This window comes from Strix uralensis, chromosome 1 (genome assembly GCF_047716275.1).
Source record: "Strix uralensis isolate ZFMK-TIS-50842 chromosome 1, bStrUra1, whole genome shotgun sequence".
NCBI classification, from domain to species: domain Eukaryota; kingdom Metazoa; phylum Chordata; class Aves; order Strigiformes; family Strigidae; genus Strix; species Strix uralensis.
The window spans coordinates 165,719,642-165,975,266 of NC_133972.1; the positions used below are offsets into that span (position 1 = coordinate 165,719,642).

A 255,625-nucleotide genomic window follows, 5' to 3' on the forward strand; every position below is an offset into this window, starting at 1 on the left:
ACTTTCTGATTATGAAAAACATCTCAAGGCCTGAAATGAATCCTTGGTCACTTGTAGGAGTTAAGAGTCAGCAAAGAGTGAATTTCAATGGTTAATTCTCTTTGATGTTAACTATATGTAAACAAATGTCAGTGTCAGTCTAGATACTAGGAAGATTGGACCCAAACAAAATTGATAACTGTTAAACTGAAACGTCACACACAAATGGAAGAAGGGATAAATCTAATCCATTCGTAGTACAAAGAGTACTATTGACCCAGGTGCCTCAGTCAAGTGAAATTGTGAATAATGATTCCATATATGTGGTGAACTTACTCTGCAAAACAGGTCCTGACCTTTTAAATGTTGGCAGGGTCAATAATCACAGATATTTTATTCTGTTTTGTCCAGTATCTATGGCTGGCACATAAACTGTGGTTCCAAGGTTGATGCACTCTCTGGACTCAATCTGAACTGGAGTCTGATGAGGTTTGTGTGCACATCCCAGATCAGGGATGGTCTCCAGATCTCACCTTGCTGGTGACTTCTTGACATGTACCTGTTTCAGCACAAACAGCAGAACTGATGCACACCCTATTTTTAATCCAGATGATGTAGCAGGCAGAAAGCTGCTAAGTACTTCATCCTTCTGAACAGAGGAGTGACTGGTTTCAGTGCAAAGAAGTATGTTAGAAAAAAATAAATGCTAAAATAAGTTATTCAGTCCTTCCTTGACCCACTTTTTGGGTCTCTTCCAGAGGATCCAGAGATGTCCACTGCAGAGGGTCTTGCTGAGCTTACCACCAGTGCCTATTAAGAAGAGGCAGACCTTATCTGGCCAGTTAGCACATCATTAAATATTTAATGATGTGGCTACAAATACCCTACCTGGTGCTTTTAAGTTGCATATAGTAAATTGGTGTTTACAGCCCATAGAAAATGCTCAGTTAAAGGCAGTTCAGCTCTTAAGTGTACACAGTGCAGGGCAGCCCAAATCCCACTTTTTCTGGGGCTGCACTCAGTGTGCAGGTGAAGACTTATCCAAGTCTCTGCCCTTGCTTGCATTTTCTCTTGGAATTAACATACCTTTATAATGTGGTGATTTATGGATTTTCAGTGAAGTTTAATACTGAGAAAATATTCCCTTTATGTGACCTGGTATGGGAGAGATTAGAAACCTGAACTGAAGAATCTGAGGGGGAATTGGGCAGGGAACTGCATGGCATAGCCACTGTCAAAGACATTCGCAAACAAATTTCTCAGATTGCACTTGGGTTTTGGCTGCCTTGATTTTTGATTGCACAGACCTAGAAAGCATTTTAAGAAGGGAGAAACTCAAATCAGTAGGAATGCCAGGCACTTGACATATAAGAAAAGTGAAGCAGGCTTGTCTAGCATGTACTTACACCAGTTTTAGAAGTCTAGCAATGTTAAAATCAGTTTTCACTCTTTTTCATTCATTTATCATGTGAGGGTTAAATCTTACGAGTTGCCACAGATGTGTGTTACTGTATCAGAAAGCCTGCAGCAGATGCAATACAGGTATTTCCAAGAATCACTGATGGCCAAAGAATTCTTCTCGATATGCCAAGTTATAATGAATTACACTTTTGTCAGCTAGATTTATTCTATTCAAGTTTAGCAATGAAACTGCACCAAACACAGATTATCTTTCAGGTAACGGCTATTTCGTCAATTAAGTAATTACCAAAATGGTGCCTCGTGTCATCATAGTTACTGGCCTCAGAACAGCTCCATGGACTCAGCCCAGTCTTCAAACTAGTAACTGGTCTGCATTATTTACTCAAGTAACCACTACAGTTTGTCCTCCCTGAGGATTTGTCCCAGAAGGATTTATCATGATTTAGCTGAAGAAGCAGATGAAGTAAGAAGATCCTAATCCTTTAGATGTCTCTTTAAATAGAGAATAAACAATGAAGATTAAGACAATGCCTATATCTGGAAGAGAATATAAACTCCCTGGATGAAATGACTGTTACGAGATGTCAATGATACTGAGGAATTAAACATGAAGTTTACTACAGTGGGCAAAATCCAACAAGGTATCTTCCATTGAAGTGCACTCTATCCAGGCCTGTAAATACCCAGTAAATATTGGGAATCCCAGTAAAGTGTCTCTTTTTCTTGTGCTCTGACTGGATGTGCTAAGGATGCTCACTTGTGCAGCTGCAGTATAATACAAGCAGTCACTAAAGAAAGTCCAGTTTCTAACATCTTACATGGGCCAAATCCTTGTGTCTTTGTTGGCCAGTGCTCTAGCCACGGTGGTGAAGTCATCGTGTGGAGTGACAGGGGTCATCCTCAACAGGAGGTGGGCATGAACCATGGTAGAGGGGCTGCACGTTGGATCAGTGGGGTAGGGGTGAGAGCCTTCCCACTGACTGTGAGTCTCTGATCATGTGACATCTAAGCAAGTCACCCTCTGCTCCCTTTGAAGTTGGTAGAAATTTGGTCACTATAGATAATTGAATTAAAGATGAGATTAATCTCATCCTAAAGCTGATTGTGTGCCTTGGTTCTTATACCCTGTGCTCATCACCTGTACTGATTAGTTTTCCACCAGCTGTAAAGAATTCATAGCCATCGAACTCAACATCAAATGGCCTCTATTTCATAGACATTGGTGTTCACACCAGATGAATCCTATTTGGACAGTCTAGTTTCACTACCTGTATAGATACTACATTCCCACTGTAGTGGTGAGAGCTTTGATTCATTTATTCCCTGTTCACAGTGGGTTGGATTGTTTTCCTGCTCTCCCTCAACATAATTTTCAATTCCCATTAAAAAATATTTGGCTGAGGCCTAGGGAGCATACTTATCTCTCTGTTGCTCAGGGACAGGTGACAAAAATGGTATTTATGTATTTGTACATTGATCTTAAATATGGCACATATTCATGGATTTGGAGCAGTCCATTTCCAAGAGAAACAGTAAACAGAGAGAAACGGATCCTGGCAGCATCTCACATTGTGGAACACCCAGGGAACAGAATAGCAATACTCTGCACACCTGAGGAGCTCAAAGCGCTTGGCAAATATTAGTGAATTGAGCCTTACAACCTGTGTATATGTACAGAAGTATAACTCCCAATTAACAGATAGGAAAACTGAGGCACAGTTACATTATGCAGCTTACCTAGCAGCACATAGGTCAATAAAACAGTGGAGTGTATAAACCTGGAGTTCCCTACACTGAACAATCTTATTTTTGGAAGAGAAAGAAAATTTGGCCCCATAAGTAGCAAGTGGGCTTAGCAAAAGATATTCTAAAGAATTGTAGTCATGCTTTGAGCAATTTTATAAACAGTAGTGAAGATTTTCAAAGTAGTTTGAGGGATTAATATTTACATTTTACAATAAATAAATACCCACGATCAAACCTAGGAGGTGGATTTGATAATTTTAAATTCTACTCTTAATTTCATTTTGACATTGTATTTCATGGGTAGTTGTATAAGACATCACATGAGAAACATTTAGTTCACAAAACCTTTTCAGTAAGGTCATTTACTTTCACTCAGCTTTTCCCTGCTTTGAATATTAGACGCTCTTGGCTAGGTTGGTTAGAGATTGATTTACTTATATTGGAAAATGGATTCAGATGTTATGTTTCCACAAAGGGATATTGCTCCTGAAAATATTTTTACTTTGCTGCTCCATTTACAAAATGTAGCAAGGACCACCATATCTTGCCTGTTATCAATTCACCATTGTTGTATTGAAGAGTATCAGATAGATATGTATCATAGAAGAAATCAGCTGTACCATTTATATAGGGTAAAGTCATGCAAACCATGCTCAAAACTAAGCTCCTTAGTTTTGGTAGCATGAAAAAAACTGCATTAGTAAATTGTATGAAATGGTGCAGAATGACTACCACTAATATCACATGCATCTTATGCAGCCATTGGTGTTTTGAACTAGTAAGCTTTGGGTGTAGAGTAAGTGAGATATACAAAGTATGCTTACATTACATGGAGAAGTCAACCAGTGACTGCCCCCACACGCACTTTTAAACTGGCTTATTTGAAGGGGTCCATATTGAATCTGAAATCCCATCTCCTGTAGAAGACAAAGGCATGGAGCCACTTGGTGTAAAAGGGTCGGTGTCTGTGTCCGTTTCCCCCTCTGCTAGGTAGCGTTTCTCTCTCATCCATGCCGATCCCCCATTGGGGCCAAATGGGAAGTCGTCTCTGTCTTGGGAGATACTGAAGCCACTTGGGGAGCGCTCAAGTTCCTCATGGTTGACGGAGAGAAGGGATAATGGAGTATCGCTGTCTCTTGTTAAGCTCCTTCTCTGCCTTGGAGACACCTTATCTGAGTAAGGGCTTTGTAGGTCTCCTTGAGAGTGGTAGCTAACCTGGGAGTCCATTAATGTAAATATAGGCAAAACTGTTGGCCTTTCTGCATATGAAGTTGAGGAAGGTGTGGCTTGCAGTTTGCCAGAGTTTTGCCCACCTATTGATAAAGGTTGTGAATGAGTCGTATGACCATGTGCTGAGAAACCATAAGGACTGACTTTGTTGACTGGAACCTGCTGGAAGTTGTAAGGAGTTTCGTGAGCACACTGCTCAGTGTATTTATATATTATTGTTTTTAATTCAGAATATTTGTTTTCTTCTCTCTTCTCCTTTGCAGGAGAAGCAGTTTCTTTCAACGGACTTATCTCAGCGACTTGTATTTGTAGCTGTTCCATATGATGCATATGCATATCAACAAGAAAATCCAGTTTCTTCCCCATGTCATTAACCTGAAAAATACCAATGTTACGATATTGTCTCAAGTCAGTTGTTCAACAAAAGAGTCAATGCTTTCATACATATACTGCTCCCAGCAATGGTGTGCTGCCATCTTAATTGGTCATGAAAGTAACTACAGGATAATCATGACATTCCTTTGGAAGCTGGGCTGCAGTGGATGCCAGCTTATCCTCTAACTGCTCCAGATTAAGAAGATCTATTCTTATGAACTGTGCCAAAAGAATTCTTAGCATTGCTGGATATTTGGCAGTCCAGCGTCCAACAGCAGTCTACAATGTTATGACCAATATCATGACACCATATGGTAAATAGCTATTACCAAAATACCACATGTGGAATTACCTTCACACACAGACCTACTCTCTAACTCTTAATAGTCCCACAGCAGCGTTAAATATCAGGACTAATTTCCTTTCTCTTTTGAGATTACTTGTTTCTGAACATTTACATAACATGAAAGGAACTGATGTGAATCAATGACACTTGCCTCCATCTTAGTTATGTATTTAAAAATGAGAGCGTCTTGACTTGTGAAGTGATAGGTTAGAATACACAAAGAGGGCCTAAAAATACCTGTGGAAGCAACTGTTTTGAGTGCCAGGCCCTACAAAAGAAGGTGGTGCTCATAACAAAACACCAGACATGATGAATATGGAGTTTAAAGGAATGAAAATGTCCCTTCTAAACATCTCAACAGAATCTTGCTGCCATATATAATGATATTCATTCATCAGGTTTCAGAATGCATGCTTCCCAGTTAATTAAATTCTTTAATGAAAAACTGACAGCATAGTTTTGAGATCATTAGTACAAGATCTGTGTGAGTCTTGATCACCAACAGTACAAATCTGACTGGGTCACCCAAGACTCATACAGAATTCATGTCATCTTTATAATTTCTGTACAAGCACCTCAGCCTCCACCATTGTCATGAAATTACATACCTGTCGTTCAACTTTAACAAATTTGCCCATCATACTTTGGTCTTCAGTATCTGCTGTAGATGCTTTGGCTACATATGGATCATTTCTATAAAGAATTAATAACTTTATTAGTGTTCAATTTTTCTTTGCATCACAGTAAGTAATTTATATCAGAACACAGAATTACCATCTTGGTGGTATATTCATATAGTTCCTTGGAGCCCCATTTAAAAAAAGATTGAATTTAGTTATTTATCATACGAACAGGACCAAAAGTCTATTCAATGTGATTCCAATGCATTTCTAAAAAAATGTATTCCTGATGTTCAATTTAAAATTATTTTGGTTCAAAATTAAGATGAAGATTAAAAGAAAACAAAAGCAAACAAAAAATTCAAAATGAAAGTGAAATTAATCTCAGATTTGGTGAAATAATTTCAGGTTTGTGAAAAAAGTTGAGATAGTCTAGATAGACTATCTAGATAGACTACCTAGTCTAGGTCTACAGATGGCCATGTGTTTTTAAATCTAATTCTTTATGATTACTGTCTCTGAAGACTGAATCTGAGTTTTCAAGGGTTTTTTTCTCAATTTCAGTAAACCAAATATTAAGTGGCAGAGACTGGAAATGATGAAAAGAGACAGTCTGGCCTGGAGATTTGAAGTAGATTCCTGAATAAATTTTCTTCTATGTAATTTTCTACTGCCCATCCATCAGATGGACTAACTTCAGGAGGTAAGAAGATGATCTCTGCTTAACTAAAGAACTTTGATTTATAACTTCATGGGATTTAGGATGGTCATTATCAAGTTAAATCTTTACCAAAAGGTTTCCAAACCAACCTCAAAGGTACTTCTGTCTTTCTATAACCTATGTCCAAGTCTAGAAAAACAATTTCTAAGCTCTTGTTCTTTAATATGATTTAGAACAAATATATCCTAAAACTTTTGTTTTAACAGGTCCAGTTCTTCTCTTCCTGACAAAATTCAAAATATATCTGTGAATACATCTTACTAAAGCAGAAACTATAACTAAAACATGTCAGATGATGCACATTGGGTTACTGATGATATAGGCTCATTCAAATTTTGCAATCTGCTTTGTTTCCCAAATGATCATTGCCTCTTCCATATATGTAGGTCTCTGTCTTCACATTTACATGTTTTTAGATTTTTCACTGGGTGGAATAAACCAGATAGAGCCAAGTTAATTTATTTTATGTAAGATTACTTTTGTTCTGAGCAACCATAACAGCTTTGGGGACAGATTGTTGATGGTCTTGTGTGGTTCTTCATGGGTATTTATTGACAGATTGATAGTTGTAAATAACAGAAGAAATGTCATTTATTATTGAATTTTTGCTACCAGGAATGCAGCAATACAATAACACGCTGTAATGTTCACACCCAGAAACCTGGTATTGCAAATTATTTTCAGTAATTCTCACCAATCATTGGTTTTAAAGCAGCATCATTAAAACTCTGTGCTTACCATTTGGTGGGGGCTATAATGAAACTTCTTCCACTTCAGGAAGATAACTGGTTTACCTTCAAACTACTGGTGATTCTTATTGATTTTTTGAGTGGGTTTACTAGTTGATTGTTAGAAATTCAGCACATCAGCAATCACATGTATGCATTTCATATAAAATCACATTTCCAAAACACAGAGAAGTTGAGCTAGACAATTAAGAACCCATTAAGTTTAGATTTCCATCATACATTGTTCTTAGGCAAGCTAGTCTCTTTCAGGCTCAACTTTTACACATATATATCTTGTAGCAACATACTCTCTCAGTATCATTACTGTAACAGTGTGCTAGCTGGATGAATGAAGGTCATGCTTATTGGTGTGAGTAAACTTTTTATTTCTGTTTCGTCTGTGCAAAATACTAGGCATAAAAAATTCACCTGGGAGACTGTTGTGAAGGGTAAGAAAAAGCTCCTCCCTTTTGGGATTTCTTATGCTTGGGAGTAGATGGAGGTCCAGGCGTAAAAATCATATCTACTCTGAAAAAAAGAAAAGTGCAACTGCATAAGTTCATCTCTAAATTGTAACACGTGATAAAAAATGCTATGCATCTCTGCAGCAAACAGTAACAAAGATTAAAAAAGGAAGCACATTTTGATTTGGTAATATATCGAGGGTCATGACGTGTTTGTTCTGTTCTGGGTCCACAATCAATACATTGAATTGTAATTACCTGGTAATTTCATGGTAATTAAGTAATTATCTAGCTCCCTGTTTCCAAACATTGACATTTGAAACACATGACTTCATTTCCTTCCAAGGCACTAAACAGTATGATTGTCAAAAAACCCTCCAATAACAGCTGCTCCTAAAAACATCAGGTTTTGTGCTGGATACTGAAAATCAGAATTGGCAAAAGGTGGGAATTCTTGATACTCTCAATAAACCAATGACTTTTTAGCAGTTATTGTGCCTAATTATCAGTATTTTGTTTTGTCTTTACTAATTATTCTTTTGGTTTGAGAAATATAACTATAAATGAAGTTTCACAAGGACTCCTATTTGACTTTTTATCTGGAACAAAACCAAAAGGATTGTTTGGGAGGCTCCAGCACATTTAATTACACTCTTTTACTCTATCAATATATTCTTTCATTTGGCATATCCAACTGCTCAGGTGCAAGCCAGCCTCTGTTCATTCAGTTCACACACCAAACTGACCAGGTATCAGTCAACACTAGTCCACAGACCAGTTATCCATGCAGGTACATTGCATGGCTTCATGGTGCCCCATGGAGTTCTGAAAACAGAACATTAAAAAGCTCAAAGCAAACCTCACAAAACTAGCTAGATATTTGCTAGGCACCCAAGCATTGCTGGGCCATCCGTCAATGCCTCATCAAACTCCTATGGCATCTCGCTATTCACAGACACAGTCAGTAGGACTCACCTCCCTGGTTTTGTCCAATTACAATCAGTGGAGACCTATCAACACAGTGAAGAAAATTTGGGGAGAGTAAGGGAGATTCAATTGATCAGATGAAGGCATCTGGTTTAAGCAGAGATTAATTTTGCCTAAAAGGCCATTAATTATGTTGATTAGCTTTCTATTAAATATAAGAGGAATCTCACTTGCCTTGCCAGGATTATGCTTTTTCTTCAAAGACCTCTAAAAACGTCTTCCTTGTATACATGCAAAATGGTTGTGGAAATTTTGTGGTTCTTCTGCTACTAGTGATTCTTTATACTTTATACGGCATTGCTGAGCTGAACATCACAGGGCTGAGGCTGTGCTGTGATTCTTGCCCTGACTCACCTGGGATGTGTCTTCATCCCCCAGAGCTCTGCCACAACCACTGCGTGAGATGGGCCTAATCATGTCAGGCACCTTTACTGCTGCCAGGACTCAAGCAAGTATCTCAGAGGTGCTCTACTGTCTGAAATCACTCAGCACCTCAGTCTGAGGTAAAGGAAGGATCTCCAGTATAAGGCATGTAGACCCCACCATAGATAGGTGCAGATTTCTAACATCATGAGCCCTCCTCAACTTCCTGAGTTCAAAAAGATATTACTGCATTGAAACCTAAGCTTATGTGATGCAGAGCTCATTTTATAGAGTAACAGTGGTGTTTTGTAGTATATAATTAAAGAAAGCAGCTTTTCTAGTGTAATAATAGTGTGGTAGGAACCAGACATGCTATATACTTGAAAATGAGATAGCCCAGTACATGGAAAAGCACTTTGCAATAAGAAATTATGAAGGTCAATGGAAGGACCAAAACAGCCTTACAAAGGCAAGGTAAGTCTAGATAAGGGCAAAACATGCAGTAAGAGTTGCACTGGCTCAGCCCGTACCCTTGAGCTGATACCCTTGAGAGAAATCAAGGACATGTCCGCATGGCATTTTGCTGTTCAGAGTGACTGGTGGGCTCAGGGAATGTGGACAGCACTGTGCTGAGACTGAACTAATATGGCTACACATGTATACACACACATGCACTCAAACCCAGACAAGCTCACTAGCTCAAGCTCTGACCTGCGCTCATGGCTCACGATGCAAGCAGCACAAATTTTTGTTGACATGCCTCAAAAGCACAGTGTGATGAACCACTTCTGTGAGGAAACAACTGTGGGGGCAGATTGCATCTGAACAGTCACAAAGGCATGAAATTCCAATTTTTTCATGTAGGTCAATTTACACCTGAGTGAAGGGGATGTAAAACCTTCTGTGTTGATGTATTTTTGCACTTGTATGAGATGTTTCAGGTCAGTAGAGAATCCAGCCCAAAGAAAAGCTCATATAGAGCAACTATTGCTTTCATTTATCATATGTAAAAAGGAGAGAAGAGGAGAAACTTGACCCAAATCAAATAAGGCAACTGTCAAGAAAATTCACAGGATATTTTAGTCTGATTTCCTTGTTCTAAATATGAGCCAGTGATCTCTTCTGCTGCAGTTACCCTTGCTAGCTGCTCACTTGCCTTTATTCTTTGGGGAAAAGGCTTTCTTATTGACCAGCTATGCTATGCAAAGACATATTCTGGGTGGTCTTGTATGTAAATATGCCAACTACGCTTTTATTTTGCCAGCACAGATACACATTTTCCCCACTTACCAGAGGATTCTTACCTTGCCTGAAGATATTTTATTCTGGAAAGCATATCAAGATGCCCTGCTGAGTATTGCTCTATCACATCCTTGACATCATAAGGCCTCAAAGTCTCCTTGAATTTTTTTTTATAGAGACGAAACTGTAGTATTCTGCATAATAAACAGAAAAATTATTAACTTCCTATATAAATTCCATAATGATAATTTGCAGTATTGAATAATTGCTAAACACTCTGGATGGTTGAAAACTGAGCATGTTATTTCAAAACAAAGCAATAAAACATAAGTAGAGAATGTCTAATATCATACCACATTTGTAAATATATAGTAGTTGGATTTTCATAATTAATAGGCTAAAATGAATTATATGGACAAAATGCTTTTTTCAGTATTATCATCATAACTAGAAATGGTCCAAAGCTACAGAATCGTATATGGAATTTGATTTTGAACCACACAAGTCACAAGATACTTTGAAGCTGTGAAGCTGAAGCTGGGTTTTTTTAATACTTCATAAAGTTAATTTTTAGTATATATAATACTGAATCACTTTCAGCTTTGTTTTCATTTTGTAACTGGAAAAGTTTTGGATAGGAAATGTTAATTTGATAGAAATGTGGAAGTTAAGAACCTAGCAGAAGTTCAAATTGTGGAGAAAAGAAAAAGTGTTAGAACTGTCTGAAGTGTACTCGAAAAAACAGCAGTACAACTTTATTGTTATACATAACAACAGCAGTATAACATTATTGTTATACATAACAAAAACAACAATAATAATAATGTATTTGCTGTTATTATTACTATTATTATAAAATGTCCTAGTAATTAATAACAGAATTCCAACCAGTGTTGGCCAGAGCACATGAAAACTGTTTGGCATTCTCTTTTTCATTCTTTTCTGTTTATACTGTTATATCTTGGTAGATTAAACAAATAGATGAGAAACATATGTAAAGAATGAAAAACATTTTATTTGTTTAATCTGCCTTAGGCTTGGGATCTGACGGTTTGCTTTCTCAGTAGATTCTCCATGTTCTTATTGGTCTGAATTGGGGGACTGCTGTCATCTGTTAAGATTCTGACCTGTGTTTTAGTCAAGGTTGGGGTTTTTTTTAACCTTTTTAAAATCTGTATAAACTTTCATTTAGCAAAAGTAATTCTACTATGAGCTTTTAAGGGTTTATGACTCTTTAACTCTGTTGCTTATAAATCTTCCAAGATTTCAAAGTTATACCTATGCCTATTTTAGCCAAACTATATATGATAACAGCAAAACTGTACTTAAAAAAAAAGATAAATGAAAAATAAGAATCACAGTGTTAGCAAGTTCAATTTAAAATCTCCTTGATCATTGCCCTGAAAACCCATTAAGTGGTTTTGTTTGAAAGAATTACTTCCCATTAGCATTCAGGGTCTGGGTACAAGAAAAAAAAAAAAAAAAGCTTGGCTCGTGATTGAGTTTAAAGGGAAATTGCTTAAATCAATTAGATTTGGACAGGATGTGGGAAAGGAAGTTTTGTAAAAGTAATAATAGCATGTCTCGTGGAGATGGGGCTGGAAAACAGGGCAGATGTATAGTCTCTGTTTGAAAGCAAGCAGGTATCAGGGAAAGACAGGAAAACCTGTGAAGGAAGTAGGGATGAAGAAACTTCCAGCAGGAGGGAAGCAGTCATGGGTAACATGAACAAAGCCTGTGAGTAATGGCTTTCAGCAGGATTGAGAAAACTTGGAATTTTTAATGACTGGTTATAATGCACCCAACTGAAAAAGAACCAGGAGACTATATATTATGGTTATATACGTATAAGTATATGGTTATATCCTTATAACCATCTTCTTTGAAGCTTTTCTAAGAAGATAGTTTTGGGGCACTCCACACTTGCTGTATTTCACCTGGAAGGTAGTAACTCCTTGGCCCAAAACTTAACAACTTATGTAATAAAAAGCAATTGCAATGAAAGAAGAGTATTTTCCTATGGGGGCATTTTTCAAGGGAAGAGAGTAAAAAATACTGAGTGGAGGAGTAAGAGAACATCAATAAATGAATTCTATGTGCTTGATGTGCTAAACATCAAGCCTTACTAGGAGTTTTCTAACCTTAGGGAATATCTCTTGTGATATGAAAATAGAGGTGACACATGTCACAAGCTGAAGACTGATGAAATGGAGACCTCAGAATCTATTAAAAGATGACAGCTGAAAAGCATATTGCATACTCATACAATTGTGAGTAAAGAAGAGTTGAGTCAGCTCAGAGTTTATTGTTAAGTGAAAATTCCAGTCTTACGTAATTACTATAGTCACTAAATTGAGCAAGATACTATATTTATAACAAATTTTAATGAGGAACTGTATACAATATTAATTTATAATAAATATATTTACAGAGTATCTTGCAAAAATGGCCTGGTCAATGTTACTGAAAACCATTTTCCTTTCTGCATATTTTCAACGAGGACTTTAAATAGAGTCTGTCTTGTGCTTTTCAACATATCTAGAATTGACTAATCTATTTCATTTTAAAAAACCAATAGCAGCAACAATGAATCAACATGTAGCAACATGGTAATGTGATTTTCTGAAGCACAAGCATTCAAAGTCAAAACAAAGCACCAAGAAGCATCAGAGACATTTACCTGACAGCTCTGATGGCTGTCTTGAATGTGGGGATCATATCTTCCATAATGAAGTCGCTACTGTCGCCTCTCTCTTCTGCCATGGGTTCCCCTGTTCCTGCATCTGCAAAGCAGGTCAAACAAAAGCTGTGTGAACATCTGACCACACAATATTTAGAGGGAGGTCTGGCTGACTACAAAGTAAGTGTAATTCAGTAAAGGAACATCTCTTGCAAGTTCCTCTTTCTCTGGTCAGTTCTTGAAAAGGATTTCATAATTCTGTTGGGACAGTTGTAAGACACACAATTTGAGGCATCTCCTCTCAGATTCCAGCATTTCTGAAACAGTGGGAACTTTTTTTCCTTTCGAATGGATTTATAAGTTCCCACTTTTATGAGCTTTTACAATGAAAAATCTTTGCCAAAATTATTTTACGTAAGTCTAAAAGAGGTGTAGAAACTACAGGCCAAGTTCCCCTCTCACTTGCACTGTTTGGAACTCATGTACTGTCATGGTAGAAAATAATCAAGTTCCAGGTGGGGACACCCAGGCTACATCCATGGTAGTATGCCCAGCATGCACTGATGCCAGCTGGCACAATAAAGGAGAAACTGTTATTTAGAGACCATTTAGATGCTATAGGCAAGAAGAGGAAAATGTGTGCTCAGGGAAGCTGAGAGGAAAAATGCCTTATGATGTTGCATGGACACCCAGTGGAAATCTGCTGAGGGGCAGCAGTCTTAGGGAGAGGGGGGGAAGCAGCCATTGACTCTGTAAAACAAGGTTTTAAGAGAGTGCAATGAGGAGATGTTTGAGATGCCTGGACACAAGGTAGTGCAGGGCTGGATGCGGTCTAGGAGGGACCTACCTTAACATAGCATCCCTGCTGATAAACCAAGCCATGATGGCATGTGTTTTTTGGGGGATATAGATTCGCTGCCCAGTGTGCCCTTTATTTCCAGATCAAATAGGTTGATTCCAGCACTGGCTTTATCCCATATCAGTTGCTGCTTTTATGGAGGGCCATTGTCTAATTTCAGGCACTGTGTTGCCTGGACTCCAGCATTCATTACTTGGAGCTTCCCCAAATGTGCCATGTAAAACCAGGGACCAGCCATGTTTGGCCCAGAAAGCTGCAAAGCTTCAACAGAAGATGGAGAGGAACAAAGTAAAATGGGGAGAATAGGGGGTGGATAGAAAGAAATCAACACAGATGGGCTACCTTCTGAGCTTTGCCAAAAAGCGTACGCTTTCATTCGGAATGCAGTGCGAAAACGCTCCTTATTATTCAAGACAACATTCTTAGGCTCTTTTGAAGGACTTTCTTCAATGGCATCTACATTCAGAGGGGTAAATAGCTTTCCTTTAGTATTGGTACCACGAACCCGATCCAAGAGACCCAGCTTTTGGCTACAAAATAAGCAAAAGTAATCATTTTCCTCCTTTGTACACTTTTAACTTGTTTTCATGATGCTTTAAATATATAATGGGCTAAATAAATGTTTTTACACGAGGACACTGCTGGGGCTACCATAATACATCAATGTCTTTGTAAGCAACAGTTAAGCACCACATATAATTAACTGCTTTTTATGAGCATTTTTTTATCAATGTTGAAAATGTTACCAGAGGGTCTTGCTATCCTCTCCATGTAATGTATCACGTGCTTCAGCTCCCATAGTGTCTGAAGCATTAGATTTATTATTAAGAAGAGAAACACCACTACTTAGGCAGTTATGCTAATTATAAGGATGTTTGGCCTTTCCTGTTCAGTGTTTTCTTTAAATACTGGGTCTGTGGCAGGCTATTAAACGAATAATTCGTAGAATCATAAGAATCATAGAAACATAGAATCATAGAAACATAGAGTCAGAGTGGTTTGGATTGGAAAGGACCTTAAAGATCATCTAGCTCCAACCCCCCTGCCATGGGCAGGGACACCTTCCACTAGACCAGGTTGCTCAAAGCCCCGTCCAACCTGGCCTTTAAGACATCCAGGGAGGGGGCAACCACAACCTCTCTGGGCAACCTGTTCCAGTGTCTCACCACCTTTATAGTAAAGAATTTCTTCCTTACATCTAATCTAAATCTACCTTCTTTCAATTTAAAGCCATTACCCCTTGTCCTATCACTACATGCCCTTGTAAAAAGTCCCTCTCCATCTTTCTTGCAGGCTCCCTTTAAGTACTATAAGGCCACTATAAGGTCTCTCTGAAGCCTTCTCTTCTCCAGGCTGAAAAATACCAACTCTCTCAGCCTGTTTTCATAGGAGAGGTGTGCATAAGCAGGAGTAAAAGAACGTCAAATGTGTTGTGAACCAGCACATCTGTGAACCAGCACATAAATTATCAGCAAAATACTGGAAAGGCATTGCCAAGCAATTGCTAGGTACATGGTAAGGCAGGCTACCCAGTTCTCTCCACCACTCACATTCAGTTATCTCTCTCTACATTAGAAACAGAGGTGACCTATACGAATTGTAGTAAAGGGACATATTTTGTTCCTCTGATGATTCCTTCCACTGTTCTCTAACAGATTTACTGACCAAAGACATTTGTCTATCAGTGTCAACATATAGCTAGAATTGCATCTATCTGTCATTTTACCAGCATCAGTAACCCTTTTGACGGCCTGATGACTGTAACAGTCTTAAATGCAATTACTAATACCACTGAAAATAGCAACACAAAAGGAATTTGCTAGTGAGTATATCAGATTATATATGCTCTGAACACTTTGGAGGTGATGGTAGATGGTATAAATATTTGATTTGCTTGTTCAGTTGCTGTTTAAATATTTGTTAATTTCACATGGGAAGAAAGCCTTCCTTTTAACCCATTTCTGTACGTTGCAGTGTGGGACACCTCTGAGGAGAGGTCAATTGTGTTCACATGGTCAAGAGGCAGTTCTGTGCAGGACACAGGGTCAAGCAGGTTGAGTGGGGAGGAGGGAAGAAGCCACCACAGCTGGCACGTTTCTGAGAGCCACAGATGGGAGCAGAGCTGAAGGACGAACAGCAGTGGTGACCAGAAGAAAGACATTTCATAGGTATGCAGAGAGGTATCTGCGCAGTATGCTCAGCTGAAGCCACTAAACTTCCTGGCAGGAAAGGCAAGCATGGGAAGGGTCCACTGTGCAAGGACGGGAAGGGTCCACTTGTGTGAAGACCTTGTAAGTGAAGGGTCTTACTCACAGAACTACTTATCCTCTGTTTAAGGGGTTATTTTGCTCAGGCAGATTATTTTTATGTTCTACGTTCTCTGGTGTCATTGGTGCACCTCTTTAAAAGAAGGATCTATTTCTATCTCAGAACTCTGCCTGATGCAGTATCCTACCACAACAGAAGTTCTTAGGACATTCCTCTTAAAATGATAAAGGCGAGATTTAAAGACATATATGATGACATTGCAGCTTTTTTTTAGAGTGCTGACTCAAGTAAGAATACTGCAATTTACAGCATACAAAATGCCGACCTGATCTGAGCATTGAACATCACAGCTGTTGAAGGGTTTTGTGTTATTTTTCCTTTTAATATGAATTACTAGGGCCCTCATCTCTACTATCTGTTTCTGATTAATGTATCTTTGATCCAGGAGGTAATGAAATATGGGCTTCCCTGTCACAAAAGATGGAAGCACTAAACCTTTGTGTAGGGTGTTTTTTCAGGCCTTCTGAATTTTCTTGTTGACATGACAATACTTGTGAATGCAATTGCTTCAGCCTAGTAAATTCAGACATTTCCCCTGTCATTGCATGTATGAAGTGCATATATGTGTGCAAGTATGAAAGTGGCAGCTAAGGACTTGTGTATGGAGACAGAGAACTAGTCCTGATGATATATCAGCATTGCAAGGACTGAAGACAATGATGTGAGAAGATAAAAGCATGGATTTAAGTGAAGAATTAGAACAGTCTAAGTGAATGGTATTAATATTACTAAGACTTTGCCCTAATGTAGTTTCCAGAGGAATCCATGGCATATGTGGAAGATATACAAAGTACAGACAAAAGTATGGAGCAAAAATCAGGGATTACTTCCTTCTTTGTAGAAAAACATGAGATGCTATTTGTTGACATCTGTGGCAAATCAGTCACCACAGAATGTGTAGGGCAGTCTCATGTTTGGTCTTAAGAACTTATTTTTAAAAATTGTTTTCATAGTGCTTGCTTTTGGGTTGGAATCTTGATCTGATTGATTCACCAATGTGCTCTAAAGGCTAAACTGATGGTGAGTGCAGAGTCCCCACAAGTGATTTGTGTTCCAAGATAGGGAGAATCCTGTGACCTCTTTTCTGTATTACTTTCACTTCTCTGTTTCAGAGGCTAGGTTTGACAGCAGTACAGCTTTACAAGACAGACATCTTAACTCCATGGCATTTCTGTGAAATTTGGATTCTTCAAGCACTCAGCTATCATATATGTGAAAAATATATACAGGAGAAAGCAACAGCTAGTGAGTAAGTTTTGAAAGGGCATGAAAAATAAAGGTGAAGAAGTAAAAGTCAGCTGAATGACATAGAATCAGAATGGTCACACTTGGGGGGGAGGGGGTGGGTGAAGTAGGGAAAATAAACTCTCATGTCTCTTTAGTAATAAAATCGAAGTTTGAAGGAGGAATTAATTTTCAAGAAGGATGATCAAGAAGAGTCTGGAATCATGGCACATCACTGAAAATGATTGTAATGCAAAGAAATGGACCAAAAATCTAGCTGAGTCTCTAGCTGACAAAGAGTCAGCCAGCAATACAAACTGATGGGCATGAACATGTTAGAGAAAGAGCTTGTGAGGTCTTCAACGTGAAGAAAAAAACACAGAGCAATTAAGCATTTTTGTCATGGTGGTGATCATTGTAGACTAAAGGAGACTGAAATAAGCTACAAGAAGGAAGAAACTGAAGCAGTTTTAGGATGAGTAGGTCTATTTGTTTTATTAGGACGAGTAGGTCTATTCAGTGATAATAAAATGATGACATTTTTCCCTAGATCTGAAAAAAATTTATGTACAACAGGCTTGTTGTGGAGATCAGCTTTTCCTGGTGGGGGTGAATATCAGGTCATCAATGATAGATGAATCTCAAATGAAAGGGGAGACTGTAATCCACCTGTTCTTCAGGATTTCAAGATTAAATGTCTTGGTTCAATAACTTCTGGAGAGACCTTCCAGGATGAGAAGGAAGCTCCTAGAAGGATGAAATCTGACAGTGAAACTCAGATGATTTCAGATGATGAGGTGATTTCCTCAAAGGCAATAAGGGGTCTATAAATGTTACAAGATTTGCTTTAGTAACACTACTCATTATCAAGAGAAGAATATGTTTATGACAGAGAACCTGAAAGATGAAGAAGCAGAAAAATAGGTGAGAGAGAAGATCGCTATTGTTTATAAAAAGCAGTTTAATACTATATTAGCAGAATATAGTTGTCATTACATGTGGCCTCTGACTGTTTCTCCAGAAAGTTGCTTCAAAATACATATCTAGATCTCTCAGTTTGCCCCTTAAAATTCCTGTAATAACTGCCTTTCCTAACAAAAGACAAAGAGGCATAATGTGCATTGCAAGGATCTGTAGGGATCAGACGATCAATAAAAGGGTCACTGGATAATGCAAAGTATCCAAAACATTAACTTTGTGGATTTTTCTTTCAATATAGGACAGAAATATAGGCAATATATGCAGAAATGTCTGCCATGGAACTATACAAGTACAGGACCGATAAAAATTTGATATCCTCCTCATAGATCAAAACAGATCAAAGTATTCCTCTGCATTCAGCACAGAAAGCAACTTATTTGCAGTGATATTTTCCACTGCATAGGTAGACACACTAACTTGGTTTGGGTTTTGGGGTTTTTGGGGTTTTTTTGGTTGGTTGGTTGGTTGGGTTTTTTTTGTGGGGTGGGGCTTAAGGTAGACAATATGAACCAAAAGCATTCCTAAATTCTCCTTCTAAGGAGTTTCTCAACTTTCCCCATTGATAAGTGTCAGTTTAGGAACAGGCTGTTGTCCTAAGACTGTTGCTTGAGCATCTTAGGTTTAGGACCTACAACTCATCTGATCTGTCTTAAGCTGTTTAAAAAGTTAAATGTCCTGTCTAAGATAAATCTTTAGACCCCTTTCTATAATCAGTGGCAAATTAGCAACCTACAGAGTGCAGTTCAGCTCCATTTCACTTTGGGATGATTTTACAGTTGGGGGAATTTTTCTCTTGTGATTGTGTACAGAAACATCTAGATGAGAAGTCATTTAAAAAGCCAGTCTATCTAGTCTTAAATTCAGGTAACCTGAACTGAAACTTTCCTTATTGTAATCCTAATGATTAACCCTTAAAGTAACATTCAGATTCATAACAGTATGTTTATGTGATAAATATAGACAATTGTGTTCATATCCAGGCAGCCAGAGCAGTAGAATCATCAGAAAATAATTCATCAGCTTCACATGAAAAAACTACAACAGTATGTTGTATACAAAAGAACTCAAAACAAAACCCAAGCTTGTTTCCAGATAATGACTAGCTGTCATCAGAAAGAAAATGGACTTTATTCTCATTTCCAAGGGATGAAATCTGGGTCTGCTGGGGTTTTTGTTTTCATTGTGCTTTTTAAAAAGATTTAGGAAACATTTGTTCTCATGACACAATCTCCTTCATTAAAACAGCATGCGCATGGCTCAGTCTCAGAGTACGAAGCATGCGCAGATCACATCAACCTTCATGAGAGTGACTAGGACAGTGGTTCCCACCCACAGGTTCATGTACTGCTGCTTGTCTTCCAGATTCCTCCTACTGATATTAGCTACTCTTCCTCCCCTTGGGATAGCCACCCCACTTAATGTCCCTTCCTTACACTCAATAAAATGTGATTCCTGACTTCCAGCACAGTTCCAGAAACTGGGGGGATTCAAATGCATCCCATACATGCTAACAAAAGTGCAGAGTTGTTTCTCTGAGTAGCTTGGATATGGTGCCATTGCTGGTCTTGCATGCTATTGCATCCTCTCCCTTGTGATGGAAGAAAAATTTTCCCAAAACCTTTGTCTTTGGAGTCCCAGGATGAGAACACCTTAACTCTGTGGTAGATACAGACCACCATAAAGGGAGGAAGGCAGAAGCAGTGCAGACAGCTTGGCTTGAAAGCTTCCTACCTAAAGGAAAATTCAGCTCTCACATTCTTGCTCCCCAAGAACAGTGGGAATTATTTTGGACCATCTGAGAGATGAATTTGGTGGCTAGATACAAAAGAGGTGGCTGGCTGCAGATGTTTTAGCCTTGCTCAAAATAAAGAGTGGGAACCACTGAACTAGAAATACTTTTCCAGAAACAGTCATGCAAGGAAATAATGCAGTTACATCCCATCATGCAAGTCAGATACTCTCCTCTCTGTGCTTTGCCTAGTATGGAGTTTCATAAACAAATGGTACGTGTATGAGAAGAAAAATAATGAATTAATGCTAACAGTGAATCAAAGACAGCCCTCTTCCATGTATTTACCACTTTCACTTACTAAGGACTAATAATAATCAGGAAATTTTTCCATATTTTCTGCAGTTTAGCTAATCACTAAATTTAGTTGGTCTCAAGTAACAGGAAGCAAAAGGTAGTCGTGTTTATTCCAATATTTTAGTACATTATCAGCTGAATTTATGTGTGTAAACTTAGCTTTGGAAAATCAAACATTCTGAATGAGATTTCTAGAAGTATTCTGCTTTGAACTACTCCCAGCAGAAATTAGCAGAAAACTAATGTTACGAGGACAGCCATGAATCCTGTAGTGAACACATTCAACTGATCTCAGAGAGTTCATGAATTTTCTTAATATAAAACAAAGAGCATTCTGCACTTCCAAGGTATTTCTGAGCTTTGGCTAATCAGCTTTCCCTTTTATCAAGTAACATTCCTTTCTACAGAAAGGATCTCACAAAAATGTTCAGTTTCAAAATAATTGACTGCAACTTCTTGACAACTGATGTCTTCATTTAAAAAGCCACTTGCACCCTGAATTTTGAGGTTTAAATTTGCAAATTTCTAATGTCTAAGGAGGAAACATCCCTTTTTAGCCAACCAATTTCCACACTCTTTGGTGGTGTATGTCCTCAATAGTATTTAATTGTAGGCATGACTCTAAATCCAAACTCACCTACCATGCAGATTCTTTGCTCAGAAACATGAACACAAGTTCTAACTTGGGCTCAACTTTGATGCTCTTCAGAAAGAGGAAGAGCTCTTAACCACACTAAAGGCCTTTGCTTAGCCTGTCTTCTCTTCCACACTTTCTAAAGTGATTGGAAGTGGGTAAAAATAAGCAATGTCACACAAGTCCATGGGGAGAATAATCCAAGTTCAATTCTTTGTGAAAACAGGATGGATATTTTTCACCAATGGATGCAGCCAGCAATGTAGGTAGAAACCATATGGATGTTGACCCACTCTTTGCAGTGAAGATATCTCCATGTATCAACCACTAGAAAGAAAACCAAACTGCAAAATCAATCTCTCGACTATTTTGCATGGGACAATCATCCAATGAAAAAATGGAGTGCTTCACTAGCAGCTCTCCAAAATTTGAAGAGCTTAGGCTAGAAAAGCTGAGTTGTGTGTTGATGATTTCATGTTTGTGGAACAAAGTGGGAATGAGAACAATGAGCTAAAGTTGAATGATAGCAAGATGTTTGTGTGGGGTAGAAGAAAATGCTTGACAATTTAGTCAAAATATTATTATTTATGATGATGTGTCTTTTAGATTCCTGAAATGCCATAAATTATTTCTATGTCTCTTTGCAGGAAGATAAAGTTCTTGCCCCACATCTTAGATCACAGTTCAGCAAGATATTTAAGCATTTCACTAACTTTATTCAGATGATCAAAAGCATCCAATTGTTTTCTATTTGCTGAACCAGAACCTGCAAATACACATGCAGAGATGTTGTTCCACTGAACTCAAATGCAAAGTAACTTGCATGAATTTGTGTTGGCAGGGTTGGGACTGCATAAGCAATGGTATTTAGCTCTTACAGTATATTTTTCTTACAGTAAATTTCTAAATGATTTGCAGAGTAGGTTAGTATCATTCTCATTCTATGGAAACAGAGAAAAGCACTTTTTTCTAAACAGATCATTGGCAGAGCCAGGATTAGATCCCATGTTTTCTGAACAGCAGAACAATGAACTATCTGCAAGGTCATGCAACTTTATTTTATGCTTAAATAACTTCAGTTGTATTGCCCTTTACTTTTTATGTACTACTACTGTAGTAAAAACAGAAAGTGCAGGCAGAAAATGGCATGCAAGAAATATGAAAAGAGTAAGGCTCAATTGTTACTTGAATGTATATACCTAAGTTTTCTTGTGAGGCTTGATCCAAAGAATGACTCCCTACTAAACATGACATTACTGTAAAGTGAAGAAAAGTTATTAAGATGAGACGTTAATGATTACCCATGAAAAGCTCTGTGAAAAAGAATGGGAACAGCCTTTCATTTGTAGTTAATGTAGTGTGCAGAGTGGCTTTCTCCTCCTTCCTGTTTTGGGTAAATGTATTAAGAAGAAATGCTGACAGTGAAATTTTCCACCTTGCAAAGTATAATTTTATTTTCATTATGTTGTTACTATTGGCAGTACAAAAATGCACCACATTATACGCATTCTTTCACACTCACATAATAGGAAGGACTAGTACTGATTCTGTCACTTAAAAAAATCAAACCAACTTTCCAAAGGCAAAGAAATATTATTTATCTTGTAAAGATAGGAAACAGGGATAAATTACTTTTCTGCAATGACATAATAATAGATCTAGGAAAGAACATGCTCTTCTGATGTCTAGTTCTACAGTTGGATAATGCTGATTAGGAGCAAAACCCTAGGAGAAAGTTCAAAATCCTTAGCTAAAGTGCCTGTACATACAAGTGTCGAAGTTTTGACACTAGCTGAAATCAGTGGAACAGCTGCTAAGAACAGTGCTGAAAAATCAGGCCCACAATTCATCCCTCAAACATAAGACATAAAAAGTTGGTTCAAAACAAACAATATGTTCATCAAGCAAAGGCCCATCTTAAATGTCGGTCAGGCACCTAAAAGTTTGCTGAATCATTTGCTGCATTCCAGAAGAAATGAGCATTAATATCTCTTTCTCATTAACCTTCCTTATTGGGAGCCGAACAGATAACAAGGCTTTGCAATACATGCAGAAGAGCAATTTCTATCTGAGATTTCATGGGTTGGTAGGTTTAGGCATTGATTAAGGAAGAAAAAGGCAGTGGCACCTCTGTTGTGAAGTCAGTAAATTCCCCATCAGTGAGCAACGAATAGCACAGCTGCAGTTTGTCCTGGTTTGGGGGACTATACAGGGCATGTAGGGAAAATGCTATTCTTAACAGAGCAGCATCATATGTACCACTTCCCTTCACTGCTTACAGGACCCAGCCTACTGTCTAGCTCAAGTGTATTCCAATGTGCTCTTCATCATGTCTCACATCTTCACAGTTTTAGTTTAGAGGGAGCTTCAACAAAGCCTTAGGCTGCTGCCAAACTTTAATTGGCTTTCTACTATCACAAGTCCTTCCCTGCAGCCTTGCCTTGGGATCCAACTTCTCAAATGAACTCTTCCACTCTATTGTCTCCCCCGTGTTTTTCCCAAAAGGCCTGAGAACAAGGAGCTGCATCTAGCTGTGACTTTGTCATGATGCCAGATCCTGCTTCCAAGGAGAGATGCAGATTTCAAGAAGGATCTGTCACAGAGTTCAACTCTACTACTGTGGAGTTCCCAAAGAGCTTTTGCACCACTGAATAGAAAACCTGCCACCTAAAGCGCTGCACATCCTCAAATTTTCACACAGCCAGGACTCATTTTTAGTTTATTAACTAGTTAAATTTTCTGACTCTTCTGGGAAAGCTTTGGACCAATTCTCTCTCCTTTATCAACCACTGTTCAGACAATGCAGTTTATTACTACATCTTTTCCATAAGTACTTACTTAACTGATGCAAGAACCTGGAGACTGAGTGCACTTATGGGCTGTTCTCTCCAGTGGGACTGCATTCCCTTATTGCTCATTTATTTCAATACAGCCTTAAACACAAACTGCAGTGAAGTACAAGTAATACTTTCTATACTAAATCACTGTAGGAGGAAGAGGAATTTTTTTTTTTTTTTTTAATTATCTGGTCTGTGAATAAGAGTTTTATGAGAGATGGGAGGTGGGACTGTCAAAACAACCAGATTTTATGGCTCAGTCCCATGTCTACTAAAGTCAGTGGATGCTCCCACAAGCACCATAATTTTTCTGTTTACCTGAAGGGTTTTCAACCCTTCTCATTGAATGCATATTTCCATAAACATATTCCTGCTAACAGGAAAGCTTCAACGCAGGTTGACTGATGATTTTGCTGAAGGTTATTACATATGTAACAACATAAAATCAAGATATAGCCAGCTAGAATGAGGGGCCTTGGGATTATAGCTTTAAAGATTTTGAACTGTGAGCCATACTTTTCAGTTTTTAATCCAGTACATCAACATAAAATGACTTCTTCTACTGGTCTGAAAGATCCAGTAACACGGAGGCTACTCCACAAACTGTTCTATCACTGCAGGTGCAGGACTTTCTCTAGCGGGGCTGTGACTAACAGCAAACTGCAGCAATCATTCACTTTCCTAATTTTAATCTGCTGCTGCATCTGAGTCAGAACACGTTTTAGCTCAAGGTATGGACTTACATACTCGAAAGGATTTCAGCTCCTAAGCTCTTTCCTATATATTAAAGGCCAAAATTCATCTCCTGCCGACCCTGGAGATGGCTAAAATCTCTAGATATCTACATTGATACAACTGAGCTTGCTCATGACTGCTTAGCCTGGGCAGTGCCATGGTACTTGTATGGTACTTATGGTTGATGAGGGTTCACAAACTAGGTAACTCCCAGGCACTCTGTGAAGAGGAGCAGGTTAGCTCATGATGATGGTGGCAGGAGGGGGAAGTCATCTTTTCCCAGTAATTCAGCACTACAGCACTTGACTGTATTGTAAGAAAACTTACAATAGGTTTTTCTTTTCTGTCAAAGGAGGTTTGAACCCTAAAAATTCATAGGAGAACAGCAAGTATGAATCTGTTTTTTTCGGCTTCCTTTATTGAAGCTGTCATGTGTTGCATGAAATGTTGAAAAACAAAAAGAAAAAAAACTTTTCATCAGGGCAGGGACTCAAAACCAGGCCTAACCTTTTGTTGAAAACCAGTTTTCAAATTTTGCTACAATTCTTGGTCTTTTTCTCTGTGCTGTAAATGGGGATGAAAATGAAAATATCTTCAGCACGAGTCTGTGGAACTATTTATCCTTTAATTGTTATTGACTTTCATTGTGGGTGATCGATGGATAGCAGTTTAGCATTAAGTATTTCACATTTTTGACCTAAGAAGTTTAATTATTTTATGTGCTTTTCAATCTGCAACTTAGCTAGAGGTGGTTATAAATACTTACAGTTGAGACCTTGCAGGTTGACTGACAATGACTGCTATGTTGTAGTCTTCAGTGACTGACTAGCATTAAGATCAATGATTCCTTCATCCTGTTTGCTTGTAAATTCCCCAGAGTGACTGGGAGCTTTCCCATCTGTTTCAGCAGGGGTGGGACCAAGGCCTCAAACCTAAGGTAGCTTTTTTAGTACTGCCAGATTGACTATCCTGCTGATCCGTCTTAGTATTTATCGTCAAGAAATCTTTGCATATGATAAATCAATGCAGACTTGATCTCTTACACTCCAACATTGCTCTGTGCAGGACTGTTGAGCTATAACATGAAGCAGAACTTTAAATTCACTCCAGAGCAACCTGGATGCTAAACCCTGGCTCTATGGCATGGTTCAGGAGAAATCTAGACCATGATTAATCATAATGAACAATAAAGCTGTTTACAGACAATCAGCAAGCAACACTGCATTTGTATGATTAACATTTTAGCTGTGTTGTTAAACTGGGAAAAAAGCAAGCAATTAGGAAATGGGTTGGTTAATCATTTTTAATGACTACCTGTGGTGTTAGTAGCATGTTTTGGTTAACAGCTTATGAATCCACAAACATTTAACCTGCATCCTCCAATAACTGTATTAAAACAAGGCTATAATAATGGCAGCTACGTACCTGGCAGTACCATCCAATTGTTCTTTCCTTTTATAGAAGAGAGGAAGCATTACAAGAAAGCAAGGAGAGAAGAATTACATCATAAATTCATCAGAGTTTTTTAAACAGAAACTTCTAATCTATTGCTAATGGTTTATACCTCGTTTGTTCTGTGACTATAACTGACAGCAGAATAAAAGCTACATTTTCAGCTAGCCATAAAGCAAAGAAAGTGATATAGGTTCCTGAAACCAATCTGTGCTGCTTAGACTGGCAATCTAGTCTTTGGTGAGAAGTGAACTCCCTTGCCCTCTCTCCCAGGACCTTATTTGCAAAACACCTATTAAATTTCAGGTTGTATTTGAATCACAGAAGAACCTACATACAATGAACAAGCTTGAAGAGTCTAGACTCCAGGCAAGCCTGAGAATTATTCTCTGAACAAAACCTGAGGTCAAGAAACCCTCTAGAAATGACTCTGCAATGGATAATGTGGGAATAGATACAGAGTGAGAAGGGATAAAGAAAAGGAAAGAAATGTACTCAGCCTTAATTGAACACTGTGGTGTTTGTTCTTAGAGATTTCCTTTTTGACCTAAGTGAAATCAATCCTAAAGAAATATATTGTAAATTAAAAAAAGAAAGAGGTAATGTTTGTAATTTACCCTTTGTGAAGGCAGGAGCCTGAAATGTTTCTTCAAGTCAGTTTTAAGCAACAGCTGGAGCTGCAGTATTAGCACAGTGAGCACAACTTGCATGTGGAGACCTCTGTTTGAGTTGAGCAGTAGTTTAAGGGTACATTTTTGACAGAATGAAGCATAACAGCAAGTCCAGAATGAAAGTTTAAATCATAAACTTGGATAAGAAATGACTACTATTAGTAGCTGATAGTCTATAGCTAAAAGTCTTGGCTTTCATAGGGCCAACATTTTAACATGTTAAGAACTCAAGGTGAGGAAGGTGCCTGTTTGACAGGCAAGAAAAGTGAGATCAGACAGACTCATATCCATAAACATGTGACTGTCCATTAAGTCTGAATGTCTTTATGTATTCCACTGAATCACCACAGAAGTGGTGATTAAAATAAAACCATGACCCCAACTCCCCAATAGTTTCCTTGTGAAAGTTCAGTTAATAGTTTCAGTGGAAGACAGTTTTAAACATGCTTTGGCTGTCCTCCACTGAATTATCCCCTTGAGCAACTGGTATTGTCAAAAGACAAGCATTTAACAAGCATTAATTATGTTCACATGCCATGGCCACCTCTGTGAACAACACAGTTCTCAGGCCAGTTGAGTCAAAGAGTTGGAAAAGTAAGAATTTTCAGTATAGCCCATATCTCAAAATACACAACCACATCATAGAGGGTGCAAGAAGTACAGGCGCCTCTGAAATCCAGGGCTAAATCTTTATCAGGATCAAAATAATAGAGGAAGAAATTGAGATTTCCAGGGCAATAAACTCCAGAGATTTACAAAGGGAAGCTGACAGTGAGGCAAGCTTCTCCTTTGTTTAATGCCAACATGAAAGCCACTGATGGAGTTATCCATGTGCCCCTAATAAATCCCACCAGGGGAAGGGAGAAGAAATAGATCCAGAAGCCAAAAAACATGTTTTTCAGTCTCAGCCAGGAAGTTAACTGGCAACTCTCCATTACCTACAAAAGCCTCATTGATATATATAAAGTCTATGTTTCCTGTCCTGACGTATACTTCACAGAAAATTATGATGGAGAGGTAGACAATGCACTTACCTGAAAAATGGAAATGATACAATTGATTCATAAAACCTCCAGGTGGCAACTAGATCAATCCTGTTGGGGTTAGTAGCATAGTATCTCCAAGCAGCCTGAATTACAAGGGAGAGGGAATAGTCAGTGTTAGGCAAAGCTATTCCCCAGGCTGACAGCAGCCAAATTGTTTCAAATAATATAACAATGCACCTGAGTCATTATCTGGAAATTAATTACTAATCAGCCATACCAAATGAGTGTCACTATTGACACTGGATTATGATCTGGGAGGACTGTTAAAAAAGACAGGACATGACAGATAACCACCAACATCAACAAGACTTATATTTGACTAAACTGGTTTTATTCTCCTGCGTGGTATGTCTAAAAGAGCTTCAAGCATTTGTCAAATATTTTTGGAAGCATTTAAGCTAGTTTACTATCTAATGTACCATCAGAGGAAATTTTTCTGAGCATTTTTCTATTTCAGTATTTAGCTCCAATCAAAATTCTCTAAGCACAAACCTAAAAAATACTGTAGATAAATTAGCTGCTAAGTGGAGATGCTTTAATTGAAAAGGTGAATTCAATTCAACACTCATGCCTGCAGCCCCTTCTATTTCCTAAGGAGTGTCTTTAATTAGAACAACATAATATGTCACTCAGCCTGTTTCTCCTGAGGACTGGTTTGATCCTGAGCAGTCCTGAGCACCAATGCTTCCATCTGATATCACAGAAACTTTCTGTGTCCCTCTGTGGAAATGCTGCCATTTACTTCACTGCCAACAGGGTGTGCTCCACACCTACTAAGAGTAATTCCTGTCAAGTTTGTCAGCCTCCAGACTAGTAATTTGAAGCTTAATTTTCTGAATTTGTAACAAAGGCCATAACTGAAGTCCAAGTGAGCTAAGGAGTCTCTTCCCATTGAATGCTCTGGTTGTCCAGTGACATAACAGGAGATCCAGGGTATGTTTCAGTTTTTACAAACCACACACAATATTTACATCATTTGTCCTGATTGAGACTGTCACTGTCTATTATGTTACTTCTATTGCTGTTTTCACATCAGTAGCAACCTAACTTTGTTTGCACATAAAAGCACTCTCTCAAGGGAACTGACAAAATCTGGATTTTGGAAAGAATATGTTTTCAACAGCTTGTTTTCTGTGATTTTGTGGCACTGATGCAGAAGCTGGTTGGTTTCCAGAAGCTAGCAGATGAAATCCTTTCTTCTAAAGACACTGTTCTGAAAGATAGTCTGGGAATTGAAAGGAACCCTAAAAACTGCAAGGACCACTGGATTTTCTAGCTCAATGTGAAAAAAACCTGACTCCTTTACAAACACAGCTTTTCACCTCCTGCAATGAGAAATAGAATTTGGGCAGGGGGAAAGTGGTGGCTCTTGTTAACATGATGCAGTGGTCTTCATACACAACACTTTTCCAAGGAAGGTATAAGTGGCTGCAAACCTGAATGAGTTCAGCTGCTGGCTTTCTTCTTTTCTCAAAATGTTTTTGACGATGTTGCTCCTGGACCTTCAGTGCCAACCCTGAGCCCAAAATTCCCTGAAAGCATAGAGTGGTGCAAGATTTTAGACATTTCTAACTCAGAAAAAATAGATTAATAACGAGAGGAAACAGGTCTGTCGGTGGAGATGCATATGGCTACGTGGGACCTTTGAGCAGTACAGCATGTCTTTACCACTGCTCTGCTCATGAAACACAAGTTTGTCCTGAACCTCTGAAGGGCCACAGGCCACACCAAATCCTTTTAAGGTCCTCAGCAGGCTTCTCAAATGTCTACTGCCTTTCCAAGTTGGAGGTGTCCAGGTGGTGTATTACTTTCTGCTCAGGGTAGAGTGAAACTGCTTGTGTGATAAAAGAGCTATACTAAGCATACTCTGGATTGGGGTGTGTGGGACTTCCCATCCTCTGTAAAATTCTTTCCAAGTCTCATTTTAAAGGAAAAATATCCTGAAATCTGGACTTGGGATGGTTTCTGTTGCTATTCAGTCCATCTCACCCAGACCTTGTCTCATTCTTACCTGAGGACTTTGCAGACAAGGAAATATTTGGCCTACGTAACCCAAGAGAACAAATATACTTTCAGAAGCAATTTAGAGATAATTTCTTAAGCAGTCAGAGTAGGATTCACCTGACTAGATGAAAAATACCTGTACTGTCATCTGCTATCTAAATTCCCTTTAATCTTAGTGGGTAGAAACAGCACTTCAACAGTGGTGTCAGAGATCTCTTCCAGGAAGGAAGGGAAATAAGTGAGATGAAATGCTCTGCAGAGTTTTTTGGTTTAAAGGATGATCACTGGTCTCTGATGATCACTCAGATGTAGATCCCTAGCTTGCAAGTGTTTAGAGCTGGGTAAGATGGCCCAACCCTAATTATTAAAACAACAAGCCCCATATCCTTTAAAAATGCTTATTGTGTGGCTATGTCAATACCAGTAAACTAACCCAGGACAGGGTGCAGACTCATGAACTGCCCTGTGATTTCCCAGACTGTACACTTGATGGATTAATTCTGTACTGTGCTGATGAGCACTGTCTCAGAAAATGCCCACACGTGGTTCAAGGAGTATCAGGGTGACACAATATTCCCAATAAGCTCTATGCAAAGTTGGGAAGAAAGGAGTTTGATGTACTGATATAGACCAGCTCAACTGCCTGAATCACTTCTTAAAAAGGGATTTTGATTCCACTGTCAGTTTTGATCACTTTACCTTCTTTTTGCATGTGCTCAATGCTGGGCTATGCCTAACAGAGGAGGGAGAAGGTACTTACTGCAGGAAGAGCAAAGAAAGACACTCCAATGAGAGAGAATGTAGCTGCAATCAGTCGTCCCTCCCATGTTTTGGGGGTCTTGTCACCATACCCAATCGTAGCAAGGGTGATCTGTGGGCAGAATGACCAGGACTTCCCATAAGAAAGACAAAGTCAACAGCTCTGCTTTAAATGTCACCATGAAACTTGCATAACTCACTTAGCTCTACAGGTGCTCATGCACAGCTTCTTGAAATAGGATCTTGATGCTGGGCCATCCAATTCTTTTTAATGGCATCATAGTCCAGAGGCATTGCACGGGGAGCAGATTTAGCCTTAAAGAAGCTGCCTCTCTAGGATGCATTTGCTGAAAGGGAACTCCATGTGACATTTCATGCAGAGTGAGTCTCCTGCCCACCATCAGTGCACAGTTAGGAATGGGACTTGTCAGTTAACAGCTTGCAGAGCTTTAACAGCCTAACAGGACTACCTCTCTCAGAAGTCCCCGTCTTTTTAAAACAAAGATGACTTTGTGAAAACTTGCTCATTTCCTGCACAATTGTTAATTTCCAGCTGTGTACCTTTTCTCATCATTGAGACCCTACCTAAATGTTCTGGATATGAAATGATATGAAAATATCCAGGTGTTCCATGCAACACTTTTGATTAATAGTACGGGGGAGGGATCTTGCCATTTATGAGTGAACTGCATTAAATAAAAAATATGCTGCTGAATTTTATTCACAGCATGATATAGACTCCCCTAGCTATTGGTAGCAAAGCAACATGAATTCTGTCTACCAGGTGGCAGGAATATTTTGAGCAGTAGTGCAAACCAATACTCCTCTCTTCATCAGAAGAGACAAGAACAGATGTATCAGAAGTGCCCCTTGCTCAGTATCCTACCACCGATGGCTCCTTACAGACCAAATTTCCATGACTGTCTACCTATACTGCTCAAAACTTTAATGCACTTTGCTAGCCCAGCAGAATAGTCCATTGGCTAGCTCTGGTTTTACCATTTTCTGAGGGACATAGGTCTCCCATACGCACAGACTCTGCCAGTGCGGTTATACCCGAAGAGACACTCTTCTAAAAGAGCAGTTTCCCAGAAGCCAGGAGCACAGATTGATTTCTGAAGGAGGTTTAAGCACCTAAGCACCTTTGTCTGACTGAAAATCAACAGGGATATAAGTTTTGCTAATTGGTTGTAGCAGCATCCCTACTTTGGTAATGTTATACCAGTAACTTGCCTCTCACTCAAATTTAGTAGCACTTATACTGTAATCCCTAACATCAATACTTTATCTCTTCTTGGATATGAAGTTTTTGAGAAGGGGATAAGGTATTTTTGGAGTCACTTACCAGCCCCCACCACAGTGCATCTGCATAGGTTTCAAACTCTTCCTTCATCTCCACCCCATTAGCATCCTTTTCAGGAACATCTTTTTCAACCAGATAAACAAGAAATGAGGATAGGATGAGCGTCAGGAACCCGATGTACCAAGCAGTGATGAGCTCCTGCAAAAGAAACAGATGGACAATCGAGGGGCTGAAAACAGTCTCAATACCCACAGCGGCAGAATAAACGTCAGGAGAAGTGAGAAACATGGAGGATAACAGTAGAGCTGTCACTGCTGGCTTGGTCACAGTCCATGACCAGCCCAGCTCAGCACTTACTGGGAAATAATGCAGAAATTTACAAGAATTAGCCCTTACATAGCATCTTCCTTGGGAACAGCTTCGAGCAATCTGCAGTTTAGTTCTGCATAAAGCTGGGTTAAGGGCTTAGCTGCACCCATGACACGGGGTGCTGCAGGGCTCTGTCCCTGACCTTGACTCTTCCTATTCCTGCTGCCCCTAGGCTTGGTCAGTCTTGGCAAGCAAACCAACAGCTTTGCCTTCCCCCTACCTCCAGAGAGCCAAGGCTGCAGGATGCAGTTCCTTCTCTTCAGGTATATCAAAGGAGGTTCCACCATGAATAATGTTTTCACTATGAATTGATGTGATAAGAACAGACTTTGAAAATCGTCTGTGTGAAAACAAAACCTGAGCTTCCTTGTTTTAGAGAGTGACTAAAGTGGAGTGTGTGGCTAATGCCATTAAGGTGGGAGATGCAGCAACCTAAGTTAAAATCCTAGCAATGTCTGAAACCCAGAAGACACATTTCTAGTGCAGGTGTTTAAAAGTGGGTAAAAAAATCAATATTCCACTTCTTTTCAGTTTCTGAGAACTGCATTTGGAAGGGAAAAAAAGCTGTAGCTGAGAATTTCATAATCAAGTCTTGAGATAAGTCAACTTTCTTGGCTAATTTCTGGTGTGCAACCACAGAAGGATATTTGTTGACTAACCTTGTTACCAAAACTGTTTCTTTAGTGACTCCAGTAAAGCAGTTCTCACAACCCCTCTTATCTCCCTTGGCCAGCTGAGGTCCAAAGGGTAACGGTGGGGAATCAAACAAGGAACATTTGAATGAAATCCCACACAATGAAGCCTTAAACAATTTCTAAACAATGACTTTGGCATACAGACTTCTTCCATGATCTCAGTTTCCTGAGAAACATTTTTGACATAAGTGTTTATGTGCCACCTGCCTTGTAGCACGTTTCTGCAGGGAAGAAACAGAAGTTGGTATGAAATGAAGAAGGGTGGGTATCCCTATCAGCCACTACAAAGAAGCAAAGTCTAATTATGCTGTGCCAGCTGGCATTTTAATTTTCAAAACCCCCTAAAATGTCAGGAATGTCATTCATGGATAAGAAAAAGCAGCAAGTAGCACAGCATATATGCAATTTTTCTACACCCTGTGCAGATGAGAAATCTCTTCTAGAGGATTTTTATGCAGATAGTTTTTAACTTGTAATAATGTTTGGTGAAAATGCAAGAACACAACGTATCTGTCTGGTGTGAGACAGGATGTGTCTGAGTATAGCATCAAGTTAGACCGAATGAAGATGATTTTAGAAATTTTGTCTGTTTGGGTTCACACTGTGTGCGTCTTTGTATTGTCTGACCCATGCTTCCAAAGAGAAATTATACCAGTTGCTCCCTCTGAAACCACATTTCTGCTAACCAGACTCTTTCCATCCCTTCTGAGTCCTGCTCCATCTGTTGATCAGACAAGTCTGCGAAGCCACGACAAACATGTTGCAACTACAGAGGCGTTTCTGTCAAAGATTTCAACATACTTCACTGTAAAAGGGATGTCCCTGCTCTCATTCAATGTAAAGGGAAAATTCCTGTTGTAATGAGTGTGGGAATGAACATTCTCTCGTATCACTTCCCAGCACCTCTATTGAGTAGAGAAGGGTAAAACAAGGGGCAGAAATGCTTCAGAGAAGGGAAGAGGGAATAAAGCTGAAAGGACAAAACTACTGCTTGAACTACTAGACATAAACCCAAGGCATTGCTGTACCTGTGCATCCTGTCTCTTTCCCTTCAATGTCTCTCCCCCAAACCCCAGCTGAGCCCTGCAAGCTCCTCACTTACTTTGCTATGTGCACAAATGGCTGATCCCAAAAGTTTCCATGTGCCGCCCCGCCTGTCCATTCGGAGCATCCGTAGGATCTGAAGGAAGCGGAGGCTTCTGAGAGATGTGGCCAGAACATTGCCCTGGTTCCCAACAGCAACCACTGGCACTGAAGCAATCAGCACAAAGATATCTGCAAGGCGAAAAGAACAAAGTCTGCCAACAAAAGTGGCCCCATCACCTGCTTCTTAATCCCATCTGGTTGTGCTGCAAATTTCCTGAGGCAGATTTTAAAGCTGCCTGAAAATGCTTTCTCTTGCCAATTAAACAGATATCTGCACCTGCCACACAGTCGGCATCATGCACAGAACCCACCAGAAAGCCTCATAATCTGTTTACAGATCCATGCACTGGATTTGAGACACTGTCTGAGCTAGTTTAGGGATACACAGAAACAGTGTCCTAATGTTGACAGAAAATCAGCCTTAAATTCATCTGTCTCACAGGAGCACTATAGTGAACAGGTCAGCAGATAAGAAATTCAGTTTTTGATGGTGCATCTAGTATTTTGTTCTTTTGGCTGAGTTTTCCCATTAAAATCTCAAAGCCAGTACTACTAATTTTTGCAGGCACTCACAGGGCCAATTTGCTCATCAGCTGAAAAGGTTTGAAATGCAAATCACATCGCTTCTTCTTGTTTTATTTTTTTTTCTTTCTTTTCCTTGTCTCCCTTCTGCTTTTTGATCATACACATAAAAAAGAAAAAAGTGGTACCAAAAGGCTTCAAACATTCTCCAGGCACTCGGTCTTTAAATTGTCTTCATATTCTATTTCCAGCCAAAAAGAGTGGCACCGGATGGATTTCAGATTTGTTCACTTTCAATCATTCTCAAAACTAACTTGTGCCAGTGACAACCAAGAGATGATATTAATAAATCCAGTGGGATCTTTTCTGTTATACCCAGATATCAATGAAGATTCATTCTCAGAAGTGAGATGAGACTTTTACCAAGAAGGTATGAGACAGTATCAATCCCACTTGCTCACACCGTGCTCTACTGCCTTCACAATGCTATTAGAAGTATAAGAAGTATTTATACAACAGTAGCACCCAAAGGAGCACTACTAATTTGAAGATAGCACAGATGGACAAAGAAATTTTGTTCCAATTTTGTCTACCATTTAGACCCACAAGATGAACAAAAGGAGTGAGAGGGAAGAGAGTGACATGTATTCATATAACTGTAGCACCACTGCTCCCCAGAGGGGTATGTTCTCTACAAATAAAGAACAAAAAAGCTAGTGCTTGGCCTGAAGAGCATCAAAACAAATGAAGGAGCCTGGAAACAATGAATGAATGTGGATGTGCATGACAGGTGCTCAGGGCAGAGTGAGCTCCTGAATGTTGGCTGGTTGGTTTGTGGACATAATGGGGAGTTGTAGAAGGGGATTCGAATGTGAATAATGAGTAGTTTTATGGATAGTTATAGGCAGTGCCTTCCAAGCCTGAAAGATAACATGGGTGAAATCACAAAGATACTTGTTTGCAAATGCAGACCAACACTACAAAGGTAAAACACAACATTTGAATATGAGAGAGCTGGGAAAGATGGTGTAGGGTTGGGAACTGAAGTGGTTTGAAACTGAAGGCAGACAGGGTATATTTGGGGATGAGCTTAAGAAAAATGCAGTGGGACTCAGGACAAGGAAAATGTGTTTGAAGAGTAGAAGGATCCATTTTTTTCTCACTGACCAGCTACCCGAGTGTCTTTTGAATTAATTGTTATTTCCAGGTACTTCAAATAAATATGTCAAGCAGGACACAGCTCCTAGCACAAAGGGCAGACCTGATTTCAATACTCTTTGCACTCTCATTCACTGGTTCTTGGACATCTCTCCAAACTAGCTTAGAAGTAAAATGACATAATGGGGAAAACAGTAGTAGAGAGCATGTGCCTACCCAGCATGCACAAAGGCTTCCTGGCAAATTTGAGTCTCCCCCTCCATCCTTTGTAGCGACAGCAACACCCAGCAGCCCAGATTCTTAAGGCAAACTCCGCTCCAAAGATGAAAATGGCAAAAGTTTCCTGTATCAAAGACACAAACTACATTGTTAGACTCAACTAGTTTTGCAGTAATCCTGGACACAAGGATATAACTGAAGGAAATAGATGAGGTGCAAGTGTTGGGGTATGTGAGAGAGAGAGAGAGGAGAAAGGTGGGGAGGAGAGTATAGGTTGATGAAAAAGGCAAGGCAAAGTAGGACATAGCTTTACAGCCTGTTAATTACTCTGCAGAAAGGATGTGCCCCTGCTGTTGGGTAAATGTGAAATGCTTACCCTGCCTTAATGGAAGGGCAGTTACTTCTCAAAAAGACCTCGTTTCACGCAAAATGAGAAAACATATGCACTGTATACCCACACCCAGGGTTACCCACCAGCAGCTTGTTCATGCAGCTTTATCTATAGAGACAGGGACAGGATACAGTATATTCATATGGTCATAAATTTAAGGCAATGATAAAGGCATATATAAGACAAATTTAAGGCATATATTATTCCCTTAAATTTCTGATGCATGGAAGAATGGGATTTTCCACCTTGCTCAAGAACTCTTCTAAGCATGGGGAGGGAATGGGGAGGAGAGAGCTTCTCTGAGGTGCTCAGCAGAGATAGGCCAAGAGCAGCATGGGGCACACAGTTACGTTTCCTCTCTGTGAATAGCTGACAAGGAAGAAAGGGGGATTTTTCCTGATGCTCATACCCACAGCTGCTAGGCACTTCTGAAAACCACTGAGAACCACATAAAAGCAAGCACAGGAGAGGGAAAAATAACCTCAGGCTTTTTCAAATGTGAAAACATGGGTCCAAGCAGGGTAACAGGGACCAAAAGCGAGTTTCACATTCCCTAGGGGATGAGGATGTTTTCATACAGGCACTTTTTGAGAAGGAACATGCAAGGGGAATTCACCTTTCATTCCTTTTGGCATTTAGTTCTTGCTCGGATCTACATGGCTCTAGGGGTACAAGGGGAAATGGAAGTTGAGATCCCAGAACTACTACTGCTGTGCAGTTTCCCTAGAGATGTTTTTCTACAAGGCCAGGTTAAGTGAGAGCTTGCATTCCCTATTTCATGACAGCTATCATCAAATCATGGAATGGTTTGTGTTGGAAGGGATCTTAAAGAGCATCTAGTTCCACCGCCCCTGCCATGGGCAGGGACACCTTCCACTAGCCCAGGTTGCTCAAAGCCCCGTCCAACCTGGCCTTGAACACTGCCAGGGAGGGGGCAGTCACAGCTTCTCTGGGCAGCCTGTGCCAGTGTCTCACCACCCTCACAGTAAAGAATTTCTTCCTTACCTCTAATCTAAATCTACCAGCTTTCAGTTTAAAGTCATAACCTCTTGTCCTGTCTATCACTACATGTCCTTGTAAAAAGTCCCTCTCCAGCTTTCTTGTAGCCCCCTTTAGGCTCCCTAGGGGAGCAGAGGAAGTTCTTTGTAGGGTCATTTTCATAAAATGATGAATATGTCATGTTTATATTCAATAAGGGTTTTTTTCCTATTTTTTTCTTCTGCCAAATGGAAGCCCTACAGAAATATAGTCTTGAGCATGAACTCCAGTATTTATAAAACAAGCATGCTGGAAACACAGAGAAAGTAGTATATTTGTTGCAAATACCTTTTCTTTCATGGATAGTCATCAGGGGCACTGCCTGCAACAATTTCATTTTTGCTGCTATTTGGCTTAAGCAGGAGTTGAATTCTGATGACTCCCCTTGAAAGAAATGTTGGGATTGGTAGAATGCTGTGGAATGAATCAAAATAATTGAAAGATCCAAAAAAAATGTGCTTTCAAATATGCTCATGTCTGGCATGATCAGTAGGATATTTATTGACCCTTTGATGGGAGCTGTTAAGCAAATACTGAAAAGTCATTATTTAAAAGTCTCAGGCTAGTATTTTTCCTCTCTCCTCACTTCCCTTTTACTCAATCAGTGCTGACAATGGACTAGGGACTCTCCAATATGTAAGTGTATGGTCACTGCTCCCGGACCAAGAGAAGAAATTTTATTGCATGCAGAGCTGGGAGTAAGTTTCCATCACTGCTGATGGGGCTGATTTCAATTCAAGGACATTACTAGGGTGATGCAGCAGCCAGGCTACTTACCAGCAAGAGAAGCCAGTCTCCAGAAACAGTTTCATACTCTTTGAAAGTTGTCAGGACAGCTAAGATCAAACACCCCAGGACAATCAGAAACCTGGAATGAAAAAAAAAAAGAAAAACCACAGCACTGTTAGCCCTCTCTGTGTTCATATTGGAGATGTTGCCTATAAAAAAATGTGTGGAGACCTTCAGGGGGTGGCTACTTCCCACTGGTGAGCAGTGAGGTGTGCTCTCATGAAGAGCAAGGGTTCTCAGCCTGGGCAGGGCGGGGCCTGGAATTCAAGAAATCATGGCAAGATCCTAAATCAGAATGGTCCTGGGACAGACATGCAGTAATTAACTCATTTGCACTCTTCAGGAAGGAAATGGATGATACTGCATTTTTGGAAGGGATTTTATGGTATGACAGAGGACTGTAATGCTCAGGAGGTCTATTCCAAGCTGATGTGCTATGTGCTTCACAAAATGATGCTGCAGTTACAGTGAAATAAATCTACTTGGCACATCCTGAGACCCAAGAAACAGTAAACGCTTCAATATAATGCAGTACCAGGACAAACCCTCCCTTGAAAACTGCACTGCACTTACTTTTTCTTTCCCTGTGTGCACTCATTTCTATGCAGATGAAAAGATAAAAGGTTTGAAAGAGAAACAATAGAGAGGGAAAGTTTTGCTCTCCAATAAACACAGTGTGTGATAAATCACTGCCCCTGTGCTATTATCTGTCTGTGAGGCTCCAGAACACAGAGATTTGACAGAAAATTTAACTCCCACTGCTGGCAAATCCAATTCAGTCCAATCTAAAGTCACGTTGATCTGCTTTGTAAAACTATTCCCAGGTTCAAGCTTTTCAAAATCTTTTATACTTAAAGAAGTAAGAAAAATCAAGGGATTCTTGTAAGTGATTACTGTGAAGCAGAGTGGTGGAAGCTCATATTCTAGTACTTCATGTACCCAGAACATGGACATTATAATGTGCTCCCAAAACCTGATCCACAGGAACAGAGGGACAGGTGGCCATGAAAATGTTTCAGAGTTCAGTAAGTAAATTGGAAGGATGTCTTCATAAAGACTCTGGATCCCTTGCTTTCATAGCTAGGGTACATCAAAGAAATGATAGGCATTAGGTACTGAAATCATTCCGGGGAAAAAGCTTGTTAAGAATCAAACTGTGTTTAGTGTGTGTTTACTACTTCTTTTGAATTTCAATCTGATACTTAAAGTGTGATTTTATTTCTTGCTGAATAAAACTCCACTTTGTTCTTTGTTTCACTGGGTAAAATGAGCAGAGTCCACAGCCTGAAGTGTGGAGTCAGCAAGCAAGGACCATGGGGAAGGGAGGCTCAGCTCAGAGACACGTGTCCTCTAACCTGTCTTGGGGTTTTGTTTCCTTCATGTGTAGGGAAATCTGGGGCTAAGGGAGCATGTTCTGAGAATCTGCAGCGTTTTTGCAGCTGGAGTAAAAGGAGAGGTGAGCTCCGGATAGCTCCTGCTGCCTTTTGGGAAGGCATTTCCTCCAAACAGCATCAACTAGCAACCTCCATGCAAGGAACAGGCAACTGTGAAACACTTGACAGAAAACCCTGAAGGATTATTTTGCTGAGGCTTTCCTAACATTAGCTATTCAGACTGAAGTTTCCCATGCCAGGAAAATTTCAGATCAGCCATTTTGAACAAGGTTAGAACACAAATAAATGTGTTTTCTCATGCTAAATAATCCTGAATTTCTTTGACAAGTTTCACCTTCTCCCACTCACCAGTCATGCTCCAGAGCAAGGGTTATGTGGTTGGTAGGAAACAGCCTTTGGGTCCAGAATGTGTCTTTTACCATTTACCAATAATAACCATACTCCTGCTGCTCAAGGCGTTCAGCAGTTAACTTAGTAATTTTGTGATGTTCCTGCCATGTCCTCAAGCTTGCTTTGTCACACCATACCTTGCTGTCCCCATCTTGTAATTACGAAGCCAGTGGCTCACTGTCTTCCCAAGACCCACTATCCAGCTACACGGCACCTCTACAATCAAATTGGTGTGAACTTAACCGAGACAACATGATTCCTTCAACTAGCTATAAACTACCTATGATTTGCCACATTACAGCCATTACAGTGGTACCATCACTAATTCTCCATTTAAAGCCTTGAACTGCTGCTACCTGATGCTTTCCATTACAGCCATTTTTTAATACCATGTGAAAATTCAGTCACCTATCAGCTCACAAGTATCATTTAAATGATTTAATGAAAGGCAAAACACACTGAAAAGAGTCCAAGGAAATTACATCATCAGCTACTTAAAATAAAGGCGTGAACTCACTATATCATTCGACAGAACAGCACTGTCAGATAAAGATGATGTGCAGATTTTTGTCCAAGAGGAAGACAGAAGTTAGTGTGAAATCGTCGTCTTTTGCCTAAAAATGCCTGCGGTTTTACCACTAGAGGGTATCGGTGCTCCATAGAGCAAGGACATACTGTTTTCGCTTCTGGTTTTCTCCCCCATGAGACAAACTTAGTGCAGGTGTTCAGGTGATGGCACCCATGTATTTGATATGCAAGAAAAGGCATCTCACAGCGGTGACAAGGCTTTTCCTTGGTCACTAAAAACCACAGATGTTGTCATTAATGGACAAGGGGTGCTGCTTGCTTGATCACAGCCCATGCAGCAAGCTCTACTGCTCCAAGAGTGAGCCCATCCATGAGAACAACAGACCACACAGGACAAAAAAAAAAAAAAAAGTGAAAATAAGATGAGAAGGTGCGACTGAAGATCACAAGTCACCATGAATAATTCTGAGGGCAAATCTAAGCAAGGAATGTGGTCTGAACCCCCAGTTGCAGGAAGTGCATTAATGCAGCTCAGAAGAGTGCCTTGGAGTGCAACTGCTGAGCATGAACCACAGTCCCAAAAAACACACAGACCACAGAGTCGGGGTCCTGCTCCTTTCTGCAGTAGTCTGGGGTGTGCAGGGACAAAAAGCCTGTGTTGGGACACATAACTGCAATCCATCTTGGAAGGCTCAGCTATCCTCCTACTGCACTGTTTCCAAAGGATAAACACCCACTGCAAGTTAATGAAATCACATCTCAGCAATCTTCCTTTAGCATCTAAAATGATGACCGGGTTCAGAGCACTTCATGAATTTTAATCTCCATTGATGCTATGCAACCCACCGATTTCCCTGCAGCCTCTTCTGTTTTGGATCTTGGTGTTTACGAAGCCTGCAACTCTTCTTGTGTCCTCTTTCTATGGAAGATGCTACACAGGTGTCACGTTTTTTTCATCAATCCCCCTTGCTCAGCAAAGATGATAACAAGGTACATCTTCACCTTGCTGCCTGTGCCCATATTGTGGCCTTGCGAACATAAAGACTTAACTTGCTTGACAGTTGCTGGGTCTATTGTCTGATAGCAATAGGACAACAGCTGAGTCTATATTGTTTAATTTCATCTTTCAGAGGCAGCAGTGTGGGTCCAGTGGTTGAGCCTGACTGTAAAATCATAACAGGCAAATTGCAGGGAAAGAAACTGCTGAAAGCACAAGGGATGAGCAGAGAGGAGACTAACACCAATCTGGGGAATCAAGGGGCAGAGAGGGAGAAGGTCTCAAATTTACTTACAGTTATAATGACACTATCCATGGGCCATAGAGCATCAAGGGTTAGAAGAAAGAAATAGAGTAAAAGTCAAGGTTTAGTAATGAAAATAGAGCCCTATTAAGCCTAAGCCTCCTACTGAACAGTGTTTCAGCAGGTGGCAGTCCAGACTTCAAGAATGTAAATCAGATATGCCAAATGAGGAACTGAATTTTGTTCTTCAGTTTTTAGAATCATCCTTCCTATCATTTTACATCATTTTTCACAGCCCATTACATTGTACCTATTTGCAGTATTATGCCAAAAATCCTGATTAGTTTGTTGTATGTATAAGTTCCAGACCACCAAATGTCAGTGCTCTTTTGTCACTGTCACAACTAATATGCTTTTCTAGTAAATAAATGTTCTTGTTGCTGGAAATCACATGTTTAACACTCATATTTTCTAATTGTACTATTTTGGTGTATTAAAGACAGTATTCCAAAAACAATACATATTTTTTCCAGGAAAGAAGAAGTAATTTATGACTATGCTAGACCATGAATCTAATGTTTCTTGGCTGAACATTAGAGACTGTTTTGTTTGTCAATTTTTTATTTCTTTCAATATTTCACATTCTTTGAATTTTTGTTCTATATCTGCTTTCATTTGAAGCCAATATAATGCAGATATTGCTGAGAACTTTTATATTTTTTCCATATATAGGTGCTCATTGTGTATCCTGTTCACCATTTCTTGCTTCAAAACTTCAGGAGCAGATCACATAGCAATTTGCCTATAATCTATTCCAAAACATAGCAGTCCTTTTGAAGCTGTCAAGAGGACTAGGCATAGGCAGGAGTTGTCATAGGCAGGCCAAACCATCTTTGCATCTGGCATAATTTTGGCAAATTTTTGTCCTGTGTGACAAAATTTTAAGTCTCAAGAAGACTTACAGTTAATACAGAAGAACACGTGCTTCTAGTGTACAACTCACGCTGTTTTAAAGGAGACAGCTCAAGCTGGCCAGAAGCACCTACAGAGACAATTTCTTCTCTATAATGGTAAGGAAAGACTCTAGTGACTGCAAATGAGCTGAATGCCACCCCTTATGTTCAGCCCTGTTTTGGATACAATTGCAAACACCACCTTTTAATAATGTTTATATATTTTTACTACTGAAAGAATGAGCCTACCAGCCATACCAGCCCACTTCTTACGTGACCAGGTTGCTCTGAAATACTTTGCTGTGATTTAGGTATCACATCTACATCTACGTGTGGTTGAGGATCCTGCTTACAAGACACTAATCCAGGCTCTGGGCAGGAAAGCCTCTTGAACAGTTACTAGTAAGAAATCCTCTCCAGTGTGACACTGCATAGACTTCTGTTTGCTCTCACATCTTCAATACCATTTCTTGCAAGCCATTGGAATTTCCTCTGTCTCCAAATGTTCTTACGAATCTTAGATTTTTCTGCTTTGCTTCATTTGGTTCTTTCCTGTTTTCCCTTAAAACTTGTGCTCTAGTTTCATTATGATCTGCCACCTGGTAAATGCTAATGGATTCTCTAAGATTATACTAGGAAAATCTGGCAGTGTTTTGCTAAATTTTTGGTTTAGGGTTCCCAACGCAATATGGTTCTAAAACCATGATTCCCACACACTTTCCCAAATTTCATATTGGAACAACCTTATTTTCTTCAACTATTGGCTTTTACCCATAAGGATTAAAAATGTATCTTTTCTCACAGTTCTTTCAGTTGCTCTATATGCCTACCCACCATCTTTTTCTCTGCATCCAAACTTCAGTTTTCACAGAACATCTGCACTATCTTGCACTGATCATTTTATGGTTGCTAATGAGAAGCTTGAGTTGGGATTTTTAGCACTAAATGACATTACCAAATATTTGTGAACAGCTCTTCAAAGAGAAGGGATTTCATGCCTGGTTTTCACAGACTTGGGAATATTCAGTTTAATATTTAGCTTCTTGTATGTCTACTCCTCCAAGCAATAGGCCAGCTACTCTTACAGAGATCAGTACTGAGATAAGGATGACAGAAAAAATCCAAAAACATTGTGAGGCTACAAATGTGCACTGTGCAGAGGGGTGCGGGGAAGGGCACTGAGAAACTTAGTGGAGGTCCTGGAGGAGGAGGGAAAAAGCAGCAAGTGCTGCAGGTAGGGATGTTCAAAGGTTCCTTTTTCTCTGCATCCACAGATTCCGCTGAGTACACACACACAGCTCCATGCAGGAGCCCCTGGCCCAATGCCATCATACAGCAAGGGCAGAAATGCCATGCTCAGTAAGCTGAATTGCACTCTTGCTCTGCTGCAATGGCAGAGACAGAGCACGATCCTTCACAAGGCACTGGAGGAAACCCTAGGAAGTAAGGAAAGATCCCCAAAACATTCTTATTCTCCCTGGCATATCAGCCAATCTGGCAGGTGATGAAGTGATAGCCCAGAATGACACTAGTCCATTGGTGACAGAAGTGAGAGACATTGTTCCTCTCACAGTAGGAAGCTGAGCCAGAAAAGCCTAAATGTTTATGCCTGCCTGGTTTTTGATGACCTTGGGTTCTCATTGGCAGGAATGCCTCTGAATGGACTTCACTGTTGTTTCCTTAAGTTTAGAAAGCTTTTAAAATCAAGACCTGGGAGAGGAAGGCTGTACTTCACAGCAGGACATTTAAGGTGCAAAAGAACAGCTTTTAAATCAGACAGTTCTTCGCTCCTGTCCTCCGTGTGCAAGCCAAGAGCCTGGTTAAGGCCTCCTTCTCTTTTTCTTCAGGTCTGCTCCTAAAAACTTTTTGCTTCAGTGCCCTGTGTACCACCATTGCCAGCTTCCTTAGGGAGTCCAGCATGCTGGTAAAAAATATTTTGGGTCAGCAATGTCAGACAGCATGAACACCATCAACCTGGACTTTCTGCTCTAGGGGACATTTCAGAAGAATGGCCTGACACATTTCCCAGGTTTGCTGGCATGAGATTGCAAAATAGCCCAGAGCACTACATTTCCCTGCCTGATTTTTCTCAGCTTGGAAGACAAGAGTCATCCACCAAGATCCTACTTCCATCTTGTCTCTGAGATGAGTTTTGAAGATGCTCTGAAAGGCCTAGCATAAACAGGTTACAAGGAGAGGCCTAGATATTTTATCACATGAGCGACTAGGGGACAGATTGCAGAAGCAAAGGAGAGGCAATGACAGTATTCGCTACCAAGCAGTTCGATGTCTCCTATCCTCCTCCAGCTTGAATAAGGACGGAAAAGCTTCTGACTGTTGTTACTAAATATTCTGAGTTGCTCTGTTAGTGGCTTTAAATTCTATCCTTATATTATGTAAGTGACATTGGACTGAACTATTGTTTGGGGCTTTTATCTACCATGACTAGTATGCTTGTCCATGGGCTTATCTCCGGCTGGCAGCATGCTGCTAATTGAGTTGAGACACATAGACTATGAAACACGGTGGGCCATGCAGCACAGCAGAGAGCCAAACTGCATTACTCAGCAGCCCCAGCTGCAATAACTGCAAATCAAATGAGTTTCAGAAGTGCTTCTAACAGGGCATTCTCCAAAGGACATTAACAAATCTGTGTGAATCCATTCGAAGGTAAACTTTAAGATTCATGCATTGGTTTCTGCTAAATTTTGTGAAATAAAAGGTAGGACATTTGAATGTCAGCCTGTAATTCAGCAGTCCAGCCTTCAGCAAACCCTGTAAAGAAGTAAAGTGAATTTAGAGTATATAAAGAGCCTAAGGTAAGAGTGTTAATCATCCATGTCAATGCTTAAACATTCTGAGTAGGAATATCCAGGAAAGTACATTTCAAAACATCACCAACACTGTTGTGTCCAGAGACATGAAAGATCCACTGCCAAATATGACAAAATCTCAAAGATACCCAAAAATTAGGTTCTCTCACACAGACATGCACTGATCTCCCCACAAACCCTTCCCATTTCTTTAGAAAGGAGGAGAAGAATGAGTTATGTCCTCTGAATGATTTTTAATGGAGCTCCAAAGAATGCAAATGTGAGAAACTTCTGAATCCACTGTCATGCCTTTTGCCTTGACTAAATACACTGTTGTGATACACCTTCTCATCTAAAATCAATGAAGATCAAATACGGTAGAGGAGAGAAAAAAACAAGCAAAAAAACCCCAGTCAAAAGCCTACCCACCCTTTCTTCCACCTGACCAAATTCCCTTTTCTCACAGGCACTCTCATCAAATATATTAGGTCTTCCAAAGCTCATATAGCTGAAAGTGAATTTCTAATATCAAGAAGACAGCACTATCCAGAAATAGCCTCTGTAGCCTCTAATACAGGGTTTCTAGGTAGAGAAGTGATAACATTAATTCTGTGGCTGGCCAGATTCTTCCAGTGAACTGAAAAGAGGATCTTTACTCTTTACCCAAGACTTCAACCCATTTCGGAGTTTTGATAGTTTGTTGGTGTTTTTTTTTTTTCTATTTTTGACCCTGCCATTGCAAAAGAATATACTTTTTTTAAACAGTGACAATACTTCCAACCTAATCTAGCACTTTTAGACAGGTGGAATTGCCAAGTGAGAAAACAATTTCCAATTTGGACTGTGTTTTCTTTGCCTGTGCCATCTCAAACTCTATCACACACTCACCTTTATGTGTGAACATGAGCACTTTATGCAATGATCTCAGTTTTCACATGGAGTGGGACATACAGAAGAAAAGTTGCATGGTGCCATTCTCAATAGACTTTTTTGCGTGGTCAGAGATTTGCAACTTGTGCAAATCTTTGCACAAAAAGAAGAGGTGCATGGCTGCACATGACCTGCATCCTACAACAACACTGCCAGTACTCTCCAGGTCCAGGTAACAGTTTAGATGGTTTTCTATTACGGGCAATAAAGGGTGTCGTGATAATGCAGCTCCTCTGCAGCCAGATACACCGCTCAATTCTCTCAGTTTGAGTGAGATCTCTGGATTACAGGAGGTAAATATTATCACTTTAAGAGCCCCTTCCTGAATTTTCTGTCATTAACACCACAGAGATCTCTATCGGTTTGCACCTGAGGTGACCACAGTTTTGGCTGTGACACAGGGCACTTGACTCAGGACTTTTCCACTTAAAACTATGAAGTATTACAGCTAGAATGAAAGAGAGATCTTTTCCACATAGTGTTTAATCACTGCCTGCACTGGAAAATCAGAGAAAGGTCTCAGATCCTTGCTTTGAACTATCCAGTTGTTGGGTTTTTTTAATCCAGGAGGATTTGTTGAATTTTTTCTAATTTTTATGTAAGTGAAGAATGCAGAGTCATCACCCACCACATCTGAGCCTATGTGATAACACTGCACATCAGTTTTCCTTAGCAAACTGGTCTGTAGCCTATGTCCCATTCACAAATCCAGTGGTGCTGCAAAACAAGATCACGTCAATCGGTCAGGAAAGGATTTCTTACTGTGCAGAATGCAAAGCAGATGAGCTGTTTTCACTTAATTCATAGGGAGAGAAGCGGAGAAAGGATCTGTGCTAAAAGATGCAAGGGCTAAACTCATATTACAGTAGCTGTGGATCAAATGAATAGCAGTGGTGTGGAGGAATGCTTTTTCTTGGGATACAAAAATTAAAACCAGGCAAAATACTGTGTTAATAGACAGACCAAACTTCTCTGCAAATTAAACCAGATTTTTAGTCTTGTTTGGCTTGATGCTCTTCCTATAAACCTTCTCTTACATCAGGCTTCATTTTTCCTTTGTGCTCCATAGATAAGCAGGCTGTAGTTTGGCATTGATGATCAGTCAGGCAACAAGGATGTACAGCTCTGGCCCATTGCCAGTACCCCATAAAATGGCATTAGCTGGAGGCTGGGGGAAGGTTACTGAGCACTGAATGAAGAATATTCTTGAATATCTCTTTCTACAAACTAACTGGGGATGTCTCAGAGGTTTCAGTTCAGCTCAGATATGACATGAAAATAGGCATTTTTAAACATATCGATGTTTATCTCAGTCAGAATCCTGCCCAGGGGCTGGGCTTTTATCAGATAATGATGCACATCCTGGTGCAACTTCACTCTCAGGCTGCTTCTCCACAGGGGTGCAGAAGCCTCATAGATTCATATTTTCCAGCCCTGTATGGATATAGAAGATCCCCCATGGTGTCTCATAGTGCACTAGGTGCATGTGATTCAAGCCCCAGTTCTTTACCTTTTTGGAGAAGATGGCTCCATTATACCAACTGAAAGCATTACCAGAGTCCTGGCACTGAATACAGTGGATGAAATTGCCTTTTGGATGTCAACCTGAGCAGCGTGGTCTCCTAATCACACCTTGCCCAGCTGGTCAAATACTCACTGTCATGCCTTTTCTCACAGTGCAGAAATGAAACCACTCCCTGTAACTCAGCTGCACATCAATCAAACTGCTGCCACAGGTCTTATGCATTTTAATGCCTGACTTTCGAAATATATTTGAAGACTTCTCTCATAGTTCTATATAAACATTGAGAACATTTTTTTAAGAATTTATTGGGAAGAGAGAAGAGGGACAGAAAGTGGATTTCAACCCTAAAATGTCAGCTGCTACCTTGATGGCTTACCACATGACAAGATATGTGGTCTAGATAGAAATGTGAGGGGGATGATCATTTATAATCATGGTTTTTCAATATCTTGTCTTTAAACTAATGAGAGTATGTCAATAACTTTGAAGTGATTCAGCAAAGATGCTTACAGAGGCTGTTACATGTGGAATTTCTATAGGGTCTGCACCTCCACAGGAAAAAAAGCATTGAAGGGTCTGCAGCTCTCAGTGGGCTGCAGACCCATGGTGCTAACAGTCACTAAGGCCAACACAGGAACAGCTGAAGCGTATAGTACAGATAAGTTATATGTGCTCCTTCTTCACCTCCAGTTCACATTCATTAGTAAATTATGAGTTGTGTTAGCATGGCAAATGACTCAAATCCTCCTTGAAGGTGAACGTTGGAAAATGACCTCTTTAGAGGTCATTGTATCCTCAGAACTCTGATTTACACAACCACACAATAACAATAGCACATGGTATTTTGTACCTATGTAAATTTAATGCTGTTTTAAAGTATTTCTGCTGCTTTGCATTACCATAAGCAATTAATCAGCATTCAAAATTCAGAATGATCATCTGTAAGCATGTGATATTTCATTTGAAGTCTGAAGTTGAAGTCTTTGGAGGAGGTTATCAGCCTTTTCCAGGCCTGCCCAATTTTATTCCTGAAGTGTTTCACCAGCATTTGCAACAATGTTTCTCAACAAAATGTATGATGGCTCTTTTGCTCAACTGACTTGTTACTATCTCAGATTACATTATCCCTGTTTAACCTGACAGTTTCAAACAAAGACAATTCTATCAAACCTTCAGGAAAAAATGGCAATATGGAAGGGAATATTTTTATTTGTTTTTCTTTGAAAGAGCTCTATTTAGTTGAGTAAGTAATTTGAAATGGCACAGAATTCAGCATACATATACATTTAGAAAAATAAACCCCAATTTGCAACAATGAGAAGTTCTGCATTCAGAATACAACCTATCAAAGCAGTCAAGTCTGTGCTAAGCACATCTATTGGGACTCACATGTTTGCATCCTCAAAGAACATGAATCTTTGGTTCTCTCCTAAATGAAGCAGCTGGGTTTACTGAAGAAAGGTCCTCTATAACTCCTCTGTAACAGAGGAGTATTGGACACAGTGGGACACAGCCTTGACATAACTTTCCTATTCTTATTCAACATCCATGGGAACAGGAATTCCTATTCTTATTCAAGCTTTGACACCTTCTTCTGTTGTGGCATCAATGCAGAGAGTGGCTGGAATCACAATGTAATATTAAATCTATAAGAGTGGAGAGTTAAGCCCATTTTCAGGTATCGCATGACAGATCTGACCAGCCAGCTAGCCAATAAAGCTCATTCAGTGAGCTGAACTGCTCTCTGAGCTCCACGGACTGTACTGACTAGATTAGTGGCTTAGTAGATACTTAACTCAGACACAGGCACGCAGATATTTGGATGCCTGAACTGAATTTCTTAGTCATGAGTTGAATCTCATCTCATGTAGGTGAACAAAAGCAGAAAGCCTGGAGCAGAAAGCAACAACACTGATGCTGTGCTCACAGCTTGTAGTGCCTCTGCCAGTCCTGAACAGTGGGATGATGGGGAAGTTTTGCATCAGACATGCAGAGCTTTTCCTTTTTCCTGTAAAATTAAGACTACTGCAGAGGAATGAATGTCTGACTTGGGCTTTTTTTATTGACCTCCCAGACAACTGTTATGGTTGACACAGGCATCTAAAGTGTGTGGAAAGTCAGGTTTTTCTCCCTCCACATCCCACCAAGACATCTCCAGGGATGGGCTGGCACACTTGCCATGTGACTACAGAAAACATTAGTGAGCGCTAGGCAGTAACTCTTTCCCTGGTGAGACATACTGAATGAATCAGACAATCTCTCCAGTATCTCAATGCTCTGATTATATATGAGTATTACCCTTGGCTATCTACAGTATTGCCTGTATATTTGTATGTGGTATAGCATAGCTTGAAGTTGTTCTCAACATTGATTAATTATTTAGGTCATAGGCTCTAACTGTTGCAGTGGTGTTACAATTACTTCTGAGTAGTCTTGATCAAGATGCTCACAACTGATTGTACATTGATTTTTCCATTGCTTACCAGCAGCAGTATTCCTACAAAGGTTCAGAAGAAGTCTGGTCTATACTCAAAACACTCCATATTTTTTTTTAAACAGGAAATTAAGGAGTGTGTCAAGATTGCTCTTCCAACATCACTCTCTTCTTAATTTTTTCTGAGGGACTAATTCAAAGTGCCTTTAAATCAATTAGAACATTTTCATTGGCTTCAATGAGTGCAGGATCTCAGCCCTACCCTTTTGCCAGCTAAGATTTCTGACTGCATTTTGATTCAATAAAAAATAAGTCAGATGTATGTGAAATACAGGCTGGGATTCACCTCAATTTATTGCAGACACTGACAGTGCAAGTGTCTGCATCTCAGCATGTCCAGTTTGCTTTAAAGCAGTGGGGAAAACTGAGGACCTTAAAAGCATGATTCATCTGCTCTATTTTAGGTACCTACTTTAGGAGATGAACTATGTATTAGAAGTGCCTACTTCTCAAACTGGAAAAAGAGCCCCAGGTGACTAGGCCAGATGAATCTCACTCATGATGTCAGATAACAAGCCATGAATCAAACCTAACATTCTCTCGAAATGTTGGGAATGATAAAAAAGAAGAAAAAGGGAAGAAAGCTTTCCACCGGGGAAAAAAATGTTTAAATACAACCTTTAATGATAGGGAAAAAAAAAGGGGGGGGGGTATTTTCTTACTCTCTCACCATTTTAACCATACATAACATGTTTGACACTCAAATATTTGTCAAACTGAATATTGAAAAAACATGAGATGAAGCCAAAATTAATAATAAGATGTTCTTAGAAATACCTCCCTCACACCATTTTTACCCTTGAGGGTACATGCGTTCTAGTGTTCTTCCACAGACAAGACAACTATTAAACAATTTCTAAAGAACAAAAGCTTAGTTTCTCCTATGAAGGTAATGTTATAGTTAGAGAAAAGTTGAAGAAACCCAGTATTGTAATCCCACCTCACCCAGTAAAATTACCAGACCTGGTAACTATTAGTTTTGAAGTTATTTGAATTTTGAGGGTGCTGTGGTAAGTCTGATGATAAAGATAGTCACAAGAACAAAATTTGAAAGGGTTTCATGGTGAATACTTCACACTAAATTACTAGCACTATTTCAGGCATTGTGACATTTTAAAAATAAGCACATGTTTATACTCAGCTTGCTTGTAAGGTTATTAGATGTATCTCAAGGTGCCCACTTTAAGTGTACGCTAAACAGCTGTAATGTGGCTATGGATGCTGTTTATCTAACACAAATGATTCAACATGCCTGTAATGGAAAGCATGCAATTAAATTCTGCACACACCATTACTGGAGTTATGGGGGAGGCTAAGAAATATTTCATGCTTTAGACTCTTGGGGGAACTTGTGCTCCTTCCTCAGCATGCATCATTGTGTTTTTTCCTTCACAGGACAGAAGGATACAAAGCATGTGAAATCTTTCAAACCTAAATATTTTTTGCCAGGAATTTTGAAGCGTTATCCTTGTACAAGACATGCCACACTGTGCTTAAAAGCAGGAGCAGCTTTTCCCTTGGACCTGGACAGCAGAAGGTGATAATGCAGCAGTCATCTTGTACATTCAGTTGCATCTTTCTACCTTCAGTGTTTAAACTCATGTCAGCTTTATTTTTTCTGTCATTTTTTAATGTGTGGAATGTCTTTATGCTGGAGAATACTGTCATATATAAAATTTTTCTCAGTTCCTGGAAATTGTTTGGCTTTTTTGCTCTTTTTTTTTTTTTTTTTTCTTTTTTTCTAGCACAGCTTTTATTAGTTCCCTAGTTTACAGAGCAGGGAGTAAATTTCACATGTCTCTCTATTCATCCTTTATTACAGCATTAACGTTTCCATTATCAGCTCAAAAGCAGGGTTTATATTGCAGGCATCAGATCCAGCAATGACTTCATAGGCTGATTTAGTAGCAATCCCTATCAGTTAGTTGATGTCCCACAGATCCAAACTTCATGAGATAGATGATAAAAGAAGAAACAAGAAGGAACAGCTAAAACCAGATTGAATTCAGGGGTTATTGGTTCCTCTCCACTTGCTTTTACAGTACAGAAAGCTAGATAGATTGGGCTCACACTAGCAATTGCTTAAGTTAATGTTCCTAATTGATAAGATATCAGTGCATGAGGTCAGGCATTCTTTCCATGCATGAGTTTCCTTTATTTCACACTTACAGCTAAGAACAAATGAAGTATAGATGTATTTTCTAGGATTTGCAATATAAAATCCATACCATAAGTATATAGCCTAGAACATTCTGGGAGATACCAGTCCTTGTATCTTAATGACTTTAAATTTAGAGTCAGTGTGCATCAGTATGGTTTGTATGCTTCTGCCTGCCCTCTCAGGTCCTCTCCCATTAGTCCACTCCACCTACAAGATGGCATTCAATCTCCTCCATGACAGGTACCAGCTTGCTTGCTTGGTGAGGAAACTCCAAAGTGGAGGAAGAGCAGTTAATCTCTCAAACACTACATGCTATTTGGTGGACTTCAGTGACTTATGGCCTCTACAGTGAGGATAAAACTCACAGGTTGACACAGAAATTTGTAGGCTAAGGAAGTTTAACGATCACTCAAGGCACCATTGCATAAGGCAGGACAGACAGCACGTCAGTGATCAGGAGAGATGGCAAGACTCAAGCTTGTGGCACTCCAGCTACCAGCATTCAGGAGAACCAGCATCAAATGAATGGATATAACAAAGTTATCCTGGGTTAACTGTTTGTCTCCTGTTGCTCCAGGTTAGTGCTGCTGCTCTCAGGGATATCTCAACTAGAGAAGAACAGACACTGAAGCCTTTAGGAGAGTCTCTCATCCCTTGGTGCCCAGGGGCAACTGGGAAAACTTGAAATGTCAATCTGGACAGATTTGGATAACCTTAATTCTACCCTGACTTCAGTCCTATAGGCTGGATCTTGGCACCTTGGCAACAGAAAATACTGGGTTTAGGAGGAGTTAAGGCCATATGAATCTGTTCCTTGGTCTCCACTAAGCACCACAAATTTATATTGACATCACTGTAGTTTTTTTTGCTCTCCAATGGGATTTCAATCCAGGTTAGTTTAAAAAAAAAAAAAAAAAGATTATCTCTGGTCCTGAGAACAACTTTCTGTGCACACATTTTCACAACCTTAACCTGAAGCTGGAGATCCAGATCTGGTCAAATAGCAAGTCATACTATTATTGTTACTTGTTAGTACCTCTGACTTAATTGTAGGATGTTTTAATATGGAAGTGTTAGAATTCATGAAGCTATCTAGGGCATTAAGGTAAATGTAGCTGAAATAGAATGGGTTAATTTTCCATGCTGAGAACCAATTAATTAATGATGTGATTAATTAATCTGAAGGCACAGAGTCCTTTGCTTTCACAGTTAATCTGCTTCCATTATTATTGTAGCTTGGTTAAAATTAGCTCAGGTATTTCTACATCCCACTGAAACCCGTTCCACAGACATATTTTTTGTTTCTTAAGTGCAGTACATATACAAAGGCCACCATTTAAGGAAAGTAATGACAGCTTGAACAGAAGTGTCATAAAATCCAAAGTCTCTGATGCACAGGATGACACACTTCGTGTATCTTACTTCCACAGTCTGAATTAAGCCAAGCACCAGATTTGGCACCAGGAAGGGATATATCTTCACACCACTCTCGCATTGAGTATTGACTTAGGCCTGGATATTTTCTTTTCTTTTCCCTGGAACATAAGGCATTGCCTATTTCTTGGGCTTATCTGGGAATTATTTTGCTATAGCAGAAAATTATTACAGTCTCACTCTTCCTCATGTATATTACAGCTGAGATGCTTGGTCTTTAGCGTAGGCTTTTTCTTTTTAAATGCTTCAGGCTCATCATAGAGGTGACTGTCATTATTCTAGTGAATGCAGTGCATAAGTAGATAGTCTCCAATATTTGAATAAAACAATTTTCTCTGGCTGCATGTGACTGAAGCTGTTGGTCCTTGTAGCCTTTTTCAGTGAAACGACTCCATCTTCATAGTCAGGACCCTGACCTCTCCAGCATGGAGGTGTAGGAGGGGTTGTAACTCCAGCACATGCAGCAGACAGGTCATTGAAATGAACCCAGAAAGATGCACATCTGTCTTCTTACTCCATCATCCTACACTTCCTACGGTTTCACTGACCCAGATCTTCTCCCTGGTTCCAGAACAGTGGTAAGAAGCTGATGTGAGGGCACAGGGTGTCAAGCAAAATATACCAAATAAAGGAAGCAGACAGCAGTAGCTTCATTTTCCCCCCGTCAGGTTTAAAATATCTTTTGATGAATAGGGAGAACATCTTTTCAAGTGAACTAAAAATATTACAGGAAATTAAATAGGTCTGTGAAGATGTTAAATCTAGAAAGTATATTCAATCATTATAACATCTTTTATGGCAGTTTTAGTTCTGATTTAAGCTCAAAACCTCAAAGTAAACTTAACTTTGGAGCCCTTACATCTCTGGAGTGTATGTTGGTTGCTATATTTATAGACAGTGTTACATGAGTGTTCTCTCTCTATATGCAGCTAGTCAGTAGATAGCACGCCAGTGGGTAGTACTCCAGAATACATCTGCTTGGTATACCAGCATTATGGAGTCAGGAAGGTTTAATTTAGCAGCTTTAGCTGCATGAATTGTTCACAGGGCTTAGATGTGAGCAACCAGAAATTATTTAATTATTTTTAACATGAATACCCAACTACTTACAGGCAGGTTTGTACATGGGAGTGAGCATGCGCATGTGTATCTGAATTTATTTTCTGGGAACTAAACAGCCTACAGACATTGGTTTGCTACTTCTAGGAGAGCTGGAAAATCTGATCTACCTTGATCATCACCCTATCCTAAAGAGGATTTCCCAAAATGCTTGAAGTAATCTGACAAATCAGATTATTCGCTGCTTTTCTGAAGTGTTTCTACTCTAGCCAAAGGAAAAAAAAAAAAAAATAATAGAGAGACAGAAAGAACATCTGTGCTTTGGGGAATGAAGCCTAGAGAGAAACATTTGGGAAACTTAAGAAAGAATATGAAAGGCAAGTAAGAGCTTGATCTTATGCTTACAGAAATTACTGGCGAAACTCTCAGTGACTTTAATAGTGAAAAATCAGAGCTCCAAGCATGAGCCCAAGAGAGGAAGAGAAGAAACAGGTCTGTGATGAAAGACAGTAGGCACAGAGAAATGGTGACAGTCAGACAGCAAAGCCCATAGCCAAACACTTTCATGTAAAAAGCTCCATGCTTCAATGACCTACGCACTTCTGATGTCTGTAATTTCCCTCTTTGGGCAAGATGGCCCCAAACATACTGTCACTATGCATTGAACACAGGAGGTTCAAAGATGATTGTTTCTCTTTCATGTTTTCTCTTTTTTCCTTTTATTTTTCCATCTATCTGTTGTCAGCTCAAGAATTTTTACCGCATCAATTCTGAGTACCTATGTCTCTGGTGAATGGCAGAAGCCTTAAAGAGCAATTTAAAGAGAGTTCTTACAACTGTAAAGAAAACCTTTACATTGTAATAGCTTGGAATACAGATGGCAAATTGAGGTGCCCTTTAGCTAATGCTGTAGTTACATGTGCTTTCCAACAGAAAGATACGTACAGAACTGGAGAAACCTGCTAAAGCAATTAAAGGCTTGAAAGAAGACAGGATTTAGCTAAGGTTTTATTAGGAGAAAGAATTAGTTTTGAATTTTACTGTGGCAGTTTTGAAGGCCTGGGGCTTTAATACTGCAAAGACTTTACCATGCAATCTGTGCTGGATATTACAACACCATACATCATTCCCTGTTCACAACACAATTCTTTTCTGATTGAGATTTTTGAAAACTTTGAAAAAAATAAAGCATATGATTCACCTCCCATTGATCAGCTAAACTGCACTAGGCTGCAGAGCTTCTTAGGATGTAATCCTTTGGGGGAGTTAAATTTTAACAGACTGCTGGGGTTATTTTTGGTTTGTCATGTGCAAACTGACTGTAATCTCATTGGTACCCACTGAGAAGGCAGAAAGGATGATGGCTGTGCTACAGCTGGTGGTGAAAGGTTATTCTTAATTTTGATCTGGCAAACGAGTTATCAGCCATCATGAATGACAAGATTCCTTCTCCCACTCAGCCAGTGATGAGCAGACTTTCAAATGTACTTTCTTAAGAAGGCATAATTACAAAGCCATTTCAAAGTCAAGGTTAAAAACCTCGGATGCTTCACTGCCCCTTGGTAGAAGAACATGAAATTGCATTCCCCTCTCTTTCCTCCCTGACATCATTAACTATGTCTTTAAAAAAAATCTGCAGTTGCTGTGCTAGGAGGCAACTGACAGTTAAAAACTAGGGAGCATGTTTTACCTTAAACTGGAGGAAGAAAAGTGTTAGGAAAATGAGAGGTTTGTGGATGTTTTGGGCTAAATCAAGCTCTGGATCAAATAGTCTGGCAAAACAATGGAGGTCTACCATGACTTAACAATGAATGAGGCCGCTAGCTGCTGAAAAAAGCTACTCATGACTGGAAAAAGCTTTAGTTTAATTTAGAATGCAGTGATTCAATAAACAAGAAAAGTGGAGACAATTTCATGGGTTTGTGGGATGGCACACCACCACAAACTAACGGAGTAACGTTTTCCATCAATATCAGCACTGATTTGAAACTGTGTCTGTTTTCAAAGCTGAACCAGTCTGAGGGAAAAATAAATAACAAATGATTTCGTAAGTAAATCCTTCCATTCACCCTCAAGGAATTGTTAAACAAGTCAGAGGGTCATTCGATCTAATTATATAATGTGAGCAAATCTCTGAACAACATCTGCAGCATGAAGAGAGCATTAATGTTAACTCTTCAGCATGGGCATCAAGGTCTGATGATTATCACTCATTAAAAACACTTTGTTGCACATGTAAAACCCAGTTGCTAAGGGGACCTGAAAACTATTTAAAGGCAGAAAGTGGCAGGCATCTTTATGCATGCTCAGTGTTATGGTGTCTCTGTAATCCTATTATTTTAATGCAAAAATTTATGGTGAGAGGCATTACATAAGTTGAGTAAGATCTCTACTGTCTTGCACATAATGGTGGAAGAAAGGAAGAACAGCGCAGAAGAGCACTGGCCACCAGACATGTCTGCATTCAGAATGAGCCACTGGTTTCTATATAGCCTGGTACCAAAATGAAACAATTGCATTTATTCTACATGTACATGTTCAAATCACTTTAAACCCTACTGCTGATGAAGACCTACCAAACCTCTGTGTGGTGCATGTCTTGCTGCTTTCCACATCCTGACAAATATGAGACAGAAGGTTAGCTAACCTGACCAATTCTATAAAGTTTGCCTGATGATGACAAGGGAAAAACCTAAAGGAGCAACTGAAATTGTAGACAAGTGTCATCCTACACAAATATATGCCAGAAACTTCACAGTTACAGTTTCCTGTCTTACAAGATATTGTCCACACAATAAGATTCAAGATAAGATAATTCAAAGAATCTACTTGACTCTAATCACTTTTCTTAAAATAATGGGTTTTTTAGTTTCTGGTATCAGTCTGATGTCTGTAAGCATTCTTAAAGCTCTGGGTCTCAGTAATTTAGTTTTGCAGACAGGGAGCTGAGATGTAACTTCCTGTACAGCCTTTCAGTGCAATCTCACAGTGCTCTTGTGATTCCCATAATTTTGAAACACTCCACAAAGGCAAGACCTAAAACAGCAGAGGGGAGAAATGTTTGTCCTTCCCTTAAGGTGAACATTTTCTATTCTATTCTATTCTATTCTATTCTATTCTATTCTATTCTATTCTATTCTATTCTATTCTATTCTATTCTATTCTATTCTATTCTATTCTATTCTATTCTATTCTATTCTATTCATGTTTCTATGGGAACTGCGCTAATAATAACCTGAGAAATTAATTCTGATATCTTCATAATTCTGCTGGATGATACCAGACAATACCTAGTGCTGCTTTCCCTGAGTTACACAGGTAACTCCAGCATGCAGCACAAGTCCAGAGTTCTGCTGAAAGACAGACTCCAGGAAGCACAAATTTACACAGGCTACAGGACCAGTATCTCCTGGAAATTTCAAGGAGCCGTTGTGCTAACAAAACTTTAATTAAGGGAGGTGTAATAACTTGTCGAGACAGTCCTGAAGTGTGAAGCTGGTACTCAAAATACATTTAAAAACAAAATAAATGCATGTACAGTGTTATTATCACAGAATGGCTTGGTAATTTCCTTTTCAGGACATATTATTTAAACTGAAACCAGGTTATGGTCTTGGAATATGAATGACCTTGCACGAATCCTATCAATACGAAACACACACAGGTGTTTTTATACAGCCTATTGAAACCATCCACTGTCTTCCAGTGCTTATCACCTTAGTGTCTGACTTCAGGCAAAATCTGACAGCCAAAAGCAGGAATTGAGTAGGAGATGAATGTTATCTGGCGACAAACTATGGTGGATTTTCTAACAGTGCTGATAAAAACTCATTAATCACAAATGCAACCCTGCAATGAAACAGCCACTGGCTCACAGTGTAAGGAAGAGGTGTACCCATGCTGAGAGCAAGGACCCCTCTCCATCCGTGTTCCCTTCCTGAATGCCACATGACCCAAGTGGTGTTTGCCAGCACATCCCATTTGGATGACCACAGCTGCTGTCAACACACCTGTCCCACTTCCAGGAGCACTTATTTTCCTGAGGAATGGGGTAAAAATCATCTCTGGTACATGCAACATGGAACGTCAGACCAGGCAGAGAGGTCTACTTGGGCAAAAGTTCATTTCTGCAGTGCTGTGAGCTCCCAAGCTGTGGCTATGTAAAGGGGCAGACTGCTAAAAATCTCACAGGTAATACCATCACAAGGAAAGATGAGTTACTTTTGGTTATCTAGGACCACATTAAAGGTAGCCACCCTTGGGTACCATCATGTTTTGAGTCTTACCTCTTACACTGGGTTTGTGTGTGGCAGGGTTTTGGTAGCAGGAGACGGGCTGCAGAGGTAGCTCCTATGAGAAGGTACTAGAAGCTCCCCTGGCTCCAAGATGGAACCACCTCTGGCCAAGGCCAAGCCAATTAGTGATGGTGGTAACATCTCTGTGATAACATATTTAGGGGGATCTGCTGCAGAGAGGGAGGAGGAGTGAGGGAAACACCTATGCAGACACCAAGGTCAGTGAAGAAGGAGGAGGAGGGGGAGATGCACCAGAGCAGAGACTCCCCTGCAGCCCGTGGTGAGAGGGCAGGCTGTGCCCCTGAAGCCCATGGAGGTCCAAGGTGGAGCAGATGCTCCCCTGCAGTCCATGGAGGACCCCACGCCAGAGCAGGGGGCTGCACCCAATGAAGGCTGGGACTCTGAGGGAAGTCCATGCTGGAGCAGTCTGTTGCTGGGAGGACTGCAGCCTGTGGAAGGGACTCATGTCAGAAAAGTTCATGGAGGACTGTCTCCCATGGGAAGGACCCCATGCTGGAGCAGAGGAAGAGTGCAAGGAGTCCTCACCCTGAGGAGGAAGGAGCAGGAGAAACAATGGGTGATGAACTGACTACAACCTCAATTCCCCATCCCCTGTGCCGCTGGTGGGGAGGAGGTAGAGAAATCATGACCAAAGTTGAACCTGGGAAGAAGGGAGAGGTGGAGGAAGGTGTTTTTGAGATATGGTTATACTTCTCACTATCCTACTCTGTTTTGATTGGTAAATTGATAGTGGTGGTGATGTTCAAATTAAATTGATGTGTTTTTTTCCCAGATTGAGTCTTTTGCCCATGACCATAATTGGTGAGTGAGCCCTCCCTGTCCTTGTCTTGCTCCCTGAGACTTTTGTATATTTTCTCCTCCTTAACTCACCCAGGGGGGTGGAGTGAGTCAGTGGCTGCGTGGTACTTAGTTGCCTGCTTGGGCTTAAACCACGACACCCCTCTCCACCCCTCTGAAGCAAGAAAGTGATTTTGAAACTATGAATACAGAGGTAAAGCAACTTCATCTAGTGCATGGTGTCTGCTTGACCTTGGTGAAGTAATGAGAACAGTTTCTATCTGCCAGAGGGCTGTGACTTGCTCCCCCTCCTCTTCATGAGAGCCTGGGACCTGCTTGTGTTGGTCCCTAAGTCCCCATGAGTCCCAGTCCCTAGCAGAGCTTTTGACAGAGCAAGGCAGGATAGACTCTGCAAGGCGATAACCCACATTTTTAATCTTGTCCCTCTGTGCTGTTTTTCTCTTCCTTAGCAATTCCTCATTACTTGCTGTGTGTTTCTCTAGCAGTCTCCTAGCCTACATCTGTTGGTCAGCTTCTCTAAACCTCTTTACCCATGGCTTTGCCCAGAAGCTGCAGAGCACAAAACATTACATCCCATCACAACCACAACCCAGAAGTAATGACAACTCTGGAGAGCACTTCAGGCTGTAAACCTATATCTGGTATTTAGGATTCATTTTATGTTATCTTTACAACGCAGACCAAGCAGCAATTTTAATACATGAGCAAACAGACAGAATCAACACACCAAAGGAGAAAACATTCTCCTTGGATATACACAAAAGGCAATTTAATGCTTTTTGCCTCTAAGGCTTGCCAGTGCCAAAAGATTTTGAAATTTATCTTATAACTGCCCACTGCTTTTTTCTTCATCTTGTTACTTGCTTCTTCCCACCCTGAGGACACACTGTACTTTACATTACAAAGAGATACAGAGTTTGTCCTAGAAAAAACAAAACAAAACAAAACAAAAAACTTGTTTACTGGGGAAAAAACAAAAGCCAAGATATCTCTCTAGCAACTCCTTTCTCACCTTAGCAAAACAGTGCTACCACCTTCAAAGCATCAAAATTAATCCTTCCTGGTTTGCTTTAAATACTTATCCATTTACATTTTATTTTAAAATACAATCTTCTGGCTCTGAGATATTAAACATATAAAAGGATGAAGGTTACCCTCACCCACTAGTTCTCTGGGAATAATTGTTGCTCTGATCCTACTGGGAAAGATACACCGTCTGCAGTCTCCAGTGGATGAAGATTCAGACCCTATAATGTGCAACTTCTCTCCCTCTTCAGGTTACGGTATTTTATTGACTTTCAGTGACTAGATGAACAGGCTGAATGTCTGTATATCTCATTTCAAGCTAAATCCAAGAATGCATAGTGAGTGAAGGTCTAATACATTAATAAATAATAGCTGTGCAGGGGAAGGTAGGAATTCAACACCTTTTGTAAGTGCTTGCAAGGTTAACAGAAGTGCCACCAGGCAGCCCATGATCTGTCAGACTGGAGGACCAAGGGCACAGTGTAGCTGTGAAGAAATGACTAGTGTTCCCCAATGACAGAAATTCATTCTTTGTTACTAAAACTTTATGGCTGAAACAGGTGATTTAAAGGCATATTCGATGCCCTGTGTCTCTCTCAGGGAGGCACCAGAACTGTGTTAATGGTAAGACAGCCGGAGCCAAGTAAATGTCAAAGCAGAATCCTCCAAAGCTGTCACTTGCAGTGATGGATAGGCTCCAAGAGGTGGTATAGCTTGACCTGACTTGGCATCTTCAGATGTATGGTAATATGTGATACTTGGCAAAATCAAGAATCCCCAAACCAGACAACCCAAAATACATTTGCAACTGTGATCAAACTCCATTCCTAAAAATGCAAAGGCCAAGGGCTTTTACATGCAGAAATTAGTTTCCCAGTCTCACCTCTATTTTTTGTTTCAGCCATCTGTTGCTCTCCTGCTTATCTCAGGGAGAGTTCAGCTCTCCGGAGCTGAGCCAGCTGTCTGTGCCATGACAGCACACCTCTGCTCTGGTGTGAGGGACAGTGGCTGAGAGGACACGGTGCCTCAGGGTGGCTGCTGTGGGGAGAGGCCCTGGGTGTCAGGACATTGAATTACTCGAGTGTGTCCAAGAAGGGCAACGAAGCTGGTGAAAGGTCTGGAGCACATGTTGCATGAGGAGCAGCTGAGGGAACTGGGGTTGTTTAGTCTGGAGAAGAGGAGGCTGAGGGGAGATCTCATCACCCTCTACAGCTCCCTGAAAGGAGGTTGCAGAGAGCTGGGGATGAGCCTCTTTAAGTAAATAATAAGCGATAGGACAAGAGGTAATAGCCTCAAGTTGCGCCAGGGAAGGTTTAGACTAGATATTAGGAATGGGCTGTTAGGCGTTGGAATGGGCTGCCCAGGGAGGTGGTGGAGTCCCCATCCCTGGAGGTGTTTAAGAGTAGAGTTGACATACCGCTGAGGGATATGGTGTAGTTGGGAACTGTCAATGTTAGGTTAATGGTTGGACTGGATGATCTTCAAGGTCTTTTCCAACTTAGATGGTTCTGTGATTCTGTGACACAGCTGAGCCCCTCAGCCAAGCTGGGGGCGCCCGGGGGAAAGCAGGTTTCAGCAAGGGCCAAAGGCGGCCCAGGCAGAGGAGGAGGAAGCCAAGGAGGGAGCAGCAGCAGAGGGACCCCGAGGCCGGAGGAGGAGGAGGGCAGGAGGTGATGCAGGCCCGAAGCAGGGATCCCCTGCAGCCCTGGAGAGACCCCACGGGAGAAGAATCACAGAATCACAGAATCATCTAGGTTGGAAAGGACCTTGAAGATCATCTAGTCCAACCATTAACCTAGCACTGACCTTTCCCAACTACACCATATCCCTCAGCACTATGTCGACCCTACTCTTAAACACCTCCAGGGATGGGGACTCCACCACCTCCCTGGGCAGCCCATTCCAATGCCTAACAACCCGTTCTGTAAAGAAATACTTCCTAATATCTAGTCTAAACCTTCCCTGGTGCAACTTGAGGCCATTACCTCCTGTCCTATCACTCATTACTTGGTTAAAGACACTCAAGCAGAGACCCACCCTGCAGCCGGGGAGGGCCCCACGCCGCAGCGGGGGGATATTTCCTGCAGGAGCTGCGGCTGTGGAGAGCCCAGGCGGGAGCAGGTTGTCCCTGAAGGACTGCAGCCCGGGGAGGGGCCCGGCTGGAGCAGGGAGACAGGGCAGGAGGGAGGAGCGGCCCAGAGGGCTGCGAGGGACCCACCGCAACCCCCAGCCCCAAACCCTGCACCCCTCAGTGTCAGGGGGAAGTACTTTCAGTCCCTGTTTCCCTCTGAAAGTTTGAGGCAACCATCACTGGTGGATCCCATTACCCTCAGTGGACTAAATATCAGTTTATATATTCTGGATGTTTTAATGTTTTCGTTATTAAATATTCAAAAATTTTAAAAAAAGGAAATAGAAAATATTATCTGGACACCCATTCCAGATTAATTTTTTTGTTAGTATCTTTCTGGATTTAATACTAATGACCGCTGCCTATCTGAATGTCTGGAAGGTATCTGATTCTTGATGAACAATTAGTGTTGTTCACACTCTACTGACACTGTCAAAAATGTATCTATGTTCTTTGCCTTTAAAAAAAAAAAAAATAAAAATTCAAAGTTGTAGCTGTAACCCAATTATGCCCCATGTCAGGGCAGAACAAAAGCAAATGAGATTTTGGCTTCAAGCCTGCCAGCATCATTTAGTGCTTCAGTGATTTTATTTCCCCTAAGTCAGCAGTATTTAAATATCTCTGTAAATTATTCCTGGTAGTTTATTCATATCTTAACAGCTGGATTGTGGCACTGTGCCCTACACTGTATCAGTGCAGGTTGAGCAACATGGAGCCACTGTGCCACAGAGATCATCTAGTGATTTATGGCTGACTCAGGTTGAGTTTATTTTGGGACAACACCTAGAGGGGAAGACCTATTTCCAGTGCCCATTTGACGGCAGGGGGAAAGCAGCCACTGCCTAGTGTATATATGGGACAGGAACAAACCCAGCTCACAGTGACAAAAAACCTGGTAGATGAAGGATATTTTAACATAATCAAAATTCAGACCAGAATTCTAAGCAGGTCCTTAAGCCAAAGCAATCGAGGCATCATTGTATAACAGGTTACTGACTCTCACATGGGCATGGGAACTGGCCATGCATATATCCGTAGCCCTCTTCGGCTGTGAAATAAAACATGTTAGCTTAGAGCAGGGACTTCTGAACTCTGGAACCATGAATGATTTCAGCCATGGTTTGGCTTTGGTGATAGCTTTGGCTAGGCTGGTAATTATGGTAATGATCTTTATTATGCTCCTTTTTAGGCAGTGACTTTAGTGTTAGTCTCCAGGGTAATGTCTCAGCAGATTCATTTATAATTGCTCATAATCTAGGGAAGCAGCACAATGACAAGTATTTTCTAGATAGAGCAGTGAAGAGTATTTCAAATTTTTATCATGTACATATATAAAGCTTCCCTGTAGCCACTAAAGGAAGGCTGTCTGTGTCAGTGAAGGATTTTCTGTTCTTAGTTCTGCTACGGATGCACTTCCTTAGCCTCAGTTAACTCATCTGTGAAATGGAAACCCTATGATTTATTCACATTTCAGACCAATGAAATGTTTGCAATTTCAGCAAATTAAGATGAAATCAAGAAATATTAAAATACTGTTGTTATTGTTGTTACCAATGCAGGGTACCTCCAAAAAATTCCTTACAGCTCTTCCTACATGGAAGGACCATGGCAACAGAGAAACTCCTGTAAAGAAGTTGCTGGAAACGCAGAAAAAGCAGTCTAACAGTGCCTATTTCCCTTTCATACTGAACTCACACACTGTTTAAAATTATTCTTTACATTCATCAGCCCAGACAAATCCTCTCCACAGCACCTGTAGAAGCTCTCTGGGATGTTCCCAGCACCTGAGCATATGGGCTGAGAGTGCATTTGTGCTTCAGCTCCTGAGGGCACCATGCACACAGACAAGGGGCTGTGAGACTCAGCACCAGCTGTAGCAAACATTGTTTAGGCAACTCCCTGGTTGCCTGTTCCTGCGTATATTCAGCAGCAGTAGCAGAAGAATGATAACTCCTGGGTACTGCTTTCCAGCTCCCATTCTGACTCACTGTCTGACCCTGCACAAGTCAGTTAACCTCCGTTTGCCATTGTATGCCTGAGTGTTAAAAGGATGCAGCACTTACCCTCCCCTTCTGGGTGTAGTAAAGCTTTGGTAATTTATACTTGTCAACTGCTTTGGGATCTTTAGATGAAAGGTGCTAAAGGATCATTATTAATATTCATGAGAAATCAAAACCTATAACATAATGCATGCAAGTTGAATGCTGGGCAGAGTTTTACAGCATTGGGCCATTGGGCTTATTTCTCATCGCTTTTGAGATGAACATGATTACAACAGCACCCTTGAATGGCTATGTCATTTAACAAGGATCATACTTAACACTAGTTGCACGTTTCACAAAAAGAAATAATAACCTTGATCCCATGCTATGCCAAATGTTGCCCAAATTAATGGATGTAACATCTTGCCAAGGCACATGGAGACCTTGAACCTCAAGCCCTCCACTGTCAGATCATATAGGTCGATACACATCCACAGAGCTGATATATCCTGTCATATCATAACATCTTAATAAAGTACCTGCAGTTTGGTTACATATGGGTAGATGTCCACTGATGTGACAGGGGTTTTATCTGGTCCATGAGCCCCATGTGAGCATCCTCTGACACGTGATGAAAACTTTTTGCTACAAAATATGACTTTGAGGCAACTAACATGTCTCCCAATACATAAGGTCACTCCTATCACTTGATAGAACATTTGATTGCACTTATGTGACAGGGGACATCAGACCTGTGGTAGGCTGACATCTTAGCTTCTAGTCATGTAGCCTGTATGGCTCTTGGGAACGACAACATCAGGGAGTGCCTTGCTAGGGCAATTTGTATGGTCTGTGGCTCACTTCTAGGACACAGACCCTTGAAAAATGTGACTGCAGGTGATGGTGGCGGTTTGTCTCTATCTATTTCACGGGACACCCCTGCACTATATAATTCCTTAGCTTCTCTCTCATCCTTTACAGCAAGTCTTCTTTTCTTTGGTCTGAAACACCGTTAGTCTAATTTTTATCGTCATAACGGGAGTTCTGTTTTAATAAGACTTTGTGCAGAATTCAGTCCTGCTTAATGACTGACTGCGTGGTCTGGACTGAGTTACCTAGAGGGCTAATTGATGTACATTATGATTCCAGCTTTATAGAGCAAATTTCTGCATGACTGCAAGAGAACTGCAAGAGAACCACAACTCCACAAGAGCCTGATTTGGTAACCAAAATCAACTGAAACAAGACAGGGATTTCCTTCACAAATCAGCCAGTGATGAGAGAGAGCTCTAAGTGAGAGTTGCTTGCCCAAGTCAAAGGTCAGAGAGAGAGATGCGCTTCTGTTGGCTTCAGGGAGCATCACGACTTGGAGAATTGTCTCTTTGCCCTCCACCATGGATTGCAGCACTACAGCTGCTAGGTACATGGCTTGTCTACAGCGACCTGGCTATTTGCCTCTGTAGCTCTTCTTTATGCCTAGTCAACCTTCCTTAAATAGGGTGGGGGCAAAGAAGATGACAAACATCAAAACCAGGCTTTTGTAACTAGGAAAAAAAACCTGTGAATCCATTGGGCTGAGAGATGTGTCCCTGTGCTTTTTACAGTCTGGTCATGTTCTCTAATTGCTCTGGTGATTTGTACTTAATCACAGCCATTCTCCTGTCCTGCCCATTCCCCTCCCCTGTCTGGCCCTGGGATGAAGTCACAGGCTAAATTTGTGATGATGACAGTCAATTACATAGTTAGTTATAGGCTGTGCTGTGGTCTGCCTATAACTATGGCAGATCTGTGTTTTTACTGCAGGGTCAAACACGAGAAACTGATCTGGGTAGGGAAGGGAAAACTTTTATTATTTTTAAGTCAACTATCTCCCTTCCATCATGCTAGATGATAAAACATGTAGAAACAACCCAAAATTAGAGGGGAACACTGGGGAAAGAGTCATTTCTGAGCGTAGAGTATAATGTGCTTTAGGGATTTATAGGAACCTGTAGTCCATTCCCTACTCCTCCGGCACTCTCTTTCAATCTAATTAAGCATAAAGAAAATTACAACCTCAGGATGATGTAATGCATCTGTGTAATTGAGCAGTGCATTGTCAAAGAGCATTCAGTGTATATTTGATGGAACAATTTCCACTATTAATATTCACTGAGGATTCCTAAAATTAACTGTGATTACTGAGGGAAAGGGCCTAGATATGACAGAGCACAGCTCAAAGAAAACATCTGTTCAGTGCTCTGTGCTGGGCAAAACCACAAGGATGATGTTAGGCTGCATTAGGAAAGGGCAAGGTAACAAAATATTAAAGGAGGCAATTGAAAAAAAGAGAGGAAATAATGACTGGCTTCAGATTAAAATCCAGTTATAGATTCTACTGCTGACCTCAAGAAGTGGGAAAGCTGCAGGGTATTCACCCACAGTTACCTGCATCTGTAAGTATGAGACTAGAGAAATAGTAAAGCAAGACAAGTCTTTATTTTTATCTCAGAAAAGTTCCCAGAAAAATATGACTTATGGTAATAAGTAGGAAACTTATGAACAAAGTGATATGTCACCACATAACTGTACTGCAAATCAGACCCCTAAAAAAACCCACCCCACACAAAGGAGGAGTGTGAGAGACTGCAGAATGGTCCTTCATGTATTATAAGGAGCAACATAGCAACACTTTTTGATTCATTAGCAGACCAGGTCAAAATGTGGCACAGAAAAGTTTGTTTGGCTCCAAGCTTGTAAAGTTCTTGCTGATTTTCACTAATGTTTCAAAATTTAACAGCTCTAATGAATTAATGTTTCAAGTGAACAGATGCTAAAAAGGTTCTAAAAAGCATGTATTTGCCTAAGTCATATTTTCTGTTATTGTTGCTGTTATCTTTCTAGCACCAAGTTCTCCCAAATCATTAATAAAAACTTGGTGCACGGATTAGCTTTTATATTATGATTGTTCTATACCCATGACTGTGGATCCTTGAAGTTGTCATCAGTATAAAGAAATGCAAGGAAGGAGGCTGGTGAACTGGCCACCATCTAGTCTACTCTTTCTTCTCCTCCCTGCACCAAACATTTCTTCTTTTCTGGGTTGGGAGGTAGGTCTGGTGGGTCTGGCTGAATAACTACATCTTTTCAGGACTTCTGGAGGCATGACTGTACAACAGATCTAACGGGCTTGGGAGGTCTCAGCTACACAGCCTGTGTCATCTGCCAACGTCCAAGGCATTCTGGAGTGGCATGGATTAACTCTGTCTTCCTCTTTCTAAGATGGCTATGAAACAACTTCCCAGCAAAGTTTTGGGATGTACATGTTGCATTCTGCTAAGGAGCAGTACTTCTCATCAGCTGTGATCAGTCAGCATCCAGGAAGAGCATAGTTTGCTCATTCTGGTGTCTTATCATGAACCTTATAATAAATGGTCTGCCTTAAACTTCTATACTCCCAAACCACAGTGTAGTCTTGGCACATTTCGTTCCCCATGTGCTTGCATTTTGGAGCTGATAGATAGGAGTCACATGTACGGATGGTGCCTACACACCCTTTTGTTGAGAAATGAATTCTAACACATTTACTTCTCAGCTGATCTCATTCACTCTGTAGGTCTAGTCATGGAGTAAAACACAACTCATTATGAAGAGATTTATCAGGCCATAAATTTTCAAAGCCATATGAAATCCTTTCGGCTGAACAATGTCATGTAAGGCTACAGTAAACCGTTATCATAACTAGCAACACCCAACCAACTGAAGTGGTTGAACTTTATTCTCTTGGACCTCTGGGAGGTGCAGTGTTTTGTAGAGTTGTAAAAATAACTTTTGAAGCTTTGCATGAAACTTATAGTCAAACACGCAGGGAATGTTTCTTATGTTATAGTTGCAAAACATCTGCTTTAACCTTGCTGGTACTAGGACGTTTCAATCTGACAGGTTATGGGATTAAAAGACCAATGTGCAGCGAGGCAAATTACAGGATATAAAACATATGAGGGAAATTGATCCCTTGTGTCATTACATCTCTTCTATCATGGGACATCACATCATCCTGAGCAAAAGCATGTCAGACTCCATCTCCATTGCTGTGTTTGTCTCTCCTCTGGTGCTTCTAATGGGAGAGTGTCATAAAATCGCACTCCTCAACTAGTCATAACCCTTCTTGTATCCAGCCTAAAATATTCAGGAGCGTTGTATTCACATTTGGTTCTGCCAACACTGTCCTGTCTGCTTAATTTGCCTCCCCAGTGATCACACATTGATGTATTGACAGAGAGCATATTTTTTTGCAGCCCCCACTTTGCTGAAATTAAACAAACTGACTCAGTTTGTCTCTCCTCATAAGAAAATAATCTATTTGCTCCATTATCCCATGGCCTACCTCTGCAGCTAACCTAGTTTGAACTTCTCTGCTCTGAATATGGACGGACAAAACTGTATATAGATATGGGCTGCAGCTTTCTCAGTCTCTGGCCTCCAGAAATTTTTGAATGGAGCTGGAGATACTTTCCAAGTTGCTGAAGGCCTCTGGAAAACAAAGCTGATTTTCTGATCTGCCTTTTGTTCAGTCCCTACAAGTAGCCATTTTACCTCAAATAAAAACCCACAGACTTGCAGTATTTTAGATCTTAGTATCTTAGCAATAGCTTGCTTCAACACTTCCCCCTCTCCAGTGGCAAAAGCTTCTGATGTATCCTACAAATGCATTTGCTCTTTCACAGCCACATTACGTTTTCTGTTTATCTATTTCTTTTAAAAGAAGGAAACTCTTACAGTCATGTATGCTACTAAGGCCAGACAGCCAGCTGGTATCTGCATAGATCATCTTCTCAGTATTTGACTACAGGTAACATGCTGACTATTCCTCATGCACGTGCTGTCACTCAGTTTGATAGATCTACTAAAAACACTCACACAGCAATCAATATGCCAGTTTTTCAGGATTCTGGGACAAAGAGTGTAACATTCTCCTACTGAGAAAGCCTTATTTTCTTTGAGATTTGTTACCATATTGAATATGATAGCTTCCTTTATTATATATTTACTTTGTATTTTTTAGCTTGTACTCAAATAAGCTTTGCTCTTGGCCTCACATCCCCTGCATTTCTGTTCTTATTCTTTTTTTATTTATACTTCCATAAAACCTTCTGTGCTTGCTTTCTATTTCTTTCACAATGTTTAAATCAGTTGGTTTTGTAATTAGCAGATCATGTCTTCACTTCCTGTAAAGACACTGCTTTTCTTACTCAATTCTTTTTTTTCCCTTACTCTTAAAATATTTTTTAACATGGATAAATAGATTTGAATTTTTTCTCTTTTTTTTTTTTTCAGATTATTTACTTTCTTGTGGTTCAAGTTCTTGATATCCAATTATACCCTTGGCAAAAGAAATGTGAAGTTTATGCTACATTCACTTCACTGAGGTCTCCAGACACAATGGCTTTGGTAATTAGACTCCGTCTTTTCCTAAGGAAAATCTGTAGGAACAATCTATTTTCATTATTCTAAATTTAATCATTGCAAATCACTTGATTCAATAGTATAAAAAAAAAAGTACACCTAACCTCCTAGCCTTCAATAATGACCTCAACTGTTTAGAAAATAAAATCCAATGTGGCATTACCTTCTGCTCATTCAGTGACTATTTGATGAAGAAATACGTCAGCTACACATGCAGCAGTAGCCTGAACTGGCTGTTTTTAACTGAAGCTCTTCTCTACATTGCACTGAGAACACGAAAATCTTTTTTACTGTTTGACTTTAGGAGTTTTCACCACTTTAATAACTTCACAGAGCTCTGTGTATATAATTAAGATGGACCTACCCAAGATGTCTCAAGACACATTTCCAGCACCACCACTATGGAGTTTTGTATACAGTTATCCCCAGCATGATGTTAGACAACGGGAATTTGAACAATTATTTATTTGTGTTCAATGCAATAAGAAGTAAAAAGGGAAGCGCAGGGAAAAGAATAGCTCAGGCAGGTGATTCTGTTGTATACATATATAGATGCACTATTTGAAGGATTATATTAAGGATTATATACTAGAAGTGGACTTGTAGCCAAATGCCTTTAATCAACAAATAGAGATGCAAAATACTAAACAGAAGCAGAAGTCCTTGGTTTAATGGCTTATTGCTATATAGAAATACTCACTACATTTATTTTTATACCTGTCTTCCTTGAACAAGATTGACTTCAGTGCCTGTATGTCAATCATTACAGCAAATCCAGTACATTTTTATTTCTGTAATTATTGATTTGCTGTTCCACATCAGAGCTCTGGTGCCTTCCTTCTACTGCCTGATTTAATGAACAAACATCTCAGCAGCTTCTCACTCTTTCTGAATCAACCTATCAATAACAACATTTTGTCTAAAACATTTATGACCAATCTGAAATGACCATTTTCTTTCAGGTAAATAATCAAGACTGAGCTGTTGCACCCTTTCTCAACAGGGCCCATACATAAATTTCTGTGTTAGTAGGCTTAGCTTTGTTCTTTGTGCTGTTCTATGTGTTTCAGCCTCTTGTGTTTCACTTAATGAGTAAACAATGGTTAAACTGCACCACTGATTTCTTGGTCCAAGAAAGAGTACTGTTTTAGTTGACCCAATCCATAATTTGGCATGTTTCAAAATCTTCTGACCTGAAATTTCAAATGCCATTCTGCCTCAGGTCTCTTTCCTTATTTTGACGATTTTTTTTTTTTCCATAGCTATGTTCTTAGAGCCTTGGTCATCTTTAGTAAGCTTCAGTATGGACTGGAAGATTTCCCCTGATGGGCAAATTCTGCTTGCTTTTTCAAGGATTGACTTTGATTTGCCAACCTTTACACACCAGATCCCTCTATCAATCCAATCTGGTCTTTGAAAGGATTAGCCTACCTCACCACTCTTTTCCCACTGTGATAATGTGGGTCTTCAGGCTTAGAGAAACCTACTCCTCTACAAGTTCACCTTCTTGTATGATCTGTTTAGAACATACTTGCTCACATACTTTAGTTCTACCAAGACGGCAGGTTTCTATGACACCATTTCACATGCTGCCTATTGCACCAGAGAACTAAGTGGAAACTACTTAAAAGCATTGAGGGTTTCAGAACTACATTTGACTCCTTTTTTCTAGTTCCTATTTCTTTCAGAAGTTGTTGTTTAAAAACTGTCCCTCTGTTAATCTGTATTTCCAGGAAGTTTCAATACGTTTTTCAACTGTTCCACCCTTTCTTTCATAATGTTCTCTTATTTCATTATACTCCAGGTGCCACTTCATGTTCAGGATTAACTCAGACCAAACCCATGTGCAGACCTCTGAGTTATTCAATGATCACTTTTTAAAGGACCTGATGGATTTGACTTAACTCTTCCAGATACAAATGTGAACTCTAACCAAGGGCTTCAAAGTGAAAGGAGCTGTGGCCATGGGAAGCCTCCTGTGTTATGGAAAAAGTAGGACTGATTTTATGTAAGAGCCTCTCCCCAGCCCAGGGTTCATATCTGAGTAGCAAATGAAGGCACTATCTCTACCCAAGTGCTAAACAGCCAGTTCCAAGGCAGTGTCAGAATTTAGTCTTTACTCATCTTCTCTTTTCTTTTTCTTGACCAATTCACATGTTAATCTACTTGCAGTGATAGACCTTACCCTTCACATATCATATATGGGTCACAGGGCCTCACCCCAGCTCAGAATTCAGCTGGGCTGGTGGGTATTGAAGAGTATATTCTAAGGCTACGCTTAAATTTTTGGGTTGGTTTCTCTGTGCTCACAAATTAGTTAAGTAAGAAATCAGAGTTTGGTGTAAAGGGACATTTGCAGAGAGATGGAACTAGAACCTGGGGGTTCCAGCCAATAATAATATGTGAAAAGAGAATTTTCTTGTAGCACCTCAAAGCTGGCAGGTTATTTTGAGACTTGTTAGGAAGCATAACTGTCATTTTGTCTCTGTTCCAAATCGGAACAGATCATCAGAAACAATCCAGTGGTGAAGAGAGCCACAGAACTGTGGCCTTTAGAGTGCATTAGAAATTAATTTTAATTTAAGTTTTCCTCGGGGAGAGTTCTAGTTCCCCTGGATTTAATATGGGGTTGAGAGTCAGGACTTGTGGACTCTGTTCCAGTTTCTGACAGAGAATCAAGCATTCTTCTCTGAAAACTTGCTGAGGCCAAAGTATCAATTTAGAAGCAAAATAAATTATCTAAAGTTTTCAGATTATTAACTGCATTTTGATTATAAAGGACAGACAGTTTTATTTCCTACTGGCTTCTTTTATATTGAGAGTACTATGCTGGATATTTCTTCCCAGAATTTTGTAAAAAAATAAAATCTGATTTCTTTCTAAAAAAGATGCTCTGAAAAAACAAAATTCACATATTTCTTTCATGGATACAGAATGACATTGTGAGCCTCCTTGTTATTATAAGAGTTGATTATACTAGTTGGTCAGAAGGATCTTTTGTTGACTTAAAAATTAAGGAATTCAAGTGTGAGAATGCATGAGTTTCCATTTGAAGGGTAAACAACAAATGGAATATACTACTCCATTTTGGCATATTTAGTACCATTCTGTGAAATCTCCTTAATAGTGTCCAAAAAGAGCTAAATCTGCTAAATCTGAGACCTGATTTTTATACATCTTTTGCAGTACATCAGCTCTGTTCTAGTTTAAGAATGAAATGTCTCTCTGTTTAACCAATGTGCTTTATACCTGCCACATTTCTTTGAAGTGCAGGGTACAAACCTTCCACAGGTAGAAGCATTTCATTGGAAGGTTCTCCCATTTTCACATCACAGTCTTGTTCCCACCTCTTTCCTTAATGGCAACATGCTTTTCTGCAGATCTGAGAATCAAACAACACCTCTGAACCTGCCCACAGTGTTCTCAATCACAGCAGTCTTTTATCCAGTTGATGACATCTACTTCCCTTTTGGGAAGGAAAGCTGAAAGGTGTTTGATTGCTCAGGATAACTGGAATGTCTTTTCTATTATGGGTCATTTTGACAGAAACAGGATAGGAAGAGTTCATACCACATCTTTTCTAGCAGATCTGTGAGGGTGGCATTTCCCAGGCCAAGGTGGGAGGTGAGAATTCAGTCGAGGTGGGTGAAAAGGCAGTAACCTCTTTCTCTGATATATCTCCTTACAAGGCATGTTGTCTACAATTTGAAAAGCCAAAAACTTTCTCCCTTACCATTCTTCAGGTGATCTGCATGATCTACCTGAATAGACAGTAATCTGGAAAAGAGATATCAAAGAAACACCCTGCTAGCTCAGACTAGTGGTCCATCCAGGTGTTCTGTTCCAGAAATAGCAGTAGGATATGCTATGCAGGAGCAATACTGAGAGTGTAACACATTTTCCTGTCTATTCCCTGCACTCTTCCAACACACACAATGGCTGTATTAGCAGTGTTAAATCTTTTCATTCTGACAGTATCCATATAAAATCCAAATCTAATAGGACTCTTTCCAAAAAGCTCAGTCAAGGATGATTTTATTATATATAAATAAAACTTAATCTGAGCATGAGAACTGGAAAGGTGATCAAACTGAGACTGGGAAGAAATAAGTGGCACATACAGATTTTTTTGAGAAGAGAGAAAAGACAATAGTAGGGGGAATATCATAATGTCAAGGGAGACAGGAGCTGATCTACAGTAGACACTCATGTTTTGGGCCATGGACCTCATAAAGTCTGATGGAAGAAGAAACAAGGACTTGAGATCCCAGCGGGGCTGAAGGGTCTGGACTGCATAAACTTAGCATAGTGATTACATGGCAGACAGCATTTTTTTTGTGACCTCCAAGTTTCTCCTAAAATAGGAAGAGGATGCAAACAGGGTATGGTAGTGGAGGTGGCTCTCTAGTTTGGCTCTGGAGACAGGCCAAGCTTTGCACATGTTTCAAGTCAGTCTAAATGCCATCAGACAAAGCTGTCAAGCTTTTGGGGGTTGGCAGCCACAGTTTGGGAGATTGTCTATGATATACACAAGCTAAATTGCAAAATTGAACAGTTGCACAATGTTCATGTGTGGTCACAGCACACCTCCCCAGTGTTGTGAGAGCACTATCTAACAGCTGTCAGTGAGGAGGAGCCCATGAAAGTCACTCAACATTATTTACCAGGTCACAGTAGTAACCCAGTTGTAATAAGAGTTGCAAGTATGAAAATGATCACTCTTTCTTTGAAATAATAATCCCAAACACAATAAAAGCATCAGGACAGGGTTAATTCTGAGACTAAACACAGGTGTGTACACTTATGTGCTCAATCCACAAGTAGTCTCAGCATCTACGTTTCCCATTATCATTAGTGGAGATCTAGGGCTTGGTTTATTTGCACAGACATGGTTATCATTTGAGCTGCCATGGAAGATTTTCTCTGTGTCCTACTTACCATCTCATACAGATACTTTGGGGCATCTCAAATGGCACTAGATGCCTATATGTAGACAATAAATTGAGACTAAAATGATAACTCTCTTTTACCCCCTCCTACTCCTCCTCAAACGAGAGAAAAACAAAACAAAATGAAACAAAAACCCCCTTGATCAATACGTTCCCTCATTTATAAAATGAAGACTGCATATTGACATCTTGTACCCATTTTTAATGTCAAGCTCAGGGAAACTCAGTCTCCTAAAAGCTGGGAAATCGTGGGTTTAGTAGTTGCTCACACAACCTTAACTGAGTGATACCTTGATAGTATAGATGCTCTCATTCTGCCCAAGATCTGCACAAACATGAGCTGTAATCATATATGTGTGTGTATGTGCATGTGTAAGTGCTGCTAATGAAGTTCTGGAGTTGAAATTCCTCTATTCTTACTTTCTCATCCAGTGTTTGACCTCTAATTTCTGTTTATAAAGGATGTTCCAGACTCTAGTTTCTTTTCAAGAGAGCTTAAAAATATCATCTACCCAGAAGTGCCAGTCTTTTTTTCTGTAAACAATAATTTAATTACATTATTTCTTGAGCTTGTCATAGCATGCCATTCTGCAAACCCCCTCATGTTATCGTCCTGGTATAAATACATCCTCAGCTCATTTGCTCAAATCTGACTGTTGGCAATCACAGCAGGAGCTGGAAAATAATGAATTTGATCACACACTAAGGGAAAGAGGCTAGCCTAGCTTACAGAGAGACTTTCTAAGTACAATGCTTCCAATAACCCCCTAACGACATCCTTAAATGAATGTTTTTAAGCCAGAGCATAAATATAACAGCAGCACGCCTGCGCTTGCTGGAAATAGGTTATGTTCATAATATTCAGTTAACTTCTGCTGTGACACAAGTTAGGGTTCTGTTTTCTGCCTGTGGGCTCCCAAGACCTGCAAAAGATGAGTTAACACTCAGATAGGGCTCATCAGAGTCCGTGCCTAATTCAGTGAAATGTCTAAGCTAGTTAGCTGAGCTGGGCTTCAGAGAGAAACAGGTGCCTCCACAGGAAGAGTCAGCAGATCTTAGATATTCCTCACAGGGTGAAATGAATTGCTGTATTGCAGCAATTTTAATTTGGAAGTCTCAAATTAATTCAAACTCACAACAGCCCCCTGGTGTGCAGCTGAGAAGTGATTTCTTTGAAAACAGAGGAAAAAGAAAGTTAAGCTGCTTGTCTTGGGCATCTAGTGAATCAGCAGCAGCTGGCAATTGATTTGACAAGTCTTGGCTCCACACCGCAGTGATATGAGATCTCTTTGAATCCTAAATCCTGCCCCCTTGGAAACACAGAGGCCCTGGCGGGGAATTAAATGAGTGTCTGCAGATTGACAATGCTCCCTACTGGCACTCAGTAGGGATCCACTGGGCCCTCTCTGGGTGGTCATTGGGGATCTGGGTGGGGACATGGGCAAAGTCTTCAGCTGTGCAGCTGGAAACAGTTCTGGAAGTGCATGAAAAGAGGCTGATTCTCCATTACGTGAAGGGCTTTTCCGCTCTGACAGAATACAAGATTGTTAACACAGAGTGGAAATGGTCCTGTGTAATGTCCTCTGGCATGGGCCACCGCACTCGGAGGTGTGGCTGCAATACACCCCCCTGCAACTCCTTCCCAATTCCAAATTTAGGCTCTGCCTAACACAGATATTGAGGGTATAGAAAAGAGCCAAAGGTGTTGATCACTCTGTACACCTACCGAGAATCTGCTTCAGAAAGCACAACACTTATTTTATTGCTCACATTTCAATTGCTGCAGGCAACTGAGCATATGCAGCCCCTGGGAGCTGTGAAACCCAGACGATGGTTAGGGCTGAGTGTTTGCCACGGGGGCGGGGGGGGGGGGGGGGGGGGGGGGGCAAGGGCAAAGGGAGGAAAATCCTACTTTGAGGTTGTCCCAGAATAATAATCATGGAGCTATTCTTTTGGCTTCTCAGTCTAGGGAGGATTTATTCTGGATAATCTAAGCCGAACCTCCTTGTAGATCTCAATTGCTCAGAGAAGCAATTCTTCTGACAAATTGCAACAATATAACATGATATTCAGCATTTTCCTTAAGGCCCAGCTCCTTCAGTTATATGATTATACAAGAATCTCTGGTTTTGGCAAAATAAAGGAAAAAAAAAATCTGTTGATGTGACAGAAATACAGAAAAGTCTGGGAGTATCAGACATGAAAGCTCCAACTTTAGAAAGCTGGTAACTTTGGGTTTAGATTTTAGAATTTTTAATTTTTTATTATTTTGAGGACCATACTCATCACTTCATTAACACCACTGAGGTAGTGGACAAATAATGGCAGGAATCTAACCAGATGATATTTGTTCACACTGCAGTGCCCATGAAAAACTTTATCCTGTTGTGTATCAGTATTGTTCAGGAGAAACACTAAAGAACAGGAATAAAGCAGATCTCCATGCTGTATCCCAGAAACTGAAGACCATAAAATCTGGGCCATAAAATGTGTTCACCTAAACAAAAGAACAAATCCAAAGGCATCTTTACCTCTATGACAGAGAGCACTGAGGCATGCCTGCAAGCCTGGAGCAGCTCCATGCTTGGCATTTTGCTCATGACAATGATGCACTCCAAAAGCTGTAGCTTGTGTCATGGCTAAGTAACTCACAACCACTGCACAAGCCATAAAATGAAAGCATGACTCAGCTCCTCCTCATCTTCCTACCACCCCTTCCCAGTATTGAACTCTGCCTGCTAAGAGTCCTAGAGGTATAACCACTATAAACTCATCTCTAAGACCAAAAGCTTGTCGGACGCTTTTCTAGCTTAACTATGGTTAAAATTCTCCACGTTTTGTCACAGTGACCTTCATTTTAAGGAAAGCAGGTTCGATCATAATGAGAAGTAGCAGCACTGTTCACTGGGGTGGGAACAAGGTTAACTGACATGAAACATGTGATGGCTCTAAACAAAAGTGTCTGCATAGATAGGGCTGTATTAATGCAAATCAATTCAGTCAGTGCAATGACACCAATGAGTGTTGCCAGATAAGATTTCCTCCTGGTGTACCTCACTAAGGAGTATGCTTTTGATATGCTCCAAATCTAACAGACTCTGTAGTCCTAAAGCTGGCCAGCATTTAGCCCACTGATAAGGGTAAGGGCACAAAGGCAGTAAGGAATGATTCTGCCATCACCTGGTTTAGCCAAAATTTGCAGTGAAACAATCTCGAGTTTTGGTTTGTTTTTTTTTTTTTTTTTGGTGGTGGTGGTGTTGTTGGGAAGAGAAGAGTTATCCTTTCAACCTGGTATTCAAAGAGCCTGAGACCTCTTCTCAAGAGCAGATGCTATTAAATTGCTGTGCCTTAGACAAACAATTGGGACATTTGTGGCCTGACCCAAAAGTGGTGGACAGTTTTTGCATGCACAGACATATAAAGATGCCCCTGACTTAAACCTGTGTGCTTTAATTACATAACACTTAAGTGTCTGAATTGGAAATAATTTTATTCTGCATCCTTGTGCCTTTATCTGATGGAGAATTCTTCACTTACAGACCTGGCATAGTCATGCAGTTTTGCTGTGTTTTGTAAACAAATACCTCACTTGTTTGTAAAGCTCTTTAAAAATTCAACCTAAGTGTTTTTGCTGAGTTATTTAAGGCTGCACCAGATACAGCTGTAAGAAATGTGGCTTCTGATGCCACCTGTGCCCTATGAAATGCATGCCTATAAATCATTCTGAGATCCACTAGAAGGAAAGATCCTACACAACTAAAGATATGGTGTTTCAGAGCCTTAATGTTCAGGTTCAAATTCATTAATGGGCTTCTGTCAATTTACTCCAGGGAAGGAACTAGGATATTTTTTTTTTTAATGGCTATAGAAAGTGTCAGAAAAATCTTGAAGAGGTTGAAAAGTTTAATTCCACTAACTGTCTACAGCTCAGGTACTACATTATTCCTTTGATCTAAAATCATATTAACACTGAACGGATTTCCTCTGAAGTTTACCTCCCCTATATATTTGCCCATAATGACCTTCCAAACCTCCTGATGTTTTTTCTTGTTATAATTCCTCTTTCCCAGTAGCTTCCAACTTTTTTGCTTTGTGAAGGTCCAATTTTATTTTCAGAGGCATAGCTGTCATGCAGGGATTTAGCACCTCAATTTGCTTTTCCTAGTTCCTTTTCATACTTTCCTCTTCTTACAAGCAGCAGTTCTATGTTCAAAATAAAGCAAATTTACTGGCTGCCTAGGCTTCTGAAAGAGAGCAAAGGAGGGAAAGACAGAAGGAAAGAGAAAGGGAAGGGAGGGAGGGGAGAAAAGGAAGGAAGAGAAGTGAGGAGAGGAAGAGAACGGAAAGAAGGAAGGCAGGCAGGCAGAAGGAAGACAGACAGGCAGGCATTGAGGCTGAAGAAGCCCCAGCCTAATATATTTTACAAGGTAGTGGAACAATATAGTGCCAAATAATGTCCTTTTAATTAGACTTTTAATGATTAAGCCTGAAGGAATTTTATAGTAATTTAAATTCATAGAAATTCTGAGGTTCTTTTACTTCATTTGAGGTAGACCCTGAATTTAATTTCCCGTCTTTCACTGGGGATAAATTCTGATTGTGCCTTTCTAATCCCCCACCGCTACAAGTTTGGGTCTGCTTTGAGTCAGTTCAGAATTATCTTTACTCAAAAAAGCAAACAAATAAAAAGGATAAAATCAAAAGGGGAGAAGAACAGGCCTGCACTACAGGTTTCTGCAAGGTAGACATCCTTCTCTACATAAAAATCACCTTCAGAACTGGGAGGAAAGGCAGGAAAGACAGAAGTATATTGAGATAGCTTTCCTTCTGGTGGGTCTCACTACAGCTCAAGGGAAGAAATCAACAGAGATTGTCAACAGTATGTTACACTGCATTAGATTTGCACACAGGTGCCAACACATGGAGCCTCACAATGTCACCCATGAGGAGCCATGTCCCAGTGCATAGACCCTGACCATTCTTTGGACTCCAGCACAGCTCGCAGGACTCAGAAAATAATCTAGCCATATGGGTCAAAAAGAGGAAGCAGACTGTGAAGTTACTAAGAAGTCTCCAGCATACTTGTTACCCTGAAAACCAGAGCTATAAGCATTTTCTAGTCTTGCCAGGTGATTAGGATCTATTTCAAATGCAAACTTGTTCATGCTACACAGATCTCAGGAGCAGTGGAGCAGTGCCATTTGTCTTCCTAGTAGATTGTCTCATTTCATTAAGCATTATAATAAAATTATTTGGGAAACATCTCTGGCTTTAAAACCCTGTTATTAAAATAACCCACCTGGGATAGCTTGGCTGGGCAACTAATGCTGTAAGTGACAACTAGTACTATGTAGTGACTTACTACAAATACTCCAAAGATTAGCTTGAAAGATGTTAAGATTTTACCCACTCATTTTTCTGTTCAAGTCAAAGGGCTGTACTGTTTTAAAATCCATAAGCAATTCCCTTGTACAACACATCATGAAGGACAATGACAGCAACGCTACACAGTTACATAGATCAGGATGCAAGAATGACATCTCCAGTCAGAAATGAAGGTTGAGGCTGGATTGGTAGAGTTTAAGCAAGTATGTTCAGAGGAACTTCTGAAAATAACTCTATGCATCTTTGCTTGTAGGGCTGTATATATATAGGTATACCAGGAACACAGGATGGATGAGACCAGCTGGGCCTCTACTCAGTCTTTGCAACTGCAGGTAACTATGGAGACATTTCATCTAAAAGTACCACAAAACCTCAGCTCCACAAGTCATCTTTACACACTGTAACAATGTAAAAGTACAAAGGATCAAAAGTTGCCAGAACTACACAACACAGCAGAAGAGAACAGGAGAGGTCGAGGACTGCATTCTTTCAATTGCAAAAGCATTCAAGTGAAAATACCCTATTCTTCCTGGGTAGTGGATTATACCTCAAACTACATGTGGTGGGCTGACCCTGGCTAGATGCCAGGTGCCCACCAAAGCCGCTCTATCACTCCCCTCCTCAGCTGGACAGGGGACAGAAAGTGTAACAAAAAGTTCATGGGTCAAGATAAGGACAAGAAGAGATCACTCACCAATTACCATCATGAGCAAAACAGACTCAACTTGGGGAAAAATTATTTATTAATAATCAAATCAGAGTAGGGTAATGCAAAATCAAACCAGATCTTAAAACACCTTCCCTCAACCCCTCCCTTCTTCCCAGGCTCAATTTTACTCCTGATTTCTCTACCTCCTCTCCCCCAGTAGCACAAGGGGGTGGGGAATGGGGTTGAGGTCTGTTTATCACCCATTGTTTCTGCCGCTCCTCCCTCTTCAGGGGGAGGACTCCTCACACTCTTCCCCTGCTCCAGTGTGGAGTCTCTCCCACAGGATACAGTCTTCCACAAACTACTCCAACGTGAGTCCTTCCCACAGGCTACAGTTCTTCACAAACTCTCCAGCGTGGGTCCCTTCCACGGGGTGCAGTCCTTCAGGCACAGACTGCTCCGCGTGGGTCCCCCACAGGGTCACAAGTCCTGCCAGCAAACCTGCTCCAGTGTGGGCTCCTGTCTCCATGGGGCCACAGGTCCTGCCAGGAGCCTGCTCCAGTGTGGGCTTCCCACAGGGTCACAGCCTCCTTGGGACACATCCACTCAGTCCAATGAGAGGTCCTCCATGGCTGCAGTTGGAGATCTACTCCATCATTAACCTCTGTGGGCTGCAGGGGCACAGCCTGCCTCACCATGGTCTTCACCGTGGGCTGCAGGGGAGTTTCTGCTCCAGCACATGGAGCACCTCCTCTCCCTTCTTCTTCACTCACCTTGGTGTCTGCAGAGTTGTTTCTGTCATATATTCTCACTCTTCTCCTTGGCTGCAAGTTGCCATTGCACAGCAGCTTTCTCCCCTTCTTAAATATGTTACTACAAAGGTGCTACCACCGTCACTGATGGGCTCAGCCTTGGCCAGTGGTGGGTCTGTCTTGGAGCTGGCTGGTGTTGGCTCTGTCAGACATGGGGGAAGCTTCTGGCATCTTCTCACAGAAGTCACCCCTGTAGCCCCCCCTGCTACCAAAACCTTGCCACCCAAATGCAATACACAACAGAAGTAACAAAAGAGAAAAAAACCCAAACAGCTTTTGATCACCAAAAATGGAGAAAATTTCCTCCAAACCATAGATCTGATAGTCAGTTTAGCCCAGGTTGCATAAATAAAACTCTGGAACAATACGTGTAACACCTGTAGGAATGCCAGCGTGGTTCTGGCCATCATCCCATCTCTTGTCATAGCCAATCTCTGCTGTTTCACAAAAAGGTGACAATTAATTTTCTACAAAACCAAGTGATGTGCCAGGTTTGGGAGGCCAAGGGTGGAGGATATACTTACTACCTGTCACAGGCCACCAGCCAGTGTGTAGGTTTGGAACAAAATAAATGTCATAAACTAAATAAAAGTCTATCCAGACTCAGCTGACTGAGTACTGTTCATAGCACTGGGCTGGATCCAGCTACACAGTATGTATGTCTGGATAATGGTGATGGCAGGACCTCTGCCATTACAAGATCCAGACTGTGCTCCCTACACCGGGCAATGTGAAGGTCAAAAGAAGAATGATGAGTAAATCTCTATCCATCCAAGTTTCCTGCAAGTTCTCAGTAAAGATCAAAACTAGCAAGAGCACAGGATAACCCCAATTCTTATTCCCTTATCAAATAATACAGCCTTGTTTCTACTATCAAATCTGCTTAGTTACAATTATTCTGTTTTGACCTTGATATGAAGGTTGTTCATCACCACAAAACTTGTTTATTCAAGTAGACAAAACAGATTTTTAAAACCTCTTCTGCTGAAGTGTTTTGCTGTACCAAGAAACACAAAGCAAGGATATTGCCATCATCAGAACACTAGAGGATATTGAGCAGTTTTCACCATTAACAATTTGTGTTCTCTCCTGCAGAAACTCAGGCACTCAGAGGTGGAAAAAAGCCAATGATACTGACCTCCCCACACTTGAAAAGTGAACTCCAAAAGCCTGGGAAAAAGAGAGTCAGTCGTTCTCAGAGTGAAACACAAGGCACTCAAGTTCAATAAAGTTCAGTGAAGAGAAACAGATTCCCAAATATATTTCAAGCTTCTCCATTTCAAAACATCCTTTATCACAAAACACCCAGTAACATGCAGAGAACAATGCTCCAGTATCAGGGAGATGGAGAAAATTCACATCCATACAGTAGAAGAGGAAGCTTACTTAGGAAAGGTAGTTTTGTGATTATAGAATAAAGAAGAAATTCTACTGCTGTAGGTTCAGCTGTTGTTTTTATCACAGATATTGTGTGTGTCTTTTGGCAAGTTACATAGCCTGCTACTGAAGCACTTGCTTAACTTACCTGCTTTCTACCAGGCATACTCATTAGTTTATGTGCTTGAGTTAACTTCAAGAATGTGCTTAGCATTGTACAAGAGTTTAAGATCTCTGCTAGGTAAGGATTTGAGGTACAACAGCACTGGAACATACTAGTAAACTGGCCCTATTTTGTTAGGTTGCCTCCAAGATGACTAGTTTTCCTAGGTCCTTCTGACAGTAAATGAAGAGAGAGAAGTGCCTTGAGAAGAATATTCTCCCTATTTATTGAGAAATCTGCCCACTTTTTGCCCATTCTTGCAAACTCTAGAGGTGGCTGGATCTCTTCTCTGACTAATATAAGGAGCTTAAAGCAAAATAGTTCTTGCCATACACACCTTATATGCTTTAATTTAGACAGAATAAATTCTGAGTGAACAGGCAAGGAGACAAAGTTATTCACTATCTCATATTTTGTCAGATATGAGCTGTTTGTGATTAGCAGACTTTCTATTACTTCTTTTGTTGAACTACTCTGGTGTAATCAACAGTCAGTTTAAATTCCATATTTCTCAGTGGGACTTGATTACTCCCTAATTTCCCCCCTCACCCGCCCCCCAAATCACTCCCTTTCTTCAGTCTTTACATATGTATGTATATTTTTTTAGCTTTCTCCTCATTTACCCACAATTTAACAACTGAGAAAGATAGGGACTCTTTTTCAGTCCAATTTCTGTAATAAACCTATACTTTCCAAAGCAATCCTGATGCAAGTTTACTCCAAAGACCCAACCCCCCTAGAACAACTTTTCAAAGAATGCATCTGTAGGGTGAGCACAGAATCTGGTACAGATACATGTGTATACCTTCAGAGAGACGTGACTGGGATGGGGAGACAAAACTGGGTACAGAAAACTTCCACTTAAGAAAAAGGTTTGTAAGGTCTATGGGCAATATTTGAGAAAAGATAGTAAAGATAAAAGATACAGCAAACAACATCTGCATATCACTAGGGATGTCCAATACCAGGAATATACTAATAGTGATCTGTTTCACAGACAGTGACCATCTTCCTCACTGGAAGCTTGTAAGGACCAGTCAGAAATAGTTTCTGTGATGCCAAGCTTTCCTGAAGGCAAAAGACTGTCAAGGCAACCTCTCCAGGTCCCTTCTGGGCTGGTTTTATACCTGTTTTGAAGATAGGAAGCTGCAAGCTGCAGCTTTGTCAGTCAGCTCTTTTCACAAGCCTAAAGAAGCCCAGTAAAGTAACTGCAATGAGTCCAGTAAAGGAAACACTTTGAAACTGAAATAGACAATGCCCAGATGCAAAGAGCCGACATATATCTGTCAAAAGCCCCTGCAGTAATTTTGTGAAACCTCATTTCACTTCCTTTCACATAGGTGCTTGATCTTTCTTACTCTCTGTGTACTTTAAGTGAATCAACTGTTGTACCAATCACAGAGAAAGGAAAAACCACAGATTCGTGGCTGGAGGAAGCATCTCTGCTTTGTTGCATCTTCTCAACTATCACCAGAGATCATGATAATTCACTAGGGAAATGAAAGCCATTCTGAAAAATTGGAGTGGGGAGAAGTGATGAAGGACCCAGTAGGGTATCAGCTAGATGAAGAGATGAAACAGAGAAAACCCTATAAAATAAGACTTCCTAGAAAGGGACTATAAAAAACCTGATGTGATAAAGAATGATTTGGCCACGTGAAATATTTCTTCCAGAATAAAATTTGATAACTGAACACTCCCTTAGAAAATATCACTGTACTAAATAAAAAAAAAATACAGATACACTCCTCTGTGTATCGCAGCTCTCCAAACATCTGAATAGTTCATATTCAGTAATGTTTTTTGGCTTCTCTATTAAGGTAGGTAATAAGGTATTGGCCTCATTTCACTGAAGAGGAACCAAACCATAAAGTAGATTAAGTGAACTACCCGAGAGTGCACAGAAGTGTTGCACGATAGGCTCTTTTGATAGATATCCAGCAAAAGAACTGGCAACAGCTGAACTGAGAATTAATCCCAGATCTCTTGAATCCAATTTGCCAGATTAAATTTTATCAAAACTGTTACTGGGACTTCAGGACTAAGAGATATGTCTGTGTTCTGCACATTTCATTTGTCCCTATATAAGGCAGATGCAAGTTCAGGGCTATGTGTTGGCAATAGAAAAAGTGAGTGTTGTTATCTGTGGTTGAACATAGGAGATCTGACCTCCCTGACCCTGCTCTAAATTCTTTGCAGATAACGTTGTTAATCACTAAAGGAATATTAGCTATCTGTGGCATAAAAAAGCTGTTCTCTTTACTTAAGGGAAAACTACTTTGGGTATAACTAGAAAAACAAGATAAATCATCAGAGCAACAAAATCAGCCATAACCCCCAGGAGAACTCAGACAGAACTATCTGTCCTGCTTGCATGACACCAGTGTTCGGACTCTGATGCTGACCTGTGACAGCTACTCTCAAAGGAAAAAGTCCCAGTCTTCATCCTGAGGAGTTAAATCCCCAAGGAAAATCCCTCTTTGTGGCCCTGGGAGTCTCCTGCTGCATCCTGGCTCTAATCCAAGCTGCCATCTGAGATGTTAGAGCTATGCAGACTGTTACCGGGGCACAACAATGAGGTATCCTTCTACATATCTGAGATGTTAGAGCTATGCAGACCTTTATCAGCAAGGAGTAGCCAGGTGTAACTACTCAGGCTGGCAAGAATAATCCTTTCCTAAATCCCACAGTTTAGAGCAGAAAACAGATAGATCATCTAGATGGAGCAAAAGCAGCCTTAGCAACTGCCTAGCAACACTACCGCAGAGAAAGGCAGGAGCTGCCGGTTATCCGGATGCTAACTCACAGGGATGAGCCACTGTCAGCCAGAGCTCAGCAGCCTCTAATGCACAAACTGAACCTCAGCCTTGTCTCTCTGTCAGCCCTAGAAAGGCAGGAAGTTTCTGTCAGTAAAGCAGTGGGCATTCAAAATTTGTTAAATCTTTTCCCTAAAAATCTGCTTTTCTCAGTCTTCTGCCTCACCAACCAGATAAACTCACCAGGTAGACATATTACCAGTAGTTCAAAGGTTAACAGTCACTCCCAAGACTGACAAGTTTTTTTTTTTATCTTCAGTACATACGATCATGATCTGAATTTATTTTTTTTCCTGCTCATAGAAATGACTGATGGGTTGTGGAACTCTTACGGTCATCTTAACTTCCTCCATGGAACATTGCACAGTTATAACTTCCAGCCTTGCAGTTTATAGCTTCCACAGTTGCTTTATTAACACTGCGGTAAAAGAGAAATATTACTTGGGCAGTATATTGGTGCCCATTGGTATTTTAGACTGAACGTTATGCATCATATTGTAACGTCTCTGATACCACAGCCAAATTGGTTACAGGATGAATAATGCTTTTAACTCTAGGGACTGTGAACAATTAATATTCAAATACTGATCCACCTTAAAAAACAGTCCTTGATGTGAGCTTTGAGCTTACAAACCTAAAGTTACCATTTTCCAGGTGGAAAGACATTCATATGAAAAACAGCTGAAAGCAGAAGCAAACTGAGAAATTTAAGAAAAGTGTTCACTTTGGCTGTCCAGTTGTGAGGTCTTCTTGTGTAATAGCAATTATTTGTGATTAGAACAGAACAGAACAGAACAGAACAGAACATTTCAGTTGGAAGGGACCTACAATGATCATCTAGTCCAACTGCCTGATCACTTCAGGGCTGACCAAGTTAAAGCATGTTATTAAGGGCATTGTCCAAAAGCCTCTCAAACAGTGACAGGCTTGGGGCATCAGCCAGAACTCTAGGAAGCCTGTTCCAGTGTTTGACCACCCTCTTGGTACAGAAATGCTTCCTAATGTCCAGTCTAAACCTTCCCTGGCTCAGCTTTGATCCATTCCCACATGTCCTGTCACTGGATCCCAGGGAGAAGAGCTCAGCACCTCCCTCTCCCCTTCCCCTCCTCAGGGGGCTATAGACAGCAATGAGGTTCGCCCTCAGCCTCCTTCTCTCCAAACTAGACAAACCCAGGGTCCTCAGCCACTGCTCACAGGACATGCCTTCCAGCCCTTTCACCAGCTTTGTTGCCCTCCTCTGGAAGCATTCAAGGACCTTCACATCCTTCTTACATCGTGGGGCCCAGCACTGCACCCAGTATTCAAGGTGAGGCTGCACCAGCACTGAATACAGCGGGATAATCACCTCTCTTGACCGGCTGGTTACGCTGTGTTTGATCCACCCCAGGGTGCGGTTTGACCTCTTGGCTGCCATTTTGGAAAACTGAATGCAATTATAAATAAATCCATGAGCTAATGACTAATGATTCATCTTCTTTTACCTAATATCCGCTCTGATATTTCAGTTTCAGAACTAAATTGTCAGGATGCCAATTTGACAATGAGATCATTTAAATTATAGATACAAGACTTTAAGATTTCTACTAAGTTTACTACCTATTGTAATATATTTATGCAATTGCATACAATCTTCATCATGCCTTCTTTATTTTTTTTTCCATCATAAATATATTTTAAAAGAAAATGCTTTTACTTCTAAGTTAGCTCATGCTAACAGGTTTTTAAAGCACAAATCAGTTGTCCTTCAACTGGTAAACTCCAGAAACACTTGTTAAGAAATCAGAATTGTAACGTATCTCAGAAAGTTCTTCACGTGAGCAGCTGGGATTTTACATCGTATCACTGTAAAGGACTCTATTGGTTACTCTAAGTGCATTGATTTTCATTTGGATCATTGTTGGTTCAGGGGTCAATTTTTGCAACTCTAACTGTGGATTTTTTTGTGTGTTTGTTTGTGTGCTCATTTCCAGCCTAAATGTCCCCCAAACCACTATAAAATGGCTTATTTAAAAATTGACACTTTGCTATAATCGCTCAGTGCTACATACTTAATCAATGAAAAATAGTCTGAGCAGTTCCTACATCCCTGACATAATCCACTGTAATCCACAAGTATTTCAGATTTCCACTGGTTTTCTTCACAGATGTAGGATTTGAGTACCCACTGGTCTGAACGTAAGGCATGGGGTCCATCCAGGATGCGTACTCCAGTTCCCACAGTGACATGCAACCCTATAACAGAAGTGAAATCCAAGAAAGCTGCCCTTGGTGTCATCCTGAAATATAACTCCCACAGTCTGCAAATGGTTTGCTTTTGTATGACAGTGTCCAAACCTTATTTCATTTACCAGTTTAATGCAGAAATTTCTAGTTTCAATTGCTTTCTGTGTAGATTATTTCTTCCAAACCACACCACATGCAAAGGAATGAGTATGGCACAAGCAACTTTTCACTGTACATCCAAGTACGGGGATGAACCTGTCAAACATTTCTTTTCCAATTTAAACTGCATCACATTTGAACATAAGCTGTCAACACCTGAAAGTGTTGTAACCTATTTAATACAGTTGAAGGCAAAACATTTCTGCATGATTTTTCCTGTTTTACAGAAGACAAAGAATATAACACTGGCATTTACAATTTTTAGATCATTCCTCACACCTCTCACATTTGGACCTGAAACACTTTTTACCTCCTTAAAACTGCACAGATGCTAATGCACCGCATTTGTGATCTTCACCAGGACCTCTCTGTATTGCTTTGTCTCAGTAACCCCATTCTGATAGAATTGATGAGGCAGTATCCAGCTACTTATATATAGTATAATTCCTTGACTGAGCATGTGTTGAATAGAGCAAAGCAATGAAAGATTTAATGACTGCTGAGAGCAGAATTCAGGATTTCTGTGATCACCAAGTTTTCCTTATAAAATCCCACATTTAAAATACAATTAATACAGATATTTGTTACAGGATCAGTTCTTGGATTGCTCTTCCTAAATACCAGAATACCAGGTAGCTTTTATTGGAGTCTTATTTGAAAGCAATGGTGAGGATTAACAAAGTTTACCCAGTGTTACGGGTGTGAAAAGGGCTGTGGATCCAGCTATGTGTGAGGAAAAAGATAGGGTGTATCTGAAAATCACAAGTATAAATGTTGCAATCTCAGTCTTTCATTAACTGCTAAACCAAGTTGTTATTTCTGAATTACAGTTAGTTTCACGATGCTATTTCCCTTTAACATCTAGATCAGAAATTATAATAATTATTTGTGCTATTTAAGGACCTCTGCTATCTGCTGTCTTTTTTCACTTCATCTTATAGGAAGAAGGTGGTGACTTATAGCACAATCTAAGGCCTCCAGATCTGACTCTTCTGTTAGCCCCAGCATAAAACAGGTCTTAAATCAAGGAAATTACTAAAATAAAAAACTGTCTAACATGATCACCTGCAGCATTCATTTCAGAGAAGCAGAAACAGGACTATGACAGTCCCACACGTGTAGGGATGAAGGGGGCTGTCCCCGTCATTTGACTTGGGAAATCAGTCTGCAGTTGCATAAGCACAGACTGAAAGAGAAGAGGAGGAGGATCAGAACTTGCTGTTCAAAAGCACTTGTTTACTGTCCTGTTCCAGTGGGGCAGGGACTCAGAGGGAAGAAGTGTTAAATCTCTGTCTAGGTCAAACTCACAGTCCTGCTCCTGGCTTGTGGTGGCGAAATCCAGTGTAAATCCAGACAGGATTTAACTATAAAACTGCACCTTAAAAAAGTGTATCTGTCTTCTTGTTACCAGCAGAAACAAACAGCAGGGCAAGTGAATGAAAGGCCAAAGAAAACAATATCTAAGAGATAAAAAAATTCTGAATAAAAGTCAGGAAAACAAACAAGATCTGCTGGGCTGTGAATCAGACTCACATTTAACCAGTACATTCAGAACAGGCGAAGTTAGTCTAGACCAGATAAAATATGGTAAGGAATCAATTTGTGAAGAGCATAGAAATGCCTAAATGATACACCATTTTGACTTCAGTAAGGTTTTTATTTTTGTCACTATGAACTTGCATAGCTACCGGACATACTGATTTTAAATCTTGCTGCTTCCAGAACTGCAAGGGACAACAAACATCATCACAGGCTTCTCTGTGCATCGTGGAAAGGAGATCTTTTTAAACCAAGATGTTTATTGATACTTTTCTCTTAGAAACTTTCCATTTTGGTAAGTTGCTCTTATTAAAAGTAAAACAAATGCCCCCCACTCCAACAGAACTTTTGATTCCAGTGCATTTTTAATACCAGTGCATTTTTCAAGGCAAGGTAATTTACATGCTGATGTATGAGTTTTACAGGTCAAACCAGAATCTTTCTGTCTTTCAGTCTAACTTCAGAATACATAGCAAAAAATGGTATGTGATTATAACATTAATTCTCACATGAAGACAACTGAATGTTTCTGTTAATAATATATTCTTTAATGTTAATAAACTGTAATCTTTTCAAATATTGCCCTATTTAAAAATGTATATTGTAACATTCAGGGAGAAAGTTGGATTCATAATGACACAAACTACAGAAAAAATAATCCTTAATAGTAAAACTTCCAGTTTCTTCAGTAAATAAATACCTGCATGTGATTCAAAAGACCAGACCTAAAACTTCGTTCTACCAGCAGCCTCACAGTATTTAAAGAAGTATATTCAATCAGCCCATCAGGCATACATTACTCAGTTGCCATGTCTTTGGATATGCAGTGATGAGACTATAAAGATGGGAAATATTTCAATCATACAGTTTTAGTTCCTTATGTTTATATGCACCTAGCTCACTTCTGCTAACTATAGATGTTTCCATAACTACCTCATTCCCATCTGCTTTGCTTTGAAAGCAAAGTACCTGGATCCCCAAAAACTTGTTCATGTATATCTGTGCTGATAACAGTTTGAACAGTTGGGAAAGCACACACTATTCATATTGGCCATATAAAGCTACTTTTAATAAATTCCAGAAGTTAGGTCCAGTACCAAAATAACAACATGGGACAGGAACAGCTGAAGACTCAACTCTTCTTGCCAGTGACAAAGAATCATCCCTTAAGAAGCAGCATTCCAGTTCTCCAGGTCCTTTTTATCAATGAACCTCCATAAACCTCTGAATGGAGGTTTCCAAAGGCACTGGGATAAATTAGCTCTTTTTGCCTTAATCCAAAACCCACTTAGATAAATAGTAAGAGTCCCATTTGTTCCAGGGAGGTTTCGAATCTGACCCTATGTCCATTTAAATATTGGCTTTTCTGCAGAACTCTTCAAACATCCTGACATTTTGAGCCAACCACAAGCCTAGGAGGTGGCAAGGCATGTTGCCAATGCAAAGTGGTTGTCCTGATTTTCCAGGTGATAAAGTATAGGAAAATATTGTTCCTGCTGTGATTGCTAAAAAGCATTTCCCTGTGTTCTGCTTGCTATGCTGTGAAATGCAGGAACCATGGCTTTATGTTTTTGTTCTTTTGCCATCAGTTGTGTCATTCTCATATGGTTTGTCCCCACTGTAAGACTGAGTCAGAAATGAAGTCATGTCATGCTTTATTTCAGGCTCAGGCCATGTATTTGCTATGGATAATGTTCACCTGTTTGGAAATCTGAAGCGATCTGTAGAGATTGGCACTATATCAAGGATTATGTTTTATTCCCAGAACCTCTGCGCTTGGTAGCAAATAGCCAGTCAAAACTAGGTATCCTACAGCAATAAAGCACAATGTCACTAAGTGAAATAACATCTTATCCAGCTGAACAAAGGGGTGAGAAGTCTTTTAACTTCACCCATACTTACAACAATCTCACAGATCATTTTTCTGGTCCATGGTGTCACTTCTGCCTTGACACTTCAAAACTAGATTCACCCTTTTGCCAGTGGTGAGCTTGTTGCTTGTCACTGTCGTTAGCAAATATGACACATATTTTCTTTTGAAACCCAATCCATCTTCCAGCTGTATAGTACAATTGTTAGTACAGCCTGGCTCTCGCATCAGCCTGTGCAGCACTGCAGCTTCTCAGCTCCCTCCCTGTTAAAAAAACCCTGCACCTCTGCTAGCCCTTTTGCTCCACTTGCTAAGCAAATCTTTCACACAGCCACATATTTTATTTTCAAATCTTTGACCTCACATAATTTTTCTTCTCCTTTGTGTAGCATTTAGTTTGACCAACACTTTCACTCTTCCCTGTCTGCTATGGAGATTCCCTAAAAGCATCAAGTAAGTTTGGTTTTTTTGCACATTCATTTTGCCTGACTTGTTTTTGGCATTTGTATTGGCTGCCTTTAATAACTTCATCTTACCCAATTTAGTAGCAACACTAAAAGCCAGTAGTAGTTACTCATTTCTGGTGCTCCTGTTTCCTGGCATTTAAAATAAAACCTCCTAGCCCTTCTGTGTTGCAAAGGAATGCCTCCAGATACAAATGAGCATGGACGTGCCCACAAATAATGATGTTTAGGAAATCAAGACTTAAAAGGCGAAGCTTGTATAGCTAAGCCCAAGTGCTTGTGTACCATGTGGTGTCACTGGCAGCAGAACTGAAGTGATTCTAAAGCAAAAAGGGTCATAGTTTTTGGAATTTTCAGAAGGATGTCCTTTCCCACATGGACTTGAAATCAGCAGGTAGAATGGGTATGTAATGTAAAGTTTTCCAGCAAAGGAAAGGAAATAGAGAGGAATGTTGATACTGTAAAGCTTATTTCAGTCACCAAGATGAACAGCTTTTGCAGAGATAACACTGAAGAAACAAAAGTTTCCTCTCCTGTAGCTTGCCTGTCTGCTTGGCCTTGCAATAGCACTTCTTGTGCTCTAAATATAAAAGATGACTTAGGCCTATTAAAGAACTAATGTTCAGTTCTCCTTAATAGGATAATTCTGGCCATTTTTCTTTGCAGTGATTTGATCTGGAACATCCAGATAATATTTATCTACCACAAATGGATTTTATTGAAAGAATAAGAAAGCTTTAAACAGGCATGTAAGTGAGAGGTCAGTCAAATTAAGTAGGTATTTCTGTGTATTTAAATGTGCCCAGTCCTTTTCTTGTCTGTTCTCTCCATCCAGTGTGGGGACAGAAATCTTTCTGGCTGAAGAAGGAAAATCTCTGTGGAAAAAAAATCTCTGGAGTTTGGAAAATCTTTGGGCAGTGAATGTGAGGTGGCCTCAAAGAGGTCAGGTTTGGGTATATTTATAAAGACAAAACTGGCTGAAATCAGCTCCATTGGCTTAACTTCAAGCTCTTCAGGCAAAATTCTCGTAGCATGAGGGTCCTTAGAGAGCCCTGGAATTTGGCTCAGTGGTTTTCGTGACATCTCTATTTTCAGAACCTAAATGTTGGTCTTCATCTGCTTGGGTTGGGCTGGTCCATTGGGCAATCACTGCAGGGCACTGTAGTGATTTTTGTTGTGTTTTAAAGTTGCTATTTCAGTTTCCAGTGCCCATACTTGTTAGAAAATAGCATGTCTTCCCTCAGTCTGCTAGGAAGTACGATGTTGATATCCCAGGTAGCTAATTTAAAGGCAGTGCAAGTATTTCCAGTGCTATGCTGTAGCCTTTTCTATCACTTAGTCTGGAGTTTCCTTCAGTGTTCCTGTGTTTAATATAGCCCATGCTGGGGACCATAAAATAATAAGCAACCTTTTGTCTCTAGAGATACTGGCACTGTGAAAACGCATTTCTGATGCTAGAATTCCTAGAGAGCTTTCAAAAGTTTGAAGAATGCTTCAGTTTTAGGGACTCAGCTTCTAAATCATGTCTGCTGCTATAAAAGTGATACATATTTAAGCTCCATACTGTTCATGCATTTTTTAATATTTCTATTTAATTATTTGCTTGCTTGCCTGGGCCAATTTCTTTTCTCTTAATAAGAGCAAAATGAAGTTAAAGTGTATGCATTATTAAATTTAATATGAAGTTACAATTGAATTACAAAGTAGTAGTCATTTCTCTTATTTATTATGATGAACTGGTCTCTCTCTTTCACTCACAATGGATCTTCTTTTTTCACTTGTAAGATATGGGGGAAATAGCCTAATAAGCTGTCCTTTACAGCTGAGATTTTCAGAGCGACTTCAGATGTCTGGATGCCCTCATCCTATTTAATTTAATGAGGACTGAGAATCAAATCCCTTAAGCAACTATGAAAACTTCAGAAGGGAGGGAGGATATTCCAGCAGCCAGGGCCTTTGTGTGCCAAGGCTGCCTGATCCATCAGGGACTCCCTCGGTGATTTAAGACTTCACCTTGCTTTCCCATCTGCAAAGTGTGGACAAAGCACTTTGTCACCTATTGTGGGCACTGAGGGTTGTGTGAGGATGAAGACATTAAAGAACATGAATTTTTAGACTGCACAGAAACAGGGGTGTTTACCTAATACAGAAGTCCACAGTATCTCAGAACCATTTCCTTGCATTGACGCTGCAGTCCTGGCATTTCATACATACCTGTCTTACTGCAGAAAGCTATAAACATCAACATGACAGAACCTGCATTATTTGATCCAAGAAACCATCAGTTCCCCTGAACAAGAGAGATGAAAATAATGATTGAGGTAGAAACACTGAGAAGAAAAAGAAGCTGTTCAGGTTAAGAAAGCATCCTGTCCCAAGAATTAAAAAAAAAGTAAATATTGGCCATGAAAATTTTAGGCTACAAAATCAGTAGCAATTAGATGGCAGTAGCTCTGGCATGGTCTTACAGAAGTGGCAATGGAAACAAAAACGTGTAGCATGATTATGATTTGGAGTCTATAAAGTGTAGCAGCAAATGATTCTATATAAAAAACAAGGTCTCTTTCAACCCTATTGTACCAAAAAGCATGTAAGATTCCTTCTTTCAGAGTGAAAGACTCTTTTTATAACCATAGTTACCTCTCTTATGTAATTCCTACATGATTTTGATTGAGAGACATGAAGGGGAGTAAATGTGTGTTGGTTTCTAAGGCATACTGGAACTAACCAAGGGCCATAAGAAATAAAAGAGAAATAAATAGGAAATGTTAATCTATCAGAAAATTATAAAACGAGGTCTAAAGCTGGTCAGAAAGTTTTGACTAGAAATAATATGCAAACATCTTAACATGAAGGAGTGGCACAGATCACTAAGATAGGTGGACTGGATTTCCCACTGCAGAAAGATGTCTCTCTCTCCCCCACTATAATAGGGTTTGGAGGATCCTTTCAGGTCTTGAAGTTCATGCCTATGCATATGAGGAAAAATACAGTAATGATAGAATGACTTGTAGTTAAAATTTTTCTCTTGTCTTCTCCAAGGAATACAGAGTCTAAGTGATGCTAGATTAATGGAGGTAGCATTAATTTAATAGTGCCTCATAAATTAGATTTTTTTTTTTTAAAAAAAGAAGAGATTAGAAATGTAACTGCTGTGATTCTAGAATGAAATTATTTTCCCTCTGAACTTGAGAAAAGGAGAGGAGAGGAGAGGAGAGGAGAGGAGAGGAGAGGAGAGGAGAGGAGAGGAGAGGAGAGGAGAGGAGAGGAGAGGAGAGGAGAGGAGAGGAGAGGAGAGGAGAGGAGAGGAGAGGAGAGGAGAGGAGAGGAGAGGAGAGGAGAGGAGAGGAGAGGAGAGGAGAGGAGAGGAGAGGAGAGGAGAGGAGAGGAGAGGAGAGGAGAGGAGAGATTGTGGTTCAGTTGCCTGATCCATAAGAGCAAATGGAGCAAGTAGAAGATGTGACTAGAAACAAAAATTAGCTTGTGAACTCGGTCAGACAGGACAGATTTGAACTTTTTTTACTAAAATGGAAATGGCAAAGATCAAACTTTGATACTGAAGTGCGTAGTCCTGACTTTCTGTGCCTGAAAACCCTGAGATCTGGATGATACAGTGTTCTGCAGTATTCAGAATTTACCTGACATGCATAAACTATTCTTGCTGAAGGCCCTGACTGTGGCCCCTGCTCCTTCTCATAGAAATCTCACAGACTTCAACAAGTACCAGCCTGGTCATAAAACTCTGTTTTTCTGGATTTATTTGCAGGATTAAGGACTGTAAATACATCTCACTAGGGAATGTCTGGCTCAGATGCTCAGCAACAGATATAGATGCTTTCCCATATAGGTCATTAGGCTGGATCTGCTCCAGGTCAGTAGTGGCCAGAGGTAAATGTTATCTCGTTACAAAAGTCTAAAGTGAATCCCATTTAAAACTTTAAATAAGCAATTGCTATTTCACCTAATTTCTTATGTTAAGTCTAAAAATTTCTTGCAAATATCATGACATAGAGGTTATTGTCTTAAAGACCAGCTGTCAGTTATCCAGGATAATGGTGGGTTCAGATAACTGGATTAACAGAAAGAATTGGTGATATGGACACAAGTTGCAAAGACATCCATCTGGCTCTGTATGGAGTCAGTCTGGGTCCAGCAGGACTCATTAGCTTTCAGGTCCATCCCTGAAAGATTTGAACTAGTTCTTGTGAAGCCACTGGCCACTCCAGTCCCCTGCAGTCCCAAAGGACTGTGAAGGTGAACACGCACCACCACACAAATATACAGATCCTGGTTCCTGCAGTGTCATGCTGCTAATTTTCCCAGAGAAAACACTGGGAGCACAGTGCAGAGTTTACTTTTAGGACCACTGCTGCTCAGCTGCCAGGGCTTTCATTGCAGCAGCCTCACACAGAAATACTGGCTGTGTACAGACCGAGCTTGGATCAAGCACTGGAGATGATCTTGTGCTTCATCAGAGATGCAGGTGCCTCCAGTAGACCCTGCGAGGAGCATAGCTGCACTTGTCAGGCTCACTAATAGACCTAGCAAGCAAGGACTGTCATCGACAACCCCAGTACTCAACATCCCAGTGATATGACCAAAGAATGGTGAATTTGCCATATTACAGCAATGGAATGTTTTAGTGATCACAGCCAAATACATTTGCAATGGAGAAACCACCACCACACTTGGCAACAGTTTTCTCCCTAGCTGGCCCACAGAAGAAGTTGTTATGACACAGAGACCTCAGCTTTTACCAACAGTTGCCGAACATCATATTTCCAAAAGCTGACAAGCCTCCCAGCTTAAAAAAGATGAAAGACCACAGGGACTGGAAGGGAGTGTATGTGGTTCAGCGCTCTCCTACTTTAATCCACAGCATCTGACTGCTGACAAGATAGGCTATTACAGCTCCTTTAGGGCTCTTCAGCACGCTTGTGCCAGTTCTTAATCTATGGATCATTGACATGATGGAACATAATGGCAGCTTCAGAGCCCATTATATTTTCAGTTGTCAGAGTGAACACAGGGAGATGCTCATCAGCAGAAACTCACTATAACACTACATACAGACATGTTCATGAAGCCTTTAATCTTTCATACCAGAAAGGTACAAACACACCACTTCACATTTTTTTTAATTGCAAAGGCCAAATTACCAAGTATAATGAAGCAAAATTATTTCATTAGAGTTGCTTTTTCCTCATTTCTAAGCTAAAACATTACAATTACAAGACCATCACGGATTCAGAGTACTATTTGTGTTTCTTTGCTTAGTATCTGATTAAAAAAATATATATTTAAAGGCGGCTTAAAATTGCTATGCACCATTACAACTTTCCTGACAGATCTCACTCCTAAGCACATTACTGTTAGAAGTGAAGGGCAAAGAGCTACAAAGTGGGATCCAGAAGGGTATCTCAACAGCATCCTGTCCAAGGCGCAGCTTAAAAAGGCAGTAGCCAGAGCAATTAATGAGATCATACCTACTTTCACCTTAAAAATTTCAGCAGTAAATTTCAGATCTCTCCACTGCCCTTCACATGAGTAACAGTGGAGTGGGTAAAAGTTATCAGCTCTGTGATGAAATGAATGGCAAGCGGAGATTTGATTCACAACCTGGCAGGTAACAACAACAACAAATGCTAACTGTGGTTTTATTGTCAAAGCATTGATGGGTTTGGCTTGTTTCTGGCTAAAGAAACAAAGAGTCTTTCCAACTTTCTGTCCACTTAAACAAGTTCAAAAGGGGAAGGCTATAGCTTTTTCCTCAGCAGACAAAGTTGAAATTAAGAACTTGTATGGAAGTCAGGATGACTATAAAAGCTCAGTGAAATTAACTCAGCCTCCACCATTGCCTGATTCAGTTTAGTTTCTTCCTCTTGTGTCTGAGATTGTCCCTTAAGATGACAGCCTTGATAGCAACATCTTGACAGTCACTCCAAAGTCATTTCAAGCAATATATAATTTCCATGGGGCTGAAAGCTCCCAGCTTACATAGCAATAGCAGCTGTGTGAGATCTGGTCCATCTGCCAGATGATAGCTCTGCAAACTTCACCCACCTCCTTTGCAAGCTTACCCACTTGATCACAAGACAGTTCATTGAGGCTCCACAGGATCTGGGGCCCAGATGTATCTCTACCTTGTTCTCCCCTGAGGAATTGCAGCGTTTCTGCAAGGACGAGGAGTTGGCAGTTAATGTTACGAAGGCAAACATCAGTGAAGGGTGCAGGATGAGTGCTAGCAGGGTATGCAGGGAGCAATAGAAGCCATAGCACAGCTTCCTTATACTAAGCATAATCCTGGTGTTAGAAAGATCAGCACTAATGGAGAGTTTGCTCAGTCTCTTACTTGTTTGCTGAGGGGATCAACAGGTTACAGAGAGCTTTTCCAGACATTCACAATGGTCCAAGTCAACATCCAGATTCAAACATCACTCCTTACTTGCATCTGGAGTTATGGTTCACCAACACTGCCAACTATGCCACGTGCTTAATCTTAGCATTTTGGATCCAGTTCAGCATGCATCACATAGTTCACTAGAAAACAATAACCTTTAGCCATCACTGTCCTTAGTCAGGCTTCAGAACCCAGCTGAAGACTGAAGTTCCTCCTTGGAGTCTTTCCTTTGTGTTAATGGGAAAAGCATCAGATACTGGAGATGTGTTTTGAAGTGATGCTGTTAAATAGCAATGAATTTTGTGGTCCCTACCTAATTCACCTTGAAAATTATTTTGTTACTACTTGAATATATCTATTCTCTCCCTCAAAACTCTCATCCAATATACACTTGATAAACCTCCCTCCATGGATGTACATTGCTCAGGTAAGTGTTTAAACAAGTATTCAATATTGATAGGTTAAGAGGTGTCTATACATTAATAAGCAAACAGATCGCTTTTCTACAGAAGAAGTTATATCCAGAATTACATAATTTAGGAAAAAAAACAGCTTTAATGATCAAATAAATTATTAGACCTGGAAAATTAATCACTGCAAAAGCCCACTCACTTCTTTAACATTTCAGAAAGCTCATAACGTAAAGTCTTGTTCCCATATCCTGTTTCTGCACTCCGACTGAGCTGATTTTCATGTTTTGCTAATGTTTATCTGTGATATCTTTGAGCTATGAAACAGAACAAACATCTCCAAGCCCAGGAAGCCATACATGCTGCACTTGCTAAATCCAATTCCCTGCCCAGTCACTGGTCAAAAAAATGGGGGTCCAAACACTGCCTGGGGCAGAAACAAAGCCATACTGACTGGATTTGTCATACATGAAAAGCAAACCCAAACTATACAGGCAGCCTCACAACATAACAGGTCCCAGCCTGTAAATAGTTACATGTCTCAGATCTTAAAAATCGCAAGATAAAAATATTAAGAAAAATTTTTTGCACCTATTTTATTATTTTGACACATAGAGGTGCCGGCCAGGGCACATGCCACACAACAACAGAGCAGACTCCTAGCCATGGCCCTCACATTGTTCAGTGTGGTCTGTCTGCGCTGTGTCTACATGGAGGGAAGGGATCATGAAAAACGATCCTATGCAAAAAACATCAGCGCCTACAGTGCAGAGTCCCAGCACTGACAGGACAACCCAGTTCATACCTGTGCCCTGTGATTCAAGGGAGAATCCCCCTATTACACTGGTGAGACTACACACTGATTGAGAAAATGCAGGACAAAATAACAGTGAAATTCTTGATGCTCTTGAATGAACTATAATTACTGCATTGTCTAGAAAAGTAGCTCAATTAACAGAGATCCATGCATGGGGGATTACTGTGGTAAAGAACACTCTCCTTCTAATGACTTTCTACAGAAATTTTTACTCAGAGGGGATTTTAAACATATTAAATGGTGGGCAAAGAGAGCACTGCAGGTAAAGCTCTGCTGCGTTATTGAATTTTGAAAGAAAGTACAATTTATATTACTGGAACATTTAGAAACAATTCAGGCAGAGATAATAAATGATTAATGACTATCAATAGATGGTTGGTCAGTGGTTATGACAGTTGAGAAACTAAGAGGTCAACAGATTTGCTATGTGATGGGATTGTACCATGTATAAAGTATATGCTACTCCTGTTAGCAAAATGTTTTTAACACCTCTTTTATTTAACCTTTTTTAACTATTTATAAAGATGGACTAAATATTAATTAAAAAAAAATTACTTGGATCCTGTTAGACCTACTGTAAAGGTACAATGATTTTGAACTCCTGCCATTCACTTTTAGCCACAAAGTCTAGATGCCAGAGTCAAGCTCAGCAACCATTCTGGTCTGGTGTGTCAGGAAGAAGGACAGCTGAAGCAGACACTGGTTAGTTATTCTCTGATGTCTTTTTTGGTTTCCATCTACCTATTTATATCTGTGGTCCCTCTGGGCCTCCAGGTTAGTCCAAGAGAGATTTCTACCTGCCTCTGCAGCATTATGGTCCTCTCTATAGCCCACCTTCTCCTCCCTGCATATTCTACCTTCCTTACTTGCACTGAAAAGTTGTAGCTACTCTCTACTATTTCAAAGATGGATTCAGAATCAATCCCTAGCAAAGCAAAGCAGCACATCTAGGGCCACCACCCTCCTTCATGGATGGGAAGCATCATTCCCTGGTCACTGTCAGTCTTTATTTGGCTATAAAAGTGATTCACTCTTCCTACTACGCTGCTGACCTTTTCAGAATTACACCCACAGCTCACCCTGAAGCCAATAAACTCTTAGTGCTAAGGGAAATAAACTCACCTAAGCCCATTTCAGGGCTTTCTAATTATGTCTGAAATGCCTTTGCATTTACAGTAGATCTTGGGGCTCATTGTACTGTGGAGCTGACACATGTAAAGTCTCCTCCCCAAATGTGAGAGAGCTACAGACAGTTCAAGAACAGGCTGACAATGCCAGGTTTATTTCTGAGGACAGGTAGATGCAGATGCCATCTCTCTACATAATATATTCAAAATACCTATTACCATGCCATTGCGAAATAAAGATACAGCCAACATAACTTAGGTGTCCCAGTTTTGTCACACCTGAGCTATTGTCCAAACCTCCAGTACTGAATCAAAAACTAAGTCAATAGAGTCAATGGGGGCCAAATGTAAGAGGTTTACGGTAAGGCCGATTGCATCCTAAACTCCACTGATTTTACTGAGCAGCTCTTCCCCTGAATATAATGGGGAGTCAGGGACAGTTTCTCATATATGAGTGTTTATGTTGTAGATAACCACATTAACCAAATGAATTTCACTCTTGTTTATTAACTGTCAATGGAAGGGCAAGGAGATTTTCCACTGCAATTTCAGTCTTCTTAGAAAGCTGTCTTGACTTCTGGGATTTAATCTCCCTCTGTAGAAAATGCTGCCATTTTGTGAGCTCCACACTGGGGAATGGTTTCATAAGTGTCTTATACCTGTACAGTCCTGTAACTACCAAAGCAAAGACTTTTCACAGTATTTTCTTTGCAACCGGACTGCTTGTTGTAACAAAAACTAACTGAAAAAAGACAAGTTATTGTCAGTAAGATTCAATTTTTTACACAGAAGGAAATTTGCTGATTGACAAAAGTCAATCAGCAAATCATGAAGTTGCTAATCCTTTTCCTTAGATGCCTAATAAGAAGCGTGTGTTATCCTCTCCCCCACTAATCACTAATGTAGCTGCATAAGCTTTATGGGGTGACTCTAAATTTACCTCGGGAAATGCACTGACAGCCCTGCAAGACTGGGACAGAAGTGAATTTTATTTTCTCCCGGCTGAATTACCAACTATGGCAATTTCAAAACACAGCATATTCTGTTTCTTTGACTCTTGCAGGTCACAGACATGACCTGACAGAGTTTCCAAACCATTTCCTGACAAACTGAGGCAACTGACCTATCTTGCTTTGTTAAAGAAGTTGTGCTATTGTGTTGGGAGGAAAATTGCACAAATGACTGATCTTAAGTCAGAAAATCTGATCATTTCATATTCTAGTGCATGATTCCCCATATGTGGTGCACAGGACATGTATTGCCTGTGAGAAATATTGGTGTTATCTGCTGTGTACAGGAAAGCCAAAAACTAAAACTGAAACTGAGAGAAAAACATGTATATAGTCATGCCTACACTGTTTTTCATGCTCACAGGCGGGAGAGCAAGCATGAGTCCTACAGCAATGAGATTTCAATAGCCCTTCACTCTGCATGGACGTGGGAGGCAGCTTTTCTATTCCATAGAAGAAAAGTCTCCATTTGAGGTGAAGTTCTTCCTTTCTCCTGGGATGTTGTTGAGAAGGTCTGGACAGACATTCACTACCTCTGACTCCTTCTCCCAACCGTGCGGGAAAGCTCTGTACCCAGGACTGCTTGATGTCCTCAATTCCAGCTTAAGGACTCAATTTCCCTGAGGATTCTACCTGGTCTGACTTGGGATCCCACTTGGTCTGTCTTGAGATCCAAAAAACCTGAGTGTCATTCCCAGCAGCATTACACAACCTCCGTGTAGGTGGCTGCTGCAGGACAGAGTCACTCTGGAGAAAGAAAGGCTCATACCAGTATGTTAGAGAGTGAACAGATCTGGGCCAAGATTCAGCCTGGGTAGCTTTAAGTACTTATCTACAGAGTCTGAACTAAGCATATTGTCACTTTATACCCCCTTTTATGCCTGTGCCATCAATTTGGTTTGGTTTTAGTACCAAGAGCACCCTTCATGATCTGGTGATGACCACAAAGAAAACACAGATGGACTCACAGCTATCTCCACAATGCTTCAATTGGGGTGATTTAGGTTTAAGACATGTAGCAGAAGTTCATGGAAACCTGTCCAAATTCAGTTCCTGACCTATGACAACCTTGACCACCCAGTGCTTTTTAAACAAGAGCTGAATGTGGCGCAGGCAACGACCCCTGAAAGTTAATGCAAACAGCAGCTGGAAACAAACTCACCAAAGCTTAATTATTAAAAAGCTCTATTACTGGCCTGAGCTCAAGATTATGGGTGTATTATCCTTTCCAGTCAGGGCCTGTCTGTTCAGCACAGTTAAAATTAAGGATATAGGTGATCTGAGGAAATTATTCATGTTATTTCAGATTCAGGTACTTATTTGGTTTTTTTAGCCTTTCTGTCTTATCTCATTAGGAAGTAAATCAAAGTCAGACCCACATACACAGCTTCTAATGAAACTGCTGGAGTGACAAGAGATAGCAAGATAATTAAATTCCATGCTGTACTTGAGCTAAAACATAAACTTTTTATGCTTCTGAGATTGTTAAATTGGCCAATACTCAGCCTTGTAAGTTTATGATTTTTAGGTAAATTATAAAGGCCCCTCAGAGCATACACAAGGTATTCCTCAATGGTCCTTACCCTATCTTTAATTTCAGAGAGCATATATTCCTTTAGGATTAGCTCCACTGCATACAGTCACTTTATAAAATCCTACCGAGCTAATGAGGGCTACACTCTGAATTGCCAGGTCTTGTTTTCTGTTGAGTCCTTTGTTTTGTTCTTCCATCATGCTGCTGGCTTGTATACTTCATCTGCCAAATTATGTTTCTTTACACTAATTCTGGATTCAATAATAACTGCATCTCTTAAAATTCAACCATCAACAAGATGTGAACAACAGAAAACGCCTGAAGTGCTAAGGCTTGGACAACAGGCCCAAGCCAGAGTTGACCTATAGATGAATCCTGTATATTTTATAGCTGATAACCATTGTGCTAGTAGGTATTGTACTAAATTATAACAACCCACTTATGCTGGTGTAAAAAGTGCTAAAGCATTGTAATACTGCAGCCTGAACAACAGGCCCCAAGCTGAAGCTGCTAACTTAGCATGTAGTCATTAATAAAATATGTAAACTCGCTAGTGAAAGACAAAATATAATCAGTAGTGAGGAGAGAATGTATTCAACTTTCCTTTCACAGCCTTCTTCAAGGCTGAGAACCTAGGTGTTTGGCCTTGTTAGAGACTCCCTTGGTTCCCCGCCCGAGCCCTGGCCAGGCTTTGGGTGGAATCCAACAGGAGAATGAAACCAGAAATTTTCTGCTCAAAACAAAGATGCCAGCTATTCTGGCTTGTCGATCTCTGGTATATAAGGCTGGGCCCATTCACAGCGACTTTGGAAGCCTCACCTATGGGTGGACGCACCGCGTAGGATTTCCCACTTGCCGGGACAGGCTCTCCAAATCCTCGCTGTAACCGGGGCTCCCCAGCATCTGCGGATCTGGATGATGATTATATATGCAAGTGGTGATGTATTTCTCTTAATTACTATTCTCTCTCTCTCTCATGTAGTAATGATTTGATGCATTACCCTGTATTTTCCTGTTTGTTGCTTTAAGTGCACTGTTCTTCTTCTTCTTACTGCATGTTCTCTGTATTACGCTGTTACATTACTTGGTTATCACTAGTAAAGTACGCCTACTCTTTTCACTCTGGTGTCCGAGTTTAATTGGTATCCTTAATCAGCAAAACAACGCCTAGCAAGAGCTGCAGTTTCCTCTAAAGAAAAATAATTTTTTAGACCGAAGTGCTCTGTTGTCCAAAGCATCCATATCTCCATTTTTTTGCTCTTTCCTATCCTTCAGCTCTCTCCTTTTGTAGTTACTTAGCCTTAATTCTGTCTTTAAATGTTCAAGCTGACACTTGACTGTCCTGGAGTTACACTAGTTAAAAATATATCTATCTGAGTTAAAACCGGCATATATTAAGGAGAATGAGATATAAAGTAACAGCTAGAGAATATCATTATCCTGTCATTGAAAAAAATGTAAACAAGTACTTCTCAAAATATGGAGTTTTGTTTGTACTGGCTTTCTTTTCCTGGCGTTGGCATAACAGGAGCACTATCACTCATTGCTGCATTGGAACGGCTAATCATTGCTCCTTAGGAAAGCATACTTCATTGTTCAGCATTACAGTTCCCACACATACCTGTAGACACAGAGATGTAAGTCAACCAAGTAAAAAGACAAAAAAGAATTTTAAATTCATTATTACATTCCAAGATTCTAAATCTGGACACCTAAAGCTGGCTGTTTCGGGCATATTTAAGCAAAATAAAAGATATTTTGTGCTCTTACATGCTGAATGGATGCTAAAATCCCTTTGTGACTTATTGTGGAACTTAGAACAGCCCTTACGAGGCAGATTAAGTAAGTTGCTCATTTGGTACGTACTTGCTTAAAACTATCAATTTGCTAAATATAAATTTAGACACTGAAGTTTAGGTAAGTACCACTGTTATCTGACTTTGTTTTATGCAGCATTTAAAACCCATATCTGTTTTGGATGACACAGAGAACATGAAGGATACCAAAGATGCTGGAACGACATTTGGGAGCAAAGCGTGTCTATCTACACAACAGATACAGCTCAGGCACCACTCTGTATTTGCTTACATTATCTTCTGGCTATATACCTGCATGACCTTCAAGGGCAAGATTTCTGAATGAAAGAGGATGTCTTCAGGATGTTCAGGCTGTAAGGCTGCTAACTGGCAAACGTAAAGGTGATCTTTTCTTTGGAGAACTGACCATTAGGAAATGGTACAAAGCAGACCATCTCCATCGCTGTTTTCTATTTTGAAGTAAAAGAAGCAAGCACATGCAAAAGATGGCATGTAGTTACTGGGGTGATGGAAACATCTACCTACAGAGGCCAAGAGATTAAAGGTGGGAAGTGAAAATTTGTTCAGCACAGACACACTTGGGTTTCCCCTGAACATCACGGTGGCCACAGGACAAAATACCATCTTGCATCCTTTAAGGAAACAGACCTTCTCTGCATAAGAGGAAGGAAAGCCAGCCCGGACCAAAGTCAAGCAGTTCATCAGCTCAAATTGTCCTCTTCGGAGTGGAGCTAGACCATCTAGCTTGTTACAGTTATTGGCCTTGTGAGAGAAATAGGTAGCAATCCCAACACTCACTGTCATTATACATCCACAAACAAGACTATAATCCCCTAAAGTGAAGATATAATACATATACTTCAGTGTCCTGTCCTCATAGCACAGGTCACAGTATGGTGCAGAGAGAGAAACTCATTGTTCTCTCAGAGAAATTCACTGTTCTCTCCCATATACAGACTGGAAAAGAGTGACTGGGGATTGGGTGCCTGACTACTGCCTTTAGCCATCCCACTGCAATGGCCAGCAGATCTAAGCTTGTCTAAGACAAAGAAAAGGTTAGTACAAATTGGTTCCCTAATACAGCCTCACTCATTCCCTGTGCTGCCCCTGCAGATAGCTAGGTCTTCCTCAGTGAAGGCAAATTGCAAGCAATACCTATAGTTGTCTACCTTCAACTCCCTTGGAAAGGATTGACATGACAGTCATAACCAATCAAGAGGCGATTAGCCAGTGGGAAACCAGCCTGTGGGCCACAACAGAATTGGTCTGTTTGGAGCACTGTGCTTACAAATAGACCAACCAAAAGAAAATAGAAAGTGAATTTTAAAGGAAAACAAATGTAAGTTTCTTAAAGCTTCATGCTCTTTGCAGAATTACCTGCTGTATTTCCTGTACACAGGCAAATCCTTGGGCAGGCTGTGATATCATGCCATATTAGTGGGCTGTCAAGTTCTACTGATGAACACACATTGAGCTGTTCTGCCATCCCTCTGTCACAGCACTGTAGAATCAGAGTGAAATGGAGCTGGAGGGGGCACACAGCTGGCAGTCCCAGGCTGGAATAATCTATTCTGGACAGACAACTGTCAAACTCAGCACCTTCTGGAAGAAACATTTCCTAGCCTCTCACATTTTTTGCTTATTTAGCTAGACTCACTACTAAAAACATTTTCCTAATTTCTAAACCAAGATTTTTCTTTGAGATATTCCTTCATTGCATCACGTCCCACCTAAAAGAACACGGACAATAGACTATTTTTGCAGCAATCAGTTATATATTGAACACTGTTACTTGACACCTGTCAGTCTTCCCCAGACTGAGGAATCCCAGTCCTGCCTATCTTCTGATATGAGCGCCATGTCTCCAGTTGATCTTGCTGTTCTCCCCTGGGCTTTCTCAGCAAGCCCAAATTTGTTGACATGTGGTGTTCACAAAACTTCAGACTGAGGTCTTACTAATACTGAATGACGTGGTATGATTACTGTCCTCCTGTGTCTGCCTTTGCTGTAAGAGCATGAGTTTGTTCACTTAGTCAAGGCCAGCTTCTCACCTACTATAATTTCCAGAACTTCTCTTGCAGATCTGTTTCCCCCCACCTTTATTTTTGTAATTGAGTCTCTCTGCCTAAGGGCAATATCTGCAACCTTGAGTGCACTGAAATTCACCATTTTATTAAAAAGTTCAGAGATAGCTTCTTTTGAATGTGACTCCCACCCACTGGTGTGTTTGGTCAGTCCCCACTTGGTGGTACCTGCAAATTGCCTAAGCAGGTTTCTTATTCCATCATCTAGAGTATCAGTGAAAATAGTAATAGGCCACACAGGCCAGACAGCTCTTTAATCTCACTCAGTACAGACCTTAATTCATAATATGCCATTCTTTGTATGATTTTCCAGGCTATTATGCATACATGTTCAAGCAGTTTTACTCAAACCAGGTATCTCTACATGTTATATTATGCTGTTGTACCAGTAGGTTTAGAGAGGTGCTTGAAAATCAAAACTTTAACCTTTCTTTCTTTCCAGGTTCATTGAAGGCTCTCTTGTTTCTCCATGCCCTGCTTACAGCCTTCTTGAAACACTACCTCTAGTTTCCTGTTTTGGCACAATCTCTCCCCAACACCATGTTTCCTTCTGTTGTTTGTCTTTGATATGGGCAGAAGTCAGAAGTCTTTTGAGTGCATCTTTTGCTTGGTGTTACTGTCTCACCCTCTCTATGAGAAAGTCCTTATTCCTGGACTTAATAAAGTGTTTGCACTAAAATCAAATGAGAACCCAGCACAAAAATGTGTTGATTGAGGGTATAAATATCTGTCCTGCAAAGAAAGGTAAGTTTTTGGCATGGATTTGTTTTAACTTGGACCTGTAGCTAAAATTCTGCCTGTGGTTTGAACTCAATCTGTTATCCTGGGAAACAGCCAATGTTGCCTTGGGTGGAAATCAGTTTGAGAGTAAAGAAACATATATATCAACATAGATGTCTGCCTGAATGCCGAGTATCTTAAGCTCTTTTTGCAGCAAAGACATTCAGTCAATACAGCAAATGGTGCCTGAGAAGTGATTCAGTCATCTAGACACTAGCTGTCCACTCTAGGGTAAACTGAATTGCTCTCTGGGCTGCATTGACTTTACTGACTGCATATCCAGTCAGTAATGGACAACAATGGGATCCTTAGACACAATGGGCTCCTTTCAGTTGTCCATGTGGGCCTTTACCCAGTGTCATCTGAGATGATCCAGGCTATCTTTCATTTGCTTCTCCTTGGGGTGTCTCATACAGCAGTAGCTAATGCATCACATCTCTACACATCCTACAAAGGTAAAAGCTCTCCACTCTTCCTTTAGTCTGAAGGACCTAAGATGGCCTAGCTGAACCAGGAAGAAAAAACTCTATTTTTGGTAGCCTTTCTCTAGGATATAAGTCACATTTCTACACTGACTCAGGGATAGAAAGCCAGGAGAAGCTGATGCAGTGATGAACATGATGAACAGAGGTCTCTACTCTGTTTGCACCTCTCCCTATTAAAATGGTTGTAACAAGTCTGGAGTAAATCCCTGAGTTAAAGCCAGGTCCTAGACTCCTAACCCAGCAGTTTACCCAGAAGCCGGCTTTCCTTCTTTGATGAATCCCTTTGGATATCACCCTGCTGTGCACTGGTCTTGCTCTACTACACAGTGGGGACAACTGCACAGAGAAACCTTCTGTATATGTCATGAATCAGCAAAAATGATCAAATTTAATAGGAATATGTGTCTGAGAAATATGTCAACATAAAGATCCTTCTCTCCCACTATATGGCAAGTTGCACTCATTGAAAGTCACTAGTCTTATTAGTATAAGGGGAACTAACAATGCTGTGTAGGAATTAACTTTGAGGAGCCCTGGGTTTCAGCCTTACCCTGTTGATTGGCTCATCTAAATGACTTACTGCAGGGCCAAGTTCTGTGCTTTTAACAGAAAAGTCAGCAATGGTAACTAAAAACCCTTCCTAACAGCAGGAAGTTATGTGCCCATTAATTACATTAATTTGTATATTAGCAGTGTGAAAGAATTATTGGCTTTGACAAACAAATGGAATGGTCCACACTGAGTATAGTGTGTTCTAAATAAACTTCCTCAATTTTTCAGATTTTTGGAATGAAGGTCCAGATCCATAAAGGCATTTCGCTGCCTGAGTCCCACTGAAATTAATGGGAGTTGAGGGCAAGAGTGCTTTTGTGGATCTTGGCCAATGTGCCTGAACTCCAATTCAGCTGCCAAGGACTAGAAGCAATGGCAAAGTTCCCATAAAGTTCGGTAGAACAGGCTTCTAGAGATGATTTATTGTTAAAATCAAATGTTAAGGCAGATCCTCAGCTGAAGTAAATTGTCCCAGGCTTGTGGAATTCAGTGGACCTTGAATAACTGAAACTAGCAAGGAAATGCCCCACTTCTTTCATCATTTTGTCAGTTGACTCTCATGTTTTCTAGTATGAGGCTGCTGGCAGAGACCACAGTAATGGCCTGTTGGACTACGGGAAGAGTGAGACTGATGGAGCAGCCTTTGTGCACCTACCCCATCAGAGGACATTTCCATTGAAGCAGTAAGACAGAGAGACAGAGAGGTCTGAGATAGATACCCTCATGTTTACTGAAGTCTCCAAGACATTGTTGGAATATTCCCACAGACACTGTAAAAGTGGATCAGTGAGAAGCTACAAATCCAGCTAAACCACAGTGCTAGGTTATAGCATGCCTCCCCATTGGTTTCCCTGCAGAACATTAGGTAATTGGCTTTTAAATATTTTATTTGCTGTGAATTTCAAGCATTTCCCCAGCATGCTAAAATGTGCCAAGGATTGTGGCTTTTGATATTTAAGCCAAAACCCAATAATCTGTTGACCTGTCAAATAAGATATTCCTCATGTTTAATAATAATTTTTAAAATCCTGTATAAGTCAGTTCAGAAAATATTCTTGTTAGACACTGGTGGCTGCTTTAAACCATTCACTTAAGGCCTGTGTGGAAGAGAATAAGAGATAAGACCAAAGTCAACAAATCCTTTGAGCACTGTGATCAAAGTACATAAGAGATACTTCAACAAAACTGCTGTTCTGTCAAAATGCTGCTGCCTACCTTAATGCTCTCATAGTGCACCACTGGAAAGACTACTGAAGCACTTCTCTCTTTAAAACATCAGTGTCTCATGATAAAACACAACTAAACCACACAAATATCAGCAGAAGTGTGTTGATACTAAGGGACTTTGGATCAGATTGTTAATGGACTGATTGGACCATTCATTTTAAATTTTCATAAGGTAGGTATGTCTCACTAGTCCCATTGATAAGAACAGCTATTAAGCATGTTGATGTGCCTACACACACGTCCAGAGCTGTCAGAACATGTTGGCAATGGTGTTGGGCTGCAACCAGCACCCCCAGGGACTAATTGCATTTTTTCAGACCTGAGTTCATTGAGAGCTTTTAACTAGATTTGAAGGGGGAAGGGGACAAAACTGGAACTCCCAGACATAAGCCTCAGGGTAGATTACCAGAGTTTGTGGGTTGTTATGCCAGCAACGACCCTCACCCTGCCATATCAGTGGAGGCAAGGGATGGAGACATGCAGCACAACAGAGATGCAAGTGATATTGATGGATCAGTAACCATGGTAACACCTGTGAAAGGTCAGGCTCAAATTAGGACCTCTAAATGCAAAAAGGTGTTAGGGACATCAGCCCATCTGAAGTGCATGTATACCAAGGCACACAGCGTGGGTAACAAACAGGAGGAGCTTGAAGCCATGATGAAACAGGAAAATTATGATGTAGTGGCTATCACAGAAACATGGTGGGATGTCTCCCATGACTGGAGTGTGTTAATTGATGGCTACAAGCTCTTTAGGAGGGATAGACAAGGAAGGAGAGGTGGTGGGGTGGCACTGTATGTTAGGGTCTGTTAGGATTGCCTTGAGCACAAGTGTAGCGAAGACAGGGTAGAGTGTCTTTGCGTTAGAATCCGGGGGAAGGCCAACAGGGCAGATGTTGTAGTAGGAGTCTACTATAGGCCACCCACCCAGGACAGGGAGGTGGATGAAATATTCTATAGGCACTTAGGAGAAATCTCACAATCGCTTGCCTTTGTTCTTGTGGGAGACTTTAACTTCCCAGACATCTGCTGGAAATACAACACAGCAGAGCGGGACCAGTCCCGGAGATTCCTGGAAGATGTGGGAGACAACTTCCTGATGCAGCTGGTGAGAGAACTGACCAGAGAAGGTGCCCTGCTGGATCTCTTCTCTGTGAACAGAGAAGGACTGGTGGATGATGTGGCGGTTGGAGGCTGACTAGGGCACAGTGATCATGAAATAATAGAGTTCTCTATTCTTAGAGAGGCCAGGAGAGGCGGCAGCAGAACTGACATCCTGGACTTCCAAAGGGCTGACTTTGTCTTGTTTAGGCACCTGCTTGACAGAATCGCTTGGGAGATGGTCCTGAAGGGTATAGGGGTCCAGGAAGGCACTCTCTTTAAGAGTGGACACTCTTTAAGAAGGAAGTCTTAATGGCAAAGGAACAAGCTGTCCCCAGGTGCTGTAAGAGAAGCTGGCGCCAGAGAAGGCCACCCTGGCTAAACAGGACACTGGCTGCAACTGAGGGAGAAAAGGAGAGTTTACAGCCTTTGGAAGAAGGGGCTAGCCACTCACAGTGATTACAAAGATGCAGTGAGGCTATGCAGGGCAGAAATCAGGAGGTCTAAAGCCCAGCTAGAAATTAATCTGGATTCAGCAGTCAAAAAGAACATGAAATGCTTCTGTAAGTATGTCAACCAGAAAAGAAAGACCAGGGAGAGCCTCCATCTCCTGCTTGATACAGGGCAATAAGTGATGAGGAAAAGGCTGAGGTGCTTAATGCCTTCTTTGCCTCAGTCTTTAATAACAAGACTAGTTGTATTGAGGGAATCCAGCCTCCTCAGGTAGAAGACAGAGACTGGGAGAATGACCCTCCCGCATTCCAGGAGGAGACAGTCAGTGACCTAGTGCATCACATAGACACACACAAGTCTATGGGACCAGACGGGATACACCTGAGGGTGCTGAAGGAGCTGGCTGGGGTGCTCGCCAAGCCGCTTTCCATCATTTACCAGCAGTCCTGGCTGACCGGGGAGGTCCTGACAGATTGGAAATCGGCCAAAGTGACGCCCATCTATAAGAAGGGTCAGAAGGATGATCCAGGAAATTACAGGCCTGTCAGCTTGACTTCGGTGCCCGGGAAGCTGATGGAGCAGCTCATCCTGAGTACCATCCTGAGTACCAACAACACATGCGGGACAAACAGATGATCAGGCCCAGTCAGCATGGGTTTATGAAAGGCAGGTCCTGCTTGACAAACCTGATCTCCTTCTACAACAGGGCAACCTGCTTATTGGATGAGGGAAAAGCTGTGGGTGTTGTCTACCTTGACTTCAGTAAGGCCTTTGACACCGTTTCCCACAGCATCCTCCTGGTGAAACTGGCTGCTCACAGATTGGATGGGCATACGCTTCACTGGGTAAAAAACTGGCTGGATGGCTGGGCCCAAAGAGTTCTGGTGAGTGGAGTTAAATCCAGTTGGCGGCCGGTCACAAGTGGTGTCCCCCAGGGCTCGGTTTTGGGGCGACTCCTGTTTAACATCTTCATTGATGATCTAGATGAGGGGATCGAGTGCACCCTCAGTAAGTTTTCCCAAGTTGGGTGGGAGTGTTGATCGACTTGAGGGTAGGGAGGCTCTGCAGAGAGACCTGGACAGGCTGGAGTGATGGGCTGAGGCCAACTGTAGGAGTTTCAATAAGGCCAAATGCTGGGTGCTCCACTTTGGCCACAACAACCCTCAGCAGCGCTACAGGCTTGGGGAGGAGTGGCTGGAGAGCTGCCAGTCAGAGAGGGACCTGAGGGTGTTGATTGACAGCCGGCTGAACAGGAGCCAGCAGTGTGCCCAGGTGGCCAAGAAGGCCAATGGCATCCTGGCTTGCATCAGAAATAGCGTGGCCAGTAGGGACAGGGAAGTGATCTTGCCCCTGTACTCGGCACTGGTGAGGTCGCACCTCGATGACTGTGTTCAGTTTTGGGCCCCTCACTACAAAAAGGACATTGAATTACTCGAGCGTGTCCAGAGAAGGGCAACGAAGCTGGTGCAGGGTCTGGAGCACATGTCATACGAGGAGCGGCTGAGGGAACTGGGGTTGTTTAGTCTGGAGAAGAGGAGGCTGAGGGGAGACCTCATCGCCCTCTATAACTACCTGAAAGGAGGTTGAAGAGAGCTGGGGGTGAGTCTGTTGAACCAAGTAACAAGCAATAGGACAAGATGTAATGGCCTCAAGTTGCACCAGGGAAGGTTTAGACTGGATATTAGGAAGCATTTCTTTACAGAACGGGTTGTTAGGCGTCGAAATGGTCTGCCCAGGGCAGTGGTGGAGTCCCCATCCCTGGAGGTGTTTAAGAGTAGAGTCGACAGCACTGAGGGATATGGTGTAGTTGGGAACTGTCAGTGTTGAGTTAATTTTTGGACTAGATGATCTTCAAGGTCTTTTCCAAACTAGATGATTCTGTGATTCTGTGAGTTGCAGGACATATGAGCTTCAAAAGACTCCTAAATCATTGATCCCAACACTGAATGTATCTGTAGATATATGCACAATGTGATTGTGACAGTCCTCCTTGTCTCCCCAAGTAAACACTTATTTTAGATGTTATTTTTAAAAAGAGCTAAGTACATTGGAGCTGAACTGAGGACTGAAGAGACTGGGATCTTCTGAAAGCCTACACTAATAGGTGGCAGAATAACAATTTCAGTTTGCTGAGTCCTTTAGAAAGGAAGATAGGCCTTAGGAACAGTCCCCATCATTGCTGAAATCAGAAACGTGACCATATGATCCTACTGAAAAGGTAATCAGGAAGGGAGATTGATAATATACAGCATGAGCTTGATTAATAGAGATTGACCAAGTTTTATATTTCAAACTCAGTTAACAAACAAATTAAAATGACCTTCCTAGTCAGAAGCAAACGAGATCTTAAATTATTTCCACTTTAATTAATCAAGGTGGCAATTAGTAAAACTGCTGTCTTGTGGAATTAGCAGGGATTTAGAACGAGTTACATTTGTCCTCGGGAAGTGCTTGTGGCTTCTGTTTTCTGAATAAATAGGAAAAGAAGTTGTTTCTGAGGGATCCGATGATGGCTAAAATTAATGCCTGTGCACTAAAAATGCAAACCAAGCCAAGAGCTTGGACCAGTGTGCTACTGTCTACAGTCAAATGCAATAAAGCCTGGACAGAAAAAAACCCTAAAATTGCTCACATTTGAAATGGGGTTACTTCTGAGATCTCTAGTACACACGTGTGCCCAAAAGTAGCCTGAGTCAAGGAAGCAAGTCAAGCTAAGCCAGAGGAAAGATATTTGAAGTGTGTTCTTCATCTTATTTGGTTTCCTTGTCTTGTGTACTGTTCAATACTGTTTGAATGTTGTTTCTCTCTAGGTTGGTTCAGCCTCTCTGCCCAGACAGTGTGCCATGTCACCTCCATGCAGAGGGGACACCATAGCTTCACCCTCAGCTCAGAACGACAGCCACATTGTCATCCACATGCTCTCAACAAGAAAAATGGGTCAGAGTACCCAGCTGATGTGCACACAGCAGCTTTCCCTAAAATAAGGTGCCTAAAGCATACTCATTTGGTTTCCTTGAGCATATCAGAGCTGTTAACATCAGAATGGAAACAATAAGGAGACTAATGCCCCTTATTATCAGTTTAGCTGAGGGGACAATAAGGCTGGTTTTCTTTGAGAGCAGCATACCAAACCAAAAACCCCTCTGTGGGTAGGGCACCAAGCCATGCTGCAGAGCAGCACTCTGCAAACAGTGACCCCCAGCCAGGCTCCACGGGGGAGCTTGCTTACAATGCAAACAGGTGGAAACTCCAAAGTTTTAAACTTTTTAAAAAATTGCCTTCTCTCCTGCTGTTTCAGTTCCCTGAAAAGGAATCACAGAATAATCTAGGTTGGAAGGGACCTTGAAGATCATCTAGTCCAACCGTTAACCTAACACTGACAGATCCCAACTACACCATATTCCTAAGTGCTATGACAACCCGCCTCTTGAACACCTCCAGTGATGGGGACTCCACCACTGCCCTGGTGGAACAGGACACAGTGAATTAGGAAATGCTCATTCCTCTTCTTTTTGGTTGGGGGTGCACCCTGTCTAGTTTTTCTTGTGCTTTCAGGTCCCAGCCTCCATTCAGGGACTGGCAGAGAGGGAAGGACAGATGGAGCAATCCTGAGCCCACAGGACAGTGGAGGCAATATGAAGGTGACACTGCTTAGGTGTGCTGCCTCTGACATGGGCAACGTGCAGGGGGAGCAGCTGTGTATGTATGTCTGTGATTGTATACATAGCCAGAAAAACGGGGACAGACTGGGAATGAGGGAATGCAGAGGTACATCAGAGGGGGAAACTGATGCATTTGATACACTTCTAATTATCACTTTTTAAAAATTATTTTATACCTTACACCTACAGTTACAAGCAAATATAAACAACTGGAAACCTGGGGAATATAGATGGCACCACAGCAGTAACAGAAAACTGCCATCTGACCTGGTTAAATCACAAATTAAAATGGTTACCTCAGCAGAACCATAGTGTTATGGAACTACTCTGGCTGGAGGGGACCTCAGGAGGTCTCTAGATCAAGTTCCTGCTCCAAGCACTGAAATCAGAGCAGGTACATTGTCCAGTTGAGTCTTGGAAACCTCCAAACACAGAGATCACACAAGCCTTCTGTACAACCTGTTCCAGTGCTTAATTATCCTCATAGAAAAAAAATATATATATCCATTTATTCAGTCTGAACTTCACTTGTTTCAATTTATGACCACTACCTTTCTCCCACTGTGCACCTCAGTAAAGAGCCTTGCCTCATCTCCTTGATAACTTCCTCTTATGTACTGGAAGGTTACTAACAGCTCTCCACAAAGACAACCCTTCTCAAGGCTGAGAAACCTGTTCTCTCAGGGTCTCCTCACTGGGCATATGCTCCAAACCTCTGTCCTCCTGGTGACTCTCCATGGGGCTTCATCCAGTATCTGTCTTGTACCAGGTCCCAAACCTGGACAACTGACACAGTACTACAGACAGAATCTAACATGTGTCATGTAAAGCGGAATAATCATGTCCCTTGATCTACCTGCTGTGCTTCTGTTAACACAGCCCTGTATGCTGCAAACCTTCCCTCCTGCCAGGACGCACTGCTGATGCTTGCTTACCCTACTGCCCACCAGGACTTCAAGGTCCAGATTTATTATTTTTATTTGTTGTAGGCATCTACTCTCACTGAAGCCAAAAGCTATATTTGATCAGAAATGTATCCAGCATCTGATATCACCACTCTAGGGAGCATGAGATTAGCTCAACGATTGCAACTGGAAACTTAATCAGCACTTCTAAACTTTGGCAAGTGAAGGAGACCAAAAGACAGACTGAGAGATCCACACCACAAATATCTGCCATCACAGAGTTAAGTGTCTGTTCCAGCAGAAACAATTTCATGTGCAGATGTAGCCAGAAATCTTGCAGAGAAACACTCCCTTGTTCCTTGTTTCTGAGCAATGACAGCCTCAACTCCCTCAGATGTCTAGCACCTGGGACTCACCTGAGCACTTGTTTCTTCCACTCAGCACCTCTTCAAGGGGTATCAGTCTAAGCACAGTCCAGCCAACCACTGGTCACTGCAATATGTGAAACGCCTCTCACATTTACGCTGCTCACTGGTAGCAGCAAGACTTTCAAAGCATTCTGCCAAGTTGCCAGTACAGGGTACCATGACTTCCAGTTCTCACCCTCAGCCAGACCTTTTTGTAGTATTGGCATAAGGCTGAGCCTCTTGGCTCCTCAGTCTTGGGCACTGAGCTCAAAGTCACCTCACCTCCTCTTAACTGTAGCAGTGGGTTGCAAAGCTGCTCTGAAACGAGACATGGCCCATAAGAATAGATGATGAAACAATCATTCCTTGCTGCTCAAGGGAATAAACAGCAATGTTGTGGGATCTGGAAGTCCTTTTCTGTCTGCCAGTCACAGAGCGGAGACCCTCTAAGACCCAGGAGGCATTAACTACTGTCTCCAGCTCTGCATGAGCCACTTATGCAACCGATATCTGTGCTCTATGCTTTGGCTGCCCTCTCCATTTTGTCCTTTTGATGATCTCTCAGGGTTTTCATTAGTAGAAGTTCAGAGGTGCTGCTGCCATCAGACATCTACTTTCTCCAGACAATTCCTGAGGATCCACTGGCTACATCTATACTAGTAAATAAAAGGACAAGGACTCTGGCATAGATGGCAATGGTTAGGCTCATGCCCATGTGGCCAGCTCTCGTGCCCCTGACACAGGCTGGCCTCATCCCTGCTTCTTACTCAGAATCATCCTTGCCTCTACTGTTCCCCAAGATATGACCTTTGAGGGACTTGCCCAAGGATCATGCTAACAATTGCATGGTCTAGACAGTTAGGACAGTTCTTACACCCATGCCTTAGCCCTGTTTAGCTTTCTTAGTGCAGACATAACCACTGATTTCAGCTTAAACCATTAAGGGCAAGTTTCTCCAGACTTAATGTCTAGGATAAAATTTAAACACACTTCTACTTAAAAAACAGCCTACTGAAAGTGAAGAAATGGTTACATATCATAAGCTTTAAATATATCTGCATATTCTTATATTTCCTGCATAATACATAATTCTGCATGTGGATATGCTCACAAAAAATAACTACGGGATGTGCAAATGAATACAGCAGATAACTGGGAAATGTACCCTTGTATTTCCATTTCAAAAGAAATGTCCTGCAAGGGTTGTTTTAGGGGGCTAAACTGACACATCTGTATTTGAAAACTTCTGCCTGTGTGTCAGTAAAGTCGAGAAATTTATTTCTCCATTGCTCTGGAATAAAATTTACCAGAACAGTAGAACATTCTTCTGTGTATTCACGATTCACTGGCCTTCTGTCTGCTTGAAACACTGTTAGTAAAAATATGGACATTACCAATAAGTACTTGAGGTGAGACAAGAAGTTTCTGTACAAGAGAGACAGATCTCATATCCCCTGAAGGGATGTTTCTCAGATCTACAACAGCTCATCTGGAAACAGCTTCTTCCTGAAAATTCCCCTTGCTGTAAATGGTGCTGATGCACTGAGTGCATCCAAAATAACAGCAATTTTCATGAAGGTCGACTGTCAAGCACACAAATGCAGGCAGCTTCTGTCAGACTGGTGTTGCCAAGCAAGTTCTTCATTTAATATGTAATAAGAGACTAGCCATACTGGCTCAGAGCATGTGTGTAAATAGAGAACAAGAGTTTTATATTGTACTTGCATCTGGTAAGGGCAGAGGGAACATCATACGGCCATATGCAGCTAATGATATGAAGGACTACATTTGAGACTTCAAAACAATAAAGAATGACAGAGTCAATATGAGGGGTTAAAGCACACACTTGTGAAAAACACTCAACCAAAATATACATGTCAAAAAGACAAGAGTAAGCAATAGAAGAGGTTCCTTCTAGCTTAACCAGGGGAAATGCTCCAGCCCCAGCTCCGATGTCAGATCAGGTTTTTATTCGTGTTTTGAGTCAGAGGAGAGCAAGCAGACAGGTACATCTTGCCCACGCTGCTCCTCAAGAACCACCGTGATTCACCGCTCAGGAACAACCAGCACGTTGTGCCTCTCAGATTGATGCAATAGGTAAAGCTCCACATTAAAAACAACCCCATAAAATCCCCTCATTTTTAGACATCTTTGTGCCCCTTCCTGGGCTTGTGTTTTATGGCTGTTCCTTCATTTTGATCTTCCCCAGAAGATATCAGCAGATGGAGGCTGTGGATGTATGCAATGTCAGAAACCATCTACATCTGACCTACACAGACCCTGATGCAAAACGCAGTGAAGTCAATGACAATTTTCTTTCCTTCCTGTCACGCTGGATCAGGTTTGTGAAACTCGAACTTGCAATGGGAGAGAAGAGCTTGCACAGGTGGTTACCTCGGGATGGAAAATACATTGATTTTACCTTTCTGGTTTTATATGTAGTTGAACACATTTTTTCAATCTGAAATTGTTTTCACCCCAGAAACTGTGAGACAGAGTCACCCTTGTCTAACTAGGACATGCAAGCCTTGGGCAGTGATGCATTAGTCACAAACATAAACATCTCCATTGGCACAAAAGGCAGGGGATAGCACAGTAGATCTTCAATTTTGTTACTTCTAAAGCAGCAGCCTTTCACATTGTAAATTTCTCCTGTTTCTTCATGCAGTTAGCTTCTGTTTACAGCTTGTTTTCTTGTGAGATCTGGTGATAGAAGATGAAAAATCTCAGGTTTGGGTAGTTCTGTTTCAATGCATCTGAGAGACCAGAGCAGCAGCAAGATGAAGAATTAAATAAGAGATGAGATGGTGATAAGTCAACGCACTTTTAGCCCCAAAACTAAACCTTTTTTTTGATGTTCTTGACACTTATGTCACTACTTCTCTTGTTAGACAACCGTTAACCTTACAGACTCCCAAAACACGCCACATGCAGCTGGTGGGCCAGAACTGTGACCAGCTGATTTCCTGGAGCTGGCCTGGAGGAATGAAAATCAGAAGTTTCACATCAGCTGGAGACAAGGTGCCTTGGGGGCTGCAATGGGGAAGGGAACTTCACAGAAATGCCCACTTCTCCCCACGGCCACAGTCTCTCTCTTGTCACCAGATAAGGTATATGACCATCACATGGCTTGATTTGCAGACATGCCCTGTCATGGGACTGATAGTTTGGGTAAGAGCTATGCTGGCCTTTGGGAGAAAGAGGAAGGGGAGGGGGAAAGCAGTGCAAACATTTGATAGTGAAGTATTGCCAGATTTTGAAATTTCTTTGGAAAACAGCATCCCTGATTTCCTTCTCCTGCAGGTAATTCCTACAAAGAGTCTTTGACATTGAATACAACTGCTTTTAGGGAAAAAAAAAAAAAGTAAGAGAAGATGGGAATGAGCTCTGTTGCTCTTACTTGGATCCTAAGCAGTTTCCTTGGACAGAGTAACAACAGGATACACATAGGGGAGAGAAAAGAACAGCAAAGATAAAACCTGCCATTTCTGATTTTGATGCTAACTGGTAAACATGCTCACTGTAGGAGAAAGACAGACACAACATACTTTCAGGCCACCTGGAGACCTGGCAAACTTATGTCATTGTGGTGCTCTTTAGAGAATTGCTATTTAGCTGCCTTTTTGGTGATGACTTCACAGCCAAATGTTTTCTGAGCATGATCCCTTTTTTAAGCACATGGCAAGAAGAGATGGGAAAGAGAAAAAGTAAGCATAGAAAGGGAAATGAAACATAAGATAGATATTTGAACCCCTATTCCTTGAGCTGTTCGAGCTTTAGCAGAAGCCAATTGATGAAGAAAAAAAAAAAAAAAAGTTAAAACCATTTCTTCACATCCAACTTGCTCAGTTATTTCTTAAAGTGAATATATGAAAGTTCAGCAACATCAGAATGGTTATGGGAGTCCAGTAGATGAAGGGAGTAATGACTCTGGTCCTTTCTGCTCTATATGCCCCTTCTCCAGTCATGACTTGTATAATTTCAAACAACTGAGCCCAAAAAGGTTATACATCCCATTGGCTCATTTTCTTCTTTGTCAGTTAGTCTTACTTCCCAATTGATTTCCAGCTCTACACTTCTCCTGTTTACCAAACATGATCTCAGCATCGTCCTTGATTGGCATTCATAGACCCTTTATTTGGATAAAGCTAATCTATCTTTAGCTCTTGCTGACTTATATGAACAATCCTTGGTATCAATCTGAACTGGTCTTTAATTACTTCGGATGATGTAAAGTCTAGACCTCTACCAAAGCATTCTGTTGTTTGCTCTAACTTCCTTTGTGGTCTGGGAAATCATCTGAACCCTGTGGTATCATTTTTTAGCTGAAAAACTGGGGTATATACAAAAGTCCCACCTGGTCTAGGAATTATGTTAGTGAGCAGGGAAGTGATACCAAGAGGATGCTGAAATCTCTTCAGAAGTGTCTGTTCTTATCAGGGAGCAGACGGTTTACAACCTGACTATGGTTCTTCAGGATCTCCTTGAGTTAGACCAGTTTGGGATCTAATTTAGGACACCATGGTGCTATCCCTGAAAAAGCCCACTGGCAAATCCTATTTGACCCAGTGAACTCAGCATTCCTTCTTGTTCCCTGCCGTTTTGAGATGATCGTTGCAGGGAACTGTTTGCATACCATAGTAATGAATGACGACACTTAGATCGAGATTGTACCTCAAACCCAAGCTGGGGCCAGGGTTTGACCTTTAAATCTCTTTTTGTTTAATTGTCCTATCTAACAGGAACTTGCCTTTCCTGAGGAACCTCAGGTCCAAGGTTGGTGAGAAGAGCTGGGTCTTTTGAAATGGGAAGTGAAATACAGCACCTTTTTGGTCTGGAAGCTGCTCCTAAGCACTTCACAGATGTTAGCCACCAACTGATCCCAGCCCTCAGGAATGAAGTTCTTCATCCCCAGCATGCCTGGCCTCTGCTCTCAGCTGATGAATAAAATCTATGACCAGCATGAAGAGGATGGAGGGACCCATAGTCAGGCACAGGATGCCTGAAACTCCTGTCTGACTAAAGACATAGTGATGGTGAGTCACAAGCAACACTGGGATCAAGTGCAGTTTACCCATATAGTGGGGTCACACTCTCATCATCAATATTGCTTCAATATTGATGCATTTCACCAATGTTAAGAAGAAAAATTATGTTTTGTCATTAAAAAAAAAAATCTCATAACCCTTTATATTTGTCTTTATTTTTTAGTAATGTTTTAATGAAACAGTTAAAAATTCAGGGAAGGGGTTCTCCATTCTTGTTTTGGGATATATTTGTTCAGCATAGCATTTTTTTTATGTTCTGTCACTACACATTTTTCTGAAATTTCTCTATTTTAAATAGCCTAATTAGAAGAATTTCTCATTTAGGTTATAGTTAGGGTGACTCTGTTAAGAACTATATTTACTTTTCCAACTTGAAGACAGAAGTGCCAAGGCACATCAATATTACTGCTTAATTCTATTCATGTGTTGGTAACAGACTATACACCCCAGATTACTAAAATTTTGCTAAGTCTCAAAAAAAATTGGTTTCTCTGTTTATTTTTTTCCCTTCAGGAGTATAGACTCTTGCTCTGGAAGCTGTTTTAATATATCATATTAGACACTAGTTCTGATTGCAGACTAATTGACAAGTAACTAATATGGTTGCCTCTGAAATACTATGTCTAAATGGGGTCACTAATGTTCAAGAAAGATGAGTCCATGTTAAAGAAAGTCAAAGTTCAATGACATGTCAAAGAGAATGGATGCCCATCTAAGAAGAGAATACGGGGTAATAATGCAGTCAGTTTGGCTAAATAAAGGTGTTTGAATTCATCAGGAGAATAAATAGTAGGGAAGGAGATGAAGCATTCCAACCATAAACCAACAGTGGCAAAAGCTAGGGGGAATAAAAGAGTAATAGAAAAAGGTTATTAGCTATCAGATAGTAAAGCTACAGAACTAACATTCATTCTGGAGTTGCGAGAGTTAAATAACCAATATCTTTTCAGACTGAGCTTGATATCTTCAAGGAAGGAGCTGGATGAAATGGTAGCACTGGAATTGGTCTTGAATAACTCTCTTAGGCCCCTCCAGTCCATAAACATAGTACTTATTCTGAGAATGTCTCAATGAGCTGGACAAGAAGATGTATGAAAGAGGCAGACATAAGGAGAACCCGTCAATAAATATGCTCAATTTGCAAGTGAAATGATCCCCACATACACGCACCAAGTGCCAGCCTTGCAGATGTAATTGGAGATCTGAAAGTCAAATTGTGACCTTTCTGCCTCCTTCCCCTTCACCAGGAATAAAGATATTTGTGATCAGAATTTAGCTGATTTGGGGTTTTTTTTGGTAGTAACGCATGAGGCAGAATATCATCACCTCCTTCATCTAGAGACATGTTCGCTCTGTGAAAGTCAGATTCAGTGTGTGACAGACAAGAAACGTGCCTGAATCACACAGAAAAGCCACATCTCATGACTCACTGCATACTATTTTTACGCAGATCCCTGGGTTCTTCTTTTATTTTTACAGCCATTTTTGTATGATTTGTGTTCAAATCCACTACAAGATAGCTCAGAAAAGCAATATAGGTCAAATTAGAAATTCAGACTAATTTTCACCCTGTGACTGATTCAAGACAGAGGCACCTAGCAAAGCGCAGAAGATGGACAAGTGTCTGATCAATCTTGCTCTGTTATGCGAATTCACTGCCGACTGCTCTGATGTATCCTTGCGACAGAAATGCCTATGGTGATACCTCCATCTATTACCTACACAGCAGCTTTAGTAATGACAAAAGTCCTAGATGACCTAATACATATTTTTCAAATGCAGACTCCATGAATCTAAGATGAAACTACTAATCAGAGACAGAAAAAAATTACTGAAATAAAAGGAGGGCAAAATGGGTCACAAGAAGTAAATTAAAAGAATGATCTCAGTGCTGCCTATAATGTGTTCTAATAATAAATTAATCAACTGCATGATAAAAATCTATAGGGAAATCTGTTAACATACACTAGGCAAAATCTGACTTTGAACGTCTTTCATACAGCACTTTCCCAGGTTAGTATGTAGGTCAACTGACACACTAAAGCTCAGTATTCACAAGAATGGCAAAATGAATCATACAGCAACTCTAGGCTCTTTTAGTCAATAATCCATTAATGTAGAGAAGCTATGCTTGATTCATGGCTACAGACATTTGGGGGCATTATTATTCTGTCACTGGAAGCACGTCACATAACTCACAAAAAGTAAAAGTACAGCAACTGACCCTTCTGTGAGACAATGTCTGCAAGGAGGGTGGAAAGCTGTAGTTCTTCCTGCAATTGTTAATCACACTACCAAAAAAAGATGTTTCTAGCACTTATTCATAGGCCACAACATCCTAAACACTGAATTCTGAGAGCTGTCAAATGTCTGACCTCACAGTTTGGTTTGACAATAATTTCACTCCCAGGAAAACTCATGGACTATTTCTCAAAAGCAATAAACCACAAGCTCTGGATTGGAGGTAGGTAAGGATAGACAGGTTGGTTGGCATAGCCAGGAGCATAAAATAAAATGTACAAAGTAATAATCTATTTCAACTAAAGAAAGAAATCACCAAAAAAACCGAACAACAAAAAAATAACCTAAACCAAAGAATCTCAAGCTGAGTATTATTAAATAATGGCATCCGTTATTGCTTTCCACTCCCCAGTAAGTTGTAGGAAAATCTTTTTTCAAGTTTGAGAGGGGTATCATAGGGCACATACTTTATGACTTTTATAGTTGTGGAAAACAGACATTGGCATTTAGGTAAACTGGTCTATATCTATCCTAGCTCACTGCCAGCTTCAGGGGAATCTGGTTCTAGATTTGATCCAAATTTATATGTCTATGGACACAGTCAGGAAACTGAACTGCAGAAAGGTGGGGGTTTTATGAGAGTCTTCAGTCAAATTGCTTAAGTACTTCCTAATTCATACTATAGGGAGAATCATAAAAATTAGGACTGGAAAGGTCTTTGAGGGGTCATCTAGTGTACACTAATGCCCCAAAATCCACTCTTATCTAAATTTCTTCCAATTACAACATTCACCAGTAAAATATATTATTTAGATGTGTCACCTTCTTGGCAAAATGTAAGCAAGTGAAAGAAGAGCACTTTCCTATGGAGTTAGGGTTTGCAACTGAATCCCTTAATATTCTGCTCATGCTAGACTATTTTATTTTTCTAATGTAATCCTCCCAAGTTCCTCACCTTCAGCTAAACTTTAAAATATAAAATCAACACATTTACTGAATTTAAAACTTCTTTCTGAAATGTTTTTACATGTTCATTTCTCTTCGTTTCAGAACAGAGGGCATTAACCTGATGTACTTTTAGACAGACTGTAAAAGCTCTAAACAATAGAAAACTTGGACAAGACCTAGCAGAAACCAAAGCATGCAGCATTATTGACACTACTGACCATGAGAGATTGAGCAGAATAGAAAACAGTGCAGCAAGTCTTTGTACATTAATCCTTTCGTCACTATCTTCACTTTCCCACTGAAGGGAGAGACAGATATTTCTGGAAGAATTCTCAATATGACCTTGCAGATGAGACAAAAAAACTCTCCAGGCACCACAGCAATGAGTACTCATTCATTGGTTTTGCAACTAAATGGTAGTTTTAACCTGAAATAGGGACCAATATACACAAAACAGAAAGCCTGAGGATATCTTCTCCAAAGCCAAACTAATAAAAAAGAATAAAGAAAGGAAAAAACACTTTAAAAATAATCTCCTTATTTTCAATACAGATTTCCACAGTCTCCCTTGTATGCATCGCTCTTTGGATCAACATCAATGACCATATTTCCTTTCAAACAAAATGGCTGTCAGTAAGCCATATGACTCCCTGCAGTAAGAGTGCCCTATTTTCTGACTACAAAATCTGCTGCCATTCACTTGTCCTATGGCAGCCAAAAATCTACTGCTAAATAGTCCTAGCTCCTACTGTGTCTGCCCTACTTTGTGATAAGAGGGTATGCTGTTATCACTCTAATCTACCATGACTCAAAGAAGTGATGTTATTAGTTATCTTGCATTTCTAACCACAATAGGAGTAGCATCTCTGGAGACTGACTGAGATTCCCTTAACAGTTCTTGGACCATACTTGAATTCTTGCTATATCAAAGGTTTTCCTTCAGTAGCAGCTCCTGATCCTTTGTGATTAAAAGGCATCCCTTTTTTTCCTTCTGCATTTCCAGACCCCTGAATAAAAGTAAACTTCCTAGTCAGATTTAGATAACCAGTAGCCTTAAAATCAAGTGTTAATGAATACTATATTCATGATCTAAAAATGAAAAATCATGTTTTTGCATCCTCAAGTCTTGATTTTTGCATGCACACTGACAACCATTCTGCCTATCAATGGGAAAATGGTAATACGACCTCTTTTCCTACAGGGTGATCAACAGCCTGATAAGAAACTTTAGATTGATTGGTGACATAGCATTTGTCTTACTCCATGTGCAGATCTATAATGGTATATGTCTGTATCTGAGCAAGTCACCAAAGTCTTCCCCGTAGTCAACAGAGATCTAACCAGGGTGTTCAATGAAACGTAGGGTGAGACTAATCTTAAATGATTCTTATTATTCATATAATCTATGAGTTATATGAATACTCTTCACACATGCTGAGATGACCTCAGGAAGAGATTAGATGAATGGCACACTTTACCTGCATTGACTATAATGAAAGCCTTGATTAAATCTTAGAAGCAGATACCCACATCACAGACACCTAAAGATTTTGTCTGGCAAATTTCACCTGGGTGTCTAAAAGCCTTCTTATACACCATTAATTGCAGCTTATGCAGAAAGGCATCTCCATAAGACAATATGTTCAATGGTGCTAGACACCTGTCTTGTGATCACAGTCCTCCAAAAGCACTGGTCTCTCTCTCCATGGTTATACCATGAGCCTAGATGAGCAGTGCAGATTGGGGTCCTAATTATCAAAGAGCTAAAGACGGGTGATATGAGATCTGCACTTATGTTCTGTGACTTTGATGGACAGGGACACCAAATCAAGTAAAAATAATGCTTTTAACAAATGATTGTGCACAGTGGATCAGCCATAGTGTGGGTTCACTCCAGGAAATGCTGTGAGATGGGTTCCTTAATAAATAAGCTGTGCCATATGTTTTTTTTCATATCGTTCCTCTTTCCTTCTTTGAAAGTCTGGTGGTCACCCTATTTTCAACTGAAAATTGAACTGAACAGCTTCTAGTGTCAACACTGTGATTTGATGTCTGCCCGCTTAACAGAATGAGAGGGTCATGGCCAGCTAGAAAATCTGGAAATAGAATCACTTGGCTCATCTCTTCACAGGATAAGACTTCACACCTCTATCTCCTTGCCCAGCACATATGCAACTCTCTGTTCAGGCTTCCTAATATTGCTGCCTGCTCTGGAAGTCTTGCCTGTCTACCACGCTGCTCTGAATTTAAAACATAAGGCAACCATGACAAATCATAACAACCTCAGTCCCACCAAAGGCAAAAGAATTCGTACACACCTAAGACTGCATTTCTAAGAGTTGTGGTTTCACACGTCGAGCACTAAAAAGACTATGTAATGGCATCCTGTTGTTTTATATGAAGGGATACAAGGCTTTATTTCAGCCTTTGTCAGGTTCAGTTCTCAAATGCATATTCCAATATTGCTACTTTTGTTACCTGAATGACAATAAGTGTATGTATTATCTCACATCTGGTAGGTACACAATACTTCTATCTAATTATTCTTTAAAGTTTGCAGTAAAAACTTGCAGAGATTCTGTTTATGGAAACCGAGGATGTCAAACATGGAAGAAATAAGGGCCCTGCTTAGCACAGTGTTGATAGGTGCTGGATATGGTTTCTTGATTCTCTAGTCCAAGCTCCGATTAGAGCAGCCAACAGACTGCATGCCCGCTGAGAACAGTCAGAGAGCACAACAGCGTGCTGTGGCAGCTTCTCCCTACCATGGCCTGACAGCAGAGCGACAAGAGCACTAGCTAGCCTGGCACATCAGCTATTGGGGCGTTTGGCATGCTACTCTGGCGAGCAGACTGTGTGGGAGCATCTGTCCCTGAAAGCAGAAGAGAAGAAAAAGAATAAGGATAATGCAGAAGCGCTCTTGGACAGCCCAGAGAATCCTACTGATGCAAGTACAGGCATGAACAAAGGGTCATTCTGCTCCATGCCCTGTAATCCAATCAGCTAATATCCCTTTTTAATTAGCTACAATCAAGTTAGCATAATGAGTGCCTTCTCTGTTTACAGGCTTCATCTGTCCTCTTCCATTCTTGCATCCAAATCTGCAGTGCAGTTACGGCTGGTTTTTGATGATATTTGTTAAGTAGCTTGACAGAGGGTTGTCCCAAACTTCCCATTAACCTCAGGGGCACTGAAATGCACCATCCTGTAACTGTTAGACACTGAAAGAGAAAATCCTGCTACCCTCATTCCTAGTCAATGTTCTGCCCTCCAGACAACAACCCCTACCTCTCTGGAGGAATACTCATGTACTGCCAATAATCTGATCTAATGCATCATGGATGAGAGAGCCTTGCTCAGCCCTTGTACCTGTTCACAAGTAGAAATATGGAGGACATTGAAGGAGCATTCAGGGGACAGGCAAGAAGAGTAGCTGTCCTTGAAACCTAATGTGTCACCTGTGTTTATTTGTACACAACAGGCATTAAAATATACAAGAGACTTCAGAGACTTAAAGGACATTTGTAGCAATAGCCCAGGACAAATTCTGCTTTGTAAGAATTTGCTATGGATCTTCACATTAATGCAACAAAATAATTCTTTCATTTCACAGCTCATGATTCTTTGTCAGATTATTGCACAGACTGCTTTTTATTGCTCAGTGGCTTTTAATTGGTGTGCATCGTAGGGAAGGAAATATCAATGCAAGAACGACTTAGAAATGCAAAATAACTAGGTTATTATCCTATTTTACAGTAAGCCTTCTTTTAATAGCCACTCATTTCTGCTGTTCAAGCAGCCCCTGTGAAAAGGGATTTTGTCCTTCAGCCAGAATAAAAGACATCTTGATGCTAAAAATAAAAGAAACGGGAATCACTTGCCGGAGCTGGAATCCTCCCCTGCAAGAAGGCTCTGACAGCACTGAGGCTGGCAGAGGAGCGTCGTGATGGAACAAAGGCAACAACAGCTCTGAGACATCTCCCCTGCACAGCAGGAGGAAAATATTCATAAGGGTCTGTATTTCTTAGAAACCATCCAGTGATGCTGTGTCTACCATCAGGCTCACTTAAAATAAGGCAAACTTTTCCATCAGCTTCACCAAGCTTAGACAAAGATTTTCTAATAACTGCCTTTAACCTAGCACAGCCCAGCTACCGTGGTGTAAATGGGGCCAAGATAATGTTCTGTGGATTAAAAATTGAAGTTAATTAAAGCAACAAACTGCCAGAGTTTGTCCTTTATTTTGCACTTTGCCTGTTCTTTTTTTCATTCTTTTTTTTTTTTTTTTTTTCTCCTTTTCCTGAGCTAGTATGTATCTGCTGCTGAGAGAGACCAACTCATGGCTTCAACTGAGCAGTATTAGTGTACAGTATCTCAAGACCCGGCACATACAAACTTGAATGATCCTGTTCTAAGAAATATTTACCTAAAGACAGTCTGCACCTGCACTCAAAGAAAATTGCTAAAATGGGAGATTCCTCCCCATAAAGTGTCAGCTTTCTAAAATCCATCTAAGAAAGCTGCTTTATGTCACTGCTCAGTCACCAAGTGCACAGCAGCTAATTAACACACACAGCTCCAGCTAGGAAGCTTGTTCTGACTTCTGGCTATAACTGGCAGGCTTCAGCCTGCTTAGATAAAGGGTCATGAGAAAATGTAATGTCAGACAACTTGCTCTCTTTGGCTTTGTTCCTTTTCTTGCACTCACCAGGACCCAACCTGCAAAGAAGGGTCAAAAGTCTGCAGCTGCCCAGTCTTTCTCTTCTCATCTAGCCTCAGCACTCATCCTAACAAGCAAGTCTAGTTCAGATTAAGTGCAAACCAGTTTATATTAGGCGATGTGTGAGAGACTTTATCAACACAATATAATGATTGGTGTTCTCAGGAGGGGCCAGTGGAAAAGACCAAGGATCACCTGTCTCAGAGTCAGGTACTTATATGTACTGGCAAGCATTTCAGCATAAATTTTGGACATATCACTCAGAAAACTGCCTCTATCAAGCCAATGACATGATGCTTTGAAAGGTAAATATAGCTCTAGACAGGCATCTCTGGAAGCCAATATGACTGCACATGCAATGCACCTAGTTGATGGGTTGTGTCAAAGGTGGTGCCCAGCAAGCTCTCACTCCCATTATGTGACTGACGATGGGCAAAGAGCATTACCCATCTCAGAGATCTCTTGTGTAAGGACACATCACTTGTAACACATCTGACCTTCTTTATTTTCTCTGTAGCCTCCTTCTCTGGGGTAAAGCAGAGATCAAACCTGAGTCAGAAACAGCCTGAAGCAAAGAAGTGTCTCCCTCTGAGATGTTCTTCACTTCTGCTATGGCTGTGTTGCACGCACAGGAATGTACGTACCTGTTGGTCCCCAATTCTTTACTTGAAAAACAGGTTCAGCGCTGGTTTTACATAGCACCTACCGCATGAGGAAAAGAGTGCTCAGCTGCCATTGTACAGAGCTTATTGAAAGGACCTCCATAGCATAATTACACAGCAATAATAATACATCCCTTCCTGTCTTTCAGGATTAATTGTAAAACACAGGCAAGCTGTAACTCATCTCTAATACAGTGATACCTACAAATATCTCATCATTAATCCTGAACTGTGCAATGCCAAGATGCTCATTAATATGTCTGGGATGCTTCTTCCTTTTCTCACAGTAACAGCAACCTACAGACTATGAGCTGATTCTTGCCTGCTCGAGATGGGTATCTCCACTTGATTCTAATATCAAGCTTGACATTAGCAGCACTTTCTGTGTTGGGTTTTTTGTTGTTTTTTTTTTCCTTCAGCTATTACAGAGATACCAGCTCAGATAAAATGCTGCCAAAGTAACTCTAAAAGTACAGAGTGGCCCAAATGGAAATACAGATTGAAATAAGATTGAAAAAAGACACACTGAATGAAGAAAGGTAGAAATGAGCTCAGAGAAAGAAACAATCTGGATCCACAAGAAAAAAAGTTCTCTATTTTAGTGAGGTCTGCCTGCCTGGGTTCCTCTCTAAGGAACTCTGAAGTTCCCTAATTCCTTTCTTGGCAATTCTTCCATATGCTGGTATGCTGTTAGCACACTGCAAGGACACAGATTTCCATGATGCAAGTAGCTTATTTTTCCTTAGTCCTTCACTTTGTTTGTCTAACTTTGTCTATATGCTTCCCATGGCAATCTCAACTTCGATGACAGAATTATTAACAGTGGTCAGGGCTGATGGGGAATCTCAAGCAGAGTAAACACAAACATACTGGTGTAGCACAGTGTTTGTTATTGCATGTGTCATGGTAAAGCTTTATGAAAAGAAAAGGAAATGTTCCACTTCTTAAAGCTAGTCTCGTGGGACACAAACTATTCCATCAAGAAGTTCTAAGGGGATATTGTAAATGAGCTTTTCAGCCCTAATGAATTGATTTTTATTACCACTCATGTCCAGAAATGTATGTGACACAATAGCAAATTTTAGGGTCAAAGGATTCAGCAGTCAAGAAAATACCAAAAATGGTACAGTCATTTAACCTTCCATTCCTTTTTATTCTATATTAATTCTTCATGAGTATTATGATAGTCTTTAACTACATAATCACAGACTAGCTTCCCACTGGGCCCCTACCACATTGATTGCATGTAAGACACGACGTGCACTAAGCAGGTAGCTATTCAAAACTCCAATTGAATGCCACTGTTTAATGGTAACTCTGTACCATTTTTGTCATGACTCATTCAAACTCTGCATAGTTTGAATTCATTCAGTTTTTTCTGAGTGCATCATAATTGTCCTTATGTGCTTCAAGAGGGGCTTGTCTTCATAAGACTTCAAGAATATTAACATCCACATTTTAAATATGAGGAACTGGGGTTGAGGGACATGTTATTAGACACACTGTTAACCTTGAAAGACCAGTTTCTCATGCCTATGGATTGATCTTTCTGAATAATTGACATTTTTGTAGCACTTCTGGCCAAAGTTTGTTGCACAGACACTCACGGACAGTGCATTTGTCAAGAAGGAGAACTAGTTTATTCAGATCTTGGCACAGGAAAACACTCATGTGAGGAATCAGAGCTCTCAAACAGAGGTAGTTGCTTGTTGCCACTGATGATGGGAGTCTCTGGCTCTACGTGAACACCCCAACAAACATAAAGTATTGCTATTGATATATCTTAACTACATATAAAACATCTCACAAATAACTACACTAAAAAGACTGTCCCATATAACAAATTTTGCACTTTCAGGAATAATTTCTGTTTACTATTTACAAGTGTCTTATCTAAGCACAATCTGATCACTTTAGGGAATCTCCTGTCTGGTCATTCCAACCAGGATGCTTAGCAACACATTTAAACACAGCAGGAGCTGCTGGGAGAGATATTTATAACTGTCCAAAATTCCTGTCTGGATGGGTCCTGTAGCCATCGGTGAATACTTAGTCATGAAGGCTCCATTAACACCTAGTTTCAAGTCAGTCCACTGTCTTAAACCAGCTCATTATCTCATCTTCACAAACAACCAGCCAATAAATTCCTGGACTGCTTGGGAAATTAATGCTTTAAGTACAGCAGATGTGCACACACAGGCACAGTCCAGCTACACCACAATTATAACTAAAAAATCTGATTTTCATACTTTTAACTCACCACCAACTTCAGCTTCATAAGTCTTGTCATCAGTTCCCACGGACATCAGCTGAAGATACCAGTGCTTGATCTTTCTTCAGATGAAGCCCAAGTCTCAACTGTTGCACACCCCATGAAAGAAGACCACTTTGGGCAAGGTATAATTTATCAGTCTTATATGAGGGTATGACTTAAGGCTGAATCAGAATCAGGTGTGTGAATGGATGGTCCTCTGGTTAACGGTGTAATCTTGTTGTCCCCTGCCTTATTCGTTATACAACTAGGATTCACAGCCCTAATATACAGCCCTTCCAGGGGTGAGACAGAGGTCCTTCACTTCTTCTTCTACGCTGTCTTGGTATCAAAACGAGAGGCTCAGAGAACACGAGCAGTTGTCTTTCTGCTTTTGAGTGCTTGCAAACAAATCCTAGTGTCAAGGAACAAAGTGACAAATCTTTCTTGACCTCTGATTTGGCACTTGGTCAGTAGAATGTGTAATGGGCTAAATGCAAATCACTGTAACACAGTAGAAGTAGCAGAGGAAGGAGTAAGTTTAACATAGTCAGAACTGTGGGAGAATTCACCTCCGCAGTCTCAAGGAGGACCACAGAAAATAAGATCTCAGATCTTTGACAGATTTGGGTAATTTTTCACAGAGATGAAACACCCAAACAGAAGGTAAAAACCACATCTGAAACCTGCCTTTCAAGGCAGGAGAGCCTCTTTCTCTGATCTACTTCTTAGGAAACTTCTCAGGGTGACATATAAAAAAGTACCACTTCTTTCTGTGGGCTTAATCTTCACATTTGCAGCTGACAAGGGCAAAGATCCTCACAAACTCATTCAGGAGAAAAGAATATTTAACACAAATAGCTACTTACTTTTGCCTATGCATAACTGGCTGCAGTGAAATCTGGGATCATTACGAAGAGTTTGTCTAAGCATACAGAAATATGGGCTCAGCTCCCTGCTCATCCACAGCCTTCCTTGCATGACTTTGAGAAATCCCATAGGTCCAGAGCTTTCAAGTTATTTAAGAATCTGCTTACAGTCCAAATGCCTACTTTCCTCTGGATTCCATTTCACCTACATACCCTTGAAGATCAAGGCTTTACCCACTCTGTTTCAGTTCCCATCTGTAAGATAAAGGCACTATTCCCTGAACTTATGGGGTGACAAGACTTTAGTGTTGGTGGATGCTGTGCAGGCACATGAAGCCCAGGGGACATTCAGAAGAGGTAAGAACATGTCACTACATACTGTCTCATGCATTGAGACGGAGGTTACCTGGCTGACTGGGATTTATGAGAATTTATTAGGACATCTATGGTTTGCATTAGTCAAATATACACACAGTCCTGTGCTCCTTTCCTCAGTATTCAGTTTGTCATAGGTGAAAAGATAATGATTGTTTTGAAGAGGCTGTCAAAGGAAGAAAAGGACTTTTAGTCACCAAGTGAAGACAGACCATGGCTGAAAAGTGCAGCCTGACAGAGACTTAGTCTCTGAGAGGGAGGGACACTGTGATGGAGCCAAAACCTTGTGAACCCAGACCTGATGTTTGTAGGCTACAAGAGAGGGAGTAAAAGGTAAGCTGCTCTCTTAGACAAGGGCAACATGATTGCACTACATCAAATTAAAATAAAAATGAAGGTTAATGTGGCATTTAGTACATGACCTTTTCTTTTTCCATGTTAAATCCTTTCTCCTATAGGTCTGGGTTGTCCTCAGTTTTTCATAACAGGAGCTGGTTTGAGGTGTAGGAATGTAGTGGGCTCATGGCATGTGGCCCTGCTCTCTAGCATGGAGTCAGGTATTACAGTAATTAACAGCAATGGTAGCTGTGACTACCGAAAGGAGAGGAGGCCAGCTAAGAGCACCATTTAACATAAAAATAAATTAGACCTCAGGAAATGGGACCACAAGTACATAATACTTTACGGACAGACGCTGCTAAGCAGTCAGCTCCCCTGACCTGAAGAGATTAATTTAATGCATGTATGACACTCTCCTTTTAAAGCATCATTCATATGGGCACAGTGTTCTTCTCTATTCTTTTGACTTTGTGCCAGAGTAAGAGAGAGGACAGCCAAGCTGCCTAGCTTTAAGAAAAATAGACCTTCAAACACACTATCACCAGATTTCTGCACTAACATATTCTGTAGCAGGGCTGGTAAACCCTAAACCTGTAGGCCAATTTGTGTTTTAATTCATGCAGCAAATGGTCTTGTGACAAACTCAGTATTAACTCATTTATCATCTCCTTTTTTCTGCTCAGCTCACCAGCAACAGCTTTATTTGCAGGCTAAATGCTGAACTATAGATAGCTTGAGAGGCAGAATTTGAAATGAAAAATGAATGCACCTTAAAAACTTAGCACCTTGAGTGGTGATCTTGTCAAGCTTTACAAACTAAGCAGAATTGGGTTAGGCCTGCACTGAAAGGAGAACTATCAAGAGGGAGAGGCAAGAGAAATCAGAAGGTGACATTAGCTTTACTTTCACCAGGACAGCAGAGGGACAGCAGAGAGATGGTTCCCTCACGTAAACTGGGCAGATGCTGAAGAAAAGCCATAGGCTGGAGCACGTTAATGTTGTAAACTTTGGTTCTCAATGCATTAGAGGAGAGTTTTGCATTGATGCTTTTTATGATTGCAGGTTTTTTTCACCAGCTCCATTCACATTGAATCCTCCTTTTGCAGTATTTGCAAGTCAGACTTGTAGTTTCTGACCAGTGAGGCAACAGTACTCATGTCTAGAGCAAAGTCCGGTGCTGTCCATCTGAGGCTACTTGTCCACCTGTGTGTTGTTCTCCACTAAAATAAAGGAACAGTGCAACTGTTGCAAAGCCGAGACACCATGAACTTGTTTGTCTTAAAAAGAAAATGGACTAGAGAAAAGGAACAGTGCAAAAAGAAATATAAAACTTGATGATCTTAAAGGTCTTTTCCAATCTACAATAATTCTATTCTATGATAAAAATGCTGTGGTGACTGCAAGCATATAAAGGACTGAAAAGAAAGAAATAACATTAAACAATTTCTTATTTCATTTTATTTCTGCTTTTTAACCATTTGTAGATTTTGTACAATGAAATCAGCCTCTTTGTTGCATTAGAACATCCCCACATCTTAGCCTGGTTTCATGTGAAACCAGATTATATATGTCTGTCAGACACTCCTCCACCCTCTTCTCCCAATGCATTTCAACCCTCTTCCAATTTCCAACAGATTTAAAGATGAGAGAGAAAATTGTAAAAGACAGAAAGTCCCACAAGCTGCCTCAGAGCCAGTGTCCAGAAAGAGGAAGGAGAACTGAATGAGTGCCTCCAGTGGGGAAAAGCTGCAGTGGGTATTCATCTTCTGAACTCACGTTGCATGAGCATGGACCCACTAGCTGGCCACGCAGCACATGATACAAGCCAACCAGCCAGTGCATGCCATGTCCCTGCACAGGGCATTCCTGCCACATCAACTGCCATGTGCCCAGCCAGCAATGAGGAAACATGGGAGGTAAGTTGAAGTGTGTGTCTAGGGTGGAAGTCCTAGTATATGTGGGCATTACCAGGATCAGAGAGAGAGGTCTCATGTGAAAAAAACCCAACTCATACTCATTGAAAATTTGGGAGTTTAGTTCAATTGGATTGATTTGCTTAAATAATTGTTCAGTATTTGCCACCAGCACAAAATCTTCGTAAGAGTTTTAAGATCAAGGTGACAAAACGCACAAGTCATCAATGCCTAGCCATCAGACTGACTTCAAGTGCCAAAAGCTATAGGTGAAAGCTTGGATCAGTAACTCTGCAAATCAAGCTTCTTACAGACAGAGCAGGAACAAGCCCCAGACCGTGAAAGCATTTTATCTGGTAGGCACTTTGTTGTGACTGTTTGGGCCCCCTCCACTGATCAGTTCAGCCTCAGATGGTGCTCCTCAGTTTCTTTTGAAATTTGTTAGGAATTAAAACTTCACCCTGGGGAGAGTTTTATCTCATTGTGGGGATGGACCCTCATGCCTATGAGTGTTATTGCATGAAAGTCGGCTTTCCCATAATTTCCTAATTTTCTTTACGATTAACTTCCACTGCTATTAGCAGAAAAAAACCCAAAACCTTCTTGCAAGCAGAAGAGGGCTCTGAAAGACTAAAACCTCTGATGTCCCCAGCTTTCACTTGAAGCTATATGCTTTCTCAGAAGTCTGTTTTCTATTTCCACAAAAGTCAAGAGGTATTTAAATCAACTATTGTAGCCTATACCAAGCCAGTGTCCCTGGCATACACACTTTTATGAAACAGGGTAAAACAAAATGCTACCGTCTCATAAAATTAAATAGGATGCATGGTCCTGGTAATTGACATGACTCCAACTCTTATCAGTTTCCTCAGTAAATCAAGTTATGTCACTGAGGTAACTTTTCAGCATTTGCAAATAATAGGAACAGCAAAGTCCTTGGAGAGTTGATCTGGCATAATAGCTGACAAGTAACATATGGGGCAATTGGTCACGATAAAATCTGCACAGAGGTAAATTTCTTTCTCAGACATCTCGGGGACAGTCCTTAAAATAACACAGAACTCAACACAGAAAAAAAAATACTGAAATACAGACTTTGAATTACTACCCCTCCCAACTCAGAAAATTATAATGGGACAAGAGAGGGAATCCCTCAGTGCACCTGATCCCAGTGAAGAAATCTAGGAAAGTCTGTAAACATTGAGCCATCTGCATGAAAAGTGAACCTGAGCAAAAAAATGAAATAAATTTTTGCAGGTGCAGTGAGTTAAATGGGACGTATAGAGGTCTGAGGGGTGCTATAGGAGGCAGCAAGAGCAGGCATCTGGGTGTCAAAGGCAGGTGGGAGGCTGAGGTAGGGGACGAGGACATCACTCTTTCCTCAGCAATGAAGCAAGCCCAGCTTCCTGCTTGAGTAGTTTTCCCCACAGCAGCAAATTCATCCATTACACTTCACAGCTGCTGCTGAAGCAGTGCGTGGTGGGGACAATCCAAGACAGTGCTATGAACTTCTTTAGAGCACAATGGTGCTGCTAAAGTACCATATATTTTATCTTGACAAAACCACTACCCTACGTAACAGATGCTGACACCATCATGGGAGGTGCAGAAAGGTATCTGATGGCATAACAAGCACAGAGAGAAGTTATCACTTCGTAAACTGTTATATACAGCTTTTGCAGAGTGTAGGGTTTTCCTGGATGAATACATTATATTTTTCAGTCTTCACCTTCCAGATGTTGAGAAAATAATAATAATTAAAAAAAAGTTTTAATCATTTTGACTTGATAACACATGACTTTCAACTAATGCAAGTTCTCCTCAAGTGTGTTTTGTCGCTATTTTTTGTCTTAGCAGGTAATTAAAATTATAAGGACCTATCAAGGTTCTCTTGCCTATAGATTTGTATCTTAACAGTGAAATTCTAGAATAACTCTCTGCTGTATAGTAATTTGTGCTCAGAGAGACATTCTCCATCCTCACCTTAGACTCAGGGCCCAAAGAGAGTTGCCATGGCCAAGGCTTGGAGTTTAAAACAAAGCAGGTCACAAAGTGTGTGAGTGCATCATTGGCTACAAAAGCATCATACATCTAGTGTGGTCTTCTCCTTTGCAATTATTTATGTCTGTTCTCTCCTATCCTTACATACTCATCAAACATTTCAATAACATGCAGTACCTGCGACATGACTCTCCCTGAAAGACAGCCTGCTGCATAAAAAGGTAAGAGGTGCAGCATACGTTTTGAGGATGAAATTTCCAAAGTGATCTCAAAGATTCAGATACATGTCCATTAAATACAGTATATATCTAAAATCCTGATTCCACTTCAGAGATCTCAGCCCGTTTTCTTGGTTTGGGGTTTTTTTGGTCAGAATTGTGGTTTTTCACAGTTACAAGTCTGCAATTTTCTCTTGCATCTTTTATGGACAAAAATCAGATAACTCTGATTATCTGCTTAGTACACAAGATGTACTGAGATATTTACCTTTTTTAAAAGAAAAACAATTAGTTTTGGACAGGCAACAATTGGTTTTGGCTTTACCTATGGAAATATCTTTAAAAGAACTATGCAGAATGATGAATTTGGCTTATGAGATATGGCTTGAGGTATAGACAAAGGGAGGAACAATTTGTGACATGTTCATTCCAGGTAATATCCCAATTCACATGCATTAAAAGAAGTTTCTGGAAAGCTACACTGAAGGGCTCTCTTTGGGGTCACCCCTTTAGTTGGATATTGTTCGCATGTACATGTGCGTCTCGGCAAAGGTACTTTCCCAACAATGTCTCCTGGCTTTACATTGAGGAGCAGCAGCAGGAGGAAAAGGAAAACTTGAAATGTTTGCTGTGAACAGCTTTGTTGAAAACTCCCATTAGTCACTATTAATAAAACAAAACAGAACAAAATGAAAAGCCCAACAGATTCAGAAGGGCATGAGGAGTCTTGTTCAAAACAATCGCTGGACCTGGTACAGAAAAAAAATCACTGGGAAAGCATGATCTGAGCCAAGTATGCCTTCAAATCAGGCCACTTCTGCTGTCGGTGAATAGAGGCCATGAGTGAAAGCTGTTGCTAGCAAAAGGACAAATCTTTCCTAAGCAACAGTATGTCCTGCAAGTATCAGGCATTTAATACATCTCAGAGAAAGACTGCAAAGCATTTTGCAAAATACAGATGAAGCCTCATCATATTCAAAAAGGCAATCAGTGCAATTCATAGAGGAAAAAGTTGTTGAGAGATGAGTTTCTTGACAGCGGTCACACGTTACCAACAACCAGTAGTTCTCTACTATATCATGGCTAATTTCCTGAACCCTCTGAAAGCAGAAACTGTATGCAGATTCATGCTCTTACCCTATGTTTTCCCTCTTACGAAGCTTTTACATATAAACTTTGACTTTGAGGCACACATGGCAGGCTCTTGCATTCACTGCATATCCATCACAAGCCCAAATCCACCTTTGCAGACCAACGGGGGGGTCCCCAACATCTACAGAAGAGGTCATGCAGCCTTTACTGCTCAACTGCTCCCAGAAGAAAATGCTAATCTAACAGAAGCTATTTAATTTAGTCTCTTAATCAATATATCAGGAATATAAAATACCATTTAACTAACCAACATAGGAAGGATTTATAGCAGCACTAGATACTAAAGAGGAATATTAAATAACCAGGCTCTTCCTTGAACCAGAATTTAGATCCCAGTCCCTCAAAGGATGAAATATGTGGTTGTCTGGCTCCTCACTTACTGGAACTGAAGTCTGCTGTTGAGTCATTAATAAATCAGGATGAATTTAACTATATTTCTGTCAGTTTCATTTTAAAACCAATGGATAACTATTTTGACAATATATTATAATCTGTACTGTCATATTATTCACAGCTATTGTTTACCACAGCATCACAGATGACTGTTCAGTGGTGACAGTGCACAAACATGCCCTTTGTTTCTACCAACCACTTCCTGGGAGCTGGAGCTGACATGTTCATGCTGGGGGCAGCCAAAAGCGCAAACATGACCAGCCACCACAGCACTCATTAAGCTGCACTAATTCATTTCCTGCCACTCCTGTGACCATGCCTCAAGCCCTGCTGTGTGGTTAGCCCAAGATCATATGGAAATTTTGTGGCAGAAAAAAGAATAGGCTGTGGGACTTCCCTGTCTGGTGAAAGTGCTCCCATTGTGGGATTGTCCTTTGTCTGTAATTGTCTCAAAGGAAACCTGGACAGATGCAACACTGGCAACTCCAAGGAATATAAAACATTACAGAGAGGTTACCAGGAGCTCCATTTTTTCACACTTCTTTCCTAGTGTTGCTACCTCTTCCCTGTAACTCTTCAGTTCAGTCCCAAATCCTTCCTTGGCAGTCTGAATTCAAACTAGGAGCAATGTGATACAAGTCTCTAAGTATATTTGTTCAAACTAATCCATTCCCTTTCTTTTGTGTCCTTGACATTGAGATAGGGTGGAAGAAAATGTGTCATTTGATGACACATTACTTTTCCCCATCTCAATCCATCTTCCCCAATGCTTATTCAATAGTTACATGACTTGAATTCATCACGTCAAGTGTACACTAAAATTGAATTAAAACAATTTGAGTCAGAAAGCATACAGATGCTCATAGCTAAGAACATCCTGTTACAGTAGCACAGCTGCAAATTTTGAAACATTTAAAAAGAAAATTGCTTTACATGGGGGAAGGGAAGGAGAGGAAAGATGCCTGATTTTAAACAATTCATGTTCTGCATTATGCTGGCTGGTATATTTTTGAAGTTTTAGAAATGGGAATGCTGGGTAGAAAAGAGAAAAATTCCATTAGTGTCTTGATAAAGTGTTTTAAAGATGCTCTATAAAGTGTTTCAGCACTGAAGAGCATTCTTCTAGACACGTTCTGCAGGGGTAAATTAGACACATTCTTATTCCACCGAGAATTTAAAATAGAATTAAAGAACACATGTTTACAGAGGCTTTAAGAAAGGGATTTCTAATCAAATCTAGGTGACAAAAAAAGCAGTGCTAGGGTCAGATTCTCAGCTGGTTCAAACTGGTGGTATAATACAGCTGAGAACCTGACCATGAATTTCTGATAAATTTCAGTTGCCATTTTTACACGTATTTGCATGAGAGAAGGAGGAGGTTACTTGGATTTACAGTTTATTTAATGGCATGAAGAGCTGACCCAAGGCAGAACTCAGAAGAATATGCTGAGCAGAATTATACCAGGGAAAAGGATCTGACAGTAAATAATATCTGCAATCAAGTTCTCCTCCACATAACTACACTGCTCTATAACAGATACAGCAGTAGCAATCATGATGCAACATTTGCATTCATGGACTTTACTCTGAGCCTTTTCTCTTTGCGGGAAAAGAGGCACCCCACTTTTTTTGCATGTTCAAGCCTTTGCATCTGCATTGTGTCTGTGAGCAAGGGTGTCATTTAATTCTATCAATTCTTAAGTGCTGACATGTTATAATCATGTACATATAACTTCTTATTCATTTAGCACTGCATACATACAAATAGTATAGTGCCAAGACATTATTCTTGCATAATTTCTTATTCGTGCTGCACTGAATCACTGTCAGGAGAATGCAGGTGAAAATCTTGGCTTCACCAAAACCAACAGATCTTTTGACCTTGTTTTCAGAGGTAGCACAAGAGGAAAGGTGAAAAATTTCATATCAGCTCTCTGTAGGAAAACTGCTGTGGAGTTATGCTGTCTTTCATGATATTTATTAGTGTGTTTCCTTTTCACAGGAAAAACGAAGGGATTGAGAAACTAAATGAGTAAAAAAGGGCAAAGGGCTGGGGACTCCCACAGGAGTAAATGAGTACTCAACCAGTCAAGTCATTTGTCCACATCTTTGTTCTTTCCAGCTAAAGAGTAGCATCTGAGAGAACTGTTCATAAGGTTCACTCATCCATGGCAACAGAAAAATAAAAGTGTCCAAATGACTGCTGTAAGTATCTTCTCATGCCTACAACCACTAAAATGGGGCACAGGGTCTTCTGTAAGAAAAGGACAGCATATGTGTGCTTTTTAAAAGCACCATTCTCAAGGATCTAATAATTTTATATGATTATTTATTTGTAGGGAGTTGTGTATGGCCTCTGTGAAGCAATTTGTAGAATCCAACTAGACTGGATGGTTGTGTATTCATTTCAGCTGGAAGAGTTCCCTTGGACCCAGAGGATTTGGCCTGAGCATGCTCCACTGACACAGGTATGATTGTAACTCCAGAGGTTACATGGTCTTTGGAAATGGACTAGGCCATCCAGACCAAAACCTCCTAGTTTAGAAAATGCATCACAGGATCTCTAGTGAGTGTTAGTCTCCAGGACAAGGATGCCTGGCACCATATGACAAGAACAAATGCATGACTCAGTGGTCTTGTACAGCTGACACATATTAAATCATCAGCCTGACCTGCGAATACACCCAGGATTAATCCCTAAAGGTATTTTTATCCAAGTTCTAACTTGTCTTGATATCAATTAATTTGGGACATATAAGAAGATTTCATAAGGAGATGAAATGGCTGTATCTTTGCTTGCCCCAATTCTTAACTATTGAATTTTCTAATTAAAAAATGCATAGACATCCAAGAGCTTCTAAGTTCTTTTAATTAAAACATACAAATAAAGCCACACAAGAACATCCAGAGAAATTACAGTAATGCTAAACAAATGTGGATTCATTAAACAGTTGCTTGCACCAGAGCTGGAGCTCTCTCTTTATTCATATAGATTAGGATAAAAATTATCATTGTATGTAAGTGAAAATCATGATGACAACGTTCTTGAACTGAAGTAGCCTGAAAGCCAGCACCTAATTCCTATGTGGGTACCTTCATAAAGAAGGGTTAACTTCCAGTGATGTAAAGAATCACTTGGCTAAAAGGAAGCAGTAAATATCACCTCACATGTCCTAGGTTATCTGATCTGGTCTTGAGAAAGCCCAGATCAGATTCCACAAAGTTTAGGTCCCCTTCAGTTCCCATCTCATTTCTGCTACCCTATGCATTTATCTTGGATTATCTAGGACTTCTCATACTAGACACCTGTGTTTACGCAACTGAATCATTTCCATCAAACAGCAGTGCATTTTCAGGCAACATGGATAACTCAAGACTTTTGGAAAGCCAATATTGGTTCCTGACCAAAGAAACTGATTACTGCAGACAAACTTTTAAAAGCAAAACCGGTTTTGTATATAATTACTGCTAAAGGAAATCTATAACATCCCCAACAAACATGGTTCATTCCAGCATAGGGTTATATCTCCCAAAGTACACTTATAGTCTCCATTTGAGGAACTACTTCATTTCTTTGGCTGGAAATGAAACAACCGATATGAAAAAGGTCTGAGATGTCATAAGTAGCATGAGATAGTGAAAGGGTGGGCAACTGCCAGCTGTCTTTTCCAACAAAATAGAAGGAATAACATAAAAACAGCAAGTGCCAATTGAGAAAAACAAAGAAAAAATGAGATTACATACCAGGTTTATAGGCAACTGTAGATCGAAGGTATTATATAACAGAAGAGAAACCAGATGGTCATTATAAAGAAAAGAATCCAGAAGGCGCCTTTACCTCCAGAAATTTCTAAGCCAGAAGTCTCAGGAAACTGGGAAACTCTCCTGGGGAAATATCAGGATATGGTTATCCTAGTCTTAATCTCTTTCTTTGCATCCACTTCAGATAAGTATTGGGAAGAGGATCCTGATCTTGTAGATCTTTTCTGATAATGAAGACTCTTATATCAGCAAAATGTGTGTGTAATAAATGCTGTAAATGTTCACTGAGAAGAAAGAAATACTGATGACAAAAATGACCTAAATGTGTCTTGATTTCCTTTCTTCTTTATTACCCTGTGTTACCTACACCATAGGGTGCAAATCAGTAAGATTACAAAAGACGTAAGACATTTTAGTGGAAGGAAATGCCATCCAAATAGAAATTTTTCCCCTTGACAGATGTCTCAGTTGTAGACAAAATTCTTGATATTTTTCTGACCCCATGGGTGAGATTCTATATGTTGGCTCATGTCACAGGTGACAGAAGAAGGATTACAGGACAGGGCTGCACCTGGGAACATGCATTAACCAGTGGGACTCCTCTGACACGTGTTGACCAGTCAGCCTGCTGCCAGGCTTTCTGCAGACCAGGGAGAACATAGCATTGTACTCCCAAAGCAGATGACAGAGCTGGGGAAAAATTGTGTGAGCGTCCTGCCCAACACCTGGGAATTGGCTGGTCCATGGGTCATATTCATCTGAATCCCTTTCTTTTCCAGGAAGCCAAACAAATCCTATTCCTACAAATGGGAGAGGATTAGGAACTGGTTACACCATGCAGTCACTATGCTCAGTATTTCATAGTCTCTGGGACACATAGGAAGCTCCAGGAAATTTGAATTTATCAGTTTCCTTTTTTTCTTTTGAAATAAGCAATTCTTGCAATAATCCAACCTCTTCACCTAGGGATTATGAATAGTTCAATTTATATGCCTGTGCTACTATCCTGCTTACCCAATGCAACTTCCACTTCTGCCCTTTCATGTACATCCTCAGCTCTACATGACCCATCTGCTAGTGCTCCACCAGTCAAACCTTTGACATACTTAATGGAAAATTAATTCCCACAAATTCAGGTGAAAAAGCTGCCTGCTTCAATGCCATTAGAACTGGACTCTAATCCCCACAGGAAATGGCTACAGAGAGCAGTGGGTAAACTGCAGGAGTCAATCACCTAATTTGTGCTTATGCAGCACCTAGCACAATAGGGGTTCTCATTTCATTTGATTCCTACATGTTAGCACTGTAATAGAAATAAATAATAATAAGATTGCAGCACTGATCGTGCTGTTCCCTGCCACTGTTTAATGAAGTCTCATTATTATACTAAGGAAATCCAAGTGTGTGTTCTGTAATTAGTCTTCTATCTGCCACATACCATAACTAGTCCTTACATTCTCCCTAATGATACAGATACTAGCATGGGGGCTTACAAATGCATTCCCCTTTAAAGACAGACTCTATATGTTTCACTGCTTTTAATTATCCTCATTTTAAATATGTGAAACAACAGTACTTTTTGCATCTGGTCCTCCTATAATTTTATTTAACAGGTCCCCACACCCTCAGAAGGAAAATCTTTCATTTTAATTGCATATTAGACTTTATTTTTGTAGGGGCAGACAGCTATTTATTCATTCAGCTAATTCCTCTAAGAAACAAAGCAGTACAGCATTCAGTGAATTAAGTGCAGGGTAGTTGCTGCCACTTTCTGTGACACTTTTTAGATTCCCTGGAGTCTCTGATCTTCAAATTCCCCTGTGTAAGTCTAGAGCCTCTCTACCATCATTAGCAGGATGGAGAATAGGATCTCTGGTTCCAAAAAAGCCATGTTTAGTCTCTGATTTCCACTCTTGTAGCTCCTGTAGCTAAGCTTATCATCACTGGGAATGAGATACATGCCTATTTGTCAGTAAAGAAATAAAGAGTCTGACAAAGTTGGAAAATCTGGTGTGCTGTAAAATACCTGGCATGCAAGGCATGATTATATATGCAAGCAATTCCTAAAAATACCATAGCTCTTAACGGAGGGTTCATTACCTAGACAGATGAAATAGGTTTTTCCCAAGACAAGCAACATCTACGTTAAAGGAAAGAAATTAGTTCTGGTTATTTTGACTAAAGAGAGGGAGGGAAGAGAAAAGTGAAGAGCAGACAGGAATACAGACACCACATGAAAGGAATGAAATAGCCCCTGGTGAGAAAATCACCTCATTAGGTGTCATAGGCTTTTTGGTGCCTGTATGATGCCTGTATCTAAAACTTCTGCCAATAAGTCTGCAGTACTCACAGATTTGTACATTATTGACAGATTTCCTGACAGATGGCATCATCCATCTCTGTCTCTTCCCATGAAGCCAGTCTGTCCAGGTGTGTTTCTCACAGCCCCTTCTAGAGAAATGGGTGAACTGAATGTCAGTCAGAAGCACCTGACTTGGAGGAGAAAGATCAAAAGCCCAAACGATCAGCACAGGTTGATGTCATAGGACCCAGTGTGGCCAAAAATGTTCTTAACAAGAGGAAGCCTTATTTCACATGCTGTCACAAGGTCATGAATCATTCCCTAAGCAAAGCCAGACACTCTTGTAGTCAAAAATCATCTTTGTCTTTGAATCTTTGCCTTCTTCCCCAATGGCTTTCCCATGTTTTTGCACTTCCATCTGGGCAGGCTTTGCTGGTACAGTGTATTTCCCCTGAGGAATCAAGACCTGCTCTGTTAACAGAAATGAGCAGCTGGTCTTCCACAAGGAGGGACTGCCAGCAAACAAAAGGATTTTCCAGCATGTCCCACTAAAATGACTTTTGGCAGGAAAATGAGAATCATTCACAATGGAGTCATTTTTAAGGGATGCCTGTACCAATTTCAACAGAAACAAAACATTTGATTAAAATTAGAAAGGCAAAGAGAGACAGCATAAAGAGATTGTTCTATAAGACCCTCCACCAGCCAGGCTCCCCCCCCCCCGCCCCCGGTCTCTCCAGCTTCCTGTGGGAATTGCTCCACTTTGCATAAATACTCATTGCTAACCCAGAGAAGAAAGAGAGAGATGCTGTGCATTTACTACCATGGCCTTTTTTGTTCCCCGTCAACACCAGGTGCCCACATGCCCACCACCTGTGACATGGTTCCACAGCTCCCATGTTTACCTTAGGGTTATTTTCACTTTGCTTTTCTGGTTATTTAGTTTTAGCTAAGAAATTTAAGCTTGCTAGTCAGGTCCATGATTTGAATGAGACAGAAAAGGAAGCAGAATTTCAGGTCCCCTGTCCTATCATTATCCCATCACCTGAGAAGACTCCCTCTCTGAAAGGCTTTGTTAGTTCTGATAAGATGCAGGGAAGTCTGGCTTCCCACAGACTTTCCTAAGTGGGAAATCACTTCTGTAACAGCTTTAGTTTCTTTTAGAGGTACATTAGCAGTTAGATTAGTCTGACTTCAGATTCAATATGTCCTTCCTAGTATTTTATAACTTTGTATGACCACGACCACTTGTTTTACTCTAGTAATAGCCATTAAAATTTCTCTTTATTTAACAAATTTACACGAAATTCATATGGTTTCTTGATTTCTTTTCTCCTCAAGACAGAAAAACGTCTTTCTTTAAACAAATTCTAGTGTTGACCAGTGATGCTTCACTTTTTTGTCTGGGAGGGTTGTTTGTCAAGTTGCATTGGTATGAAAGGGCTCTAAGCTATAGCTTCTCCTCTAATGGGTAGCTTAGATCTCTGGTGTATGGACAACACAGTGAATCTCTTAAGTAAATCTAAGGTTTCCTAGAATTGCTGAATTTACTGGACATCCAAAGGACATTGTTTGCATTGTACATGCAACAGTAGTTCTGTTTTAACCTCAGGAGCAAAAATGAACAGTTTCCCTTGTTCTTCAGAATATTTTGGAGTGAGGCAGAAAACAGTTGGTGAAATCAACTGTTCCAATGGTGTTCACCAGCTCCTCACTCCCCTTTTTCCAGGTTGTCAGACATACACCTATCACATGGCAGGGATGGGACCAAACAAAGAAGGGTGGATGTACAGACCCACGCTATAAACACAGTGCTTTGTTGCTGCACAATTCTTCCTTAACAATTTCTTGTCCTTTAACAAGGTCCTCTGTTGTCCGTTGCAACACTAGTCCAAGCAAACCAGGGTACTGCTCCACAGCTTCATCATGCCAGTGCTCACAGTCATTCCCCTATAAACTGTCTACATCTTCCCTTCAGTAATTCCAGCCGGGTACAAATAATTATACCACCTTGTACCATCCTCTATAATTCCCCTTCCTTCTTGCTGTTTACACTTTTCAGAGATGCGTGGGTTGCCCACAGCAAGAACTTCACTCTGGCTCATTAACATTTAAAACCTCCAGCAAAATGTTTACAAGGTTACTTTTCTTTTAAATCAACATAATGTATGAGTTTTTCTATGCAGTTACATATTAAGAGAATTCAAAAATACAGATATTGTCAGGAAAATGGAAGACATAACAAAAGGAATTAGAAAGTTTCCAGCATTGCTAAAATGCAGTGTGGGTTTTCTGTATTTTTATCTCACAGTTAGCTGGCTTGATTGTTATCTTTAAAATTTGTTTCTCCAGCATCAAATAAGAGGACATCAGTGCATTCTGATCTGTTATAGGTTTTCTATGGTCAAGTTCCACTCAGTATGGAGAATCAAATCTAAATTGTGACATATACTGATCATTTTATAAAAGGATACAAGAAATTCCATCCCCTCTGTTCATCCTACTGGTCTATGTGTTCCCTAATCTCATGCAGTCACAAACTCCTGTTGTTCTAGTTATGCAAACAGTTTGCTAGTAAGCGTGCTCTGGAACAAAAGAAAAGCCTTTCTGAAAAACAAACTCTACATGAGGCACCCAATCTCTGTTTCAACATCTCCTATCAAAAATTAAAAAGAAGTCTGAAACCAGAGTCATTTTCCATACAAATACAGTCCTGCTTTCCATAAATCCTTGAATGTCTTAATGCCACACAGGTGTTCAGCTGTTACATGAAAGAGTAGTGAAGACACCTGCACAGCAGAGATCTGTGCCAGCAGCTACAGCTGGCAGATGCACACAGCTCATCAGATGTTGCTTGCTGGGGCAGTAGTAAAAAGAAGGAGAAAGTTTCCACACTTCCCAAGGAAATCAAACTGCGGGAAGCAAGCAAACAGTCAGCCAAGGAAGGAAACAAACACATGAAGGTCAGCTGTGGTCCACAGGATGCTGAAAATATCTGTGATCTGCACAATCACAAGCCCAGTCAGCGACAAACAGCCAAAACCCTTCTAGCCTAAATGTCACTGGTCTGCAACTGGATTGCATGAGCTGCTGATCTGCTTGCAAGTAAGAGGAAAAAGGAAGCCTTATTTTTGGAGACCATGGTTCAGAAGTTCAGCTTTGACTTTAATTTCCCGTATTTGCAACACACTCTTGTAAAAATAGGTTCTTTCTTAAAATGTTGACAAGAGGGACTATTTTCCTATTTCAAATAGAAACCCTGCAAGGTGTGGGGAGGAATACAAATAAATTACACCAAGGACTTAATTCACTTACCCATATGTAGGTGTCTGGTTCTACTGGAGATATCCAAGGGCCTTGAGACATCTGCAGGACTGGCTGATATGGCACAGGATCGGAGCCTTCCAGAGGGGGCTGCTGGGGGCAGCCACGATGCCCTAGGGCATCTTACATGGTCCATATGGCTGAACCTGATGCTAATGGATGAGATCACCTCATCTATCTATAAATGTCTGTAACCGAACAAATTGCCTTGGCATATTTCACAGATCGTGAAGAGAAGCAGGTGCATGTAGATCATAGCTTTCACAGCTTCTCTGCCCTATTTTAGGGTGAGAGAAATCTTCCCCAAAAGACCTGTTTCTCTTCATTGATTAGATGGGAAGCTCAGATGCGAGGTGGCCCAACTAAAAGTGACATCATCTGAGCATTATTTGCTAGTGATGGCTACAAAAGGTGAAGGCTTATCTCTGCGTTCCCCTTCTAGATGAAGAAAGGCTTGTCATACAGGCAGCAAGTTTAGAGTGTCACACATGTCAAAGTAGATGTTTGCCTTTGCTGAGATGAATCATGCCTTTGCATTCACTCAGATGAATACTGCCTAAGGCTCGGTCTAAGCCTGGGGCAAGAAAAAAGTACCAAGAAAAGTAAAGATTTGCACCTAAGGGAAAATGAAAAGTGCTGCTGGAGTGTCTGAGGTCCAGCATTACAAATTAAAGGGATGAGTGCCCATGTTCTGTAGTTCTAAGTGGTACATGAGACCTTCTTTAGGTTGGGAACCCCAGAGAAAGTTTATGGGAAATAAAAAGGGACAGGAAAAAAGGCCAGAAAGCTGATCTCTGCCCATTCCCTACCCTGAAAACACTCAGGTTCAAAGTGAAGTTCTGCTGCTCCTGCATCTCTGCCAAGAGTTTGGGTCAAAGTTCAGAGTAAATAAGCTTTTTTAATGAATCATTTAGTACTTACGAAATAGTAAAACATCCCACAGCATTAAGTTACAGTGATTCATTTTCCATAAAAGATTTCTGCATGTATGTATATCTCATGCAATATTTATCACAGCCCCACAAGTCAGCACTTTTACGATGAACCTCTAAAGCCTCTAATCTCAGATGGTATAAATCAGGAATAGTGGGGAAAGTAGGGTCATAAGCTATTCTTCTCCTCTGCAGGAGGGTCACAATGTTACAAAAATATTAAGTGTGCAATATTTCACAGTTGGAAACTTAGTTAATTAATCTTGAGGTTGCTTTTTATTCTTCCTCATCAAGGTTTTAGTGGAGAGGTGAGCTAGTGTCCACTTTATTTCACTCACTGAGTAAAGGACTGCATTTCTGTTCATCAGGGCTCCTAATCTGGAGTGCTCCTGCATCTCAGTAAGAAGATATAGTTGGAGAAGTTTAAACTGAGATTCAGTAATTAACTGCGTACACTCTCCTGGCACATTTCAGGGTTTACTAGAGAAGAGTGTCATAACACAATCCTACTTCAACTTGACTCCTGGACAGAAAAGATGGAGGTTAAGATAGAGGTGTGAGGCTCATGTCAGTGTCTCTTGCTGTGGGCCTTCAGGGAAAACTTGTAATCATACCATGCCTCAGTTTCCCTACCCATTACATGAGAAAACACAGAAAATAATTGTGATCTAGGGTTGGATTACACGGCCTCTCAAGGTGTTCTGTCAGACCTGGATGTCCAGGTGATTATTTTTTTCTCCTTGCATATATAATAACTTTGTTTTCTAGGACAAATGCTTCTGAGATACTTGAAGATCAACTTTTCTCTACTTTTCACCTAAAGTGGTTTCTTAGAGAAAAAATGGTCCTGAAACTACTAGCCTTGATACAGTTCAGGGATTCAGGTAAGTATCTCTACAAGTAGATCATTGCTCAGTGCAGTCTTCCTTCAGTGCAATTCAGAGAATGAGGCAGATTTACCTACTCACCATTCCAAAAAGTAGGCTGGGAGCAGGTGTCAAAAATTTGCTCTGACCTCCTAGTTACATACAAGCTGAACTGTGTTGTATAAGAAGGATTTCCTGTGACCTCTTCCCTTATAAATTGATTTTATGAACTCTTTGCCTGCCAAACTCAGAGCAGCAGCAGTGCTAAAAGGTAGTCAGAGGTAGTGGGAGTCACCTAGCCACGGCTGTTACTACCCATCAGATTAAAGGGAATAGTCATGTTCCTTCGTTGCAACACAGCAAGAACATCACTGTGCTATCCTGGCTCTCCTTCTTCACGATTTCTCAAGAATGGTTGTTAAATGAGAGGACAAGACTGTCATTTTACCAAGTTGCCACTTGGGCAGTCGGGGTCTGGTTTGCAATGCACACCATTGAGTACTTTCCCCATCTGTTCCTGGCTGAACATGCGGGGTGTGAGAGCATGGATACCACCCGGGGGCTGCCAGCTCCAGATTGCAACGGCTCAATGGAAACATCTACAGCGGAGGTGTCTGTCTGGGAGCAACGTGCAGAAACCCAGCACAGCTGAGGGAGCTTGTGAAGCGATTCTGCTCACCCACCTAGTATCTGCGAGCCCCACAGAGATGCTTCCAAATATCCAGGGGCATTTCACATAGCATTAGATGTTTGTCTGTAGACAAATTCAGACCTGGGTCTCTATTCAGTATGAGAGTGTACATACCCAGAGCACATTGTAGACATCCAAATGTCTGAATCTGAAGCTGAGTCATACCCCTGGGGCTCAGTTCAGGTATCTAAATATAGGCCGCTAGTGCCATCTAGATGCTCTGAAGTGTCTGGGGACCTTTGAGCAAGCTGCATCCTTCTGGACAGGCAACTGGAGACTGGACTGGATACCCCAAGGCAGCTCTGATGGCTCAGAGAGCTGAATAATGTCCCTAGCACCTTTGGTCAGTGGAGTCAGCATTGAGGCTGGTTGCAGAGCTATCCAAAAGTTTTCTGTTTTGGAGGTTTGGGTCCCTTTACCTTTTAATCTTAAGCACTGTGAATTCAGTTATATGCATTTGAATATTAAGGAAGTACCTTAGCTTCGCTTCATTTATTTACCACAAGAAAAACTGAAAGCAATAGTCTCTGCACTACAGGTTGTTAAAAATGAACTATTTCCTTCGGGTGTCAAAAAAACCACCTCATTAGAAATGAAATGTTTCCAACAAAATGTTAAATTTTTCCTCTTTTTCCTCTTCATGTCTTTTCTCTTTGTCTTGGCCTTTCTTTTTCAGTAATGAAATGGAACCAAAAAGAAGAGGTAACAGAAGCTGTGATCACAGGAGAAAACATAGAGCCCCTGATACAATGAAGGAGAAAACTGTGGAAAGCAAATGCTTTTCTAAACTCTACAGATCAATCACAACAACAAAAGTTTCTTTCCAGAGCCCACTGAACAGCAGTGATTTCAGCTGTCTGCTTGGTTTGTGAAAAGGATTTTTTAAACAATTTTTCAGTTACTTTCAGACTCAACTAAAACAACATTCAGACAAGCTGATCTGCACCAACCATTTAAATGTGATTTCCAGTGTCAAAGGCAGCTCCACCATTTGCTACAGAAGCCCTTGATGTTACTACTACTATTTATGGACATTACAACTAATCAGACAGGGACTGGTCATTAAATAGATAGCTCCCAAATGATGAGCTTCACATTCATGGCAGCACAGATGCTATTTATAAGTTGTCTGCCACTGGTCCACAAAGCATTCCTGACTGTAGTGCAATGAGCTGTATCAGGCTGCTCTTTCTAGTCTAATACCATGATTTCTCTCCCTCCTTTTGGTATCTGCAGGGAAAAACATGTTCTTGGATACACCACAGATATAGTGGTAAGCTGCACTCATTTAAAAATGCATAATAATAAATGTTCCAAAAAGTATTTTCAAACCATTGATCAAGCTTTCCACCAACTGGCAAGTCCCAAAATAGTGACAGTCCTCCTGAGCAGGTATCCAAAGACAATACATTCATACCCTCATTACAAACTCTGTTTTCTTCTAGTTTGATACATGTAAGCTTCCATACTCCTATGGCTTGATATTGCAAATGCACACTGTATTGTATATTACAAAATGTCTGCTCTGTGATCTAAAGGAATATGGGTGTGACACAGGTTAAGGACCTGGTGACACACCCTGCGGTTTCTCAGTGACCTCTGATAACAGACCCTGGAGACTTGAACCTTGGTTCTCTGTTTTCAGCCTCCTACGAATGCACATGATCAGAGGCCACTGCACACTTCATATGCTGAAAAATAAAAGGTCCAATATGCACGAAGACCCTGAGATGAATGTGGGAGTACCAGCAAACTCTGAAGCTACACCACATTAGCAAGTAGTGTAAGCCCAGAAAGAAATACATAAGTGAAGTTGTTGGCTATTTGTCAGTTCAGAAAAACTTCTAATGCAACATTCCCTCACCAAGATTTCTCCTCAGAGATGTTATTTTTCCCTTTGTAACACAAGGGATGATGAGGCAGACTGAAAAACATTATGTTCTATTTAAGAGCAAGTCGTTAGGATATATAGGTTAGGTGAAGTGGAAGAGAAAGTAACATCTGTTGGCTGATAGGACGGCTATCACTAGGCTAAGGAGTGGAGAACAAGGCCCATAGCTCCTCCTTAGGGTCTAGCATGGCCTTGGTCCAGAGAGAAAACCAAAAATGGGACCACAGTTATCAAAATTATTTCATTCAGATGTAGACAGGAAACCAAGCACTTGATTTGCAGAAGCATTTTGTATCTAATATATGCTGAAGTTTCCAGAAACTGTGGCCACTTCTTTTGCTTAGCTCCATAGTCTTGGTCCCACAAACAGTGGGTTTTAGTGCCTTTAGTATTGACTCCTAAATGTTTCGTTCTTCTGACGTGTTTTGGAAAACTGGTCTTCAATCAGGCTTAAAATGTGTTTGACATCCACTTCCTTTGGGAATGTGTTAATTCACAGATTATTAGTGTTTACTGTGTAGGTTATAGTGCCATCCATAACATGTGATTTGTCTCAAACATGCAAAGAATTTGCGAATCAGAACTACTGTTCCTTCTTCTTGCTTCTTGGTATCATATTATATGGCCAATAAATCTCTTTAAAACATTTAAGTGGTCCTGGAGTTAAAAAAGCATATTATGAAAAAAACCAAACTTTCTCAAACAAAGGCAGCATTATACAGAGGCAATGAATCTAAAGAAAAACACCATGTCTGTAACTCTGCATATTGAATAATGGATTTGTTCTTCAAAAATTTTCTGTCCTGCAATGACTTTAATTCTCAGTGAGTGAGCTGAGTTTATGTTATACCAAATTTAAAAGCTATAAAATCAGATGTTCCCTGATGTACTTCTATATTTTATCCCAAATCAGGTTATAGTGGCATTGAATATAGCTATGTGACAAAACCTGTACTATATTATGCCATATTAATCCCTCCATGAGAAAATAAATATTCTGCTCCCATTAAAGTGGATCTTATTCATAGAAATAAAACAACCAATAAAACATTCTCAGCCATGCACACAACCTACAAAGTCCTTGAATTTATTAATGAAATAGAGTAAATATAATATCATGATGCAAGTAATGTTTCAATTTTATCAGATCTTCTTTTAAAAATTACAGTGAGTGAGCTGAACGGAATTTGCAAAAGTCTGATGCCTCAGAAGTAATTTATCTTTCGGGTCTCAGTGTATATGTCCGTGCCTCAGGATGCTCCTGCTAGCCAGGAGAAGGACAGGAACACAGATATTTGGCAGGAATTACTTGAGGCAGCACAACACATGAAGTCCACAGGTGATTGTCTCCTCACTACTGTTTTCTGCTTTTACATCTGTTCACAAGAACTACCCGTCTCTACCAATGAGACTGAAGGTACAGCTGGTAGAAAGTTCTCTGTCAACACCTTGTTTTGATGTCAAACTGGGTTTTCAACCAAACAAAAGAAATTTGAGAAAAATCTGATTTTTCATCTGAAAACTCAAGTCTCCCAAAGAGCTCTTTCCTCTCAATTTCTGGCACTTTGAGGCTGAATACTTTTCAGGTTTAGAGAAAAATGCTTCTTTTGGTTGGTAGAAGTCACTATCCTGCTGGTGTCCGTACAATACAGAGTGCTCTGAGCCACTCCACTTGGGAGCTTTTGATGACAGTGCCATCTTGTCTGGACAAATAACTACTCTCATGAGTCTCCACATCCTGTCTGGGCCCCAAAGAGATAGTGAATAAGCTATAATACTCAACAAATCAATGAAAGACTCAATCAAAGAAACCAGGTTTCTTGATTCCAGTTCAGTGCCCTCTTTATTAGAGTAAGAATATGTAATTACTTATGTCTTAATAATCTGCTGGACGATCCCCTAATAAACATAGCAGTGTTATGAATGTGTGGATGTTTGAAGATCCTGCTGTCTAAACTGCCATTTTAAAATAATCTCATGGTTAGAACATGAATGCTTTTAAAAAATTAATCTTATCTGTAGCAAGCCTGTTTGCATGATTTAAGGACAGGCTCTCTCTAATGAGTCCACCATCCACAGTTGCACAGACTGAAAACTTGCTTTTGATATTGTATTTATTTTCTCAAAGTCCATAACCTTAATCATTCTAATAAATATGATTTGTGTTCAGATCATCACTTTGTTTTCCTGCAGGATGTTTCTTATTCTTTTATGCTGGTCTGTCTACTTTGCTGTGAACTGATCTTATTTGTTGGAGTTATTTTGGATCAGAAGTCCAACATAAATAAATAACATGCAGTGCAGTGTTCCTCTTTTATTAGATTTGGGGCCTCTGGAACACATAAAATAAAATTATGTTATTATTATATTTCTTATCTTTCTAATGGTTTATTAAGCAAACAAAGGAATACTTTGTCCTGCACCTAAGAAAAACCTAGCATCCAATGATATAACATAAAGACTCTTAAAATTACCCCTACTGAACTGCCTGACTCCATAGGCTAGGATAGCAGTCAGAGAAAAGTTCTGCTTCACTTAATTTCTCATGTTCTCTTCACCTTCCAGGTACCTGCTCTGCCTATTGGTCATGTTTGGCTTGTGAGATCTCCAGGGCAGAACCTGTGTTACATATTTTGCAATATTTGCACAGTGCCCAGTAGATGAGGTCTTTATCCTTGAGAAAGGTTACCAGGCACTACTGCAATGAATCTAATCAGCACTGCCAGGCATCTAAATGTTATTTTCCTCGTCACCATATGCTGCTCTTCCTGTCTCTAAGTTGAAAATGAGAACAGAGGATAATGTAATACAATTGCATGTATGAAACATCTTACATGTCTTACAAGGGCTGAGGAAAGATGATCCCAAATTTCCATATTCTTGTATGTGGGCCTCATGCCCATACTGGGAATTGCAAACTACCCGCATGGTGCACCAGAACTTGCCCATATGATGGCCCTTTCCTAGCAGGATTTTCTCAGGTTTCTACCTACCATCTCAGCTGTTTTGGAAAAGAACTTGACAGGTGGGTACCAGAGACTAAAAGTACTTTGGAAAGTTGTGGAGGTTGGACTTGGGTGGCTGCAACAGTGAAGAGATGTTTTTGTGAGGTTAGGGTATTTGCACCCAATTCACCTACGCTGAACCGGAGACTTCAGCGCAGTTGATTTCCTCCTAGAGCCCAGGAAAGGTCACTGAAGACAAACATAAAACTATTTATGCCAACATAACCTTGCCCAGGGCTCTTAAATGGTCCAGAAAAACAGTAGTGTTTCATAGTCATATTGGGAGTACAGACTGACTTCTCCAATGTCCACTGAAGGTATAGGAATGCAGTAACTGATTTTATGTTGTGCTCTGTATGGAGGGGGATTATAAAGAGTTAAAGGGAATTAAGTGCCCAGCTCCCTCTACTGTGTTTGGATGCACTTTCTTAATTAATTTATCCTTTCAGACATATCTCAGCTTTGTAGAGGTTTCTATCCATGAGAAGTGGAAGGCAGGTACTGCTTTTGCATAACAGCACCAATTTCAGAAGCCAAAGATAAAAAAATACAGGTGAGGCTAAAAATATCTGTATGAACCTTCTCAAGAGAATGAAATGTAGCAGACAAAGGCAAATGTTTGCAGCTAAATGCTCTTTTCTACACTTAAGGCAAAACTCCAATTTCACTGAAAACCACAGAGAAATTCAATTTATCTGGAGTCAAGATTTCACCTCCATTTCTTTTCTCCAATACTATGTCTTCATTAAAAAGTAGAAATTAAATCCAAATGGTCCTTATTTGATGTAAAGAAGCATTTTCAGCTTCTGAGATTTTAGAAAGGCTTCACTATTAAATTTTGCACGCACATCCTGAAAAAAGGGATGTTAAAAATTTCCATAGGAAAAAAAGATGGATAATTTTCATTTAACTGTGACCAAGCCTAAGAGAATAAATTGTAGTACAGGGCTCTTTAAAACACACATGTTCATATATATGCATAAACATACAATCACAGTGCAATCTGGAACTCAGAATATGTTTGATGTGTATGACCAAAGGGCCACCAAGAATGGTGCCCCTAGTGTCAGGTAATGTACAAAGGCAAAGCAGCAAGCGGTCTCCGCCCTGAAGAAAAAACTAATTATTTTTACATTCCCTTTCTTGAATCCAGAAAATAAAAATGAAGTAAATATGCCAAACCTTGATAAAGAAATTAAAATCATGCTATAGGGAGTAAGAATATTTCTGCACAGAATGGTATTACAGACCTTTTTCATCACTCACTAAATTAGCCTGATCCTCTAGCTGCTTTAGCAAGATGCTGTAATTTAGAAAGTTATTCAATAATTGCACATGTACAAACCTTCATTTGCCTCCCCTGTGCTCATGCATTATGATGAAGCCTTTAATTACAAATGAACATATATTATTATTTTTACAGGTTTCACAACTCACTCAATGCACAGAGAGAATGGGGCATGCTAGGCAAACCTCTCAATAGTATTTCCTTGTATTTGCACCATGCATAACCCTGCTGCATACTTCAAAACCCTGCTAGGAAAATAAGACTATTAGCTTTCTCACACTCAACGGTACAAACCTCTGCAAGCTTCACAGCCACACACAAATTTATTTTTATAAATCTGCTGTGACATCAGAGCGATCCCAGATTTATTTTATTGAGGGGGGAGCTGAGGCCCGGAGGACTGGATCAAAAGAACAATTTAATTTTTGATGTCTCAGAATAAGGATACTATATTTCTTTTTTCTATTCTCAGAGTTTTTATCAGTCCACAGCACAGCTCTCACTGACTTTGGCTGCAGCTAGAAGCGATGAGCACTTCTGCAAGTTAGATGTGCTGTCCCATTCCTTCCCACCTACACACCCAGTGCTCCTCCTCCCTGGGGCATCAAGGAGGAAAGCAAGCCTGCTCTCCTCTTCCAGCCTCCTGCCGCTCCCTGGGAAAAAAATTGTCTCGGGAAGTCCAGCCAAGACCCTCCAGCTTGAGCAGAATCAGAGCTGTCAGAATCTAGGAAAAAGTCAGCTGCCAAATTTCAATGAGTTTCTTGTGAGAGACCAGAATTTTCCAAAACTCACAGTTTCTCCATATATGGACACTTCTACAGGAACAGCAAATGGACTATCCCAGACATAAAGGTAATGGTTCTTACCAGTACTAAACCCACATTCATAAAGATGCTATAAATTCCAAAGTAGCATCCTTTTTTAACATGCAGAATGCATATTTCCTAATTTCATTTTCTGAAATGGCTTGTTCTTTTTGTGGAAAATTTAAAAAGGTCTGGTGGCAAATTTTCAGCTGGGGTCAATGGTCAAAATTTTGCCAGCACTGTCTAATTAGTATTAACAACAGACATCAGTACCTGTCCTGCCTATATCTGATACAAAAGGACCTGCCTACTTACTGTCACTAGGGTATACAGGAGTGCAGCATTTTTCTGGGAAAAAAAATCAGATTCCTGTATTCACCGAGTCTCTTGTTTCTCCTACTACCCAACTTTTAAGAAGCAGGAGAACAGCTGAGATTTGAAGTTTCAAGGCACTGGAGAATTAAGGAGGATTTTGCACCTAGACAGAGAGGTCTGAATGAGCTCCATGTTCCCACCGCCTGCTCCTGCCTCGCTGCAGCCCGGTCCATGCACACAGACACTGCTGGCTGTTACTGCTCGTGCAGATGCAATCGCCCTAAAATACGTGTGGCTTTTTCTTTGGGCAGTCAAGACTCAGCTCATTAATTAGCAGTTGCAACATCGCTTTCAGCTGCCACTTCAGTCCAAGGCAATTCTCTCCTTGGTTTTTCAAGGAAGCAGGGCTGGGATCAGGAAGGGTATGTCCTCAACCACCTTAAAAGCTGTAGAAAAGGGGACTGCAAAAGAGCTGACAATAGCATACATGAAAAACATTATGTGATTGTGGGTCTGAATTACTCTGCCTGGAAGAGTTACCTGCTCTGAGAGTTTAGATAAAACTTGCATCTTGTGGTTTGCAGGATGCTGTGCATTCATAATATGCTAGGCAAACACAACATGGAGAGGACTGTGAACCAAAGCGGGTATGGGTTTGTCAATATTTTTCCAGCTAGGTACAACATTGTTCTGCTCATCCTGAGGCAAGCATAAGCTGACTAGCAGTAGCTAGCAGCAGCTAGCATGGCACCAAACCTGAGCTAAGAAGCCTGCTGAGATGGGTGCATTAACAAGGGTTGATGCACAGTCAGCTTGGGCTGAGCAAACGCCTCCCACCTTCCTGCAGCGGGCCAAAGCTTCCTCTGTGGGCTCTCATACTGCTCTTTTCATCAACACATCTGAAGCATTCAGGAAAGAAAGGCTCAATATCCTACCTATGCTGGGGAAGCCAAGGCATGCTCCAGGTGAGCCATAAGGGCCATGCCAAAGCTGAACACTGAAAGCTGTTCTTCTAGGCTGAAGTCAAGAGTACAGAACTGTGTGGTACAGCTGCAGTGCTTGGCTGGCAATATTTTTAAAGTGTGTTTTTTTATTAATGTGCCCAAAGACCTCTGGGTTTGCATTAAGGGCTACTCTGTATGAGTACTTAAACATCAACATTCAATTGAACAGGATATTTCAGTAAGAATGAACCTGTGCCAAATTTATGCAGTGTTCTTCAGTGCCCAGCCTTCAAAGCACATCCTTCTCACCTCTCATGAATTAAAAGTCATTCCCATGTGCATCTCTTTGCACTATAATTTGCCCCATGTTAATGTTTCAAAGGTTTGTCTCTCCATTTGTGTGCCCATCTTTTACATGGGGAGGCAGGTAACATGGGGCAGCTCTAGCAAAGGATGGAAGAAATGTTCAGAGAAACAACATTTCCTAGATATTGAGGGATAAATAATACAATGGAAAGAGACTCATTTAAAATAGAGTGGTTTGGTTTTATTTCACTGTGCCTCTACTGTACTCTGGTTGATATCAGCAAGAACCTTCTGTTTACTCTTCTTGTCTCTATTTGTATTAAGATCTGGGTATTTTCACAGGCAGTGAAGAAAGGAGGGTACCCAAATAGAAAGGGAAAACAGGTGCCTATGTAACATCCCAGATTTGGTCCTCCATTTTGCAAACTAAGGTATTTTATCTCCATCACCTCAGAGCTAACTGTTAGATCTAAGAATCAGTCGCTGGGAAGAGGTGGGAAGAAAAGCCTAATCTGCTGATTTATTAAAATATGTTAATGCTTTATACTGTAAATCTTGAACAGGATGTGTGTGTAGGCAGTTGTTTGCATCTGCAAAATGTCCTATTCATGGCTGAACGGAGCAGGAAGGTAGGCACAGGGGGGGCGGGATGGGGAGGTGGGTATTACTTTCACCTAACTGATGTGCAAAAAGCAGCTTATGTTTCCAGAAAACTCAACCTTCTTGTTCCATTGGCCACTTTCAGTAAACTTATATGAAGTGTAATTAGCATCACACTTCATGCCCAGGTGACCACTACCTGGAGCAGCAGTATAGATGTAGCCCTTAAATTTGTCTCAACTTTAGTCTCTGAGATGCTCTTTGGGTTTTGCTTCTTCAGGGCAGAACTTCTATGTCATGTCCTGCCTGTGGGCTCCTTCTTCATTCAGAAGAAAAATATTCAGTACTGCTCTCTTAGCTGCAGTCAGTTGGGGATGCCAAAATGACATATTAAATGCTGTATATTATATTTGTTGACATAGCCAATCGATATGACAGTGTATGTGAGCAAAAACTCAGACATAAATACAGTCATTCCACCCTATACATCTCTGTCAGGCTCTCTCAAGCCACATGGAAATAATATAACATCAGTGAATTGGTTCACACTGGGAAAGCTTCCCTCCTGCCAGCAAAAAATCCACAACCAAGGTGTTTCAGTTATTTTCTGCAATTTTCTTTTTTCAGCCAAAGATCAGTTTTTAGAGCTCTTGACCACAGCTTGAAACCCAATAACAGTGGTGATGTATCACTGGCATCTTTAACTTCAGCTGTGGTTTGGTTAACTTTGGGACGTCTCAGCTGGGTACTGGTGGGAGTCTCCATGACCTGTTTTTAAGGTCTTAAGAGGAAATTTAAGACACAACCTTTGCTTTGTGAACACTGACACAAGCAAAATAAGATTGATATGGTAGCAGTTTATTCTTCCCTCAAACGGTCTTCCCTCAAGTTATCCAAAGAAATTTAAATTCAGGAATGTCAGTTTCAACTAAAAATCATTTTCAAAGCAGTATCTGAGATGCTCAGTGATGAGTCAACAACCTTTTTTGGTTTGGTCCAAGAACTTGACACATCTTGTTTTGATGTTTCCCATTCAAAATGTTCCTGAACACATTCTAAAATGAAAAAAAAAAAAAAAAAAAAAAAGGGCAATTTTAACTTTGAATTCCAGTTACAGACAAATAAACAATACTGAAACTTGTCATACTGAACATGTTTTGGATTGGGGTTTTTTTCAGCTCAGCTGCTGATATCATCTGATATAAGAATCAGTGATGATTATGTAGTTTTCTTGCTCAGGTAAATGAACTTTATTAATTGACTGAGGAATATTTAACAAGCCTAGAAAAAGAACTAGCACTTGGAAGAGGAGAAGATGATGGAGAATTTACCAACCTCAGAACAGTACAAAAAATTTGTACTTTCAAATTCTTTTATTTTTCTCATAATACTGCTGACACTCAGTTGTGATTAAGGATGCACTTACCCCCTCTCCCAACAAGTGTCACCTAGAAAAGACTCAGTTTCCAGTCTTTAATGAGAAGCTTTCAAACAGTGAAGGGGAAATGATGCAGATGTTACATCAAGACTATTTTATTCCTGCACGGAGCACTTTTGTTCAACCAACTTGCAGAAAGCTGCTGTTTTCACCTACAGCTGGGAAAGGTTCAAAACAGATTTGATTCTTAGAATGACCTTCAGTATGAAATGTTCCATGAAACATTCCTTCTGCCGCATGAAAATTGCTCATTTCAGAAATATCCCCACTAGGTCTATCAGTGTCACAAAACTTAAGAGGGAGTATTCAGGGTCATGCTGTAAATGCAATACATGTCCAAAATGTAAAAACACCTCTGCAACTTAAAATTGCAATTGAAGAGTCTAATCCTGTAGTACAGACAATTTCTTGCCCATGCCATAGAGGTGACATTAGCACCTTCCATTACATTTTATAATTTCTGATTGCAAGGAAAATATATGGGGATGAACCTTGTTCTGAGATTAATCTTCACCGTGCTGCTAATGTCACAGCTTCTGGAAAACAGGAAGCCAGTGCAGCCTGACGGCTCAAACACTGGTAGAGAATAACCACACATTCTGTTATCTCCTGACTTTTGGAACTCTTGTGATGTTTGTGCACTTGGGGCCTGAGAGGTTCCTTCTGAGCCCTTATGACGGACTGACACATTTTACTGTGCTGGGACTTCCTTTTGAGTGTCAGTAATCTTCTTGGAGCCCTTTGGATCCAGATCCTGAAAAGCCTTCTCAGAAGAGTCAGTGGGACTATTGGAATAACAGTCTTGCTTATGATATTTGAATATATTTGAACATTTGCATAACATTTGAGAAAGGCTGAGAGGTAGACAACATTTCACCTGTGTTCTCCTGTCATGGGCCCTGAAAAATTTTGGAGGTGGGAAGCAAAAGTCAGAGTACTGAAGTGCCCTTCCCAGCTGCAGGCTTTCTGATGATGACCCACAGCTGAAAGGGATCCTACAAGTTTCCTGGCTCCATCACCTCCTCCTCCTTGGACCTATCAACCCCAGGTTTAAAGTCCCTCCATCTGCAGCAGTATGAATGATGCCAGTCCATGAATCACATAATCACACACAGAAGTACAGTCTCAGGCTGAGCAAACCCTTCCCCTACTCTCTCTTGAGGTCAGTAGACTTCTGCTGTGGGGTGAGCTGAGTCACACTCTGGATTTCATTGGCTATGCTGAGCTCACACCTAATCATTCAGTGTCCTTCTAGCTGTCCCAGCATCCCACCTGGCCTCCAGTTTCCAGTCCAGAAGGCTTTCGGTTTCCTGCAGGTCCTGTATTGATCCCAAAACCTGTCCCTGCTCACTCCATGAGATGTCACATACACTGAGGTGCCCACATACAGCCATGGGAAGCAAGCCCCACATAACCACTGAGTGAAATGGGAGCTGTGAATAGTAGGCATCTCCACTTAGGTGCCTTGAATTTAAGCTGAATCCCATCCTTATTTTTTTACCCTTATGTTTGTGCATCAGTCTTGAAAAATAGGAGCTAATGCAACTTAAATAGTACAAAACAAGTGTGCTATGCAGGATGTCCTTTTTCTTTCAGAGTTATGTTTTTTAAGTGGTTGAAGTGTAGATACTACAATCCAAAACTTATGTGATTCATTCATGAAAATACAGAAAGGGGGAAGAGAAGGAAGTTTCTGTTTCCACAGATGTTCTCTTGAGGGTACCACAACTGAAAATGCTGCCTTGGTCTGTTATCACACACGCTCTGGAAGAAACAATATCTTGGTTTAGATACATGGAGTTTTTAAACCTTGAGGGAACACTCAAGAGTCATGTAGGGTATTCTGACCTCCTGTGTCACACAGGCTCCTCCCCACAGAGCTTGCTTCAAGTACACAACTTCTATTTCATATTTTGCATATTATTGTGGAAGACAAATACTTTTAAACTGACTTTAAAACAAGTGGAGAACCTATCACATCCACTAAGTTGTTTCAGCACCAAGATAGCTCTTCTATGTAATTTTTAATGGCAGTTGCCTCAGTTTCTACCCACTGGCTCTTTTTTTTGCTTTTTCTGCTACAGCAATCTATTCTCAGCAATGTCTTCCCCATATAGTTTTCCACAAACTCCTCTTAAATGAACTTAAGAGAACCTTTTCCTGGATAAATTAAATCTTTCCATCTTCTGAGGTCTCTTTCTCAAAATGACGTTCTGAAAACCTCAGATATGTCTTGTTACTCTTCGACAAAACCCTTCAATTTTTTTCAACAACCTCTTAAGGTTGGACATAGTACAGTGTCCACCAAATTAAGCTGCCTCGTTGATATTCTTCTTCTACTCGGACAAGTAAGAATCCTATTCTCCCTGTTATCTACCGATTTACTAAGAATCCCCAGCAAATGACTTTTAAAGTAATTCACTGGAGGAAGGCCTATAAGTATTCTACCACATTCTGCACATGTAATTACCATCATCATATTACTGAGAAGGGAAAGAGTCATTTCATGAATTCAACAGCATTTATCATACTGTATTCACCAAATTAATATTAAATGAGACAATACCACATCAAAAATTTCTTTTGCTCCTCTTTTTCCTCTATGCTTTAAGCCTTCTAACACAGCATAGAAATGGATCCAGAAAGCAAACTAGCAGATATTCAAGACTGTGTTAATTGGCCTCCCTGTCTCCCTGCCACAGCCAGACATAACACTATTTACAGCCAGATGCTAAGAATTAATTGTATCTGTGGCTGAATGGAAACCAGCAAGCAGCTTCAAATGCGAACAGAAGAACGGAGATACAGAGGTTATCCCTTTCATACGTCATATGACAACAGATTGGGAAATCTTCTGCATTTCCCACCAAGAAGCTAATTAAAATGAGGGGAAGAGGGAAAGACATTTCTCAAAATATGTGCTGGAATTATGTAAATAATGAGAGAAAACAAACCTCTGTGCTTGCACTTGGGAAAATAACAAAAAGCTGCCTATTTACTGCCAGCTCTCATGGCCTCAGATGCTCTGTGCAAGGACTGCTGCTGGTCCAGCTCTCTTCACACTTTACACCCAGTTTACCCAAGCTTAATATCTAACTAATTGCAATAATTAATTGCAATGGTGTCACTCCAACTGGAGAGGCAAATCCTCTGTGACTGATTACCAAATATTTCCTCAGGTGCTTGATACACAGGTAGGAAATGCTCATTATCAAGTGATCAGTGTTCACTGGAGTAATGCAGGACGGAGCTTCACTCTGGCCCCTTACCACCCCCTCCACCATCACATTTTTCAGACATCAGGACAACTTACTCTTATTTGTGACACAATGTCAAGGCAACACCCACTACCTGGACTGCAGTCTACAGTAAAAGAGCTCTACGGTGAACTGAACACTCCTACTATAAAATTGTTGACCAGGAAAACAGAAGAAAGTCAGCTGGCTAACTGATTGCGTAAAAGAATGATTAATGGCAGTATCTGAGCTATTTTCTTGTAAATGAGGTTATTGGGAAGGACACACTGAAATTAATTTTCTTCACTTACTTACTCCATATTTAGGAATTAATTACAGCTCTAGAAAGCAAGGCATAAAAGCCTGTGAAAACTACAGAAAGATCTTAACACAGTGGCCACAAGCCCAAGCCACATACTATGATGGAAGCTCTCAAGTTGCATGATAGGGTAAAAAACCAAGGGGAAGGGCAGCTATACAGATGGCAAAGCTAGAAAGATTGCTGGACTGTTCCTCCTGAGGCAATATACTAGGGGATATGCTGAGGAGCGGATTTCTCTGGGCTAACAAGGGAATTTGGGAACCATCACTGGCAGCAGGAGCTTAATCCAGAGCAGCAGAGGTTGCAACATCAAGGGGAGCATCAGTACAGATCTCAAGCAAGAGTTGCATTGCTCAAACTGAGCCCTGAAGGAGACTGTGAGGGCTATGTGCACCAACAGAGCATTGCCATGCTGGAACAGGTCTCATTGTATTCTTCATTTTATGCCTCAGGTCTGAGGAAGCAAGCAGAAAATGAAACACTTTTGTCCCACAGCACTCCCGGACCCATTACAGGTCAGACACTGAGCACAGGGCTCACACAACTGCTTCGTCCTCTCCAACCAATGCCTGTACCTTACACCCTTGCAATGTATGGTTATGACCTCTCTGCTGTCCCCAGATACCACAGAATAAGCAAAAGTGCTCTGCCAACTGGCATGCCATCTGTCCCCAGCATGTAAGGGAAAAGACCTCAAGAGAAGTGGTGTTTGTGACAGGACAGAAGCATGGCACATAGCAAGACCTCATGTTCAGAAGATGTTCAGAAGGTGGACCATTTCCCCCACTTCAGTGTCACCTCCCAGTGACACCTTAGCACTGTCAACACTCCCCCATCATCTGGCTAGACATGGGTCCCACACAGGGACCACTGCAGTCCCATCCCCTGAAGAACAAAATCGTCCAGAGGTCAGACCCCAAAGCGCATAGGGAGAGGAAAACTGAGACTTACTGCGCAGTGTCTGAAAGGGAGGAGGGAGAACACCAGTAAGAGATAGATACAGCAGCTCTAGCTATGGTCACCAATGAGCACAGATATTATCAATGCACAGCAGGTCTGAAGCTATTTGTGAATGCAGGAATGACTCAGCCAGTCCCACAGCAGAGACTGTGCAGCTGATATATCTTTTGCACAGAAGATAAAAGCTTAGAAAAAAAGCCTACAAACCCTATGACAAAGGCAAAATCCAATGCAGACTCTGACTGCATGAGCAGAAAGGATCCAGAAGAAATTTTGTCATTTGATGGACACAAAAAAACAGTAATCCACCCTTTTAAGAGCCATTTTCAGAGAGATATAAAAGCTTTGGAAGAGGGGAGTAAACAGAAAGCATATCCAGGATTGACAAACTGAAAAGATCAGTAAACTGGACATACATTTTGGGTGCTTGGAGAAGAGACTGCAAGTGATTATGTTATTCTGAAAAGGGGACCTTTTGATGTGGACAGCCATGCTCCTTGCATGCCTGAGAAAGGTATCATCTCAGACTACCTGCATCAGTAGAGATTTTAAAGTCATGGTGAATCAAATCTCAAAATTATGAAACTGCATCCTTCCATGGACAAAGGAGTAATGGGAAATGTTAGATCAGGATAAAAACATTCATGAGATGGACAATTCTCACTTCTATTGGCAGATGAGACTGGAAAATAAGAGCTACCAGCAGAAGCACTCACAAGGTCACTATCTGAAACAGCATCAGAACTTGAAATCTGCCATTGACTTCCATCTAATCCCTGTCCAAAGGTCTTTGACCCAATCTAGTCCCAGCTCAAGCATGTTTTTAAACACAGGCTTAATCTTAAAGCATTACAGTTCAAGTGTCTAAAAGCATTCTCTTTAACTAACAAACGCATTTCTGACTGTTTGTTCTATTTGGCTTCCATGGTCTTTTTAAGAAGCCAACCAAGGCCAGCAGGAGTTAAAGACATCCACATTTCCTTTGTGGGCTGGATCTAGGCACATGTTACATGCATTTAAGAGTTTTGTTAACCTAAAGCTTTAATCTCCTTGTAACTCGCTTTCTACCTCACGACTGGAGACAGTAATGTTTTCCTTCCTTCCACCATTTGTCTATCTTGTTAATTGCGGTTTCTTTGGCTGTAAAGTCTTTGGTTGCAAGGACTGAAAATTCCCTAGAGCAAGAATTATATCCCATTATCTGTTTTAATAATGCATAACAAAAGATTTGCAATATCCTAGTACAAAAAGCAAGATCATACAAACAAAAATATTCTTTAACAAAATTAAACCCTTCTCAAATGTACATTCCCTGTTCCTCAAAGATCAAAACCAAATGGTTTTTAAAATAATATATTCAATCTTCCCAGAAACTATTTCATCTTTTGTTCTACACAGCAAGATCTGGCATCTGTGTTTTGCTATTGAATGGGAAAGAAACTGTGAGATACTAGCCACAAACTGTTTATCTTCCCAATAAATTAGAATCCTTAAACCTACTCCCTTCCTTTCCTCTGTGACCAGGAAATGTATCTCACCAGAATGTGCTGCTCAAGAAGAAGCAACAGCTCTTAAAAACACAGAGCGCTCCACATGAGTTCTGCAACATATCTATTGGCAATGCTGACTCATGAGGTATTTACAAGCCATGTACATAGCATTTAATATGCAACATTCAAAGTACCGATGTATGTATTGAATAAAAGGGAAAAATGGAAGATCTGACTGAAAGTTGAATTCAGATGTTCTTCTCAAAATGTACCCATCATAAAATCCCCTAAAAGAATTTCAGTATCTCAGTCCAAGCACGGGAATTCAGTCCTGTTTCTCTTCAGCGATACATCTCTCCAAGACGCTAACCTGCTGCTTAAATTTGATTCATGTCCAGAAGGTCCTGATTCTCCTCCAGAGTCATTAACTCAGTTAACCCTCCTTTGGGCCAAACACTAGGGTATTGTAACAGTCCAAGTGAGGTATGGGCCACCAGTCTGTGTCCAAGCGCTCCTCTTGTGCTTCTCCATATGTGCCCCCCCTTCCCTTGACTGCTGCCACTCTTCTCACCTACAAGGATCCTTCTTTTCCTATAACCCACACCAGCAACCTATCTCTGTTGGGCCATGATGAATGAAAAACTATCATCTCCCTGAATAAGACTGATGATTTCTCTTTATAAATTAAAGCAAAATGGGGTGCATTTTGGTAGCTCACAGTTGAGCATTCAAGTCCTTTGGAGGGGGCATCTCTAGACATGATATAGGAAATTTCTTCACCTCACTCATAGTTGTGGCTTCAAAGCTCCCAATGATTTTGTTTAAAGTCCCTTTTTCGGACCTCAAGGAATGCAGTTCTTTCACTCATGGTCTCTGCTTTGGAGGCACTTTGTCTCTGGGATAAAGCTTTTATCCCTGGGATGAGGATTAGGCCTGATCCTTGCTCTGATATTTTTTTAGTCTGTAAATATTCCTGAAGTGTACTAGCCTTTTCAGTCCAGGAGCACTGGCTGCTCTGAGTCCTCTGCCTGCTCTGAACTGCCCTTGTACTGGTTTGTACTGGTCTCACAGTTAATCCTATTTAAGACTAACTTTGACTAAGAATACATTATTTCCCAATGAAAATACACTATTTCCTGACACTCAATGTCAAACTGAGTCAGGCATCAGAGTCATTATTGCTCTACTTAATGCCTCCCACCCAGGATGCTAATGACTCAAGCTATGGAAGTACCCGTGCAACAAGGAAGGAAACTGGGGCACAGAGATTGAGATGTGCAGAGCAACATAAGAAAAGCTGCTGCTTCTTTCCCAAAAGCCACAGTCCTTCAGGTGAAGCATCTATAACTCTTTTCCCCCTTTCAAAACTGTAGCCTAGAAAAACTGCCCAAAACCACTGTACATGCAACTCAGATACCTAGTTTCAATTTCTAGAGTTAACCTACACTAACTGGTGTCCTGAGAGGTGGTGCCTGCCAAGATACAGAGCTTGAAAAATTCACTTCCATTCCTACCTGCATCACAGGAGCTTGGTGGGACCCAAGGAAAATAATTTTCTCTTCTGTTAAACACTAACCTTTGAAAAGCACTTTGGGAAAGCTTGCAAAGGAGGGTTTAATAAGAGCTAGATATTATTATTATTATTATTATTATTATTATTATTATTATTATTATTATTATTATTATTTATTATTATTACTACTACTACTAGAAGTCCTTCAGACAGACTTGATAGCACTGCACAATACAGCACTGAGCAGTCAGAAAGAGGTTTTACATCAAGAAATATCTTTAAAACAAGCTCAGTGATAAAACACCTAACCATCACATTTTTCTTTACCACTGCATGATTGCACGTAGCACAAAAAATATTAATTAATTCTCACACCAGCTAGAGGGGAGGAACTGCCAGTTCAGATCAGTCCTTAGGTCGCCGTAGTTACAGCGTCTCATCTCCCACAGGAGAGTTCAGAGGAAGGTATAAGAAATCTCACAGCTACCCAGAACAGAGGAATCTAACCTCAAGGAAATTCTCTTTCTAACCTCATGCTATTTGGAAGCTAAAGCTAAAATGATGAGACAATGTTCCTCATCCAAGGCAGACAGGTAGCACCTTGTTGATCTGACAGCTAAAGGAGATAGAGATGCTAAATGATTTTCTAAGGCATTAGGGCCATGTTTGTATTGAGGAAACTCCCTACAATAAGACCACATCAGTGGAAAATCCGTAATGCAGTCGGCTCAGGGCAGGACTTAAACTGCTGCAAACCCCACTAGAGTCTATTTTTAGATTAAAAGACATCACCTGTATGTGCAAACTGCCTTAGGGGTGGCACAAGTGACAGGTCCCAGTACCAACTCCTTTCACACTAGACCGCAACCCCATGCTTGATCAGCCAGAATCTCAGCAAAATCCTGGTCTAATTGTGTAAGATTTTGATTCAGCTGAAGCTCATGTTGCGATACATCCTATTGTAACAGTGATCCAAAGCAAATCACTCGTATGGGGAGAGCATTCCCTTTCTTACCATTCCTGTAATTCATTCACACTGTGCAGCATTGCAGCAGTGAGCAACAGGCTGGGCTGTGTCACAGGGAAACCCCTCTGCTCTCGTCACAGATTTATGGCTGCCCATGACAAGCAGATGTATCTTTAGCTTTGGCTAGAAGATGCTTGCAAGGCTGTCTAAATAATTCATCCTTAAGAGCTCATGTCAGCCTTTCCAAGGGCATGCTCCAGCGAGAGCTGCCTCCTGCAGCTAACAGCCAGAAGTCCCCACAGCACATAAAGCAGCCTCAAGCTCGTATGGAAAATGTGCATTGAGACTAAGGTAGCTCATCATATTGCATTGCAAACACCAGGCATAATGAATAAATTCAAATGCCTGAGACAGACCGTTGTCTCATTTTGCTCCTACTGTCTGCAGTACTGCTGCTGTTTTGCTATTTGCACAACAAACAAAGCCCTGATCTGCTCAATACACTGGAATCGATACTGCTCTTTGGCAGGCTATGCAGTTATGCACAGTAATGAAAGCTAAGAGAAGATAACTGGGACTTCCCAGGAAAACAGAAAGCTATTCTATCACCATTAGGACCCCACTGGTAAAAGACTGTTAACAATATGATACTAATTTCTTCATCGAGTCCGTAAATGCAGCTACAATGCAGCTTTTGAGAAGACACTACACTGGATGTAAAGTTTTCAAATGACAGAGAATCTTCCACAATCTCACTAAGCTCTAGACACTTCCAGCCAGACCAGCTGCATTGCACCCATTTCACAAACAACTAAGTTTGGAGTCAAAGAACTGACTTTTGAATGTCATTAAAGAGCACAAAATGGCAGAAGAAAGATGTTCTCCACCTTGGTCCTGTTTCTAACCAAGCATTCAAACATGACCAGCAAGTCTGTATGTGGCACTGCAGCCTCTGCCCTCTTAAAAACCACCCAGATCTCTTCAGAATCTTTTAGTGATGCAAATATAGAGGGAATAACCAGCTGGTTAATAAAATCCTGGGCAGTGCCGCCAGCCCTTTCCATTGTGTGCCACAAATCTATTACAAGCAGATCCTAGAAAGAAAAACAGTTTATTGGAGAGCAAAAAACATTCAAAGTGAAAAAAATAAGTAAACTAGTTTAATTCCTTGACAAGGACATTGCATCCTAGCTGACTGAAACCTAGATTAGGTTCACAAGACAGCAAAGCCCCACCCGTAAACTCAGGGGGTTGATTTTGAAAAATTTATCTGCAGCTACATTTTCCTTTGTGTAGGTTTTGCCTGACTCGTCCCAGGCAGTCCATTTTCACACACACAGTGCCTGCACAGCTACATAGCAGGGAACCCCCCATCTGCTCCCCTTGGATTTACACTCAGCCGTGACAAATGACTTTAGCTTCAACTTTCTGCTAGGAGATGCATGTAGAAAATGAGGTCAGAAAGGCTCTCTTTAAATTATTCATCGTGAAAAATTCGCCCTGGCTTTTCTAAGCCTGTGCAGCCAAAGAGGAACCACCAGCTCCCTGGAGCCAGAAGAGCTGATCTGTGCATTTGCTCTGCTGCCTATAGCTCTGCTCTATATGAGGGACGGCGAGTGCAGCACCACAGCAGGGGTGTGGGAGTGGGGAGATCTGGATTACTCTGTTCCAAGCACCAACTGTCTCCATGGGAGAGCCTGGGAGAGTCAGAGGCATTGATTTGGAGATCAGAAGGGACTGGGTTGATGCTGGAAAATTGCAGAGAAACCCCTGATCCACGCGACGTGAGAAGTCAGACTAATTGATCGCAATGGGGGGAACGCAGGAAAATCTCTGAGGGACTGTTAGGATCATCTGCCCCGATTTCATGGCGTAACACAGAAATTAACACACAAATTTTCTGGAATCCATTCAGTTATTTTTGGTTAAGTGAAACAGAAAGAGAGCTATTCTCAGTGAAAAGCCTTGCAGGCAGACAGCATTTGGATGCACCTCCTCAGTTAATCTGTCCTAACAGTTAATCACTCACACTTTAAACACACAGGCCTTTCCTTCAGTTCAAACTGAACTGTGTTGACATGACTTTGCTGTTCCTGTGTACAAGGGCCTCACTCCCCACCTCTATTCTAGTTTTACTGCAGCACAGTACTTCTCCCCTCACTGGTGGAGATGACATACCAGCTTTTGAAAAACAGAACAAGCCAAAAAAGAAATGCATAGGAAACCAATATTTGGGCACTGATGGAAGCCAAAAAGTTTTAAGTCAGTATCACCGCTGCTGTTTTGGTGCAACATAGTAAAAGGCAGAGGGAATCCTCATAAAAGGATGTGCTAGGCTGGGAAACACTGGGGCCATAGAATCAAATGTATGTAATGTGCAGCAAAGATGCTGTTTGTGCTGTCATGTATTTATCTGGTTTGTTGGCTATTTATGTAGGCTCACTCTCCTTCCAGCTGGAAGAGAGGGATTGATTGACTCTCTCATTTTACCTCAGGCTCCACATACTCTTTTACAAGCACCTTATGTGACACAACAACCTAATTTCAGTCTATTTGTCCAAGCAAATGCTATGTGTTCAGTTTGGTACTCAGTGACTCTAAACCAAGCAACTACTTCGGTGTAAGCTAGTAAGTTGTTGATGTCCATTGGGAAATTGCAACGGGTCACTCCAAAGTGCCAGCAACTGCCAGGGTCCCGTTAGCTCCACAAACCCTCCCCATCTTGGTGTCAGTCTCTTATAATTATGCTAATCTTGTTTTGATGGATTTTAGTACATGTATGTGCTTTCATCTTTGCCTGTATCATCTTATTTTGAGCATCAAGACACATGAAGTCCTAAATAATAAAAGTTGGGTTTTTTTAAAACAGAAAGAAAGATTTCATTTTCTCAGGAACCACCTATGCTCACTTTTTGCCTGGGTCCACTTTTTGGAGACCCAGACCTAGAAGACATTGATTACAGTGATGTGCTTAATTTTAAACCTTTCTATAAGTTTCAAAGATGTCCACTCATGCACCTTAAGCTGTTAAAACTGAAAGAAAACAAAGCACAAGTTGACAGCTTTACAGAGCTGTCATTCAAACACTAATATCAACAAACACACAGTCTTGTCCTAGGGGTTACAGAGGTCTGTAGCTGTCTTTTGAATGACTTCAAAATAAGTATTTCCTTTAGAAGGTTGTTTTGTGGATAAGGATAAGGATAAGGATAAGGATAAGGATAAGGATAAGGATAAGGATAAGGATAAGGAAAGTAGAATCAGAAAAGTTACTCCAAGCATAAACATTAGAAGAAAAAAATGTGGAATCTCGACTTTGCCCAGCATTCAAAAACGCTCCCCTACATGCTGTATATATTAATTGATGAATCAAATAATGAGTGTCACCAGTACAGTCCACAAAAGGGGCTGGACAGGCAAAGGTAGTATCAGTCCTGCATTGAACATCATCAGTCACAAAGGGAATGAACATTAGAAACAGCCTCATAACCGTTCAGGCTTATACTTTGGGAATTGGAGCCTGGTCTTGGAGGGCAGGGAATGTCCCCAGTGCCATTCATTTCAGTAGAAGCTGAAGAAATGTAATACCCTCTGGGAGGCACGACTCTGTGCATGAGGTTGGGCTTCTGCATCATATTGAGAGCAAAGGAAGGAGGGAGAGAAAATAATGCTATAATGATGGCCACCGAATAGGCTTTATTTACTCTCCTGGAACTACATAAATACCAGTCTGTTGTCAGCTAAATGCATTGCCTGCTCAAACATTTTTATAAGCATGAAATTTACTCAGCTGTACCCATAACTTAATAGGCCAATTATTGATAAGAATACACTGTCTACACCAAAATTAAGAGCTAAACATAGGTTTTCTTAAAAACGCATCAAGAAATTAAAAAGCTATGTGGTCATTACTGTTAATAGTATGAAGGCAATGCCTAGAGACATCAGCTCAGATCAGAAACAAGCCTGCCAGGAGCTGTACAAATAGAGGATAGGGCAGTGTACACCAGAACGAGATGAGAATATCAGAAGAGGCAGAAAAATATGGGGGAGGGACAGCAGGTAGCAGGAGAGCTGCAAGAAGAGATGCAAGTGTCATCCAAGTGTCATGAATCATGGGTTTCTCTATGGGGAGGGTTAAACAAAAAGTGTGGATGTTGCTGGGAAGGCAAAGGGGAGCCCAAAGGGTAGAGGGACAATGCTGAGTTAGAAAAGACCACGAGGGACGAAGTAGGATTACTGTCAAATAGAAAAATTGAAGCAAACTGTTAGTCGAACAGTCAGGAGCTGAGATAAGGACAGTCCACCTTCAAGCACAGAAAGCCTTACGGGAACACACACAGCCGTGCAGAGATCAGAAGATCACGTTGGTAATTTCTCACCAGCCCACAGACTGGATGTCCTGGGAGCCTGGGGAGGGTCTGCACAGATTCACTTCTGTTAAGATCCCACAGGCTCTCGCACACTCCCAGGTGCTTTGCTCCCGTTGCCTTTTTTAAGCTCTCCAAGTCTCTAAGCCTGGTAACGCTTCTGCTTACTTAGCAGTTGCTTTTCCTCCCTCAGCTGTCACACTCCTTTTGTGCCCTCCCAAGGGTGCTTTCCTCAGCTTTCCTTATGTCCTTTCTGTTCTGTTCAGCGAGTCCTAAATCTCACAGCACAGCTTCTCTTCTCATCACGGAGAGGTGGGAAGTTCATCACAAGTTACACACATTGCCTTCTGCTCCTGGCAGCAGGAGGGTGCTTGAACTACAGGATAAGCTGTGTATCTGCTCGAGTCTGTGATGCAAATCGCTTCCCATCACCAGCATCTCAAACCCCAAATGGACAACAGTTTGGAGGGAAAATTAGGAACCTGCCTTAAATAATATGTGAAAGTGTGTAAGTGCTGGACCCTGAGCAGATCACTTAATTTCTCCAGCTTTGCCAGTGCTGCTCTGCAGGGGCAACCTGAATCTAGATTTGCTGCCTGTCCACACTTTGCACATGCTACTGGGTGATCACCTGGTATTCCTGGAGGGAGAAATGTAAGTGTATCCTCCTCAAACAATCCACAGGAGCACAGTTTCCTGGCTGGGGCACAAGCCTGGTGCTCTGCTCCCATTCCAGCAGAATCATCTGTCCCACGCATCTTTATAGCATCATCTCCTGACTGATGTTTGGCAGAGACAAGGGCTCCCTAAAATTGCCCCGAGATTTGTCTGCCACAGGTTTGCTAGGATTTGGACACAGGCTAACATAAGGGTTAGCTCAGGCCTATACAAATAGGAGCACAAGGTGCGGGTGATAGGAGCTCAGGTACTGCACCTTGATTGAGCCACTGTGTCTCTGGTCTGCCACCAATAAAACACAGCTGAATTTTTTACTGTCTTTCTCCCTTTGTCTTAGTTGGGATTGTGTTGGGGTTTTTTGGCACAAGAGTATATATAGCTGTGGGCAGCACTAGTTTCAGACGGTCTAAGCTTGTTTCTGGAGCAGGATTTGCTCCAGAACCTACTACATCAGGGACCATCTCCCTGGACACCTCTTGGCTCATGTCATCTTTCATCTCCCATTTGGGAACAAATATCAACCTCAAATGACTTTGAGGGAACACAAGAAAGGATGACTGATTGTCATTTTAAGGGAGTCCTAAGATACTAGGCACTGGGCACGTATTTATGCATGCTGATCACCATGCATTGTATGAATGCAGCTATTTAACTTACTCCTTTGCATATGCATTAATCCACATTATGTATGAAGAAGTGGTAGTCCCAGAGACAAATTAAGCATGCAATACAATGGCTAAATTGTTTAAATAACATGAATGTTTATCATTCAGTTCCCTGTGTGCAAGACAGGGCTGCTAATAATTAGTTTCCTACCTCCAAAAGAGTGCGCATGTTAATTAATTAATAGTTGCAAAGCACTTTGAAGTTGCAAAGCACCATAAGAAAGCTATCCATTATTATGTTTAGTAAATGTGCTTCTAAATGAAATAATTTGCCTATTTAAAATCACTCTCCTCCCAAAATCCCCTAGAATCCCTTATCCAAAGTATTAATTAGAATGTAATAAAAAAATATGTGTTTAAATATGCATTTGTAGTTTCAGGAGCAGAACTGTTTTTCCATCTGCAGTGTGCCAAGGATAAGACAGAGTGGCATATTCACATACTTGTACAAATACAGTTGTATGAGCCAGGTACCACAGACAGGACAAAGAGAAAGGCCTACAAGAGAAAAGAGAATCCAGGCTTATATTGTGTTAATCTGGACCAAGAGACCTAGGTTTAACTAGCAGGTCTGCAGTGAATTTCTGTGTGACCTTGGACATGTCTCATGACCTACAGGTTGTGATGCATCAGCCAACTCACTAAGCCACAGCTCCCAAAAGCAAAGGAGTTGCATGAGTAAACCAGCCAGGGTTCCTTGGTTGTCAACAGAGAGGGATGCTTCAGCAGCATAAGACAGCCCAGAATCTCATGCACATGATGAGTTGCTTCTTTGAGGTGCCAGTTTCTGTCCTGGGAGGTGGTCCTAATGACATCAACACGGAACCAAGTCTGGAGCTCCTTCTTGCCTGTTTTCCTCAAACACAGTCTCAAGATGTACCGCAAAGCAGCTCTGGAGCTTTATCTCATGTCATGTGCCAGCTTATTAGGGATATAATGTCCCTTATCTTTGGACTTCAGGTCTCAAAATCTCATGGTGTACATACTTTGGTGGTTTGCTGTTGCATCATAAGGAAGAGCGTTTTCTTCTAAATCGCATCCTAGGTGAATATTTACCTAATACATGAGAAATTGCATCAAATGTGAAGAGTCACCTAGGCTACTGAGAGTGAAATAGCTCAGCAGGCCCTCAAGAGCCTGCAGTAGCTCTAATTTGCAGCTGCAGGAACACTGTGCAAAGAAAACAAGCACCACCACAATGCTTATGTGCTGCCTGAACAGGGTATTTGATGTTTAGGAGGATGAAAAGAAGACTTTCAAATTGGAAGCTTATGGGGTTCACCTTCTCAGGATTTCCTGTGCCTTCCAGGCACTGAGGAAGAGCTAGAGCTATGTGCTGCATTGAGAAATGGGCACATAAAAAATCTTTTGAAACCTGCTGAGTCCTGCTCAGGGACATGGGTGAAGGTTACCCCACTGAAGCCAGAGGCACCCACAGTCTCTGGCTTCAGTGTGCTGATACTTCCCAGCTGTAGCATAACAGGGTAGGAGTAAACGCTCCTCAATCTGCCAATAACTTACTGAGTGACAACAAACCAACCACTTCACCCCTTTGAATCATACTTACACATAAAGAAGGAGAACTGTGTATTACCTGTTATCAGTTTCTAAATAACACTGGAGAATGAAGTGACCTGATCCATATGCATCATATTCATTATAGGTGACCTCACTTGAGATTCCTTTTTTGGGTGAGTGCAATCAGTAATAAAACTTCCCCAGCCATTCTAAAAATAGGTAATTTCTTGAAAGAGGAAATCTTCCACCTAGTACAGTGTAACTTAATCCTGGACCTCATTTTGATGGACAAAGAAAAATCAATTGATGACCTAAAAATGAGCAGTTGCTTAGATACTAATGATTATTATTATACTCTGTTTACATTTATTGTGTTCAAACAGAACACACCAGTGACCAGCAGTATAAGAATTTTTGAAAGGGCTAGTTTTTGCTCACCTAGTGAGATTATCAGCATCACTGGCAGGGACACAAATTTAAAGCAAGAAATGCTAATAGAAGACTGTAGTGGGAATTGCTCTCAAACTTCCCACCGGAGGCTCAAAAAGCCAGAATCCTCTAGTCATGGCAGTGCTCTGGTGAAAAAAAAAATATCAAAACTTCTTAAATAGTTAAAGGGGATATGGAAGTGGCAGTAAGGCATTAATTTTTATATATTTGTAGAGCCAGGCAGAAAATGGAAAGGAAATGGCAATTAATATAATTTAGAAAACACATGGCTGATAATGGGGAAATGAAGGGAGCAATGAAATGACCAATACAGCTAGAAATAATTATAGTATATTTTTCAATGTGAGTTATTGCTAGAGGCACACAGCAAAGCTGTTCTTAGGCAAGTAGAAAAAGTAGAAATTTTCAAAGGATAGATATTTTTGTCTGTGTATCAAACTAAGCAGGAATTTTATACCGAGGGTGGAACAGAAAGATTGCCATCTGTGATGAAAAGGGGATGTGAGGTAGCATTTGCTAAAATTAAACATTTTTTAAAAACAACAGACACATATCTTGCACCAAGGGCCTTTAAGGGATGAGGAACTCTCAGTAAAGTTAATTTCAACAAATCTTGGGAAACAAAATTTCAAATGACTGCAGGACTACCAACATCATTTGAATATTGAAAAGTATAAAAGTGATGAAGTAGGGAACTACAAACCAACCAACTTGATGCTGATCCTGGGTAAATAATATAATGTTGAATTCTAGACTATACCAACAAAAAATCTGAAGCAAAAATGTAATTAAACCCTTCAGCATGATCTCATGGCAAGTGGGTTTTTCAAACTATACCTTTTTTGGATTAAAGACCAAATGATCAATTAATTATAGTGCTTGTATTTAAAAACATGTGACTTAGTAACATAGTATTTTGATTTTAAAAACTTGCAGTAACATACAATAAATGGGTTACAACTGGCTTACTGACAGATCACAAAAGACAGATATTAATAGGAGATATTTTTTAGAAGTTCCCAAGAACTGGTCCTTGGTCTAGCACTATTTTTATAGTTATGGTCACTGATAGAGTGCTTTTACCAGTAAAGTCTGCAGTGATACACAGATCAGTAGGTAGAAAGTAACAAGAACAAGTCTCTACTACAAAATACAACTGCCACAGCTACAAAACCAACCATGAACCCATATAAGGTGATTCAGATGGAAATACTTCGTGGATAATGGTCACATGAACTCTTGCTGTAGTAATAAAAAGGAGCAGGGAAAGTGTGATTTATAAGGAGATATCAAATGAAAGTGAGTATATATAGAGACAAAGGTAAGAAGAAACAGCTTTCAAATAGATATGGAAGAAAACTGTCTGACAGGAAAGGTAGTGAAATGGATGTAGATGGTCTAAATCATTATTCACTCAACATGATTTCAGATATTTAAGAAGAGGTTGTACAAATACCTTTCACAAATGACATAGATATGTTGATGTGCTTTGGTTTCTCATTTAGGGGTGGACTAGATGACCAGCTAAAGTCCAACCCAATCTTACATTTTGAGGTTATACTGAGTATAGGGGACACTATTCTCTAGAATACATCTACTCCTGGTGCTCAGAACATGAAAAGAATGGGAGGAGTTCAAGGAGGTGCTATAAAATGTAAAACAATCAGGGTTTCACAAGTCCTCCTCCCAAAGTCTATTTCCTTAGAAAGTGGAAAAATTACCCTCCAAGCTGGTTTAATAAAACTGGACTCCAGAGAGAGAAAAGGTTACTTTTCATACATTTTTCTCAGCCCTACATCATTACAGTGGCTTTTTAATGTTCATAAACTCCACATGATGTCTAGGGAAGCTTGTTAATAACACAGGATAATCATCCACTGGTTTCTAATGAAATTTTAGAAGCTATTTAAAAAAAAAGAAAAAAAAATTAAAATATCCTGGATGCCTATTAGTTACTTGGGGTTTCTTCCTCCTCCTTCTCCATCAAATCACTGGCCCCAAACTTAACAGAAAGGGGCTAGTCAATCACAGCCATTTTTATCTGATCTCTTTGTCATAGTTTATCTGCACAGCTTTAAAAACAAAAGCTGTATGTGGCAACGTCCTGTCGCAGTTTTCTGGTTAAATCTTTGATGGGAGTCTTCAGCACTCCTGCAAAATAATTTATGCATTTTCCCCACCTCTGCAACTACCTTGTGACAAGAACAAGAAGAAATCAAGGAGGAGGCTGTAATTAATGCATTTCCACTGTCTGATATTAATGCCGTAAAATCAGTACCCAGCTTTCTCACAAACATAGTGCAACTTCATCTCTGCTGACAGAGCAGCACAGTTACAAACATGGATTGCTCTGACCATGAATCATCAGTGAATCTCAGTCACACCTAAGCCCATGTCTTGGATTAATTCTGCAGTTTACAGTAAAGGCAGGCTATAAATCTGACATCTGTACAAAGATAATCTGTTTGACTGATCCCTTCCTAAAGCTGGGGCTTAGCTTCAGTGAACAACCCCATGCATTAAATCCTTCAGATGTGAAGTTAGATTTTAAAAAAAAAGTTAATTTGTCCCATTAAGGTTATCACTTAGAGGAAATGCTAATCCATTCTAAGTAATATGGAAAAGTGGGACACACGGATAGAAGTTTCTAGAGAGGAGGTGTGAAAAGAAATTGATTAAGCAAAGAGCAAAACATCACCAGAATTATACCTGGATAATCTTCAAACAGTTTGGAGGCATTCATAAGGTAAATTATGAGAATTCACAAGAAGTTCAAAAGGAACTTCTAATCAGAGAGGCAAACTCACTGACACCACCTCAAGGGACTGGTAGGTAACGAACGTTGTATCCTGCTTTTGTAAAGCAGGTGAACCAAGACCTGTAGGCTTTACTGGAGATGCAGGTGAGGTGGCAGTGAGACACTGGCCACTGAAGGACTCTTTAGTGCCACTGGCTCTGCTTCCCAGCACTCAGATAACACAGCTGGACGGAGATCTCAGGAGTTTCCAGCAGCTGGGCTCCAACACATGCCAGAGCCTCCTCCAGAGGAGCAAAGATTAGCTTTGACATTTCCAATATTCTAAGGTATAAAGAAAAAAAGCAACCTGTATATTTTTAGGCACTCTTCCTGCCTATATTACTTTTCCTATAATAAATCATAAGGGAAAAAAAGAACCCAAATTTAAATTTAACTAGATATTTTCAAGAAACCTTGAAGACGAGCAAGTACATCCATTAACAAGGTCTCTCATGCCCCATATTTCTGTTGTCTCTCTCTCATTTTTTATAATCATAAACTGCGCAGGTGGAAAGCAAGTCCTTATGCTGTGCGCTTATGCAGTGCCTAGGAAAATTAGAAGCCAGGTCTTGATTGAGGACTTAAAAACACTGATGTCAGTAAATCACAAGACAGTAAGAGTCTGTCTGAGCTAACTTTTGGTTCATATATTATAGAGCAGGGTGGTGAAAATTGCAAAGAAAGAGGTCCAAAAAAAGTCACAAGGTTGTTTTTTGGGTCTTTTCCTCTTAGATCCACACACGTTATCTTTTCAGTAAGCTGTTAAGATAGAAGATGACTGCTCCCTTTAATTATGCTGGGAAAGTGAGGAATGGGGGAAGCAGAAGAGCTGTCTGAACTGAAAACCGGCATTGGCAAAAGACAGAAATGAATATACACAGGCTGCGCATAAATATAGATATGGAATTGAAAGGTTTTGAGCCACTAAAATAGCAAAAGCCTTGAACAGCCTTCAAATAGCAGCCGTGGGAGCAAACCAGCAGGATCCGTGTACCCGGCAGTGATGTGCAGATGTGCCCAGGCTTTCTGTACACTGTTCGCTCTTACGAACTGCCTGGCTACAGAAGCATGGACCTCAGTTCAGGTTAATTTGCTGAGCATTTCAGTCTTTTTGCTTCCTTCTCAGCCTCCTTCACAGCCCCTGTAGAGCTCCATTCTCAGCTGCTACTGACACCTGAGCTCCTGATTCAAAACTAGTGCCAGTCCAGCACTGTACTGCAGTCCTGTTCTGAGTCCGGTATGGACAGCTTCTAATTTGCTTTCACAAAGACTTTATTCATTTAAGGAAAAGATCACATCCTGTTCCTGCCTCAGATAGAAGAGGACAGAACTTAGTCCCTGCAAAGATTGCCTTCCTGTCCTGGATTCTTACATTGCTGACTGCTTCTTTTCAGAGAACAAATTAAAATCTCCTTCATCCCAGTATCTTTGTCATTAGCTTGCCAAGGGAGTCTGAAAAGTATGAAGTCTCTCCTGATGTCCAAATGAAGGCAGAGCTTTCTGAGCACATGAGGGAAGGATCCAATTCTACCCCGTGGCTGTACAACGTGCGGCCCAATGCAGTCCTCATTCACCAGGACATTTGCCAGGTGCTCCTGTAATATCACACAAGTAAATGGGATATTGTCTCACACAGTATCTACTGAACAGACTTGTCACTTTTCCCACTTAACTACATCAGCTATTTCTCCTTCTGCCCTCATAATCTCACCCACACCATTTTTTTTAGACTATGAACCTGTCATGTTTCAAAAAACTTCTGCATTTTTCTCTTCTGGAAAGATACAATAGCAGCAGCCCCTCACAGGCAAAATCAGAACTGAGTCCCCAGGACAAATGAGAAAACTATGATTTCTCTTTTATCAAAGTTTTTTTTTTTTAAAAAAAAAGCATATTTGAGAGAGCTGGAAGTATTCATTTCCCAATTTTGTATCTTGGAAAGCTTATACATACGTCTCTGTGACTGCCTGGAAATGTAAACCCTCCAAAGGCAAAAGGAATAAATAAAGAAGATTAGCATATATGTAAAAAGATGCTATAATTATCACAAAAAGGCTCTTGTGGTTAGGACTGCAAGAAACACTTCAAGTATCTTGGGATCTGTACTGAAACTGGGAGTCAGCACCACTAAGAGACTTTTTTAAAAGACAGTCAGGTCATGTGTTATTCAAAATTCAATAAACAAATGTGTTGAAATTTCTTTTAAAGTGTGTTTGCTTAATGGTGATAAAATAGAGACACTATAGGTCTAAAGGGATTTTTTTTTTTTCTAATTAGGAGCTCATAGGAAGGAAAGATTTGTTTGGAAATGGCTCTGCAACTTTTAACTCCTATATAGGCACTAGCAACAATAGTGAGGAAACTGATTTTTGTAGAAGGATCCCTGTGCTTTCTCCAAACACTAAGATACAGGCAATGCCAGCAATATAGAGATACATGTTAAAGACTGTGCCTTTCTATTGTAACAAAGGTTATTTTATAACTGAGGAAATAAATATTCCATAGGAAAACAGGAATATTTGACTGATCTTTATATAATCTGCTTATTTTCAATGCCTACCTTTTCAGCTTTCCTGGCTATAAATGGTCCTCCCTCACATGACACAGCATACCCACAGATCCCTTGCATCTCTACACATGGTAGATACCCCAAGGAGTCTGCAGGAGGGGTTTACAAATCATTCCTCAGCAGTCTGAATTTCAAGAAGGGCATGGGCATGGGCTTGGGCAGAGCCATGGACATGGATGAGAAGGAACCACAGAGGAACCATGTGCTCCAAAAGGCGGTGATCTCACAGGCACAGGGCTGACTACACCAGATCACCTCTCTGCCACAGGATCCAGTCCTGACTCTGGAGCACGCCACACTGATATCACTTGCTTCAAAGAGACGTTTCGCAAGACCATAATTAACGTTTAAAACAGCAGTTACAGTTAAGACCTCCTTAGTAAAGATGCCCAAATCTGTTTTCCATAAAAGCATTTTAATTGCTTTAAAGGTTTTATTAAACTCCCAACAGACCAATTATAGTCAATTGTTTCCAGCCTCTACCTGCCTAGTAATCACTCAGTTCACAACAGTGAAAGATATGTGCTCCATTACATGCCCTCCTTTCCCTCTCTCTGGTAACCACATTTTGTACTCAGTACTGTTCCCCAGGTAGTCTAGAAAGTTTGGATTATCAATCTCTTTTGCTAACAATATTCTACCTTACACTGAATTTAGGTGCTCATATATCAAAGGATTTATGCCATCTACAAGATCTGCCCCAAACAAAACACCTCATGCCCAAGAAAACACCATATCCAGGAAAAATCGATTTATAGAAAACATTGTGTTTGAAAAAGCAGTGACAACTTTAAGCAGAAAATAAAATTCTGGGTAGAATATTCTTTATATTGGAGGCTTACATCACCTACGGTGGAAACTGCTAGCAAATCCTCACCATTCACATAACCACCCATTCAGATCTTCATGCCATGGCAACAATGTCATTAAATTAACCATCCTGTCAAAGAGAAGAAGCTTATAAGGAAGCAGTACCCTGGGTTGCACCAGAGGCCTGCAGCAGGCAGGTAGGCTTGCAGGCACAGGAGCCACAGTGACATGCTCCATGGACATGACACTGCTCAGAGGGACCATGCCCCTGCTTTGGCTCCGCCATCATATCTCCTGCACCCACCACAGCCAGAACAGGGCCCAAGAGGTGACTGTAATGCAGTCATAGGAATAGCTAGAGGTGATTAAAAGAAGTCTATAAGGGGAGATGACAACTTGGAAACACTTCTCTCTTCTGAGGTGTAAAGGGTTGAGTCTGTGCCTTGCAGCTCTGAGTTTACAGGGCTGTCCCTGTTTCTATCAGTGACAGTGCCTATACAATTACACACCAGGAAATAAGATTGATAGTTATTATCTATGATGAGATGCTAGCATTGTACTATAGTCCTGGAAACTTTTACTGACATTGTGTTTAGTAGTGGAAGATAATGGCTGCTTTCATGACATTGCCTAAACACACCAAAATGGAGAAAAAAAAATCATATTTTTCTTGTTTATAATATGCATGTTATCCAGCCACATTGTTCAACACCAATAGAGTCATTTGTGAAATCAGTGGTGACATTTAAAATGGTTATACTTCCAAGTTAAAGCCGTATGTAGACACACTGAGAAGCTTCTCCTGGTACCTCTTCAGTTTGCCAAGTCAGAAGCGTGGCATAAAAGCTTTCTGCACCTTGGAAGTCTTTTGAGTTTTTCTGAAGGGAGTTGTTTTGTTTTTTTAATAGTTGGCTACTACAAGAAGTGATGGAAATACAAAAGACAATTTATGAAGTTCACTTCTAATGTTTGTTGTCTCCAGAATAAACTCTCTTTATTCATTCCTCCACAACCAGCAATTCTCTAGCCAGATATTTAAATAAATCAGTGAGCAGTGGTGTGCCATATCAGCATTTCTAAAATTAGTTGCACACTTATTTCTGATTTCCAAACTCTGCTCCTCCCTGTGGCAGGCAGACTATAAAACCAAAGGACACAACACTGAAAGATGCTGAAAGGCAGAATGTCTTATGGCTTTGCCAGAAACAGGTTTTTGGCATTTATGCACTACAGGCCTCTCTGCAGCAAGTTTATTTCTTAGTTCACTTCATCTTCACCAGAAGATCCAGCCAACTTCCAGCTCAGTTTATGATACATGGAAATGCCACTGTTTCTTCTGAGAGCCCTTCAACGTGCTATTCAGAGCTGCTAACTCATTTTTCTTTCCATTTATGTTGTCAGTGATAACCTCCAATGCGTTAACAGACAAGACAAGGATCCTTCTGGAAAAACCATCTGCAGCTGAATCAAGAGAGATACTGGGGCTGATAGTTTTTTTCCTGAGACACAACAAACATCTTACATCAGAAAGTGTTAATTCACACACTACTGAAGAGAGCTCTTCAGAGTGCTGCAAGGTTCATCCAGGATCTGCCCATATTTTTCAGCTAAAACTGAGGAGCAGACGCTGAGCAGAGGTGCCCCACTAGGAGCACTCACCTGTGTTTTGCAAAACACAGCATGCCGTCCTTAGGAAAGCTTTACCATTAAGGGCTGGGCTTCAGCGCGGATGCTGGAGCCCAAATGCTAGGAGACCATCACGACTGAGAAATGTACCTCTGAGTCATGCCTCCTCCTGTGCTTTCTCTTGCCTCTTGCTGGGAACAGCAGTTTCTCCCAGCTCTGTGCTAGCCCTTGGCCATGTGTCAGATGTTTATTGCACACACCCCAAATGCATTAGTTGCATTGGCATAAGCTGGAAGATGCAAAGATGCGTGAAGTTGCCTCCCTGTCTTTTCTAATAGCCTTTCTTCAAATTATCCATTCCTGTGGCATATACAACATTATTAACAGTTTCTGCTGAGTGCAAACTGGGAGTACTGCCAACGGTTCTTGTTTCACCGTTCTTCCTCTGGATCCACCTGTTAATTCCTCTATTACACTAAAATTGTAAGGTCTTTGGGGCAAAGACCAGTTTCTTACTCTGAGTTGGAAGAGCTTTTAGCCCAGTGAGATCACAAACTGTAACTAGGTTCTTGCTGCTGCAACATAAACATTTTAATTAAGGTCTTACTTATGATGAACTGGCCTTCCATTTTCATTGCGAGCTCTCCCTCCTCTAATTACTGAAAAATTAGCAAAGTTCAGCCATTGATCCTCCATATCCCAATCATCAGTGACATCCCACTGTAACAAGTTTTGGCCTTTAAAATTACAAAATCAATCCACTGCCTTCCCTTGCCAGCCCTTCTGGCCCATCTCTCCTCACTGTAGCTTTCCTGCCCAGTTAAAACAGACACCTCACAACAAGACCCACTTGTTGAGAAGATGTAGATTGCTGCCTGAGGGAGCTAGACAGGCAGGTGTAATCCAGCACCTGTGTAAATACTGCCCACATTGCCTGCATACAGCAGCACCACATATGGGATCCAGACATACAAAAACAGGCTTTGCTTTCCAGAGTTACCAGAAACAAAGCCAACCACAGCCTATCTGCATAAATCAACAACATAAACAACATACATGAGCTGAGCACTTGCCACCTTGAGATTTGTGCATAGGATTTAGTCCATACATCTCCCAAAATGCAGCAGCAGCTGCCATGAAATGCTATAGCTCACCAGCTCACAGTGGCCCAGAAGAGGAAGAAAATCTCTGCGTTATACAACTCTCTATTCTCAGTTGTCTCCCTAAATCCTCTGCATTTCCACCAAAGATGAGCCACTGCAATCCAGGAAGGGCAGAGATGAGACAGGCTGCAGTTAGGAGCAGAGGATGAATATAGGCTGCATTTCTTAAATTCTCCAGTCCCTCCAGTGTCAGTAGGCCCAGGGAAATACGACGGAACAGCAGAGTTCAGGTTAAGTGAATTAAACAAATCTGCTAATCTACATGGAGCTTGTATATGAATCTGAGCAAGATGAGGCTGCAAAGCATAATTTGAGAATGAAGATGGATGGGACCTCCAGACCGGTCAGAAACACAAACCCAGCTGGCCCTGGCAAGCAGGTCTATTAGATGTAAATACTCTGCCCCATCTCATGCCGTGTATGAGCACCCAGCTGCGTAGGAGTACAGCCAGTGGCATGACCATGTAAGAGACACCAGCCATAAAAAAATATATGTTCTTGAATGAATGCCACCAGATTTTTTTACTCCACTCTCTCCAGCACTATGAATGGAACAGTCCCTGAGTCCTGAAGTCAGTAGCTCCTTCATCCCTGGTGAGCTGAACTGATATAAAAGAAGGTGAATTAGCAGCCCTGAAACATGACAGCCTTTAGCTGGTTTATCTTCTCTCCCTGGAAGTGAAAATAGAAAGATCAAAACCTTTGTTTTGTTTGTGTGTCCACCCCTTTCACTACCAATGAGTCCCATCTGGGCTTGGAGTCCAACCCCTCAGCAACAGTGACAAAGCAAAGGTATCCTAAGAAAGTCATTTAATCTGTGGCATAAGCGAAGACACTGACAGTGAGGATGCCAGCTTTGGGTATGGCTTTTGCATATCATTTCAAGGACAGTTAGAGGGAACAGTCTCTCCAGACCTTTAATTCCCAATTTCATCCCAGAACACACCACGAAGGGCTGAAACCACAGTTCTCAGAGAACATTTACTAATACTGAACCACTGCTACCCCTGGAGTGACATCACGCTCTTTTCCACCAGTGATACCAACTTCCACTACTTACTGGTCCACTTTGTTCACACTCTTCTTTTCACTGTCAGGTCCCATGAGCACGGAAGGAGCAGTCTGTGAGAATCAGCCAATCCAGCACTACGGTCCTTCCAGTTGACTCTTGGAAGAGGCTTGTCTCTGTGCCACTCATGTAAAAAACTAATAATACTGGAGCACTGAGACTACCAATTGTTACAGCAATCATAACTGTTTTCTTATTAAATTGTACCTGCCCCAGTTGATAATCATAGTCATTTTCCATATCTTGCTGTGTACAAACTTGGACACATCTTGGGGCAAGGATCCTCTTTGCGATGTATGGGCAGTGCACAGCACAAGAGATACAGCCAGGCAGGGTGGACTGCATCTTGCTGAGGAGGTCAGGTGTGTCTCCATCTTACCAGCTTCTCAGGAAAAGGTTGGAGGTTTTATAGAAACAATGTGATGGGACCTAAAAGTGCTGAAAGGAGTCTGGGATACTCCGGAAGGTACAAAGATACATAGCCCAAAGAGCTTTCATCTCTGCCTGTCCCTGAAGGTACTTCTACAGTGTGTATAAATACACTATAAATAATTTCAGGGTTAGTAAAAAGGCACTTACTGCATTCAAATAGGAATACGAGCTGTGGTGTCTGTGTGGTACTATGCTATTTCAAAAACACATTCATAGGTATGTCAGACATAACCTTTGCCATCACATTCACCTCCCATTCATTTCAGCTTATCACATGACTGCACACTGCTAATAATTTCCTTATCTCCACTAAAAATGATTCGGAGGCTTAGAAAGGGTGCCATGACATGAAGATTAATCTCCAACTAAAAGCTTGATTTTATGGTAGATTTGCTGACTCAGAATAAGGCCAGTGTTCCTCTGCCTAATCTTAAAAAAAACCCAAACAAACCACCAACCTGCAGGGAACGTCCTGTAAATGATATAAAACTGTAAGCAGAGAATTACAAAAGGTCTTGCACCTTGATACCATGTAGCAGGGCAAGGCATTATGTGAGTCACAGAAGTAAAGAAACTTACTGAAGAGAGGCAGTCAGGCCATGAGAACAAAGAGAACAGCTAAAGTCATCACCCCACTTATGTGCCTTTCACAGTGCTGTAAACTCTTAGGTTTATTGTTGTTTCTCTTAATTCTCAGCTTGTGGAGCCAGGATACATCATGGCAGACACAGATTCCATTTAAAAAAAAATAAAATAAGAAACATAAAAGTAGGATTTTTGCTTCATTGTTATAAAGAAAATCTGGAAAACCTGACCACGTGGTACCAGCCTGAAGAACCGCAATCCAGTTGGTAAAGAAGACCCCCTCAAAGGTAGACATTTCAACCAGCAATGTCTAAAGCAGACACACTTTCAGGCCTGATTCAGCATGAGGTTTCTTTCCCATGCAGGAATGGTGACAGATGTTGTCTCTCCAGGGCTACACCACTCAGTCCCAAGGCTCTAAGCATCAGGAAGGAGATGATCTGGCAATTGCTTGTTAACCTTTTCTAAGCCATCCCACTCTGCACAATGATGGCTAACTGTGATGCCAGTGTTGGCTTGCTTCCGGGTCAAGGGATTGAAGCTCTAGACTTGCTTCCTCTTTAAAGATACTCCTGTGTGGTTGTTTTTGAGGTAACCAGGAGGCTGCTCCTGAGAGTGTTTAAGCAGAAGTGTCTCATTGACATCCCTTTTTATAGCTCAAGAGTAGATGAAGCTATTCCTCTTTTTCCCCTGCTGAAGTTACATTTAACATGCCTTGAATATGCTGTTCCTTTAGTCTCGTTCTTTATTCTTCAGACCTTCTCCAGGTTTATGCAGCTAAACCATGAGCATGTAGGGGAGTGAAGGAGGTTCACTGTCCCAGGATCAGCCTCAAATTGCCACAAAGCACATTGTCCTTGGATTTCAGCTCTGAGGGCTATGCTCTGCACTAAAATAACAAATGAAGTTTAACTCTCCTGCCGTTTGTCTGACAGCATGTAACTCATAGATCTTACTGCCAAGTGAAGATGACAACCATGACATGTATGAAGAAGATGGACACATCTCAGAAATCACGGTCCCCTGGCTGCCCACAGAGCAGCTCAAGAAACAATCAGCTATTTTCCACCACTACCTGGCCAAGACACCTCACTGATGACCAGGTCTTGGGCTTGTCCTCAGTCCACCCAGAGGACAGAGGTCTCCCATGTAGGCCAAGAGCAGCAACAGGTTTTACACTGAAGACACTTTACAATTAGAGGAAAATAGGCAACTTGCCTGAAACAGACACCAAAGCACCAGGAGGGCAATTAAGTTGTTTTCTCTATACAAGCAGCACCTTCATTAAGTAGCTCCTAACATGTTCACCTACAAGAGTAGCCTTAATTTCCCTCATCTTTCTGTTTTAACTCTCACAGCACAGTTACTCCTATTCTTTCTCCCTTTTGCAGCTTTATTCCCAACATCTCCCTTGCCCCCTTCTCCAGCTTGCAGCTTTATTCCCAACATCTCCCTTGCCCCCTTCTCCAGCTTGGCTGCTGTTTTGTCATCGCCACTGGTACTGCACAGCTGCCAGCTTCTTCCCTGCACCATTGCTGCTCTCACATCACTCTGAAAAAACATTGGCTTTATTGCTCCCTCCTCTGTTGTTTTTTTTTTTTTAACCAAGTGGGCTGAAAACCATTCTTTCTTCCCTCTGGACAAGGCAGAAACTAGACAGGTCCATCTGTTCTCCTTGCAGGATCCGTGGCAAAGAGACTGCACGGACACCTAAAAATTACATCCCACTCTTCAACAGAGCTGACAGCTATGGAGGAATGACCATATTGTAATTACTTTTTTAAATAACTCAGGGAAACAGCTAGATATTTGTGCTCTAGATAGGATAACATTGACTTGTGGCCCTTTCCAGGCAAAAAAGCCCAACACACCCTGGCAATTATTACTTAGCTATCAATGTAGGAACTACATTGCCCAGAGGGACTAGCAACAATTTCTGATCCCAGTCCCGCAAAGCTATGCTAGACGAGCTTTCATTTTTGCATGCACATGGAGCCTGGGAGACATCAGCAGAGTCCCACAGGAACACGAGGTGAACCTAAGAGACACCACAACAAGATTTATATACAAAACTGAATCAGAATCCAACGCTGCAGAAATTTGATGATCGTGGTTCTGACAAAAGTGTTCCAGACTTAAGACTGTATGAGATTTTAATATTTGCAGCAGTCATCTTAAGGCCAAAAAAGATGGCTCTGTTTTAACCTCTTGTCCAGAGTACTTTGTACAGTTATCATCCCCACAAGGCCTTCAACAATGTGATTAGGATAGGACTCATCTCACTTAAAGTTCGTGTGTGTAATGTAGGCATCTACATCTAAACCATGTATTGGAGCTCCCATTATAGTCAAGAGATCTCTATCTGGTATCATCTCTGGTCATCAGGATGTGATTTATCCATGTCATCATTTACTTCAGGATGAGTTGATCACCAATACGCCTATAGCAGTGGTCTATACTGGCAACTGAAGAGACTGAAATGACTTGGCCACATTTAGACATTTACAGGGAAGACACCTACATTTAGTCCTAAGAATCCCAGCCCAATTACTATTACTGCTACTACTTATGCTATGTTACATTATAATGCTAACAGTCCAGTTAAGAAACAAGTGTATTCCTTTTTCCTGAGTTACTTCATCGCACATTTGCTTATCTGTTGCTAAATTTAAAAAAAAAAAAAAACAACAAAAAAACAAAACCCAACATATTCCTGTTTATAACTTGAAGTCCTGCTTAATCACCAGCCAAGAATATTCAGAATTATTGATTTAAGCCCATATTTTGCAGCTAAGCTACAGCCTACGGCTGTCTTTTGGAAAATTCTCCAAGTTTGGTTTAAAAATGACAAGTGGAAAATTGATAATTTCTTGTGCAAATTCTTCCAGCAGATATCTGCTCCTCTATTAGACCTTATCTTTAGCCTCAATTTATCTTGCATCATCTTCCAACTGTTGCTATATCATCATTTATGCAATTAAAAAGCCCTCTATTATAACAGAAACTCCCAGCCTTCATAGCCTGGAACAAACATTGATGGAGCACTCAGATTAATGCTTATAAACATATTATCTACTTCTACTGGAAATTAACTCATGGTAGAATAAATGAAAACAAGCACCACCAATGAAGATGAACACTGACACACTTCCATCTGCCCAAAATCTCCTTTCTTCACTCATCCTAATAATGTTTTCTTTAGAGTTACTCTTTCCAGAAATCTGTAAGTTATTACTCTATAACAGAAAAGCTTTCATATAGTCTCCATTAAAATGCTGCTATGAAGGTGATTATGCCCTGCTTTCGTCTCTGGGAGCAATGTTGTGTTCTCATCCCATTTGCTGGGGAATGTGGTGATTCAGGCAGTAAGACACTGCATTCAGTCCTGCCTATATGCTCACTCGCTAGAGAAAGTTGCTGTCCATTTATTGTTACACCAGGAGCTCCCATCCTTTATTTTCCTTGGTTATTAACACTGGCAGCAAATGGAGCTGCAAACCAGGACCTTGTATTATCATCTCAAGTCTGGGAGCAGATGTGATTCCAGCTGTGTATGAAGCAGCATGAAGATCTTGGATTAACCTGTATGTGGTGCTCCTAAACCTCTTCCTCCTACCACTGAGACCAGGAATGTGGATAAACTCAGGGGACAGATATTAGCTCAGGTTTTACCCTTTCTGGGAAGGGAGATGGGTGTCCAACTCCACTTCATGTTCCCTCTGTCTGGAGAGAACAGCTGAGTCACCGCAAGAAATCTGTTACCTACACAGGTCATCAATAAATCACTCTTTCCCTAACACCACCATCACCCCTAGAGCAAAGAGTGATCAGGAGCAGTGACTCAGAATTGTGTGGGTCTGAATCACAGCAACTCTAAGTGCTTCTCCTACAGTGATGTTTGCGTAAGGACTGTGCCCAAAGTCACAGGCTGGTCCAGCGGGAGTACCTTACCACCGGATGCCAGATTCAACATCAGGGAACTGTGCATCCAAAAAAGAAATGCTAATTATGATGAAACACAAGGTGATTCAAAGATAATTCCTGCACCTAAACTACCTTGCACCATATGGACAAAGTAATTCCTATTGAGTCCCTGCTCTGAGGGGATTAGAGGCACAATTTTAATCCTGACATAGGTGAACTCAATGTCAAAGTCCAGTAAGTTAAAAAAAAAGTATAAAAAAGACCAAAAAGTAAACACAGCTATGTCTGGGTAAGAGACAAATTGTCACGTCAGCTCCATCAACCTGCTATCAGCGCTTAGGCCAACTGAATTTAAGTCAAACTAAACTCTACTGTCGTAGTCACATGAAGTATGAAAGACTTTGTGTCAACACAAAGTACAGCTGGATGATCCAGTGACTGGTGCTGTGCTTTAGTAGTGAGGTGAATGCCACCAAAGGAAAGAGAGAAGATGAGATTGAGTGAGGAACGGGCAGAGATCAGAAAGTCAGGAGGAGTTGTAGAGTAGGGATAAATTACTGGAGACTGAATGGTTCTTCTGAATGATGAAAAATTGGTGGAGATGTCAAATTACGACATCAGTAAAAAAATTGAGAAGTCATTGGGAAAGGTTTCCTATTTTCAATGAACTCTACTGATTACACTAAAGATTATCCCTAGCATTTCCCAGCATCAGGTCTCCAAACATCGACAATGTTGGTGCTAGTTAGCCTAGCAGCAAGCAGCTTTCTTTGTGGTTAATATGAGTGTTGTTTCCTACACTGCGGGCTGACCTGGCCAGCATCTCGGTCCCAGTGCTACATCTCACTTCTGTCCATGCATATTCAGGATTGAATGGAGCAGGAAGGAAGGAAGACTCTCCATGACTCTGGGCCTAGAAGTTTGCCTGTTAGGAGAAATGCATAAAGCAACATATTCTGTGAAGTGCAACCAAATTTATCACTCTCCCCAGTAGAAAGTAGTTCAGATCTTGGAGATTCACAAAACTTAACTGGATGTGACCCTAAGCAACCTGACTTGGCTTTGAAGTTAGCCCTGCTCTTCGGATTGGACTAGAGACCTCTAAACCCTTCTGAACTAAATGGTTTTATGGTTGCAATTGTCAACTCCCTCCTATAGCCCCAACATCAGACAGGACCTACAACAAGAAATGGGCAGAAAGACAGTGCTTCACTTGCTCAACTTTCCCAGCTTATTTACATATAACACTGTATTTGTTAACTAAATAACTCCATTTATGAGGGAGGAAATATCGTCTCTCCACTTTGGGGAGCAGAGAGAGAAGGAAAGACTCCATGCTTGCATAAACCAGCTCCCAATGTGAAGGAAACAAGTTGCGAACACCATGGTGTGAGTACTGGCAACTCTGGAACAGGTTGGTGCTCCCCTGTTATCTTGCCAGGGGATATCCATCTCTCCTATTTAGCCCATTCCCATCTTACCTTAATGGAAGGGTAAATTTGTTGTGGCAGGGAAGCTCCTCACCAGAGGTGCAGGACCTTGACCTTGGCCTCTGGCACTAGCAGAATATCAGTAAAAAATGAAAAGAAATTTAAAAATGAAAAGAAATTAAAAAGTGGGTCCAGAACAAGCTTGCGGTGCAGCAGCCAAATCCAATTGTTCTTCTAACTTTAATAGATTTACTCTACATTTGCACTGACATGACTAAAAGAGGTTGCTGGCTCAGTATTTCTGCAAAAACAAGCAAAACACAAACTAGCAGCTGTTAAAGGAATACACCACCATCCAAAAACGCTTCCTTATGTCAGGGCATTTTCATGCATTCAAATTTTGTACAGTTCTCCAATGATTTCAGTATTAGGTTCAATTATGCTAGTTTACTGATTCAGCTGGTGTATGAAAGTGAGTAGCCCTCTAAAATACTGAATGGTGCTTACATATCTATAAAGTCTCCAGCTTTACAGAGAAAACTGTAACACATGAAAAACAGTCTAAGCCTATGAATGACCCACACAATCACCCTTGTTCATCCCAGGCCGTTCAAACCGACCTTCTGCGTTTGTTACAGGCTTCATAAGGACAATGTCCAAGCCACTCACAAAGTGGTTTCCGGTCCCTAAAACAGACCTTCTAGAAAGCAGGGTTGTCTGTTCATTGATTTGGGGAGCTAATTTTGAGTGATGTAGACAAGAGGAGCAATGCAAATGGACAGAAATTCAGAAATAGGAAGAAGCAGGACTGCTGCTGGCAAACTCCCACCACAGTAACCCCTGTGCCCAGGTAAATCCTGAATGGCCAAAAGAGGATGGAGGGAAAACAGAGTCAATCACAGCCCTTGGATTTGAAGCTCAGTACAAGAGGTAGCTAAGTCTGGGTTTGAGCGTGACCTCAAGATCAACTGCAACTACGATTATAAATCAAGCATAAATTTATGGGAGGACTTAGGGAGATAAACCCCATAGCAAACCAGAGAACAAAGGGAAGGTAGAAAGGTAAACTCAAGACTCTCAGCTAGAGAAAGATCTTAAAGCTACTGAAATCAGCAGCATAAGTAGGATTATGAAACTGAGGACATCAACTACACCATCATATTTTTCTTTGGCATCATGTCAGGGATGACTGTAGGCCTGTCATGGCCTGGGATAATAAGTAGTCACATACGTACAGCTCCTGAGGAAAGGGAATTAGAACTTTAAGTTGACCCTGATATTAATAAAAGCCTATGTAACAGTAAGTCTCATATTCCTCTTGCCTTTAGAAGTAGGACTTGTCTGTCTGAACATGGGGTTTACTGCAGACATTTAACAGAGATTGAGTCACCTGGGCTCCTGCTACAGACAACAGAGAGTTGCTAAGTGGAGCTGAAGATGTGATTTATTTCCATGTAAATCAGACCCCTACATCTGGTTGGATGAATTGCACCATAAAATCTATTGACTGTATTGACTAGATCTCTACTGACTATAAAGAGAACTTAAATAGCTATTGCACACACATAACCGTACATGAACATATCTAAATTTAGTTACCTTAATGTGCCTTTGAATCCTGCCTCTCAGGTCAGGCAAAAAGTTTCCCATCCCTCACGTGTTTTTGGTGTAAATACCTACATTCAAGCTAATCACCCAAGGTCTCCTTTGTAGTCAGTGGAAGGTTTCAGGCACTGCAAGAGGTGATTAATTTCACCTATTTTAGAATCGTCTTTAGGATGAGATTAATTGCACTCCAGAAATTTCTATTTTCTGTTTTTCTTCAGCAGCTGTAAAAAGGGTTCAGACAGCTACCTCAGATAAAGCTCTAGATGGATGGATCCCATTGTGAATGTTGAGGGACAGCCTCTTAAGCCCTGAAGAAAAGCAGGGAAATACAGTTGTTTTAAGTAATTTAGCACTGTAGTGTATTTGAGAATGTACTATGTGATAATGCCGTATTGTAAGAGCAGAAACTGCCATGAGCATACGGCTGACAGACCCCACCTTTGCGCAGTGTCATTGCACCCAGGACCTAACAAGGTAATGAAGCAACATCTACAATAATGACTGAGAAAAAATCAGGAGAAATGTCCAAATATCAGTAACAACACAACCAGAAATATATTCTTCTCCGTTTTAGGCAAATAAAAAGTCTTCCTCCTGGACTAGTATCACAAAAAAATACTCTTTTGTTAATATGCGAAGATGTGGGAGTGAAGTATCTGAACCTTCATGGGAGTTTGTTCCGCACGAGGAGTGTTGAAACAGAAAAGGCAAAAGCCTTGACAAAGTCACATAAATAGGAAGATGAAAGGATACTGAAAATAAAATGTGTTATTGGACACACACATAGGGTGCAACCTATATTATTTCAGTGGGGTAGGATTTCTTGGGTCTTTATCTAAGGGAAAGGTCTTATCCCAAAGCAAAGTGACTTTTTGCATAGACCCAGGAGGACATCCTCAAAGTGGTAAGATCTCACATACAATGCTTATGTCTATTCTAGCAACCCAATGATGCTCAGTCCTGCTCTCTGTCCATGAGGCCAGCTGGCGTGACCAGCATCTGTATCACCGACCTCACTTGTCTCCAAAGCAGGGAGCCACACACAGAGTCCTACTGGGAGAGGTCCCAGGTCTGTGGCAACACTTGATCTGTACCGAGTCACTTAGCTGTCTCAGACCAAAACCATGGCATAGGTCATCCAGCAATGTTGTGTTATGGGCCAGTGTGTGCCACTGCTCAGGAACATCCCTGGCACGCCTTTTCCAAATAGTCTAGACATAGTTACTGACTACTTCAGGCATGAGAAAAACTGCTGCCATATCTGTAGTGCAAGGATGGTCCCGAGCCGTGGGCCTATGCATCTGGTGTCACTGCACAAACGGTGTCTGAAGTCTGATCAGGGAGCCTCAGCCAGCTGTGTGCATTGAAATTCTCCCAGCACGTCTCACAAGAGCAGCAGTGCTAGCAAAGGTAGAAGAGCAAATTCCAGTTCTTGTAATTACCTTCCTAAATTAATTCCCCTGCAATTTCAATCAGCTGCTCTTGACATTCCCTTCTCAGGGTGTAATCCCTTCTCATAAACGCTCTGAGTGGTGCATGGAGAGGCATGAGGGAAAGAAAGATAAGCAGAGCTGATGCTGCACTGCTGAGAGCTTGGTGGGCAGCTCCCCACCGTGCGCTTTGGGGATTTCACTATCCGTCCCTCAACAGCTGTACTTGCTTCTCCTCCATTCCAACTGAAAACAGAAAATTTTAGACTCTCTGTATTTACAGTCAGTGGGGAATGCCCTGTCAAGAGTCTTCTGGTTTAGGCTGAACATCTCTGCCAGTCACCTGAAGTTAGGTATAACCCAAGTCTAATGGCTCCTATGAAATATGTAAGAACTGGGACTTTGATGGATCAGGGAATTTAAGCTTTGAGCATTGCTTTAGCTCTGCTCTAGTGGTGGACAGGACTAGGAACATTGAATTATTTTGTTATACAAGTTATGCACTTAGCATGTCAAAAGCATGAAAAAATCTGAGATGGGAAGATAACAATTAAATGCATATCACTGAACTAAATAGATAAATGTAGCCCAACAACCAGGTTTGAACAAAAAGAAACAAGGAAATATTTGCTGGTTTGACATAGGTGCAATGTCTCATAAAATCTTAGTTCTAGTATTAATTCAAGTGACCGGGATAAATTACATGAAATTAAAAACTGGCCATAACAAATGACATCTTATTAACCAGGAAGGGAGGAAGTTGTTATTTAGTGAAACGCTGAAGGGATTTTCTTAGTCCCGGTCTTATTAAGTACTTCCTTAATGATCTATAAAAAGAATTAAATTGAATGTTAACAAAATTACGAGGTACTAATCTGGAAGGTGATCAAAACACCAGTGAGGACAGAAGAAAGTAAATATTGAAAGCATCTGGGATTAGGAAACACCACTAGAGAGTCAATGTGACAATCACAAACTAATACAGCTTGGCAAAGGAATGTAAAACACATCCATACAGCTCTCAGAAACAACTCTGACAACATGGTGGGCAAACGAGGTGCAAGCATCCATAAATTGAAATAAAGCCTGTAAAGTCAAAGGAAGCAAAAGACAACAGCCAACCCAGACAGGTTTAGGATTTCTCCACTGCTGCTGCCATACAATGGACCTGCAATGTTCCACCACCATGTACCAGCAACCTAGGAAAAGTAAAGTAGGAAAGACTTTGGCAAGATTAATGCATGTAGGAGAAGGGAGTGAGAGCACATGCCACCTCAAGAGACACTGGATTCGTCTCCTGTCAGGGTCTCGGCATGGCTCCAAACTGAGATTTAGCAGTGTTGGAGATACACAACTCCACTTCAACATGGTTTTTAAAACCCACACAAATGAGCAAGAGGCAGCATGTCTCAGGAGGTCAAGGTGTTATCCTGGTGACTATAAGCAGAGGTGTCTGCTAAAGTACAGGAGAGATGAAGGCCTGTCACAGATCCTGTGGAGAACTGCAGTTTAGGAGGATCTCACACAGCCCAAGTAGACCAGCAAGTTGGATGTGCAGAGGAAGATGATGATTCCTAGGACTGCTTTCCACCAAATCTCAGTCAAGCTCTTCTGCTTTGGATGACCTCAGTGTCATCTTGGATAGGTTCCTCCTGACGTCAGTGGGACCTTTCACTTGCTCCAAGTTAAACACATTCTTAAGTAGTTTGCTTGCTTAAGGCTGCGGAAAGCAATTTACAGATTTCCAGCCTGAAGGTTCTCCCAAATTGCCTTCTTACAAAGTAGGTTACCATGAACCTAAATATCCCTGGGCATGTCCCTCTCTCCACAGAAAATGCTAAGTTTCCCAGCTATCATCCTAAAACAGAAGGCAGCATATACTTAACGGCTCTTGTGGACCATATTCCTTGTAAAGCTATTAATATTTAAGTTATCCCATTTAATACAGCATCTGCCAGAAGCAATAGCAGATGCAAAGCCTCCATGGCTCCATTCCTTCTGTAAAGTTCCACGCACAAGAATGGAATATAGCATTATTAAATACAAGAATAAACATTATTATTTATTTATACCATGCAAGTCTGATCATGGCAGTATTCAACCACCCAGCTGCCTAGCTATAACTAAGGTCACTGATCTATTATGTTTCTAAATGAAATATAAATGATCTTAACACTCATTTGACTGATTTTGTTTGGAAAGCTTCTTTCAGCTGTAAAATTAGATCCAAATTACTCAAGTCTAGACCTTGTCCTTGAATATGCATTCCATCACCTGACCTTGCACATACCTCTCAATGATGGAAAGGACTTTTTACTGACCAAGAAGTACAGAATTGTGCTCTACATACAGGCACAAGTTTGTATCTTGGCTACGCTATGAATAAAGAGGATTTAATCAAGTGATGTTTGTAGACACAGAGCCCCAAAGAAAGAATAGAAAGATGCCAGGTGAGCAGCCTTTGGTGTGATGCTTGGGAGAGGTAGGCACTGCTGGGGCGCCTTCATAGTCACTTACACACGCTCAAGCACACAGTGGTATGTAACTGGCAGTATGTGATGACTTTTTAATCCAGCTGTTAATATGCATAGTCTTTAGTTACTATTTCTTCCATTAGATTTGCTCTGAATGTTTCTATATTCTGCACCAAAATGAGCAAAATGGGTGTGGAAAATCTCTCCCGGCACATTTTTGAAACATCTTCCTAGCATCCATCTCAGATTGCAGGCCAGGGCTTCACCTACTTATTTGTTATCAACAGATATGTAAACAATAAAAAACCCAAAATCTGACATATACTGTACACGATTTGCTTATATTTTGTAATACTGGGAGAAATGAGAAGTCCAAGCCTCTCCATCAGGCAAGCGACCCAGAGGTGCCTAGACCCTGCTGTGGCCCATAATGATCTGATGTTTGCCGTGAAGAGCAAAGAGAGTGACAAGAAGAAACTGAGATGGCTTTTATGAACCGAGTGGTATCTCCAACCAGAGTACCAGCTGCGGCTCTGCATATTGTGGTAAGTCTAGTTCTGGGCTTTACCGCTGATGGTGCCTCCAGGACTGCTGGGATAGCACTGAGGTGGTGCTACTCTTCACTACTAAGTTTCCCAAAAAAGAAAAGCAACAAAATTTGCTGGCTGCTGGAGGGGCTTTGCTGTATCACTTCTCATCAAAACGATGAAATTTGGAACTGTTCAGTTTTATAGAAATTACACCAGGGGCCATGACTTCTTTCTGAGGGGCTTATTCCCGAGCCGAGCCGAGAGCATCGAAAGACCAGCCACTGAGCGTTTGCTGTCGCTGGCAGTGCCGATGTTGACCCGCGCATCAGGCCCTCCCTCCTGCATCGCTGCCACGGTGGATCTCAAAGCCTCTCCCAGGTGAGGCTGCATCGCGTGGTGCGAGTGGGGGACTGCACTCGCAGAAGGGCACTCAGGGACCTGCATCCCCAGGGGTTTTGGGGGACACTGATGTGCACGCCTGTGCTACGGGCAGCCGTGTGCCTGCAGCTGCCAGCCCATCGAGCAGGCGTGAGCAGCACCAAAACTCGGCAAGTTAGCAGCGTAGCCATGGCAACGCCGAACACCAGGCTGACTGACCCAACCTGCAGGTACCTGCTCCGGGAGTGGGTTTTGCTGTCAGCACTGATGCCCTATCAAGGAGATAGGAGGCTGTAGGTGAAAACACACCTACTCCCACCAAAGGGCCAGGTCTGTAATTTCAGAGGTAGTTTGGGTGTTTAAACAAAAGTTGGGCACTTACGAGCTGCTGAAGTGACTCCAAAGCTAGGGCTGGGGATCGCAAGCCGCTCATGTTACACAGCCTGTGGCTCTCCCAGGCTCTGCTGCCCCTTTTCCTTCCTACCAGCAAGTCCTAGCTCTGGGCAGCCGATGACCACAGCCTGCGATGTCGGCTGATCCCAGCGGCTGAGATTACAGTCGCACCTCGCTAAACCACAAACAAACCCAGGGTAGACTCTGCAAGCCTTGACGAAGATGCAATAGCAGAGGTGTGCAGTGAGGTCTCCAATGACTAAGACTTCATTATTTTTTACAAAGTATACTGCAGAATATTTATCCATGCATTACGATGAATTAGCATAAATAATTAAAACAGAACTTGTATTGGCGAACAGATAAGCAAAGGGCACTTGCTAATGGACCGGGCTTGCTCTGCTGCTCCGGGGACTCACTTAGAGACTTATCCATGCCAAACAGACCAAGAAAGGATGCATATTTGTCCTTCTTTTTACCCCAAGCCTGTTCCCATCTCACCCCCGATGGCTGATGCAGGCTGGTGGATCAGCACATCTTACGGACCATCTCCCAGAGGGCAAAGAGGAAAATAATGGAAAGTCTCCAGACCTTCAGCCTGTTCCCCAAGTCCCGCAACACTCTTTTCTGCAAACAACCCACCTAAAATCAGTCACGCAAGAGGTGCTCGCCAGTGCTTCCCAGAAAGACTGACGATTTGATGGATCGCATTGACTCTGCCTCCTCTTTTTATTACAGGTATTAAGTGGTATTGAAAGAAGATGGCATGGCAAATATGGAAGGGCTTTCAAGTGTTCCCCATTATTTCCCTCTCGCATCAGGAAATACACCATGGTGATCCACACCAGCAGAGCACAGCCAATATTGCACACTTTCTCCCAAAAGAAAATCTAATCCCAAACCTTTTCCTAGTCTTATTTTTCCATGAAAGTAAAGGCTGCAGTTGTCTCAGAGGATGGTATGAAAATAAGAAAATCTCCTAGCTACCTCTCCTTAAGTCTCTGTTTTCCTTAAGTCAGGTTGAAAATTTTCCACAAATTGCAATTGCAAACTTGATCTGTAGTTTATCACCTTTCTGGACTCTGTCCATTATCCACCAAATATTTTGTGCTTACAATTAAAAATAAGCTGGAAAATCATACTTGTTTTCAATTTTTCATTTGATTCATTTATGCTTCTGTGCATAAATAAAGCATTTGGATGGCTCATGGAGATGAACAGGTCTCAAGTCAGTCTCCCTGGCCAAAGTACACATCCCACGAGGCACAACCGCAGGGGTTTCCTGCAATATATTGCACTGCTCAACACAAAGGAAAACAGTACATCACGGGAGCAGCAGTTATACCTGCCAGGAGGCTAACTCAGAAAAGAGCAGGGATAGATTGTAGCCTGGCCTGCAACCCCCAAGAGACATTTCCAAAGTAAAAACCTCAAGGATTAAACCAGATTTTTTCTTTTTTTTTTTTTTTTTGTTTAACTGAAAATGTTCAGGGGAGTTTAGCTTTACAGAGGTGAATTTTTTCACGGGAAAATCAATTTTCTTTTACCAACTATGCCATTAAGATATTGCCATATTGCCAAGTCTGTGAACCCTGGTGTCCTAGCAGAGGGGAACGTCACAGGTGTTACGTAAATCTCCTGCGTAGCAGAGCTGCCAGAGAATAAATGTTTTCGGATGATGAAGAAAACAGAGTCAGCTTCTTTAGGACCAAATCACCTTTCTCTTTGCTGTAAAGATAGGCTTGGATAAACTCACTTGCGCAGAACAAGGAAGGAGGAAGAATCACAAGGAAAATATGTCACTTTCCATAAATCAGTGCCAGTGAGAGCTGAACACTAAAATTGCCATCAGGAATTTCTCCCTTTCTCCCCTGCAGCTTTGTCCCTAGGGCTTGGTAGGGCCTGGTCACATTTATGCATTCCCATTGAATTATTTCAATAGATTGAATCATTTCAGTAGGTCTAACCCCACCTAAAGTGAGCGTTTACCAACAGGCATGGTGTCAAACCTTATTTATGTGCACATTAGAACAGTGAGATACACAAAGGATCATGACCCCTTTGCAGCCATATGGGCATCACTGTACGATTTAACGAGATCCCATCTGTACCAACCTTTTAGAAGTTCTGGCATCCAAAGCTTTTGCAAAGACCTTTGCAAAGCCCCTTCCTGCCCCCACACAACACCCTCAGTGTGTCCTGAAAGTTGCAACCCTCTTCCATCAGCAGCTTCCCACCTCCTAAATCCTGGGATATACACAGCACTGGAGTCCTTTGCATCATCTCTTCATTAAACACCTCTGAATGCTTGGATCTATAAGGAATTCATCACATCCGCCCATGCTGCAATCCCTTTTGGCCCTCAGCTGTTTATTCTCTGGTTTTTTTTGTATATGAGAGCAACCTTCATTCTTAGTCTTAATTTTGGTTACATGGTATTTATTGCAAAGTTACTCAGAAGGTTGAGACAAAGTGTAACATATCATTAGGATAAAAGGGACTTTTCTTGAAAAATTATAACAGCATCAAATTTGTAGATTTTATGGAAAAGCTGGCAATGTCTCACCTACCCAAGGGAAAGTGTAAACTGTTCTACTGTGAAAAGAAGCACTGGGGGGGCTGCTGGGATGGCACTGCGCAGTGTCACAGCAGCACCTTCAACATGAGAGAGACTCATTTTCAGAAAGAAAAAGGTTAAAAGACAATTCATCTGAAAGCAAGAACAAAGACTCAATATCAATTTAGGTGTTGCTTCCCCATGGCACTGCTCCTGCTCTTGAGCAGGTCATCATTCCCTAGTCACAGGAACAAGCTCTGAAGCCTGTCAGCAAGATCTCAGAACACTCTTCCATCATTTTTAGCAGATTTTTTTTGTAGGGTTTGATCCTACAGTGAGGTAAGAGCCCACAACTTCTACTGAGTTCAGAAGGAGCTGAGACTGAACAGAAACAGTGTGGTCAACAGCAGCCTTGGACTGCTGAGCTCCCCTGGGTGTCCTGGGAAGGGATGGGATGTCTGTGCTGGGCTGACAGACCAGGACTTGTGTATTTTACTTCCTTTAAGGATAAAGACTCCTAAAAGTGTTTTTTTCATGAATGAATTTGGCATGTTGTCTTAACAGGACCATTACTGACTTCTGTGAGAGCAGGTCAGACTCACATCTGTTTTGCAGGACTGACTAGTCACCAAAGCGAGTTGGCCACGTAGAGCATCAGGTCCATTCCTAAGAAGGATCAAACCTTACAATCATAACAAAATTTTTCCCATTCTGCCGTCTGTATTGCATAAGGATCTTAAGGTTAACCACACATCTAGAGAGCTATCTAAAATGAATGTCGGAACTTGGAAATACCATTACAAATAAATGTGAATCTCTCAGCTCTCCCAAGCCTCTCTAGACTCACCCACTGTCCTGTTGCTTATATCCAGACATGAGCTGGGGCATGGATTTGACCCAGCTGCCACAGCTGGCCACAGAGAGATACCAACTGCTCATAACGCTCTGGAGTGTGCTAAAGCCTCGCTTATGCAGTGTGTGGGGGCTGACCAAGGCACGATGAATGGGGTGCCGCTCCATCCAGACATGGCTCTCCCCAACAACAAGCAGCATTATGCAATACTGAGCAGAATCAAACAGCAAGCTCTGGACCAAAGAGTCTTCCCAGCATAACACACCCCAAATGCTGTCGCTCCCTGCCTGCTAGCACAAGTTTTCCTATGGCAAAAAGGGGCGAAAGAACTGGAAAATTGTCACCATATCCAGCGTCCACATTTTCACAGAAATTAAGGTGGAAAGCAGGAACCTCTGTCCCAAGATGCACTTTATAAAAACACTGAGAAGAGGGGAGCAATGAGTGAGTGGTACACAGCAGCACTTCAACAGTGAACACTGCCTTTTACTCCTCACCCAGGGCTAAACCCCTGCGAACATCAACAAGAAATTTGCCTGAAGGTAAAATCACAGCCCTACACTCAAGGTGTTTATTCGCAAGTGCCAAGGCTACACCAATGATCAGAACTTCCCAAGATCCAGCTCCAGGCTCACACCCCATGCAGCCGAGAGCACTTTGTCTTCGGCAAATAAACCAGTTTCAGAAATCACTGCTTAAATCCTCTATCACATAGACCTCTGTACATGTTACAGCATTAAAGAAAAACAATAACACTGTGATCACAGCTGACCCCTTGGGTTGTCAAACCCATTCACAACATTGAAAACCACATTTATTTTAATAGGACTCTGCCAACTCCACTCTATGCTGTAAACAGATTTATTTTCCCTATATTCTTTAAGAAAAAGGAACGGAATTTTCAGGAATACAAAACCATGGTCATTAACTTGACTTGTCAGCTTTGGCCACAAAATGGGTTTGTTTCATCTCAGTTCGCTTTAACTTTCTGGTTGTCAGGGCTGCAGAGCTCGGCTTTCATCACTGCAGGGTGACGCTTACCGGACCAAAACCCGATGGTTTTCAGCTGACACTTTCAACTACTGAAAGAGTTGCCTCACTCGGGGCTTACAGCACCTAGTTGAGCCGCACGCAATGCTCTAGGCTGAACTGAAGCCGGCGGTGTCCCGCTTAAGCACTTCGAGCCTTAAAACCGCTCAGCGCTCGGTCTTTCTGGCATCCCTTTTCCAGGGGCTGAGGCGCACAGGCTCGGGGATGCCGCTCCAAGGCAACGCGGGCGTACATACAAGAGAGCGACACAAACTTAAAAGCAGCTGCTCATTTTGGAAAACCCGACGACGGGAAAAAAATAGCTAAAAGCGCTCAGCAGCCCAGCCCATACGACGACCCCTCGCCACCCCCGCCCCGGTGCTGGAGCGAGCCCCCCGCAGCGCCTGACGCCGACAATGATGAAGCAAAACGGTGGCCCCGGGCGCGTCTCCCCGGGGCAGCCCCCCCCCCCCCCCCCCTCCGCCTCCCCGGGACGCGCCCCCGGGGCAGCCCCGCTCCGCGCTCCGCGGGGGGCAGCGCGCCCGCGTACTCACACGAAGGCGTGATAGAGCAGCGCCCAGCCGCGGGGTCTCTCCAGGGCGTCGTAGATCAAAGTTTGGATGCGGCGGTACTTGGCGTGGTTCCGCTTCACCGGGCGGCTCAGGGGGGTCTTCGCCAGCAGCCCCAGCCCCGGCGGGCTCCGCTTGCCGCCCTCCTCCTTCCCGCCGCCCTCCAGCAGCAGCGTCCCGTCGCGGTCGGCGCCGGTGCCCAGGGCCAGCGAGCCCTGCTCGGGGTCGCCCAGGCCGCCCGCCGCCGCTCGCCGCCCCGCCGCCGCCGCCGCCGCCGCCCCGCCGGCCGCGCTACCGCCCGCCGCGCCGCGCCGCGCCTTCAGCCCCATGGTCGCCGCCGGGCCCCGGAGGCGAGCTGCAGATCGGCGGCGGCAGCCCCGGGAGCCCCAGGGCCATGATCCGAGCTCCCCGCCCCTCCCCCCCCCCAATGACTTCCTTAGATATTTATATACATATATACATCTGTGTGTATATATATGTATATGGAGGGAGGGGGGGGGAAAAAAAAGGTGGGGTGGGGGGAGGCAGTCACATCCCCGTCAGGTCATCCTCGCCGGCGGGCAGCGGGGAGGCAGGAGCGCGGCGGGCACCTGGGCCGGCGCAAGGGAGGGAAATCATCGCGGAGTTTATTTACCAGCCCGATGCCCGAGCCCCTTCCTCCCCCCCCCGCCTCCTCTTCCTCCTCCTCCCAGCTCCTGCCTCCCCCCAAGCCCTCACGTTAGGGAGTGGCCCATTGTATGCAGCCAGCAAATAGCCGGGCGCCCGCCCCCCGCTCCCCCAGCCCCGGGTGTCTAGTCATCCACGGTGCGTGGGGCACGGGCGCCGGCCCTCCGCCACGGGGCTGCCCCCCCCCCACGCCCCCCCAGTTGCCAGCCCCCAGCAGCCGCCGCTGGGGCCGCCGGCGCCGAGCGGGGAGATCCCGGCAGCCGGCGGAAGGGGAGACCCCGCTCGACACCCGGGGATCCCCCTGCAGCATCACAGCCCCCCTCCCCCGCTGCGGCTGGAGGGGAGGGAGGGGAGGGGGAGGGCATCCCCGGCCCCCGGCGGGGGGTTGCTTTCACCGCCGGAGCAGGAAGGAGCGGAGGATGGGGATGAAGGATGCCGGGAGAGGCGGCGGGTGGGCGGCTGGAGGCGCTGCCTGCCGATGCGGCTCGCTTCGAGCCGAGCCGAGCCGGAGCCTCCGCCCGCGGAGGGGGGGTGAAGGGCAGCACGCCCGGGCACCCCCCAGCCCCGCCGGGGAGTAGCTTTTTGCACGGGTCTCTTGCGGGAGATGCTGGGTCTGCCCCAGCCCGGGCTGCGGCCCCCCCGGGGGGCTCCTCGAGGGAGCAGCGCTGGGGTCCAAGCCCAGCTGCAGCCCCGAGGGGGGGGTCTGTCCTCACCCGTCGGGCTTAAGAGCAACCCCCCCTCCGCTTTAGCATGTGTACAGCACCCCGGTCCAGACCCGGACCTAAATCCTGATGGGGTGTGATTGACAGCCCTGTACCCTTTTCCTTTCAGTTTCCTGGCTTCAAGGTAGATGGGAAGAGCCAGTTTTTGTGTGCCCCGCACCCTTGGTGCCCTGGGATTTCTGCAGCCACACACTCGAAACGTCCCCTCTCCTCTTAGAGCTGCTCTTCAGTAAAAACCTGCCTGCAGGGCTGAGCATTTGCATAGCTACACCTTGGGAGGATACAAAGGGTCTAACTGAGTCTTTCTGTCTTGCCAGAAAATAATAATAAAATATAGAGAAAAGATGAAGCCTTACAGATTGCTGGTTGTTTTCATGAGACGTTCTCCTCCTCCAGATGGGGGAGTTTTCCTGGTATCTCCTGAAGAGATGCCAAGATACCCAAGAGCCCTTCCAGACTCATAAGAGAAGCAGATTTGCCACCTACTCTAGCTGCTCCTGCTCCATTCCGCAAGGGACTTATGATCTGAGCAGTCCTTCTCCTGTTTCACACACTAGGAAGGCCAACAGGTGGAAAGGTTGCTCCTGGAGGTGATTTTTGGACCCACCACAGGGCTGCAGAGGCTGTACTACTTCGGACTATAGGCCACTATTGGAGATGTCCCCAGGTCACTCAAAAATGACACTTCGGTCATTGCATTGCTGGGTGGAAGAAGGGCTGTTTCCCATTCGATATTTGACCCCCTGAGGGTCCAAACTGAGCAAATTCTGTGCCAAAGAAGAAAAACCACCTCTGCCTTCGGCTCTGCAAGCTCCAGCATTAATATGTCTCAGTCACCATCTGATTTTGAACTTTTGCAACCCCAGGATTTGTCCACAAGCAGATGTGAGCAGACAGCGCTATATCTCACCCACACGGCTACAGCGTCAGCAGCCAGTGTCAGGTTAGCTGAGATCTCCATGACACTATCAGCAAGAAGTGGCTGGCCTGAACGCGGCACTGGGAATGCATGCGTTCTGCTCCCCGCTCAGCTAACATCTATCAGCATCATTTGAATGTCATTTATAGCTGTATTCCCAAGGAGGGCTGTGGGAGGCTAGGAAGTTTTGATAACTAGGCCATTTATCTCTCTCCAGCTCCTGTTCTACCTCAGTACAATAGTGATGATACTTCCCAATACCTCAGGGGAGCTATAAGCATTAGCGAGGATGTATGGGGCACTGAGAATAGAGCACTTACTTCAGATAACACCCTATGCCTTAACCTTCATCCCAGCGTTACACAGGAAGAGGTGGGAGGAGAACGGGGGAGGAAAGAAAATTTACAGCTAACCAATTCATCACAGTTTTGAACCACAACAGTAAATGTTCAAACCAAAATGGGGATGGTAAATAATTGGGGGGGGAGGGGGCAGTAAATTATTTTCACTTGCAAAGGGTTGTACCAATGTCAAATAGCAATAGGTGATTGACAGGCAGGCACACCAGCTTGTTTGGCTTTTGAAGCCCTTACACCAGGGACACAAGATTTTTCAATAGCAATTACATGGTAGGTTTTTTCAGTTGCATCCTCCAAAAGACAGGCTTTTGGGGCAATTTCAAGTCTCAAATCACCCCCGTACAAACCACCTTTTAAGACCCAACAGGAAAAAGTTTCCATCTCCTCTCTAAATTTAAAATCCTATCGCTCAGTGTCGGGAATTCTCCTCCTCCATGCTCCATCTGGGATAACTATCACGCAGATGTAGCTGTACTAGCTGGGAAGCAGTGTAACACAAGGCGAGTTAGCTAAAGTCTTCTAAATCAGTGCAAAGACACCCAGCAGTTTCAAGGGGATCTGAATCAGATCCTGAGAGCAGTGCTACAGCACCTCGTTGGCGGTGCCGCTGCTTGGGACCCCCATCCTATCGCACACCTGCTGGCAAAGCTCCCACTGACGTCAAAGGGAGTTTGGCCAGATGGAGCACTCCAGGCTATGATTTGGCTTGATGAGCAATTATGCTCCATTACTATTATTTATGATGTGTTGCTGGCAGCACCCAGCGTGCACAGGTTTGATATCCACCTCCTTGGCTGACACTGGAGATGTCTGTAATCAAAAGCAAGTGCTTCTGCCGAGCTGGAGTTTGCAGCCAGGAGGCTGTAACAGGCTCTGTTGGAAGCACGCAGAGGGACTGGTGATAAACATCTCCCAGTAGGCTACGCTGGCCCTTGTCAAACAGAAAACTGGTTCAGCTGGAGAGGTTGTAGTCTAAAGTCAGAGAAAAACAGGAAGAGATTATATCTGTTGGTCAAGATAATATGGCTTTATCTTGGCTTATTCATAGATCAGCTGTATTCTTGTGAATGACAAAGCACAGAAGTAAACCACACACAAACACGCAGAGTGTGTTAGTAGAGACATGTGAACATTCAGTTGGAACACCTGGATCTTGTTTACAAGAAGGAAAACTGCAAACAGAAAACCAGTTACTCCGCAAAAGACTTCACGAGCAAAACAGACAAACAGCTGTTCATGAGCTTCAGTGACAGAGGAACAGAGATTTGGTACTTGAAAAAATGGTCAGGTGGCTATCTAGGAATCAGGAACAGAAAGCAACACTGTCTATAATGTGAGTGAAGTTGTCATTAAAATGTCATGTCCTACTTTAGTAGGACTTGCTTTGAGAAAGGTGTTGAAGAGCAGAACCATAGGGATCATTTCGTGGGATGAAAGATTTGAAACTTGAGGACCTCTTGACCTGGCAGTCTTACATATCACAAGACCCAGCGCATGGAGGGTGAAGCTATATAACCACAGAAGTAACTGGGATCTCAGTTTCAGTGTAAGCACACAAGTGGTGTTGGACTTTGTTGCCCTTCTCTTTCTATCCTTTTGCTGGCTCCTCTATCTTATCAAGCAAAATTTTTGCAGTGCTTCAAGGCTCCTCATTTCCCATTTAGGGTGACAAGATCTAATCCCATTTTTAGCTGGTCTCTAACACCAACCTCCACTCAACCTTCAGTAGAAGCTCCATCAAGCACCCTCAATGCTCTCTCTCCTCCAAAGCTCCGAAGGCTTTGAGGAGGACTCTATCCACACACCAACCTACCTTGTGATCCCTTTCAATCTTTTTGTTAAAACTTGCTACTGGGATGCCCACAAAATCTACCAGCGTGCCTGCATACAGTCTGGAGGCACCTACTGATGAATGCCAGACAGTAGGAGCAGTCTAGCCATAAAAGAGACCTGAAGCCCCATGGGGGCTGGTGTAGGGGATTGCTCTCCCAGACACAGCATTGTGCTGCCTCAGCTGCATTGTTCAAACACCCAGCCTATCTTGTGTACTGTGAATTCAGCGTTCAGCACCACAGATATGCTCAAGCATTTCCTCTCTCATCATTGTGCATCCATGTCCTACTTCTTCCTTCTAGTTACGCGTCAAGCTCTTTTTTTTAGGGCTTGTTTCTTAGGGCTTATCACTGAGGGAATCTAAGCTGTGGCTAAGCTGTGGCTATTGCTCCTGCCTGCTAAACTAACACAAAATGAAGCCCAAGAGTCAATCAGCAGAACAGCTTAGTCAGGCACGAAACACTCTCAGACTTGGTCTTAAGACAGAGTTACAGGTTTGATCTTTATTTTTAAAAGCTATGGCCTAGTTTAACTTGAAGTTACAGTCTGTGATCTGCAGATGGTCAAAGTGATCAAAATGTCATCTTCTGGCTTCCAGATCTTTGCATGAACTTCATGAAACCAGGCCAGGCAGAAGGGCACACAAGAGTCTTGTTGGGGAGACTGAAATCTGTGTCTGCTCCTTAAATCTGCTGATGGAAGAAGTGTGGAGATGTCCATGAAATCTCAAAGCTGTGCAGAAAAATAAAAGATAGTTATGACAACCAGCTCTTCCTTCCCTAGACTGCAGATGAGCCTGATGAAAAGTAGCTGCTGCCTCAAGCTGTTTTCCCTTTCTCTGCAGTGACAAGGTGCAGCTGGAAATGAAAGCCTATATTAGCTCCTGTTCAGGGTCAGAATAACTGTGCGGCTGGCACTGTGCTGGTCCCAAAATTCATTAAAAGAAAAAAAAAAAAAACAAGCAACAAACCCAAAATAAAGCACCAGCTGTAAAATACCTTCATAGAAACAGTGCTCGCTTGAGGGAAATACTTACCAGGATGGGTCCCTTGGTGTGGGAGCTAGCAAGTCAAATGATCCCTGGATTGCAACTGCAGAAGCTTTGACCTAGCAGACAATGTCACTGCCTGCCAGTGGTTGAAATATGTCCACAGAAATCACCCATGCCAGCTCTGCTCTCCCTAAGCATTGAGTCTCCTGGCACTCAACGATCCTCTGAGCACAAGAAGTGGCCACCTGTGCCATCAATAGAATTGGGAGACCAACTGCCAGCTGTCATTGGCCTCGCTGTCTACTAGCTTCGTGGAAAACATAAAGAGGAAAATAAATCTCCACCACTACAAATTATGGCATGAACAAAAGAAAATCAATACACTGTAACTTCACACCATCTCAATGCCATTAAAAGATCGTTGCAAGCCAATCAAAAGAGCATCCATAATTCACTCATGCTCGCCTTACTGAATCCATGGCACAGTGCAGAAAGCATGTGTGCATCCATAATCTTGTCTCGTGATTTCACACAGCCCTTGTCTTTGAGACAGGAGGAGGATTTCAGCCAGTAAGGTTCATGCATGTATCAGCACCTCCAAACCTTGGACTTCTAGCACCGCCAAGCTCTGCCCATCCTAGTCCTCAACTTTCTTGAAAAAATTACTCATCCTAAACTTTTTTATTCCTCAACTTTCTGAGAAGAGCATGTTTATCCTTTTTAGGTTGTTGGATCTGCCTTATCATGATTCATTTTCAGGCATGGCCCTTTAGCACACAAGGCAGCACAGCACTGCCAACGGGCTGACTGAAAAAATAACATGATTTTTCAGGGAAGAAAACCAAGCAAATAAAGATGGGTCTTCATGGGTCTTTCGCTTTCTCTCATCTAGTCTCATGTTTTACAACTTTTTCTGAGCTGCTTGGAATTTCTCACTTCCCCTCCTGACTGTAAGGAATGAAAGTAAGGTGAGAGTCTCACTTCCAGGTTTTGGGACATCACAGGATCAACCCAAAATCCTGACATTTGAACTCTCATCACTACAGCTGGCAAGGAATATGTAGTGGAATCATTACTGACTGAAACATTTTTTCCATTTCTTTCCAGATAATTTTTAAGATTCCAGATTATGCCTACTATAATAAAGTCTCTCTGTGTTAAAGTGTTAAAATCCCTATCAATTGGATATTTTCCCTTAAGATCAGAATAATGATTTGAAATGTCAGTAGTGGAAGTCTGATCATGCTATGAATTCAACAGCAAACAAGGGCACTCTAGAGTTACCAGGAGGTGCAGCCTGTGACTGCTTTTACAGAGGGCTCCCACCAAATTCCCTCTTTGCCTTCAGACCTGAAGAAGTCACATTTACAATGATGTGTCTTGCAGGGAATCCACCCACTGGTTTCCTTTATGCTGTCTACTTTTAAACAAGGAAGCAGCCTGGCTTAACAAACCAGTATCTTGGGTATCCTCTGATAATATTTATCCAATGCTTCTAATTTTACACAGAATAGGAATGGCCACATGGCATGATTTGAAGTAGAAAAGAAGGGGGAAGGGTGGCTGCATATGGGAGAAACCTTTGAATATCAGTTTATAATTGATACAAACCGATCTGCTGCAAATTCTTCAGTCAAGTCCCTTCTAGTGGAGCAAGGCAAGAGAGGCCTTTGCCTTGAGTTTCTTGGGTACCAGAATTGTGTTTCTTCATGACAGGGGCTCCATCACTGTTAGTAAAATATGAGAATGATTGAATACTAGTACAACTTCACTACCAGCTCTGGATAGGACCATAACTGGTTGTACACGAAGCATCACACAAACGGAAATGGTGATGTTCGCTGTCAAGTCATCATGGTACAGTCTGCTTTACAACACTCAATAGTCCTATTCCAATAACTTCAGCTGGAGCTCTATCTGATGGATAGGAAACAGTCTCAGATATTCACAGAATCACAGAATCACAGGCTGATTGAGGTTGGAAAGGACCTCTGGAGGTCATCTGGTAAAACCCCCCTGCTCCAGCAGGACCACCCAGAGCCAGTTGCCCAGGACCATGTTCAGATGACTTTTGAATATCTCCAAGGCTGGAGACTCCACAATTAAATATTGCCTCATTTCTGACTTCTGAACACCCAGCTACACAAATGATTGATTGAAGTACCTGACATATATTTTAATTTCCAGGAATTTAACCCAGAGTTGCACTATCATTCACAGTTATCAGCCCTTCACATGTGGAATCCAACATTAGTTTGCAAAGCTATCCCATCCCTATTTCACATTCAGCCCTTGAGAGGAGAACATCCTTTGAACGAGCCTGTGGGCTGGCAGTGATCCTATGGGCAAAGTTTCTGTCCCCTGTCTTTGGTAGCAGCAATATTTCACTCCAGTCTTCCAAGAATGTCACCTGTCACCTTCCTCAAGCACAGGCAGAAATTGCTCTGTGTTAGGACAGCTTCTGTCTTCGCAAATGTGAAAGTGGAAATCTAATTCCAGCCTCCCTTTCCTTGCCCAGTTGTATCTAAGATGACACAAAACCCATTGCCAACTTCTCTCTCTCATCAGAAGTAGCCTCTGACAAGCAGCTCCTTGAGGGCTTTCTGAACAGTGCCACTCTGAAGGACCAGTAAAAGCCTTCATGTCCACACCAAACACGTACCCCACTTTTCAGAGGGCTTCTCTCAGGACAGACATTCTTCTGCACAGGCAGGCACAGCTCTCCAGCCCATGCGGTCTCTTCATGCTGAAAACAACAGTGAGCTGCACAGTGCCAGGAGCTCACAAATATTTTTCTGTGTGGTTTGCAGCTGAACAGACCCCCAATATACGTGTTCCCTTTGAATGATGCTTCCAAATCTATGGCTTCTATTGTTCTCAGATGTTGCCTTTCTATTCCATAATTTACACCTTCTGTGTGCTAGTCTTCAGTAGGAGAAACAGATTATTATTGATTGTAGAAAACTGTACTTTATTGCACAACAATAAATATTGATCAACCTGCACAGTACCAAAGAAAACTTCAGGCAGGGAATTGGTGTGGCTATACCCTTCTTGCAGCTCCCAGGTATAGCATAATGCTTATACCTTAGTGAGCAAGAGATTCTCTGGGAAACTGCCAAATTGATTATTTATTCCACTTTTCTGTACAGCAAAAGTCCACACCACCCACCCTGAATGATGTGGGACCCTGCACTATCAGAGCATCTTGTTTCTACTATCATTACCTTTGCTGTTCTTATAAAAGGCTTAGCGGGAGGTAGCCATGAGAACAAGGTCGCAAGGCTCTGCTTTGAAGAAACCCTCTGTCTACCCAGCAAGCCGCACTTGCTGGAACATCGCAAGTGTGGGTCTGGGTGAGTCCAGGATACCTCTCCAGTGACAATATGGATGTGCTCCTTAAATCAGATTAATGCTTAGCTTGATTTCATAATGGAAGATCCAAAGAAGCTGTGATCGGAGACAGTATGTCTAGAAGACACAGCAGGAAGGGATAAGATTTTCTCTCATCTGTTCAGGAGGAGAGTTGATTTGGCAATTAATACGTAGGTGTAGCACTTAAAAGATCTTGCTTTCTCTTCCTACTATAACTTATTTCCTGTGTGGCTGTGATCAATATATACTCTGTGTCCCATTCAGGGAGCAGTTGTTTGTCTCAGTTCCTTAGGACTTGGTCCTGTGATTCATTTTCTTCCAAGGCCAGTGCACAGAGTTCACAGCATTAGGGCTTTAGTGCTTTGAGACTACAACCTCTGGCACCACGCAGGGCCTGGCATGATGAATGGGATCCCTCGGTGCTGAAGAAGAGAAATGTTACATTATTAATAAGCAGGGGAAAAAGGAGGTATATAGCAGTGCAGTTCTTAAGTATGTGGATTGAGGTACTGACAGTGAAAGCACATCTGTTAGCCTCATATCCACCAGATGGTTCCTTTCAGCGCCCGAAGTTACTGTCATTTATTTCATCGGTGATTTAGTTCAGGGCTTGCTGAGGAGTGGACACATCCCAGATGTGAGAATAGTGGTCTGGCACCTGAAAACTTTACTAGAAACGTAAATCTGTGGAAATTCTTCAGCAATAAGTTAAAGACTCTCTCAGAGTTTTCTTTTGAATGCTATGAACTGATTAAAAAAGATAAACTAAATTTTTTTATCAATATAAGTTAAGCTCTTTCTTTTTATTGTTATTCTTTCTTGGAAACAAGTTTTGGGAGAGAAGGCAAATCACTCTTTGTTCACTAAAAGTTTGGAAGCTGATTCTTTTTCAGTTTAACAAAATAAAAACAACAAAATGGAAGACTTGTTAAAAGGCTGAGCAAAAAATAATTCAAAGTTTCAATGTCTGAGTAGCTCCTCATGCTCAGAACTTCAGGGAGGTTTAAACCAGGGCACTGTTTTCTCCTTGGGGTGGACACTGAGGACACACATGGCTGGCCAGGGCAGCATCACTGAGCAGCAGGGACTGAACGGGCTGTTCCCAGTCAGTCAAATGTCTGTTTGCTGATCTGAGGACCCTGTAAACTGGGAAGATTTGATGCATTTTTAACTGAGGTTCAGTAGCAAGGCCACATACCCCCATGTCTGTCTGAATCTTCAGACATCCTAAAATCTCATTATGTTGTAAAGTTGCACCTTTTAAAGAGGCTATCATAACCTTCTGGGCTCCCAAACTAAACATCAGTTTTATTCTCTGGCTTTTTGATGAAAAACAAAACGTTTCTTCCTTGCACGCTTGGCTGTTCATCTAGCTGTCCCATCTCATTTTCACAGCAACTGATGCTTGGGCTTTGACGGTGGCTTGAGATTGTTTCCTAGGAGGCTGAAGCCAAACAGAAGAGCACTCAAACGTAATTCCAGTTTCATCCTCTGTGTTAGGCAGAAGATCATTTGTGATATCCATGTTTATTACGAACTCTGATGCTGAAGTCTTTGACAGATGTTTCTAGCAAACTATAAGAACAAAAGCATTGTGAGATGAATGGATTCAGCCTCTTGAGTTCATGATGGGGCTTGAAGCTGAGCTGAGGGGAACTTTTTTTTTGGTCAAGCTCAAAACATGTTAACAGGAAGATGATGACAAGGATGAAATGGAGTGGAGGGCTTTTTGCCTATTTTGCAGAGGCTTAGACAGAGTCAAAAATTTTCATTTTAAGATTTGTTTGAAGTGTGTGTTTTACCATTTCAAAGTTCTCTTTTAGAGGTTCAAACCAGTAGTAATAAAATTAGAAATTTGGCCAAAGCTAAAATGCAGAATTTTGAACAGAGAGAAACAAATCGCTCCCACTGTCCTTTCCAAGCCTTTAGATTTCTTGCAATACTGTTGAAGTTGCATGAGGTTCTTTAGTGGAGTTGAATTTGCATGACTTTTTTTATGGTGTTGCTCTGAATTCAGCAATCTGACAGCAGCCAGAACGCAGTTTTTGTTCCTTTCCAATGCGGCATCTATTTCTCCCTATTTTTGTAATGTAATCCATCAGTGTAGTTGTACCATCCTAACAGCCTCAGATACCCAAAAGCCCACCCACCAAAGACTAATGATGACCAAGGGGCATTGCTGGAGTTCAGGATGCCATGGTTACACCCCTAGTGCACAAGTAAGTCAAATTCTGCCTACAGAGAAATGACTTCTGACTGTTGTAGCCATAGCTTTTGGCTACCTAAGCTGGTCATTGCTCTATTAAGGTAAAAAGATGTCCTTTTTTTGGCTGCGAAACATGGAAGATAAGTTAAGAGCCTGAGGGATCTGATGGTCTCTCTTTTCTGCCATGGGAATTACCATTTCAGATGTGTGATCCCCGTGGGGACGGTTCCCTGGAGCAGGGGTTAGGCACCTTTGTGTAGTTTCAGAAGAGCACTGCAAACTCCCTTTTCCAATTTCATGGGGAAAAAAAAGCAGGTTAAAAAAAAACCAGGTTTGGTCCCTTTTGGGGAAATATGCTTTCAGGTTGTTTTGGAAAGGACTGCTTTCTATTAATATCATAATGTGACATCTTGGAAGTTGCAGTCCCTTGCAGGGCAGAGGCTTTGGACACTGCAAGGACCAGAGCCCATCCCAAGACTTTGCTATTGCTTGCAAAGGAGCATGCCACAGCCTCTAGTTCGACAGACTCTTGCAGCCTATGTTTGAATCCCACCAATTTAAGAGATTTAAATGGGTTAAATGTCTTCTTGGGCATTTTCTTGTCCCTTTGAATCCTGCTGGCACTTGTGAATGCAGCAGGGTTCAGCACAGAGTCCAGTTAGTGAATAAAGGCAGATTTACTACAGGAAAAGAAGCTAAGGGGAAGAGTTGCAGACGAGGATCCATTTTGCCAGATCACTATCTACTTTCAGGCCAAATTACAGCTGATCTGCTCATACCTTGGCCAAATCAATCTGCCCTTAAAAGAATGATCTATCAAAGAAAGTCTAAATATATCTAGCCTTGGAGAAAGAGCTCCCAGCAATTTATCATGGAGGGAAGTGACAGAGCAGTTTAAAGGTATTCTCAGTGCAGCTCCTTCGCCTGTAGCTGACCTTTCTGCTTGAAAAGAGACTTAATTCTTTCAGACTGTCAAGACCTCATTCTTCGGTGGCATCACTGTTCACTAAAAGGGAAAGTGCCTGCACCACAAGATATTTTTGTTCTCACCAGGAAGCTACAAGAGCATTAATTTAAATGCATTAGCAAGACATTACATATTTGTGCACATTGGAGAGAAGCCCGCGTTTCTCCTCACCACCTCAGCTGCCTTTTGGCATTTCCTTCTGTGGCATAGCTGTGCTGGACCAGAAGTGTGACTTGCTGCTACTGGAGACTGAAAGATGGAAGGGAAGGAGATCTGGGAGGCTGAATCTGGAATTCCCAGGTCTCACCCCAGCAGCTCACAGCATGGCAGGGAGCAAGCCGCTTGGCCCATGGTTTCCAACATTTGTCCTTATATCGCCTAGGCACAAGCTGTATTAACCACCAGAAGTTCTGCACTAACAGAATACCTCTGTATTTCCCCAACAGATTTCCAGCAAGCTTGGAAAGAGTAAAACACTTCAATTAGTTGGAAATTTCCAGTGTGGATTTCAGGGTCTAGACTGGTACTTGTCGTGTTTGAAAGCCCCAGTGCTTACTGATCCATGCCTTAATTTCCCTGCCTTCAAATGGGAATGATGTGGCAATAATTAGTATCTGGAAAGCACTTCAGATGCTTATACAGTGCATTCCCTGGAGCCAGCTACCTACAATCAATGGGTTATAATGGCCTCATATTATCACAATAATTAAATACTTCCAGCTCTTCACTTAACCAATGTTTACAGTGCACCAGTGAGATAGAGGAAATCTTAACTTATCTGGTTGACAGAGGACACACATAAAGGAAAAATAAGTACAATATTGAGAACATCTCTATAATATGCAAAAAACCCTCATGTGCTTCTAAGCAATTAAATTCAAAGAACTGTCAGGCAGCTTAGACCACTTAATTTTAGGACTGCAGGAGTCCACCCAGAAGTTCAAAGAACTGCATCCATGTACTGCAGGTCTTATGTTTGGATCCTGATAATCAAAATTATACAGAATATGGTTGGAGCAGATGTACTTCTGTGTCCCTCTTCAAGACATTCACTATGTTTCTAAATAGAGACCTTCAATAAATTGTTGCTGGGACAGAAGGAGAAATACTTACTCTCTGAGGTATCTGTCTTACTAGCCAAAGCCTTTTGCAAATTATTGGTATTGCACTTCTGTTAACAAGCAGATATTTAATGCATACAACAATTTAGAGACTATTTTTGCCTTTATCACACTTGTATCAAATGTAAAAGACTATTGATTGGATCAAGAATAGGTGATAGAGGCATTTTGTAAATAAAAGTATCTAAGATTTAATGCAAAAAGAAAAAAAAATTCTAGCATTTTGTGTCTGAATGGCTGGGTTCAGTTCTGCCTCCCCTTTCCTTCCTCCCTCAACCTAGAAAAAAAAGAGTAAATCTGGAGCAGTCAGGCTTATAGTGTAGCTATATATACATACATTCCTTTTACTATAAACAAACACACAGGCTAGAACCATAATCACAAATGCTGTCTCACCAAAAACGTGAACTTTTGTTGACCTACCCCTGTGTTTTGTGTACTTGAAAGAAAATAGAGACTAAAAAGATGGATCTGAATAAGACAACACATTCTGTGCATAGCATGGTGCAAAGTGCATCTCCAGTGTGATTGCGAGGAACCAAGTGGGACTGTGCTATTTCAAACTGATTTTGAGTCATATAATATATCCCTCAGAGAATTGACTGCAGCATAAGTAATGGCAGACGGTCCATCCTGTGTTTGGAAAACATACTCCATTTGATGCATCTTCAGAGTAATACTGAATAATAGAAGATATTGTGTATCATCTTAAATTTTTATGATACAGCACTACAATACAGGTCAAATAACATTCACTCTTAAAAAAAAAAAAAAAAAAAAAAAAAACCCACCAAAAAACCAAAACAAAACCAAAAAACAAAGTAAAACTCTAGGAAGTCAGTGGGTAACTTTGCTTTGACTTCTGTGAACTTTGCTAGGTTAGACTGCGCATATCCTTATTTGCTCACAGTCCTTAAAATATGGTATCTGATGTCATTTTCTAGTCTTGAGATGAAGAAAGCAGACTTTTCTGGCAGTTTCTGAATGAAAAATGAAAGGAACTTCTGCTGTCCATTTGTTTCTACTTCCTCTTATTACTCTCATATGTAAAATTGCTCATAAGCATTCATAGAGAAATTACAGTTCAACCTCAAGTAACTGGAAAGATGTCTTCATTAGGCCTGACCCAAAGGCCACCTAATAATTCCACCATTCCTAATGGACTTTTCCGTCAGATGCCTGACAAAAGATTCACTGAAACCTACAGTAAATTTGGTGCAGTGTCAACAGGAGTAAATTTTAGCAGTGTGTGGGAGAGATCCCTGGACTTTTGTAAGATACCCTTGCCTCAGCCTTATGCTCTACATGCTTTCAAATCCAAAACTCCCACTGCTCGCATTAAATTCCTACTTTTGGTTCAGGTGGTTAAATCACTTTATATCATCACCACCAATAAACGTGAGCCAAACTCTGCTTTATGTGAACTACAATAGCAGAGAACTTCTTGTTGGCTTAAAGGGACATTGAAAGAAAGAGGAAAGATATAAAGACCTCCACTTTAACAACATCTACTCTGTCTGTGCACTATGTGTGATTTGAGACGCATTAGCATTTCGTTTTATTTTGGTCTTGTAATTAGAAGGATTGTGCTTCATTATCCTACTGTAGTTCCCACTGTGACACAGTCCCAGTTATCTTTCTAAAAGAAATATTTCATACACAGTATCCAATTCTGTCAATTGATTACAAAAGCTTTGGAAGTTTCTCCATGTCTTATTTCAAGATAGTATTTAAAGGAAAAGAAAAGAAAAAAAAACAAAAACAAAAACAAAACAAAAACAAGCCAACCATTTATTCCTCTGGAGTTATTATATTATTGGGAATGATATAGGGAAGGATTTCAGACAAGGCAGTTCATTTCTATAGAACTGAATACTCGGAATATTGCAGACAAAGATATCTTTTGGTGGTTTGTTTTTTCCCCTTTCTCTTTGCAGGATAGCTCTCCTTTGAAGAAGGGAAAAAAGCAATCCACATTAATTAACTGATATAAATGTGATGGGGAGGAGGGGGTTGGGTCATTGATTTTTTTCCCCAAAGGACCCTGAAGACACTGTTCTATATACTGTATAGAAACAGGCAGGTTTTAGTTCAAGAAGTCTTCAAGGTTGTCTCTAAGAACTATATCCAAAGAGCTCCATCTCTTCCTTCTTCTCATGACCTCATCTGCCAGTATTCTGCCTTTTCTTTAACAATCAGAGCCTCTTCTTGTACAAAGCATATGTTCGTAGCTAATAAGATGATGTTGCCAGTGATACATATAATCTTATGTTCCTGTGTGCATATGTTAACTACAGTATTCATTTTGAGTATCCTTATATTCAGAAGGGAAAAGGTCTTTCCTATATTTATGCTAATTAGCATAACATACTCTACCCAGAATTCATCATATTTTGCTAAGCCCTGCCAGAGAAAATGTATTAATAGCTGAACTGTTGCAACCCTTTATTAATATCGGCACTGCAAGCTCTGTACCAATTTTAAGGCTTACCAAGAAGACAGGATTTTTGTCCTTATTCCTAAAATCTTTATAACTAAGTAATCGGAGATAATGAAAAAAAGCTTCAGGGGAAACAGCTTGGGTGTAAAGGCAAGCAGTGTTTAACTCCACACTGGGTTGTTCTGCCTTGTAGCTGTTGGATCAGTGACATGACTCCAGGTCTTGCCTTAAAAAATGACCTAATTATGCTTCATCAGCTCCCAAACCTTTATGAAAGAAGGATTCCTAAAGTTGATGAATACTTCCAAGAATTTCTTGATGTGAGAGGAAACTATATCTACAAAGCAGAAGCAGACCTGCACATTGCATTGCATTGGCTCCAGGTTTAGGAGGAATGCAGAAATCAGAAGTGACAAATATTCAGAGACATTGATTAAAAACTGAGGTCATGGCAGCACACTGGACTCTTGTGTCCACACAGATGGACAAGAAAACTACAGGTTAGTAACAGCATATTTCACCTCCAACTCAGGGGAACATCCCATGCTTCCTCATCCCAGATAAGACAATACCTTCACCTTAAATCTTTACCATGAAGGCCTGGGGAGGCCCACCTGACAGGACTTCCCAAAGCATCTGAAGTGACCATGTCTGGCTCCTTGGAAAGCTCTGGTCTGACACCGCTTTCTTGTCACTATGACTCACTTCAACCTTCTCCTTCCCTTCACCTCAGCTTCACTCTTTACTTGCTGCTCTTACATTTTTAGCACTTTCTCTGTATCCTTCATTCCTTTTCTTCAAGGTCTCACCTTATTAGCTGATCTTCTCTGAACTGTATGCCGGGGCTTGGGACATAATTTTTGCAGAAAAGTGGAAAACAGAGGGAAGGTTAACATCCCATGTGTGGTCAGCACGTTGTCTAATATGTCATATACTCTCTTCTGTTGAAGATCTTCATCAAAGGAACTTCTTTGCCTGCATACAAAAAGGACTCATTCTTGGGTTCCTAGGTACAACCTGACACAAATGTGATTAATACAAACCTCCAATAATTACCACTGTTTAAAAAATAATAATAATAATTGGGAAAATGTGAAAATATGGAGAGAAGGAAGTGCATTACAATTTGTACAAGAAGAGATGCATGGCTATAAAGCAAAAAGACAAACATGAGACAACTGCAAAACATCATGGCATGTGAGCTGCTTTCTAGTGCCTCTGTATTGGCAAAAGAAATCATTGTAGCAGGGGCTACAGATGGGCACCACACCAAGGAAACAACTTTAGGCAGCTGTTTCACCAGTTGGCTATGCTGACCAAGAACATGAAAAAATAGTAATAGCCACATAGCTCCATTTGGCATAGTTTTTACAAGCCAGTCCCTGGTGCAGAAGTAGCTGTCTTAGCAATACAAACCCCTACAACTGATGGTGAACACCACAGCAGACAAGCACTTCTGTTTCCCAAGACGTACGATGAGGACTGTGTCCTCAGGTGCCAACAACTTTCCTTTGCCTCTTTTTCCTACCACACTCTTTATGCTGGACTGAAAGGTCATTTGAGATCCCACTGGCTTTAATGAGGTCTAAATTTCACTAAAACAATCTTTCCCATGCTATTAATGTTTTATTGAAGAATATTAGTTTTCTGAGCTGCTGTCTCTTCATCTTCCCATGTTGCTCTATTTCATCAATATAGCTCATTTCTAAGGTGACTTTTTTTGTTAGGATTATTCATTAAGCTTTTATATGAACAGGGAGGTATGCATTTGAAGGCTGCTAAACCTGACCATTTTTCTTTAATGTAATGAAATTACTCTAGTAATTACTCTAAGACTAGCAAGTTGCCCTTTACACGAGAGCAGCAGGAAGACATGGAGCTCTGCCTAGGAATGGATGGATGATGAGGCAGCTTATGGGTCAGGAGTACTGGTCAGACAAACAGGGGTGATATGGTGACAGATGTCTGCTACAGGTTACCTGAGCTGAAAAAAAAGCAGTAGATGATGCCTTCTTCAGTGTGTTGGGAAGGACTTATATCAGAGAAAGTTCATGGAGGACTGTCTCCCATGAGAGGGACCCCACGCTGGAGCAGGGTAAGAGCGTGAGGGAAGGAGTGGCAGAAACAACAGATGAGGAACTGACCAAAACCCCCATACCCTGCCCCCCATGTGCCACTGTGTGGAGGAGTGAGAGAAATCCGGAGTGAAGTCGAGCCTGAGAAGAAGGGAAGGGTGGGGGGAAGGTGTTTTTAAGATGTGGTTGTATTTCTCACTGTCCTACTCTGATTAGAAAATTAAGTGGTGGTAGTATTTATATTAAATTGATTTCCTCCCTATGCCTTAAGGGGAAGGAGTGAGCAAGTGGCTGCGTGGTGCTCAGTTGCCCTCTGGACTTAAACCACGACATTCAGACAACTGGAAGAAGCCTCACATTCACAGACTCTAGTCTTCATGGGGCACTTGAATCACTCTGGTATCTTCTGTAGGGGCAACACAGCAGGTCATAAACAATCCGCTGTCAGGCTTAAAGTGTTGTTATCAGCAGCAGTCTAGCCAGGGGCCAGTCACTAGTGGTGTAATCTGGAGTTGATCCTGGGGCAAATATTGTTTAACATATACATTACTGACCTAGATTATTGGACTGTGTAGCCTCTTTCAGGTGATACAAAATTGGAAGGAGTGATGGATACATGAGAGGGTCATGCTGCCATTCAGAGGTACCTCAACAGGCTGGATAAATGGGCTGACAGGAATCTCATGAAATACAGTACATGGAAATGGAAAGCCCTCTGTGTGGCAAGGAACAGTCCCATGCACCAGAATATGCTGGGTGCCAACTAGCTGGAAAACAACTTTGCAGAATAGGACCTGGGGGTCCTGGTGGATACCAGGTTGACCATGACACAGAAATTTGTCCTTGCAGCAAAGAAGACCAACGGCTTCCTGGGCTGCATCAGAGAAAGTATTGCCAGCAGACTGAGGGAGGTGATCCTACCCCTCTATTTAGCACTGGTGAGACACATCTACATGCTGTGTCCTGAGATGGGCTCCTCTGTACAAGAGAGACATGGACATACTGGAGCAAGTCTATTGAAGGGCTGTGAAAATGATAAGGGGATTGGAGCTTCTGTCACACAAAGAGAGGCTGAGAGAGCTCAGACTAATCAGCCAGAAGCAGAAAAAGATAAGGTGGATCTTATCCATGTATATAAATACCTGTTCAGGGGAGTAAAGATGATGGAGCCAGAGTCTTCTCAGTGGTGTTCAGTGATGATAAAAAAAGAGGCAATAAGCACAAATTGAAATACAGGAACTGTCACTTAAAATAAGAAGAAACCTTTGTATTGTGAGGGTGGATGAACATGGAATGTGTTTCCCAGAGAGTTTGTGCAGTCTACATCCTTGAAGATATTCAAAATCCAACAGGACATTGCCCTGGGCAACCTGCTCTAGGTGACCCTGTTTTGAGCAGGGAATTGGACTAGATGAGTTCCAGATGTGCCTTCAAACCTCACCTACTATGATTTTGTGAAATACAGACAGCCCAACCTGATCAGTGACTGGATGCAAAAAGACATTCACGTATTTAGTTGAAAGTCAGTCACTGTATAATTCATATTCTGAAGATATATAAAAGAAGGGGTGACAGGAGCATTTTGCTTGGTGCTTCAATAAAGCCAATTCTCTTAAGTCACACTTCAAGATCACTGCCTCCATCCCAGCTAAGACCCGAACACTTATACTACATATCTGATGTGCTCAAATCTTTAGCCCACATAATAGCATTATGTAGTTCTTAAACATGTGACTTTTCATCAGTTTTATTGGGGTGGTGGGCAAGACAAGAGAGACAATGGGTCAATAGCTGACCTAGAAATTAAAGCCAACCTTCAAGTTTAAGGTCAGAGCTCCACCTATGAGGTTGGACCAATATATTTCACACTGAGATATGTTCTTTCTATTAGTCTGTTGGCAGCTGGCTGAAATGAAAGCTCCGTAACTCAGGTATCTTCAGGTGTCATTGTTCAGATCTGAGCAAGATTTGTCCTCTTGCAGAACAGCAAGAGGATGTTCTGAGTTTACAGTTTTAATCATCCAAGGATAAATTGCTGGGGGAAACCAGATACTGTTCATTTGCTGTCTCAACACAGTAATTCTGCATAAGTCAGCACAGAAGATACACAGATCAAATTGAAATGGCAAATATACCCACAGACACTGCCATGATTCTGTTTCTCTTTCCATCAGAAGTTCTTGGGGGAGAATTTCCTCTGGCATTCAGGGCCCTCCTCTTGCATGAATCTCCATATTTTTCTGCATCCTTATGGTACAGTTTAGGAAGAACAGTATCCTCTAGAATTTAATTTTCTTCTACTTCAGCCTAATGATTTCCTGATCAGCCCCAGCAGGGATTCAAACTTCCTAACAGATTATATATAGTAGCAAGAAACCAATAAATGCATTTTGATTATGCAGTGGTGCTCAGCTGTACTTCTTGATACAGCAACAAAGAGGAAGTGCTCCCTAGGATCATCTTGAGATAGTAAAGGAGAGGGATTAGGAAGTGAGAACCAGGGTGCTGAGAGTCCTGTGGCTAAGCAAAGGCAAAGATGTTTGCAGTCAGCAGACTAATGGTGGATGAAAATGGCTTCGAACATCTCAGAGCAGCTGGAAATGGCTTTGTGCATGGCTTTGCCCGTGTAGAACCGTAACTAGAGAGTCTGGGAGAGACATGCTGGAGGTTGCTCAGAGTTCCAAGTCATCTGAGAGTAATTTGAACTGGCACAGCTTGTCTCCTGGCAAGCTGTGAAATGTGTTGCAGGTCCCTGAGGTTCTGGCAGCATTCCCTGACCTGGCAGGGTACAGACCTGGAGCCCTGCAAAAGCCCATCCAGCAAGAGCTGAGAAGGATGCTGAGTCCATTATCAGAGTTATGGTCATTGGGTAGGGAGTCTTGGTTCAGATGATGTTGCATTGATCCCTGGACAAAAAACCTTGGGCAATGTTCAGTGGAAAATATAAGAGTCAGGCTATCAGTTGCAATACAAAAGAGACACAGGCCAAATCAGGAGAACTATATATTGGAATTAATTAATGAGGAAGGAAACAGAACAATTGCTGCATTGTGAGATCCAGCCACTAAGTATGGAGAGAAACGTATAAAAGTATTGCTTTTGTGCCCACTAGCTCAGCCTTATGAGTCACTGGGTCAGTTCCATCCCAGGTTTAACATGGTTGTTGTCAGTAGAGTCAACAGCAGAAAGAAATTTAGTCTTTCCCTTCCCTAGAAGCAAGCTGTGGTCTTTAAGTTCAACTACCTACTTTACATCAGAGAGGAACTACAGGTCACAGAGGCTGAGCGCTATGTTATTAAAGCAGGTGAGTTAAAGCTCTCCAGTTTACAACGAGGATTGCGTCTAGCTCCTAACAGTTGTTATATCTGAGCTCTCCCTAAGGGCCAAGCATACTTTCTCCTTTCTGTCATACAAGTACTTTTCCAGCTGGGTTTGTGGAGCAAAGATGACACTCAGTGGCTGGTTAGGTTATCACAGGTGTGTGTTTCCAGCAGTTTTCCAAAAGGACTGCTCTGAGATGCTGTTGGCAGAGGCTGTTCACGTTGGGGTACAATACCATCTTCAGATTTCCAGCGAAGGACAGTACTCCTCTCACATGCATACTAAGCAGTGATTTATTTTTCATGTACATTTTTAACAAATGCATTTCTTAGCAGAATTTCTCATGGTTTTTAGGAGATGAAAGAAAAAGATTTGAGGAATGTCTCTATGGAATTTTTCTTCTTTATATTTTTTCTAGAAAACAGAATTACCTGCTTTTTGTATTCACAACCACAGCTTTCCCTACGCTGTTAGGAAGATCCTTTGCTTCTTAGACCCAAAGCCCTTTGCAAGCACTGTAGACATTGGCTTTCCCAATATGAAGCTAAGATGGAGACTTACATCAGGACCACAGTGATGAAGCAAGGCAAAGCTAATGTTCATGGGCCAAAAGAAGGATCCAAACAAGCCTTTACCTAGTATGGAGGAGATTTGGGTTTCAGGGGGTTTCACCTTTTCCTCAGTGCCCTCCTACCAACATGGTTGATGCAGCACACTGGTATGGGAATGGAACCATCTAACTTGGCCACTTTGTGACTGAAAGACCTTACAAAAGGCCACTAGCTGTATGGTATGTACTACATAGAGTGTATATATGCTGGTTATCTCTGCAGTATATGCTTGTCTGTCTCAGCACCTTCTGGTTACACCTGGTCCCTTTCCCAGACAGGGAGTTATGCACAGGCTCTTGCATTAATTAATGTTGTCACACAGCTTCCCCTTTCTCCCAGTAAATCCCCCACAGGAAAGCTGCAAGCAGCCTGGAGGTTCGATCACAATGTCTTCACTGATGAGTTACCCAGACAAAATGAGCTGTGCTCTCAGTCCCATTTCTCAAAAAATTGGTGTCTGTGTCCCAGAATGAATGTGTCCAAGAGCCTTTTTCATTAGCAACATAAATACAGGGAAGGCAGAAATTCAATTCTTCCTGCTCCCTGCAGGTCTCTGGCATTGAGGAATAAGGTGTATTAGCAGAAGAGCAGAGACAAGCTGCACCACTGTTGCCTGTGGTCTTTCTGGGTTAACAAAGAAGAGCTGGAGCCTTCAAGGCTGGTCTGGCAACATTTGCTGTCATTAGCTGGTGTATCAGTCAGGGGAGAAAAGTGGATGGACAGAACAAGTACTATTTCTAAATAGAGTAATGCTCCTTTGGGTAGTGATTGACACTGGGAAGTGATTGGCAGAGTCCTTTTTAGTGCTAATCCTCAGCCTGATAAAGACAGCAAGAGGATCTCCCACTGATGCCGAGCAGAAATTTCCACAGAGATCAAGGGCAGAATAAAGCATTCCTGTAGTGAGTAAACTCTGAAAATATTTTTGTGATTTCTAACATGTTCCACTTGCTGCAATGGAGAATATTCTTTGCAGTGCATCATCCTATTTTTTCTTCCTTTGCAATCTGACTTGATTTCCCTTGCCTCTTTCTTTTTTACCCCACTTTTCAGAGTCTCCCTGGCTGCCCCACGTAGCAATGCAGTCAGTAGCGGAGCTTTTATTAATATTATCGTCTAGATTTGACATTAGGCTTTACAATTATTAGTCAGCTCCAGGTCTCAAATAGGAAACACATGCCTCTGATTACACTTATACTCCTTCAACACTTTTTAGTACAGGGACCATGTTTTTGCCCTGTCTCTGCAAGGCACAGTGAATGATAGCAAGTCATATCATAACTACCCTAATGGAGAAAAATAGTGCAGCTACTATCAACAAGGATAATTATGAGTGGCAGGTACAGACATCATTCAGAGGAGATGTTTTGAGCTGACTGCAGAAGAAATAGATAATGCTGCAATAGTGCTTGTATTTGGTAAGTTTTGTTGGCAGACATGTTGGTGATTTCGAATACATATACATGTATACATTTATAAGCTTATATATACTTGGTTATTCATACTATGCAGAATAACTGCCAAACATACAGGTAGAGCGAACACCTCAATCTGGACAAATCCTGTTGCCAGGCTTAGGTTTTGATTTGTCATATCACTAGGTTTTATTATTTGTTTTTACCACTCAACTTTGGATCAAAATAGATATGACACATTCTTCTCATCCCTTCAAAACAGACTGCGATAAGGTGATGCTTCTGGACTGTATTCCTGGGACAGCACTCCTCAAGCTACAGGCTTTTTGCAGAGAATCATCTCCTACATAAACTAACATGGAACCAAATGCTGACATGTTTTCTTAAACCCAACTTCCTAAAAGCAGTTTAGGTGTCTGACACTACTAAAATCAAAGCAAACTAATTTTCTATGTGCTCCTAAGTGTTCATTGTTAAAACAGCTGCCTGGGAGATCACTAAAGGGTTTTTTTGCAGGGGTGAGGACTGACTAGACTAATTTAGGATTTGCTTTATTTCACATTTGTTGCCTTTAAGTCACCAACTTCAATCTATTCCCACTGTGATTGCTTTCTCCTCCAAAACTCACTTCTCTCTGCCAAAATCTTTCTAGCATTATGTTATTACTTGTTTCCAACTTGCCTAAAATTTCTGAAGTTTAACTGGATGCAGTTCAGTTTCAGAATTAAAACAATAAAACGCATAACCAATGAGCAAGAAAAAGCAATGTTATCCGCCCTCGGTGTGTTGCACGTTGCAGAAGTCAAACTAGATCAAGCTCAGTTCACAATAACATATACTCTTGTCGGTACACCCACGAGAAGTCCATTAGGGCTGGCACCAAAGACCAGAAACTTTCTGAGTGTTTTGAAAATGGTTTGTGAACATCAAAGTCCTTCAAACTTCAGCTAGAGTTTCTAAACATGACTTATGTAAGCTTCATAAGAATTTGGCTTGCATGCTAGCAGAATATTCAGAAAGGCCCTTTGTCCTTATACTTGAACGGATTAGAATGCAAATGCCTAAAGAATCCTGAAACTAAAGTGAAATCAATATGTCATTAGCCTTGAACAGAGGGATGCAAACTTATATTTGATTATGCAAATAGGTTCATGAGTCCAGAAATGGGTACGTGGAAGGAGGAGCACATTACTACAGTAAGCGAAGTTTGCAAATACTAGAAGTCAGGAGCTGCTGTTTTGCAACTACTTCCCATGCAATGGGGAGTGGGAGAAACCTGGGTCTCCAGTACAAAATTATACTGGCTTCTTTAAAAAAGTGTAGTTTCCCTACTGCTTTATAGGCTTATATATAATTCACTGCTTATGGTTCCCTTATGCCTCCTTCATCATTATTGCTTTCTCAGTTTCTTTCTCCTATTCAGTGTTTCACCTGATTTCTTTCTCCCCACATATATGCACTTGCATTATCACTGAGTCCCATTTTGTTATTTCCTGCTCTTACTAACTTCTAAGAAGGCTTTAACGAGTACAGTGTCTGTCCTTTGTGACTATTGTATGCCCATCAGCTGTCATTACTGGGATCAACGAGGACCTAAATACCTCCGTGTTCTCCAGTTTTCTCTGTAATCTTATCAGTAATTGCAATTGCTATCAGTGCATTTCCCAAACTGAGTACAACAAAAGAAGAGCATCCTAATTGACACTCTTTTTCTTATATTCTTTCTGTGTACTAAAAAGACATTCCCAAAGTAGGACAGTTCTTTTCAGTCTGGATCTTTATCTTTGGCAAGGTTGACTATTAAAATGTCACTGCTTTCACATGCTGCCCTTCTCTCTGTACTGGCTGTCAAGTATTTGGGATGTCTATAGAATCCTCCTTAATCCTGTGGTTTTGGAAATCTCTGTTTCCCACACAGTGATTGAATACCAATGACAAGAAACCACCCTACTCCTTGGTTTCATCTTCTTTAACATAACAAACACTTTACTCATCCTTCTGGTTCCATTTCAAAAGAAGGCTTAGTCTAGGCAGAAGAAAATCGCAAGGTGGGTGCACATAGCTGAAATTAGCTGCTGAGGTAAGATTACCCTTCACAAACATTTGCACAGCCCTTAGGAAAAATAGTATCTCAAATTCAAATCAGGTTTAGTTCCAACACAAACTTTTGGAATTAGAAAGAGTAGCTAGATTAAGATGTCCAAAGAAGGGTAGTGTTTCAGAGAAAACGTCAACTGGGAAGCAGTGGGAAAGTGTGACTGAGTGTTTTAGGAGTCATGGCATACAGGCAAGGCTGCTGTGAAAGGGATAAGCAGTATCTTCCACTCACTGAGGCCAGAACAAATGGTGATGCCTTAACCTACAGCAAGGAAACAACATGGCAGTACATACTGCTTTTACAGGTACATTAGGCAAACATCTGAGAAAAATTTGGGTATAGCTGTTCTGACCTTGAGGAACTGAAATGGTCTCTGTGTGCCCTCAGTGCTCTAATTCCTATGGCTCTGGGGGATCCTGCCATGGTGCTGGGAACCAGGCTCACCAATGGTGTGCGGGTGGGCACAGGAAGATCTTGACAGCGAGTCCACACTGGGATTCAGCCTAAGAGCCACATCAGCCATGAAGGGCAAAAGATGGCAGTCTTTCTGGCTGTTCATGTCTCGTTCCCTAGGGAGTAGCTGCTCCACAAGGGAAGTGGAAGGGGGGCCTCAGAGCCAGCTGCAGCTTTGCCGAGGCTTATTCTGCTGGCATAGTCTCCGAGTCATCAATGATGCTGGTTTAATTGCATTTACATACTGCGCTATTTCCAAACACCATGCACAACAACCCTAATTTTGCTCTCAACAAGATGAGATTCCTTTGAGCTTCACTGATAGTCTAACTTTCTGACAGTCAAAGTTTTAACTCACAAGTGACACATAGCCCTGACCTGAGATCATGCCACTCAGTACTGATCCCGTTTCTTTTTCACACCAGATCTCTTTCTTGGTCTTTAGATTAAATGATCCAAGATGACTCCAGTAGGAGGATTTGATGGCTCTCAGAGAGTAATAACGTGACTGATCTGGCCTCCATCCACAGCCCCAATTCTCCCTGTTTAAATGTAAGTGATTTTCTCTCCTGCTCTCTGCACAGAAGGGACATCTGCAACAGACAGAAGAAGAGCAGTGGGGCCTGTCTGCACCACCAGGGAGTAAAGTTCATGATAGTCTTCAAGAGGAATCATTGGTAGGAAGTAGGATAGCAGGGCAAAGGATGAAGTTCAGATTATAGGGAACCTTAAATCATCTCCCTCAAAAAATGAAGCAAATACCTCAATGTGTAGGTAAGGAAGGAGTCAATTGTTCTGTTGTTAATATCATATCACAAGACACAGCACGTACCATAACTTAAATTAGAGTTGACCTATAATTTTTATAGTGGAAGGCATTCAGCCATGGTTTAAAGGCCTGACATGATGAAGACTTTATCTGATTTATCATGAAGTTGTGACGGTTAATTGCTCTCTTAGTTAAACATTAGCTTCATTTTTCCATTCCTGGTTTCAGTTTATAGTCTCTGGGTCTCGATGCACTTTTGCGCGCTGGATTAGAGGGCCCGTGCTTGTCTGTCAGCTCTTTAAGGAGCAGTTTACAGATTGCCAGCAAGTGTTTCAGCAATGCCTGTGGGCTCCCCATGTGGAGGCTGGGTCTAGGGCTCTCTCTGCAATGTGTGGTTTTCAGAGCTCAAACCACACTCAGTCTGTGCTGCTAGCTCTCACGGAAGCATCACTGGCCACCCCTCTTTTCCCTGAATGACCATATGCAGCTCTCATTAAAACCCAATTCATCGACTTGTGAATCTAACGCATGCATTTCATTCTCTGACTTTGATTGGTGCCCTCTTATCTATTATTTGCAAACATGGGAGAAACCACTAGGTATTTCTGAAATGTTCACAAATCTCAAAATTTTCAGTCATTGTGTTAGTGCAAACCTAATTTTTTTTATTAAGTTTTACCCTGTATTCCTTTTTATTACTGTTTAATTCTGGAACAAGAAATATGCTTAACATCATTTGATAGCTGAACGTTGAACATCCAGTTCTATTAATAGACTGAAGTGTTCCTGTTGCTGAGGAAGATTAGTACAACCCTGTTTGCTGAATGAAAAGCAAAATTTTAAAAAAACCACATTAGCATCAATGAGAATGTTTTGATTGTTTGCTATAATTGTCTTTTGGTAATGAAATACAAGGTGAAGTTGTAGAAATAATACGATCTTGATAAAATTTTAGTAAATTTAAATGCTTTTGTGTGTGTGTTTGTAATCAATTCAAGGGACTAGCTTCTGGTGTTTTCCCCAGGGCAGTGTTCCTAGATATCGTGCCATCCTCATTAATGAGAAGATGTTACGATAAATAAAGTACACACCTCCTTAATTTCAAGCATAAGAGGTATGACTCTACCTCTTCATTTTCCTGTAAATGAATCCAGAATCTCATGTAATAATTCTGTGTAATAGATCAAAACCTAAACTAACAAAGGCAGCAAGTATTAACAGAGCTTTGCCTAACCACCAAGAGCAGAGTCAATAGTAGTTTACTGAAATGTATATTTTGTTTGCTTTAAAATGAAAAGTAACATACTTGTATTATATGTTTTCATTATATATCATGAAAATGGTTTAAAGATGCAGGAGCATCTTTTCCACCTGACTCCAGGTGAAAAATGACATAGGTAAAAGAAATTAATATGCAATCTAATTAAAATTCTTAAATAGTCCTGGTGATTTGAAGTCCTGTAATTTTTCATTTTAGTGGCACAGGAATTACAATCTCTTGGTTGATTCTGAAAATATCTCCCATAAAATTGTTGTTTGAATGGTCAACATGCTCTCCTTATCCTTTATATAGCATATCTACTCAGACTCCAGAAAAATCACACTCTTCTAAGCTGATCTGGGATTAGCATGACTGAAGCTGACTTTGTCCATGGCCTTAGGTAAACATATATCTCTATTGTATGTCAAATTGAATTTCCCAAACATGTACTCAAAGTCACAAGTGTTTCAAGATTAGCTTCTAAATAAATCTTGGAAGACAAATACTCGAGCACCAAAAGGCACAAAGTGTATGAAATCTGAGAAATATTCGGGAATGTGCTGTGACCATGTGGCAGGCCAGTATCTATTTAGCTTTAACTCTCCTTCCTTCTATATGAATGTCAAACTACTAATTCTATTGCTATTGTATAAAAGCCAGATGTAGTAAGATAAACATTGGAAGTTCTCATATAGACATGCATTCAGCACATAATCAGGTTCCCTTTTGCTTTAAGTAATGCAGACCAAGGGTTGCACAGTAGCTGCAGCATGTTGAACTTGTTTTCTAGACTTTCTAGATTCCTGCCTGCCAGGTCAGGCTCAGAGAGGCATCAAAACTGCAAGGAAATTCAGTTCTGTTGCTGCTGACAGTACTTGTTAATCTCGCTTTACAACACATGATGCTATTTGCTTAACTGCCATGTTTGCCCTTGCCATCACAGAAATTTTGTGCCGTAGAATATTTTTTATATGAGGAAGAAAAAACCAGCTGCTCTCAGATGTACGAAAGCCATTCATGTGGCTGAATGCAGACATCTCCAAAGCTAACCTGTAAACTGGACCAGGTCTCTTCAGTTCTGTCTACATCCCTGCTACCTGACACAAAGGGCAGCTGCCCACCTCTGTATGAACAAATTCTTTCCTTTGTGAAATAGAACAGCTGCATCCATAGTGCCTATGGGGAATGACTCTGGCTTGTGTAAGCTCCTTGGCTGTGTCTGGGGACTTCTTGGGAACATGTTAGTTGGCCCCAGGCAGAAAATGCACCAGGAAAAATTTCCACAACATGTGTGAAGAATCAACAGCCATAACTTAATAGCACAGATGTAGCCCGAGAGTCCTTTTCTAGTTAATCTGAAGAAATAGGCACTTTGTCATAAACACCAAAAGTAGATTACTCACATCTTTAAGCTGCTCATTTGTCTCCATGACTGTAAAAGTGTGAAGAGTGACTAGGAGAGAGACAGACATCTATATGGTAGAAACCCAAAGGTAGATGAGAATTTCCCTGAAGTGTCTGACAGTTACGCTTCCAACATAATGCCCCATATGAAAGTCAATGGGATTTATTTAATAGTTTAGTTTTATGCACATACTTCAGATGTCCTTCTTGCCTATCAATGATTTCTAAAATCAAGGCCAATGCTTTTAATCATGGTTTCACTGAAGTTGATGGCAAATTCCCATTTTCTTCATTGAAACCTGGATTTCCATATTAGGGTTCAAGTCTCTAAGAGATGCTTGTTTTAATTGGATTACTTGCCAATGGCTCTGCTGATAGACAGCAGAGACTGACAAAAAATGATTATAATTCTGATATTCTGGACAGCTCTGCTACTCTAGCTCTCCCCCAGCATCTGAAGAATTGGCAGTTCTTAGAAGAAAGTCCATACTAAATTAGGAAACGTTCCTCTCTGCTCTATATTAACAGCTTGCAAGCAGCAGGAGACCAAGGAGTTTTGCTCTATGAATTATTTTTTAAATTGAGAGAATTAGTACTTTTCTTGTCCTCTATTTTTATTGCAACACTTTTGCCAGGACTCCATATGCCAAGATGTAATTAGTTTTCAGAGAAGACATTTGGAGCTCTGGCACAGACCATGGATAGTTTTAACGGCTTCTTTTCTCTTTCTTCTGAATATTAAGCAGGAGCATATAATTGTCTGTGACTTCTTTCAAGGAATCTCTGGAGTTTAAATATTTTTTCAGAATTAAGTAAATTAAAAATAAAAATAAGATTAATGCAAGTATTATTCAAAGAAGATATTTTAGGCACATAAAAAAATCAGGAATTCCTACAGTTACGATGGTTCATTTCAGTGCAAATTCAGCCGTATCTTTTAATTATACATATTCATTTTCTCTCTCTTTCTATATAAAGACAAGAAAGACTGAATAAAGACTGCCAGGTGTGTGCACTAGAGAAGAGCTGATTTTCTGAGGGCAACCATGTCTTTTGGTATTCCTTGTCTCTGGAGTGTTTGATATTCCATTAATTTGTCTTTATATTTTGTGGGTTTTTATTTGCTCAGCAATTTGGTGTTAACCAGACATCTGGAGCTAGCACAATATTTGCAGTGAGCTGGAGGATCATTGGAGTAATTTAAAATTTTGGCTGATATCACTAGGTGAAATGTCACCTCTGCCTTTCATATCACCCAGACCCTGTGCCTGCTCTACATGGGATCAGTCATAACTACACTGCTCCTGAGCTCCTGCAGGCTTGCTGATTTTTGCTGTTTTACTTCCCACTGTCTTTTGAGCCTGATCCAAAGGAAGAAAAACCTCACAGTCATGGTGATATTCTGCTCCCCTTTGCACTGGAACAAGCATGTGGACAGGAGTGAAGTAAATCAGCCTTGGTTCTAGAGAGTCTGAGGATAAATTAATGCTGACTGCACCCACAGACAGAAGCTGCCGGAGGGTATGTTACCAGTGATATGCTGATTGGAGGATCTCCTCGTATGTCCTGTTTGCAAAGTGCCCGTCCTTTATATGTAATGGCCCCTCTGACTACAACAGCTCTGTGAATAACTTCTGCAAGCATGTCTGGGTCTTTTTGATGAGTTTTCCACAGCACATATTCACCTCCCAGTTTTCTGCATGACCTTCGTCTCTGTGGGTCTGTGTTCTCAAAGCTGACTGGCGTTTTGAAGTGCCCTTTTCCACACTCCTGATCTGGCTCCTCTGTAGACTCCTCTCCAGGCTCTTGTGCAAATGCAGCTATCAGTGGGACTTGCAATAGCTGCTCTCAATGGCAGTGAACTCCCTTTACAGATTCTCAGCAGAAAAGAGATTGCAAAATCTTTTACTTCTGTAAGGTTCTCAGTTATGGTAATGTACATATCACACAGTCCATCATTACAAGATACTGAGACATGAGGACACAGGGTGGACAAGCTGATGACCTTGAGTAGGTCATGCACAGGCATGACATGAGACTGCACTGTGCATGGCAATTCTGCAGAAGAGCTCCTAGGATGTGCTGCAGCCTATGCAAAGACCTGGTTGTTGAGAGTACATTTCATGTAAAAAAATTTGGCTGAGGTAGGAAGACACTCTTGAAAAATATAGGTCCTCAATTAAAATTGAGTCCTTGCATATGTCCAATTTAAAGACTGATTAGGATTTTAAACTAACAAGGGTGAATTGGGCTGAATATGTGGAAGACATAACCAAATTCAAATTCTTCCATAAAATACCTGACTGAAATGCTTTGCTGCTTCACTGCACCTTAGCAATGCATCCAGAGGGCAAAAAAACAAAGGGATCTCAGTTTGCTCAGCAACTAAATATGCAGAGCTATCAAACCAAAAGGATGTCAGTGTTCATGCGCTGGTAACAGACTAATCCGTTGAAAGGCTGGAAGAAATGTGTCTTGGGTCTTACATAATCCGGACAGCTTAGTTTCAAAGGGATGTATTTTTGCATGGCAGAAAGTCAGGCTCTGGCTAATAAGGCTTTTAACATAAATGACATGGTTTTGACAAAGAAAAAGTGACAAACAAGCAGAATGTGATGCCTCTCCTACCCTCTGGCTCCCTCCAGAGACGTCTTCAAAACCATGCTAATTAGATGCATGTACAAACTGATGTCTCATGCATTTAACACACAAAGGTTTGGTTTCTACTAGCTAATTTCACCAATAAGTTGTGCAAATCCTCCCATCTTATCAAAGAACAAGGGATGCTAAGAATGGCTGAGTACCACATGCTGTGGATCGCTTGCCTTCAGCCTTCTGGTGTCGCCCGCCAGCTGACTCCCACAGCCTGAAGAGCTCAGGATGAGGCACCTGCTGTCAGACTCCCTCCATTACTACCAGCCAAAAGTCTTCAAATAAGTGCTGCTTGCTTTCTTCCCATTTCTTGCATGCACACTCATTCAAGCCCCAAGCCAGAAGGCTAGCTGTCATCATTGGAGAGTGATGCTATGGATACTACAGTGGGAGGCTTGTGAGAAGCCATGAAAGTTTGATCAAAACTGTATCTTAATTACAAAATCCAGCATAAGCCAGCTGGAGGTTGCTAACACACCCAACTTCCCACAATCCCCTCCTCCTACTTACATTCAACATTTCTGTGCATCCTCATCCTCTGCATGTCTAAAGGGGGGGCTTCCTACGATTGCTTCATCTGTTCTCCAGGCTGTCAGGATCACCTCTAGATAGATCCTCCATTCTTCCTTAATTTTATTCTCTGCACTCTTGTAGAAGATATCAATTTTGTCCCCCAAGGATGACCAAATCCAGTTCTTCCAATGAGGTACAGTCTGCTCTTCAAACTCACAATCCCAGAACAAAAGTAATATCAGAATCAAACCAGGCATGGAGGTCTTTCTTTTTATATTTCAGCCCCTTAAATCACTTGGCTATGTCTCAAACAGCAAAGTTCTCATAGTGAAGGTTAGCCTGGAAATGTATTTTTACATGTAGAGGAAAAAAGGCTGGATGCAGAGAAACACCACTGTGTTTATTATAAAACTTTCCTTTGCTGGACCGATAAACACAAGTAAATGTTTTCTAGGTCATGCTCCAGTATTGGCTTATCTTTCCTCCTGGTGCGAGGTTATAAGATCGTGAATGGGGAAGAATAATAATCAGCGGTTTTCTGCATCTGAACTCACCTTCCTAAACATGGAAATGTCAGAAGGAGATGCAGAAAGTTGATGCATTTTTGTTCATTTTGTAGTTGTAACAAGATCTTGGAAAATTTGTTGTTTCCTTCAAAATTCCTTTGTCTTTGGCCACAAGGTGCAGCATGGTGATCTCCAGACATTTTCATAGCAAACTTTATATGCTGGGAAAAATGGTGTGGAGGTATCAGAAAAAATTCAACTACACAATATTTGGGTTTGTCTGCATAAGGAGTTAGACATATATTTCCATCAAAGTATCTAGTTTAGGAGTCTACTCATCTTACAGAGAAACTTTCTGGAAGTTCCTTCGTCTTTCCATTGACTATGAGGGATGCCAGTGCATCACTTAAATTTAGGTGAGATAAACCATACCCATTTGAAAGGGCCATGATTTGTTCTGAAGCTGGATGTGGGGCAGAGATTGATGTTGATCCTCTTAAGAAAGTGGCATTCTGACCATGTTTTACTTTTTAGATCTCTTTTCCCCTGTCTTGTCTGTAAAAATAAGTTACTTCCCAGTAATTTATGCAGTGAGTTCAGTAACCACTCTGTGCTGACTGTCAAGCAATGTGTCTCAGACATACCCTGTATTCAACTCTCTAGATGACATTTTGCTTGGAGTAACAAGGATGACATCAATTTGCAGATTACATGCAGTCAGATTTCCCAAGGAACAAAGTCTTTAGATTATACGATCCCCAGGGTAGGATCCAGCACTTCCTGTACAATTACTTTTATGTGCTGTGGCAGTCTACTGACACATTTGGTGTCAAGCAGTCTCTAAGCGCATACACCACCTTGTCTTGATCCCAGACTCACCACTATCTATAGAGAGCATAAGCTTCATCCAAGAAAGAGCAAAAAATAACAAAAAAAACAAATGAATAAAAAAAGGTCCTTCTGCCAATGAAACATAAAATCCTATAATTAGGAGAAAGCAGAACAAGCTTAGAGCTGTGTTTGTACCAAGAAACATGGACTTTGAGGGCAAATGAATGAAGAGCCACATTTTTCAGAAGCAGCCTATTAAACCGTTGACAAAATTTTAATTCCATGCAAGCCCTTCTATTTTTCAATAATTTTGCAAATTCAGTTTCAGGAGCTGCATTTTATCTAAAAGCAAACTGGGAAAACTTTCCAGTGGAAACCGTGAATTTGTCAGACAGCCATAGTATAGGTACTGCAGTGCTCTCTGCTCTCACCACTGCGGGCAGGAATTTTGTTGCCTTACAACCCACATGTTCCCACTTTGAAACAAGAATCAGAGGGAGTGAGGACCATGACCATGAGGATCATGAACTCCATCAACCCTGTGAGGCTTATAGAAGTCCCTGATGAATAAGTAGCACCTGTTTGCAAATCCCATATTCAGGATCATTAATGCATTTGCTGTTGTCATTTGAATGGCTATATTTAGACTCCGAAGTCATGCTTCACTCCAAAACAATGGAATTCACAATGAGTTTCTTGACTAAGGTCTAAAAAGCTCTTACATTTTTTATGGTTTGCCATATTTCTATATTACACTATCAGAATATCCAAGGGTAAACTGTCAAGGTCTGAATCCCCTGACAGAGTACAGTAATAAATTTAGTGGAGCCACTGTAATTGCTTCTCCCCAAAATGCCAATGAATATGATGAATATGGTAAAGCTTCTTACTGACATCTTACCATTTCCGAGAAAGATCCATCATATGCAGATACTAATTTGTTAATTGTCACACAGTCAAAGGCATGCAAATGATGTACAAAGTGGATCTATTAAAGACTATTGACATGCAAATGATATTTTCTTTCAAGTCTGAAGGGAACAAGAGAACATTCAGCTCTTTCCAGCTCTAGTGTAGAATAAGAGTTCATTACCTTTGAAAATAAATTTTAAAAGGAATTTGAAAATGGGTTTCTAAAGGTAAAAGTAAAAATTTGTGCTGTTAGCTGTTGAAGAACTTTTCTGCTGAAATGACCTTCTAATTGAAAATTACATTTCTGAAAAACATTTTGCAGCCTGATTGCTGTGGAAGTGAAGATGGCAGGTGCCTGGCACCTGCCTGCAAATGTCCCAGCAATTTACTGTCAGGAAGTGACATGGACAGAAGTTCTTGAACAGTTTTTGCTTTGGTGCCTTTGGCATCTCAGCATGTTCTGCCTCCTTGTCAACTCCAGTCCCTAAGAAGGGAGGACTCTATCTCTTTCCTCTGCTTTCTCTGCAAGTGGTAACGTCGTTTTTCATCCTATCTGTTTGCATGGGAAAAAAACTCTTGTGCATTTAACTTATTTAATTTGACAAAAGCTGGATGGGAAATAAGAAGTGTCTATTCTGTGCTTTTTGGGAGCTGTGTTTTTGAAATTCCTTACCATTTTGTATTGTGGCCAGCTTCTGTCCTCAGCATAATCCACTGTATTCTACTTTCTGTTTGTGTACTTCCACACAGTCAAACCAAGTTTTTAAGCAGGAACTGATGATCCTGCATGTTCAAGTTAAAAGTCCTCCAAAGGAATGACTAAAGGTAGGCTCTCAGCACTTATTGGAAAAGTGAAAAATCACTGCTCTCTAAAGGCATCTCAGATTAGATACTAAAAATGGAAGCAGTTGAAATCACTAGTCACTTGAAAGTCTTACTGTCAATATTTCAACTCAAATAGAAATATTTTTAGTGAGCACATGGAAAAGGATGTTCTAGTTGATATAATGCACACAGACTTTCAAAAGCTTTTGACAAAGTTGAAAGATTAGGAAAGGAACTAAGCTGCCATGGCATAAGAAGGAAGGTCACCTTAATGATTAAGAATTCCTTAAGGACGGGAAACAGAGTAGGAATAAATGGTCAGTTTTCACAATGGAGGCTTATCCGTGGATCCCCAGAGAGACCTGTGCTCAAATTTGAGCTGCCTAACATCTTCTCAAATGGTCCAGAAAAAGAGATGAATTAATGAGATTATAGTATTCGCTAAAATAACTTTTGATGTGATAAAATTACTTACAGTAGTCACATTGAAAACTGCTCGAGAAGAGCGCAAAAATTTCTGAAAATCCCAAGTGGTTGGGTGATTGTATGAAAAAAATTATCCCAAGCACAAATACAGGCTGGGCGATGAGTGGATTGAGAGCAGTTCTGCAGAATTAGTGAACGGAATACTGAGCAAGAGCCAGCAATGTGTGCTCTCAGCCCAGAAAGCCAACCGTATCCTGGGCTGCATCAAGAGCAGTGTGACCAGCAGGTTGAGGAAGGGGATTCTCTCCCTCTACTCTGCTCTCATGAGACCCCCCCTGCAGTGCTGTGTCCAGCTCTGTGGCCCTGTGAGAGACTGAAATGTCCTGTGACTGCCTCAAAGCTTGCTTGTGTCTGTGCAAACCTCCAAGAGAAGCTGCTGCGGCCTGTGAATTGGTCTGGGGGATGTCGCCCAGAGAAGCGGGAGCGTATTGAAGGATGCACCCCCTCACTTCTTTGCAGTTGCATTGTCAGACTCCGTAGATAAGCCTCAAAGGGGCAGAGGTGTGCTGAGCTGGCCCCATCCTGTAGCCCTTTGTGGCTCTATTGTGTAGGCCAGACGCCATGCATGCATTGCTAATGAACTGACAAGAGGCAAAGGTTCCTGCCCTGAAGCCAGATGCAACAAAACCTGTTGGACCAGAGAAAAAAAAACTAAAGGCGAGCAGATATGTTAATCAGCCGATACGATGAACTTAAAAAGACAGCAGAAAATTTTCTGTGTGCACCCACCACCGAAGGACTGAAGACTGAGGACCAATGGGACGTTGCTGGATCCATGGTGGTGACTATTCTTTCAGCCCTATCCCACATCCTTGCTTTATTTCTGCCTTTCCCTTCCATTCTGTCCTATCGCTACCCCTCTTCACTTCTTTAATGATAAAAAACCTGTTTTGGGTATACGGCATTTGACCTCGTTTGTGTCTTAATCTCGCTCTTGGGATCGCATCGAAACCTCCCCCGACATTGGATCGGGACAGGCCCCAACATGAGAAGGACATGGAACCTGTTGGAGCAGGTCCAGAGGAGGCCACAAAGATGATCAGGGGGCTGGAGCATCTCCCCTGTGAGGACAGGCTGAGAGTTGGGGGTGTTCAGCCTGGAGAAGAGAAGGCTCTGGGGAGACCTTATAGTGGCCTTACAGTACTTAAAGGGGGCTACAGGAAAGATGGGGAGGGACTCTTTATCAGGGAGTGTAGTGATAGGACGAGGAGTAACGGTTTTAAACTGAAAGTGGGCAGATTTAGATTAGATGGAAGGAAGGAATTCTTTACTATGAGGGTGGTGAGACAGTGGATGAGGTTGTCCAGATAAGTTGTGGCTGCCCCCCCACCCCGGAAGTGTTCAAGGCCAGATTGGACGGGGCTTTGAGTAACCTGGTCTAGTGGAAGGTGTCCCTGCCCATGGCAGGGGGGGTGGAACTAGATGATCTTCCAACTCAAACCATTCTGTGATTCTATGATTCTATAAATAGTTCAATGTCTCTAAATAGAAAGGAGAAAATAACTTTACATAAACCAGCTTGATCTGTCAGTACATAGTGGCAGGTTCTTGTCCAGCTATTGAAACTCAGGAAATAAAATTTGAGCTCCCTGTAGATCATTTTATAAATATGTGGTCTCAGTGCTTGACAGTATTCAAAAGATAAGAGACCATTACGAATCTGTAGGAAAGTGAGAGATAATATGCTGCTGTGTAAAACCACAGAGCAAACGCTTCTTATATATTGTTCTAATCATTCTTGGATGTAACAGAAGTACAAAAGGTTCTGAGAAAGACAAGAAGAATCAAAGGAACTAAGAATCCCAAAGGTAATGTTGATAGTCTTAAAATAAACAAAGGCCAATATTTACAAGGTGCATAATTAAAGCATGAATCTTGTAGCCACAGAATACAGAATGGAGGTTTATAGTTAGTGTGAAATAATGACAATGCAGATTCAGAGGAGTGTTCTGTCAAAGATAATTGCATGTTAGCCCCTAGGTCAGGATATCCTGCAGTTGCTGACTGTCTGAGATTGTATCAGGGAAGAATCATTATTTTCAACATTTTTTATACAGAACAGGGTCAATACTTCCCAGCAGGGTATGCAAAATTGAATTTTCCTTCCCTCAGAATGAGGGTGAAGGGACCGGGCTAGGTTGGAGTGTGCAAGAGAACAGTCTCAGTCCTGCCTCCCCTAGAGGGTTAGCAGGCATGGAGAGGCAGTTACACACAGCTCTCCAGAGTGGTGGGAACATTGCCTTCACTTCATTTTTCTGGCTTATGAAATGTCCTCTTTGGTATTGAACCACATCTTGGGCTAAATGGATTTCTGATTTGGCTTCATCTGGTCTTCCTTACACCTACTCCTGTGGACAATGGCATAAGAAATTTATCAATGTATTCATGCCTCCTGTCCTCAAGTGATGGGCTTCTGAATAATATCCTTACCTCTATCACTGTTGGATCAAGTGACTGAGGTGTGTCATTTTTTATGTAAGATTCTTCATGTGCTCACCCATAAGATGAGCCTCTTGGCTCACCAGTAATTTCAATGTCAATGAAGCTGAGCTATGTGTGGGAAGCTAGTAGAGACTAGATAAAAAAGTAAAGCTCAGACCTTTTGAAGAAAGTTCAGGGTAGATGTATGGAGTCCTGGAGAAAAGGACCCGTGGATCTGAGTGCTGGAGATTTCTTATTGCAAAGACATTTTACCTCAAGTTCAGAACGAGACAGTACTTTTGAAGTGGGTCTCCTGCTTGTCTCTATTTTACTGTGCCTTTTTTTGCACTGTCAGGCAGTAGATTCCTAGAACCGCCTGAAAAGACCCATTGTCATGCCCCAGTATGGACAAGGAAGTACAGAAGCAGTGAGACCACTTTGCAGCACAGGAAGTGGGGAGAACATTTATACTTGTGAACATATACAGGTGATCATTCCTTGGACAGACTGAACAATATTTTGGATCCCCTTTCCCAATCTGAGAAAAGATCCAGGTCAAAGAACAGCACACAAAGTCTTTACAGCCAAGGAGGAAAACCTGGAATCTCAGTCTGTATGTGTTTTTTTTCCTGATTCAAGTGGTAATGATAAATTTAGCAGGTGCTGAAACTAATTCAGTACCTCATATAAAAGGCCAACTTCTCTGACACTAACTACATGTAGTAATTTTCTTTAATCTTGTGATTCAGCTATTCTATCCAGTTTATTTTCAATAATAAAGTCTCTTCTACTTCAGTCCAAGCTGATTTAAATAGTTATTTTTTCCCAGCTGTCCTTGAATCCTTTACACTGAATCCTGAACTAATACAATGGGAAAAAATAAAGATTTTTTGTCTATCGAAAGAACATGAACTAGATCTAAGATTTTCAGTGATGAGATATCAGGGTTGCGTTGACCCAGAGAAATTCATTTGACTGAATAACTACAACTTCCATGCCAAATATTTCTCTACTACTTATGAAAAAATATTAAACTAATCCCTTTGAAACAGGCTTTAAAAAGCTTCCGTTAGTCATTAAACTCTTTCAATGCCTCATTAATTCTAGCGGTATAATCTGGTTTTGATTAACCAGGTTGTTAAGCATCCACTGTCAAACACTGATAAAGAGGAAGAATTTGCTTTGCAGATAACAGGCATGTAATTTTGTGTCTCATCACAGCTGATAAAATGGGAGAAATTACCTTCAGCCCCGCAGAAGTCACCCCAGCACAGTTAGCACAAAGTAATCTGACTACATGTTCACATCTATAAGGTACACATCAACATGTCTCAGGAGCCTTTGATGCTTCACTGTCACTTTGGGAATGTTCAGACTGAATCTCAAGACTTGTGGGAAGGAAACTGAAGAAGTTTAATTGATTGATCTAAAATACCATAGACCTGTACCGGAAACACACTTGGAAAAGTTTTAAGAATGCTTGGCAGTGACTGAGTTTCATGTATGAATTCCCAGATTGAGCTAAACTGTAAGCATAAATTTAAACAGACATTTTTACTTAGAATATTGAAAAATAATTTTAGTGAGACAAATACAGCTTTTACTATAGACGTAAGGGAGGTTGATAGTTTTTTTAAGCATTTAAATATCTGAAGCTGTAACTAGATGCTGAGCATAAGCACACAGGAAGTTCTGAAAATGATGCAGGATATCAGCATCTTTAAATGTTTAGAAGTCGAATACAAAGTCTCAGGTTAATGGAAATTAAAATAGAATGAATGAAGAGAATGGACTTGAATGCCTTAGAGGATTTCCACTGCAAAATGGAGTTCTGTGCAAGAAAATCAGACAGCTTGGATTTCTTTCATAACTGATGTCATGCTTCACTTCAGCTATACTTCATAGGTGACTGATAAATCTCTGTGGATGTTTTCCCTTTGAAAATTTCATACTGCTGATTCACTTGCATTTAAATACGGAAGTATATTGGAACTTTATTATCAATCTCAGTGAAATCCTTAATTAAAAAGTCAGATGGCTGCCTGCCTGGTTGAAAAAATGGAGGAGCCAATACTAATTTATGTACACTGTAAAACAGGCATAATTATGCTGCTGGTAGACTTGCAGATGGTTAGCGCTGAGAGCACAAAAAAAAAGGGTCAAAGCATAGCCACAGCTCACATCTTTCTAACCAAATGTTCACCAGTCCCCTCATCTATACACATATTTTCTGTGAAGTTTCTGAGGACAAAGCTGCTTACAGTTTAGAGCTGTGGAGCTTTTAAATGCTTCTGTTCATAGGATACATGCTGTAACTTCAGAGATTTTTTTCTCCAGTCACAAAGGCTGTACTACGCTGAAAGCTGTATTTCCAACAGTACAAGTCCCAGTGTGGACTTGGTTATTATGATTTTCCTATGCTTCATGCTAGAAAAGGTGTTGTCAAATAGGAGAAAAGTCTCTTATAGGTTGAGATACCTCCATATTCCTCCATTTTCCCTATATGGAAAATTTGCCACTGTGTGCAGAGGTGAACTCATCCAAGGGCAAACTATTATGCTAATATCTAGACAAAGTAGAGGACTGGTCTTGTACTATACCATCTCCTTAGCTGAATGGACTTCTGACTCTTGAATCTTGGCCAATTCCCACCGTGTCAGGGCTTTTCTATGGAGGAGCTGTAGGAGTAGGATTTCTTTAAGTGAATGTGTGGCTCTCATGGAAGCTTTCTGTTAGAGATTCTGCTCCGTGGAAGGGTGAGTTGTGGTCTATAGGAAGGGCTTGTAAGGCAGAAGAGACTATGTCCAGTTTGGCTAACTGACTATGTTAAGGGAAACAAGGAACAAAACCAACATCTCTAACAGCTGGCTTAGTGGGGGACATTATTTCCCTTCCTTCCCAGCTCCTTCTAATTTCAGTAAGTTTTAAAAACAGCTCAGCTAATTCAGGGTGATTCTGAAACCAATACAGTAAAGTCTTAAATCCTGATGTACTCTGTGGCTCTCATAAAGTTGAGACTATGTGTGACAGGTGCACCCACCCGGATGAAGGTGGGCCTTGCTGACAGCTGAGACATAGTGGCTGTTGATTTCTTTTTTTGTGCCCTTGTTCTCAGGGTTTTATGGTAATTGGGGCCCTCAGCCAGCAAGGGCTGGTATCAACCACAGATCAGATTCGGCTGGGGTATAAATGGAGTCCCCTGGGGGAGCATACTGCAGTTCAGGACTCTCCCCTTGGGTTGGGACACTACCCAAGGCAACTCTTTGAGGTTGAGAGCCCTCACTTTTTAGGTGAGTGATTAAGCATTTTGGATTGTCTGTTAAATCCTAGGAGTTTATTGAATTTTGTGCAGTGATAGCTGTTTTCCTCTCATGGACTTTTGGCTGTGCTGTTTATGAATAACTGCTAGAGTGCTAATTGATTCTATCTAAAATAAATTTTATTTTAATTATTGCCTGTTTATTTTGAGAGCCTCTGCAACACTGACAGGTTTGATTCAGGAACAACTTGTAGCTCAGAGAGATCCTGGTTGATTATGAGAAAGTTCTAGTGCATGTCTATGCAACCAACAGGAGCACTACTGTTACTAAAAATCTATTTGAGCATCTTACTCTTTAAAATGTCAAACGTAAACTCTTGCTCTCAGAGTAAGCTGTGTCTTATAATATCATACCTTTGCCCTCATTAATTTATAAATTGCTTCCCAGTTTTCAGCTTCATGGGGCTTTTACTCTGCCTGGGTGTATCAGAGGTAGAAGGAGACAGTTGTAGGCTGTCAGTACTGCTCAGGTGGTGTGAATGAGAACAATAAGCTTCAACATGCTACAGATGACTTTATAACAGAAAAAATACATTTATTCTCAAATAATTCACAATTACGCAATGAATAACAGGATCTATGTGCTGGTGGACAGGGGAAAGGGTTTTTCCATGACTCCAATCATTTACTATCCATCTACTTGGTCTTTTGCACCCAGTCTGGCTTTCCTCTCTGTCTATTCCACTAACATAAGACGCTGTTGAAAACAAGTTCTTTCTCAATCCAAGTGAATGGTTGGTTGGGCTCCTGACAAAGTTCCTCACCCTACAAAGGGAGTACATATAATTAGGTTGGTGGATGGATGTCAGCTTCTATGGTTAGTTTTCAACCACAAAAGCAGTTATGATATCTTTGTGTGAAAAGCTGCTTTTCAACCAGCCCCACACAGTGCATGGATGTTATGTCTGTATTAGCCCTGCAGGCAAATACTCCTGATTCCTATTACACAACTGTTTCTCTCTGTTGCCACCTCTCTTCCACAAGTCCTTCTAAAGCTCACTTCTGACTGGCCTTCACGGCAGTCCAGTGGAGATCCTAGCCATCACAGTCATTTCTGTCAGTGTCTTGTATCTTGTGTTGTAGATCTCACCTCCATGCAGAAGATGGTGTTGATAATGATATATTTTAAAGTAAAGAGCCTGGCAGGTAAGTCAATCTTATCACTAAATGCTATCCTCTAAAAGTATGATTCATTAAGTTTATAAATCCATATAGACTTCATAAAGTTCAGTACTGTGCCCACTTCCGGGCTCCTCAATATAGGATATACAGGAACATACTGGAGAGAACCCAGCAAAGGGCTACGAAGTTGATGAAACAACTGGAGCATCTCTCCTATGGAGAAAGGCTGAGAGAGCTGGGACTGTTCAGCCTAGAGAAGAGAAGGCTCAGGGGGATCTCATCAATGTCTATAAATACCTGAGGGTGCATAGCAGGATGGAGCCAGGCTCTCTTCAGTGGTGCCCAGTGACAGGACTAGAGGCAATGGGCACAGACTGAAACACAGGAGGTTCCCTGTGAACATCAGAAAACACCTTTTTACTGTGAGGGTGACCAAGCACTGGCACAGGTTGCCCAGAGAGGTTGTGGAGTTTCAGTCCCTGGGGATATTCAAAAAGCCATCTGGACATAGTACTGGACAACTGGCTCTAGGTAGCCCTGCTTGAGCAGGAGGGTTGGACCAGGTGACCTTCACAGGTCCCTTCCAACCTCAAATATTCTGTGATTTTGTTTGTGTGAAGTTACAGTTACAAACACAGTCTAGCTTTGACAGCTAACACCTGGTCTTAGCAACTGTTCAGAAAAAGACTAATGCTCAGGCTACCCTATGGCTTCCTTTCACTATTCATTATCATTATGGGAATTATCATTTGAAACATGCAGTGGAAAAGCACATTTTGTGTGTCCAGTACTGTTACCTATACTGGGTATATTCAGATATCCACGCTGAGCATCTAAGAGTGTAAGACAAAAGGCAGGTTTGAATCGAGCTTTGCTATTTTAGTGTGTGGTGTTCTGCAATGCAGCTGTAATTTTAAGTGCAGTATAGCTTTACACTGTAATAGCGTAACAGATTCTTTTCTGCTTTTTAGGTTTGATTTTTGACCCAGCTGAATCAGCTTAGCTCTGGAAGGAACCAGACTCTTTCTGTCTTGTGCATCAACAACAAAACTCTGTTGTTCTGACTGTGCAAATCCAAAACTTACATGCCATCACCCAGGTTTAGAGCAAGGGGAAGATTATGTGGCAAATCCAAGGGGCTTCCTGAACCACTGTACATCATCTTTCTTCTCAATACTGCTAGAATTTGCCATTAACCCCATCTATCTCCTGTCTACTGAATGATGAATAGATCCATCCACTGCATACTACTTAAATTCATCCAGTCATCTACTTAGAGGTGAAATATCACAATACACACACATGCACAGTGCTCTCTGAAATTTTAATCTACTTAACCGAATTATATAGAAAGAGATAATGCTGTACATACAACTGCTGAGTCTGCAATGGCAGAATGAGGCAAGTGGCAAATCAAAAAGCAGCACCTTTTTTTTTTTTTCTGCTGTAGGTAGGAGCAACCTGCTATAGATGCACAATGGCTTTGAGCAGCTGTCACGCCCTTAACTGGGGGAGACAATGTTGGTGTTATTCTTCTTTCTTTGTTCTTCCTTCTTGTGGGGACTGTAATTATCTTTTATTTCTTTTGTTATCTTGTTTGCATTTTTACTATACAGGGGATATTTTACCTATGTTGCTGTATGTTCTTGTCCTCTTTCATATGTCTTCTTTTCTCAGTTGTATTACCTTAGTGACAAGTAATTGATAACTTGTGGTGTGTCTTTATGCTCCTGTGGGCCACTGGGATCATCTTGTGCTTGTACACTTTGTTCCTCTGTGATCAACCTCTGTTTGTATTCTCCATGGCCCACATCCACACTGGGAATTTTATTGAAGTTGATTCTCAGAATATACTCCATTTTCAGACTGGATCCCAAGATTATAGTACCATGTGAAATAACTCTTTCTTAGTAGTTCCAAGTATAGTTTGGTACCTGCTATTAATTTTCCTATGAGATGTAACTGTAGCTCAATACAGTTCTTTGTGTTTTTTTTTTTTTTCTTTTTCCCAAAACAGAACATTATCTGTTCACCAGAAACTAGATGAGAAAGAGATCTGAGTTGGAATGGGGGAAGATCCATCTATATTATTCTTTGGTTTGACAGCAGAGGTCAAATTTTATAGCTCTCTCCTTATGAAAAAATGAAATAATATTATAAGACCAGGCTGTATGGATGCCCATTTTCCACAACCTTCTAAAACTCTTGACAGGTTTATCCAAATTGGCTGAAGGTCTGAAAGGTGGATTGACCCTACAAAATTTCTAGAAATATGCAATGAAGAAAAAGAGGAAGGTCTTCAATGTGTTCTCCTCTTAGAAACATCAGAAAATCCCCACAGCAATCAATAAAACTACAGGAAGTCAATTTTTGGGTTTCCTACTGATTTTTATTTTCAAAAAGGTTATGGTCTTTCCTCTTCACCCATCTCAAGGTCAGCAACATTCATACTAGGAAGCAGACTTGAATCAAAATACAAACTGCCTATCTGCCTGTTGAAAATTACACTGTTGCCTGTTTTCATAGAATCATAGAATGGTTTGGGTTGGAAGGGACCTTAAATATCATCTAGTCCAACCCCTCTGCCATAGGCAGGGACACCTTCCACTAGCCCAGGTTACTCAAAGCCCCGTCCAACCTGACCTTGAACACTTCCAGGGAGGGGGCAGCCACAACCTCTCTGGGCAACCTGTTCCAGTGTCTCACCACCCTCACAGGGAAGAAATTCTTCCTTACATCTAATCTAAATCTAGCTGCTTTTAGTTTAAAACTGTTACCCCTTGTCTTACTGCAACACCCCTGATAAAGAGTCCCTCCCCATCTTTCCTGTATCCCACTTTAAGTACCAGAAGGCTGCTATAAGGTCTTGCTGGAGCCTTCTCTTCTCCAGGCTGAACAACCCCAACTCTCTCAGCCTGTCCTCACAGGGGAGGTATTCCAGCCCCCTGATCATCTTTGTGGCCTTCTCTGGACCTGCTCCAAGAGGTCCTTGTCCTTCTTATGTTGGGGCCCCAGAGCTGGACACAGCACTGCAGAGGGGGTCTCACGAGAGCAGAGTAGAGGGGGAGAATCCCCTTCCTCAACCTGCTGGTCACACTGTTCTTGATGCAGCCCAGGACATGGTTGGCTCTCTGGGCTGTGAGTGCACATTGCTGGCTCATAGTCAGTTTTCCATCCACTAGTAGCCCCAAGCCCTTCTCTGCCAGGCTGCAGAGGGCTGTTTTCCTTCTAGGGCTACAGTTACATAAAACAGCACCAAATTTTAGGATACTCAGAGCCTCCCTGGGCTGCAGGGTGGGTCTCTGCTCCCGCGGGGTCTCTCCAGGGCTGCAGGGGATCCCTGCTCCGGGCCTGCAGCACCTCCTGACCTCCTCCTCCTCCTCCAGCCTCGGGGTCCCTCTGCTGCTGCTCCCTCCTTGGCTTCCTCCTCCTCTGCCTGGGCCGCCTTTGGCCCTTGCTGAAACCTGGTTTCCCCCGGGCGCTCCCAGCTTGGCTGAGGGGCTCAGCTGTGTCCTACGCTGGGGCCGTTGGAGCCGGCTGGGACTGGCTGTGTCCGGCACGGGGCAGCCCCAGCCTCTCCCCACAGAGGCCGCCCGGCAGCCCTCTGCCAGCCCCTGAGCATGGACACCTGATACAATCTCAGATGTAGATGTTTTGATGTGCAATGTATAAAATGATCCATAGTCATCCTTATGCACATTTGGTGACATCAAGAGGTAAAACATAATACCATCTTCTTCATAGTTAGCCTGCATGATTAGGAATTTATAGTGAATAGGGGTATATTGCAAAAGAAGTTATGTTTTTATACTCCATTTACCAGAATAGAGCTGATTAAATATATTTCAGGACGGAGAGTCTTACATCATGGAACAATTTATACTGGAACAGGAAAAATCAAGTCAGTGCACAAGAAAAATCCAAGATGGTACTACAACAGATCAAATGATGCCCAGATTCAACTTTGGTTTATGTCTTTGTGATATATACATTTTCTTTTCAGAAATCAGTAAGCATATGCAGCATTAGTATGAAACTTCATTTTTTATCCTATATCCATTTCAAACTGCAACCAAAGAAAATGCACCAGTTCAACCAGTCAGCCTAAATTGATGGATATATTCTGCTTCTCTTCAGTACAGTTTAAGAAAGACTATTTATCTTTATCTTACATTAAACATCTGTGGAGTACTTTAAAAAGCACTTTGGAAAGGCTAAAAAAATTCAGAATTTAATAGCAATGTTTCCTTTCTAACTGCTGAGTTTTTTACATGATGGTTTTCACAATTAGGTATACAGCACTTTCAAAGAACATCTCATGAACTTGACTATGTGCTGAGGGACATTATGGGCACTATTCAAACCTAGACTGTTGCTTAACACATTTTAAGTGGAGTTTTAGTGGTTCAGTTATAAATGCAGCTTATTAATTTTCTATCTTAAGGATGAAAACAAGATCTAACCACAAAATATTCTTTGATTCTTCTTAAGTTGAATTTGCTTGCTCTATCCCATTTGGCTAGAAGGAAAAGCTGGTTTGAATCAGAAGTATTTTCTTTCTGCAGGACCAAATTAAGTCTTCCTTTACAGAAAACCAGTTTCAAACTCATTAGCAAAGTAATGTAGGTCACTCAATTTGGTTTTTTGGTTGGAGTTTCTCTTTGAATTTTTCTCTTTGAAGTAACAGTTTCCTTAGAATTGGTAAAAAAAACAAGGTACCTTTTTTTACTATAGTATTGTATACTCATTGTCCAACTAAAAGGTCAAAAGAGACATTCAAGCACATATATATCCTTAAATCAGCTGTTTTGTAGACAACAGAGCTAACAAGGCTTGATTTTGTATGGTTTTATGTCATATATTCCCTGCATATTCTTCATTTCTACAACCACTCAACCCAGAAATATTTGTTGTGACCCTCCCTCTGCAAAATTCCACTATCTCCTCAATATCCACCTTTTGTTTCCATAGTGACTCAAGATCTAACCATATTTCCTAAATACTTCCCACACTCTCCTCAGCTTTCCCCCAGGTTCCCAGAGCCCTACCATCATGACTCCTACTTTGTTTAACTACCACCTAGGCAAGA

The 255,625-nt window shown here is 41.2% G+C and overlaps 1 protein-coding gene across 1 annotated transcript; it reads right to left on the reverse strand.

Annotated features, from left to right (window-relative positions):
• Nucleotides 1-3,909: 3,909 nt before the first annotated feature.
• Nucleotides 3,910-208,272, reverse strand: KCNQ3 (potassium voltage-gated channel subfamily Q member 3). The gene is made up of 15 exons (XM_074888109.1): nt 207,929-208,272; nt 38,138-38,228; nt 35,929-36,055; nt 33,989-34,161; nt 31,865-32,020; nt 30,521-30,631; nt 29,193-29,288; nt 27,745-27,839; nt 26,013-26,039; nt 14,105-14,292; nt 12,904-13,006; nt 10,286-10,417; nt 7,597-7,695; nt 5,707-5,791; nt 3,910-4,752 (listed from the first exon to the last, which is right to left on the reverse strand). The coding sequence occupies exons 1-15, from the start codon at nt 208,270-208,272 to the stop codon at nt 4,015-4,017; spliced, it is 2,565 nt and encodes an 854-aa protein (XP_074744210.1). The 3' UTR covers nt 3,910-4,014.
• Between the last annotated feature and the right edge of the window lie 47,353 nt (nt 208,273-255,625).

What these genes read in the sequence shown, in the direction of transcription:
- KCNQ3 (XM_074888109.1), bottom strand. Translation starts at nt 208,272, where the DNA reads ATGGGGCTGAAGGCGCGGCGCGGCGCGGCGGGCGGTAGCGCGGCCGGC. An exon ending in ATGCACTGTGGTGGGGGCTG is followed by an intron (nt 30,632 to 31,864) that starts GTAAGTGACTCC and finishes TTCTGCCCACAG; the next exon opens with ATCACCCTTGCTACGATTGG. An exon ending in CAATTGGATGGTACTGCCAG is followed by an intron (nt 14,293 to 26,012) that starts GTACGTAGCTGC and finishes CTTATTTTGTAG; the next exon opens with CCAAAAGCTGGGTCTCTTGG.